At 51.9% G+C, this 273277-nt stretch overlaps 16 protein-coding genes, 3 long non-coding RNA genes and 1 pseudogene across 49 annotated transcripts; 12 read left to right on the top strand and 8 right to left on the bottom strand.

Moving 5' to 3' along the window:
* The first annotated feature begins 35099 nt into the window (after positions 1 to 35099).
* Positions 35100 to 46797, top strand: SCYL1 (SCY1 like pseudokinase 1). Of its 3 annotated transcripts, XM_031448405.2 has the most exons (19): positions 35100 to 35287; positions 35637 to 35777; positions 35992 to 36114; positions 36195 to 36421; positions 36843 to 36933; positions 37010 to 37165; positions 39578 to 39736; positions 40580 to 40687; positions 41450 to 41563; positions 43334 to 43489; positions 44024 to 44212; positions 44334 to 44409; positions 44682 to 44846; positions 45073 to 45215; positions 45490 to 45516; positions 45885 to 45956; positions 46054 to 46266; positions 46360 to 46414; positions 46533 to 46797. In XM_031448405.2, exons 1-19 carry the CDS (start codon positions 35177 to 35179, stop codon positions 46655 to 46657), a joined length of 2451 nt encoding a protein of 816 aa, XP_031304265.2. In that variant the 5' UTR covers positions 35100 to 35176; the 3' UTR covers positions 46658 to 46797. The 3 variants fall into 3 exon arrangements, with proteins under 3 accessions (XP_031304265.2, XP_031304267.2, XP_031304266.2); XM_031448407.2 differs by lacking the exon at positions 45490 to 45516 and having other exon boundaries at positions 45888 to 45956; XM_031448406.2 differs by lacking the exon at positions 45490 to 45516.
* A 103-nt stretch (positions 46798 to 46900) lies between these two features.
* Positions 46901 to 63380, bottom strand: LTBP3 (latent transforming growth factor beta binding protein 3). The gene is made up of 28 exons (XM_064492134.1): positions 62533 to 63380; positions 59309 to 59638; positions 58961 to 59163; positions 58667 to 58772; positions 58346 to 58438; positions 58048 to 58170; positions 57416 to 57574; positions 57144 to 57329; positions 56664 to 56680; positions 56515 to 56587; positions 56248 to 56337; positions 54336 to 54461; positions 54120 to 54251; positions 53867 to 53995; positions 53504 to 53626; positions 53178 to 53300; positions 51157 to 51279; positions 50791 to 50910; positions 49791 to 49919; positions 49316 to 49483; positions 49050 to 49133; positions 48655 to 48783; positions 48413 to 48550; positions 48178 to 48318; positions 47871 to 48032; positions 47691 to 47771; positions 47474 to 47605; positions 46901 to 47310 (listed from the first exon to the last, which is right to left on the bottom strand). The coding sequence occupies exons 1-28, from the start codon at positions 62852 to 62854 to the stop codon at positions 47159 to 47161; spliced, it is 3894 nt and encodes a 1297-aa protein (XP_064348204.1). The 5' UTR covers positions 62855 to 63380; the 3' UTR covers positions 46901 to 47158.
* A 100-nt stretch (positions 63381 to 63480) lies between these two features.
* Positions 63481 to 73123, top strand: LOC105102600 (uncharacterized). Its single transcript, XR_838389.3, has 4 exons — positions 63481 to 63718; positions 66914 to 67122; positions 67588 to 67643; positions 68098 to 73123. It is a non-coding gene; the product is annotated as an uncharacterized LOC105102600 (long non-coding RNA).
* A 2468-nt stretch (positions 73124 to 75591) lies between these two features.
* Positions 75592 to 77026, top strand: ZNRD2 (zinc ribbon domain containing 2). Its single transcript, XM_010995999.3, has 4 exons — positions 75592 to 75792; positions 75888 to 76039; positions 76173 to 76257; positions 76648 to 77026. The coding sequence occupies exons 1-4, from the start codon at positions 75774 to 75776 to the stop codon at positions 76989 to 76991; spliced, it is 600 nt and encodes a 199-aa protein (XP_010994301.1). The 5' UTR covers positions 75592 to 75773; the 3' UTR covers positions 76992 to 77026.
* A 147-nt stretch (positions 77027 to 77173) lies between these two features.
* FAM89B (family with sequence similarity 89 member B) lies at positions 77174 to 79476 on the top strand. The gene is made up of 2 exons (XM_010995998.3): positions 77174 to 78230; positions 78655 to 79476. The coding sequence occupies exons 1-2, from the start codon at positions 77931 to 77933 to the stop codon at positions 78931 to 78933; spliced, it is 579 nt and encodes a 192-aa protein (XP_010994300.1). The 5' UTR covers positions 77174 to 77930; the 3' UTR covers positions 78934 to 79476.
* A 1825-nt stretch (positions 79477 to 81301) lies between these two features.
* EHBP1L1 (EH domain binding protein 1 like 1) lies at positions 81302 to 96940 on the top strand. Of its 4 annotated transcripts, XM_064492121.1 has the most exons (20): positions 81304 to 81689; positions 84160 to 84217; positions 84398 to 84493; positions 84839 to 84892; positions 84972 to 85150; positions 85227 to 85369; positions 85961 to 86023; positions 86121 to 86283; positions 86454 to 87198; positions 88807 to 88989; positions 89448 to 89605; positions 89694 to 89742; positions 90165 to 90806; positions 94499 to 94568; positions 94689 to 94738; positions 94836 to 94959; positions 95191 to 95290; positions 96013 to 96086; positions 96169 to 96283; positions 96420 to 96940. In XM_064492121.1, the coding sequence occupies exons 1-20, from the start codon at positions 81586 to 81588 to the stop codon at positions 96517 to 96519; spliced, it is 3270 nt and encodes a 1089-aa protein (XP_064348191.1). In that variant the 5' UTR covers positions 81304 to 81585; the 3' UTR covers positions 96520 to 96940. The 4 variants fall into 4 exon arrangements, with proteins under 4 accessions (XP_064348190.1, XP_064348191.1, XP_064348192.1 ...); XM_064492120.1 differs by having other exon boundaries at positions 81302 to 81689; positions 86454 to 88989; XM_064492122.1 differs by lacking the exon at positions 88807 to 88989 and having other exon boundaries at positions 81305 to 81689.
* Positions 96941 to 97176: 236 nt separating this feature from the next.
* Positions 97177 to 101217, bottom strand: KCNK7 (potassium two pore domain channel subfamily K member 7). Its single transcript, XM_010995997.3, has 3 exons — positions 99576 to 101217; positions 97781 to 98179; positions 97177 to 97540 (listed from the first exon to the last, which is right to left on the bottom strand). The coding sequence occupies exons 1-3, from the start codon at positions 100150 to 100152 to the stop codon at positions 97335 to 97337; spliced, it is 1182 nt and encodes a 393-aa protein (XP_010994299.2). The 5' UTR covers positions 100153 to 101217; the 3' UTR covers positions 97177 to 97334.
* Positions 101218 to 101356: 139 nt separating this feature from the next.
* MAP3K11 (mitogen-activated protein kinase kinase kinase 11) lies at positions 101357 to 117403 on the bottom strand. Of its 5 annotated transcripts, none has more exons than XM_031448010.2 (10): positions 115293 to 117400; positions 110703 to 110883; positions 110367 to 110515; positions 110083 to 110258; positions 109700 to 109943; positions 109084 to 109197; positions 108290 to 108425; positions 108115 to 108206; positions 102858 to 103265; positions 101357 to 102212 (listed from the first exon to the last, which is right to left on the bottom strand). In XM_031448010.2, the coding sequence occupies exons 1-10, from the start codon at positions 116032 to 116034 to the stop codon at positions 101875 to 101877; spliced, it is 2580 nt and encodes an 859-aa protein (XP_031303870.1). In that variant the 5' UTR covers positions 116035 to 117400; the 3' UTR covers positions 101357 to 101874. The 5 variants fall into 5 exon arrangements, with proteins under 5 accessions (XP_031303870.1, XP_031303871.1, XP_064348199.1 ...); XM_031448011.2 differs by having other exon boundaries at positions 101357 to 102188; positions 115293 to 117398; XM_064492129.1 differs by lacking the exon at positions 101357 to 102212 and adding an exon at positions 107708 to 107948 and having other exon boundaries at positions 103155 to 103265; positions 115293 to 117403.
* Positions 117404 to 117464: 61 nt separating this feature from the next.
* On the top strand, positions 117465 to 138526 carry PCNX3 (pecanex 3). Of its 6 annotated transcripts, none has more exons than XM_031448007.2 (35): positions 117466 to 118346; positions 118725 to 118912; positions 119143 to 119242; positions 119365 to 119404; positions 119505 to 119600; positions 119816 to 120943; positions 121404 to 121527; positions 121613 to 121791; positions 122118 to 122208; positions 122585 to 122720; positions 123985 to 124106; positions 124862 to 125015; positions 125297 to 125329; positions 125612 to 125783; positions 125897 to 126007; positions 126358 to 126449; positions 126615 to 126724; positions 126909 to 127014; positions 127124 to 127216; positions 127368 to 127518; positions 128413 to 128557; positions 128908 to 129085; positions 129867 to 129975; positions 130130 to 130259; positions 130670 to 130728; positions 130832 to 131047; positions 131728 to 131981; positions 135281 to 135511; positions 135680 to 135783; positions 136078 to 136225; positions 136325 to 136555; positions 136635 to 136909; positions 137281 to 137414; positions 137502 to 137800; positions 137876 to 138526. In XM_031448007.2, exons 1-35 carry the CDS (start codon positions 118194 to 118196, stop codon positions 138068 to 138070), a joined length of 6087 nt encoding a protein of 2028 aa, XP_031303867.1. In that variant the 5' UTR covers positions 117466 to 118193; the 3' UTR covers positions 138071 to 138526. The 6 variants fall into 6 exon arrangements, with proteins under 6 accessions (XP_031303864.1, XP_031303865.1, XP_031303867.1 ...); XM_031448006.2 differs by having other exon boundaries at positions 117467 to 118346; positions 123946 to 124106; XM_031448004.2 differs by having other exon boundaries at positions 117465 to 118346; positions 121616 to 121791; positions 123946 to 124106; positions 137502 to 138526.
* A 653-nt stretch (positions 138527 to 139179) lies between these two features.
* SIPA1 (signal-induced proliferation-associated 1) lies at positions 139180 to 150747 on the top strand. 5 transcript variants are annotated; one of them, XM_064492125.1, is made up of 16 exons: positions 139180 to 139287; positions 141632 to 142391; positions 143026 to 143153; positions 143237 to 143413; positions 145432 to 145606; positions 146329 to 146432; positions 146693 to 146850; positions 146949 to 147558; positions 147861 to 148135; positions 148992 to 149213; positions 149328 to 149439; positions 149534 to 149642; positions 149733 to 149834; positions 149923 to 149977; positions 150189 to 150267; positions 150371 to 150747. In XM_064492125.1, the coding sequence occupies exons 2-16, from the start codon at positions 141719 to 141721 to the stop codon at positions 150515 to 150517; spliced, it is 3126 nt and encodes a 1041-aa protein (XP_064348195.1). In that variant the 5' UTR covers positions 139180 to 139287; positions 141632 to 141718; the 3' UTR covers positions 150518 to 150747. The 5 variants fall into 5 exon arrangements, with proteins under 5 accessions (XP_064348195.1, XP_064348194.1, XP_064348197.1 ...); XM_064492124.1 differs by having other exon boundaries at positions 149902 to 149977; XM_064492128.1 differs by having other exon boundaries at positions 139216 to 139343; positions 149902 to 149977.
* Positions 150748 to 152957: 2210 nt separating this feature from the next.
* Positions 152958 to 159147, top strand: LOC116152057 (uncharacterized). Its single transcript, XR_004135612.2, has 2 exons — positions 152958 to 153089; positions 158112 to 159147. It is a non-coding gene; the product is annotated as an uncharacterized LOC116152057 (long non-coding RNA).
* On the bottom strand, positions 153569 to 162279 carry RELA (RELA proto-oncogene, NF-kB subunit). 4 transcript variants are annotated; one of them, XM_064492132.1, is made up of 12 exons: positions 162138 to 162279; positions 161540 to 161566; positions 161286 to 161440; positions 160987 to 161135; positions 160031 to 160122; positions 159518 to 159649; positions 158552 to 158656; positions 158120 to 158332; positions 156679 to 156753; positions 155916 to 155996; positions 155749 to 155823; positions 153569 to 154958 (listed from the first exon to the last, which is right to left on the bottom strand). In XM_064492132.1, exons 1-12 carry the CDS (start codon positions 162142 to 162144, stop codon positions 154330 to 154332), a joined length of 1740 nt encoding a protein of 579 aa, XP_064348202.1. In that variant the 5' UTR covers positions 162145 to 162279; the 3' UTR covers positions 153569 to 154329. The 4 variants fall into 4 exon arrangements, with proteins under 4 accessions (XP_064348202.1, XP_064348203.1, XP_031303873.1 ...); XM_064492133.1 differs by having other exon boundaries at positions 161286 to 161437; XM_031448013.2 differs by lacking the exon at positions 156679 to 156753 and having other exon boundaries at positions 162138 to 162277.
* Positions 162280 to 179888: 17609 nt separating this feature from the next.
* Positions 179889 to 180219, top strand: LOC116152098 (large ribosomal subunit protein eL33-like; annotated as a pseudogene).
* A 13150-nt stretch (positions 180220 to 193369) lies between these two features.
* KAT5 (lysine acetyltransferase 5) lies at positions 193370 to 200939 on the top strand. Of its 5 annotated transcripts, none has more exons than XM_010995989.3 (14): positions 193370 to 193544; positions 193644 to 193710; positions 194036 to 194104; positions 194192 to 194328; positions 194590 to 194772; positions 194862 to 194936; positions 195046 to 195120; positions 195458 to 195706; positions 195784 to 195873; positions 197673 to 197813; positions 197894 to 197987; positions 199929 to 200088; positions 200223 to 200304; positions 200396 to 200939. In XM_010995989.3, exons 1-14 carry the CDS (start codon positions 193533 to 193535, stop codon positions 200528 to 200530), a joined length of 1569 nt encoding a protein of 522 aa, XP_010994291.1. In that variant the 5' UTR covers positions 193370 to 193532; the 3' UTR covers positions 200531 to 200939. The 5 variants fall into 5 exon arrangements, with proteins under 5 accessions (XP_010994291.1, XP_010994292.1, XP_010994294.1 ...); XM_010995990.3 differs by having other exon boundaries at positions 193374 to 193544; positions 194617 to 194772; XM_010995992.3 differs by lacking the exon at positions 194590 to 194772 and having other exon boundaries at positions 193379 to 193544.
* A 73-nt stretch (positions 200940 to 201012) lies between these two features.
* Positions 201013 to 202280, bottom strand: RNASEH2C (ribonuclease H2 subunit C). The gene is made up of 4 exons (XM_031448479.2): positions 202055 to 202280; positions 201765 to 201865; positions 201470 to 201589; positions 201013 to 201148 (listed from the first exon to the last, which is right to left on the bottom strand). Exons 1-4 carry the CDS (start codon positions 202200 to 202202, stop codon positions 201122 to 201124), a joined length of 396 nt encoding a protein of 131 aa, XP_031304339.1. The 5' UTR covers positions 202203 to 202280; the 3' UTR covers positions 201013 to 201121.
* An 8017-nt stretch (positions 202281 to 210297) lies between these two features.
* On the bottom strand, positions 210298 to 213637 carry AP5B1 (adaptor related protein complex 5 subunit beta 1). 3 transcript variants are annotated; one of them, XM_031448476.2, is made up of 3 exons: positions 213568 to 213637; positions 213011 to 213177; positions 210298 to 212906 (listed from the first exon to the last, which is right to left on the bottom strand). In XM_031448476.2, exons 2-3 carry the CDS (start codon positions 213158 to 213160, stop codon positions 210423 to 210425), a joined length of 2634 nt encoding a protein of 877 aa, XP_031304336.1. In that variant the 5' UTR covers positions 213161 to 213177; positions 213568 to 213637; the 3' UTR covers positions 210298 to 210422. The 3 variants fall into 3 exon arrangements, with proteins under 3 accessions (XP_031304336.1, XP_064348188.1, XP_064348187.1); XM_064492118.1 differs by lacking the exon at positions 213568 to 213637 and adding an exon at positions 213308 to 213548; XM_064492117.1 differs by lacking the exon at positions 213568 to 213637 and having other exon boundaries at positions 213011 to 213301.
* A 6209-nt stretch (positions 213638 to 219846) lies between these two features.
* On the top strand, positions 219847 to 231123 carry OVOL1 (ovo like transcriptional repressor 1). Its single transcript, XM_064492119.1, has 4 exons — positions 219847 to 220222; positions 226711 to 226928; positions 228787 to 228976; positions 229176 to 231123. The coding sequence occupies exons 1-4, from the start codon at positions 220123 to 220125 to the stop codon at positions 229469 to 229471; spliced, it is 804 nt and encodes a 267-aa protein (XP_064348189.1). The 5' UTR covers positions 219847 to 220122; the 3' UTR covers positions 229472 to 231123.
* Positions 221805 to 258373, bottom strand: LOC116152095 (uncharacterized). 2 transcript variants are annotated; one of them, XR_010383297.1, is made up of 5 exons: positions 258274 to 258373; positions 250868 to 251151; positions 233409 to 233551; positions 224941 to 225027; positions 221805 to 222176 (listed from the first exon to the last, which is right to left on the bottom strand). It is a non-coding gene; the product is annotated as an uncharacterized LOC116152095 (long non-coding RNA). The 2 variants fall into 2 exon arrangements; XR_010383298.1 differs by lacking the exons at positions 233409 to 233551; positions 250868 to 251151; positions 258274 to 258373 and adding an exon at positions 229081 to 229178.
* On the top strand, positions 258097 to 268577 carry SNX32 (sorting nexin 32). 3 transcript variants are annotated; one of them, XM_010995983.3, is made up of 13 exons: positions 258382 to 258562; positions 264011 to 264115; positions 264509 to 264619; positions 264759 to 264880; positions 265071 to 265194; positions 265356 to 265460; positions 265653 to 265758; positions 265922 to 265997; positions 266219 to 266258; positions 267030 to 267116; positions 267238 to 267397; positions 267473 to 267558; positions 267882 to 268577. In XM_010995983.3, exons 1-13 carry the CDS (start codon positions 258527 to 258529, stop codon positions 267933 to 267935), a joined length of 1212 nt encoding a protein of 403 aa, XP_010994285.1. In that variant the 5' UTR covers positions 258382 to 258526; the 3' UTR covers positions 267936 to 268577. The 3 variants fall into 3 exon arrangements, 2 of the variants coding, with proteins under 2 accessions (XP_031304342.1, XP_010994285.1); XM_031448482.2 differs by lacking the exon at positions 258382 to 258562 and adding an exon at positions 258097 to 258366 and having other exon boundaries at positions 265919 to 265997; positions 267238 to 267558; XR_010383296.1 differs by lacking the exons at positions 258382 to 258562; positions 267238 to 267397; positions 267473 to 267558; positions 267882 to 268577 and adding an exon at positions 258097 to 258366 and having other exon boundaries at positions 265653 to 266093; positions 267030 to 267073.
* Positions 268578 to 269305: 728 nt separating this feature from the next.
* CFL1 (cofilin 1) lies at positions 269306 to 272927 on the bottom strand. Its single transcript, XM_010995981.2, has 4 exons — positions 272772 to 272927; positions 270544 to 270851; positions 270193 to 270269; positions 269306 to 269972 (listed from the first exon to the last, which is right to left on the bottom strand). The coding sequence occupies exons 1-4, from the start codon at positions 272772 to 272774 to the stop codon at positions 269860 to 269862; spliced, it is 501 nt and encodes a 166-aa protein (XP_010994283.1). The 5' UTR covers positions 272775 to 272927; the 3' UTR covers positions 269306 to 269859.
* Positions 272928 to 273277: the final 350 nt, after the last annotated feature.

Here is a 273277-nt window from a genome sequence, read left to right as displayed (position 1 = left end):
CCAGTCTGCTCTGGAGGTCTGGGAGGGGGCTGTGTACTTAGCACAGGAGCAGGGAGGGAAGGTAGTGACAGCCACCATTCACAGGGCACATCATTTGAGCCAGACGCTGTACTAAGTTCCTGACATTGTCACAACCATGAGAAGGGTTACTACACAGCTCATTCCTATTTCACTGAGGAATTAACTTGATTCAGAGAGGTTAAGTAACTTGCCACCGTCACAGTCACAGAGTACAGCCAGAGAGGGGAGGAACCAAGCTCAGACCAAGTGTGGGCCTCGCAAGGCCACTCTCTCCATGAACACTCTATAATGCCAGAAGAGCTGTAGAACCAGACAGGGTGGGTGACAGGGACAAGGTGCAGAGGGAGAGAGATCTAGGGTCTTCTGGGGAGCTGAAGGAAGGTAACTTTTAGGCTGAGGGGAAGAGGAAGAAGGAGACACCTGCTTGGCTCCAGAACAGCGATGCTGCTAGGCTGGGGGAGGGGAGTAGGGGCTGGTGAGCAAGGCCAGACAGGCCTCAGGGAAGGCTGTGGCCAGGACCAGTGCCGAATCCTCATGAGCTGACCATGCTGGGATTCCGGTGGGGGAGTGAGGAGAGAGGTCAAGCCTATAAACATTCCTGCCTGACTCCGGCTGGGGAAGTGCCAGCTTGGGCTGGGGGTGGACCCTGGAGACCAGAGCTGGAAACTGGGGTAAGCCTCTCAGAATCCCCAGCACCAGCTGGAGGCCACACAGGACCAACAGTGTGGATGCTGCATAAGATGCCTACAGAGCTGCTCTGAGCTGAGGCAGGGCTAGAGGAAGACTGGGATTGTGTTTTCAAGGATAAGGGACAAACAACAATAAAAATCACACACCATAGCTCAGGGTAACAACAGATGAGTCACTAAGTGAAGGGCATGGTCACAGGAGTGCTGGTGAGGTCACAGGAGTGCTGGTGAGGTCACTGGATGGTGATGGTCACAGGCATGTGCAGGACAGACTGACCATTCAGTGGGGAGGGCTTCCTGCAAGGGGAAAGGGACCTGGACCTGGCTTCTGAAGCAGGGAGCTCCCATTGGCTGGGAGGTTGGGCATGTCCTTGGGGGAGATGTGGTGGGATGTACCATGAACTAGGGGTTTGGCAGCAAATGGGGTTGGAATAGAGGGGACACAACTGACTGAGCTTTATGGCCCAGGTTCAGGGTGGGGCAGTGGGTGATAAAGATCTGGGAGAACGAGGAGGAAGGGTGACCCTTGTGACCTCGATTGTTTCTAGCTCCCAGGGCTCTCTCTCTGCCTTGGGTTTCAGCTGAAGCCTTTGCTCTGGCAGAACAGTCATGGAAATTTCCACCCGGGTACTTTTCCCAGCGCTATTCTTGGCTCCACCTTCTTCCCAGGCCCTGCTGAGTCTAAAGTTCTTTGCTGGTGAGGCTGCAGGCTGACGAGGCCTGAGGCGGACTCAGAGACTCAGTGACACAGAAGGCACTTCTGAAGTAGACATGTCAAAACTCTAGTCATGCTGGGCACTGTGCTGCCAGGGGAACCCCAACTGGACCTCAATTGACGGCCCCGGAGCACCTAGGACTCCTGCTCCTGGGGAAGGCAAAGGGGAGGAATGACAGCTTCCACCATTATTTCACTATTCTTGGGCCAGGTCACACTGTTGGGCATGCTTCCCCCAGAGAACAGGGCAGCAGGGCTGGAACAAGCCCAGGGGTCCCTAAATATTAGGGGGCCCTACTTCTGTTCCCCAGAAATTATCTAGGTGCTCTGTTTTCTTGGGGGGAGTGTTTGGTATTTCTGTCTCTAGAAGCTCCCAAGCAGAAGTGAAGTCTAGAGAGTGCCTGTGGGGTGCAGGGAAGACACCAGCAGCTCTCTCTTCTCTCTCCCCTCCCCCCACTGCCCTACTCTGGGCTCATCTCAGGTTAGCTACTCCCTGAACAGCAGCAGCTAGGAATGCAGGGGTCAGAAGGAGCTCTGGCTTTAGAGCAGTAAGTTACCAAACAGAGCCAAGTGACATCTCTGTGGAGTCCCTGCCCTTTGTCCACAGGTGGGACTTGCAGGGAGGTTGGCACAGACCCACCTCTACCGTGTCTGGGCTGGAGAGTGAGCCTGGGGCTTCTCGGTCCCCACTTCAGCCTCCAGCAGTGGCACCCCATGCTCCCTGCCAACCAGGCTGTGAACCCTGGAGTCCCCTTAACCCTCCGAGAAACAAGGGAGACATGTTAATGAACACATACTCATCCAAGAAAATACAAGCTTTGTGGCAGAGAGTAATTATGGAGCGGTGATGGGGGATGACTTTGGACGTGCCAGTCAGGGAGGTCCTTTCTCAAGAACAATGGCTAGGCAGGATGAGGAGATTGCGTGTCATCTGAAGAGTTGGGGAGTTTCATTCCAAGCAGATGTGTCATCAAGAGTAAAGAGCATGAGTCTGGACTCACAGATACAGAGAACAAACTAGTGGTTACCAGTGGCGGTGGGGTTTGAGGCGAGATAGGGGTAGAGGGAAAAAAAAAGGTTATTATAGGATTACATGAACCGTATGTGTGAAATTTTGAAAATTATAAAGCACTATAGAACTGAAAGAAACTTTCATTCAATAAACATCTATTGAGTGAAAAAAATAAATTTTTCCTACAAAAAAATGAAATAAACATGTATACTTAAAAAGAAAAAGAACATGAGTCTGGAAAGGGCTAGGATGCTGAGGAGACAGAGAGGAGGAGAGCAGTGTGGAGAGCCCAGAGAGCCTCAGGCAGACCCATACCTGCCTTCTTTCTCTGGTCCCACACCACCAGCTACCAGAATCCAGGCCTCCATGACCTCTGGCCAGGACTGTGACTATGGAGTCTGATGCCCTCCCTTCTGCCACCTCTCCCAGCTGAGCCACCTTGCAAAGAGCAGCTACGTAGTACTTCCCTAAGCCAGGGCGTCTCCCAGCTCAGAAGTCATCCTTCTGTCCAAAGAGCAGGGTCCAAACTCCCTCTCCAGGTAATTCAAGTCCTCTCAGACCTCCCTCCAGTACCCCCTGCTTTCTAATGAGTTCCCATCACCTGAACAGCATTAAGGTCCTTTCTGCCTCAATCACTGCATGCCTCTCCTATTACAGGAGCCCCGGATAAAGGCCCATAATGCTGTGGGCTTCTGTTTTTATCTGGCAGGTGCTGAGAAACACATCTCAGGCAAAGTTCCCAGAACCGGATGACCTCTACTCTGTCCCATGGGACTTCTCTGTGGGATGTGGGCCACACTTGAGGAAGAATGAATATGTGTGTGTGTGTGTGTGTGTGTGTGTGTGTGTGTGTGTGTGTGTGTGTGTGTGTGTGTGTGTGTGTGTGTAGAAGGTGTGAAATGTTTAATGAGCATCATGCTGGGTATGTAGTGCTAACACAAAACATCTGCCTGGGACCTCAAGTGAGTGACTAAATAGATCAGGGATACAGGAATGTGGATACGACTCACTGGGAAGCCTCATTGTTCCTCCAGACTGTTCTGGAAGGTCCACTCACAGGCCCTAGAGGGTGAGTAACCAGAGGTCATGCCCAGTGTAGGTGAGGCTGGATGCTGCACCCCCAACAGTGAGTCCTCCAGCAGAGGGACAGCGAGGCCTGGACTTGGGGCTTGGGCTCACTCCCCTTAATGCCAGAGGCTGGAGCCTTGCAGAAACAGAAGGCAGCCTTCCAAGCCACCCTCTTGCCCGCCTGTGTGGGTCACAGTCTGTCTAGAAGTTCTGCAGAGAGGGAAGCAGCTCCAAGTTTCTTATGCCATATAGCTCAGTGCAATTTTACTCCATCCTGCTGGGCAGTCATGTTTATGTCACATCTAAATGCATTTTGTTCCAGGGGAGGGTATAGCTCAGTGGTAGAGTACATGCCTAGCATGCACAAGGTCCTGGGATCAGTCCTCAGTACTTTCATTAAAGATAAATAAATAAAAACCTAATTACCTCCCCCCTCTAAAAACAAACAAACAAAAAACAAATAAAAGCATTTTGTTCCTATCAAAGCATGTCAACTTGTGTCTAGCCACCTCCTTCTTCCTTACTACCCCCTCCAATACTTAACGGCACAGCAACCTGCAAAGCTGACAAAGCCGCTGAGCTCACTCTGCACAAGCGTCTCTGGACTGGACATTCCAGGACGGGGTGGGGGGCGCAGCCCCTCCTGGGCTCAGTCACTCAGTCATTCAGACACTCTGCACTTACTGGGCATCTACCTCGCATGCTCTTCTGTCCATTCTGCTTGGTGTTTCAATTCCAAGAGATACTATTTCAATTCATTCATATAGTCATTACTCAGTAGACACATTTTGAGCTCCTAGTGTGTGCCAGGCACTAGTGATGCCGAGAGACAGCTCAGGCCTCAGTTTCCTCATCCCCCCAAGGGGTTAACAGCAGCATCTCCCTCACAGGGTGGTTGTAAGAACTGAAAAGAGATGGTGCACATTCTGTGCACAGCACAGTGCTCAATAAACGCTACAGAAAATAATGAGGGAATGTGGACGGCCTGGGGAAGGAAGGTCTGAAAATGCTGGGTGAAGCCTGCAGAGCCCTTAAGCTGGGGAGAGACGGGGCTGAAGCAGCTTGACCAGGGAGCGGCATTCTGCCTCTTGTCACTCTGTCCTCCCACATCCCACGGTGCTACAGCTGGGCTTCCACAGCCAGGCCTTCTGGAAAGATCCACAAACAGGCTGCAGGGCCCAGGGCCAAGGACAGTATGTGAGGAATAAACTAAAGAAGGGAAATAGCAGTGTGGAGTTCTCGGACTAGGGGTGGGAAACCTCTTTTTCAAGATTCTTTCTCCTGTGTTGTCCCCCAGAAAGAGGATTCTATCCACACAGAATCCTTCCTCTATGTCCTAGAGGAGGGTATTCTTAGAAGATGGAAGATAGGGGAGAATACTTCCCTTACCCTTCGGCCTAGCGATGTTCAGTGACTGTGAGGGAGCGGCCTGGGCTGCCTCTTCCCAGCAGCATTTTGGGGAAGGCTGATGACACAGCCATTTTTAGTTTCTGTAACTTGTTTTATGATGGAACTGTCCTGAGCTCTCTGCAAGGTAACGGTGTGTCTGTGTGAAGGAAAAGCCCAGCTGGGCTAACAAGCTAAGTCACTAATCTAAGTGTAACAAGTGTCGGTTTACTGATCTAAGTTCTGCCGGGCTAACTCGTAAATCTGAAGTTTAGTGTTAGTTTACTGGGCTAACAAGCTAACTCGTAAATCCAAGCTCAACAAGTATCAGTAACGTGATCTGTTCCAAATTGATAAGCTCCAGTGTACTGATTCCTTGCTTTTTGTTGTTTGAACCTTATTGGCTAATAGCCCCATACTTGTAATTAACCTTATAAAACCTCATGTGCACGTCTTGGAGGTGCTCAGAGCTTCGGAGCAGAAGCCCCTCTGAGCCCGCCGGCGTAATAAATCTGAGTACTCCAACCCTCCGAGTGGTGCTTGTTTCTTGGCTGGCCTGTCGTTTCCGTAACATCTGGATGACTTCAGCGGTTGATTTTAGTCTTTCTCTGGGTGGGTACATTTGTAGCTGTCCAAAATCCCCTAGAAACCACCTTTCTTCTGCATAATACAGCTGTAGCTGCGTCATCTCTGTGGGTTTTTTCCTGCCGGGGAGCTGGCTGCTGTGTGAAGAAGAGGGAGCTGAACTTTTGTGCAGTCATTGTTCCAGAGACCAGCTCGGGGAATGTGGGGGTGGCAGGAAGCAGCTGGGAACTGTAAATTCCTTGAGACTTCAGAAAACAAAAGTTGTTTTGGGGGGACTCCCTTTGCCTTTTATTTCTGACCTGCATTTCTGAAACTGTCTCTGGCAATGCAGGATTAGGTAAATATCACAAGATCAGATAAAATACAATGAAGGAGGCCTGGGGGTGGGGGTGCCAGGTGTTGCTGAAGGCTCACCCAGACTGGCTTCTGAACCCTAGACCCAGGAATGAGGGGCCTCAGAAACTTCTCTCTAAGCCTGACTGGCCTTGCTAAAAAGGGAAGGGGGTGGAGTGGATTCCGGCATTCTCTGGAGGATTCTGGTCTGACGTGATTCTGGAGGATTAGGTAGGGCCTTGCTGACAGAAGGTCTGGAGGCCTGATTCTAAATTTCTGCTACTTTAGTCCTTTTCAGTGTCCCACCTCCTGGAAGCCACAGCCTGGAGGCCTAAAATCTCCCATCTCCTTGTCCTTTCTGTTTGTCTGCTGCATTTTATAGAATTAGCATCATCACTTCTGTCATCTAATCTCATTTTACACAGAAGGAAATTACCACTGAGAAGTTATTTGGGTCAGTGCCCAAGGTCACATGCTGTTTGTCAGGGGAGTAACTGCCAGAAACCAGAACCAAGGGCTTCCTATTTTTAGCTTCTTTGAGGGTGAGGTGTGGGAGAGTGAGGTGACCCTCTGAAGTGGTTTAGCCCTCCTTTATCTGTGCCCTTAGGCCCAAATGAAGACTAGGTTTCTGAATGAGGTGAGGGGGAATAAACAGGATATTGAGAGCAGCTTCCACAGGACATTATGAAGTTAAAAGGAACATGGATGCAGAGAGGAAAGGTGCCTTAAAGAAAATTTAGTTTTATGTTAAAGGGATCCTTAGCTCAAGAGAGTTGAGAGAAAGGCACATGATCAAATGTATTATTTATCTCCTCACTAAAGAACATGATGATTTCAGCCCATCTTGTTTAAATCAATTTCCCAGAAAAAAGGTTCACTATATCAAGAAGAGGAAGGAATTTAAAGAGTATTTTGGAGACAGCTAGACAGTTTTGTGAAGCAAAAGCTAGGAGAGATAAAGACAGTAAACCTTTGGGTTTAAGCAGTAAAAATGGGGGTTATAGTCCATAATCTGTAAAATAGTTGATAGAATTTTCTCTCTGGCTTTGGTAAGCTATCTCTTGGCAAAAGAGATTCCTGGGTGCTGAGCTTCATTCAAATCTCTCTCCCCAAACTCAGGGAGAATTAACCAAATAATATACAGCAACTCTAACAATATAAGGAAAATGCTACAATCTGTGTGTAAGTGGAATGGAAATTGCTGGTTTAGCTACACTGACAATTATTTAAAGCACTTCAGGGCACTGAACATTCATTTCAGCGGCTCCATAGTGGGAGAGAGACCACAGATTACAGAGGGGGGCCAAGGACCTCCCCTAGCCCTGGAGAAAACTGCAGCTGAGGCGGCTAACAGAAGTACCAAGAGAGAGTGGGAGGTAGTGGGGGACAAAGGGAGGCACTGTGAGGTTGTAATTCTTAGATTCAAGAATAGGTTCTGGTGCTCACTTCGGCAGCACACAGACTTAAAAAAAGAGAGAGAAAATAGATTCTAGTATTAATTAGCTGGGTCTGATGTTAGGCAAATAAAATCCCTAGGTCCCTAAATCCTCATTTGTAAAATGAGGTGACCCAATTCAGTTTTTCCTCCTTCCAGCGCTAAACTTCTACTAAAATTTTCCAGTCCCACAGCAAACATCAAGACTGCGTCTGAAGGGAACCATCTGCATCTCAGTAATATTCCACTCTTAAAGGGAGCGAAAGATTGATTAAATAAGAACGGCTTTGCCAGGGTCAATTTAATGTAGCTGCTTAAACTGACCCCGCTTTTTGGGGGGTTGGGGGGAGGTTAGCACAGGAGACAGTACCCTCACTTGTTGGAGCCCCCCAGGCCTGCTCCCCACCCTTTCACAGCCACTGGTATTTATAAGAGCCAAAGGGGTCTTAAAAATACAAACTATATAGATTTTTTTTTTCCAACTCCAATGTCATTATTTAGTTGCCATTCTGGCCTATACCATGCCACTAAATGCCATCTTCTTGTCTTGAAATTTACTGCCAAAATATGTTAGCCTACAGGGTCCTACTTGGTATCAAACCATGCCCTCTCAGAGGTTTCAGAGGTTCTAGAAATAAAAACCCAGAAGGGGAGAGAGAGTAGAGAAAACACAGACTGCAGGCATTTTAGAAGCAGCAGAGTGTTGGAGTTCCTCCCCTTTTCCCCGGATCTCTCCACACCACTCGATTCTTTCCAAAAAAACAAAAGGCAGCTTGCTAAGTCACTCTCTGATACCCCTTCTGCCTGAGCGTTGTAGACTAATAGCACCTGGGACCTGGTGACATATGTACAGACACCTAACAGGTGTTACAGTAAACAATGTGCTAACAAAGGGATGATGTGTGAATTTTTAATTAACGGATTACTTTGAGACAATAAGGAGAGAATGACAAAGAACAGAGGAGGGGAAGGGCAGGCTGACACTGGCTGGAAAGTGAGAGGGCAGCAGCGCCTAAAATGGAAAACCAGCCTAAGTGTGGTGAAACAGCGAAGGGGAGGCCCGAAATCCCCCCCGCCCAGGGCCAGCTGCCACCCTCCCCATCCCCCACCTCGGACAGGCACAGGCCCTGAAAGGGCGCGCATGCGCACTGGCGCGCTGCGCCAACCGCCACCGCTCCCGGAGGCGGCTGGGACCAGCTAGAGCCGGTTAGAACCGGCAGCGCCCGCCCGCGAGCCAACGCCTCACAAAGGGAGGCGGCGGTTCACCGCCTGCATATCCCTGCGCGAGCGGGCGCAGTGGGTGGAGGGTGTGGGGGTGTGGCGCTCGTGTCATGCCCTTCCCCCACTCCGCATCCTCTCCTGGGGCCGCGGGGGCCCCTGGGCCTGGAAACACACCGCTCCCTATGCTGGCCTGGCAGAGAACGGAGCTGGTGGGCCCGCGTACACCCTGCTTGGGCTCTTGCCCGCTCCTTACTAACTGCCGCAGCGGCTTTAACTGCGTGGAAACTCGTGTCTGGGAGGTCCTGGTGCCACTGTTATCAGGCCTTGCCAGGGAGGCAGGTCCCCTTTCCCCTGGAGCTGAGGCTTCTCTAAGAATCCTGGAGACGCAGCAGCCAGTTCTCCGTCCCTTTAGGTGGGAAGCTACACGGGGTGTTTGAAAAATAAAACCACTTAAACTGTAGAAAGAAAAAGCTTTCCTTATGGCTCCAAGTTTTAAAATCTTAAGGGAGAAAAAAACAATACAAAGTTTGTAAAACAAAAGAACCCAGAAAAGCAGACCTATAAGCAAAGGTTCATAAACATTTGAAAACAATTCCTTCCCGAATGGCTGCCCAAGGTCACGGTATCTTTGGAGACAAAATCACTCGCTTTTCCAGATATTTAAAGAGGACACGTAAACTTGGTGTTGACAGTGGATTTGAATTTTGAAGACTTTCAGGAGAAGCCTGGAAGCTTAGAAATGGTTCACGTTCAGAAAGAACAAAAAGTTAATCCAGACTTCATTTTAAATGTCTCAGCAGGCAACCGAAAGTGTAGGGGCGTCTAGCTGGTATTTAGTAACGGAAAAACATGAAGCCTGTCACGTAACACAAGCCCACCCGGATGCCCCCTATTTTACAAAAACTTGGAGGCAGGCAGCTCTTGTTGCAGGAGGAAATAGTGAATTATGGCTCTTTGAGACATTTTCCAGAAGTGAAGTTCCACATTTGGTAGAATTCTTAAGCAGATTACCCGGACCCCTTCGGATTTCACAAGTAAAAGGGCAATGAAAACACGTGCGGTTTAACTTCAGAAGGACATCACAGGACTTGAGGCCATTGGGGGAGAAACTCCAATACTCTGCTGCTTCTAAAATGGCCGCAGTCTGTGTTTTCTAGGCTGAAGCTTGGTTACATAATGGAAATTGAAGCCGTCAGCAAACCTAGTTTAACTTTCCTTCGAAAAGCACTAAATTATATCTAGTGTACTCCAAAGGAACACGAGAAGTATTTTAAAAGCTAGTAAAACATTCTCAAGTAATGGCTCTGAGTTTTTTGAGCTGGTCTACTTAAATATGATTTTTTTCATTGTTTTTGCCTAAGTTTTCAGCTTCAATCCACTTGCTAATAAGTTTTAAGTATCTGGGTACATAGCTTGTAATCAAGTTGCATAAACTATTACGAAAAATCTAGAAAGCCTTTGAAAGCCACATTCTATTTTTAACCCTTCCGAGGAACTATTTTTGCTTCCCTCACAAAATTGGCGGAGGGCTATTGAATTCCGGCGGCGTGAGCAGTCCTCCGTCTATAAATACGCCACTGCGGGTTCTGAGGCAGGCACTGAGGCAGCGAGCGCAGAGACGGCTTTGAGGCAGGAGGCACAGCTTGAGGAGACGGCAGATAAGTTCCTCTATTGAAAAAAAGATAGGAATTCGTATAATTCTTTAGGAATTATAAATAGTGAAAGTACTGAGCTATTGCTGTGCATTAAGTTTTTAGAGTAGCTTTGATAGCTTAAGGAGATTTTATTTTAGGGGAACTATGAAGGCTTTCTTAAAGAGTAGTTTGAAAAAGAAGAGGAAAATGATAATGTTAGAGCATGACGGAGGTTGAGATGAAGCATCTCCGTGGAGTAAATTTAAAAATCGCTAAGAGGGCTGCAGAGCCCGGAATTTAGAAACCATAAATGGAAGGGCAGCAATTTAGATTAACGCTAAAACGTAGGGTGATATAAATAGAACTTAAACGTCATTTTAAAAAGTCGAGTTGTAGATGATAAAAATATTTTAACGGCCATCTTTTAAAAAGATGATTTAAATCGAAGATGATGCCTTCAGAATCATGGCGCAGTAAAAATTGTGTCATTTGAAGCCTGTTTGATCTTAAGGCTTTATTTGCTAAAATTGATGGAAATATTAACTAGAAATAGAGTAAATTTGGAGAATGAAGATTAGAAATTTGAAGAGGAAAACTCGGAAGACAGAAGTACAGGAAGGTGAAGAAAAGGCTTAGAGAAGATAGGAAAACTGGAAGAAAAATCCTCCTTTTAGAAGACAAAAATTAAACCAGAAGGTAGGAGGTAGAAGAAAAATCAGACAAAGCTAGAAAACTAGAAGATAGAAACAAGGTTGAAAATATGGTCAAGTGTTTCAGATAGAAAATGAAAAACAAGCTTATTGGATACAAGATAGACATCAAAATTAGAAGATAGACAAGTTCAAAGCCAAAAAATTGGATGAAGTACAAGAACAGAAAACCTATGGAAATTTTTATAAAGTATTGTAGAAGCCCATCGATTTAAATATCTGGTGGTGCAGAAGTTAGATCTGAGAAGATGAGGGTGTTTACTGTAGACCAGCAACAACTTAGAAGAATATCCTGAAGCTAGGAGGGAAGTCAGTTTAAAATGGCAGCAAAAAGCTACTAAAAGGACTGAAGTAATTTAGAAACTAAAGTAGTTTTTGGAAGAGCTAAATCTGAAAGGCCTTAAATACAGTATCTTAGTTTCCTTTGGAAAATTTAAAGGACTTTATGACTGAAGTAATTGAAGAGCAAGAATAACCATCAACTTAACAATTTTGCATTGGACTTTGAGCTAAGAGGAGTTTTTAAATCCTGAGGACTAGGTGCTAATTAACAGCTGACCCAGGTGCTACACAGAAGTGGATTCAGTGAATCTAGGAAGACAGGAGCAGCGCAGGATTCCAGGAACCAGTGTTTGGTGAAACTAGGACTGAGGAGAAAGCATTTCGTGAAGATAGGAAAGAGGATCCCGGGAGCCAGTGCGATTTGGTGAAGGAAGCTAGGAAGAAGGAAGGATCCCTAACGATTTGGAGGTGAAGCTAGGAGAGGATTCCAGGAAGGAGGAAGCCAGTGCGATGTGGTGATGAAGCTAGCGTGCGGCTTGGCGGCTTGGCAACCACGCGGAGGAGGCGAGCAGGCGGTGTGGAGGATAGATAGAGGCTCCTAGAACAGCAGCCCAGTGTGCGAGGCCCGCAGGGAGAGCCAGTGGTGTGGTAAAAATCCGTGAGGTCGGCAGTATGGTGGTGTCTTTGTAACTGAGTATGGTAACCTTTGTTGAATTTCCCAGTGGTAATGGGGGAGTTGTGTATTTAAGCATAAAGGGTATTACCTGGGGTTGTAGGCCGATTTTCGGGTGTCGTAGGTTTCTCTTTTTCAGGCCTATTTCTCAATGCAGCTTGTCTGAAGCTTTTGAGGGCAGACTTCCAAGGCCCGGAGGAATAGTAGATGGCAAGTTTTTCTGTTTTTAACTGATTTGAGGGGAAAAAATTAATTTGATAGAACAACTTTGAGACAATTTCAGCAAGTTTTGTAAGCAGGTTTAATTTTTAGCCTGGGGTAATGAAGCATTTCAGTTTTGTGACTAGATCACTTATTTTTCTTCTCTCACCCTGTGCTCTAAAAGTTTTCTAAATGTAGTTTGGGTGTGTAATTGTGGGGGGAAAGTTTTTGGGGGGGCAAAATATGTTTTGAGTTCTTTTCCCCTTAGGTCTGTCTAGAATTCCAAAGGCAAATGACTCAAGGTAACGGGAAAAAGGAAAATCCAGTATCAGGATAATCAGAACACTACAGGTTTACAGTTTGTAGAAACTAGAGCACAAGCAGCTCTCACTGAGGTCTGTGGCGCAGCTGACCACTGGAGAAATGGCTGGTAGTTACTTTTTTTTTCCACCCATAATCAGATATGTAACCCCTTAAACTGGTTGTTTTTACTTGAAATATTTGGGGTGGTCTTAACAGGGAAGAGGGTGGGGGAGAAAATGTTTTTTCTAAGATTTTCCACAGATGCTATAGTGCTATTGACAAACTGAGTTAGAGAAGGATGGTACTGCTATGCTGTTGGCACCAACACCTTCAGGGATTGGAGCTGCTTTTTTCCTTGGCGGAGTATTCGCAGTGAAGCTGAAAAGTACAGCACAGTGCAGCTTTGGTTCATATTCAGTCATCTCAGGAGAACTTCAGAAGAGCTTGACTAGGCCAAATGTTGAAGTTAAGTTTTCAAATAACGTGACCTTTAAGATACCTTTTATTAAAGGGGAGGGGCAAATTTTGGCAATTAGTAATTGGCAGTGGCCTCTTATGGTTGGGCTTGGGAGGGTTGGGTTTAGGTAATTGTTTAGTTTATGATTTCAGATAACTCATGCCAGAGAACTTAAATACTTAGGATGGAAAAACTAAAGAAATCTCAACTTCCAAGTTGGCAAGTAACTCCCACTCCTAGTTCTTTCCCTCCCCCCCCCCCCAATTTTTGTATCAGATCCACTGGATTTAAAGCGTAGGACTTGGGGAAGGAAAGTGTTGGACTGGGGGTTGGTCTAGCCCACTGGGCTGACTTAGATAAATACTTGGGAATTTTTTAAACGCTATAAGTTGTATGGATATGGTAGTGTGTGGTTCTCTTTTGGAATTTTTTTCAGGTGATTTAATAAAACTTAATACTACTGTAGGACCTTCAGAGCAAAGGAAGTGGCTTAATGATCCTGAAGGGATTTCTTCTGATGGTAGCTTTTATATTATCAAGTAAGATCCTATTTTCAGTTGCATATAAGTGAGTTTTTTAAGTGTAGGAAGAAGTTTTCTTTTGTATTACTGCAAAACAAGATGTTAAGGTATGCTTCAAAATTACTGTAAATTGTATATTTTGAATTTGCATCTAAGTATTTGTAAATCATAACTGATAAAAGAGGGGTGGGCTTCTGTTGATGAGGGAGGGGAAACTTTTTTTCTGTAGACTTTTTTCAGATAACATCTTCTGAGTCATAACCAGCCTGGCAATATGATGGCCTAGATGGAGAGAGGGGAAACAGCTCCTTGGTGAATGATAAGTAAAGGCAGAAAAGATTATATTTCATACCTACATTGGGGAAAAAGCATAATCTTGAGATCCTTACAACTGATGGAACACATTGTCTGCACATGCAAAAAAAAATTAAGCAAATGAAAGCTACCAATCTAAAGTTAATGGAATCTACCATTTTAAAGTTACGGCATATGAAGCTGTACCCACAAAAATAATGAATTGATGAGAAATAAAATAACAAAATGATGAGAATGCAATGAAGATCAAATGTCCATCTCAAAATGCTGCTTTTACAAAAGCAGAATAAAAAGAAATGAAAAGAAAATGATAATGCTACACATTAATCCTGGAATAAAAGAAGCTGAAATAATTGAAATGAGTGGGATCAAGTGGATTGAGAGGAGGCTGTGCTGTTTGCCAATCTTTCGTTTGCCTCAGACAGGTTTCTCTTCGTTATCAGAAGAGTTGCTTCATTTCATCTGGGAGGAGAAAACAGCAGGCAGCTGTTAACAGATAAGTTTAACTTGCATCTGCAGTATTGCATGTTAGGGATAAGTGCTTACCTTTGCTAAGAACTGTGGGGGTCCTAGGTCCTTTAAGGGATTCCAGGATTGTGAGGAATTTTCCTATCCTGGATAGCACACTTCACTCAGAGGCAAGTATTCCTTAAAGCCTCTTGAGATTAATACCTTAATAATTAAAAGGTAATATTTATAAAACTAAGAAAATTTGTTTAGCATTAAACATCTCTGAAAACCCTATGAAAGGATAGAATAATATGCTGTTAATAAGAATCATGTTAATCTTGCTAAAATTTAAATGTTACATGTTTTGTGCAGAAAACCATTAAATCATTCAAAATAAAATACTTTTTCTTTAGAGAATGTATACTTTTAGAAAGCTGTCTCCTTATTTAAATAAAATATTGTTTGTCTGTAGTTAGTGTTGGGCAATCTTGGGGGGATTCTTCTCATCTTTCAGAAACTTTGACTGCGAACACTTTAATGGACAAGATCAGGAATTGAGCGGAAGAACGAATTTAACTTAAGGCAGGAATGACAAATTTTATCCTTCGTAAAACTGATGAGCATTTAATAATTCCAGGCACATGGCAATAGAGGCCCTCTAAATAAGGAGTAAATACCTCTTAGACAGGTGGGAGATTATGATCAGAAGAACAGGTAACTACACCTACACTGTTTTCAGAAGGTCAGACAAGTCTAAATGACAGTGGTTAAATGAAATATAATACTGTCTACATTTCCAAAGTTTGCATGTTAACCTTAAATGCTTATCTTACCTTAAATGCTTATCTAGTGTTAGCCAGCATTTACACTATTGACTTGTTAAATAGGCACTTGGTGGGAGAAATGTGGGTCTTTTAAAGAATTTTCCTTTGCAGAGGCTTCATTTCATCCTTCATGAAGCTGTTCAGGATTTTGACTTGCATATAAGCTCTTGGCTCTGCCTTCTGTTCTCCTAGTGAGTGTGTGAGACCTTGCAGTGAGTTTACCAGCATACTCAAGTAAAATTTTTTCCCCTGATTTTGGAGGGAAGGGAGGAGAGGGTGGGGCTTACTTGTTTTAGCTTTTTTTCTTACAGACTACACAGAATGCAGTTGTCTTGACCTCAGGTCTGTCTGTTCTGTTGGCAAGTAATGCAGTACTGTTCTGACCTGCTGCTATTAGAATGCATTGTGGAACGACTGGAGTATGGTTAAAAGTTGTGTTTCCCCCAATGCTTGGAGTAGTGATTGTTGAAGGAAATCCAACTGAGTGATAAAAGGCTGAGTGTTGAGGAAATTTCTGCAGATTTAAGCATTCGTGTTTGTGATTGAAGCAAAGTATACCTATTGCTGTGCTTCTTTAGGTAAAATGCTTTTTGTTCACTTCTGGTAGGGGGGTGGGGAGGGCATTGAAGCCTTTAGTCTTTTCCAGATGCAACTCTAAAATCAGTGACAAGAAATAAGTTCCAAACGAGCAACAGTCTTCAAGAAATTTAACTGGCAAGTGGAAATGTTTAACAACAGTTCAGTGATTTTAGTGCATTTGTCTCTTTGGGTCTCTCTCTCCCCTCCCTTGGTCTTAATTCTTACATACAGGAACATTCAAAACAACAGACGCATGCGAAGGGCCAGAGAAGCCAGACCAGTAAGGAAAAATAGCTTATTTACTTTTAATAAATAAACCAAACATTCCATTTTAAATGTGGGGATTGGGAACCACTAGTTCTTTCAGATGGTATTCTTCAGACTAGAAGGAGCTTCCAGTTGAATTCATCAGTGGACAAAATGAGGAAAACAGGTGAACAAGCTTTTTCTGTATTTACATACCAAGTCAGATCTGTTAATGGGTAAATAATTTAGTGTGAAATAGCCTTTCAGCTTTACGCTGGAGTAAACAGCTTGAGCAAGTTGTTTGTTGGCCTGGGGGTGGAGGGGTGAGGTGGGCGCTAAGCCTTTTTTTAAGATCTTTCAGGTACCTCTCACTAAAGGCACCGAAGGCTTAAAGTAGGACAACCACGGAGCCTTCCTGTGGCAAGAGAGACAACAAAGCGCTATTATACTAAGGTCAAAGTGGTATCGGCCTTACAACCCTGTTCTCTGTTAGAAATGAGGACTTGCCTCAATACCCTTGGCAGACCGTGTTGAGGCTGTTTCTTTTGGGGAGTGAAGCATCCAGTAGAATGCTTGAGTAACTTGTATACCCCTGGGCTTGTCCTAACATTTAATGCAGCTGTTTTTATAGCAGCTCTTAGTAAAGCCCAAACCTTGAATGATGCTTGAAGGGGAGGGAAAGGGGGAAAGCGGGCAACCACTTTTCCCTAGCTTTTCCAGAAGCCTGTTAAAAAGCAAGGTCTCCCCACAAGTGACTTCTCTGCCACATCGCCACCCCCTGCCTTTGGCCTAGCGCAGACCCTTCACCCCTCACCTCGATGCTGCCGGTAGCTTGGATCCTTGTGGGCATGATCCATATTGGTTTTAAGGTAACTGGTACTGAGCTCTTCTGGTGGGTTGCACTACTAGAAAAACCATTCATTTGCCTGCATATGGTTAATGATATTAAGACCACACCTAAAAAGCTCTAAGATGCTTTAAATGTATGGCATTATTTATCCAGTGATTGAAACAAACCAGTAAATGAAGAAAGAACATTTAAGAATTGTAATGTTGGGTGGGAAGCTATAACTTACAAACTGAAGAACATAGGCATTTTAACAGTTGAGGGCTTTTGGGTGGGATTGCAAAAATTCTCTGCTAAGACTTTTTCAGATGAACATAACAGACTTGGCCAAGCTAGCATCTTAGCTGAAGGAGATTCTCCAGTGCTCTTCAGTAGGGTTTATAAAGGTTTTTCTTTTCCTGAGAAAACAAATCTTTTGTTTTCTCAGGTTTTGCTTTTTGCCCTTTTTCTAGCTTAAAAAAAAAAAAGCAAAAGATGCTGGTGGTTGGCACTCCTGGTTTCCAGGACAGGGTTCAAATCCCTGTGGCATCTTTGCTTGACTTTAAGCTCTGCCTTCAGTACTCTTTCCATTTTCCTCCTCTTTTCTTTAGATGCTAATCTGTAGACCTAGGGGAGTTGGAAGATAAAGTAGCTTCAAACTATACCTCTTCATTGAATTTGTCAGAAGTCTGAACTGGCTTGTTTTTGTCTTTACTGGGAACCTAATGTAACTGCCTTGTCTTTAATTTTCAGGTATTCCCCATGCATCTAGTGTTTGGAGAAGTCTCACTATTAAATTTATTAAAGTTACATAGTAATAAAAATTGAAAAGCTCTTCATTGGTGTGATTCCTTTGGGTGTAAACCAAATTTCTGTCCATGAGTAGACAGAAGATGGATGTTTTGTTGGGGGTTCTGTTGGGTTCCTGTCTTAAACTTGTGGTTTAATAACAAGTACACAGCACTGTCATGTAGCCTTATCTTCAAGTAGGGCAGAGACCTGGAGTAAGAAGTAGTGGGTGAGTGACCCAAGACTCAGTAACATCCATCCCCGTAAGGAAAAAAAAACCAAACACTTCTCTAAGGAGCCTGCTTTCTGTTTAGCAATTGGATGTGGGCTGGGCTGGAGAGAAAAATGTGGATGGGGAGGAGAGTTGTTAACCATTGCTCCTATGAAAGATTTAAAGCCAACTAGGGGGAGAGTATAGCTCAAGTGGTGGACTGCAAGCATGTTCAGTCCCCAGTACCTCCTGGGCGGAAGGGAAGAACCGGCATTGTCTTTATCAGTTGTCAGTTCCCAAGCTACATGTTGGTCATGTGGTCACCTGTTCCGTGGAATGGCCTGCATACTAGTAGATAATCTCAGTTGCAGTTGAAATATCTTCACGGTCCCACCCATCCTCTACCTGGGGTGTCGTCTCTCAACCATATTCCCTGAATGGGTGGGAGAGGCTCATTCAAGTAAAGCTGGCCAGTGAGACCTAAGTGTGGGGCCCAGGTCTGAAGAAGCAGCACCCAGCATAGGTCTCCCAGCCGGGCCACACCCTCAGCCCACTGGAGGGGAGGGGCCTAAGCAAACAGCTCTTTGTATTACATTACTGAACTTGTAACTCGGGAAGGTGTTGCAAAAAGCAAGCTCTGATTTGGTCACTGCCAAGGCAACAGGGCTGGAATTCGAACTCTATTCTTGACCTCTTCAACTCTGTTGCTTTTACTTCAGTGCATGAATGTCCTCACATAAGAATCAACTATACATTTCATTCATTTATATGAAACAAAGACCTATATAGCACCTATATAGCACAGGGAACTGTATTCAATATTTTGTACTCTATAATGGAAAAGAATCTGAAAGAGTATATGTATATATAAATATACATGTATATATGTATATATAAATATACATATATATCATATCACTTTGCTGTACACCTGAAACTAACACATTATAAATCAACTATACTTCTATTAAAAAAAAAAATCAGCTGTTCACATAGGTCTGCAGCAGACCAGTCCCCAACACAGTGGTCCCTTGGGCTTGTTTAAGTGCCTGTTGTGAGGAGAAATCTCTGTTCTTCCAGCATTGGAAGACTATCTGGAAGCACAAAAGACTTTGCTGGAGAGCAAAGGAGTAAGAGGAAACTCTGGGGATTCATCAGGCGTTACATGATTCCTGGTGCTGAGCAGGCTCAAAATTAGCCAGGATTGGAAAATGTCAAGGCTGGACAGAGTCAGCGACAGCAGGGACCAGAGAAGTAGGCCAGAAGTCATTTCCTCCCCTGGAGCACAAAAATAATGGAGAAGGAGGCCAACATAAAATTCCTCTGAAGGTGTCCAAGTCAAGGGGCTAGGTCTTGAAAATATAAATGAACCCCAAGCATGTCCTTTACATACTCCTCCAGCTGTATAAAGGGCTTTCACACCTTTTTTGCGGGGTGTGGGTAGGATTTCAGTGCTGCAATGGGTGGCTAAAATAAACCTGAATTCAAGTGATAGCTCCACCGTGTTTCCCAGCCTCTCCAAACTTGCCCCCAAGTCTCCCAGGCCCAGAGCTAGTTGGTATGGACTTGGAAGTAGATTTCTCTCTCTCTCTCTCTCTCTTTTTTTTTTTTTTTTTTTTTTCAGTTTTTTTCTTTTGGTGGGGAGAGGTAATTAAGTTTATTTGTTTATTTATAGAGGAGGTACTGGGGATTGAATCCAGGACCTTGTGCATGTTAGTCATACGCTCTACCACTATGAGCTATTCTCTCCCCCACAGATTACTTCTTCTTTTTAAAAAGAAGTTCTTTTGTGGGGGGAGGGAATTAAGTTTATTTATTTTAATGGAGGTACTGGGGGTTGAACCCAGGACCTCATATCTGCTAAGCACAAGCTCTATCACTGAGCTATACCCTTCCCCCAGGGAAGTAGATTTCTGACTTTGAAATTTCTCCATGTTATTGTGCACAGCAGTGGTGTGTTCAAGATTTAAAACTTCTATTCTTCAAAGACACAGTTAACAAAAAATGAGAAGGCAAGGCACAAACTGAGAGAAAATATATTCAAAAAATACATTTAAAAAGAAAAAAAAAAAAGAAAAAACCCAAAAATACAAAAAAGAAAAATCAAAACAAAACCAAAAAGAAAGGGTGAAACAAGGAGAATGAAAAGACTTGGAGGGAGGAGGCAGGATATGGGGGAAAGTCAGATGTGGGAGTGTCTACCTGGGTTATTGATCCAGAAGCTCAGAAAATCTAAGAGACTTGGGTCAGACCCTGGCTCCTGGCTCTGACAAGATGGCAAATGGGGTGTCAAACTGCTCTCTCCTGGTCTCTGTCCCCCTCCTCTGGTTAAATGGGGATAAAGCCCTGCCTGCCTACTGTGACGAGGAAGAAGCTGCAAATTTATGGTACTGGAAATGAGTGGGCTTTTGACGCCATCTAGTGAATAAATACAGCATCGCAGTGCTGTCCTTGGACTACTTCATAATACACTTGTTCGTTTGACAAACGTTTACTTTTGTTTTTATTGTATCCCATAGTATGGATATTTTACTTTGAGTTATTTCCCGCTTTTGGTAATTAGGAACTAAGCTACTGTAAACATTTGTATACAAGTCTGGGTGGACATAAACTTTCTTTTTCTTGGTAAGTTGTATGTTAGGTGTAGGCATAGCTTTTAAGAAATTTCCAAACTATTTTCCAAAGCGGTTGTACCATTTTGCATTCCCACCAACAGGGTATGAGAACTCCAATTGCCCCACATTCTCACCATCATTTGGTATGATAATATCTGTACATTTTAGCCATTCTAGTGAATATGTAGTAGTATTTCATTGTGATTTTAATCTGAGTTTCTCTGTGACCACTGGTGTTGAGCACCTTTTCATGTGCTTACTTGCCATTCATATATCTTCTTTTTAAATTTTTAAATTTTTTATTTCGTATTGAAGTATAGTCAGTTTACAATGTTGCATCAATTTCTAGTTTACTATATATCTTATTTGTGAGGTGTCTATTCAATTTTTTTTTGCCAAAGTTGTTATTAGGAATTTTATATTTTTATTGCTGAGTTGTAAGAGCTTTTACATTTACCAGATATAAATCCCTTGCTAATGTATGTTTTTGGTTTTTGTTGTTTTTTTCTTTTGTATTTTTGTTTTTTTCTCTTTTAATGTGTGTTTTGAATGTATTTTCTCTCAGTATGTGCCTTGCCTTCTCACTTTTTGCAACTGTGTCTTTGAAGAGTAGAAGTTTTAAATCTTGAACAAACCACTGATGTTCACAACATGGAGAGATTTCAAAATAGTTATATTGTGACAGAGAAGCTAGTTTTTAAAAAGTACATACAGTCTAGTTTCATTTATACGAAATTTTCAAAAATAAAAACTAATCTAAAATAACAGCAGACTGAGTTACCAAGGGGCCCAAGGAAACCTTGTGGGTGATGACGTGTTCATTGCCTTGATTGTGGTGGATGTACATTTATGTCAAAATTCACCAAGTTATCTACTTCAAATACACCTGTAGTTTATTGTACATCAATGAACTGTAAAATAATATGCACACACATGAACAAGCAGCTATTGCCCACTTACTGTGTGCCAAACACTGAGAAGATACTGGGGAGGCAAAGAGAAATAATGGACTCTCTTCAGCAAGTAGAGCAATTTAAAGAAACAATGGTCAAAAAGAAAAAGAAAGAAAAAGAAAAAGAAACAATGATCATACTTCCATAAAATAGCATGAAACTCAAGCTCTAGTCCTGACTGCTCACACACTGGCTGTGTGCACTTGGACAAGTTACTTAACCCCTTTATACCTTGTTTTAGTCTTCTGTTAAATGGGCATCATACTTCACCCAGGGTGTTGTTGCTAGGAATAGGAGATACAGATATAGCGGTACCAGCTTCATCAAAGGTTCTAATAGCATTTCTTGCAAAGCTCACACTGGGGAAGCACAGAGGCAATGCCCTCTCCCTGAGGAATTCAAGGAGGGCAAGAGAGAGTCAGGGGCACGTGGGCTGAGCATCACAGAATGAAGAGGAGTTTGTTGGATGGACAAAGAGAAGGGTGACCTTTGTCCAGAAGGAATAGCCGGAGCAGCTTGGAGGTATTAAAATGTGGGGCATTAGCAGCCCGGGGTGACTAGAGGGGAGGCCAAGAGAGAGACAGATAAAGAGACACTGGGGTGGCTGGTTGGGAGCTGATGGTTGAGGCCCTGGACCACCAGACAAGTTAGGGGTTTGCCCTGGGGAGCAGATGACAAAACAGGTGATTCTGGCCACCATGTTGGGTGAGGAAAGGGAAGGCAGGGAGGACTGAGGGTCTGGAGATGAGGGCATGGAGGGAGTGAAGTACCAGGCTGGAACTGAGGGAAAGAATGGCTTTAAGGAAGGCCCCCAGTTTCTGGCTTCAGGGGTGCAGGGCATGAAGGTGCCATCTCCCAGACAGAGAGAGTGGGGCAGGAGGGAGTGGGTTGGGAGGTTCAGGGGCAGGTAAAGACAATCAGGTGAGTTTGGACCATTTTGTTCAAGAGGCCTGTAGGATACCCAGTGGAGGATCAGAATGGATGGGATGGAGCTCAGGAACAGGCCTTGGCTGGGTCTGTGGGAGACTGGGAGCATCCACATGGTGCCTCAGAGAGGTTTAGCCATTGGGGACCGTGCAGCAGGGAGTCTGGGTGGGCCTTTCTGTCTTCTCTGTGCAGCCCAGTCCGCTTTGGGCTCTGTTTCCTCTTCCTCCTGACTCTTGAATGCACTGTTTCTCTCATTCATTCATTCACTCTGCAGACACTAAGTGAGCACGATCATGGGGCCTGGAGATACTGAGATGAACCAGCTGTAAAGGTCTGCACCCTCATGGAGCCAACACCTCGAGGGATGAGCAGATGACAAAGAATGTGTCACCTGGTCATGGGGGAAGGAAAAGGTCTGGAGAGCTGGGAGGTGAGCAGGCAGGGAGGGCCTCTCAGAGATGGGGCCCCTGGAGCTCATGGGCTCCTGTGCTCCTGTGATGACACGTGATGCCTGCTTCCGGGAGAGTCACGCCCCCATTTCAGCTCTGCGCTGGACACCCGAATCTGGGTGCCCTCTTCCCTCCACAAGATGCACCCTGACCACTCCATTTCTCCCAGAGCATCCCCCGCAGGCAAGTCCCGCAGGCCCAACCCTCCCTCTCCTCTTCACTGCCTTTCCCATCCATTTCCTGCCTTGACACTAGGCCGCCTTCCAGGTCAGCTCCCCAAGGCTACTGCCAACAGGGTGTCTTCTTGGCCCCTCTGTGCTCCCTGCTCATCAACCTTCACTGACTTCCTGTTCAGGGTCCCCTGCAGATTCCCACTGTGCCCTCCTCACCGGCCTCCATCTGACCTCTGACACCCACACTCCACTTGACGAGCAGTCCTTTTCTCCCCTCAAAGGAACAAGCCACCACCCACACACAGCCCCTCCTCCCTCACCTCTGGCTTTCCCTCCCGCCTCTCCCCCTTTCTGGGACACTCTCTGACTCCACCCATCTCCAGTGTAAATCCCCCTCCCCCATCAAGGTCCAGCTCAGAAGCTCTCTCCTGGCTGGAACCCCACCCACCTACCCCCGGCCCTCCTGGAGGGCCGTATTCTGGGTTCCTGTCCAAGCCCTGCCAGGGCACGGACCCAGGGCCACTTTCGGTTCCCTCGGCTGAAACAGGAGGACCACACCCTCCTGAACAGACGTGCGTGTTCACGTGTGTGCGTGTGAAAGCCCTGGTTGCAGACGGTGTGTTGCTACCCGCTTGCCAACTCTTTCCGAGAGTGGCTCTCACCAAGTTATGCCACTTTGGGTTAGTGATTCCCTTTCCAGTACAATTTCTCTCCTTCCCCCAGCCCTTTTCTTTCTTTTTTATTTTAATAACCTTTTGATTTTATTATATTTCTAGACTTACAGAAGAGTTGCCAAAATAGTACAAGTTATAACGAATTTTTTTTTAACAAGAAATACACCAACTCAATTCACTATTACATATGCTATCTCAACATTACGGTTTCAAAGAAACTCATCATTGAACTCAACACAACAGTTTGGAATGATCTGGAACAAATGGAATCATGAACCACATTTGGTTGAACTCAAAGTGCTTTGCTTTAGACAACAATCCTGCCAAGCCAGAGGGTGGGCAGAGTGGAAACTGGGAACGGGTGGCCTCGCAGGCCAAGGGCAGGCCAAGGGTCTGAGTTCACATGGAGTGAAGTGGGGGCCTTTAGAAGGTCTTGAGCAGTGGAGTCAGGTGACCTGATTTACATTGTCTAAAGGTCTCTCTGGTGGCTGTGAGGACAGGGGATTGCAGGGGGCAAAGGTAGAAGCGGGGAGACCATTGAGGCAGCTGCCGAAAGGGCCTGGGCAAGAGAGGCTGGGGGCCCGGCGGCTGGGGAGGGGCAGCAGAGGTGGCGGTGCCATGTAGTTGGAGCCCAAAGCACCTGCCTTCATGTGATGGGAGAGGAAGTGCTGGGGTGACCCTGGTTTTAGGTCTGGAAGGGTGGAGCTGCCGTTTGCCATTGCGTGAGGCTGAGCCAGTTTATAGGGCACCCAAAGCTCAGTTTGAGGAGACTGGGCTGGGCTCTGGGGAGGGTCTCCACTGTGATGGGGGAGGCAGATGGTGTTTAAAGCCCCAGACTGTCCCATGCTACATCCACTTGTTCCTTCATTCACTCGTAACAATAAGCTACATACCACCAGTAGTCACCGAGCTGGGACTTGAACCCAGGCAGGCTGGCACACAGTCGACTCACATTCTCAACTCACATTCAACAGCCAACTGTGGCTGGGTCCAGTGACAGAGCAAGTGGATGTCTATGGGCCTGTACTCAGGGAGTCCATGACATCAACCTCAACATGCGCTCACAAATGCTGGATGCATTGGCCATTGAGGTCAGGCCAAGGGCCTCAGGGGCTGGAAGGAGGGTAGGCTTCCTGGAGGAGGAGGCATCTGAGTTGGACCTTGACAAAATGTTGGGACTCACTCGTGTGAAGACACTAGGAAAGTCACCCCAAGGAAGGGGCACAGTGTGAGTCAAGGCAGGAGGCTGGAAGTTCTGTCTGTTTATGGAGCACACCGTTGATTCCAGATGTTCTCTGTCCCAAATCTCCTCCACATCGCCCTTGACCCAACCCTCCCCTCTGCTCCCCACCCGACTCTCTTTTCCTGAGCCTCCTCCACTTTCACTTTCTCTTGATTCTTCTTCTCCTCTCCTTTCAAGGCTTTGAAACTTTCACATTATTTCTGATCTTTTGAAGTCACCCTTACACTTGTAAGCGGAGCACTCCTTTTTCACACTGACCCACTGGTGCCCCAGGTTCTCAGCGAACTCTGTTCCTTCCTTCTGGACTCAAGGTCCTTCTTAAGGTACTTCTGGAAGTTCTTTCAGCAAGGATTTCTGAGTGGTAAACACTCAGAGCCTTTGTGTGAAATGTCTGGATTTAGCTCTCTGCTTTCATGGAGTTGAGCTGGGTGTGGCATTTTAGGCAGCCCTCACTTTCCCTCGCCACCTGAAGATGTTTGGATTCAGTTGTTGCTTTTCAGAAAGTGCCTTCTGTCCCACAAACTGCCCCCTCAGCCCCAAGCCCTCACAAGCTGCTTCTGCCTCTTCTGAACCATTTCAGGAGACTCCAGGTGGAAACCTCCAAGGATGAAGCTCTTGGCACCCTCATTCTCACAGCTCCTGGGGCTCAGTCCTCAGAGCTGCCCCGTGATGTCCCCCACATAAATGTACCCTGCCTCTCTGTGCCATGTGGTCCTGCAGGCCTCTTCCTCCTCCCTGACTCTGGCCTCTCCCTCTCCCTCTCCTGCTTCCTGCCTCAGGTCCCCTCCTCCTCCTGACCCTCCACCACTTCTACACTGCCCCAGCCTCTCACTGCCCACGCCTGGTGTCTCTGTCCTGGTCCAGCCACCAGCTCCCAGCCCTGGGCACCCACAGCACTCCTGAGCGCTCTCTACAGGATGCTTTTATTCCTTCTAGTCCGTTCTCAGCCTGCTACCTGATGGAGGTTTCTAATGTGCAGATCTGATCCCGCCACTCCACCTTGCTGGTCCATTTTCTTCCAAATGGTCACCCTCCATGACCTGACTGAAGCTGTCCATAATCTTCCTGTGCCTACTTCCCGGCTCCGTCTTCCCCATCTCTAACCAAGGGCTCGTTCCAAGTTTCACCACAGGAATCAACTGGGAAAGAATTTTATCTATAAACAAATGTCATCAGGTAAGCCAACAGCAGATAAATTGGCATTGTCACACACCACACATTGCTGTGGATAAACGTGACTCCTTTGGGCTGGGTGAAATGTGAATAATGTGTGCTTTGAGGAGATTCCATTGTATTTTGGATTTCTTCCCTAAACTGGGAGGCATGGGTTTTTTTGGCTTATTTTTGTTTTTTAATTCATCTCCACTGTATGTTTGCATATAATTCGTATCTTTTAAGAGTACAGGTTGATGAACTCTGATGAATGTGTAACCATCACCACAGTCAAGATATTTCAGAACTCAATTCTATTCTGTGTCTCTGTCATTCTTATGCTAGTACCATGCTGCCTGATTACTATTGCTTTGGTAATTGGGAAGTGAGTCCTCCAACTTTGTTCTTTTTCAAGATCATTTTAGCTACTCTGACTTCCTTGCAACTCCATATGAATTTTAAAATCAACTTGCTAATTTCCACGAAGAAGCCAGGTGGAATTATGATGGGGATTGTGATGAATCTGTAGATCAGTTTGGGGAAGTATTACCATCTTGATAATATTAAGTTTTTGATCCATGAATGTAGGATGTTTTCCCATTGACTTAGATCTATTTTAATGTCTTTCAATAATGTTTTTTTTTATAGTTTTCAGAGTATAAAATTTGCACTTCTTTAGTCAAATTTATTCCTAAATATTGTATTATTTTGATGCTATTGTAAATGGAATTGTTTTCTTAATTTCATTTTCAGATTGTCGACTGCTAATGTATAGGACTTTTTTTTATACTGATCTTGTATCCTGCAACCTTGCTGAACTCCTTTATTAATTTTAATAGCTTTCTCATGAGTTCCTTGGATTTTCTATATAAAGGATCATGTCATCTGCAAATATAGTTTTAATTCTTCCTTCCCAGTCCATAGGCTTCTTATTTCTTCTTGTCTAATTGCCCTAGCTAGAACCTAGAATCCAGTACAATGTTGAATGGAGGTGGTGAGGTGGATATCCTTGTCTTGTTCCTGACCTTAGGAGAAAAGAATCCAGTCTTTCACCATTACATACGATGTTAGCTGTGAGTTTTTCATAGATGTCTTATCATGTTAAGGAAGTTCCATTTTATTCCTACTTTGTCGAATGTTTTTAATCATGAAATAGTGTTGGATTTCGTCAAATGCTGTTTCTACATCTGTTGAGATGATCGTATTTTTTTGTTTTTTACTCCATTAATATGGTGGATTACAGTAATTGATTATCAGGTGTTAAATCAACCTTGCAGTCTTAGGATAAATCCCACTTGATCATGGTATATAATTCTTTTTATATGTTCTTGATTCAGTTTACTGGTTTGGGGATTTTTGTGTCCATATTCATAAGAGGTATTGGTCTGTAGTTTTCTTGTGATGTCTTTGTCTTGTTTGGGTATAAGGTAATAGTGGCTTGTTAGAATGAGTAGGAAAGTGTTTTCTCTTCTATTTTTCAAAAGTGCTTGAGAAGAATTGATATTAATTCTTTTTTTAAATTCTTGGTAGAAGTCACCAAGTGAAGTCATCTGGGCCTGAACTTTTCCTTATGTGTAGTATTTTTTTTTAAATTACAATTCAGTCTCTTTACTTGTTACAGCTCTATTCATATTGTCTATTTCTTCTTGAGTCAATTTTGGGAATTTGTATCTTTTTAGGAATTTGTCCATTTCATCTAGATTATCTAGTTTAGTAGCATACAATTACTTATAGTATTCCTTTATAATCCTTTTTATCTCTGTAAGGTCATTAGGAAAGTTCCTTCTTTCACTTCTGATTCTAGTAATTTGAGTCCTCTCTTTTTTTCCCCTGATCAACCTAGCTAAAGGTTTGTCAAATTTACTGGTATTTTCAAAGAATCAGATTTTGGTTTCATTGATTTTTCACCATTGTTTTTCTTTTTTATTTAATTAATTTCCACTCCTTTTTTTTAAAACAAATAATTGACTTTTTTCTTGTTTTATTGAGAAGTAGACAATTTTTTTAGTTTCAGGTATACAACATAATGATTCAATATTTGTATATATAGCAAAATGATCACCATGATAGTCCAGTTAACACCCATCACCAATCAAAAAATGTTTTTCTTGTGATGAGAACTTTCACGATCCACTCTCTTAGCTACTCTTGAATATGCAATACAGCATTATAAACTATAGTCACCATGCTATTCATTACCTCCCCATGACTTATTCATTTTATAACTGGAAATTTGCACCTTTTGACCCCCTTTTAACCATTTTGCCCACCACCTAATATCCATTGTTATCTTTATTATTCCCTTCCTTCCACTTGCTGTGGGCTTAATTTTCTCTTCTTTTTCTAATGTTTTAAGGTAGAAGTTTAGGTTAATGATTTGAGATGTTTCTTCTTTTTATTTTATTTATTTATTTATTTGTTGGGGATGTAATTAGGTTTATTTATTTATTTATAATGGAGGTTCTGGGGATCAAACCCAGGACCTCATGCACGCCAGACATGCACTATACCACTGAGCTATACTCTCCTCTCTTCTTCTTTTTTAATATAGGCATTTATAACAATAAATTTCACTCTCGGCACTGCTTTGGCTGCATCCCATAAATTTGGTATGTTGTGTCTTAATTTTCATTCATCCCCAAATATTTTCTAGTTTCCCTTTTGATTCTTCTTTGACCTTGAAATTGGTTATTTAGGAGTTTGTTGTTTTTAATTTCCATATATTAAAGTTTCCCAAATTTCTTTCTGTAATTGATTTCTAATTTCACTCAGTTGTGTTCAGAGAACAGACTTTGTATTATTTACATACTTTAAAATTTACTGAGGCTTATTTTTTGGCCTAGCGTATGGTTTACCCTGAACACTATTCCATGTATATTTAAGAAAAATGTATATTCTGTTGTATTGTGTCTCTTTATTATTTTTTATCCTAAAATTATTTATTTATTGAAGTACAGTTGATTTTCAATACTTGTGTACAGCAAAGTGATTCAGTTATGTGTGTATATATATTCTTTTCAAATATAGGTTATTACATGGTATTGAATATATTTCCTTGTGCTATAAGTAGGTCCTTGTTGTTTACCTATTTTATGTATAGTACTGTGTATCAGTTAATCTCAGATTCCTAATTTATCCCTCCCTGGCCCTTTCTCTTTTGGTATGTGTTGTGTCTCTTTAATTTCAAGGACTCTTCTGATCTTATTTGGGCCCACCAGGAAAATTTAGGATAATCCAATTTAAGGTCAGCTGATTAGGAAACTTAATTCCATCTACAACTTTAATTCCCCCTTGATTAAGTAATATACTCACAGGTTTTGGGAATTAAATTAGGATATGAACATTTTTAGGAGGTCATTATTTTGCCTGCCACAACAGGCCAGAACCATCAATAGCTTCTTTTTTAGGCATTATATTTGCTAAACAAATGGGCATAAAAACAATACAAAATCCACAGAACCATTTTTTTGAAAGATAATAGTAATGAAGGCAAACATTTGCAGACATTTAAATGTTTTCTTTGACTATCAATGTTTAGATTAGGACAAAACACAATTCAAATACTTTCTAATATTGAATTTGTATAACTGCCACATAAGATCCACCATTGTTTTTTTGTTTTTTAAAATATATTTTTATTGAAGTACAGTCAGTTTACAAGGTTGTGATACCCACCATTGTTTAGTATTAGCTTTTCTGTTTTATGATTTAAATCTCATAAAATAAGTAGAAAGAACACAACTGACAGGTTTTATCCTGTGGTAAATCATCAAGAGACAAAACATGGACCATAAGCAAGTAGCTCCTGGGACCCTTCAGTGCGTTGAACAAGAAATACTTTCCCCCAAAGTCTTTGGATCCCTGTTTGCTAAACTTAAAGTTTCTATTTTATTGGAGGGAAAGATACCACCACTGGCAAAAGACAGTTGGAGGGAGGAACTTTCCAAAACATCCATCCATACATACATAATGTATTTGTATTATATATATATATATATACGTATGTTCTTATAATGAAAAAATACATAATATACATAATACACTTATATTATATGTATTATTGTAATAAAAATATAATGAAGTTATATGCACATGTGTAAGTTTATACATACACCTATATATAGAGTTTCCTGCTTACAAAAGGAATTCACACTTATTGTGAATGAAAACTTCAGACATTATGTCACAGAAATAAATATTATGTTGAACTGTATGAATTTGCCAATATTTCATTATTTTTCACCTATAAACACAGAAATTTCATACTGTTCAACCTACTAATATGACAAGGAGAACTCCCTGTAATCCCCCTGTCCTGGAGGAAACCACTGGCATTCCGTACCTATTCCTTCATGCTGGAGAGTATTTCTGTGGATATTTATAGTTAGTGGAGTTATTACCACAATGATGTAAGATGGATAATTTTGTAACTTGTTCCTAAACGCTTTGTAGAGCAAAGAAAATCCTAGCACTAGTTGTGCTGCCTCCACTTTCTGAGTCCTCACTTGTAAAAGTGAAACTATTGTTTCCAGGCCAGTTATTAATTTATTGACCCTCAGCTCCAAATTCATCACGTTTGCCTCCTCTGTGAATACGGATCTAGGCGCTTTAAATGTCTTTCCTTTGCCAGATGACACAATGTCAGGCCTTGCCAGTAGAGGGCGCTGACAGACATTTCTTGAGGATGAGGTTTTGCTTCCGGGTGTGGATGCGCTCCTTTTCGCTGGCTTCCGCATCAGGGACCGGCTTCTCCAGCTCAGCACCCTGGAGGCAGTGCTTCCAGCCTCAGGTTCCTGCAGTGCAGGTGGGCAGCAGCCCTCACCTCCACCGTGGGGGGAGAGGAACGCCTTAGCGAGACGCTTCCCCATGAATGGCTTTCCCCAGCACTCTAGGGGGTGGCTTTCCAGCAAGTTCTGTGGGGCTTGCTACACTTCAGCAACTTCTCGGCTATCTAATAAGCCCCAGCCGCGCCCTCTCCAGTCAGGTCTGCATCTCAGACCTGTGGCAGCAGGCCTGCTCCAGCTCAGCCCTAGGGCTGGGGGCTGCTCCTTACAGTTGCTATTCCAGTATGCTTTAGAGTTCCTTTACTTCTTACTAATCAATTGTTTGTTACTCCAACCCTCTGTTATAGTTAATAATTCTTTATATTAGACTCTCTCTGTTGAAGTCACTCTGGTTTCTCTCGGACTGACACAGATCTCCCATATTGCTATGAAGATGAGCTCCTGCAGGGAGGGTGCTTAGCTCTCCTATGATACAGAACTGTCTTTATTTTTTAAACATCTTTATTGTGGTATGGTTCCTGTAAGACTACACACATTTCAAATGTACAATTTGATGAATTTTGACAGATGTATACACCAATGAAACAACTGCCACAATCAAGATAGCTAGCATTTTCATCACCCTCCAAGAGGTGCAGATTTTGAATTCCCAATTTATCCCTTCCCATCACCTTTCCCCCCCGGTAACCATAAGTTGGTTCTCTACGTCTGTGAGTCTGTTTCTGTTTTATAGATAAGTTCATTTGTGTCTTTTTTTTTTTAAGTTTCCACATATGAGTGATATCATATGGCATTTTTCTTCCTCTTTCTGGCTTACTTCACTTAGAATGACAATCTCCCATTCCATCCATGTTGCTGCAAATGGCATGATTTTATTCTTTTTTATGGCTGAGTAGTATTCCATTGTGCATATAGACCACATCTTCTTTATCCAGTCATCAGTTGAAGGACATTTGGGTTGTTTCCATGTCTTGGCTATTGTAAATAGTGGTGCTATGAACATTGGGGTGCATGTGTCTTTCTGAACTATTATTTTTCTCTGGGTATATGCCCAGGAGTGGGGTTGCTGGATCATACAGTAAGTCTATTTTTAGTTTTTTAAGGAACCTCCATACTGTCCTCCATAGTGGCTGCACCAATTTACATTCCCACCAACAGTGTAGGAGGGTTCCTTTTTCTCCACACCCTCTCCAGCATTTATTGTTTGTAGACTTTTTAGTGATGACCATTCTGACTGGTGTGAGGTGATACCTGACTGCAGTTTTGATTTACATTTCTCTAACAATTAGTGATGTTGAGCATCTTTTCATGTTCTTGTTGGACATCTGTCTGTCTTCTTTGGAGAGATGTCTATTTAGGTCTTCTGCCCATTTTTTGATTAGGTTGCTTGTTTTTGTTTTTGTTTTTGTTTTGAGGAGAGCTGTCATTTATTGAGCACCTGCTGTGTGATATGCACTGAAGCAGTTACATATATCAACTCACCAGTCCTCACAACATGCCTATCATATTAGCTTCCTTTGGCTGCTGTAACAAATTACCACAAGCTTAGTGGCTTAAAACCACACACACGTATTATCTTACAGTTCTGGATGTCAAAAGTCTAAAATGAAGGTGTCAGCAGGGCTGTGTCCTTCTGAAGGCTCCAGGGGAGAATCTGTTTCCTCATCTTTTTCAGCTTCTAGAAGCCTCCTGCATTCCTTGGCTCATGACCTCTTCTTCACATTACTCTACCTTTTGCTCCCATTGTCACATCTCCTGCAGTTTACTGTGATCCTCCTGCCTCCCTCTTATAAAGACCTTTGTAACTATATCAGCCCCTCCCGGATAATCCAGGATAATCTCCCCATCTCAAAATTCTTAACTTATCACAAGAGTAAAGTTCCTTTAACTGTGTAAGGGAATATATTCACAGGTTCTAGGGATAAGGATGTGGGTATCTTTGAGCAGATGATATTCAGCCAACCACAACTATGAAATAGATTCTATTATTCCACTCACTTTACAGGTGAGAAAACTGAAGCACAAAGACGGTGTCACTGAGACATGAACCCTCTCCCTTGTCAGAGGCACTAGGTCTGAGGGGTTTGCTTTCCACCTCGGTGGATTGTTTCCATCTCCCGTGTCATCTTTTGAAGATCTCTGGTTAGTAAATCACTTCCATCATCGAGCCTTTCCAATCACCTCCTCTTTATTTTGCATCCATGCCACAAGTGTCGTTCACAACTTCTTTTTTAAGGCTTTCCATTTCCCTTCCCAGTGTGCTATTTATATGGGGCCAAATACTTCCACTAACCATGATGGCAAACACTTATATAGTTACTTTCATAGTATTTGTTTTACAGATGAGGAAAAGGGGTGAAGTGACTCGCCCAAGATCCCTCAGAAATGGGGTTCAAACTGAGACATCTGCCTCCAGGTTCTCCTGCTTGAAATCCTATTGTATCTCCTCAGGAACAACTGTCCTCCTGATGCACCGGCGGACCTCCTGATGTGCTGCCTGCCCCAGGGTCATGGCGGGGCTAACAGGGCTGCTTGCACTCGTCCTGGCTGGTGAGGGAAGCAGCCAGCAGCACAGTGCTCAGGCCCTGCCACTTCTTACTGTGTGAGCCTTCAGAGCCTCGGTTTCCTTATCTGTAAGATGGGAACAAACTTGGCCCCCTCATAGGGCAGTGATGAGGAACTGGTATTATCTCCATTTTGTAGTTGATGAAATGGAGGCCCACAACGTGAGGACAGGACAGGAGCAAGGTGAGAACTTGGGAAAAGGATGCTGTTCCTTTCCTAGGATGCTAGCCTCTCTGCACTGAGTTCCCCTGGAGAAGCAGGATTGGTTAGAGAATCTGGGAGGCAGATCCCTTTTCTTCGTAACTGTGTTTTCTGGTGTCCTCTGCCCAGTCTGTTCTACCTCCTCGCTGTTCTTCTGTGCACTGGGACTCCCAGGTCTCTCCCCAGCCCTGTGGCCCTGCCCTTCCTGCACGTTTCCTCTCCAGGCAAGGCCCCATTCACTGCACAAGCCTAACATTTAGTAGGTGCTAACAGAATGTGCCACTACCTAAACACCACCACATGAACCCTGTGTTCTTAGACCCTCCCTGCCAACCGTGACCTTCACCCCAAAGCATCACCCCACCTCAGCCTGCCCCTCTCCATCATTCCACACTCACACACAGCTCAGGCTGTGGCTCACCCTTCAGTGGGGTAAAGTTCCAGACTCTGTAATCTGGCATTCAACACCTTTGCTTGCTCCCTTCCAGTGAAAAGATGCTCCCCGCTTGGCAACATTGCCAGTTCCATATTCACAATGTTGTCGTCATCTTCCTACAGAAGCCACACAGGAGGACCTCTAGTTATTATTTTTGTTCTGCCTCGAGCAGACAACACTCTCTTTGAGCCTCCCTCTGAATGTCCTGTACAGGTACTTGCACAAGAAAAGGGAGAACAAATCACTGCCGAGCAGCTGTCCTGAGTCACGTGAGGCACAAGGCGTCATTCACCCCAATTTATAGATAGGAAAACTGAGGGTCCCAAGTAAGGTGATCTCCCACAGCCAGTGAAGGGGGCTGAGCCAGAGGGGGATTGAGCCAGGATTCAAACCCAGCTCTGCTGACTTTGGCATCCCTGCCCTTGAATCTGCTCCCAAAGGCATCCCAATCAGACATTTCATAATCAGTCCCAGAATCTCATCTGTGCTCTATCAGGTGTGGCTGATAGACTGTCCCCAACCCTGGATCTCCTGACAGCTTACCTGCAGAGGAACCTTTGCCAGCCCAGCCCCTCTGGCAAAGCTCTGGACACTGGGCTCTGTCCAGCTAAGGGGCTGGGTCTCCACGAGTGTGAATGGCATTTGAGCTGCTCACACCACTATGCCACTGACTGCCCCTATCTGCGCAGGCACTGGGGGGCCTGGCGGAGATGCTGGCCCTGTAGGTCAGAGAGCCAAATCAGCTGGGCCCAGGAGAGCAGGGGCTCCTTGTGTTCCCCTGGCTTCTTTTGGACTTCTTTCCTAGGGTCCATAACCTTCCTAGGGTCACTGCCTTTTCCCTCCTCAGGTCCCCTCCCCTGTCCCAGGGTTCCTAGACCTCCCCAGGACCTTTGCTGCACTCTCTGCCTCCTACCCATGCTCCTTCTAGGGGGCTCTGCTTCCTTGTGCCTAACCCCTGGTCACTCTGTCCTTCCACCAACAAAATGCCTCACTGGATCATGGAGGTGCCCACTGGCTAGTGAGAGAGTCTGGCTTGGGGATAATCGCCCTCCCTAAGTCTCTTCCTTACTCCTCACTGAACACTGCACCCCTTTATGTCTGTCTGTCTGTAGACTTTCTCTTCCATCTGTCCCCCCATCTCTCCTCCTCCTTGCCCTGGTTTCCCTATCTCTGTCCCTTCTCAAGCTCTCATCCTTACATAACGCTCGGAGGTGGACTCTATTACCACCCATATTTTAGATATAAAGACCCAGAGGCTTGGAGATTTTGGGTGGCCTGCCAAGGCGGCACAGCTGGGAACTGGCTGCGCCCAGCCGGCGCGCGATAGGCCCAGCAGCCGAGTGTGGCTCTCCGCGCCGCCCGCCGCCCTCGGCCCCTTGCTCCCTGCTCCGCCCACCAACCCAGGCCCCGCCCCCAGCACAGCCCGGCCCCGCCCTCGCCTCGCCCCGCCCCGCCCCGGCTCGGGCGGCCGGAGGACCCGGAGCTGAGGCGCCCGAACCCGCGGCGGCGGCGGGGACAATGTGGTTCTTTGCCCGGGACCCGGTCCGAGATTTCCCGTTCGAGCTCAGCCCGGAACCTCCCGAGGGCGGCCCGCCCGGGCCCTGGGTCCTGCACCGCGGCCGCAAGAAGGTGAGGGCGGCCCCGCTCTGCAGGCCGCGGCCGACCTCGGTCTCGCTTAGTTAGCGCCGCGGGCCCAGCCGCGTCGCGCCCGGCCTGACGTGGCTGCGGAGCCTTTAGAGCAACGGACCACGGGAGGGGGACGGGCAGTGCCGACGTGGCGGGCGGAAGGACCGAGGGACCGACAGGCCTTTCCGACCGGGGTTACGTGGTCCCACTCAGTCCCCAAGAGCTGACCTGGGGAGAGCCCTGGCCGGCGCGGCCCTTCCTTTCTGCACTTAACAGCTCTGGGGACCATCTTGGAGGTGGAGTGGTCAGCCTGGGGCCCAGCCCACATCCCTGAGGCCTCTGCCCTCCTCAGGCCACAGGCAGCCCGGTGTCCATCTTCGTATATGACGTGAAGCCTGGCGCGGAAGAGCAGACCCAGGTGGCCAAAGCTGCCTTCAAGCGCCTCAAAACTCTCCGGCACCCCAACATTCTGGCCTACATCGATGGGCTGGAGGTACCTACCTGCTGCTCAGTCAGCCCCATCTCTGCCCCTCACTTTCTCCCTGCCTCCCACGCCTGTCTTCTGTCTTCCTGTCCCTGTTTCCAGCCCTTCTGCCTCAGTACCCCCAGATTTGATTTCCCCTTCTCCACTTCTCTCCCCATCATGTCTGTCATCTCCCATTCCTCTCTCTCCATCCTACCCTGATACCCCGTGTCCCTTTCTTCAGACAGACAAATGCCTCCATGTAGTGACAGAGGCTGTGACCCCGCTGGGAATATACCTCAAAGCGAGAGCGGAGGCTGGTGGCCTGAAGGAGCTGGAGCTCTCCTGGGGGCTGCACCAAATTGTGGTGAGGTGGGGGGCAGTGGTGATGAGAGCAGAGGTGGGGGGCTGCAGGTACTGGGTTGTGATGGCTCCTTCTGCCCCCAGAAAGCCCTCAGCTTCCTGGTCAACGACTGCAGCCTCATCCACAACAATGTCTGCATGGCTGCTGTGTTCGTGGACCGTGCTGGCGAGTGGAAGCTTGGGGGCCTGGACTACATGTATTCAGCCCAGGGCAATGGTGGGGGACCTCCCCGCAAGGGGGTCCCTGAGCTTGAGCAGTACGATCCCCCGGAGTTGGCTGATGGCAGTGGCAGAGCGGTCAGAGAGAAGTGGTGGGTGACAAGATGCCCCAACCCGCCCTATTCTGGAAGCCCCTGCAGTTCCAGGACCCCTAGATTAGCTTGCACTCCCCTGTCTTCTGCTGCCCAGCTGGGGAGGGAACCAGGGTCCTCAGGGTGGTGCCCACTTCTTGCTCCCAGGATCCTCAGGGAGGTAGGGGCAGGACTCTGGGGTTAAGTGGTTCTGAATTGGAAAGTTGTGTGACCTGGGGGTGGATGTCCTTGCTTCCCTGAGCCTCAGTTTCCTTATCTGTCAAATGGAGCTGATGAAACACGCTTCTTGGGGCTGGTGGGAGGATCAGCTGAGGGACACAGCCCAGGGTTTGCCGTGCAGTGAATGTTTGGTGCCCAGGGTAGGTTAGAGGCCTATGCTGGCAGGTGGCAGGGCCTTGAGCAGCTCTGGTCACTGCCTCAGGTCAGCTGACATGTGGCGCTTGGGCTGCCTCATCTGGGAAGTCTTCAATGGACCCCTACCTCGGGCTGCTGCCCTGCGAAACCCTGGGAAGGTAAGTGTCCGGCCCATCTCTAGCCCCTACTCCTCCAGCCAGCCAGCGTTGCCCTGACCCTATGCTTCTCCCACAGATCCCCAAATCACTGGTGCCCCATTACTGCGAGCTGGTTGGAGCCAACCCCAAGCTGCGTCCCAACCCAGCCCGCTTCCTGCAGAACTGCCGGGCGCCTGGTGGTTTCATGAACAACCGCTTCGTGGAGACCAACCTCTTCCTGGAAGAGATTCAGGTGACCCCCCTGCCCCACCCTGGGCTTTGACCCTACATTCCTCACCCCTTCCCCCCTCCCTACTTTGTAGGTTCCCTGATAATTAGACCCTTGGAGACAAGCGTGTGGAGCTAGGTTCTCTGGGTTCAGACCCAGGCTCCAACTGTTATTTATGTGTGACTTCCCTTGGCTGAAGCTCAGTCCTAATAATAGTACCTACTTCAAAGGAGCACAGTGAGGATTCAGTGAGTTTGAAGTGCATAGTATAGTGTCTGGCACGTAGTAGGTGCTCAGTGACTGCTCCTGGCACTCTGTTAACTGCACACATGCATTCTGGCCGCGTCCCTGAGATTGGGCTGTGGTGTGGGTAGCGAGGTGAGAAGGGAGAGTCAGACCCAGATCCCTGCCCTCAAGGATCCAGCAGGGGGAAATGCACCAGTTCCCCTCAGGGACTCTCGTTGGGGCAAAAGGGCCAGAAAACACATAAATGAGGAAATGTGTGCTCCCTGAGATGGGGATAAGTGCCAGGAAGGAAAATATAGAGACTAGAGAACTTAGAGAAGGGCTGTCTCAAGGGTGATGTTTGAGCTGAGACCTGAAGGGTGCGAAGGTGGGAGTCATGGGGATTGTAAGTGGGGAAGAAGATTCCAGGCAGAGGGAACAGCGTATGGAAAGATGGTGGATGGTGAGGAGGGAGCCCTCGGCTTGACCTCTTTGAACCTCCGTTTCCATATCTGCTTAATGGGATAACTATAGTATCTGCTGACCCATAGGGTTTTTGCAGGGAGTGAAGGTGGGGGGCTGTGCCCTGGACACCTGCTCTGACCTAGCTTTGTGTGGGGCACACAGGTGACTGAGAATCTGGAATGGGGGAGTGTGACAGACACTTCCAGAGACCTCAATGGTTTGTGGAGTCTTGACTCAGATAGGGGCTGGGGGGTCCTTCAGAGGATGGGGAGCCTGAGCTGCATCTTGAAGGAGAAAGTGCTGGAAACACTGAGCCCTGCTGCCTCCTGGGCAGTGTAGGGGCAGCATGAACTCTGTTACATGGAGTTCTCACATGGCTGGCTCTGCCTGGCTTCCCTTCTCCTTAAAATGTGCCCCATAGGCAATAGGCTGTTTCTGGCCAGTCCTGAGGAGAATATGGGAGGGCAGTGCCCAGAGGCCCCTCTTCCCATCATTGGATCTAGCGGAGCGATGGAGAGAGCCTCACTGTGACTGTCTCAGTGTGTGACCTTGGACATGATTTGGCCTCTCTCTGGGCCTTTTTCCCCCTGAACCCTGTCATCAGAGCACCAGGCCTGCCTCCCATGCTAGACTGAGCTGCTGGAGGGCCAGCCAGGTCCTCCACAACCCCAGTTAGAGGTCACCGCTGCTGGCCAGGCAGCAGCTACGACTCTGAGGGCAAACGGAGTGCACAGGAACTTTGGAAGCATACAGGACGGGGTTATAATCCTGCCTGGCCACTCTTGGCTGGTAACCTTGAGCCTCAGCTTCCTCATCTGTAAATGGGGAAATGACAGTACTTCTTCACAGGGTGCAGCACAGCTGAGGTGCCACACCACTGTGTCACACCCTTCCTTGACTGCTGCTTAGCTGTGTGACTTTGGACAAGTTCCTTGCCCTCTCTGTGCTTCAGCTTCCTTGTTGGATTAAATGGATTTTGCTGGCACTTACCTCATACAGTTGTAGGGAGGATTATTTTGCCTGTGTAATCCTGCCTGACACAAGTCTGTACTCAGGAAATGGGCAGTTGTGGGTATTATAGCCTCAGGGAGGTTAGGAGGACTGAAGGAGACCACTGAGCCAACAGCCTGGCCATTTGGACACAGTGCGAGGATGAGGTCTAGGGGTGAATTGTACTTCATTCCTGCCTTCCCATAGCCTGCCAGGAACCCCACCCAGCGTGGAGTCACAAGTGTGCACAACCCAGCCAGGGTCAGGGTGACAGAGTAAGCCCTTCACCCCTCTAAGCCTGTTTCCTCATCTGTGTGATGGGGTTAATGGCACTCACATGCATGTTTTCCAGAGGAGTAGAGGCCCCGCTGATAAAGGGTTTGATCCCCCTAGTGGCTGCTGTCATAGCAACAGTTCAGGTGGCAGTGATGGGGGAAGTACAGTCACTAACGAAATGAGCACCTGCAGTGTGCCAGGCACTGTGCCAGGCAGCTTTCGTGTGCATTTTCTGGTTGAATCCCCAGAATGGTTCTATGAGGCAGTATAGTTAGTCCTCATTTTACAGGTGGAGGAACTTGCTGAAGGTCACATGGCTAGTAAATGGGAGAGTTGGGATTTGAACCCAGCCAGTATGACTCCAGAGCCCACAAACTTCAGTTTTCCTTTGGGCTGGAGGTGAGCCCCTGTCCTTGCCTGTGGCTGTAGGGACCGTGACCAGGCTGATTTCCTCCCTGCATCCTGTGCTCTCTCCCCCAGATCAAAGAGCCAGCTGAGAAGCAAAAGTTCTTCCAAGAGCTGAGCAAGAGCCTAGACTCATTCCCTGAGGATTTCTGCCGGCACAAGGTGCTGCCCCAGCTACTGACTGCCTTCGAGTTTGGCAACGCGGGGGCTGTTGTCCTCACGCCCCTCTTCAAGGTAAGTGGGTCCTGGAGCCACAGAAACTGTAGGGCCCAGAGACTGGCTGGGTAGGTCTGAAGGGCAGAAGAGAAGGCCATGGGTGGGGCCAGCCCTCCGGGGCATCCTGGGAAGGGCAGCCTTGTTAGGCAGACCCAAGCCCACGTGAGGAAGAGCTTTGACATCCAGCCCTTCAGCAAGCCAGGGCCACCTGACCCACTTTCAGGGAAGCAGTGGGGAATTCTTGACCTTGGGAAGGGGAACCCTGTGCCTCCAAAATTCTTGCTTCACAGCCTACAGCCCTTCCTGTATTTCCTCAATACAGCCTTCCTGGTCTGACTTGGGCACTCTGGCCCCCAGGGCCCAGGAGTGACCCACTTTCCTTTCTGCCTCCTGAGTGGCACTCAGCTCTCTTGGCTTTAGGGGCTGGATCCTCTCCCCTTTTCTCAGACCCAGCCTGCCATTACCTGGGCACCTGCCATACCCGGCTCGGCCCACCCTGGGAAAACCCGTTCCCCAAAGGAACTTGGCATGGGGGAAGTGGGGAAGACAGCAAGTAAATCCTACGTAGCTGGGAACCCCTAGAAATTATAGGCAGAGTTCTGTGCGCATGTGGCGTCTAGGTGCCTGATTATAAGGAGGAGTACTGAGCTTTAGTGAGCCTCCTAAGAGAGGTGTTGACCCAGAAAGGTTAAGGGCAGGGCTAACTGAGATGAGTATGGATAGAGGGGCTGCTGCGGAAATGCCTGCCCCACCCATTCCCACCCTGGGAAAGTAGCAGGGAGCCTGAGAAAGTTAACTGAGCCCACTGAAGTCATCCCACTCCTGGATGTAACTGAACCCCTCCTCCCCTCCTTCTCTCAGGTGGGTAAGTTCCTCAGCACTGAGGAGTATCAGCAGAAGATCATCCCCGTTGTTGTCAAGATGTTCTCATCAACAGACCGGGCCATGCGCATCCGCCTTCTACAGCAGGTAGGGAATGTGGCCAGACCCCGCCCCCTGCCACCCCACCCAGACCCCACCCTGGCTGCAGGGGAGGCTGCTGCTTCACCTCCAGCCCCAGGCAGGTAGCTCATGCCCCTGCCCTGGCTGCACAGGGACCCCAGAAACCCCTCCCTGTGCGGCCAGGGTGAGGGACCATTAAGGCTGTGCTCTCAGGAAGTCAAAATAATCACAGCACTCATTGGCAGCTTTGGGAATGCCCAGTCTTCCCAGGCTGCAGGGCTCAAATGCTTCCCCACACACCATCCAGTCTCCTGGCTTGGTCGCTTTAGCCATCTAGAGTGGGGATAAAGTCTCTCCCGCCAACCCCAGGGCAGCTGGAAGCATCAGACAGGATTGATGGGATCGAGGGTGGGGTTCACGTGTGAGTCAAGAAGTACCTGGTAGCTCGCAGGTATCCCATTCCTCCCCCAGCTGCCAAGCACACCAGCCCTCCTCGCAGCACTTCTCTGAGCAGTGGCTCTACCCCTTTTTATAGAAGAGGCACTGGAGGTTCTATGAGAGGGTGTGACCCTTTGGGCTGCTGAGCAGTCCCTGGCTCTTCTCAGCACCCTCTTGGCCTTTCCTCATCGTTCCAGGTGGGCCTGAGGCCAGATGTGAGGTGAGGGGCTCAGGAGACTCACCTGGCTAGCCAGTGCCTGCCAGTGGAGAAACCATGCCAAGGGTGGCTCCATGGCTGTGGTGAGGGGTGGCAGGGCTGACCGTGTTCTCATGCCCCAACCCGGGTCACAGATGGAGCAGTTCATCCAATACCTTGATGAGCCAACAGTCAACACTCAGATCTTTCCCCATGTCGTACATGGCTTCTTAGACACCAACCCTGCCATCCGGGAGCAGACAGTCAAGGTGAGTGCGACGAGGCCCAGAGTGGCCACCTCTTTTTCCAGGGCTTAGAGGGGGCTCACCAGAGGACATAGAGGCCCTGGTTTTGGCCTGTGGGTCAAGCAGATTATGGGAGGGGCACTGTACTGCAGGCACTGTACTGCACTTGAGTCCAGGCTGTGGGTATAGCGAGGCAACGAGGCAGGGGGAACAGGGGTGGGCATGGCCAACAGTCCTCTGTTCCACAGACACTCGCTGAGCACCTCCCTGTGCCTGGCCCGCCCTGCATCCCGTGTTCTGATGCAGTCCTGCCTTCATGGAGCTTCTTTTCAAGGAGATGGGAAGTGGGCTTGGCAGACAATAAATAGAATTAGAAAAAAATACATTACGTTAGAAAGTGATGGAGAGTGTGAAGAGTAGGGTTTGCACTTTTAAAAACAGGGAAGACATTGTTGAAGAGGTCATTTAAGGAAAAATGGTGAAAAGAGGTGAAGGATTGAGCTACATGGAGATCTGGAGGAAATGTGTTCCCTGCAGAAGGGACAGCATGTGCAAAAGTGCTGAGGCTGGCGTGTACCTGGAGTGTAGGAGTAGCAGCAGGAGGTTCAGTGTGGCTGAAGGGGCATGGTTGTGGAAAGTGGAGTCTGAGAGGTGTGGTGGGGTTGGGGGCCAGGGCCTCGTAGGGCATGGCAAGGACCTGATGCATTCAATGGGAGTGAGACAGGAGCCATTGGCTGACTGAGCAGAGCACTGACCAGATCTGACTTGTTTTAAAAGGATCACACTGTGTTGCTGTGTGGAGAATTGACTCTCAGAGCAAGGGTGGAAGCTGGGACACTGTTAGGGGTTATTACAGTGGCCCAGGTGAGCGATGACAGTGGCTCAGATCCATGTGGTAGCAGCAGGTGGAGAGAACAGGCCACATTCTAAAGGTGGAGCTGACAGTATTTGCCGATGGATGGATTTGGAATCAAGGATGGCTCCGAGGTTTCTGGCCTGAGAGACTGGAAGGTTAAGTTGCCGTTTACTGAGAAGACTGGGAGGCACAGTTTTGTGGGAGGAAATTGAGCCCAGTCTTGGCCATGTCTGTTAGCCAGGTGGAGGTGTCTAGTCGGCCAGCGGTTATGCGCGTGTGAAATTTAGGGAAGAAGTCTGGGCTGGAGGTACCCATCTGGGCCCTGTCAGCTAACAAGGGCCTTTATAGCCATGAGATGGGTGAGCTTGCCTAGGCTGAGGTGTAAAAAAGAAGAGGCTTGCGGAGTAGCTCTGGGGTCTGAACAGTAAGATCTCAGCAAAAGGAGACTGAGAAGGGGCAGCCGGCGAGGTCAGAGGAGAACCAGGAGAGGGTGTGTCCTTGAAGAACAGATACTAACATTTCAAGGAGAGAGAATCTGGGGGTGTCAAAGCTGCCGAGGGGTCAGGTTTGGTGAAGATGGAGAACTGGCCATTGGATTTAGCAACATGGAGGTCACTGGTGACCTCATCCCAAGCCACCTGGTAGAGGGTCTGTGGAGGTGTTTTTGTGAAGGGTTGAGTAGAGTGCACCAGGGGAGCTGAAGGAGAGGGCTGGGAGACAGGACTGCAGACTGTAATGGAGACAGAGAAATGGGGTGCCCTTTCCTCAGCATTTTGCGTAGAGGCCAGGGCCAGATTGGGAGGTAGGTTTGGGAGGGCCTTGGCGGGTGTCCTCAGCACCCAGTACACTGGTGGCCTCCGTACCCTCCTGGGAGGCCGCTCTTATGTGTGCCCTTTGCCTGCTCCGGCCCACACTTTCCACCGGCTCCTGCCCTGCAGTCCATGCTGCTCCTGGCCCCGAAGCTAAACGAGGCCAACCTCAATGTGGAGCTGATGAAGCACTTCGCGCGGCTGCAGGCCAAGGACGAACAGGGCCCCATCCGCTGCAACACCACCGTCTGCCTGGGCAAAATTGGCTCCTACCTCAGTGCCAGCGTGAGTGTCCTGCACAAGTGCCAGGAGTTCTGTCACCATCATGGGACCACAGCCAAGTCCTCCAGGGCCAGGTCTCCTTGTGTGGGAGCTGTTATCCTCCCAGAGGCTAGGCCCTGGGTGCTCCATCCCCAGTGTCTGAGTGGAGTGAGTTGCCCCAAGTCACACAGCCCAGGCTGCTTGCCCCCAAGGCCTTGCATCCCTTCCCCTCAGTCAGGATCTGTAAATGCAGACAGCTGCAGCACCCAGACACTTAACAGGAATGAATGAATCAGGTCATCAGGGCAGGTGGGAAAGGAGGCACTGGCCCCAGCCCTAAGGCAGCTGCTACTCCAGCCCCTGTCTCTCTGAGGCAGCATGAGCCCAGTGATCTGGGAGAAGTCAAGGTCCAGAGTTTTAAGTAAACTCTCCCCATTGTTAGTGCTTAACTCACATTTTTTAGACTTTGATGGTCTCTGTTCTGGGAAGTCAGGCCTGGCAGTTCTGGGCTCCAGTACTGACCCTATACTCAGGAGTCCTCTCCCCACCCTACCCCAGACCAGACACAGGGTCCTCACTTCCGCCTTTAGCCGGGCCACTAAGGACCCGTTTGCACCATCCCGGGTTGCGGGTGTTTTGGGCTTCGCTGCCACCCACAACCTCTACTCGATGAGTGATTGCGCCCACAAGATCCTGCCTGTGCTCTGCAGCCTCACTGTGGATCCTGAGAAATCTGTGCGGGACCAGGTGAGGCACCACTGGGGCTGAGCCCTGGAGCTGGGGCTTTGGGGGATACCTGAGCCCTAGCTGGCCTGGCAGGCTCACAGGAACCTTGGAGGCCCCAGCTCTGCCCCTTGCTACCCCACAGGCCTTCAAGGCCATTCGAAGCTTCCTGTCCAAACTGGAGTCTGTGTCAGAGGACCCCACCCAGCTGGCTGAAGTGGGTGAGTGGCCCACACTCGTGTTCCCTCTTCCTCTTGCCATATTCTTGACCGTCACCTGTCATGGCTCCCTCCTACCTCACTGGAGTACGTGAGAGGTGGAAGAACCCTGGAGGACAGACAACACCAGTGCCCCTCCCCCCATCTCACAGTTGGGAGAACACAGGCCTGGAGGAGAGCCCACTACAGGCTGCTCTGTTTCAGTTATTGCCCTCCTATCACCCTCTCCATGGAAGCCTGAGGTGTCTGTACTTGTCTCTCCTGTCACTGCCCAGAGAAGGATGTCCATGCAGCCTCCAGCCCTGGAATGGGAGGAGCTGCAGCCAGCTGGGCAGGCTGGGCCGTTACAGGGGTCTCCTCACTCACCTCTAAGCTGATCCGTGCACACCCCACGGCTGCTCCAGCAGAGACCAACGTCCCCCAGAGGCCCATGCCTGAGGGTGAGTGTCCCAGACTGGCTGTATCAGTGACTGAGAGGGCTTGGGTGTGCTGGCACCCAGGAGCTGTTAACTTCCTGGGGATGGTGATGGGGACATAGGGGACAGGGTATGGTATAGTCTCCTTGAGAGCTTCCCCTCCATACCCCCACCCCCAGCAACCTCTGCCCTGTTCTGAGACCTTTCTGGGGCCCTGTGTGTGGGAACTCAGTGAGCCTCTCCTCCCCAGGACTTCCTGCCCCAGCCCCCACCCCTGTCCCTGCCACACCCACGACTTCAGGCCACTGGGAGATACAAGAGGAGGACAAGGACACAGAAGAGGACAGCAGTGCTACTGACAGATGGGATGACGAAGACTGGGGCAGCTTGGAGGTGATTGGGACTGAGGAGGCCTCCTAGGGGGACCCCAGCTTAAAGGTTACAGGCTGCCATTCAAGAAGGTCATGTGGGCTTGGCTGGTGTCAGACCTGTCCTCATGTGCACAGTATCCCTGGCAAGCAGGTGTCATGGAATGGCCTTTGTGGGCCAGAGCCAACAGCTGAGCCCTGACTCAACTCCAGAAATGAGAGGCTAGGCTAGAGGTGGTTGGATTAGCCCACTGACCTTCCCCCCTCCTCTGCTCCCCTCCCTCCTGCACCTGTTCTAGTGCCTGCCTGGCGATCAACAAGGAGAGGTAACCCCCGAGACTTACAACCAGACCAGTCCTCCTGGGGGTGGGCTCAGGATTGGTAGGGCTGTCCTGAAGGAAATGGGGGCAGTTACCCCATCTGGCTGACAGCAGTCTTTGGCCCCTGAGGTCACAGGCAGGGGGTGGGACTCTAGACTCATTCCCCAGCCTCATAGAGGAGTGATGACAGGCCAGGTTCAGTGTGTTTATTTTATAGATGGGAAACGGGGTCTGAGGAGCAAATGAGATGAAAGGGAAGAGCAAATGAGATGGAAGGGTGGAGCCCATGACTGGGCAAGGGCTGGGGGGCTTCCTTGCCCTCTTGGGTGGGGCATAGGGGTCTCTATGGTCATGCTCTCCTTCACACACTGCAGCAGGAGGCTGAATCTGTGTTGGCCCAGCAGAACGACTGGAGTACTGGGGGCCAAGCCAGCTGGGCTGGGCAGGTAAGCTGAGTGGGACAAGGTGTATGTATGTGGGGAGATAGGGCCTTCCCCCAACCTCCCCCCCTACTCCTTGGTACTATCTCCTTATGTTCTGCAGACCAGCAACCCTGGCCACAAATCCCCAGAGTCAGACTGGAGCAGCTGGGAAGCCGAGGGCTCGTGGGAGCAGGGCTGGCAGGAGCCAAGCCCCCCAGAGCCTCCCCCTGAAGGCACACGGCTGGCCAGCGAGTACAACTGGGGTGGACCAGAGCCTAGTGACAAAGGCGATCCCTTTGCTGCCCTGTCAGCGCGTCGGGAGGCTGGTGCCCAGGTACATGGCACCTGTCCAGTGGGAGGGTGCAGACATGGGGTGGACCTCAACTGGGAGTAGGCCTCCACTCCAGTCCACACTTCCCTTTTTCAGCCAAAACTGGATTCGTGGGGTGATGACAACTGGGAGGGCCTGGAGACCGAGAGCCGTAAGTGCTTCCCCTGGGAGGGCTGATGGGCTACCTTCCACTGGGACAGACATGGGCTGGGAAGCTAAGACCTAGGTTGTCCTGATACTATCAGACCTCCTCCCCTTCCTGCTGCCAGGACAGGCCAAGACTGAGCTAGCCAGAAAGAAGCGCGAGGAGCGTCGGCGGGAGATGGAGGCTAAACGCGCTGAGAAAAAGGCGGCCAAGGGCCCCATGAAACTGGGAACTCGGAAGCTGGACTGAACCGCTGGTGTGGGCGCCTCCCAGCCGCGGAGAGCAGGCCCCGCAGATGTATTTATTGTACAAACCATGCGAGCCCGGCCAACCTGGCCAGGCGTATCTCACATGTACATAATCAGAGCCATAATAAATTCTATTTCACACCCCCTGTGCTGGGCTCAGTCTAGCGCCTACAAGGAGGCTGGGGTGGGCGGAGTCCTCGCCCACCACGGAAATGAACATCAATTTGCTTCAGAAACCAAGAAGTAAAGAGGCACGATCTGATTTATCAGTTTCTAGGAAACGCCCTCTGGAAGGAAGACCCGCAGCGCTCGAGAGACCCAACATCCATCCGCCTGTGAACCGGACGGAGCCCGTATGGGCGCGCTGGGAACATGGGTCGCGGGGAAGGGGTCTGCGGGCCCCAAAGGGTCCCTGGGTCCGAGGCACAAGCGGGAGGCCGAGCTCGCCCCGAGTGTTGGGCGGAAACCCCTCTGATGGCCTAGATCCAGGCAGAGGATGGTGTCAGCGGCGGCGCTGGGGCACGCAGGCCCCATGCGGGCGGCTGCGCGCGAAGCCAGCTTTGCAGACGCAGCGGAAGGAACCGCTAGTGTTCACGCAGCGCTCGCTCTTGCACAGTAGCCCGCGCTGGTTCAGCTCTCGGCACTCGTCGATGTCTGGAGGTGGGGGTGACAGGTGCGGACTTCGCGAGGGCGCCACAGCCGCGCGGCCCTCTGCTTCTGGGAACCTCAGGGTTCTGCAGGACCCGGACCCGCCCCGCCGGCCCGCGGCCAGCCTCTGGTCCCGCCCCCGTGGCCCCGCCCCCTAGGTCCGGCTCACCGACGCAGCGCGCACGGGAGGCGTCCAGCTGGAAGCCGCCGGGACACTCGCACACTGCGCCGCCCGGCCGCGGCACGCAGCGGCCACTCACGCAGCGGCACTCGTCCGAATCCTCCTCGGAGCTGTCCTCTTCTGCGCCGGCCAAAAGAATGCAGGCGTCAGCACCGCCCCTAGCCATGGCCGCGGACCCCGCCTCTGCCCCTCCCGCTACACTCACCTCGTGGGGGCTTCCCCAGCAGCAACGGGCTCGCGTCCCAGAAGGAATTGCTCTCACTCTGCGACGTCGGGCACTGGGACCCTGAGAGGAGCAGTGGACGGTGAGCAGTCTGCAGCGTCGATTCTCTCTGGCTCCCGTCCTCAAACTCCCTCCGGGCCAACCCCTTCACCGCCTGCTTACCGGCGCCACGCGGCGGGCACGGGCGGCACTGGGCTCCCCAACCTCGGCCCTGGCGACAGCAGCAGTCGTCGAAGGTGAGGGCGGGCCCTGCCAGGGGACCCGCACACATGCCATCCTCTCCGCGCTGGCCCCAGCACACGTCCCGCCGCTCCGGGGCACGCTCTGCGGAGGTGAACCCGGAGTCAGGGAGGAGCCTAAAGCATGGACCACCTGTTCCCAATCCAACCCACTCTAGCGGGAACCGCAGCCTGAGGTCTCCACGCGGCGGACAGGGTCCTGGAGAGCTCAAGACCACCCTCGCCCTCACCGGCCGGGCTCTCAGGGAGCTGGCAGTCGCGCCCAGAGGGCCCGGGTATCCAGGGCAGGCGGCACTCGCAGCGGTAGGAGCCAGGCAGGTTGACGCAGCGGCCAGGGCGGCAGGCTGCGGGGTCCTGGCACTCGTCCACGTCTACGGGCAGCGAGGGGATGGGTGAGAGTGGTAGTCACAGCTTGGTTCCGCCCGCCTCCCTCCTGTATTCCCAGCCCGCAGACCCCGGCCTCACCCATCTCCTCTGGGCTCAGGCACTGGCGCTGCGCAGGGCTGTACTCGGCCGGGGGTGTGCAGGCGCAGCGGTAGCCGCCGCGCGTGTTCTCACACACTCCGTTTCGGCAGTTGGACTCGTCCAAGCACTCATCCACGTCTGCGGGGAGCAAAAGCGCGAGTGGTAGGAATCGGCACGGAGTCGACTGGTTGTGCATGTCTCCCGGCTGCTTTCCCACAGCCACGGGGGCCGGCTGCACTCACCCACGCATTCCAGCAGGTTCCCATCGTAGTAGAAGCCTTGCTTGCAATAGCACTCGTAGCCGGGCTGCGTATTCACGCACTTGCCCTCCTTGCAGATCTCCGCCCCGAACAATATGCATTCGTCAATGTCTGCAGAGTGACAAGCCGTTGGCGCCCACGACATCTACCTACCGGGCCACTGAGGCCCGGCAGCCGAGGAAGTGTGGGTGGGGCTTACCATGGGAGGGGAAGAAACAGTGCGAGGGGCTTTTCCGGACGCTGACGTAGGAGTGATGTGGGCGGGGCTTCCCCTAGTGCCCGCAATTGATGAGCAAGCACTGGTGGGATCCCGCAGGTACAAACCTCGGCGGGCGGGGCGGGGCTTGCCAGGTGGGCTGAGCCGTGTTAGGGCTTACCACGGTGGGCTGGAATGCCATAGTTGACAATGTTGTTGTCCTGGGTGTAGCCCTTCCCGTCTGGGCAGAGGCTGTGGAACTCAGCTACCGGGAGACAGCGGCCGCGAGGAAGGAAGGAGTCAGGATTAAGAGTGCGTGCTGGCAGTCGGGCGCCGGGTCCCGCCTCATTTCCCACCTACCCAGGGAGGTGTCCTCTCCCCCAATCGTTTCCAAATAAACTGAGAACTGAGGCCCTGGAAAGGGAAAGGGCCTGCCAGGCTTCTGACCTGAGCTGTAGACTGGGCAGGGATAGATCTCGCAGTGGTCTCCCCAGCCAGCCCCCAGCGAGCAGCAGCACTCCTGCTGGGTGACATTGGTGGCCAGTACACTGTCGCAGAACACGGTGTCATCAAAGTTAAGGTAGCACTCCTTCTTGTGGTGGGGCTGCTCCACCTCTGAGGGGAGGGAAAGCAGCTCAGAGTCCTGCGGAATGTCTGCCTGTCCACACCACCTGCCAGCCTCATCGCTGTGCTCCCCCACATTCCCTGGCTCCCTTCAGCTGCCCTGTGAAAGCCAACCTCCATCCTCGATGTGGCATTCAGGGCCCTCCTGCGAGGTCTGGCCCTACCGGGCTTTCCCAGGCCAAAGAGATTTCTTCCTGTTCCCCACATTCCAGAGGGTGGGACCAGGATACAACTCTGAACCTCAGCTGCAGCTCAGGGGAGCTGTCTAGATTGAGGAGGAAGCTGAGAGGGCACTCACCCTCACAGCCGTGCTGGTCCTGGGTGGGTGTGAAGCCCTCATCGCAGACACAAATGTAGGAACCTTGCAGGTTCTCGCAGGCCCCGTGGGGAAGGCACAGGCCGGGGTCCTGGCTGCACTCATCTATATCTTTGGGGAGCAGAAAGAGTTGCTTAGAGGGAAACCAGCCCCTCTTTCCCAGGGAGTGTGCCTCAAGGATCTCACACAAGTTCAGAACCTGAATTTCCACTCTGACTTCAAAGTACACACAACAAAAAATCCACTTGTGTCTGTCAAAAAATCCACACATGGGTAGATGTGTGCACAGTCAATGCATTATTCATCATAAAACCTACAATGGCTCCCACTGACAACAGAATGAAGTCCTAACCTCTGCTCAGCATTTGGGGACTTTCAGTTTGGTCTCCAAATAGCTTTAAGTCTCATCACCCTTACTCTGAACCACCAACACCCTCAACTCTGTTTAGGGCATAGGTGTCAATTCTCCCTAAAAACACAACTAGCTCCTTCCAGATCTCTGTGCTTTGCAAATATTGTTATTTGGGTCTAGAATACCATCCCCTGCTTTTCTCTGCTTAGGGAATCTATTTATGCTTTAGGAAAGCCTATTTATGCTTCAAGTTCCAATTCAACTCTCACCTCTCTGTTGCAATTAATCACTAGTCCAGACCTCCTTTGGCACTCAGCACCCTGAACTGTAAGAATCAATTTACATGTCAGTCTCCCCTAGCTGGGTCATTGTTCAATACCTAATATGTAGCATAGAACCTGGCACATATTGGATACTCAATAAATTCTTGTTGGATGAATGCATGTAGGGGAGATTTGGCACATAGTAAGCACCATATAATTACTGTCATTATTGTTACTGTTATGTGGAAGAATAGAAGGATGAGTGAACGGATCAATGGATGGAAAGACAGACAGATCAACAATGTGTCTAGGAGATTACTGCTCCCCGCCATTCCTCCTCCAGTACTCTTAGCCAATCCCCTCATACCTTGGCACTTCCTGCCGCCTACCAGCCGATGTCCCTGGGGACAGAGACATCGGTAGGAGCCATTGGTGTTGATGCAGTCACCCCCAATGCAGGCTGCAGGGAAGTCACACTCATCAATGTCTGTAGGGGATCAAAGAGGTGGAGAATTTCAGGGGTTAACCCCACTCACACAGCCTGAGGCTGCCAAGTCTTCCCAGAGGACCTTGGGTAGGGCCCACACTCCATGCCCCGTCTTGGATCTAGATGGGGGCTGTACATGGGAGTGTCTGGCTTGCTTACAGGTAGCCCCTGGGCTTGGGGCCTGGACAGTGGAAGTCTTGGGAGAGGGAGGAACAGGTCAGCCCCTCAGCTCTAGGCCCCCCTCACCCTCACAGCGGCTTCGGTCTCTTGACAGATGGTAGCCAGAGAGGCACTGACACTGGAACGAGCCTGGCGTGTTGGTGCAGATGCCATTGTCACACACGTCCCCAGCCTCACACTCGTCCACATCTGTGAGGCACAGGGGCTGTCAGAAGGCCAGGATGGGGGTGGTCTTGGATCTCTGCTACCCTTTTCCCACTCCCACCCATGGTCTGGAGAACTAGAGCTGAGGCCAGTGGAGCTTGAGAGAAGGACGAGACCCTGACCCCACTCCTGTGTGGCACACCACACCCTAAGGACCAGGCCAGGTTCTGCCAGGAACCCTGGGCTGTGTCTGATTCCAAAAGCTCAAGCGTCCCTATCCTTCGACCATTCTCACTAAACAAGAGGTATCTGCCCCCATCCTTTCATCCCATACTGCTCTGGGCTTCCTTGCCCTAACAACTCTCACTCTTCCCCTACCTGCCATGGCTCCCTTTCTTCCCACATAAGTAACCTTCCCTATGTCTTTGTTCCTACAGATTAATTTCTTCTGTTTGTGTAGTAAAGGGACTTGGCTCTGAGAGCACGGTTCTCTGCAGTCCTTTCTAGTGGAAGCTGGTCATTGCCCACACCCCAGACCCCTTCCAATGCTCTTCCCCTGAGGTGCACTTGGCACTCACTCTGGCTTCCAACCTCTCTATTGCTGTCAGCACCCACCTTCTTGGTCCTTCTGCCTCTGTATTCCTCCCCATCCTAGGAGTTTTCAACATCCATTTGGCCAGCCAGGACCAGCTTCTGACCTTACAGTCCCTAATCCCTCAGTTCTGTGACCATCTCAATGCCAGTCACTCACTCTCGGGACAAGGGGCTGGGATCTGTCCCACCTTGGACATCTTAAATGCTGCTTCTTTCCCACTGCCTCTGCTGTTCTCAAGGCCCCTACTCCACCTCCTCTCGCAAGGGCCCAGGAACACCTCTCCTTCCTCCTCAGTGGTCTGGCAGAGTCAGAGCCCTGGCCTGCTTCTCAGGATCCTGGGTGCTGAATGAAGCTGGAGCCAGCCACCAGGCTGAGCACACTGGGTGCCTCTACTCCCTCTGGCCTCCAGCCCAGCCAGATCCTCAGAATAGCTGGTGCTTACTCCCCTCTCCTTCACCTTGACATCTAGTTAACAAGCCCAGGCAATTTGCCCTAATATTTCTCTAACATCACATAATCTCATGACCATCCTGAGGCCACTGTTCTCATGACATCCATCACTGTCTCTGTCCTAAGTCTCCACCAGTCCTCCAGCCACTCTCCACAGTGGGATTCAGGGAACTTTCTAAAACAAACCGTGAATCTTACCAGTCTTCCCCTTAAAATGCTTCAGGTGCCTCCTAATACCCTCAGGGTGAAGCTCAACCTCCCATGCAGGGCTTGGGGGGCCCTTCAGGGCGTGGGGACCTGCCCCTCACCAGCCAGCCTCAGCCCCCATTCCTGCTTATAAATCACATTCCTTGTGCGCTCCCTGCTGGTTTTCACCTCTGAATCCGCTATTGCTGAGCCTGGCATGCTGTTCCATCTCACCTTTCTTTACTTGGCAAATTCCTGTTGATCCTTTAAGACAACTCAGGCCTTCCCTTCTCCCAGCCCCGCTGATGTTTCCCAAAAACATCCAAATTCCATCCAGGCCGACAGCCCTGCGCTCTCCAGTTTCTCTTAATCCCAGCCCTCAGCCTGTCCCTTGATGCGTAAGAAGCATTAGTAGAGGGGGGACCACTGATACCCCCTTTCTTTTATATCTTTTTGCCCCTTCAAATTTAAGTAACGTGTTTTGCAAACGAAGCTTCAAGCTTTGCCTCCTAACACCCTTGCTATGTAGAAATTCTGGTGGCCCCGTCCTCCGCCAGGTTCGCTGAGAAAATGAGTGAGTGGATCAGCGAAGGGTCAGTGTCTGTGAATTAGCTACCTCCTCCCTACCCGTCTGACAGACGGGGTGACCTAGTTCCCAGTTTCAGCGCGTGAGTGGGTGGCAGGTGGCAGGGTGGGGAGGGCTGGCGCTCACCCAGGCAACTGCGGCCGTCCGGAGCTGGTGCATAGCCCTGCGCGCACGTGCAGCGGAAGGAGCCCGGGAGGTTCTCGCACCAGCCGGGAGAGCAAGGGCTGCCCTCGGCGCATTCGTTCACGTCTGCGGCGGAGAAGGCTCCCCTCAGACTCTGCCCCACTGGACGATGCACTGTGCCAGGGTGGGGGCCCCTCTGTCCAGGATGAGAGGGTCCCTCTACTCCCAAGAAGCTCCACTGTAGAGGCAACGCCCACCTCCACTAGCCCCGCCCATTTGCGTTCGAGGCCCCGCCCCTACCCAATCCCAGACTCAGGCCCCGCCCTCACCGCGGCAGGCCCCGCCCCCCTGGCTGCGGTAGCCGGGCAGACAGGCAATGCACTTGAAGCTCCCAGGTTTGTTCTCGCATTTGCTATCCGGGCAGGAGCTAGGATCTCGGCACTCGTCGATGTCTGCACGGTAGGGAGGAGGAGGACCCATTTGGGGACAACACGGCCGGCCAGGTGCTCAGGGTCCTCGGCAGGGCCTCCCTCCGTCACAGATCAACAAGGTGAAGCGAGCCCTCTGGACTCCGGGACCACAACCTCTGAGAGGCCCAGAGCGGGGCACAGACGGGAGTGAGGCCCTCCGCCCCAACCCCAGGCCGAGGGACCTCTGAGGACCCCCGTCGGTCTGGATGGGGTCTTCCCCACCTTCACACACAGGCGGTCTGGAGGCTTTGAGCCGGTAGCCTGGGTAGCAGTTGCACTTGTAGTGACCGGGAAAGTTGATGCAGAAACCGCCGTCGCCGCACAGGTGAGGCTTGGCGCACTCGTTCAGGTCTGCGCGGGAGGAAGGAGGCACGAGGGGAAGGCAAGGGGCGGCGGAGGGGATTACACGGCGGTCAAGGGGAGAGTCCCCCGGCCCATCTAGCCCCAGCGCCGCCCCGGGCCCGGCCGTGCTCACCCACGCACGAACGCCCCCCCGCGCTGACGTGCAGGCGGTAGCCGCGGTTGCAGTGACAGTTGTAGGAGCCGCCGGTGTTCATGCAGATGCCCCTTCCGGCGCCACACGGCTCCGCCTCGCACTCGTTCACGTCTGAGAAGTACGCGCCGGCCGGGAGACGTTAGAGGACTGTCAGGAGCCAAGGCCGTCACCACGCCACCCACTCGCCATGCTCACCCACGCAGTAGCGGTGCTGCGGATGCGACCGGTAGCCCGGGTTGCAATGGCAGGAATAGTCCGAGGGGCCCGGGACGCACTCTCCGTGGCCACAGATGTTCTGGTTCAGTCTGCACTCGTCCGTCTCTGGGGGGGGGGGGGCGGGGGGGGGCAAGTTAGGGGGCCGAGCAGGGAGCATTCACTTTCTGCCACGTCCCCAGGGCGGACCTGGATACCCCATCCCTAATGACTGGGGTTCCTGAACCTGGTCGTACCATGACCTCGGGTCTCTGTACACCCATACTCCAACCCTAGGATCCCCTACACCTCTATTACAGATAACCCCGACATCACAGCCCCATGTAGCCCCAAACAATGACCCCAGGTCCCTGACATCCCTATCTCAACTCCAGAATCCTTGATACTCCTATCCCCACTTACAATACCCAGACTCCAGTCACCTCAGTATCTTAAACACTGCAGCCTCAATCACACCAACATTCTCTAGACCAGGGATCCTAACACACCTTGCCTTAGGAAACTGGACCCTTCATTCCAGAATAGTTGATTTGCTCCCCCTCCCAAGGTGAGGCTTGTTTCCGGGGAATCCTGGCTTGCTCATGGTCATGCATAGGTGGTCAGATCCAGGAATCCCCCTCACCCTGTTTGTTACCATTCTCAGTACTCCCTGCCTCCTACCTCTCCCTCTCTTGTGCCCTACCCATGCAGCCCAGGCCTTGACTCTGAACTCTACCCCATCTTAAACACACCTGGCCAGTAGGCTCTTGCAGGCTGTTCTTTGTATAGGGTGCCTCTCCCTAGGTGTCCTTAACACCCCTCCTCTAAGAAGCCTCCCCAGGTGCCTTTTCCTCCACATTTTCACAGCTTCCAGGGCTGTCACAGGATTTTCCAAGACAGTGCAGACTTCCAGGGCAGCCATCTTCCACCCAAGCCCTCGCCCCAGGAGCTCATCTAGCCTCAGGTTTTCTATCATGCTGGCGGCTCCCTTGTGGCTTTGGAGTCCACACAGACATGGGCTTGAATTTGGCTCAGTTATGTGACTTGTGGCAAGTTACTGAACTTCTCTTAGCCTCAGTTTTCTCATTTGAAAAATGAAGCTAACAGTGCCCACTTCAGAGTATGAGAAGGTTAAATGCTATTTAGTATGTAAAACTCTTCAGCCAGTGCCTGGCCCGAAACTGCTCAGCCATAGCTAGCAATTATTATGATGCCCAAAACCTTGCAGACACTTCCCACAGTCATTGGGATCAAATCCAAGCCTCTTAACAAGGCTCCTTGCACTGGCCCTCCCCTAGTTCAGAAACACGGACTCTGTGTGGTTTCTCTCTTCTCCATGAAACCAGGGTTTCATGTTTCCATGCCTTTGCCCAAACTGGAATGTCCTTTTCCCCAACCCGAATGCCCATTTCTTTCCCACTTCTCACTGTTAATTTATAACAATCTTTAAAGCCCTGCTCAGCCTTCTCTCGTCACCACTCTACGTGTTATCACAACTCCCAGACTTCCTTCCTTCTTCTGTGATTTATTTTTTCACAGCATAAGAGATATGCTAGATTTTGACTCATTGATCTGTCTGTCATCTCTCTACTCCCCAAGGACAGGGAATTTCTGTCTGTTTTGCATCTCCAGCACCTAAACAGTGCCTGTGCATGGTAGTGCTCAAAAAATATTTGTTGAACATATGAATAAATGCCTTCAGACTGGGCTGACCACCATAATACCCAGATCAGCTGAGGGCAGAGTGGGGCCTCTGCTGCACACCAAGGCTTCCCCAGCACGCAGCCCAGGGCCTGGTACACAGTAAGCCCTGGATGTGTTAGTGCTCTGGAATAACTGGAGTGGGTAAGGGAGGAGATAAACTAAGTTAGGGGCGTGGCTTGCCTGGGGCATGGCCTAGGCGGGCGGGTCTTACCTGTGACCTGAGTAGGGGCGATCTCCACCGCACTGCGGGACGGGGGCAAGTCAGGCAGGAACCACGGCGGCGAGGGCCGGGAGATCAGCTCTGCAGGCAGCAGCGCACACCCGTCAGTGAGTGAGGAGGCTGAGCGAGCCACCCTTCTCTCCGCTAGTCATCGACTAGGAACTTCACACCCAGCTTCACCGCCCCCTGGTGCCTAGGCTGTAAACTTCCCCAGCAGGGACAGCCCTTGAAGACTGGTCCCTGCAGTGCTCAGCTCACCAGGGTAGGGCCGGGCAGGAGATGTGGTGACCGTCGGGTGGCTCTGCTGCGCTGACTGCTCTTCCACCACTGGCTGCGGGTGACAGCAGCATGAGCCCTCTGTGTCTCCTTGGCTTTCCCGCCCCTCCCACCTGGGCTCTCATACTCACTGAGTCTGTGCTCACCCCTAGAAGGGAAGAAGATGGGGCCATTAAGTGTTGGGCTGGGAGAAGGGAGTCAAGTCTGGTTTGGCAGTTGGTTATCTGTGGGCAGGATCTCTAAGAGTTCAACAATCATGTCTCTGGGTCAGGCGTTATGTCTGGGGTCAGGGAGTGTTCCTGTCACAGGTCAACGAGGAAATGGTTGCACAAGGTTCTTGGCTTCGGAGGTTACAGTCAGGGTTAAATCCCTGGGTCAGGGGTCAAAGGATTGAATCTGGAGGGCAATAAATGGTCAAATCCTGTCAATCAGGGGTTAAATCCTAGGGTTACAACATTGGTTAGGGGTCAGAGTGTCAGCTCTGGGGGTCAGTGCTGATCTGGGATTAGGAATTAGAGGTTAGACTCTGAGGTCATATCTGTGGATCAAGGGTCAAGGTGTCAGGTCTAGGGGTTCATCATCTATCAGAAACAGAGGGGGTCGGGCCAGACCTCTCTCTTCCTCTGTGTCCTCAGGTGGTGGTGCCCGGCTGGGGGTCTCAGGGAGCTGCTGGGGCTTGGGTGGCCCGTCAGGGTGCAGGAAAAGGGAAAAGTCACTTTCGCCCTGAATGGTGAGCGTCTGGTGGGAGGTGAGGATGTGGTATCCCTTCCCAGCTGGACAGATCTCCTTGAAGGCAGCTGTGGCCAGAGCAAGGGGCAGAGAAGTGAGCATTTCCTGGAAAGGCACACAGATAGCCCTCTGGCCCCACATGCCTCTAGCTCACCAGTGCCATCAGCTGGGCAGCGCTGGCACCTTGCGCCCCAGGCCTTGCCGACGCTGCAGCAGCAGAGTTGGCGGGTGAGGCGCGTGGTCAGTGGGTGTTGGCACTGGTGCTCAGGGCTCACCAGGCGGAAGCATAGGCTCTTCTCCTCCGGCTTGTCTGCTGCAGGGTCCAGTGAGGGGCATGGGCATCTGGGCCTGAACACTGCCCACATCCCTCTTCCCATCTGCTCCAAACCTTGCCTCTCTGGCCCAGAGGACACTTGATCCTCATGTAGTCCCTGACCCCATGTGACTCTGAATTTCTATGACCCCTGAACCTGTTATTCTGAAATCATGTAACAACAATGTAGACTCTGTGACTACTGACCTAGCTGCTCTAGACTTTATCCCACCCACTCATCAAGCCCATAATCTCATATGACCCTGACTCCATGTAATCCCTGACCCCATGTGACCTCTAAGCCCAGATCTTATGTGACTCCTGAACCCACTTGATTCCTGATCCTATCTGCTCTGGGTCTTGTTCTTCCTGCAATCAACCCCTGACCCCACTCTGACTTCTGTGACCTTACTGCTTGGAACCTTACCCTCCCACCCATGTCTTGTGACCTCTGAAGGTTCCCCCAGTCTCACCAATGCACTGCGTGCGGGAGGGGCCCAAGCTATGGCCCGGTGGGCAGACACAGCGATAGGAACCAGGGTTGTTGAGGCAGTCACCATGGCGACACATGCCTGGCATCGCACACTCGTTGATATCTGTGATAAGTGGGAGTTTGGTCCCTCCACTCTGGGGCTATAGGGCTACAGCAAGCTGCTCCAAGAACCTCAGGGTCCTGCTCCAGCCCCACCTCCTCCCTTGCCCACCTTGGGACCTCCCCTAGTGACAACTAGCCTGCCCCTCCAGCCCACAGAATCTCCCGGCTGGCCATACCCTGGCAATGTGTGCTGTTGAGCCTCTTGTAGCCCTGGGGGCAGTCGGCGCCCACCTCCCCACGTACAGGCCCTGGCTTCTGCACCCCTGTGTCTGCAGAGAGAGGAGATCATGGCAGGGGAGCACACTGTGGGGCCAGCAGAGAGAGAAGGGAGGGCACTGTGGGGGTGGGCAGAGTGTGATGCTGAGAGGAACTGGGTGGACAGTGAGTGGCTCAGGCTGCTCAGGCTGTGGTCTCCCATTGCAGGGCTGGGAGGGGTGTCCATGGGTCCACCCTGCGGCGGCAAGGGGTGGGGGCATCTAACAAGCCAAGGCACTCACACTGCAGCTGGGGGCACTTGTGGCACTTGCTCTGGCCCCAGGCAGTGCCGATGCTTCCGCAGCAGTCTTCCTGCTTGGTGAGGCCGGGGAGGGGATTGCTGCCACACTAGGGAGAGGAGTGTGGACCTGGATCACAGAGTGCCCAGTCCCAGCCTGGCCTCCCTCCTGAGAACGTTTTCCTCCTCCCCTACTCAACCAGCAGGGCCCCCAGTTTTGAGCAATCCCGGTGAGTTAGAACAGGGCAGCCCTGAGAGACTGAAGGGCCAGTCCAGCGGCAACTGTGAATTCACTCACAGGCTGCTTGGGCAGCGTGTCCTGGAAGCAGCGGCCCAGGGGCTTCTGGGTGGGTGGCCGGGGATGCGGGGGCTTGGGGTGCGGCAGCAGGTGCTGGGACGGGGCCGGACCCTCGGCGTTGGGCCCCTCGATGCGGTGCACTTGGACCGAGGCCTCCGGCGGGTGGTGGACACGCACGTTCACCACAGGGGGCGGGGCCTGCACTGGGGGGCGGGGCACGGTGGCTTCAGGGTTGCCCCGTGCACTGGGTGGGAGTGCGGAGCTCCTCCAGGGCCGGCCTCCTCCCGGGTCCTGCCACCCTAGTGCCCGCCCACCTCGGCCTCCGGGGGTCTGCCTGTCGCCTGGTACCTTCCGCTGAGATCTGTCCTGGCCCGAGGGGCACCAGGAAGGCTGCATGCTGGGCAGGGGGCCCCTCCCCAGGCCCCGGCGGATCGGCGATCACCTGGACCGCGTAGATGGCGTGCTTGCTGGCCACAGACTCGCCCTCTGGAGCCAAGGGCGGCAGCGCGCCTGTGGACAGGGCCCCAGCCCTGCCAAGCCCAGGGCCTGAGCCGCCAGTGCCTCCACCAGCTCCTCCAGCGGGCACCTGGCAGAAGCGACCCGTGAAGTCCGGGGGACACAGGCACTGGTTTCGGGAGGAGCACTGGCCGCCGTTCATGCAGGGCAGAGGGCACACCACTGGGGAGGAGAGACGGATCAGGGCCCAGGCAGACCCCTGTCCCCAGCCCCTAGGCCTAGTCCCTCACCCACATCCTGCAACTTCCCCACTTCCTTGCCACCCACTGGTCCTCCTTGGGAAGCTGGTTTTTGTAACACATCACACACACAGAGAAACTACCCTCCAGGTCTCCCAACATCCTTATATGTGTGGGGCCACTGGAGTCTTAAATCTTGGACTTAAATCCTAGCTGGGAGGCCATGTGCCAGCTGTGTGGCCCTGAGCAACTTACTTCCCTTCCCTGTGCCTCAGTGTACTCATCTATAGGGGTGACCTGTCTATTAAATGAGGCAATGCATGTACAAACACTTAGCACAGTGCCCAGTACACAGAGGGTGCTTAATAAGTAGTAGCAAATGATGATAATGGTGATGGTGATGATTAAGATGATGGAATAGCCTTTCCCTCCCCTTGGGCCTTCCCCAGAAATCCAGTCTCCATCTGGTGCTTTCTCCTCCTCCCCACTAAATTCCTCCCCTGCTTCAGCCTACTCTAGACTCTTGCTCCCTCTGTCTTGCCATCCCAGGGCCATGCTTCTCCATGACCAACTTAACTATACCTCTCCAGGACCTCTCTTAAGCACCTCCACCCAGGAGATACTGTCAGAAATCAGCGTCTTGCCTCCCCACCTCCTCTTGGCCTTGGACCACCACAGGGAAATCCCTACATGCCCAGGCATCCATAACTGAGCCTTGAGGCTCCATCTCTCCAGCTCCCACCCCACCCAGTTCCAGCCTCTGTCACATCTCATGAATCCATATCCCCTTCTCTCCATGTGCTCTGCTCCTCCTGCTCCTGGCCACATCCCAGTACCCTCAGAGAAACTTGCCTCAGTCAAAGCTCTGGCATAGTCACACCCCCAGCTCACAGCTTGCTTCCTTGCCTTCTCTCCACAAAGCAGAAGAAACCTTCTTTCTGCCCATACTCCTCTGTTCCTTCCACCTGCACCCTACACTCCAGGACTCAGCTCCCATCTCCTACAAACAGGCCACATCTTCTACCTCCCTGGCTTTCATCGTGCCATTCCTGCCCCTCAGAGCCTTGTCCCCCATCTCTACCTACTCACATCTTATCCCTCCAGTCCAGCCCCCTCCCCCAGGAAGGGAGCCCTTCCTCAGATCCCACCCACCCTCTGCCCCAGCTCTACCCTGTTTCCCACAATATAAAGGGTGCTTTGGAGGGCAGGGCCAGGTCTGCTTCAGCTCTGGGTGCCAGAAGAGGTGCAGAGGGAATGAGTGAAGGAATGTCTCAGTGAGAGGATGGGATCTCTGTCTTTCTGACACACACTCACATCTGAAATCCAGCCTCGGGGACCTGAGCTCACACACCAGCCCCAGCCAATCTCCTGCCTGCCCCATGGCTGCCCTCACTTCCCAGGATGGGAAGGTAGGAGTGCTACTTGTGGACACCTGAAGGGCCTCAGAGGGACAGCCCACATGCATGGCCATGGGGGCCTGGAAAAGAGTATCCCAGCCCAGCCCATCCTGCCAAGCCTCTTGGGGCCAGGCTCTCAGGGCAGAAGGGGTGTGTCCTGGGTCAGGGGAGGCAGGATCCTCTCCTTCCTGCCTCCCAGTGAGTCACTCATAGTGGTGAGGGTGACCTCCCAGTGACACCCGCCCACTGTGGCCTGGGCACCGAGCCTGGGGGATGTGGGCAGCACAGATGGAGACAGCATCCTGGGTAGGATGGTCAGGGGGCCTGGGAGGCCAGGCCCACATTCACTCACACGCATAGTCATTTCATCACACACACGCGCACAGACTCATTCTGACACCAGCACAGGCTTACACAAACACTCCCATAGTGACTGCAGACATGCACCCAAGGCAACACAAAGAAACATGGACTTGATCCCCATGTGCCACTCCAAAGCCCATGCGCGCGTGCACACACATCTCATGAGAACCATGAACCACATCTGTGGAGTTCCTCAGGTCTGTGAGTCGGCATGTGAGTACAGGAACGTGAAAGAGGGGCTGTTTTGCTGGTGCCATCCTGGGCCTGGCCTAATTACCCTGTCCAGGAGGGTAATTACTGCTGGGACACCTCCTCCAGCCTGGCCCACAGGGCCCTGCCAGAGGACAGCTGAGCCCCAGGCCTGGGCCTTTGCAGAGAGATGGTGGGAAAGGGGTGGGCTCTACGTGGAACTGTGGAGTCATTAGGGCTTGTTGCGGGGAGACTCAGGGCCTCTGAGGCAGAGCTGTTAAGGGCTTACGGGGGAAGCATAGATAGGGCACCAGGAAAAGGAGAGACTGAGGACCCAAACCAGCCCCAACTTCCAGGCCTGCTTCCCACTTGTTAGGCCTCAACACCCCTCCCCTCTAAGACCTGGCTGGTAACAAATTCCCTCACTCCTGGCCCTGACCTTGGCTCCTCCTCCCAGGGAATGCAGGTGTCTACTGCTGGCAGGCCCCACTTTAGGCATTTTTTAAAGACTTTTCCTGTTTCTTCTAGCAAGTGTGTTTCTTGGGGGAATATCATCCCTTCTCTGAGACCTCAGACCACCAGCTCACAGCTCTCAAAAGCCCTGCCTGCTGACTCTGACTCCTGCTCAGAATCCAGCACTTTCCTAGAGGCCTGTGTCATCCAGGACTCTTAGCATTACCCCACACCTTAGGCCTCAACCCCAACTCAAAGCTGTGAAGTCAAGGCTTCCATGCACCCCCCCCCCCCCAACTCTGGCCCCTGGACTCCAGCCTCCCAAGCCCCGGATGCCCCTGGAGCCTCAGGCCCCAAGCGCTCTGCTCTTGGAAGCCATGGCCCTCAGGGTCACATGGCCTACCCTGAGGTGTCTCTCACTTCTGTCCTGATGCCTGCCTTCCCCGCTCCCCCTCCCCGTGCCCCCGGCCCTCACCCACGCGGAAGCCGGAGCCCGTGAGCGTATCGGTGCTGTGGCCGTTCTCTCCGATGAGCGTCATGTTGGAGCCCTGCTGACAACTGTCCCGACACTGGCCCTTGAGACAGGTCCGCTTGCAGATCACCGGCGCAAAGACCACCTTGAAGCGCTCGCGGGCCAGCGCCCCGCCCCCGCCAGCGCCCCTCTCGCCCGCTGGTCCCCCCTCGGCCCCGCCGCCCGGGCCCAGCAGCAGCAGCAGCAGCAGAGCCAGCAGCCCCGCCGCCCCCGCCCCGCGCATCTCAGGGGCCAGGCCGCCAGCAGCCCCACGGGGCCCGGGCATCCGGGGCCGCAGGACCCGGGGGGAGCGCCCGAGCGGGGGTGATGGTCCCCGCGCCCGAGGGGTATAGCAAGCCGGGAGCCCCGGGAGATGGGTAGAGAGGGCAGCGAGGGAGAGGAACGGAGGGAGCGCGCGGGGAGGGGACAGCAGGCGCGGGAGCGGGCCCAGTGAGAGGCAGAGAGATGGAGGCTGGACCGTGGGGAGCCCAGAAACTTCCACCACCCCGAGAAGAAGCCCAGCCACGAGCCGGGGCCGGGGGCCTGCGAAGGCCCCAAACTGAGGCTGGAGCGAGGAGGCCAGAGCAAGTTGAGGCGGAGAGGAGGAGCGAGGGGAGAGGAAGGCCGGGCGGCCGGCCCGGTCCGCGCCTCCCCCGGCCGGGCTGGGCTCCCGCGGCCGCCGGGAAGCAGGGAGCGCGCGGGGCGGACGCAGGGAGAAGTGAGCAGTTGTTTTCCCTGGCTGGAGCGCGGCGCGGCGGCGGCGAGGGGGGCTGGGATGCTGGCCCCGGGCCAGGGAGACAGTTTTTTTCTGTTTAAAGCGTCGTCGCTGCCGCCTGGGGGAGCGAGGGTGTACGGGCGGGTGGAGGCTGCGGGTGGGGGGGCGGTCCCCGCCCCAGATGCCCGCCCCGCCGGAACCCGCCGCCGCGCTGGGCCCTCTCCAGTGGGCCCTCACCTGGGACCGCTGGCTGCCCCTCCGGATTCCTCTGGGCGGGGCCGGGAGGCCCGCGCCCACCTCCGCCCGGTCGCTTCAAAGTGGGAAACCGAGGCTGAGAGAGGAAGACGGGCCTGGCCCGGGGTCACACGGACTGTCGGAAGCCAGGTGGAGCTGGAACCCAGGCCTCTCAGCCCTTGCTCTTCCTCCCTTGCACAGGTGGGGGTCTTACCACCCCAAGATCCCTTCTCATTAGTACTGATCCACTCCTCCCTGAGGACAGGACTCAAGGAGGGGGCACCGCTTAGCCAAGGCCTCAGCGAGGTCCTAGGAAGAAGCCTGTGGGGTCCAGGAGAGGAGCAGATAGAGCAAATCTAGAAACCCAGCTTCCCTGCCAACCCCTTCTAAATGGCTTCCTGGTGCCCACCCTGCCCCCGCCCCTTCGCCTTGTCTGGCCGGGCTGGCTCTGGGCCTCAGACACTCTGGAATCGCCAAGGTCTGAGCTCAGGGCCTGGCCCCCTTCCCAGGCTAACAGCCGGGAGGAGGGGGGTGATGCTTGAGGGCCTGGGGCTGGGGAGGGGCACAGCAGGGCCCCAGGGCAGGGGTTGGCAGGGGCTGGGGAGGGACCTTGAGTTTGGTCAAGGCTAGAAAGGAGCCAGGTCTGTCCACTGGTCTGGAAGGGAGGCCCTTGAGGGCTGCAGTGTCCTGGGGCCCAGGCCATTTACTGGGGACCTGGCTAGGAGACCCCAGGATTCAGTCTCTGACTCACAGAACTCAGCAGGGGGTGGGTGTGACCAGGGAACATCCAGAGCAGGACACAGCCAAGTCAGGGTGCCACCGTCTCCAAGGGGAACAGGGGTTGCAATCTGACTGAGGGAAAGGGGGTTCAGGAACTTGCCTTTAGGCACACCCGTGCAAAGAACTCATGGTTTTTAGTTTGAGGGTAGGCTTATTTGGGGGAACTGAGGGAGACCCTTTAGTGGACCCCTGCCTGAATTGCTCAGTGGGCTCAGGTCCTGTTCAGATAGTCAAGTGCTGCAGATGGGGCAACCCCATGTCCCCAGGGGAGCTAGGAGGGTATGTAAAGGGCAGCCCCCACCCTCACTCGGGTCTCCAGTCACACACTGAGGCAGGGAATAGTACTGAATGTTTACTGCCTGCCAGGTGTACAGCTGAGCATTCTGTAGTCATTTTTCCCTCACATTCATCTGCACCTGACCCTCCTCTGCCTAGAGGAGCCTGTGACTCACCTTGGAACACAGCATTAACAGACCAAGGTTGGAGTCCTAATCTCTCCAAGCCTCAGTTTTCTCATCTGTAAAATGGGCTCTGTTCATTCAACAAACTGGGAACCTACTGCAGGCTTTTCTAGCAAGTAGAACTAATCTCTGCCCCCCCTGGAGCTTCTGTATTGGAGGAGACAGACCTATGACATCAATTCACACATGACTGAGGCTGTGACAGAGGTCGGTGCTGGGACGGAGAAGAGCAAGGAGCCAGGAACAAGAGTGGTCGTGGTGGGACCTGGAGGTCCAGGAAACCCCTCTAACAAAGGGACTTTTAAGCCAAAAGCTGGAGGAGGAGCAGGAGTTAACCCTGTCTGCGGTCAGCTCAGCAGGGGGAAGCCTGTTAGGAGGCCAGAGGGACTGAGTGGCCTGTGGAGACAGTTTACACAGGAGCATGCAGGGGTGAAGGCTAGGAAAGAGATTCATTTCTTTTAGGAACTGAGAGAAGGCCAGTGGAGCAACGGACTGGGAAGGAAGAGGGAGAAAGAGCATCTGCAGGTGGGAGGCCACAGCGAGGAATTTGGGTTTTATTTTCATTACAGTGGGGCTGTTTCAGAGCAAGAGGGGGTGCTGTTGCCATCACCCCAGGAAAGTTGATATACCTTGGACACAGTGGGTTTGTGTTTGGGATGTGGAAACTAGGGAAAGCAGAGGGTCCCAGAGAGACAGGTGGCATGAATGGCTCCCAGATTTCTGGCCTGAACCCCTGGGTGGATAAGAAGGCGGCAGAGAGGGAGGCCTGGGGAAGAGAGTGGAGCTCTGTCTGCGAGTTTGAGATGATTGTGTCATCCAAATGAAGACGTCTCAATCCAGGGGTCTGGACCTCTGACACAATGTCTGGCCTGGAGACGTAGACTTGGGGTCCTCAGCATACAGGGATGTTTGTGGCCACAAGAAAGAACAGGCAGCTCAAGAGAGAAGAGGGCCCAGGGCAAACCAGGAAGGTCACCACTCCCAGGTCAGAACGAGGAGGCAGAGTCAGAAGTGACTCAGAAGGAGCGGCAGGAGAAGACAGAGAGGAAACCTGGGAGTGCAATGCAGGAAGAGCCAAGAGGAGAGAGTTTTTCAGGAGCGGGGCATGGCCAAGGGTGTCTAATGCTGTTGAGAGTAGGATGCAGATGAGGCAGCCCTGGTTCAGAGGCTACTGAGGGGACTGAGTGACTGGAAGCGATGAGGGGAGGCACCCCACCCAGTGCTGGGCACATAGCGAGTGCTCAGTGAGCTTCCCTACTGTCAGCACCCAAATCCCTCTCATGAGGGACCCGGCAGGAAGCAGTGGGCACCCTCAGGTGGGTGATGAACATTGACCTGCCGGCACTGGAGCTGCAGGCACTGGAGCTGGAGGGGCGGGCAGCCCTGCCAGAGCTGGGGCCTTCGGCAGAGACCTGCAGTAGCTTTCCACCTGCACAATTCACATTACCCTCGTCTCCTCCTGTCCAGTGGGCCTCCCAGGTGCCGAACCCAAATGAAAGCCTGCTGGCAGGGGGACCTGGAAAGAGGGTATAGCACACAAGGTTAGCCTTGTGGCATGAAACAGAGAGGGCAGGGATGCAGAGTGGGTCTGCAGGGCAGCCTGCGACAGTCTAGTGCTTGTGGTGTCTGTGGCCTGTCCACCTTTTCTCTCTGCATCTCCTGTGTCACCACACTCAGTCACACCATCTTCCTAGAATCTACCAGCAGGCTTCCATGCATCCTAGATCTAAGTTCTCCTGCAAGTCCAAGGAGGCCATGACCTCTGTGGTCAGTCCAGATCACTTCTGCCGCCTAACGGGTCTCCTCAGCAACATTTCTGCCCACTCCTGTCCCTCCTCCACCTGGTGCCAGAGTCACCTTTAAAAACCTAATCCCAACCATGCTCCTTCTCAGCTTAAAAAGCCTCCAGTGGCTTCCCTCTGGTCACCTGGGCCTGCGAAGTCCTCTATGCCTGGGGGCTGCTGAGCTCATGCCTCTGCATGGGGCTGATCCTTCATGTCTCAGGTTTCTGCCTCCAAGAAGCATTTCTCTAAAACAGCCACCTCCGGCCTTCAGGTCACGTCACCTGTTTGTCTCCTGCTGGTCCTTGCTCACAGCCTGAAACGTTCCTTTTTGTGTGTTTGGTTACTTATTGTTCATCTCATCGCCCTTCCAGGAAGGCACAACCTGTCTCCAGACCCTAATGGCACAGGGGCTGGCATGCAGAGGGTGCTGAAGGTTGTCGATTGACTGAAGAGAGCGAGACCACGAGAGCACCCCTCATGTACATGCACTTTACGCTGGTATGTCATTCACCCCACCAGTGCCCCTACAAAGAGGAAGCCAAGGCTCTGAAAGATGAAACCATTAGACTCAAGTCATCTGGTAAGTGAGATGTGGGGACTGCACTTAAACCTACACAGTGCTCCTGGGAGGGAGGAATGAGAGGGGCCCCACAAATGTCCTAAAGATAGGAGGGTGGGGCCCGAGGGCTTTGCTGGAGTAGGACAACAAAGAGCCCTGGGACCCCCAGTCCCGGGAATGTTCAGACTGCTTAAATATTAGGGAAGATCTCCCTTACGCAGAGGGGTTCCTGAGGTCTGGGGAAGGCCTGGGACATGGCCAAGGTGAGACAGCTGGTCCACAGCTTAGCCAGAACTCAAACCCAGGGCTCCTGATGCCTCGTTGTGGGAAGTGGCTGGCTGGGGCAGTGGCAGCCTGCTTAACAGAAGTTACAACTGAGGAGGCAGCATGATGCAGTGGTTGTTTCCTTGCATTTGACTTTCCTGTACCAGCTGTGTGAACTGGGACAATTCTTCATCTTCTCTATGTCTCCTTTCTTGTTTTTAGACAGGGAGGCAATGGAGCTGACTCTCATGAAGCCCTAAGTGGATGCTGACTACACAGTAAGGACTCAGTATACATTAGCTCTTTCAATTAATATCTCGGTCTGGGGTCCACGAGGAGCCGCGCATGGGAGCCCGGCTGCCTGTGGGGCGGGGCAGAGTACCACTGAGAGAGGACAGGCTGTGCGCCAGGCTGCACGTTGCCTCTCTGAGTTCTGAATGTCTTTGGGAAGCTTCTAGGCTCTGAAGAAAGAAATGGCTCTAGGGGGTGGCGGGTTCTAAAGATGATGGTTGGAAGTTTTGGATGGTTGGAGGGGACAGTTCTGCCCCGAAGCGTCTCTCTCCAAAGACACTTTACTGAAAGTGGCTATCATCGAGTTCCTCTGATGTGCCCCTACTGTGATGCAGGGCGCTGAGAGATGGGGTTGGAAAATGAAATGAAAACCCATCTTCATGCTCAATCAATTGGAGAGGATCTTTAGCCCCGTCACTTGTCTCTACCTCTCAAACCCAGGAAAGAGTCCACCATTGAGAATCAGGCTCTAGACATGCACTGCCTGGAGGAGGACCCAGCCCCGCCACACCCAAGCAGGGTGACTGTGGATACATCTCTTAATTTGTCCAAGCTTCAGCTTCTCCATCTGCAAACTGGGGCTGATAATAAGATATAACTCACAGCGTTGACCTGAGGATTAAAGGAGATAATTCAAGCTCTCAGCAGTGCCTGGACCAAAGGAAAAATACCCCAAAGGCGAGTATTATTATGTTTATTATTGTATCATCTTGTCCTTTCTTGTCTCTCAGAAATGTCAGGTCAATTCACCTTGCAGTGAAAAGTAAGAGGAAAAATCAACCCCTCCTGGATGCCTGTTAGTGCGAAGCTACAATAACACCACTCATGATTTTCGGAGCCGTGGCTATGCAGCATAAGCCACTCATTGCTGCATGAACCTGACTCACCAAACGAGGCAGTTGGGGCAGGGGAGTGCTGTAACCAAGCTGTGTGTGAATGTGCCACTGTGCTGTCACTCAGGAACAGGCCTAACTACTGCCACGTCCACTGTGCCACAGGTAGCGACAGATGTTGGGCCGGCTCACATGAGGGTAGGAAGGGGTCTGAAACAGCCTAAGCCCACTGCTTCCCAGACAGCTGGTCTGCCCACCATGACTTATTTCTCTGTTTCAATCTTGGCTTGGAAGGCATTCAGGACAGCCTTAGTTCACTGACCAAGGTTGCTGTGAATGCTAGAATTCTCTGGATAAGCTTTACCACCAGCACCTCTGAGACCTTCTATGTGCTTGCCCCTTGTCAAGGACTGTGATGGGTCTGGGGTTTTACCCTACTTGCAAACCAACAAGCAAGCCTGCCACAGTTTCATGCATGCTGCCAGAAGATAGGAGATTCCTGGGTCAGCGACAATGGACCTTATTACTCAGTAAACAGCATGATTATCAGCATGTTGACATCAGTCCTCTTGTCCCCAATTCCCATGGGGGTGGCACCAATGGCCTAGACAGATGCCTGCACAGAGTGGACTGTGGTATGGGAGAGGACTCTAAAATTAAGACCCAAGTCTTTTCTAATGGCTGCCCTTTTCTCTGGAGGGAGATTCTGTCCCCATCTTCCATGGCTATTCACTGTACCAACATCCTTGAGAAGAGAGTCCAGGACAAAGGCTGTCAGTGCCTTGCTTGCAAAATGTGCAGAACCTCAAGAGACCCCTGGAGAATTGTCTTACAATAAGATCCACCGCTCATTTCTACACTGTCTTGACTTTTGGCAAATTTTCCCATGAGTTCACCACTCTGTTGGCAAATATGATCAAAAGAGGCTAGAACCAAATCTGTTCAATATGTCACATACAGAATTTAATTAAAGCTACTATCCATGGGACTCCAAGCAGCAGGATGAAGCCAATTTGCAGTACTGACCTCAACCATGCCTCCCAGCTGAACAAATCCATATTGCATCAGATCTACCTTAGAAAGCCAGGTTGCTTGCTCCTTGGTTCTCTGTATCAACCTTGGCCTGGAAGGCATTCAGGACAGCCTCAATTCACTGATCAAGATTGCTGTGTATGACAGAATTCTCCTGGATTTATTCCTTGCAGGCCAGAGTCTGTGCAATTAATATATCCTGCTGTACCTGGATTAATGCTTCCAGCCATGAGTAATAAAGTCCTTTGTCTCTGACCCAGGAATCGCCTGTCTTCTGCATGCATGAACCTGTGGCAAGCTCACATGTTAGTTTGCAAGTAGGCTAAAGTCAAGGATAAATTTCAAGTCCCTCTGTTTTCAGGAGAGAGACAAGTTAATGGGTGACTTCTGTATAAGTCATACAGTCTCAAGGGTGCACATGGTGTTTCTGGGAAGAAACATGGTGCCCCCAAGTGTGACCTACATCAGTTATGGGGTGCCAAGGTTGACAGTGCCTCCAGTGTGGCCTCTCTGCATGTTGGTAGGCCTTAGGGGTCCCAGTCCAACTGAGGCCAGTCCTTGTTTTTGGAGGGCCTGGCTAAGGGCAGTTAGTCCAATCTGTCCTGTTTGTCCAGGCCACCAGCCAGATGGCATTCATGCACCCCATGGCATGACAGAGTGGTAATGGCTCCAGGACTGGCAATGGGGACGATAGCTGGGGGTGATGGTGTTACCAGGTATTTTATGTGACAGGTACAGGAGCTGAGGCTACCCTCTGCTGCTTCCAATCTCTTGGAAAAGATAAGCAGAATGGCAATCAAATCAAGGTCAGAACTGCCTACAGGAGCACTGCAGACCCAGCAGTCTGATAAATTTAAGTCACTTGCAACAGTTTGAGAGAATTGGACCTGGATGTTTTCCTCCATGAAGAAGGCTCCAGGTGATTCGGCAAGACAAAGGTTACACATTTCTTTCTTTCCCCCATATCTCCTGGGGTCTGAGGTGTTCCCTCCCCAGGTGCCAAGGTTGCTGTTCTCCCTCTACGGCCACAAAATCGATGTGTTCCATTCCAGGAGTTAGAACTTCAACTTTTTTCCAATCTCCCCCTACTCACACCTTTCATCTGCAAGGATCAGGGGACAAAGACGTTTTTATAAAACATACAGGGATCCATTAGGTCCCCCATCCTACACATGGGCCACAGTTGGGGGACTCAGAGAGAGAGGTGTACACACCAGCACTCCAGTTATTCTGATGCAGGACTGTGTCTGTCCAACAAGAGAATCCAAGTGGCTGAACAATAATATAGTGAGAATCACCTAAACCCTTTTCTGACTGGGCTGCCACCTGGAATTGCAGCAACCAGGCTGGCCTGGGGTTGCTGTTAAGGGAAAGAAAGAAGCATTATGTCTAGGAATAGTGAGTGTGGAACCCTAAATTTTCAAAACTGGTCTATGTAAACCCTACCCCTCTCATCTTGATCATTACAAAGGACACAGCCTAGGGGAGATGGTCCCATCCTGGAGACAGCCACATTCAGTGACTGAACTGCCATATGGAGGTGTGGGGACCTGGAGGGAGAGTCAGAAATTTCTTTGAGTTAATTTTTGAGGATCACCATGATAATGGATGATAGGGAGCATGGAAGGACCACCAAATACCTAGATTATCATATTGAGTGGCTTTTGAGATAAAAGATGCACTATTGTTAGACCATTGGTCCAGAAAGCCAAAAACAATACACAGATTAGTCTCAAGAACCACAATCGTGTTATCAAAGTTGGCTGGTTGGCCTGGAACAGCACCATTGTACCCTCAGAAAGTGTAAGACACCAGCCATAGCCCCAAGGAGTCAAAGGTCCCATGCAGTCAATCTCTCAAGAGCAGGCAGGGGCAACACCACATACACTGTGGTCTCCTTCATTGCAGGACAAACAGATGAACTTTTGGCAGAAATCACAAATCTTGCATGGAGTTGTGGCCTCTGCATCAGAAGTGTAGAGTCCTTTACTTTGTGCCCATTCTGTGATGGTAGACATGTTGCCATATCTGTATGATGATGGATCCAGACATAAATGGAGACAGTCTGGGCAGTGGAGGCTCGATCAACAGCTTGATCCCTATAATCTTATCAGAGAATGAGCCCTTAGCAGGGGCATCTGTGTAAGAGCTCTAGATGGTTTGATCAGTCATGATTTGTTTCCACAGTTAGCTGAGAACATTGCCATCTAAAGCCCTCTATTGGGTGGCAGAGTACTGATATCTGTCTCACATTTGGGGACTCCTTGACTCAGCAACCACAGCCACATTGCTTTCCAGCTCGGGCTGCAAATTCGTACTGTTCAGCTGACCTGGGTTTGAGTTGGTCAGTCTAACTAAAGATTTGGCAATTTAAAGAACTAACTTGTGGGTGAGTTGATTTTCTCTAATCTTTATTCTAGCCTTCCTTCTACTTGCTTTGAGTTTAGCTTACTTTTATTTTTCTAGTTTCTTAAGGTGGAAGATTAGGTGATTTGAGACTTTTTTCCTTTTAAACATAAGAATATGCAACTATAAATTTCCCTCTAAGCACTGCTTTGGCTGCATCTCACAAATTTTGGTATGTTGTGTTTTCATCTTCATTAATCTCAAAGTAGTTTCTAATTTCCTGTGTGACTTCTTCTATGATCCATTAATTATTTAAGATGATGTTGTTTAACTTCCATGTATTTGTGAATTTTCCAAATTTCCTTCTATTATTGATTGCTAATTTCATTCCACTACAGCCTGAGAACACACTTTGTATGATTTCAACCCTTTTAAATGTATTGAGACTGTTTTATGGTCTAATATATGGTCTATCCTGGAGAATGCTCCATGCATATTTGAGAAGAATATAACTTCTGCTGTTGTTGGGTGGAGTGTTATATAGATGTCTGTCAGGACTTGGGCTTGACTTGAACAGCTGTGACTTTTCTTTTAAAGGAGACTACCTTGATAGAGGGTATTTCTGTCCCACTGTCATAATAACAACTCATTTTTTTTTAATTGCAATATAGTCAGTTACAATGTATCAACTTCTGGTGTACAGCACAATGTCCTAGTCATGCATATGCATACATACATTTGTTTTCATATTTTTTATTGATGGTTATTGCCAAGATACTGAATGTAGTTCCCTGTGCTATACAGAAGAAATTTGTTTTTAAATCTATTTTCTCTCTCTCATTGTCTCTCTTTTTTATTTTGCTGCGGGAGGTAATTAGGTTTATTTATTTTTAGAGGAGCTACTGGGAGTTGACTCCTGGACCTCATGCATGATAAGCATGCACTCTACCACTTGAACTATACCCTCCCCTCCTTTTTTAAATCTATTTTTCTATATAGTGGCTAACATTTGCAAATCTCAAACTCCCAAATTTATCCCTTCCCATCCCCTTTCCCCCGGCAACCATAAGATTGTTTACTATGTCTGTGATTTTGTTTCTGTTTTGTAGAGGAGTTCATTAGTGTCCTCTTTTTCTCTTTTTTTTAGATTCCACATATGAGTGATATCAGATGGTATTTTTCTTTCTCTTTCTGGCTTACTTCACTTAGAATGACAGTCTCTAAATTTGACACAACATTATAAAATGACTATAACTCAATAAAAAAAAGTTAAAAAAAAGAATGACAATCTCTAGGTCCACCCACTTGCTGCAAATGGCATTATTTTATTCTTTTTTGTGGCTGAGTAGTATTCCGTTATATAAATATACCACAATTTCTTTATCCAGTCATCCATTGATGGACATTTAGGTTGCTTCCATATCTTGGCTATTGTATATAAGGCTGCTATAAGCAGTGGAGTGCATGTATCTTTTCAAATTAGAGTTCTCTCTGGATATATGCCCAGGAGTGGGATTGCTGGATCATATGGTAAATCTATTTTTAGTTTTTTGAGGAATCTCCATACTATTTTCCATAATGGCTGCACCAAACTACATTCCTACCAGCAGTGTAGGAGGGTTCTCTTTTTTTCCATACACTCTCCAGCATTTATCATTTGTGGACTTTTTAATGATGGCCATTCTGACAGATGTGAGGTGATGCCTCGTTGTTGTTTTCATTGCCTTGTTTTAATAGAAGGGCTAGGAGAGTTTTCTAGGGCAGTGGAACTGATCACAAGAATTTATCTAGACATCTTGGGGTCACCTGTAGCAGCGCTATAAACCCAAACTAAGACAATAAGAGCCCAAAGAGTAACCAATACCTCATCTATGGTTTCCTATGGGAGTTTGTCTCAAGGAAATCTCCCTAAGAGGGACAAAGCTCCCTTATAGCAGCCAGGACCCACTGGGGGGGAAAAACAGACCTTTTACTGTCATCTTGGAATAGATATAAGATTGGCATGATAGACTACAGGGAGGGCTGAGCTGTAAGATGGCCCAGCTGTTGCCATTCTTCCTTGCCTAGCATCACATGCCCTGCCCCTCACCTCCCAAGTGAGCCAGCAAAGTTCTAATTATTCATCTGTTTTTTGTCCATAGCAATAGTGAATTTCCCTCCATCCTTTTTTAGTGTGTATGTGCATCTCTGTAAATGCTGTCTGAAAGAAAGTGGAAACTTCTGTACTCCCAGGATGAGTCTTAGTATTGGTTGTTACAATGGGGCAGACCTGGACAGCAAGGTGCTACCTTTCCACCCAGAGAAGAGTAGTTGTCATGAGGAATAAATGAAAGGGATTAAGGAGGAAGATGAATATAAGGATCTTAATTAGTGTCAGGCAGGATAAGCTGTTGAGTGGATATTGGCCATTATGATGACACAGAAGGGTGCACTGAGGGCTTCAGGATGGGGCTGGGAGTTGAAGATAGTAAGGACCTGGAGGGTCTGTACATACAGACTAGAATCCAAGAGTCCCTCTAGTCAGTTTGGCAGAACTGACCTGGGGTCAGGCCCTGAGTCAGGTACACTGCTACCCAAGAGTCTGCTGGTAGAGTGAAGAGGGGCACAGGACTCTCCAAGTAAGCAGGAGGCAGCAAGGGTCAGAAAATGGAAGTTCCAAAGAGTCTACATAGGAGGAAGATGGGGCCAGGAGGAGGGCACTCTATTTTCAGATAAGACTGTGAAAGCATGTGCTGCCGGTCAAAGAAAAGGGTTGCGGATGAGATTATGGGAGTCTAAGTCCTAGCTCCTTCTCCACTGTCCTGGTGTACAGCCTTGAGGCACTGCACGCTGCGCATCTGGGGACTGCTGCCTACTCCACCTGGCTTCTCCAAACCTATTAAGGGAGAGTTTGTGTATGGAAAAAGAACAAAGAGGGGATAAATACCACCAAGGCCAATATTCAGGGAGCACTAGTTATTTTAACAGCAACCCACCCAACGAGGGCATAACGGTCACAGGCATGTGTAGTAAGTCTCTCATTTCCACCCTCCAGAACGTATTATTCAGCAGGGGCTGGAATCGGAACTGCGCATGCCCAGTACAGCAATTTACACCCCACCCCCCACCCCGCCTTCCCCCTAGTCAGCTGGCTTTTTGAAGGTTCGAACTTCCACAATACAGAACAAAACGAAAAGTCTGCTTAGAGGCTGACTTTGCATCAGTCCCAGGCCTTGGTGGGGTAGGGGGTGGGCAGACTAGGACACCGAACACGCGGAAGGAAAGGGGGTCTTGAAATAGGCTGAGAGGTGTGAAAAGCAAGAACGATCGCCGCCTGGCCTGACTAGCTAGTTGAAATGAGAAGCACTGAAGGCCTGAGGAGGCTTCAAGCGTATGTAAGGGGCGGTTATTATCAAAGGTGTTGTTGTGATGATGCCACTGCCCCGCCTTACCTGGGTCCTGCCGGTGCGGAAAGAGAAACCGCAAGGAAGGCAGAGGCCAGCGGAGATTCCTAAAGCCAAGAGGTCCCCTCCAACCGCGGAGAGCAGGAAGGGCGACCCTGCGCAGCTACTTCCGAGTCCTGCGACCTGAGCGGCATTATGACAAAGACTCTCCTCCCGAGGCCCCGTCAGTCGAAAGTTTGTGGGGTTTTTTTTTGTTGTTGTTGTTGTGGCATCTTTTTTTTTTTTTTTTTGCCAGTCGAAAGTTTTTGTCCATGGGTTCCCATAGAGGGACCGAGGGAGGTGCTAACGAGAAAGGGTCCAGCCTGCGGCCGACACGCCCCACTCTGGGCATCGCGAAGTCTGAGGAGCACAGCGAGTGTCATTTCCGCCCTCATCCTCGGCTCAACGTGGAGGGGGCAGGGTCAAGTGGAAGACGCGCTGCTTGTGCGTCACTTCCGGTGAGCCTAGCGGCGACAACGGCAACATGGCCCTGAACGGCGCTGGTAAGAACTTGGGCTGCGGAGGCCTGTGGCTGCCGGATACGGGAGGCAGCCTGCTTCGGCAAGACCCACAGCCTCTTGTGCCTCTCTTCCCCTAGAAGTCGACGATTTCTCTTGGGAGCCCCCGACCGAAGCGGAGACTAAGGTGCTGCAAGCGCGGCGAGAGCGGCAGGATCGCATCTCCCGGCTGATGGGCGACTACCTGCTGCGTGGTTACCGCATGCTGGGCGAAACGTGCGCGGACTGCGGGGTGAGGAGAGAGACTCGGGACGTGGGATCAAGGGTGGGGCCACGGATCAGGCCGCACGGCCCTTCCCCAGCTCTCCCTCTGGACCCCATCACCCGGCGTCTCACCTCTGTCCCGTGTGCTTTCTGGCCCCTAGACGATCCTCCTCCAAGACAAACAGCGGAAAATCTACTGCGTGGCTTGTCAGGAGCTCGACTCAGACGTGGATAAAGATAATCCGGGTGAGGGGTTGAGTGTGCTTGGTGAAAAAGTGGGGTGATAGAGGCTCAGGAACAGTAGGCCTGGGAGGTGACAGTGGTATTTGTGGGTGGGGCGGGAGTAAGGTGCTTTGTCCTTTCAGCTCTAGAAAGGACCATTCATTCAGTAAGAGCACTGAGCACCTACTGTGTGCCAGACACCATGGGAGAGTCTGAGCTCAATTAGGCGTAGTCCTGATGAGAGAGAGAAAGCAAGAGCATAAATAACTCTGATACAAAGAAGAAAACGTGTGAGTTACCTTATACAGAGGCAGGGAAAACATTTCAAGTATAGAAAGAGCAGAACAGTGACGAGTAGGGAGGTGGCGATGGGCCAGGTATCCTGACCATTCCACTGGCTTTTTCCTTTTTTAGCTCTGAATGCCCAGGCTGCCCTCTCCCAGGCTCGGGAGCACCAGCTTGCCTCTGCGTCGGAGCCCCCCTTGGGCTCTCGGCCTACTCCTCAGCCCCCAGTACCCCGTCCAGAGCACTGTGAGGGAGCTGCAGCAGGGCTCAAGGCAGTCCAGGGGCCACCCCCTCCTGCTCTGCCTCCAAATGCAGATGTCCTGGCCTGCACACAGGAGGCCCTCCTGCAGAAGCTGACCTGGGCCTCAGCTGAGCTGGGCTCTAGCACCTCCCTGGAGACTAGCATCCAGCTGTGCAGCCTTATCCGGGCTTGTGCTGAAGCCCTACGCAGCCTTCAGCAGCTGCAACACTAAAAGACCCCTCCTGAGAAAAACCCTCTAGAAAAACAGCTGTTTTGTTGTGTGTAGTTTGTTCTTTTCTTGGTTCTGAGTGTGCATGCTAATCCCAACTCCATTCGTCTTTTTCCTACTTTTGGCCTCATACTATCACAGTCTGCTCTCCTTGATGCCAGGAGAAATGAGTTGGGCTTGTTTCCACTCAGTTCCCCCACTCAGAGGATGAGGCTGGGAGGGAGAGGACTATGTGATACTTTTTTCTGAGGAGACCACAGCCTCCTCAAAAGCAGGAACAAGAGGCATCAATCTCTGTGGCACCCCTGCAGCCTCCTCAGCCATCCAGTGCTCATTCCCTACCCTGAGTGAGATTTGGGGTTCCAATCCCCTTGGTAGCTTCTCCTTCCATAAAAATCCTGATACCATCATTCTATCCCACCTCAGGCCCAGACCAGGTACTGAGACACTGATAGTGCCAGGTTGCACAGTAGGGACCAAGTACGGGCTTAACCCCAGTCTCCTGACCACCCCCACTCCGTCTTCAAATCCTTTTCCTTGAGAGTTATAATTGAGCAGGATAATTAAACAAGAGTGTTGTGGGGAAGAGAGAACCGCGAAGGAACTGCACCCTCCGCTTCTTGCCCCTATTCCCCCCTCCACCACCACCACCCCACCTCCCACCTCCACCCCTGTCTGTTGGTGGCAGAGTCCGTTTTCTCTGCTTTCCGCGACCTAGGCAGCGTGGTCCCACAGCCCTTGCCCTTTTAAGAGAGGCCCCGCCTACATGGGGGGGTGGGGGCAGGGGGCGGAGTCGGAGAAGTCCGGTTAGGAACAAAGCGCGGCCTGCGGGCGGCGGCTGGGCTCTGCTGGCGGGGCCTCGGGGTGCGGGGCCTGCGGGCGGCGGCCCCGTTAGAACATCGGAGGGAAGGAGGCTGCATCATCCTCTGTGCCGGCCCAGCCATGAATGGGCTGCCCTCGACCGAGGCGCCGGGCGGCGCGGGCTGCGCCCTGGCTGGTCTCCCGCCGCTACCGCGCGGCCTCAGCGGTCTTCTCAATGCGAGCGGAGGCTCGTGGCGGGAGCTGGAGCGCGTCTACAGCCAGCGCAGCCGCATCCACGATGAGCTGAGCCGCGCCGCCCGCGTTCCGGACGGGCCCCGCTATGCCGCCGGCGCCGCCAGCTCGGGAACTGCCGCAGGTCCCCCTGGCCTGCGTCGCCCTGTCAACCTCGACTCGGCTCTAGCGGCACTGCGCAAGGAGATGGTGAGTGGCAGGACCCGAGTCAGCTAGGCGTTGGGGGACAGGGGAGGGGGTGGCTGCTGCCGAGCTTGAGGGTCCCGAGGCGTGACAGACAGCAGAGGCAAAGCGTGGTCTGGGTCTAGAGGATCTGTAGAAGCTGGTTAGGTCAGAGGAAATTATAACAATAATCAGTTACCGTTTATGGCAATAGTTACCACGTATTTTTAAATGCTTTACTTGTGTTATTTCATTCTACTCTACTAGGTGAATGTTGTCCCAATTTTGCCGATTAGGGTTAGTGATTTGCCTAAAGATCCAAAGCTTGCAGGTGGCACCCGATGTCCACAAAAACCTCCGCTTAGAAGAGTGCGGGAAGATTGGCTAGTGCTGTGGCGTAGGCTGAGGGTGGCTTGGACCCCAACCCCAGCCCACTCTCAGTCTTTTGTAGGTGGGCCTGCGGCAGCTGGACATGTCACTGCTGTGCCAGCTATGGGGCCTGTATGAGTCGATCCAGGACTACAAGCACCTGTGTCAAGACTTGAGCCTATGCCAGGACCTGTCATCCTCCCTGCACTCAGACAGTTCCTACCCACCTGACGCTGGCCTATCTGATGACGACGAGCCTCCTGATGCCAGTCTGCCCCCGGACCCGCCACCCCTCACTGTGCCTCAAACGCACAACGCCCGAGACCAGTGGCTGCAGGATGCCTTCCACATCAGCCTCTGAAGAGCTAGAGGGGTGGGGAGCATGCACCCATGCAAAAGGCTCAGAAACTCACCCCTCAGCAAGTACTCAGACTATAGTGCCTGCTTTCCCCCATACCACTTCACCTCACGGGAGGGCAAGGCTTGGGCCCTTCGGAGGTTAAACTGCCTATCCTCCCTCTCCTGTCTTGGGTTAGCTGGCACTGGGGCCGGTACCTGGACTACAGCCTCTGCCCATGGCACTGGACCTCCACTTCTCCCACATGTGTGCACCTCAGCTTGGCCAACCTTCAGTCTGGCAGTGGGGTCCAAAGCATCTTGCCCTCCCCTTGGCATCTCTGGGATTGGGATGAGTGCCTGGCTCCTATCTCTTCATCTTTTGCTGCTGTTGGCAGCTGCTGGCTCAGGGGCATCCCACCTCTGGTCCCTGGGTTCCACTGCCCTAGACAAGGGCTTTGGGACCCATTCCTGCACCCATGGCCAGGAGGGCCAAGGCTCCTTGCTCGATATTTAAGTTTAGGGGCCAGCCTCCTGGGCACATAGAGAAATAAATACTCTCTCACCATTGGTGTGTTCTGACTGCCTGGCTCTGGGGAGGGAAGATAGCGGTGTTTCTGGCAAGTGCCGCCCGGCGCTCGCCAGCAGGTGGCGTTCAAGACCCGGAGTGGAAGAGGCTTGGCGGTGGTAGGGTGCGAATCCTTGCTCCCCGGGTAGAGCTGCGGAGCAGTCCAAGCTGGCCCAGCCTGGTCCCGCGGTTTTGTGACTGCAGGCGAGTCACTTCCCCTCTCTGGCCGGAGGCCTGGGAGCCCAACCCCCTCCCCACTTGCTTTGGGCTTTCTTGGCCAGCTGGGAAGGAAGGAGAAGGAACCGCCCTTCTTGAAGAGAGAAACTTTCCACCCCGAGTTGGGGCGGAGTTGGGGCGGCACAGGAAATGAGTGGGCCGGGGCAGGCGGCCCGAGGGGCCCTAGGCGGGAAAGGGGAAAGGGGAAAGCTCCTCTTGGAAAGGCCTGGAAACGAGTGACCTATGGGTGGGAGGAAAGAGCTGCAGAGGCAGAAGAGGGTGAAGTCTCAATGCCCCAGAGGCCAGAAGAGTGAGCCCTGGAGGGGAGATGGGGGCAGTCCTCTGCGCTTTGGAACATGAGACTCCTAGGAGCCCAGACGCCCCCATTCTACGTCTGCTTACCCCTCCATAGCACTTAGGACCTTTAGGGTAGTATGTAAAAGGCTTTCTCTTCCAGAAGAAACAGCTGCGACGTGGGGTGTGGGAACCAAACCCGAATGTCAGGTCCTCCCTGGAAGAGACCTGCACATTTGTGGATGTTGGGTGCTAAGGCCTCCACACACACACCACCCCACAACTTCCTGACACGAAGAGGAGAGGACCTCGAAGTTGCACATTTAGGCTTACCGGCTGCTCATCCCCACACCTGCTATACAGTCCTTGCCTCCTGGAGACAACCAGGTAGCACTCCTGGCAGATCAGACATCCTGAACTGTATCAAGGACCAGGCTTCTGTCTGTTGGCAAACCTAGCTGAGCGTTCGCACTGGCAGAGGGAACAGGCATAACTCGGGGCGGGACACCTGGGCGATCTCATTGGTGCAGGCAGACGCATTGGCGATAAGGGCTCTAATAGACGTGTGAACAGAGTGGCTAACGCCCCAGGGCAGGCTTCCCAGGGGAGGAAGAGTAAACACACAGACACACACACTGACGTCCCTGATAACGGATTTCGTTTAATAATACCTGGCAAAAAATCAGCCAGGCTCCACACCAAATGCTTTCCAAAGTTTCACTCAAAATGATGTAAAAGGTGAAACTATAACTATCCCTGTTTAGCAGAGGTAAAAACTGAGGCTCATTGTGCTTTGCCCAAGGTAACACACTCGCTGGAAGTCAGCTGCTTGAGGGATGGTGGGACTACCTTCCCACTTGACAGCTGAAGTCAGGTTCTGAGACTGTGAGTGGGTGTTGTCCACAGATAGGGCCACCTGGGTTGGCCCCTGACTCTGCTTCTTCCTGCTCTTGTTAACACGTGGGTGGTAGTCGGAGTCGGCCGCCTCATTGTCGAGGACAGTTGGCTCTGGCCCAGCGCACTGTGGCCCTTCAAGTCTCTTCTCCTTTCTGGGTCTCTTTCCCCAGCCTGTGAAATGGGGCCACCAGTACGTACCTCCCAGGGCTGCGGGCAGGAAGGGAGGCGGCCGGGGCAGCGCTCGCGAGGGCGGCACCAATTGCTGGTGGTCCCTTGCCCGGCCCGCGCCTCCACGCCGTCTGGGCGCACAGAGAGCCCGCGCCTAGGTCCAGGCGTCCCCCACGCCCCGCGCTCGCCGCGCGAGGTCCCGGAAGCCGGGCCGCCCCGCCCCCGCGCTCCCGCCCGAGCCCCGCCCGCCTTCCGACGGGGGTGCGGCTCCAGGAAACGGCGCGCTCGCTGCTCCGCGCTCCAGCGACCCGACGCGCCCCAGACGACCCCGCCGACTCAGCCAGACCACCCGGCGGGCCCCAGCGGCGGCGGCGGGGAGATCCGCCCCGGCTCCGCTCCTCGGACCCCTCCGCACGGACGGGGCGGGCGGCGCCAATAGGAGCCCGGGAGGCCATGGGGACCTGGGTCGGGCCAGCGGTCGCGGGCCAGCGTGAGCCCCAGGTCTGAGGAGTGGGCGGCGGGGCAGCGAGGGCCATGACCTCGGTGTGGAAGCGCCTGCAGCGCGTGGGCAAGCGGGCCGCCAAGTTCCAGTTTGTGGCCTGTTACCACGAGCTGGTGGTGGAGTGCACCAAGAAATGGTGAGTGGGAGGGAGGCCAGTGGGAGTCCCCCAGGCTGGCTGAGACCCCATCTGGCCTTTGAAGCCTGACAGCCCTGCCCCCAGCGCAGTGGCCAAAGAGGCCCCCTACCCTAGTTTGGGCCCTGGTGACCTAGGCACAGAAACTCAAAAGTGCCCTTGCAGCTTGTGGGATCCCCAGAGTTGGGGGGGGGCAGCGTTTGGGGAATGGAGGTCAGGACTTCCTGGCCTGAGAATCTGTGCCCACACTTTCCTCAGCTGCTCTCAGGACTGGGGGAAAGGAGGCCTCATGTTTTTGGCCAGAGGGATGGTACAGGGTAGTATCAGAAAAGGAAGCAAGTTTTGAGATCTGCAGGTGGTGGAGCTGGGACGGAAAACTCCATGGACCTTAGTCCAACTCAGAACAAGGATGTTGCCCCCTCCTCCCCTGCCCATTTGTTGATGCAGAGGAACCACCCACCCCTTCAGCCAGAGTAGGCGCTGGGAGGCTGGATGCATCTCCGCAATATCCTTAAAAGGGGAAACTGAGCACTGGGAGGGATGAGGAGGGAGGCAGGGAGCAGCTTAAAGGGGCCTGAGCCTGGGGAAGGCAAGGTGGTGGTGTGGGGGGGAAATGTGTGAAGGGTGCAGGACCTGGGCCGGACTGCCAAAGGAACCAGGGGCATCTCCTTCACATGCCCCCACCCGCAGCTGCCCAGGTTCCTGCGTCACACCCTAAATATATGTGCTTACTGGTGTCAGCTTCCCTTGGCTGGATTAGGGCACAGCTGTGGGGGCCTCACCCGCCAGGCGGGGCTAAATTTAGGCTCCCAAGAGGAAGGACAGGAAAGGACCAGAGGGTCCAAGGGGAGGGGAGTGAGCAGGAGACTGGGGTCCCTTGGGCAGCTGCCATGTCCCCAGACTTGACTGGGCCAGCCAGAGGGTCGTTCACACCATTCAGCGAGGCCCAGAAAGGACAGGAGCTGGCTGGGGTAACACAGCACAGGGCTGGGACTTGAACTCTGGCCTCTGGCTTCTGGCTTCTACCTTCTGCCCCAGCATCCTGGCTGAGTGTGCGGGCAGTGTCAACTTGTCTGAGTCACAGAGGGTGGGCAGGGCCTCCTTTGCTTTTTCGCTGGGAGCCCAGGCTAGGAAGCTGCCCCTGCCCAGGTCTTAGCTCCCCAGGAGGGCGTGCCCAGCCTGAGTCAGGCTGCCTAGCCAGGCCCCGCCCTCTCTAGGCTCCCACTGTCTGCTTCCCCTTTCTGGGAAGGCCCCATGGCTACCCTTAGTCAGCCATCACCTGAAGTTTGGAGTCAAGGAGGGGTACTTGGCTCCAGGCTGGAGGGCTCTAGGCTTAGCTGTGTAACCTTGCCTGGCCCCTAACCTCTCTGGGTCTCAGCATCCTCAGGGATTGACAGGAGAGCCATTTGTCCTGGCTTGGCCTCCAGCGGGGCAGTGAGCTGGGTGAACCTGAGCATCCTGGCATGGGAGGGGGTACAGGCAAGGAGGGCTCTTGTGCTGCCCTTGGCCTGATGCTCCCTAACCATTTCCACCCTCCTGGGCAGCAGTTGGAACATCTAACCCAAAGGAGCCTCTCCCTTCCAGGCCCACCACATGTCTGGGACTTGGCCCTGCACAGGCGACTCTCCTCTCGCTTTATCTGTCTCCCCACATCTCTTTGCCCTGGCATATGCTGTTCAGCTTAGATGTCACCTTCTGAAATTTTTTCCCTAGTGTCCTCTGTGGGAGTCAGGGGCCCTGCAAGCAAAGGGCTGGGCATGGAAGGCCCTGGGAGGGTATCTCATGACAAGCTGACCCTATGGGTCTCTGACGACTTCCCACGTTCTGCCCCGACCCAACCCTACACCTACCAGAATCCTTGGACCCTGGCACTTGCCATTCCCTCTGCCTGGAGTCTCCCTTCTCCAGACCCTTACACAGCCCATCCCTCCCCGACTCATACCTCTGCTGAGACATCCAACCTTAAGGAGACCCCAGCGGCAATCTCCCATCTCTCTGAAGTCAGTTTGTTAATTTATTTTCCTTCTTAATTGGGACTCTTCCCTCACTGCCATAGTCCTCAACCCCAGAAGGCTTTCCTTTGCTCTGCTCTGTCCTCATATTGGGCTGGGGTGACAGTATGCACTCTGCAAATATTTGTGAATGAATGGACTTCTGTTACTCTGAGTCTGTCTCTTCCTGTGTCTGTGTTTCTTGCAGGGCCCTTGTTGTGTTTTTGTGTATCTCTCTGTCTCTGTGTATGCCTGTCTCTCTATATCACTGTCTTCATAATCCCTGTCAACCCATGGCCCTTTGCCCTTCTGACCCAGGCCACACCCTGCCTCAGCAGCCCCACCCTGCTCCCTGGGGCCCCAGATAAGGGGCTGTCCAGGCCCTGTTCAGTGGGTAGGGGGTCGAGGCAGAAGGAAGACTCTGGAGGAGATGGAGAGGCTGGGTGGGCCTGACTGAGTAGCCCCTCTCCCCTGCCTCCCAGGCAACCTGATAAGCTGGTGGTTGTGTGGACCCGGCGGAACCGGCGCATCTGCTCCAAGGTAGGGTCCAGATTGGGGTTGGGGCTAATTGGGTGGGTGGGTTAAGTGGGTAAGGGTGATGGGGGAGTGGAATCAGGTTCAGATCATAGGGAGAGAAAGATAGGGTCAAGACTGGAGATAAGGACAAGGGGTTTCGGGGGAGAGTTAAGACTGGTGGAGGACTCAGACTGCTTATTGTAGGCCCACAGCTGGCAACCGGGCATCCAGAACCCATACCGGGGCACCGTGGTGTGGATGGTACCTGAGAATGTGGACATCTCTGTGACCCTGTACCGGGTGAGTCTCCAGCCCTCCTGCACAGATGGGGATGAGCCGATGATTGCCAGTGCTGTGGGCAGCCACAGGAGTCCCTGGGTGGGTTATGCATCCAAACAAGAAGGGACAGGGGGGTGAAACCAAGAATCATGGCAAGGGGTCTCCTCAGCCTGAGGGACCCAGCAGGTCATACCCTCCACATATAGTATGAGAGAGAGCTGGGATCAGGAGAAGCTGGGGGGCATACCTGCCAGGAGGGACCAACATGTGTGAAGGCCCTGAACAAACACCTGAGCCAGCACAGGCTCTTCCCTGCCCTGCCCCACCCCAGCAGTCCCTGTACTCACCAGTGTCCCTCTTTCCCAGGACCCCCACGTGGACCAGTATGAGGCCAAAGAGTGGACGTTTATTATTGAGAATGTGAGTGGCCAGGGTGGGCTGGAGCCTGGGGTCTTGGGCACTCTGGAGCAGCACTGATCCTCCTTCCCCTGGCCCACAGGAGTCCAAGGGGCAGCGGAAGGTGCTGGCCACGGCTGAGGTAGACCTGGCCCACCATGCAGGGCCTGTGCCTGCCCAAGTTCCGCTGCGGTTGCGGCTGAAGCCCAAGTCGGTGAAGGTGGTGCAGGCCGAGCTGAGCCTCACTCTCTCGGGGGTGCTGCTGCGGGAGGGCCGAGCCACGTGAGTGCCCCACTGCCCTCCTGGGCCCTAATCTGAAACCTCTGACCAGCCCTCACCTCTGACCTCTGACCCCCAGGGACGATGACATGCAGAGTCTTGCGAGCCTCATGAGCATGAAGCCTAGTGATGTGGGCAACTTGGAGGACTTTGCTGAGAGTGACGAGGAGGAGGCTAATGGTCCAGGGACCCTGGAGGTGCGGGCTCGTGTCCCCCAGCCAGGTAGGCTCACCACCCGTGGATTGAGATCACCAGGACCTAGGGAGGCTGAGGATAACCCGGGCCGTAATCCACTTGCTGTGTCGGGGCAGGGCCAGCTTGAGCACACTCCATGGTGGGAGCTCTCTATGGCCAGAAGGTCCCAATCTGCTCAGTGGCCCTAAATATCCAGACTTGACCCCTGGTCCCATAGTGACCTTGGTCCTTAGCTGAGTCCTTCCAGATGGGTTCCCAGCACCTCCCAGTGTCCCTGGCCCTCTCCTCACCCCTAGGTGGATGCCTGCCCAGGTCTGTACCTGCCCTGAGGCAGCTGGGCCAAAAGTGCAGAGAGGGGCTGCAGTCCAGGCTCACCACCCCTCACCACTCACCCTCATCCCTCCCTTTTGCTTGTTAAGGCTTTTTTTCTGTCTGTCCTTGTCTGCCCTGTCTTTCTCTCTTCTCTGCATCCATGGGCCTGTCTCTTCTCGTAGGCTGGGGCAGTGCCCTGAGGCTGGGGCGTCTCCCAGGTAGGCCCAGCATTCTAGTTGTGGGGAGGGGGTCAGGCCTGCAGGGCTCTTCCCTGGGCTGACCCTGCCCTCCAATCCCTGCCCCCAGATGCCTCTCGGGAGCTGAAGACACTTTGTGAGGAGGAGGAAGAGGGCCGGCTCCAGCAGGCAGGTGAGGCCCAGGCTGGGGTTGCAGGGGGTTGTGGGGGGCACTGGACCTCCAGTCACAGAGCCCAGGCCTCAACACTACCTCTCTTTCTTCCCCGCAGCTGCCAGCCCTTCTAGTGCTGAGGATACCAGCCCAGCACCTGTGAGTGCCCCTGCGCCCCCAGCCAGGGCCTCCCGGGGCCAGGAGTCAGAACCAGCTACCATAGCTGGGGGCCAGGTGGGGCCCAAGGCCCCCAGGCCCCCCAGAACCCCACCCGAGACAAGGTGAGCTATGGAACCAGCCCCACAGCCCCATCCCCTGTCTATTCTCAAGAAGTTGCACTCCCCTCACCTAACCACCTTTCCAGGGCCCCAGCAATCTGAAAGGCTGGAAGAGGAGCTGAGAGGGGGGCCAAATGCCCCACCTGCAATGCACCCTCCTGCTCTCTCTTCAGGTCCTCAAGACAGCCAGGCCAAGATGTGGCCCCCACCCCGGCCCCTCGGCTCCGGAAAGGCTCTGATGCCCCCTGGCCCCCAGTCCACCAAGAGGATGATGAGGCCCCCAAAGACTCAGGGGCTCCCCCAGCAGGAGTGGATTCTGCTGTGGAGACCCAGGCCCTGGAAAGCCCTCAGGAAGGGACAGAAGCCCAGGGAGCAGGGCTGGGCCCAAGCACTGAGGACAGACACTCCAGCAAAGTTTTGGAAGGGCAGAAACCCATGGCTGAGGAAGGGGGCATTGGGGACAGGCCAGAGGCTAGTGGGGTGGCCACTGAGCATGGGTTAGGAGTCAGAGAGGTGAATAAGAAGAGGTCAGATGTCAGAGCTTGGGAGGCTGAAGAGAGTTTAGGAATAGGTCAAGTGGATGCTCAGCGGAGGTCAAATGTGAGACATGTGGACACTAAGGGACCAGAGTCTACAGGGGTGACATCTGAGGCAAGATTCAAGGGGACTCCTGAGGCTCCTCCAAGGGGCTCTCAGGGGAAGACAGGCGTCAGGACCAGGGATGAGGCTCACACAATCCTGAGCCCACCTCCAGCAGAGCCTGCAGGGCATTCCAGGCATCTTGGTGACCTCAAGGGGATCAGGGCTGCTGCAGGCCAGGAGAAAGAGGGTGCAGAGGTGAAGAACAGAGCCCTGGGTATTGGGGGGACAGGCCTGGAGCAGGGCACCTCTGTTGGAGCAGCAAGTGCCAGTCCCCAGGTGAGCAGGTACCAAGGGGCCCCACTAGCAGCTGACCAGGGGGCAGTGTCTAGGGATCTGAGGGTCTGGGAGGTAGAAACTGGGGATTCAAGGGTCCCGGGACCAGAGACTAGGGTGGTAGAATCAGAGTCACTGGGGACCCAGGAGATGGAAGTGGGGGGCTCAGTGTTTCCACAGATAGAGACCGAGACAGCAGAAGCAGAGATATTGGGGACCCAGGAGACAAAAAGAGTGAGATCAGGGGTCCTGGAGTCAGAGGCTGCTGAGATGACAGAGTCTAAGGAACTAGGGACCCAGAAAACAGGGGTAAGGATTTTAGGGGTCCCCGGGACAGAGGCTGGGATGGCAGAGTATAAGGTACTGGGGACGCAGGAAACAGAGGCTGGGGGTTCAGGAGTTCTGGGGATAAAGACTAGGGTGTCAGAGACGGAGATATTAGGGACCCAGGAGATATCTGGGGGTTCAAGAGTGCTGAAGATAGAAGCTGAGAGAGCAGAATCTGAAATATTGGGGGCCCAGGAGACAGAGATGAGGTTTTCAGGGGTCTCAGAGATAAAATCAGAGATAACAAGGACCCAGGAAACAGAGTTAGAAGGTTCTGAGGTCACAGGGTTTGAGACTGAGACAGCAGAAGCTGAGATCCCGGGGACCCAGGAGACAGAGGTAGTGGGTTTAGGGGTCCCTGAGATAGAGACTGAGACAGCAGAAGCTGAGATATTGGGGACCCAGGAGACAGAGGTAGTGGGTTCAGGGGTCCCAGAGATAGAGACTGAGACAGCAGAAGCTGAGATCCCGGGGACCCAGGAGACAGAGGTAGTGGGTTTAGGGGTCCCTGAGATAGAGACTGAGACAGCAGAAGCTGAGGTCCTGGGGACCCAGAAGACAGAGGTAGGGGGTTCAGGGGTCCCAGAGATAGAGACTGAGACAGCAGAAGCTGAGATCCCGGGGACCCAGGAGACAGAGGTAGTGGGTTTAGGGGTCCCTGAGATAGAGACTGAGACAGCAGAAGCTGAGGTCCTGGGGACCCAGAAGACAGAGGTAGGGGGTTCAGGGGTCCCAGAGATAGAGACTGAGACAGCAGAAGCTGAGATATTGGGGACGCAGGAGACAGAGGTAGTGGGTTCAGGGGTCCCAGAGACAGAGACTAAGACGGCAGAAGCAGGGATATTGGGGACCCAGGAGATGGCATTTGGGGGTTCAGGGGTCCCAGGAACAGAGACTAAGATAGTGGGGCCTGAGGAGACAGAAGTGGGTGATTCAGGGTTTTCAAGGCCAGTGGCTAGAATGGTAGAGGCTGAGGGACTGGAGACTCAACAGACAGAAAGTACCGTTTTAGAGGCTGAGAAAGCAAAGGCCAAAACTTCTGGGGTCCAGGAGGCAGAGACTGGACTCTGGAGGACCCTCAAATATGAGGCTTTAAGGGTCCCAGTCATAAAGCATGGAATTTTAGAGTCCCAGGGAGCAGAGGCAGAGACTACAATTTTGAGGGAACAGGAGGCAGAGGCTGGGGTTTGGGGGGTTTCAGAGGCCAGGTCTGGGGTTTGGGAAGCCAATGAACCAGAGATGGAGGTTCCAGGGGCTTCAGAGAACCAATCTGGTATTTTCGAGGCCCAGGAAGCAGAGGCTGGGGTCTCAGGAACCGAGAAGGGAAAAGAAGCTGAGGGAAACCTCCCAGAGGCCAGCCTGATTGAGGCGCAGGTGGCCAGTGGGGCAGGGGCTGGGGTGCCCAGGCCCTTGGGGGCCTCTTCCCCAGAGGAGCCTGAAGAGGACAGGAGGCTGCCGGGCAGCCAGGTAGGGATGGGGGCTGCTGAGGGCCCAGTCTGCTGCTTTCCACTAACCCAGGCTGAGCGAACGGCGGCTCTGCATGGACCCACCTGGTCGACTGGGGTGGGGTGGGACAGGGGCTCAGCTTTAAGGAGCCCCTCACCCGCTCCTCTCTCAAGATGCCCTGGCTCCCCTACCCTGTCTTCTCTGGGCTGCATGGAGTGGGACACTCCTAGAGCTAATTTTCTGGGCTGACCTGGAGGTGTGGCTGCTGGTGACTTCTGATCTTCCCTGGGGGTCACTGACCTTGTAGGTGACTTTAGTAGCTAACTGCAGAGCTGGAAACCTTTTTGCCTGACCATAAAGCTAGGTCCAGCAGTCTGCGGTGACTCCTGCAAACCCAGAGCTGAAGCTCTTTTGTGCCCAAGGGGCAGAGAGTACAAGTCCCATGTTCACATTTCCTAAGCCCTTCCCTGTGTCCCCAGGCACCGCCTGCCCTGGTGAGCTTTAGCCAGTCCCTGCTGGAGTGGTGCCAGGAAGTCACCGCTGGCTACCGTGGTGTCCGCATCACCAACTTTACCACATCATGGCGCAACGGCTTGGCCTTCTGTGCCATCCTGCATCGATTCTACCCAGACAAGATGTGAGCTGCCAGAGGGGATGCGAATGAATGGGGGAGCCTGCTGGGAGGATGGTGTGAATCCAGCCTCTGATCCTTGCTCTCTCTGCAGCGACTTTGCCTCCCTTGACCCACTCAACATCAAACAGAACAACAAGCAGGTGAGATGGGGAGGGAGTGATGCCTGGAGGGAAAGAGGGTGTAAAACCAGGCCTAGGTATGTAAGATTTGTCTATCTGTGTGGAGAAGAGGAGTCTGGGCCTCAGGGCCCCAGCTGTGGCTTTTGGAAGTTCTGCCACTTATTACCCTTTTGGTCTTTAAAGTGTTCATTTTTCTTAGTTTAGCTTTGTTTTTTTAAAGCATATTTCCACCAGATGGTGTTTTGGAAACCACCCTTTGGTGTGCAGTTGCTGGGTAACGCGGGGGCGGGCCCTGTTGCTAGATTTCTTCCAATAGGAGGGTGCAGGCGTTGTTGGCAAACCCTGGCATGCCCGTTGCAGGGACCCCCTGGGTGGTACCAGCCGGGGACCGCAGTGTCACTGGGTAACGCCCGCCACCGCTGACCCTAACGCACTGCTCCTAGGCCTTCGATGGCTTCGCGGCCCTGGGCGTATCGCGGCTGCTGGAGCCGGCGGACATGGTGCTGCTGACTGTGCCCGACAAACTCATCGTCATGACGTACCTGTGCCAGATCCGCGCCTTCTGCACAGGGCAGGAGCTGCAGTTGGTGCAGCTGGAGGGCGGCGGCGGCGCCGGCACGTACCGCGTGGCTAGCGCCCAGCGGAGTCCGCCCGACGACCTGGACGCCAGCGGCCTGGCGCAGCGGCTGCGCGAGCATCGGGCCGAGGCGACCCAGGAACCCCAGGAGGCCGTCACCCCCGCAGACGGAGTGGCCCCTGAGGTGGACTCCAAGGACCGCGGGGCCGTGGCTGCCCAGGAGGCGCGCTCCGCCGACGCCCCGGCCAATGGGCAGGCGTCCGCGCCTCCGGGAGAGGGTCTGGTGAACGGGGTGGGGGCGCCGGGCGCCGCGGGCGGCGTGAAGCTGCGGCGGCCGACGGTCAACGCGGAGGCTGGGCCCGTGCCCCCTCCCCGCGCGCATGGCTCCTTCTCCCACGTGCGCGACGCAGACCTGCTGAAGAAGAGGCGCTCGAGGCTGCGGAACAGCAACTCCTTCTCTGTGGACGATCCGGACTCGGGAGCCCCGGGAGCTGGCGGAGCTGCAGCGGTGAGTGCCCTCCTGCGGCGTGGGGGTCGGGGAGCCGCGGGCTGAGCTAGTGCGCGGGGGAGGGGGGCCGGGGGGGCCGGGGTGGGGGGAGGCCTCCGCTGGACGCGGGGAGGTGCTTTTTGATTGGAGGGACCCGTGTGGCAGACGAGCCCCCCCGCGAGGACGAGGTAGCTAGTGAGCTCCTCATCTCGGGGCACACAGACCTCCCTGGCTCAGAGCCGCTCCTGGGGCGGGGGCCCGACTTTGTTGCCAACCTTGGGGCATATGCTAGTGCTTTTAAAGGCTTGGTACCCAGTTAGTGAAAAGTTCCCACAAGGCTCTGTGTAGCTGGCACCCAGCGCAGAGCTCTTTATGAACTACAAAATGGGTTGGGGGCATTTCTTTCTCCGCAGGTGGCGGGGGGTCAGCCAGCTTCCCTGTAAACTGGGAGCAGGGTTTCTATACTCAAGGGAGCTCTCTGGGGCCTCCCAACCCCAAGAGTCTCTGATTTGAATCTTTAACTCCAGATGCTAGAGGCTAGTTTTCTCTCTTCTCTGATAATGGAAGGTTGGAGATGGGAGACCCTGCTGGGTACCCGTTTCCCCCGATCCCTTGCAGGTCTCAGGTCAGTCTCCCAGGGTGTCTTGTACTGCACTGAAGGGGAGGTGGTCCCAGAGAGGGCAGGGATTTGCTTAAGGACTCACAGTCACTGAAGTCCAGGCCATGTGTGCTTTCCAGCTGCACCATCTTGGACAGCAGGGGCAGCAGCTCTGTTGGGCCACTCCAAGCCTTCAGCTGTGCAGGGATGACCCGTGAGTTCTAAGGAAAGTCTTTTTGGAAGAAGCAGCCATTTGAGCCAGGCTGATAAGATGGGCAGCTTTTCCCAGGTGAAGAATCGGAGGGGGGGGGGGTTCTCAAGAGGCAGGACCTCCCAAGCAAAAATGTGGCAGCATGAAAGCTCAGGTCTTGTTTAGGAAAGTGCCAGTCACATCCTGTAAGGTCCGCAGGCAGTGATGTGGCTGGCCAGGAGAGCAGGAGCCTTGAGTGCAGGGTCTGAAGTGCAGCACTGAGACTATGAATGAGAAACAGGGAGGGCACTGGAGGCACCCATAGCAGGTGTGTTAGACAGCTATCCTCAGCCTGTCTGTTGGTCTTTGACCAAAGCCCCCTTAACGTGTATCAATGGCTTTTTATATCTCAAAAGGGGAGGCTTCATCCTTCTGGGCCTAAGTCCCAGCACCTGGCCCTTCCAAGCCAGGCCCTCCTCCAGCCCTTGTCCCACAGGAGATATTTAACCCTTGGGACTGGAGGGGACTCCTCCCCATTGGCCACTCACATCCCCTTCTCCTGTGTGCAATGGGAGGAGGTAGGACCTTCCCCGGCCTTGGGAGCTCCCAAAGTTCTGAATGCAATGAAGTCAGGCACCTTGAAACTGAGGAGGGGGTGAAGCAATGCCATGAGGAGGGCAGGGTGCCTGCCTCTGGTGCAGCCCAGCAAGGCTTCCTGGAGGAGGGGCCACACATGAGGGTGTAGAAAGGGGAATTTGGGTCAGATGTGAGGAAGCATTGGAGTTCCCATCAGGGTTGGCATGAGTAAGCTTAGTTGCTGCTGAGATTGGGGTTTCTCCATTCTCCTGCCCCTGCCTGCCCTGTCAGTTGAGCACTTGCTGTGTGCCTGGCCCCATAGCCCCTCATCAACTCCTCACCAACTCCTACAATGCCCTTTTTGGGGAGGAACAGTTACCCCATTTTGTAAGTGGAAATGATGAGGCTCAGGGAGACGAAGAAAGAGACAAAGGGAGTTGATACACATGTGAACCTGGGTTTTGAGGCTCAGCTCTTACATGGCGCCCTCTACTGGGCTGAGCACTCTTAACTGGCTGTGTGACCCTGGACCAGCCACTTAATCTCTGTTTTCTTTTCCTGAGAGAAGCAAAGGCATATAAGTTCTCTGCAAAGTGTCATTGAGGCACCACTGTAGGGTGCTGTCAAAAAAAGGGGAGCTATGTTTTCCCCCACATGCCTTTCTGGAGCCCAGCAACCCCCATCTTACATGGGGCTGGAATTTCTCCCCATTTTATGTACAAGGACACAAACAGGCCCAGTGTGTGTGACTGGCCCGAGGAAACAGCAAATCAGTGGATAAGCTAGGGAATAAACCTTTGGATCAGACAGCCCTGGGCATAAGCCAGGCCCTGTATGAGTGTCACCTCTGACTCTCCGTTTCCTCATCTGTAAAGTGGGGGTGGTACTCATCCCTGCCTCACAGTGTTGTTGGGAGAACTCAATAAGTCAGTGCATACACACTGCCCCCCACACAAATAAATGTTTACTGGGCATCAGCCATAATTGTTATCCGGTGTACCCTGAGTGCATCCTTTGGACCCCATCCTGTTCACAGGGGCTGCCTCTGGTTGGGTAGACCTGGGTACCCAGCAGCCGTGGGGTCACATCTGTGATGGGAGAAGCCTCGGGCACCGTGGTGTGGGAGTATCTGCCCAACCTGGGGGTCAGGGAGGCTTCAGGAGGCATGAAAGTCAGGAAGGAAGGAAGAAAACTGTGTGAAGGGGCCTCTGGAGGAGGTGGGGCTGAGCTGGGTCATGAAGGTTGAGTGGGTGTCCAGTTGCCCAAGACAGAGGCTGGCTCCAGGCTGAGGAAATGATTTGGGGAAGCGAAAGTCCATCACTGTGGCCAGAGGGTGGCATCTGGGTAGGGCTCAGGGCAGTAGGAGTTGGGGCTGGAGCTGCCAACAGGCCTTGGCAAGGAGGCTGAGGGCTGAGGTGGGGTGGGGAGAGAGTGACACCATTGAGGGGTGAAGGTTTTAGGGAGATCCCTCAGTTGTGGCTTGAGGATGAAGTCAACAGGCAGGGCGTGGGTGTTGGCTGGTGGAGAGGCCGCCACTGACCCAGGCCAGAGAGGATGGCATCTGAGTGGACTGCCACTCAGGGAGGTGCAGAGTAGAGTGGACAGTGAGGTGGCTTAACCCCTTCTCCCCACCTGGTGACACTGAGAGGTGGCCAGAGCAGGAGCTATCAAGGGGGCCAGGTTATCAGCTGAGCTGAAAGTTGGGGGCCCGCAGGGCTGACAGTCTCAGCAAGTTGCCAGGGGCAGAACACATGAGAGGCCAGCCCTGCCCTTCTAGGCGACAGTTGGTAGATCCAGCCACCTGTCCTGTTCTGAGTGTTTTGTGAAGAGCACAGCATTCTCTAGGTATGGGAATTGGTCAGGCAGAAGGGTGCTCCATTTTGGTCAGGAGGTAGAGGTACTGGCTCACGATGACCACACCAGGTCAGCTCAGTGTTGCTGTGTGGGGCCCTGGCCCTGATGGAGATGCCAGCAGTAGGTGATGGAGTCTGAGGTGGCCTGAGGGAGCAACATGGAGGAGGGGGCGTGAGGGAAGAGAGGCCCCAGTGGGCCCTCCACAGAGTTTCACCCCTACATCTCACAAATGCCCTGTGAGGCCCCCGGAACTCCCCAGGGAATGGGAGTGGACTGGCCCAGGACCACAGGGCCTGGGATGGTGAAGTCTGTGGCCTTTGCTGGAGGAGGCGCTTTCCCCAGAGCGTGTGGTGGTGGAGTTCTGTGTTTGCAGGACTGGAGAAGCTGCTGAGGTGGGCAGGGCCTGGAATTGAGGACCCTCTGCCCTGTGTGTGCGAGGCTCTGGTGGGCTCTCGGGGAGCCCCTCCAAGCCCTTACTGGCCTTTTCCTCTACAGGAAGGCATGAGCCCTGACCCCAGCCCTGCCCCCGGCCCACCCACAGCCACAGCCCCACAGCAGTCCCCAGGTGAGTAGTTTTGAAGGGATGGTGACTCGTCTCAACTCAGGCTGCACGCAGTTGCTGAGCCGGGGACCTTCTGGGGGCAGGTGTCAGTTGGGGGTCCCTTAGCCTTGTCTCTTTCTGCAGGTGGGACATCAGAGGAACCGCCCCCAAGCCCAGGGGAGGAGGCTGGGCTGGTAAGGAGGGCTGAGGTGGGAGGGGCTGATAGCTGGGCTTCCTAGGTGGGGCCTGGGCTGAGCCCACCCTGTCCTCTGCCCCCTCTTTCCAACCCAGCAACGGTTCCAGGACACAAGTCAGTACGTGTGCGCAGAGCTACAGGCTCTGGAGCAGGAGCAGAGGCAGATAGATGGGCGGGCAGCCGAGGTGGAGACGCAGCTGAGGAGCCTCATGGAGTCAGGTGGGGCAGGCATCTGGAGTCCACTCCCTCACACATGCTGCCAGATCTGCCCCGCCCTGCAGCTCTTTCTGACCCTGGGAAGAGTTGGGCGGAGCCAAGGCTGGAAGAGGCATGCTGAGGCACACAGCTCTGGCTTCTGGGATGCCACAAGGGAACAAGACCCCTCTCCCCCTCCCCACTCCTGACACAGGGGTTGGTGGCAGGCCTGGTGACTGGCTTGGCCCAATTCAGGTGCCAACAGGCTGCAGGAGGAGGTGCTGATCCAGGAGTGGTTCACACTGGTCAACAAGAAGAACGCTCTCATCCGGAGGCAGGACCAGCTGCAGCTGCTGTGAGTGCTGGTCCTTCCCTGTCTAGGCCCCACCCCTGCCCACCCAGGGCCAGCAGAACAGATGGAATCTTAACTACTTTGATCAGAACTGTTTACTGCTTGCTTCTTTCAACGATTTTTTTTTTTTAGAAATTGCTCAACCATCTTAATTTCCCCCCTAATTTTCTGAATATAGTGTATATCTCTTGAATTGGCAATATTTTTGTGAATGAGAGAATTGAGGCCCAAAGGAAAATGTGGTAGATCAGTGCTGAGCACCCCAGTTTGTCCCTGTTCCTTTACAGTAAGGAACGCTGAGGCTTAGAGACAGCTGAGCTGGTTTCTCAAGTGAGGGCAGAAGCAATTCTCTGCCAACATTGCCATTATAGCCCTGCATGGTAGAGGTGGTTCTGCCTCCCTCTTGCATTTTGGATCATTTTTCAAAACAATTTTAGTCTAATACTTGCTGTTTATGAGTAATATTCATCCAAATAATCCTTCCAGGTTGTTTCTTATTTTTAAAAAAGAGGGTTGGGTTGGGGGAGGAGACAATATAAATATCCAGCAAGTGGGGAACAGTTGAAACAAGAGATGATTCCCTGAGGGGACTGGGGTATAACTCTGCCCTTGGCCCAGCCCTCAATGGAAACTGGCGGTCAGGTGGGATGGGGGACAGGGAGTGGTCAAAACCCTGGGCACTCCCTCCCATTCCCTTTTCCCTAACCTGGCACCCCACCCCCCAGCATCGAAGAGCAGGACTTGGAGCGGAGGTTCGAGCTGCTTAGCCGGGAGCTGCGGGCCATGCTGGCCATTGAAGGTGGGAGATGGGGCACAGGGGCTGGGGGGTAGGACACGGCAGGGGCGAGCACCCCCTGACCCCCAGACTCCTCTGCCCTCAGACTGGCTGAAAACGGCCGCGCAGCAGCACCGAGAGCAGCTGCTGCTGGAAGAGTTGGTGTCGCTGGTGAACCAGCGCGACGAGCTGGTCCGGGACCTGGACCAGAAGGAGCGGACGTAAGTGGGACCAGGATGCTCTGGGAGCCGGGAAGGCTCCAGGGGTGTACTCTGAGGGGTGCTCGGTCGTGACCCCGGGGGGCAGCCTGCGTGTGGGGCCCGACGCTGGGGCTGACTTTAACCCGATCCCTCCCAGCGCGCTGGAGGAGGACGAGCGCCTGGAACGCGGCCTGGAGCAGCGGCGCCGCAAGCTGAGCCGGCAGCTGAGCCGGCGCGAACGCTGCGTGCTGAGCTGAGGCCGCGCGGGCCCAGACGTCTTCGCCCCTCCTGGTCCAACCGGACTGCAGCTTTTCTCGCCGCCGCGCCGGGTCGCCGCTTCGGCCCTGCGCTCGGGAGGACCGGACCCTCACGGATGCCGCGCACGGCCGGTAGGGGCCGCCGTTACCCTTCAGGTGGAGGGGAAGCGCGAACCTTCGGGCCCCGAAGGACAGGAGCGGCTGGGCGGCCGCGCCGTCCGGGCCGTATTTATTAGTCCGTGTGAGTGTGTGTGCGTGTGTTCGCGGCGGGCGGAGGGTCCCAGGCGCACCCCCAGAGCTCTTTCTCGAGGGCAGGGCCCGGCCGGCCAGCCCCAGGGGAGAGGGATGGCTCGTGAACTGCCGCGCCCCCGCCCTACCCGCCTTCCTGTTACTCGCGAGCAATAAAGTTAGAAAGGCCAAACCATTGCGCCCGGGCTTTCTCAGGACTACCGGCACTTTCAATAGGCGGAAAGGGGTGGGGCCTTGGCCGATAAGGTCGTCTGCGATCCTAAGTGGGGCTGTGCGGCTTTGAGGTTTCTCAGCTGCCGGCGGAGACCGGACCAGAGGCCTGACCTTGGCCTTCAGAGGATGATGTGGTTTGGGTTGTTGATCGCTGTAGGGAGGTCTCATTTCCAAAGAAGAGCTGAAAACACAGTCTGCAGTGTTGCCAATTTTATTTTTTATTAATACATTATTCTCTGAGGTCCTCACATCCACCCTCTCCCCTCCCACCTCCAGAGGCTTCCCCAGCCCCTCCCCCATGGCTTCCTCCTCAGGCTGCTCCACCTGAAAGGAGCTATATCATCTGACACCTGTCAGCAAGCTAGGGCCTGTTCTGGAGCTGCGGCTGAAGGTGGCAGGGTGCTCAGAGCCAGTTCATCCTGGCCTAAGATGCCATCTTGGTCCTCAGCGTTCAAAGGGCCACTGGATCCGAAGAACTTCACCATGGCGTGGACCTGGGGCAGCTCTGAAAATGTCTTCACGGCCAGCAGCATGGCCAGGAGCCCCAGGAGCAAGTAACCTGGCGGGGGAGTGGTTACTAGGGCAGCTCTCAGGGCTCTGGTAATGCAACCCACCAACCTCCCAGCACTCTACCCACCCTCAGTTTTCTTAACGTGAGGACTGCAGCTCCCACACCATGCCCTAGGGCAGGGTCCTTCCACCTGTGAGACTCAGCCTCCCCAGTGGCTTGTGGGAGTTGTAGTCCAGACTCCTCTTCCTGCCTCTCCTCCCCCACACTCTCCTTGGCAGCTGGACTCACCCAGAAGTGCGAACTGGCCAAGATGGTAAAGCACTGGATGCAGGCCATGGCCATGACCAGGAAGTAGTTCCCCTAGGCCGATGGTGCTGAGCGAGCCGAAGCAGAAGTAGATGGCCTCCAGCAGGTTGCAGTTACCCCGTAGACCCCACAGCACCAGTGCTGGCAGCAGCACAAAGGTACCAGCCACTAGCAGGCCCAGTCCAGTGGCCTGCAGCAACGCAGCCCTGCTCGGCGTCAGCTGCCAGCGGGTGGCTACCCAGGCACTAGGGCGGCTGAGCAGAGGCAGCAGGTAGTGGCGCAGTGCAGCCACAAGTGCTAGGGAGGCTGGCAGCCCCAGGGCCGCGTAGACCATGCAGAAGGCTTTTCCACCTGCTGATAGTGAGGCCATGTGGCCATAACCTGGAGAGGAGAGAGTTGGTGAGCACTGAGTCCTTGAGTGGGATGCCTGCCCTGCCAGGTGCCCACTTCCCACAGCCTAGCTCTGGCAGAAGGCTGCCCTCTGGTGGCTGAGATTGCCGGAACTGCTCAGGCCCATGGTCTCTGTCTGGCTCTGCTCTTCCTTCTCTAGGGATCTTGGGCAAGTCCCTTAACCTCTCTGGGCCACTCTTTTATTTTCCTGGAAAACGAAAAGATTAAAAGTGACAGTCCCCCCAGGCCTTTTGTACTGGGACAATTCTGAGAGCTGCTGTCCTGCCCCTGAGACAGCCTGGCTTTCTGAGAGATTCCTCAGCTCTGCCCTCGACTGATACTTCCAAATCCACCAGATGAGATGTTACCCACTCTTTCATTCCCGAAAGTGTATCGGTTCATCCTGTGTGCCAGATCTTGTGCTGGAATCTAAGTCCGCCCAGGCTCCGGTGGGGAGGCAGGCAGGAAAATCAGTCAAGACACCAGCATGAAAGACTGCCAAAGAGGCAGTGTGCTTGAGAGAGGGCATTCGAGCCTGGAAAAGCATATGCAAAGGCAGGAAGAGGAGCCTGGACTACAACTCCCACAAGCCTTTGGGGGAGGCTGAGTCTCACAGGTGGCAGGGACCGGCATGCTGGGGAACAGGACTGGCTAGGCTAGAGTTGTAAACTCAAATGCCTAGAGGGGCAAGATGTGAGACAAAAGGGAGTGGTGGGGACCAGGGTGGGCTGGAGAGCATGTACTCGGCTCCAAATGGGCAAGCCCTGTTTGACTCTAACCGGTATGTTGGCTTGCAGGGATTCTGGCTCAGTGCAAATAAGTTTCCCAGTTTTTCCAAAAGATGGAAAATGGACTTTAATTTTTAAAATGTTTAGACACTTTGCAGGACAGAAAACCCCGGGGCTGTGGGTCCCATTGCTTTATTTCTCTGGGCCTTCACACATGCTGTTTCCTCTGCCAGGAATCCCTTCATGTCTCATCCCTGTTCCCCCCTGCCTTGGCTAAGATCTCATCATGCCTTCCCCCAGAAGCCTTCCCACACACTCCTCCCAAGTTGGTGGTCCTAATCTGTACTCCCTGGGTTCACTCCATTTCCCTCTGTCCAAGAATCAATCCCACAATACGTGTTCTCAGTCTTGTCACAGGCCCATGGGGCCTGGGTACCTCTCCTGGGACTCAAAGGGTAGCCTCTCAGCCCCACCCTTCCTGGCAGCTTAAGTTGAGGCACCAGTTGGGGTGTGTTGGTGTGGGGAGCCCCAGCCATGATATCAAGCCTAATAAGGTTCTGTCTAGCACTATGGGGCTAGGGGAAGGGCTGCAACCCCAGGGACCCCAGGTAGCAATGGCCTCAAGAGTCCCTTCCTGCCCGGCCGCATGGCGGCCTTACCCGTGGTAGTGAGGATGCTAGCAGTGAAGAGCAGGGCCGAGGGCAGATCCCAGTTCCTGGCCTTGGAGCCATTGCCCAGGCTGGAAACCCTGTAGGCCTGGGCTGCCAGGGCGGTGTCCAGCAGCTCGTCCAGTGCCCCCATGGGCAGGCAGGCCCCATACTCCGCCTGGAAACTGGCCATCTCGGCCCTGAGTTTGGCCTGGAGCTGGAGTGCTGGAGGTCCCTCCAGGGCCTGGAACACTGCAGCCCCAAGCCCCAGAGCAAGCAGGTGGGCCACAACCAGTAGCCCATATCGGGCCCAGGGCCTTAGAGCCCCCATGGTATGCCGCCCTCTCAGCATCTGTCTGTCACAGGTGCCGACTGCTCCACCACAGGCACCTGGGAGGGGCCAGGCAGGGTGGGGCAGGGAGGAGGTGCCTAGGGAGGAGATGCCTGGGGCTGGGAGGAGGTGTGGGTGGCTGGGGAGGGAGGGAAGCCTGCGACACGAGCTGGGGTGAGTGGGACTGGAAGGGCAGGGAGGCAGTTCACGCTTGGAGATGAGCTGACTCACTCCTTCCAGTTTCTGGGGGCAAGACATTTGTTTTGCCCAACTTCTCAAAGCTGGGTGGTCAGCAGAGGCAGGCTGGAGGAAGGCAAGGCCCAGAGAAGTAACTTAGGCTCCAATCACACTGTAGTGGTTCATTCAAGGACGACCTCACTCAGTCACACAGACCCATTCACCCACTCAGCAGGTGCCTAGATCCTGAGGACACCACGAAAGAGAGCAGATGCAGGGTGACATTCCAGCTGGGGAGAAGAGGCCAGTCCAGGTGGGAAAGACCCTGAGTGGCGAGAGAAACAGGAGGTAAAGTGGGTTAGGATATAGGGCCTTGAGGACAAGTGTGGCTCAGGTGACCGGTTGTGGGGAAGGGTCTACTGCAGGCATCTGTAATGGAAGGGTGGCAGCCTGGACAGCAGAGTGGGAGAGGAATGGTGGGACTTGGGATGGGCCAGGTGGGGGCTGGGTGGTAAGGTAGGGAGTGGAGGACGCCCTGAGTGCCCTGCACAGATGATGCTCCCTCCATTCTGAGTCCTCCCTGAGAACCTTTGGTGCCCGGCCCTCCCGAGTCCCCACCCTGCTGAACACTGGAGACACAGAAGGTCTGGCTGCCATTGGAGTGTGCAGGGGAGGAGGAGAGGGAGACTGGACCATGACTCCCATAAAACCATGGAGGGGCTGAGTCCCAGGGCCTCTGCCCTAGGGCATGGTGTGGGAGGGGTAGTCTGCAGAACCCCGTGGCAGTAAGAGACGCGTGAGTGGAGCCAGATGTCAGGGTGGGTGACTCCTGTGTCCAGACCATGGGATAGAAACAAACCCAGGACACACCCTCTAGATGCCGCCCAGAGGGCTGTGGGGTCCTGAGTTCAGTGAGCTGTTGGGGGCAGAAGTGGCACTGGGAAGGTGTCCCAGGGGAGGTGATGTTGCAGCTGGGCCCCGAGGATAAGCAGGGACCACCAGCAACAGGAAGAATAAGGGCAAGTACAGTTGCTTGAAATGGTGGGAAGAGTCTGGCAAGGGTGGGAGAAGGTGAGAGAGGTCTGAGCACGTGGGTGCCAGTGGGGCTGAGAAGGGCCTTGAATGCCTGATGCTCAAGTGGACTTGGTCCCAGGAGAGGAGTGCGGCGCAAAGCATCCCAGCCTAGGCCCAGGCCAACTCCCATTGTGCTGGGGGTATGAGGTCACCAGGGACATGTGACAATCTGGATCCCCCAGTTACCTCTTCAAAAGGTGACAGGCTATGCTTGGGGAGACAGCTTGGGGAGTTTATTTGGCTTCATTGGATCCCAAGGCCAAGGCCCCAACCCTGGCCGGGGCAGCAGGAAGGCACCCAGAGAGCCCCGGCCCCAGATGACCCCCAGGGCAGGGGGGTCCAGACACTAAGCCCTGGGGCAGGGGTAGGACTTGGTCAAAAGTGCTGGTGACAGCTAAGGCCGGCCCCTCTCCCCGGCACCTCCCCTCCTCCCTGCACCACCCCTCGGGGCAATTCCCTGAGACAGGCTCTGGTCCTCCTAACCAGCTGGGTACAGTGTCAGGCCCCAATGGGGCGGGTAAGTCGGGGGACCCACACATTGCAGGTGTGTGTGGGGCAGGCCCCCCATCCAGTGTGAAGGCTTCCTGTGCAGTGTAGTGTTCCTGACCCCCAAAGGGGGCGGGGTCCCTGGGCGAAACCAAGACAGCTAGAGAGGCTTGTCCGGCTTTGATTCCAGTGTAGCAGTGGCTCCTCAAGAGCAGCTGGAGCGTGGGGAGCAGCCTGACCCACTCAGGGCCCTGCCTCTGGAGCCCATGGGGCCTGGGCACCCACGTCTTTGGTCTGCGCCCTGCAGTCCTGAGGGCCCCCGGGGAAGGGGTTGGCAGGTGGAGAGTCCCAGAAGGGGTCTGAGTCTGGGAATAAGGTCCAGGGTGCCCGGCGGGGTGCAGGCTGTGGTGAGGGCAGGGGTGAAGGCCGTGGCCCAGCTGACACGAAGCTCCAGGGGTCAATTCGGCTGCGAAGGGGTGAGGGCCGAGGTCGGCTGATGAGGCCCAGAGGTGGTGAGCGTGGGGTTCCCGGGGTGCCAGGAGCGGAGCGCGATATCCCTGGTGGGGGTGAGATAGTGTTTCCTGTGAAGGGTGGGGGAGGGGACCCAGGGTCAGGCCGTCACCATCTCCTGGGTGTCCCCCAGAGGCCCTGCCCTGCTCTGGGCTTCAGTTTCCTCATCTGCACAATGAGCTACTTGGCTCACAATTTCCACAGCTCTTTGTGTTCCATGGTGCTTCTGTTTATTGGGTAGCAGTTCACAGTAAGCAGGCCTCTGGAGCCGATGGGCCTGGGCCTGGATCCCAGCTCTGCCACTTGAGTGGGAGCCTCAAGGCCCTTGAGCTCTCTGTGCCTTACATTTCATCTAAAAAAATGGGTATAACCAGAGTAGCAGAGCACCTAGCTCACAGGGTTGTGATGATAATTAAATGAGGCCATCTCCGTGAAGCACTAGAAACAGGGCCTGGCACAAATAAGCAATCAGAGTTTGCTATCATCACTGTCATCATCATCATTACTACGATTATTTCACAGCTGGCCTGGCCCTCCCAGCCCCCACCCCACCCCGACCACTAGATGCCTGAACTGAGAACTGAGTTCCCAACACGCATCCTCAGCGTCCTGAGGGTGTGGTTTGGGGTCCAGCCGCAGCTGTGGCCCCAGCCTTACTGCCTTACAGGTCCCCACCAGCCCCTCCTCTCCGTGTCACCACGCAGTGGGCCACTCACCGCGCCTCTCCTCTTCGCGCCGCGGGCTCTTGGCTGACGGCTGGCCGGAGGGGACACCCAGCTCCAGCAGCAGGGGTGCTGGAGTGGGCCGGTCGGGGGTGTCGGGGCTCAGCGGGGAGGCCGGGGCGTCGGGCATCTTGGGGGAGAAGCGGATGAGCGGAGAAGGGGGCGGCTCTGAGAGGGACGGCGTGGGCAGCGGCGTGCGGGGCGTTGGCGGGGGCTCCCCGCGCTCGCGGCCCGAGCTCCCAGGGGGCTGCAGGTCGCGGCCCAGGCCCAACGAGGCGAGCAGGGCGGTGCCACGCAGCAGTGCGCGCTGGATCAGCTTGGGCGTTCCGGAGCCGCTGCCGCGCTCTGCCGGGCCAGGCCGCCGAGGCTCCTCGGGCTCTGGGCTCGGCCGCGGGGGGTTACCTGGTGACAGGTACACAAGTTAGGCCGAGTTCGGGCGGACCCCTCGGTGGCTTGGAATAAGGACTGCCTTCAGCTCCCCACCAGCGTCTTCCCTGACTCCACTGCTTCCACAGGCTAACTCCTCCCAGCCTCCCACCCCACTCCCCAATTCTGACCTTTCAGAAGTGGTGGGTGGGGAGAGGGGAGTGCAGTCTGAGGAACTAGTAGGAGCAAAGCCTGGTTTGCAGCCAGGCGCCCTGGAGCCGGGAGACGGAGAGGGTACTGGAGGGAAGGGGGGGGGGTCCACCAGGAAGCAAGCTGAGGCCTGATCACAGCTGGCTTCAGTGAGTGGCCTCAGTGGCCAGCCAGGGATATCCGCAGGGGCCCAGGGTCAGGGCTGGGACCTGTGCCCTGTGTCTACCTCCTTCCTAGTTGGGCAGCCCTGGTCCTTCTGCTCACCTGCCTCTCCTCCAGGTCAATTCCAATGTACACAACAGCCCTGAGAGGCAAGCATCACTGTCCTCATTTCAGAAATGATGAAACTGAGGCTTGGGTAGGTCAGTTGTTTGTGTCAGGCCTGAGCTGAAGGATTTAGGGGGCATTATGGTCTGACCCTCATGCCCCAGGGGTTCCAAGCTCAGAGAGGTTAAAGGCTTAGCTAAATCTACACAGCCAATAAGGGGTGGAGATGGCTCCAGGTAGGGGAGATAGAGCCTTTGGTCTCCACCACTTCCCAACCAGACTCTGCCCTGGATTTCAGGACATCTCTGTCCTAACCTGTGGGCCTAGGGCTGGTCTGACTCCATTCTAGACCACCTGGGGTGGGTTTGGGGATCCCATCATTGAGGAGGTAGAGCAGTCTGTGATGGTCTCCCATAAACTCCAATATTATCAGGTTATCCTTAGCTCTAGAATCTGCCATGGCTCTCAGCCACCACTAGAAGAATGTCCAGGTTCCTTGTCTGGGCTTTCAAAGCCTCCGTATCTTCCTTGGGCCTACCTGGAGTGGGGCATTGGGCTGGGTGTCCAGAGGAAGAAATGCAAAGCTGGGAAATGTGAGCTTCTGCTGTGAACCAGGACTTTCCTAGGGGTCCCTGTTCTCATCCACAACCCTCCGCCCTGCCCCACCTCCCCGCACTACCTTCTAAAATGCAAATCTGCTAACCACAAGTCTCTGCTTAAACTCTCCCCACTGGGCCCCCCCCTCATCAATTTCCAGGCCCTTCATGAACTGGTTCCTGCCTGCCTTTCCTGCTTCACTCATTCATTCAACACACATCTGCTGGCCCATGTCTGGGGCTGCACTGGGCTTCGCAGACCCAGGGGAGGAGGCAGGCCTGGCCCTCACCTGCTGCTTCAGGCCTGTGACTCCCTGGCTCTCAATTCCCCCTCGTCTGAGTTCCAACCAGGTTTCCTCTTCCTTAGGTGCATAAACCCTAGTCCCTCTGCCCAGCACGCCTAGCACACCCAGCACGCCTCTCCCACCTTGGCTCTCAGTGATCCCTTATTTACCATTCAGGACCCAGCTGAGATGCCACGTCCCCTGTGAAGCTGTGATGTTGTAATTTGTTAAAAAAAAAAAAAAGTGTGTGTGTATGTGTATATATATATATATATATATATATATATATATATATATATATATATATTCGGTGTGTGTGTGTGTATATATATATATATATATATATGTATTCGGTCTTCATCTCATTCCGAGCACAGAACTCCCCAAACCTTTGGAATTTCCTAAGTGATAGACAGATAAAAGTGAAAGGAGTGACTTTTGCTGTTCATAATAAGCCTTTTTTAACCACATCTGAGTTCATATTAATGAGGTCACTTTCGGAAAGCTACTAAGGATGGGGTCTGGTTGTCAGGAGAATGAACTATGTGATTAGAGGGTTAGAATTTTCAGCCTATACCTACATGGGGGGGGGGCGCTGGAGATTGAGTCCTATCACCAATGGCCAGGGATATAATCAATTAATCAAGTCCATGTAATGAAGCCTCCATAAAGCCCCCAGTCAAAGGGTTCAGAGAACTTTTGGGTTGGTGAACCTGTAGAGGTGCTGGGAATGTGTCATGCCTGGAGGGGGTATGGAAGCCCTGTCCCTCCCACATACCTTGGCTACCTATCTCTTCCACCTGGTTGTTCTTGATCTGTACTGTTTATAATAAACCAGTAATCTAGTAAGTAAACGGGCTCCTGCATTCTGTGTGCTGTTCTATCAAACTATCAAACCTGAGGAGGAGGTCATGGGAACCTCCGATTTACAGCTGGTTGGTGAGGAGCGCAGGTGACAACCTGGACTTCCAACAGGGGTCTGAAGTGGGAGGAGCAGTCCTGTGGGCCTGAACCCTTAACCTGTGGGGTCTGACACTAATTTCAGGTAGACAGGGTCAGAATTGGATTGAATTTTAGGACATCAGCTGGTGACCCAGAATTGACTGGTGTGGGGAAAACCCTCACATATTTGGTGTCAGATGTAAAGTGAGTAGAATGTAGAGGAAAACAAGAGCTTTTTCCTTTTTCAGAAGCTTTGCCAGAATCCCCTGTAACCTGGGCAGTTCTTGCTCGTGTTATGCCTTGTCCAGACCTCATCCCAGCGCTTACTACTCTGCTGTACTTGTTTATTTATGAATCTGCCTCCTCCACCAGACTAGGCCCTCCCTGAGGTCAGGGCAGTGTTGATCTGTAAGACGCTGTGATGCCTGGCTCACAAAACGGTCAATACATATTTGATGGAAGAATCAATTCTTACAATCCTTGCAACAACCACATACGGTGATCGCCCTTTCCCCATTTTACTGGTGAAGAAACTAAGGTTCAACAGAATAGTGGAAAAACATGTTGAAAACAAGGAAGAAAAATGGGACAAAGTTAAGTAAAGATAGAGATCAGCACACAAACTAAGAATGGAAAGAAGTTCCTGAGGTTAATACCCTGGGAAACTAAGGTTCCTAGAAGTATGTGACTTGTCCAAGGTAACTCAGCAAGGATTTTAATTTGCCTCTAAGCTTCCTGGCAGTAGGAGTTGGCAACTCTGTTGTTAAGGAGAAAGCAGCATAACCATTCTTGACCCAGAAGTGAAGGTGAAATCGCTTCTGTGGGCCCTAATGAAGAGGATACAGCCACCTGGTATTTAGTGACTCCAGGGCAAGTCAGGGCAGTGACTTCATGCAGCAGTTGCTGTCACTGCAGGCCGACTGCACTCACCAATATGCAACTCACTGCAACCAGTTCTCCAGGGGCCAGAACATTTAGGCTGGGACAGGGGGTGGGAGATGGGGCTCCACAAGGTTGGGGCTAATGCCTGGGATAATCTCACAGGGTCTTCTTTGATTATTAGCAAGGCTTCTGATTCTGTGGGTGGTTGGGAGGTCAAGGTCATGCACTCTAGTGGGCACAAGGTGGTGATGGAGTGTGGGCTTGCAAGAGGGAAACAGTGCTCAGCCAGCAGCTGGGCTGGGACAGGTAAGGGGGCAAGCTGGAGAAGGATGGGGTCCAGGCGCTTGTTCCCTGCCCCTGGGAGCTCAGGGAGGGCAAAGGGACCTGCAGAACATGGTCAGGGAATGCTTCAATCTACATACCCAGGTTGACAGGACCTCAAGTTCTCCACGAACCCTTCCGGCAGGTGAATCTAAGCAGCCCCCCTGGCCTTCCAACTCTTAGTTCAGTCTCTGAAGCATAGCCAGCTTGGGGCAATGCAACTGCTGGAGAGGAAATGGTGTGGCAGATGGGGGTCCAGGGCCCTGCCTCTAGAGTCAGACCTGGGTTCAAATCCCTGTTCTGTTGTGTGCCCTACTCAAACCACTCAACCTCTCTGTGCCTCGGTTTCCTCCTCTATAAAATGGCAGATAGGAGAGACCCAATAAATGGTTGCTGTTGTTATTACTATGAAATGCAGCACAGGTAATGGTGGAGGTGATGTGCTGGGTGGGGTGAGACAAGTGAGTCTAACTTGTTTGCTGAATAGGACTCTGGTTTGCTAACAGCTGAGCCAGGTCCTACATTCCAGCTGTGAGAAGCAGGTGTAGCTGGGGGCTCTAAAGGAACCCACAAGCAAGGGAGGCTGCAACTTTCTAGCCCCTGCCAGTGCTGGGCAGTGCTGAGCTGAGCCATGCTCCCTCTGACACGGGAGCCCCACTTTCTGCCGACCCCGTTGCTTCCCAAGTAGTTTGTGTGTGAGAAGCCCTTTCTTCAGGTGAAAGCTTCTGGAGAAGCTCACTATCAGCCTGGGAGTCAAAGTCTCTCAGGGTTCAAATCCTTAGCTGGGGGCTTTAGGTAGATTACTTTGCCTCTCAGAGCCTCAGTTTTCCCATCTCTCAAATAGGGATAATAATCTCTTACAGGGTTGTTGCTTGGATGGCATGCCTGGCACACAGTAAGTGCTGTTACCATCACGGAGAACAGAAAAGCCCAGAACTGCCCCAGGTGCAGTGAGAGTGGGCCCTGGATCCCCTACCTGTTCAGCTTTCTTATCCTCTTCTCCATCTCCAGGGTCTCCAGAAGGGACTCAGAAGCACAGTGTGGCAGACACTTGTCTGGCTCCACCCTACACAGGCAGTTTCCTTCCCCTCTCTGGGCCCAGCCTCCTTGGATCCCAAATGGGGGGTACTGATTCTCATCTTCCTTTCCTCCCCAGAGCTTGCGGAGGGCACGACAGCTGCCACAGGGCCAGGAAAGAGCTCTCCTGCTGGCCAGCCCTGAACAAGGAGACCAGACTCTGGGCCCCCTGAGGCTTCGGCTGTATCCAGCTCAGTTGTAGGCTTATAGAAATAGCCTGCCTTGCCTGCTGGCTTCTGGTAGCTTCCCCATAGTACCCACAGGAGTGCAGCAACTGTCTGGTGGGCGGGAGACAAGGCCACTCACCATTGAGCATTGGGGGTGTGGAAGGAGATCCTAAGGGGGATGAGTCATCTGAATCCAGGTACCACGTGGCTTCATCCATGCGGGACCTTCTCCTGGTAAAGAGATGGGAGGGGAGTTGTGCTTCGTGAATCTGAGGACAGTTGGGAGGCAGACGATCTGGGTGGGTGGCACTCACCTCCCATTCTGGGCTTCCCCAGGCTTCGGGGAACTGGGACCCCAGGCCCAGCATGCTCGCCGCTCTCCATTGCTAGAGTCCTCCAGACGTCGTGGGGACTGTCGGCCCCATGCCTGGCCTGGTTCTGCAGGCTCCACTGTGGCAGGGAGAACCGATGGAGTCTGAGCTGAGGTCAAAAACCCTGACTTTTGTCCTCCCATCATGAGAGTCAGACTCCAGGGGCAACTTCTTAGACAATGGAGGGGGTCAGACCAGGCCCCATACCATTCCCAGAGTGATCTTTGGGCCACAGAGAATCTGAACAGAACTGGGGAAGGGTAGGAGGGTGTGGGTCCTGTGACTGGCAGTGGGTGGGGCATCTCACCTAGTCCTTCTGCTGGCATTTGCTACTTAGTACTGCAGCAAACTGCCTGGGCTTGAATTCTGACTCTGCCACTTACTAGTTGTGCAGTGTTAGGCAGTTACTTTTTTCACTTTTCTCATCAGTAAAACTTAGATAATAACAAGGATATCTACCTCACAGGATTATGGGGCGGAATTAAGTTAATATTAGCAAAGCATTTAGGAAAATGAGTGATACATAGTGTCATACAACTGTTAGATTGAAAAAAATTATAAAATGAATGCTGCTTGGGGAATTCAGAGGTACCAGTTTAGATGGACAGAGAGGGAATCCCAGGAGTGGGGAGGAAGAGGAGGAGACAGAGAATAGTAGCCCCCTCCAAAGATAAGGTTGGAAAAAAAGGATAAGTGCTGGGGGAAGGGCATAGGCAAGGAAAGGCAAAGTGTCTTACACTGGATGGCCCGGAACCGGGGGAAGGTGGGCGAGTCCCCAGCCCCGACCTCGAAGACGTTTCTCCTCCTGTCCAGGCCGGGCGAGGCCTGCACGGTGATGCGGTGTTTGAAGTCTGGGGTTAGGAGGGGAAGTAGGGTGCAGATTTGTGGTGAAGGAAAGACAGGATCCCAACCCGCAGGGGCCCTCGGCTGGCTCCCAGGCCACACAGGCAGAGGAGGGACCGGGCTGGCAAGGTAGTTGGGTGACTGGGGCCGGCCTCACTGCCTTCCGGACCCGACTCTCGGTGAGGAAAGCAGACCTCCACTCGGAGAAGAGCTGCCAAGTCGGAGATTCCCGGGAAGCGGCCCACCCCGCCCCCTCGGCCTTCCCAGAACTTTCACGAGCCCCGCCCCTTACCGGCCGCAGCCACTCCCAGGCCGATATGCAAATATTCCAGCCAGAACCCACCCACCGGCAAAAAATATACTCCTGGTCCCGCCCCTTCCAGCCTCAGCTCCCACCCATCAACACTCTAGACCAATCGCCGTGTGGCCAACACACACACGCACGCCTGACCCCACCCCTCCGCCCACTAAGCCAATGGCGGGACGGCGTGCTGGGGGCCCGCCTCTTACCCAGCGGCATGCTGATACGCTCGCCCCCGTCGCGCGCGCGGAGTTTGCTGCGCTTGAAGGTGCCGCGGCGGCGGCGAACGTGCGGCCGCTCGCGGTCAACCTGCTGCAACAGCAGAGTCAACTCGCGCTCGAACACCTCCAGCTCCCACTGAGCCAGCAGGTGCTCGCGCCGCCGCAGCTGCTCCGCCTGTGACCGCTGCTCACGCGCCGCGCGGGTCAGCTCCTCCTCGCGGCTCAGTAGTTCCTGTGCCCGGAAGAGAGAAGGCAGTAGGGTCAGCCCGGTACGGCCCCTGTCGCTCACCCCGAACCTCTGCCCCCTAGAAACCAGGGAGACATTCCTTCCCGGCGTCTCTTTCCAACCCTGCAACCCCGATTCCTCCCACCTTTTCCTTGGCCCGCAGCTCGTCGAAGAGGCCTTGGATCTCGCGCTTCCAGCCTTCCTGCATGGAATGGAAGGAGTCCCGCGGCATTTCCCGCAGAACTTGCGCCTCTAGCGCCTCCAACTGCTGAAGAATGGAGGCGAAGTCGGGCCTGCGGTGGGGGTCCTGCGCCCAGCAGTCTGGGGATACGGAGTGGAGAGGGGGAGCAGAATAAGTAGGGGATCTGTGACTGGATGTGTCCTGGGCCAAGGAACTCTGCCCCTCACCCTCTTGCCTTAGCCCCTTACCGGCCATGAGCTGTGCGAAGGGCTCTGGGCAGGTGGATGGGATGGGCAGTGTGAGCTTGTTAACGGCCACTCCATAGGCTACAGCAAGGCAGTCGATGCCCCGGTAGGGCACTTCCCCAGTCAGCAATTCCCACAGCAGCACCCCAAAGCTGTGGGTGAGACAAAGGGTCTGTGTCCCCTCCTCTACTTATTCATTGCCATTTCACCCCAAAGCAACCAACAGCTAAGTAATTTGTGCCCTCCCCCAGGCTCTGCTTGCCTGCCCAGCCCTAGATTTTGACAGCCGCCTCTGCCCTCTGCAGCCCCATATCTGTGCAGCCTCTACCCAGGCCGCACCTCCAGACATCGCTGCCCTTAGAGAAGGTGGAGGCCTTGATAACCTCGGGAGCCATCCAGGCATAGGTGCCTGCAGCACTCATTTGCGTGGTTTTGTGCCACTCGCGGGCTAGGCCGAAGTCAGTAATCTTCAGGGTCTTGTGCTCCATGTCATCACCTTCAATGGGCTGCAGCAGCAGAACTGGGGAAGAGAAGAGGCAGAACTGGGGAAGAGAAGAGGCAGGACTGTGGTGCTCCAGGCTCAGGTGGTAGGGTCAAGGGAGGAGTTGGGAGCGAACTATCTTCTGACAGACATCCTGGCTGGGTACCAGGGGCACTAAGGTGAACTGTCTTAGGTCTTGCCCTGGAGGGCTCAGAGCTGGGGATTGGGTAGAATCAGACAATAATAACAATAATGGGAAAAACTTACCAAGGGGCTACTAGAAGCCAGGTATTTTACACTCAGCACTAGTGCGCGCGCACACACATCTATGAGGCAGACATCATTGTTCTCATTTTGCAGAAGAGGAAACTGAGCAAGGATGACTTAAGCAAGGTCATATGCAAATAAAGCAGATACCACAACCTGATCTGTGTGGTTCCAAAGCCAGTGCTCTAACTTTCCCCTCGTACTGCATTGAATAGAAATGGGCAATCTGGCAGCCTCTCAGCATTTGTGGCTTTGATTCCAAGAGAAACTTGTGTCTTATCATTTTCCTGAGGCAGAAGTGTGAATCAGAACTTCCCTCGGGGTATGTAGCAGGAGGGAATCCCTTGGTGAGAAGGAAGCCCAGCAGGCATTATAGGCCCCTGATGCCCATGTCCCACTGTGGCCAGCACAGCCACTCCTAGGGGAGAGGAAGGCTGAAAGACACTACTGATGCAGCTGCACAAGAAGAGAAAGGGAGAGGTCTAAGATGGTGGTTCTTGGCCAGAAAGGACTTCGGGACAAATGTAGGAGTGGATGGGCTTGGCAAGGGCACACGACTTTGTCCCAAATGGGCCACCATACCCTGTACAGAGAAGAGAAGCAGCAACTTGCAGATCTCTCACAAGGACAAGCATGGCTCAAATGAGAAGTTTTAGAGGAATAGAAAGAGGGCAAAGTCACAGAATCTTCAAGGGTCTGAAGGAGCCTCTCTACTTTTCTGGTTCTAGCCAACTGCATTGTAGAGAAGTGACATCCAAGCCAACTACATTTTTGAACATGTGTCATTTCAAGGCACACCTCTCAGGAATCCTGCCCAGGGTGACAGCACCATAATGGGGGCAGCACAGAGTAGTGGGGGTGGGGCAGAGGAGACTGGCACCTAACATAGCCTGGTGAGTCAGGGAAGACTTCTCAGAGGAGGTGGCAGAACCAGGGTACTTGCTTTTCTAGGCCTAAAGCCACAACTCCTGATCCTGCTGCTGGCCAGACTCTCAGGGCCTCATGGGGGCATCAGGCACTCCTGCGCAACCCCTCCCTGCAGTCCTAGGCTCCCAGGGCCTCTGGCTGCTTGTGCTGTTTCCTTCAGGCCTCCCCACCCTTAGCCTTTTCAATGCTGGTGTTCCTCAGAGCCTAGCCTCCCCTCAACCTCGTGCCACTGTCCCCAGGCTGTCTTGGCCTCTCCCAGGTGCCAGCTGCCCCCTCCTTGCTGGCATCTCCCACATTTGGAGCTCTAGGCCAGAAGTCGATCCAGCTACCCAGCAGCTGCCCTCCCTGATGTCTACACGCCCTCAACAACCACCTTCCTCCTCCCACCATGCCCAGCAAATCTTCCTGCAATTTCTCCAAATTCAAAGAATGGTCCTGCAATCTATCCTCTCCTCTGAGCCAGACGGGGGAGTCCTGAACAGTCAGTAAAGCCAAGGATGACGACAAAACCCACCTCAGAGGGTTGTCATGAGTATTAAACAAGATCTGGCTTTTTAAAGCCTTACACAGACTCACATCCAACATGAGTATACTAAATGCTGGCTGTCCTCAAGATTCTGTGGCTAATGTCTCTCACGTCGACTCTCTCCTTTCCATCCTCTATCACAACTTACTCCCAGCTTCAGGACAGCCTCTGACCTGGCTGCTGGAGACTCAGAACCAGACCATTTAGTAAACCCTGTGAAAGTTCATTCCAAAGAACTGCAGCTGGGTGGGACCGGTGGCTGGAGAGGGACCAGGCAAAGGGGTCTGTGTGCTGAGGTTGGGGAGGGACTCCTGCCTCCGCTGGTGCCAGGACCCAACCATCCTCTTGAAGACCAACCTCTGCTGCTTCCTGGCTGGGTCTCTAGCCGCTTGTGGTACTGGTGAAGCGCTTTCTGCACCAGTATCTCAAGCTGAGAGGCCAGCCTCCCTTTTTCAGTCAGGTAATCTGAAGCCCAGAGAAGGGCAGCAACCCACTCAAAGTCTCAGGCTTTCTTTGTACTGGTGGCCTTTCTGCCACTTTCAGCCCTCAGCTTGACCTGACACCAGTGAAGCCTCCTCCTCACCTCCACATCCCCTGCTTTCCTCCAAGTGCCTGGAATTTGTCCCAACCCTATTTGCTCTTCTGGTTCTGATGTGATGGGGCGGTCGGGGTTGCCTGGAGAAGGGGCTAGAGATCCCCCTCCCAGCATCCCCTTAGGGCTCTCTGGTCTCTGAAAGGGACCTAGCCCCCAGCCCCCTCACTGGGCTGCCTCTGGAGAGCTCGGGAGTGGCCTAGGCAGCTCATACCTCTTCCGCTTTCCTCCCATGGTCCCTACTTCTCCTTTCTGGGAGGCCTGGCCCAGGTCTTCAACTGGGGGGGTCCTTTGGGGGAGACTTGGGGGAGGTCAGGCCCAGGCCGGGCTGGCTAGTCAGTCCTGTGACTCGTGGGCCTGGAGAATTCCCCCTCCTCTCCCCGCCAGGCTTCCTCACAAGGCCCCCATTGTCCAGGAAAATCACGCCATTGTTTCCTGCTCACACTCCCCCCATCCCAGGGACTCCCCCCTCAATCCCGCAGACAGCACCCCGGGCCTAGGACTCGGGTCTGTGAGGTGGGAGGCCAGGCTCAGGGAGGCTGAAGGCACCCTGCCTGCCATTCACCACAACCCAGACTTTGGGAGGGAAGCAGGGAACTGGGAGGGAGTGGGGGGTGCAATCCCGGCTCCTTCCTCTCCCACAACCCCCGCCCCAGCTCTTTCCTCCCCTGCAGGCAGCTGGGCTGGAGAGAGAGCAGAGGCTGGAGCAGGGGCAGGAAGCCAGCTCAGGGGCAGCAGGAAACGCAGGAAGCGGTGGGGAGGGTGGGGAGCAAGGGCCGGGGCTATTGTTCCATTTTTTCTGGAAAGAAAACTGGAGGAAAAACAGAAGATGGGAGTCCCCTCCCCCTAGGCCTTCGGGGAATCCCCCTCAGGCTGGGGCAGGGAGTGGGGGGTCCCTAGATGGCCAGGGCCCAGGAATAAGGCTGAGGTGGCAACTGTGACCTACAATGGATGAGAGGAGTAGGTGGTATGGCTGGCAGGCCTCCCCAGGCCCCTCTGGCCCTGGCAAGGACTTGGATATCACTGGGCCTGGTGTTCTGCTCCCCCACGTCCCTTATCCATGGTCAACCCAGGCCAGGAGGCTCGAAATAGCCATGCTCAACCCTCCAAGAGCCACACATGCCTCTCCAGTGACCCCACTGGCCCTTCCTGCAATTCCTTTTGCTCTACAGCCTGCGCCTTGGGCCCCAGCAGGCCCAGCCCATGTCCCCACTACTGTGCTGGGTCTGCCTCTTTGCCTTTGCTCTTTCAGGCCCTGTTGGGACATCCAACTAGGTGTCTCTCTGAACATTCTTTGCTTTTCGCCTGGTGTGAAGCTTGCCTGCTTCAGGAAGCCCTCTGAACTTGTCGCTTGCTTGTCGTGAACCCATGCTGGGTAGTGTGGGACCTGAAATGGCTGGAGATGGAGTGCCTCACTGCTTGAGTCTCCCTTAGCCCTGCCACGCCCACCCCAAGTGCTGATTCTAGAAGCCCTCTTAGTGATCCAGCCTTCACATGTCCACACCCACGGCTGAGAACCCACTGAGCGCCAGGCATCAAGGACGCCCAGTCAGTTAAGCCACTTTACCCTCCCAGTCACTCCCTTTTTACTGAGTCTGAGATTGAGGTTGAGTTGAAATAACCAACTAGAGATCATGCAGCCAGGGGGAGGGGTGGGGCCAGAAGTCCATCCCCGGCCCCAGCCTTGACCATCACAGGGGGCTTTCCCCTTTGAGATCTCTGTTCTGGAGGAGCCGCCCAGCATAAGCGGAGGGGAGAGGAGGCACCAACAGATCAAGTGTGATCTTCAGGGGAGTTCCCTGACAATGAGTGCCAGCATCTAGCACTCTTGAAATGGTGGCCAAGGTTAGGCAGATTGCTTATGGTCTACCTGAGAGATTCCAATTTTTTAAGTAGGTAGCTACAAGCTGGGGTCAAGGACTCCTTCTGGGGTCACAGCATGAAGAACTCTGTAGGGTGCCTGATACTCCTGCTTTGGGGCTAGTGTGAGCCCATGGGCACCCCTGGTCAACTAGGACTTGCTTAGGGCAGGAGCTCCTGCCTCTATTAGATTCCCAGGTAGGCTCAGGCGAGAGTTGGCAGTAGGTGTATGCTTGGGCCATGCCACCTTCCAACCCCATGCTCCCCAAAACTCACTGTTGTTGGACTTGAGGTCTCGGTGGATGACAGGGACCAGGGCCTCGCAGTGCAGGTAGTGCATCCCACGGGCAATTTGCACAGCCCAGTTGACGAGCACGTGGGGGGGCACACGCCGCCCAGCCAGGGCACGGCTGAGGGGTCCACCAGCAGCGTACTCCATCACCAGGCACAAGTTGGGCTCCTCCAGGCACACGGCCTTGAGGGCAATGATGTTGGGGTGTGCCAGCATGGCAAAAAGCCGGGCCTCCTGTCGCACGCTCTCAGCTGTCACACTGATGTCCTCATCGGGGTCCTGGCGAGCTGCCTTCACAGCCACCAGCTCACCTCGCCAGCTACCTCGGTAGACCTTGCCAAAGCCACCAATGCCAATTACCTCCTCCAGCCGCAGCTCCTGGAAGCTGGCCATCTCACAGGGGGGTGGACCACCGCCCCGAGACACATAGTTGGATGGAAAGATGCCCACCTGGCCACCCACCTGGCCCGCCCACCAGCCCTCATCGCCTGAGATAGCTGCATCCCGGGACAGCACCTCCACACGGTCGCCCTTCCGCAGGGCCAGCTCATCCTGCCCACTGGGCTCATAGTCGAACAGGGCTGTCCACACAGGGTTGGCATAAGCTGCTGCCTTCGGGGACCCCTCTGGCCAACCTCCACCGCCGCTGCCCCCGCTGCCCCCGCTGCCCCCGCTGTTCCATGACCCCAGCGGGCTCTTGAGGAAGAGGTTCTTCAAGGGTTCCATGGCTGGGAGCTGGTGCTGGGGGGTGTGGGGACCTTCCCTAGGTGCCCCTGACTGCCGAGGCCCTAGTCCCGGAACCTGGGCATCCGGGCCCTGGCCCTTAGCCCCAGACCCACGCCTCTGGGGAGCCAGGAGTGTTGCCTCCCGGCCCCCCGCATCTCGGGCTTCCAGAGGAGGGCGACCTAGGGCAGTGTGGTCAGGCTCGGGGGGAGGGCCCCCGGGGCCTCCGGCGTCTCACCATGGCCAGCACAGAGGGGCCCGGGCGTCCCTCAGTCCGGAGCAGTCCTGGGACCCTGGCTCCACCACCCACCAAGTGTAAGGTGGGACCAGCAAGGGGCAGCGCCTAGACTTCGGTTGGGTCTCTTTGCGCAGGGGGTGGCTGGAGTGTTAGGTGGAGCTGCCTCTTCCCGGCTCGGCTCTCTCGACCCAATGGCTCCAACCCCACTCCCTTCTTCCTCCTCCCTTTGTACTTTGGCCCCGGGGGCGGGAGGCAGAGGTGGAGGGTGGAGTTTCACTTTTTTCCGCTGTTCTCCCTCCTGCAGGAAACAGCATCAGATGACGCGGGCGGGTAGCACCGCTCCCCTCCCAGAGGCTGCGGGGCGACTGAACCAGGGAGTTCCTGGGTAGGCCGGCAAAGAGAGGCAAAAGGAGGGGAAAGGTAGCCCCGACCCCCATAACAGCAGGTTTGGGATCGAGGTTGGTTTCTGCTAAGGACTGGCCATCACCGCAGTCTACAACTGCATCAGCCAAATTGGGGCAAAGAATCTGGCTTGGAAGAGGGGTAAACCGGAGGGACAAACTTGTCTTGGCTCCGAAGTTGCAGGGCTGTGTGACCCATCCTCCCTGTGCCTCATTCTCTTCATATCTGAAACGTGTCAGAAGCTCAGCCTCGCAGAGCCAGTGGGATGGGGGTGGGTAAGATTGCTGGAAGACGGAATTGGCTGCACCTCTAACACTTGGAACGGATTGTCTAAGGTTCTCCTCTTCCCCTCACCTGGGAAACAATCCACTTATTCATACCTCTTCCCCATGAGGGGGCGGAAACCTGAGATTGTCGTCTTGAAATTCGGCCAGTGATTGGATTCAGAATAGCTAAATCGCCCTTGCAACCGCTGGATTGACAATTGCCTTCAGCCCGTCACTTTAAGAAGAACGACGCTATCCTATTTCGACTAGTCCTGCCTGTTCTGGAGGGTCGCTCTCCACAATTTGTCTGAGCTCTGACCCGGAAGTAGAGGCAGCTCGTGACGTTTGAGGTCTCGCACTAAAGAGGGCGTGCTCCCGTAGCGCAGAACTGTAGCTTTAACCCAGGGGAGTCCACGCCTCCATCCTTTCCCCGCCTCTTGTAGCTCACTGGAAGAGCTTTGCGCCAATTAACTCCGCCATTATTCAATGACCACTTAATTACCCCTTCAGTTCCGCCCAGTGGACTCCGCTAGGTTGGCATCGCTTAGGTGTGCGCATGCGCCCAAGCACTTCTGCCTTTCGGATCGTCCCTACCCTTAGACCCGGACTCTGCGCACGCTCAAAGAGCTCTCCCGCTTCTCATCGCTCTACCGCCTCCCTGCGCTTGCGCATTCATGCCGCCAGGTTTTCCTTTTCCGGGTCCTGACTAGACTAGTCGGGCGCATGCGCTACTGCAGGTTGGCGGCTCGCGGCTCCTTCTTCCGGCCTCCCCCTTGGGCCGGCTCCCGCAAAAGCGGGGCGAGCGCAGAGTCAGAAGCGAGTGACCTGTGACCCCGGAAGTGGACCTCAGGGTCCCGGGGTTCTCCCCGGGCCGGAACCGAGGGAGCCGTCGCCTGTACCTCTGGAGCACGCACCCCACGCCCACCTCTGGATGCCGCCGACGGGTGCCCGGCCCGTGCCCCGCGCCTACCTGCCGGCCCGACCCTTGGGAGCAGTTCTGGGCCAGGGTTGGGGGCCCGGACCCCGCCCCTGATGCGGCTCCACCCCCGCGCCTGGGTCTCACACCGCTGACTGCCCCAGCCGGCCCCGCCCCCTGCCCGCACCCTCGCTCCACAGACCCCTCTCCCCCGCTGGGGGAGGCCATGGCGTGAGCGCAAGCCCCGACCCCGGGGCCTTCGGGCGCCAGGAGGGGCATGGGCCGGGGTCCGCCCCCATGAGGGTCCCGGGAGTGGGGCGCGCGCAGCAGCGGCGGGGCCATGGGGTCGCAGGTATTGCAGATCCTGCGCCAGGGGGTGTGGGCTTCGCTCACCGGCGGTTGGTTCTTCGACCCGCACCAGAGCACTTTCTCCAACTGCTTCCACCTTTATGTCTGGATCTTCCTGCTCACCTTTCCTTTCTTGCTGTACATGGTGAGACGCTGCCGCCACCTGTAACTCCCACCGGGGAAAGGGAGGGCAGATGTTACGGAGGGGTGCAACCTGGCAGAGATTCTGGACTGTGCTTTGGGCACTGGGATGTGGAAAGAGAACTCATTATAGAGTTTGGAGTGTATGGAGGAGAGGCCAAATTTTTCTTTTCCTGGCTTGGATGACCTTGAGCCCCTCACTTAATCTCTCTCTAGTTAGACAGAAGGCAGGATGCCCTGACAGGGTATTTGTATCAGGTGCATGCAGGGGTGATGAAGTCTTCTTGTGAATTTGTGAATCCTAGCCTTGACTGTGGTAGTAGGTCTACCCCCATGGGGGCAAGGCTGTGTGAAGAGGGACCTGACTTGCTGCTACTTCCAGGTCCTGCCCCCGAGCTTGATGGTGGCTGGTGTATACTGCCTTGTGGTGGCTGTCATCTTCGCTACCATCAAGACTGTGAACTATCGGCTGCATGCTATGTTCGACCAGGGCGAGATTGTGGAGAAGCGCAACTCTACCATGGGGGAGCCAGAGGAAGAGCCTGCCCAGGGGGACAGCAATCTGCCCAGGTGGGCGGGGGCAGGGCCTGTGCTGGGAACGGAGGTGCCTGGGTCTGAGCACTGGAGGATGGAGAAGGTGCTTAAGGAACACTGGCTCCATGAGTGGTTGAATGGTTCTGTGGTTGGCCCTGGACTTGTAAGGGAGACCCTTATGGAGGAAGGAGCGGTGGGGATGGTGGAGGAAGTACTACATGGAGAGCTAAAATTATTTCAAAACTGATGTTCTTTTCCACTGCCAGGGACCCTGGAGTGGAGATGACAGTGTTTAGGAAAGTGAGTTCCACACCCCCTGTACGATGTAGCTCTCAGCATTCTGTGTTTGGCTTCAACCAGGTCTCGGTGAGTAGTCCCAGCCCTCAGCCTTACCCACTCCTCTTCTGGGAGCCCATCCCCAACATGGGTATGTCCTGAGCCTACTTTTTGTCTTGTTTGCTTCTTTATGCATTTCTTTATCTGCTCAGGAGTTGCTGCCCCGAATGGATGACTCTGGGCCCCTCAGAGGTACGTGGCTGCTGCTCAGGGCTGAAGGTGGTGGTGTGGAACAGGGGATGGCATGTGGATGCCTCGAGGTCCTGCTGACGCCTCTGGGCCATGGTTGCAGACATCAAGGAGCTGGTGCGGGAGCAGGGCAGCAACAACGTGATTGTGACCTCAGCCGACCGAGAGATGCTGAAGCTAAGCTCACAGGAGAAATTGAGTGAGTGGGCATGATTGGCAGGGGCTTGAGGGGAAGACTAGCTGTCTTGTCTTTGAGTCACCCCAACTTTTGTACCCGTGGTGCTCTCTTTGTTCTCTTAGATGCGGCCTTCTCAATGTCCTGCCCCACTTGGGCTCTCGGAAGGCAGGGGCCATAGGACCCCCCCTTAGTTATTGGTTCCTTTTCTCTTTTTCTGTCTTTCTGTCTTCTGATAGTTGGAGACCTTCCCCAGACGCCCCCGGGGGCTGCCCCAGACCCATCTCTCCCCAGCACAGACTCATCAGAACGGTCTCCCTTGGCTGGAGATGGAGCCCCCTGGAGTGGGAGCAGTGTAGCTGACACTCCCATGAGCCCCCTGCTGAAGGGGAGCCTCAGCCAGGAGCTGAGCAAGAGTTTCCTGACCCTGACCCGGCCTGACCGGGCCCTGGTGAGGACCAGCAGTCGACGGGAACAACGCCGGGGAGCAAGCGGCTACCAGCCCCTGGACCGGCGGGGCTCAGGGGAGCCCACACCCCAGAAAGCTGGCTCCTCAGATTCCTGCTTCAGCGGCACTGACAGGGAGACATTGAGCAGCTTCAAGAGCGAGAAGACCAACTCGACCCACCTGGACAGCCCCCCTGGTGGGCAAGCTCCCGAAGGCAGCGACACAGACCCACCTTCTGAGGCTGAGCTGCCCGCCTCACCTGATGCCGGAGTCCCCTCAGATGACACACTGCGTTCCTTTGACACAGTCGTAGGAGCAGGGACACCACCAGGCCCAGCAGAGCCGCTCCTGGTTGTGCGGCCCAAGGACTTGGCCTTGCTGCGGCCTAGCAAACGGCGGCCGCCCATGCGAAGACAGTCCCCCGCTGGCCGTGCCCCTCGGCGGCCATTGCTTGAAGGCGGGGGCTTCTTCGAGGATGATGACACCAGCGAGGGCAGTGAACTGAGCCCGGCCTCCAGCCTCCGATCCCAGCGCCGCTACAGCACTGACAGCTCCTCTTCCACGTCCTGCTATTCCCCCGAGAGCTCTCGGGGTGCAGCAGGAGGGCCCAGAAAACGACGGGCCCCCCACGGGGCTGAGGAGGGGACTGCTGTGCCCCCCAAGCGGCCCTATGGGACCCAGCGGACGCCTAGTACGGCCAGTGCCAAAACACATGCCCGCGTGCTGAGCATGGATGGGGCCGGGGGTGATGTCCTCAGGGGCCCCCTGGCTGGCTCCAAGGCTGAGCTGGAGGCCCAGGCCGGGGTGGAGCTGGCTGCTGGTGAGCCTGCTGTGCTGCCTACTGAGGCCCATAGGGGACCTGCTGCCAACCAGCCTGGCTGGAGGGGGGAGCTGCAAGAGGAAGGTGCTGTGGGGGGAGGTGAGTGCTGGTTCCAGAGCTGGGAGGGAAGCGAGCTAGATAGGAGCTTGGCTTTGGGTGGGGGCAGCTGGAGTGGACCTGGTCAGAGTCGGGTCAGCCTCTGTCTCAGGCAGCAGACAGACATGGACTCAGTGAAGTTGTCTGCCAAACATCTCAGGTAATCAGGGCTCCAACAGTGAGGAGACCAAGGCAGAGGGATCTCAGGCACCTGGCTCCGGGTCCTGCAGTTAGCACCTGAAGCCTTCTGGGCCAGCAGCCGGACAGGGCGAGTGACGTTGTCCTTCTCTCCAGCTGTGGAAACAGGCCCGAGAGCTTAGGTGACCTGGCTGGGCCATAGAGCCAGGACGGGGTTGGACTAGGCTGGACCTTTAGCTCCAATCAAGAGCATCTGATCCTGCAAACCTTCCCCAGGCTCTGTCCAAGCCTCAGTCACTTATACTTGGGGTCTCTCTCTGGGCAGTTGCTGAAGAGACTGGCAAGCGGGACCGCTCGAGCAACGTAAGGCGGACCCAGGCGATTCGGAGGCGTCACAATGCTGGCAGCAACCCCACCCCCCCAGCCTCTGTCATGGGCTCACCACCCAGGTGAGCACCTGCTAGCTGCTTAGAAGTGGGTGTGGGGGCCAGCCAGCCCTAGACGGTGCTGACCCATGAACTGACCCCTCCCCAGCAGCCTGCAGGAGGCTCAGCGGGGCCGGGCTGCCTCCCACTCCCGGGCGTTGACGCTGCCCTCTGCCCTGCACTTCGCCTCCTCGCTGCTGCTCACCCGGGCTGGAGCCAATGTGCACGAGGCCTGCACCTTTGATGACACTTCCGAGGGTGCTGTGCACTACTTCTACGACGAGAGTGGTGAGCCCTTCCCTGGGTCCAGTGGCTGAGCCTCTGATCCCTGCTAACCAAGCGCTCTTTCCGTCCCGCTGAGGGTCATCATCCCAGCAGGGGCGCTTGCTCTGTTGGATGCTTGCTAGCCCCCCTCGGCCCCATGGTGAGCACTTAACTAGCTCTTGACCTGCTGGCCCTTTCCTCTCCAGCTCTTGGTACCCAGGCATTGGGCTGCCGTCCAGGGGAACACAGCACGGGGTTCTTCCCACTTGATGGCCCTGGTGCCCTTGTGGGTTGGGCCTCAGTGCCCCTGTCCCTGACAGGCTGCCTTGTGTCCCACACCCCTGCCCCAGGTGTGCGGCGTTCCTATACCTTCGGACTGGCCGGAGGTGGCTACGAGAACCCTGTAGGGCAGCAGGGGGAGCAGGCAGCCAATGGAGCTTGGTAAGTCTCTAGGCTTGGGCTTTTCTGGCACAGTGGCCAGTCGGCTGCCATTTCTGGGGGATTTTCTCTCTCCCTTCTTTGGGCTGGGACAGGGGCAGCTCGGACCTCTAGGAGGAGAGAAGGGTGGGCAGCGGTGAAGGGCTGGTCTGCAGGGATCTCTTGGGCCCCTGGCTCCATGGCATCTCCAAGCAGGAGGCTTCCAGGGCCTTCCAGGAAGCCCACGACCTGGGAGGGAGCCTCCTTTGAACACCCCTGTGCTCCTTCTGGGTATTTGAGCAGCCCCCTCAGGCCCCCAGTCACGACTTGGCCTTGGCCTTGACCCCACCACTTTCCATGGCTTGCCAATAGCTGACCCTCATGGCTGCTGTTCCCACAGGGACCGCCATTCACATTCCTCCAGCTTCCACTCAGCTGATGTCCCTGAGGCAGCAGGAGGCCTGAACCTGCTACAGCCGCGGCCCGTGGTCCTGCAGGGCATGCAGGTGCGCCGAGTGCCCCTGGAGATCCCGGAGGTGAGGAGCCAGCGGCCAGGGAAGGACCTGCAGGAGGGGGCAGTGGTGGGGGGCAGACCACTGAGCATTTGCCCAGGTGCCAGGACAGACAGGTTGCTCTGAGTGAGGGCTCCAGGGGCCCTAAGGTAGCTGTTCTGACCTTTGATGTTGGGCATGGGGCGCATAGGCCCTGGACCTGAATGGCTCAAGGAGTCGCTTATTTACTTATTCAACAAATGTATGTGGAATAGCTTCTTTACCCTGGTAGGGCCCACAATTAGCGGGGACAATGGGTGTTAGCAGTGACACCTGCAGAAAGGCCAGCTGATGGCAGTGCTGCTCCCTGTCCTGGGCAACTGGTGTGGGGGATTGCTCGGGGAGCTCTGTTCCAGCTAGTCGTCTCGGCAGTTACTAATAGTGCCGCCTTTTGCTCTGAAAGTCCCAATTTGGACAATAGCTTACGCAATTAGCTAAAAAAATTATAGAAATACTCAGAGTTTAATGCACAGACTGAGAGTTTAAAGAACATTCATAACAGTAACACCCACACATCTAACACCCAGGGCCACAGAGAGACTACGGGCAGCACCCAGAAGCCCCATGTGCCCCTTCCAGATGTGTTTATTCTCCTTAACTGTCATAGGGAATAGCAGTGTTGTCCTTAAACAGCTGGTCACCTCCAGAGGCAGGGGCCGTGCTGCTTTGACTCTCCATTGTGTCCCCAGAGCCCAGCACAGGGACAGGCCCATAATTGTATCTGATAAATACTTGTAAATTAAAGACGCAGGAAGCCCAAAGAGTTTAAGTAGTTGGCCCAGGGTCTCACAGCACTGGCATTGGCATCTAGGCCTGTCCTCAGGGCCAGCACTCTGTGTGCTCCAGGCTAGGCCTGTCCTATCTGGGTGACTGATGGCCCTGGGACGAGGGTGATATTGATGCTGGGTCCGGAAGGATAAGGTGGATTTCACTGAGCCCAAGAAGAGGTGTGAGATGCTTAAGTGGGGAAGACAGACACAGGAGCTAGTAACTCTGGCTCCTGGCAGCTCCAGAGGTCCCTACAGCCCTTGATCCATGTCCTGGGAACCTGGAGAAAAGAGCAGGCCCTTGGATGGAGGATCAGGCAGGGCATGGGGCCACTAGATGGTGGGGACTTTGTGTTGACCAGCCAGTGTGTGCTGTTGGGAGGGGTGGCAGTGGATCACATGGTGGGGCGCGGGGCTGATGGCCGCGGCCGTGGGGACCGCAGTTTGACCTGCTGGACCAGGACTCCCTGCACGAATCCCAGGAGCAGACGCTGATGGAGGAAGCGCCACCCCGGGCCCAGCACAGCTACAAGTACTGGCTTCTTCCTGGTCGCTGGACCTCTGTGCGCTATGAGCGACTCGCTCTGCTGGCCCTGCTGGACCGGTTAGTACTCACCCACCTCGGCCCCCAGTCCTTGATCATCCCTGGCCTTCTGAGCTCTGAACGTGTGGAGGTCATCATGGCATTAGAGAACCTAACTGTTGGGGTCACTGAGGGTGCCTAGGGGGCTGGAGTCTGCAGTGGGATTTATGTTCCTCTGGGTGCAAAGGAGTAGTGTAGTGGGTCATGCTGTGGTCACTCGCTCCCAGAGCTTTGCTCAAGACATCATTTCCGTTCAGCGTGTTGTTTTTTATTTGCTTCTGTGTTAGATCCAATTAAATTGAATCTTGTAGTCAAAAAGCTAGCGAACCGTTTGTCTCAGCTTTCCCATTTTCCAAGAGGACACTGAGGCCCAGGAAGTCAGAGGAGTCAGGTGATGTTTATTGTCTGGGTGATGATTTGGGCCTGGAACCTGTGTCCTGGCTTCCCGTGCTTTGGATTCCTCTCTGCCCTGTGACTGATGTTGGCTGGGCATTGCCTGCGTGCATAGAATGTAGGAACCAGAGATGGGCAAATCCCAGGGCGGTGGCACCTGGAGTCCTCGGGGTCCTCTGAGGTGGCAAAGATTGGGATTGAGATGCAGGGTGGCAACCTGGTGCTGCCCCGAGAGGTCACGGGTCTGGATCCTCAGGGTGACGGCTGGCATGGGCACAGGCCCGGATGTGGGCCTTTGTGGCTGGGTCCTGTCCCCACCCTGAACCCCTGGCCCTGTCAGCGGGTGAGAAAGGAGGTGGGCTCTGACCCTGCTGTCTCTCCAGGACTCGGGGGCTGGTGGAGAACATCCTCGGTGTCGGCCTGAGCAGCCTTGTCGCCTTCCTGGGCTACCTGCTGCTGCTCAAGGGCTTCTTCACCGACATCTGGGTCTTCCAGTTCTGCCTGGTCATCGCCTCCTGCCAGTATTCCCTGCTGAAGGTCAGGCGTGGCTCCCTGGGTCTCCTTCCCTCCTACCTCTTCCCAGATGCCCTCTTCCCTGGACCCGTCTTGAATGGGTTGAGCTAGAAAGCAGATCAGATGCTTTAGATCCCCTGCAACCACCGCCATCTTACAAATGAGAGAATTAAGGCTCAGAATAGTTTAGGGTCCTTCCCTGGTCACTCATAGCAGCCCAGGTATGGAATTGAACTGGTCCTGGGGCCTCTGACCCTCCCGTGGGTGCTGGCTCTTGTTGCTAATGTAGCTCCTGTCTCTTCCAGAGTGTCCAGCCTGATGCCGCATCTCCCATGCATGTGAGTCCCAGCAGAGCATCACCTCTCCCCAGGGGACTCAGGCCTGGGCCCTGGGCCGGGCTGAGACCAGGTGGGGAGGGGTTTGGGTTGTGGAGAGGCAGGCCTCCCTCACCACCCCCATCACCCCCAGATCATTGGTCTTTCTGCCCCCACCCTGCCAAGCTTTCTGTCTTGGACCCAGGGCCAGGCCTGGGGCACATGAGTGTGCATGAGCCTGTGTGTGCATGTGCAAGCAGGGCGTTCAGTGGGGGAGGCCCGACTCCTCACAGGCCCCCTCCCCAGGGCCACAACTGGGTGATCGCGTACAGCCGGCCCGTCTACTTCTGCATCTGCTGTTTGCTCATCTGGCTGCTGGACGCCCTGGGCTCAGCTCAGCCCTTCCCGCCCGTCTCCCTCTATGGCCTCACACTCTTCTCTGCCTCCTTTTTCTTCTGTGCCCGTGATGTGGCCACTGGTAAGACTGGGCAGCATTGAGGTTGCTTGAGGGAGCGAGGCCTCAAGGGTGGACCAAGGTGCAGCCTGCAGGCTGACCGGGCCTTTGCTTTTTCTCTGTCCCCTCCCTGCTAGTGTTCACCCTGTGCTTCCCATTCGTCTTCCTCCTGGGCCTCCTGCCCCAGGTCAACACCTGCCTCATGTACCTGCTGGAACAGATAGACATGCACGGCTTTGGGGGCACAGGTATGGGGCCCACGGGTGGCTGAGGGGTCAGGATGCTGTGTGGGGCCCAGGAGGGGCCATGGGTTAGGTCTGCAGCTCTAGCCTTTCACTGAGTCTTTTCCTGCATCTACGTCTTGGATTCTGGGACCCCATCTCTTACCCTCTCTCTCCTCCTCCCCTAGGCAAGTGGTTTAAACCTGAGCGTGCCAGGAGTCCCAAAGGCCTCTCTGGGCTGGGGAAGCAGACAACAGTGGGCTGGACACAAGTTCCAGGGGTGGTTAGCCTCTGGGAGTTGAGGGGCAGCAGGAGGCGGTGAGGTGGGGTGTCAGCAGGCAGGAGTTGGGCTTTACTTGCTGTTTCTCACCCCGCAGCCGCCACCAGCCCGCTCACTGCAGTCTTCAGCCTCTCCCGCAGCCTGCTGGCTGCTGCCCTGCTCTACGGCTTCTGCCTGGGCGCCATCAAGGTAGGGGTGACCTGTGTGGTGGGGGGCATGCTGAAGCCCAGGGGGGTGGTTGGGACCGAGCTGTGACATGGACTCAGCAGTGGCTTCTCCCACGGCAGGGGTGGGGGTACCCCCACCCCCATGCTTATCCTCATCTCCCCTGACCAGCATGGGTTCTCTCCCCAGACTCCTTGGCCAGAGCAGCACGTCCCTGTCCTCTTCTCCGTCTTCTGTGGCCTCTTGGTGGCGCTGTCCTACCACCTGAGCCGGCAGAGCAGTGACCCCACCGTGCTCTGGTGGGTGCCTGCACGTGCCTGTCTGTGTGCGTGCGTGCGTGCGTGCGCGTGTCTGCATGGCAAGGGTTTGGTCGGGGGGTGTCTCTAGGTCTGTGCATGTGCCTGTCACCACCTGACCCTGGGCCTGTGGGAGGAGGGGCAGCCTCCCCAGGCCCAGGCCCCTGACTTTTCTCACCTACCCCAGGTCTCTGATCCGGAGCAAGCTTTTCCCTGAGCTGGAGGAACGGAGCTTGGAGACAGCCCGTGCCGAGCTCCCAGACCCACTGCCAGACAAGATGCGCCAGTCAGTGGTGAGGGCCCAGAGTTCAGGATTCTAGTCTTGGGGTGGAGGTCTATGAGGGGGTGTGGTCAGCCACTTGATGACAGGGACACCCAAGCTGGTGTTTCCCGGCCCCGCAGCGTGAAGTCCTGCACTCTGACCTGGTGATGTGTGTGGTCATTGCTGTGCTCACCTTTGCCATCAGCGCCAGCACCGTCTTCATTGCCTTGAAGGTTCGTGTGGAACAGGCTCACCCGCCCCCCCCCCCCACCTTTTGCCAGATCCTGTGGGCCCTGGGCAGCCATGGTCTCGTGTCCTTCTTGGACCCCTGTGGTCCCTTGGTCTGCTCCCCTTAGCTGAGACTCCCATCTCTCCCTCTTGCAGTCAGTGCTGGGTTTTGTGTTGTATGCTCTGGCTGGGGCCGTGGGCTTCTTCACACATTACCTACTGCCACAACTCCGCAAGCAGCTGCCATGGTTCTGCCTGTCACAGCCTGTGCTGAAGCCACTGGAGTATAGCCAATACGAAGTGCGTGGTGAGTGCCCTCTTCCCAGCAAGCTGGGACCCCTCTGCCCCTCCTGCCCCCAGCAGTGGACCTGCAGCCTGTCAAGAGCATGGTCTGTTCAGCTCAGAGTGCCAGCAGGGGGCAGCCTCTGCCCACCCCGCCCTGTCTGCACTGGTGCTGACCCTGTGGCCCTTTCACTGCTCTCTGTACCCTCCCCTGCCCTCTGTGCCCGACTCAGCCCTTGCCTCGCTCTCACTCTGCCTGCTCTGCCCTTTTCCTGCCCACCTTGTGGTCTCTAAGGAGATGGAAAAAGTAGAATCCTAGAGCCATAAAGGAATCTGTTGTCCAGAATTACAAACTGGCTACCCGTGAACTAGATCAGCTTGGCACATGTTTTTACTTGGATTGTGCGACAAAAACACCCTTGTGCCTGTGTTTAAACCTCTGGATTTGTTACTCAAAGGTCCACGGGCCTTCTTAAACGAAGGATTTTTCCTATTGGGCCAGCATCCCCTTGTGGCTACAGTCAGCGGGCGCCAAGTGGCAGTGGCCCTTTCAGAAGAGCCCTGCAGCTCAGGATCTCTGTGCGCTTGGGCCTCACCCAGCCTTCCTGACTCCGGTGGACATCTGAGATGTCCTCGGCAGCCTTGCTTTCACAGACAGCTAAATGGGCAGAGCACTGGCCCTAAGTCCCCGACACCCCCTACCTGGGCCTGGTCTCCCTCATTTGAACTGTCAAAGATCAACCCCGCCCCCTCACCTGCTCAAAGTCTCCAGGGACCCAGAACAGCACATCCCCTTGTCCTGTGGGCTGCCCTCCCTCCAGGTCCCCTTGGAGAGCACACCTGTCCTGGCCTTGTGGTGGGGGGAGTATGGAGGGCCAAGTGCTAGCCAGCAGTCCCACCTCCCCACTTGCTGTCTCAGGTGCCGCCCAGGTGATGTGGTTTGAGAAGCTGTACGCGGGCCTGCAGTGCGTGGAGAAGTACCTCATCTACCCTGCTGTGGTGCTCAACGCCCTCACAGTGGATGCCCACACTATCGTCAGCCACCCGGACAAGTTCTGTCTCTAGTGAGGACCGCTGGCCCCCTGGCCATCCCAGCATTTACATCCCAGTGTGACACACGGGGAAACGGAGGCCCAGAGAGGGAAGGAGACCTGCCTCAGTTGCCCAGCAAGCTTAAGTAGGACTCCAAGTTCTGACACCCTTTCCATTGAAGCAGCTGCCTCTTGGAAAGCATGTGTGTCCCTCCAATGAGTCTAAAGGGGGTGACCTCTTGAGAGAGCAGTGACTAAGAGTCACTGGCCCAAAAGAGCAGGGTCCATATCTGCAGAGCTTAGGCAAGGGCTGGTGAGATGGGCACCCACACCCACTGCCCCAAGTCTCCGCCTGCCACCTAACGCCTGCCCCTCGCCCATAGCTGCCGGGCGCTGCTGATGACTGTGGCTGGGCTGAAGTTGCTGCGCTCAGCTTTCTGCTGCCCACCCCAGCAGTACCTGACCTTGGCCTTCACCGTCCTGCTCTTCCACTTCGACTACCCGCGCCTCTCCCAGGGCTTTCTGCTCGACTACTTCCTCATGTCCCTGTTCTGCAGCAAGGTGAGCTGGTGGCCGTGTTGCAGACTCTAGGTGGTGCAGCTGGAGCAGAACTCTTCTGCCTCAGTGGGGGAACCTTCCCTGGGGGCCTTGGTCCTTGTAGCACTGCTCCACATTAGCCCCTCTGTGGGCCTCTGCAGCAGCTCCTCCAGGAGCAGTGAGCAAGCTGAGGTTTAAAGAGGGGAAGTAACTTGCCTCAAGTCTCCTGGAGAATTGGTGGCCGGCCAGGATTTGAACAAAGGACCATTCCCCAGCACTGTCCTGGAGGCCTGCAGTGGTGTCTGCAAGGGTGCCCCAGCTCAGGCCTGAGCTTTCATCTTTCTCACATGGGCACTCTAGTCTGGTTTCTGGTCTGACCCAGGATGGTGGAGATCCAGACATCCAGGAGATGTCCCCCTTGGAGGGCAGGGCCTATGACTCTCAACTCACAGTACCACAGTGGAGGCCTGGCCTCACTGAGTCACTGGCAAGACCTGAGCAAGTCATTTACCTATTCTGTCTTCTGTGAGCCTCAACTTTCCCATCTGGGAAATGGGACAGCAGTAAGAGGCTCTCAGGGTGGTTATATGAATTAAATGGCTAATGCTCACTAGAGTGGTTGCTTTGTCTAGTATTGGGTTCTTTGAGGCAGGTCGAGAGAGGAGTGGCTGGGAATGATCTTGAGCTTGACTCCCATGTGGGCAGCCAGTGGGGTAGCCCCAAGGCTCTGAATGGGTACTTGGTAGACCCCTGCTTCTGTGAGTGGCCTATGTATCTTGAACTTTCTCCCCTGTCCATCCTGCAGCTGTGGGACCTGCTGTACAAGCTGCGTTTTGTGCTGACCTACATCGCACCCTGGCAGATCACCTGGGGCTCGGCTTTCCACGCCTTTGCCCAGCCCTTCGCTGTGCCCCGTATCCGGCCTGCTACCCACTGCCTGGGTGGGGGTGTGCAGGGAGGGCCGTGGACTGGGAGAGGGGTTGCCGGGCGGGTTGGCAGGGGCAGAGGAAGGGTGAGAGAGGCCAGGGACAGTCCTGTGTGCCTGCCACCTCCTTGACTCGGGCCCAGACTCAGCTATGCTGTTCATTCAGGCCCTGCTCTCCGCGCTCTTCTCCACGCCACTCAATCCCCTGCTGGGCAGCGCGGTCTTCATCATGTCCTATGCGCGGCCCCTCAAGTTCTGGGAGCGTGACTACAAGTGAGTCTCGTGGACATGGAAGCGAGTGCCTGATGCGTTGCTCAGAGGGACTTGGGAGAGGAGCGAGGTGGCTGGATGAGGAGAGTCGCTGGGGGAGAGGAAGGGTTTGGAGCCCAGGCTGGATTTGGCACTGTGAGGGCCCGCAGTTCAGGTGTGAGTGCCGGGCATGGCGAGCCAACCCAGAGAGGGCACTACACCCTGGGCTTCCTGGCTGCGTGGTCCTGGGTGTGTCCACTCATGTCCCTGAGACTCAGCCCCCGCTGTGTAATGGGGCTGTTGTGGCATCTGCCTGAGAGCACAGGGTTGTGGGCTCAGGGAGGACATGGTGGGGGGCCAGCGGGAACTGTCACCTGAACCCTCGGCAGCCTCGCCCTCTTGGCTGACTTTGTTGTCGCTCTCTCTTTGGACAGCACTAAACGTGTGGATCATTCCAACACCCGCTTGGTCACACAGCTGGACCGGAATCCTGGTGTGTACCTGGCCATCAGGGGCCTTTGGGGTGGGACCTTCCTGGAGAGGGAACTTTGCTCACTTGCCGCTTCGCCCATGTGTCCATCTCTCCTGGGCCCCAGGCGCTGACGACAACAACCTCAACTCTATCTTCTACGAGCACTTGACTCGCTCGCTGCAGCACACGCTGTGTGGGGACCTGGTGCTTGGCCGCTGGGGCAACTACGGCCCTGGCGACTGCTTTGTGCTGGCCTCCGACTACCTCAACGCCCTGGTGCACCTCATTGAGGTCGGCAATGGCCTTGTCACCTTCCAGCTGCGTGGCCTGGAGTTCCGGGGTGAGCTGCGGGCCAGGGCCAGCCGCAGGGCGCTGCATGTGCTAGTGTGAGGGCTAGGATATACCCCTGCCCTGTCCCAGTTTGCTGGGGACCTTGAGCAAGGTAGTCTTCCTCCCCAGGCCTGGCTGTCTCAGTCTGAGCAGTGAGGTGGCAGGGGTGACTTTGGCAGGTCTGTAGCGAACAGGCTGCTCCAGTGAAAGCTGGGGCCTGGAGTGCTGGGTTCTCCCGCCAACTCCCACTGGCCTGCCCTGTGCTCTCAGGTCTGGCCCAGGTTGGGTGCCACACATAAGCCTCAGCAAGTCAGCTGGCTCCTTGCCCTCAGGAAGGAGATGCTTGGCAGATGCCAGCTTTGGAAGAGGACTCCCAAGTGCAGAGGGGCTCTAAACACAGCTTGGAAGGACCATGAACCTGAGTTTTAGTCATTGTCTCTATAAATGAGGGATCAGACCCTGTCCACCACCCACCTCACTCCACCCCCACCCCACTTCCACCCCACTGTGGCCCCTGCGAGTTAGGAGGAGAAAGGGGCTCATTTGTTAACCCATTTGTTTAGGTACTCCCGCAGCATCCCCATGGAGGGTGAATGGTGGGAGACCTCCAGCACCCTGCCTGGGTAGTCTGGGGAGCTGACAGGCAGGGATGTCCTCATGGCCCCCTGACTGGGCATCCTTTCCCTGCAGGTACATACTGCCAGCAGCGTGAGGTGGAGGCCATCACAGAGGGCGTGGAGGAGGATGAGGGCTGCTGCTGCTGCGAGCCTGGCCACCTGCCAAGGGTCCTATCCTTCAATGCTGCCTTCGGGCAGCGCTGGCTGGCCTGGGAAGTGACGGCCAGCAAGTACGTACTGGAGGGCTACAGCATCAGTGACAACAATGCCGCCTCCATGCTACAGGTCTTCGACCTCCGCAAGATCCTCATCACCTACTACGTTAAGGTACGGCAGGGGTCCCCGCTGTAAGTGCTCGCAGGCCAGGAGCATCCCAAATGCCATCTTCTGGATTTTCGGGAGCTTGTTTTGCCCAAGGGAAGCAGAGGCCTCAGAGAGTTTAAGCATTCTCCAAAGTGCCAGCGCTAAAACATTGGGCTCGAAGGCCTGTATGACTCTGACAGTGGGGTGCCTGGGATGGGGGCTTCCTTTCACCCTCCTCCAGGAGGCTTGCCTTGGGCAGTGAGTACTGGGGGCAGATGGGCAGCAAGTGTATAGGTCTTACTGGGCTTCTGGTCCTGGGAGGGGCATTCCCGAGGCCAGCCTTCTAGACCACCAGCCCCCACCCCTTGCCCCACAGTGATGCTAAAAGTGGTGGCATTAACGACAGTTTTAGGAGCAGCTGCTAAGCAGTGGTGCTTACCGAGAGGTGGGCTCTGCCAGGCACCTCCCCTGAGCTGGGTAAAGCCCACACCCTCCAGGAGAGGCCTCACTGCCTCAGATGTGGGGATTGGCTTGCAGTGGGGAATAGGACTTGCTGGAGGCCTCAAAATCAGGAGAAAGTGGCAGAGCTAGCTTAGCCCAGGCTTGGGCCTCCCTGTCTCAGTCTGGGCACTCCAAGCCAGGACTGAGGGTCTTGAGGCCTGTTGGGGGTGGAGAGGGTTGGTGAGAACAGTGTGGGGTCCAGAAGGAGCCCTGGACTGGATTCTAGGAAGCCAGCAACATCACCTCCCTTGCTATGCCTCAGTTTACCCCCTTAAGAAGCAGGGATTATCTCAGTCCTGTGAGATGGCAAGGACGATGAGGGCACTACAGGAGGGGGGTGCGCAGAGGTCACAGTCCAGGTCTCCTCATGCTCTCTTAGCATCTGCCCTGAGGCTCGTGTGTGGGGCCAGGAGCGTGACTTGTTGGAGCCCAGGTGAGCCTGCCCACCTGAGGTTCTCTCCAGGGCAGTCCTGTGCATCCCCTAGCTGTCCTTTTGTTGCCAGTGGGCACCCCGTCTGTGTCACACGTCAGAGAAACTACTTTGCTGTCTTTTCCATCTAGTCATCCACTCCTAGGGAAGGGTTTATGAGCCCCCCACTCTTCATTTTCACCGGGATAGAGACTGTGGTCCAGAAAGAGACATCCCTAGCCCCAGGTCACCCAGGGGTGACGATGCTGTCCACCCTCCTCTCCCATCTTGAGAGAGATTCTCCTGCCCAGGCCACCCCACTGCCTCCCTCGAGCCCGGCTTAAGGCTGGCATAACCTCACGGCTGTGCAGCAGGCCCCAGCCAAGCCCTGCCTGGCAGACTGAGATGAGTACCACCCCACCAAGTTTCTCGTCCCAAGGGGAAGCTGACTTGCTGCAATTGCCTCAAAAGCTGGGCGGAATCAGGGCCACGTAGAGGTGCCTGGAGGACCCAGGGAAGATTCTGCCCAAGATGGAGTGTGGGATGAAGTTTGAAAGGATGAATTCGGGCTGCTGAGGGTGGGGCTTAGGGGGAAGTCAGGTGTGCAGGGCAGCCCCCTGGGCCTGGGGCAGTTCAGGGATGTGTCCCATGTGGCAGACCAGGCAGAGCCCTCCGTGTGCCACTTTGGTCCCTCTCGGTGCCTCCCACCAATCCTTTCCCGGGAGTCACTAAGTACAGTTGGGTGAGAGATTCAGTCCAACCCCTCCGCCCCGACATCCATCTGCAGCCGAAGCCTTGGGGTCCTCTCAGCATTCCTAAGCCCAGGCATGTTCATTATGCTGCGTGGTACTTTCAGCAACCCCTGAAAGAGGCAGGCCCGTGTAATTAGCCCCTTTTTCAGTTGAGGAAACTGAGACTCACAGACCCATGCTTGCAGTGAGGTCGGATGAGGGCAGAAAAGGTGCCGCCGTCGTGAGGCTTGTGAAGATTCAGTGAGCAGAGTCACGCTCCCAGCAGATGCTGGCAGGCGGGAGCTGTTGCTCCTGAGAACCACTCTGAGGGCTGGGTCTCAGGCTTGCTGGTTTCACAGAACACAGTAGAGGTGGTGAAGGTTAGTGGAGCACTTTCTCTGCTGGGCCATCTCCTCCCCCGACCCCCAAAGGTTTATTCTCCTGGTTCTTCCTGGGGGCTGTGGTGGTGCCCAGACTGTGGAGACGTCCTCTGAGCAAGACCAGTCTGCAGCCAGTCTGCCTGGGGCCCAAAGCTGCCCCCCAGCCCTCCTACCCTCTTCACCCTGTTAGGCTCCTGGTCCTTCTTCCTCTTGGTAAGGGGCACCCAGCCCTCTCTTGACTGCTCACCCACTTGCCACAGCCAAGGTAATGCTGAGGCCAAGGTCTCAGCCACTAGGCAAACCCTCATGTGCTGGGAACTGAACTGATGAGGCCCCACCTATAACCATGGCCCCAGGTCCCTGCACCTCCCACAGCTCTTTGAGGCCCTTGGCTCTTCCTGGCTTGTACTGTGGCCATTTTGCCCAGGCTCTTGGCCTCTCCATAACTTACTAAGGCCACCCTGCTAGACACCCCTACTGCCTAGGTTCCCTCTGTTCATAGCCACCTGCACCACCCTCCCCAGCTCTGAACTTCCCACCCTTACCCAGGCAGAAGACCAACCCCACTGGCTCCATCCCAGGGCAGCACATGGAATCCCGGTGACCTTACTGGCTGCCAACTGCCAGCCTCACACTGCCTGTCCATCCTGGCTCGGCCAGCTACCTACCTTCCAAAACCGCCTCTCCATTTGCTTAAACCCCTGCTTCAAAACCAGCAGAATCTCTTAAGGTCCTGGAGCCTCTAACTTTGGGCAAAGATGCTGTGCTTTTGGCTTTTGAAACCTTGTGGCTGTCATACTTCAGCTGCCTAAGGGCACCCATGATCTAGGGGCACCCCACTGACCTACAGGCAGCCCCACTACCTTAGTCTGACCTTCCAAGGCCTCTGAGATCTGGATCCTACAGCATCATAGTGTTGAAGGTCCCAGGGTTCCAGCCCCAGCTCAGTCTGCCCTGCTTTGTAACCTCAGGCAAGTCTGTTGTCTGTCTGAGCCTCAGTTCCCCTGATTAACAGGGCAGGCATTGTAAGCCCTTGTCCCGGTGCAGCACCCACCAGTGGATGCTCCATCAGGAAGGTTGCTTCCTGCTGCTTTCGCCTTCCTCCTTTCTGGCCAAGTGAAGGGGAAACAGACTTGCCTGTGTGGCTTCAGGGAGTTGAGATGGGACACAGGATCAGTGTCCTAGGAAGCCGACTTCGGCTCAGTCTAAGGGAAAAAGAAGCCTCTTTACCCTGAAGCTGTCTCCTCCAGTAGCCAGGGTGAGGGCACTATCCCAGTCACTGACCCCAGCCTCTCCTCCCAGAGCATCATCTACTATGTGAGCCGCTCACCAAAGCTGGAGGCCTGGCTCAGCCATGAGGGAATCGCGACGGCCCTGCGTCCTGTGCGGGCACCTGGCTATGCTGACTCAGACCCCACCTTCTCGCTGAGCGTGGATGAGGACTATGACCTTCGCCTCTCCGGCCTCTCGCTGCCCTCCTTCTGCGCAGTACACCTTGAGTGGATCCAGTACTGTGCCTCCCGGCGCAGCCAGGTCCGGCCACCACTACCCTGGGGCTTCCTTCTCCCCCGTCAGTTTCCCCCGTCCCTGTGTGGGTTCTTCTTAACCCTCAGAGTCCCTCAGCCTGGGCCCCAGTCCCTACCTGAAGTTCCTGTCCCAGGTCTGAGCTGGGCTCTGGGGATGGGGGTCCTTGTGCCACAGCCTGTGGACCAGGATTGGAACTCGCCGCTGGTCACGCTGTGTTTTGGCCTGTGTGTGCTGGGCCGCCGGGCCCTGGGGACAGCCTCGCACAGCATGTCTGCCAGGTGAGTGCCTACAAGTCCACCCAGGCCTATCACTCTCCCTTCCTCCACCTCCATAAAGAGCTCTCAGGGGCCACATCAGCCCATCCATCTTCATGGGCAAGGCGTCTCCCCACTGTGACCTTACAGCTCCTCCCCACCCTGGGAGGGACACGGGCAGAGACTGACTGCCTTGGCAAGAAGGGAAAACAGACCCAGTGTGAAGAATGGTCTCCGCTCAGATCACTGCACAAAGAGCCAGAGCTCAGGTACCTGAGAGCCCTCCGTGTGTTCACTTCCCATCCTCCTCTTCCCCAGCCTGGAGCCCTTCCTCTACGGTCTGCATGCCTTGTTTAAGGGAGACTTCCGTATTACCTCCCCACGAGACGAGTGGGTCTTTGCCGACATGGACCTGCTTCACCGCGTGGTGGCACCTGGGGTTCGCATGGCCCTAAAGCTTCACCAAGTAGGGAGAGGTGTGCCCAGGCAGGGTGGGTTGGCCAGGGGGTGAAACCCATCCCCAGGGCAAGGGCCACTGCTCTCAGTCCTCCCGTCCTCCCCTCAGGACCACTTCACGTCCCCAGATGAGTACGAGGAGCCGGCTGCCCTTTATGATGCCATTGCAGCCAACGAGGAGCGCCTGGTCATCTCCCATGAGGGCGACCCAGCCTGGCGCAGCGCCATCCTCAGCAACACACCTTCACTGCTGGCATTGCGCCACGTCCTGGACGACGCCTCGGATGAGTACAAGATCATCATGCTCAACCGGCGCCACCTCAGCTTCCGTGTCATCAAGGTGGGGATGGCCCGCTTACCCAACCTGGCCCCCTTCCCTCCACTTTGACCTCCTGACCCCCGCACGTGGCCACCCGCAGGTGAACCGGGAATGTGTGCGCGGCCTATGGGCTGGGCAACAGCAGGAACTGGTGTTCCTGCGCAACCGCAACCCCGAGCGAGGCAGCATCCAGAATGCCAAGCAGGCGCTCCGCAACATGATCAACTCCTCCTGCGACCAGCCGCTGGGCTACCCCATCTACGTGTCGCCCCTCACCACCTCGCTGGCTGGCAGCCACCCCCAGCTGCGGGCGCTGTGGGGTGGCCCTGTCAGCCTGGGCGCCATCGCCCGCTGGCTCCTGCATAGCTGGGAGAGGTGAGCTCTGACCACCGCCTCCAGCCTGTGAGGCCAGGCTTGTGGAGCAGGGAGCTGAGGAGGTCCTGAGATGAAGCAGCTCCCTCCCGGGTCTGACTGAGGAAGGGCTGGAGCCAGGAATGAGCCCCAGGACCAGGGCTGACCCAGCTGCACACGCACACCCACTTCAGCCAGAGCCGAAAGTGGTCTTTAGCCTAAAGTGCTGTTGATAATGTCTCCCTTAAACCCTGTAAAGTAGGTGACAAAACCTTTTAGAGACAGGGGCTCTGAGATGTTAGGTGACTTGTCCTGGATTAGAAACTCGTGCTTGTGAGGCCTTTGCACCCCCATCCCCACCCCTACCCACTTCTTTTCTGCCTCCTCTTCCCCAGGCTTCACAAGGGCTGTGGTGCCGGCTGCAATAGTGGCGGGAACGTGGATGACTCTGACTGTGGTGGAGGCGGTGGCTTGACCTCTCTCAGCAATAACCCCCCCTTGGCACAGCCCACACCTGAGAACACAGCAGGTAAGCGGGCAAGGCCAGGCTGAACTAGTGTGTGAGGAGGGCAGCCTAGCTGACTGAGGTCTCTGCCCTCTTATCTGTCTCCCACAGGCGGTGGTGACCAGCCCCTCCCACCAGGCCCGGGCTGGGGCCCACGGCCCTCCCTGAGCGGCTCTGGTGATGGGCGCCCCCCTCCTCTGCTGCAGTGGCCGCCCCCTCGGCTCCCTGGACCGTCTCCTGCTTCGCCTGCCCCCACTGAGGGTCCCCGGCCCTCAAGGCCCCCTGGCCCTGGTCTCCTTAGTTCTGAGGGTCCCAGTGGGAAGTGGACCCTGGGGGTTCGGAAGGGGCTGGGGGGATCCGAGGGGGAGCCAGCCTCAGGGAGCCCTAAAGGAAGCACCCCCAAATCTCAGGTAAGGGTCTTATGGAGGGTTGGGTCCCAGGCAGCTCAGGTCTGCTCTCCCACCAACTTGTCTTCCCTCCCTCAGGCACCCCTAGACCTCAGCCTCAGCCTGGATATCAGCACCAATGCCTCACCCCCCAGAGCAGCACAGGACATTTCTTGCTTGGACAGCAGTGCTCCTGAGAGTGGCACGCCGACTGGGGCTCCTGGCGACTGGCCTGTCCCTGCTGAGGAGCGAGAGAGCCCAGCTGCCCAGCCCCTGCTGGAGCATCAGTACTGAGTGGCCTGGTGCCCTCTGGGTCCCAGCCCAAGATTCAGTAACTTGGACCCTTGGCCTTTGGCCCTTTCTGCTGGACCACAGAACTGAGTGGCTTTGGCTCCCACATGTGAACCCTGACCTCTGGCTGTGTTAGCCAGAGCACCAGAACTGAGTAGCCCAGACCTCTGACCTTGACCTCTGATCTCTCATCCCTAATCCAGGGCCTGGGCTCCCCAAACTGAGGAAGGCAGCCTCCTAGCCAGGCCCTGAGAGCCAAACCCATGGGCTGGTCCCACTTCAAGCCCATGGCCAAGATTGACTTGGCCCCTCGGCCTACACTGCCTGCAGGGGCAGCCCCTTGGCCTGGACTTGGGGCTGAAATGTGGGAAGGGGGGGGTTGTTTTTCTTTTTTTTTCTTTTTTTTTTTTTTTTCGTGCTTCAGAGACACCAGAATTAATAACACTATTTTTGATTTTGGTTGGTAGTTTCTTTTTTCTGGGGATGTTTGGGTGGAGGGTCAGGGTAGGTGAGCACAGAGGGATGCATCGGCTGTGGAGTTGGGTTATGATGGATATCAAAGTTAGACCAAGGTGGGGTTCAGGTAGGACTGGGTCCTCTTCCTCACAAGCCTGTTCCCTTTTCAGGCTTGATCTGAAGTTTGCATTGTTCCCTTTCTCATCTCCAAACAACAAAGACTTCCCGCTCTAGTGGCAGGTTTCTACGATTATCAGCCTTGACCTTGGCCTAAAGTCTTTATCTGAATCTCAGTTTCTCCAGCTATAAAGAGGTGACACCTGTCTAAGGTGTTTCAAAAGTACACGAGAGCGGGTGTAGAGCAGGGCCCAGTGTTGATGAGTGCTCATAGTGGTACTCTGAGCACTTGCTATATGCACGGCTGCAGCTAACACTAGGTGTCCTGGTCTAGCCCTACCAGTTGGTCTGGAAGGCAGGTACACTTGTTCCGGTTTCTCAGCCGAGGGCTGGAGGCGCAACGGTTCCCAGAGCTGGGCCTGTCTCTGGCAGGCGCTCAGACCGCTGGACTGACCACCGCCAGGCCTGGAGCCCCCGCCCACTGCACTTCCCGCCGCACACGGCTCCCGGGTCGGCCCCGCCCCCTCCGCTGCGGCCCCGCCCCTTGTAGCCCCGCCCCCAGGCGGAGCCGGCGCCCGGAGCGGTAGCGGGAGAGCAGGCAGCGGGACCCCAGCGCCGGAGGAGGCGGCCGGGCGGGAGCCCCAGAGGTACCGGCGGGAGCGGGGGAGTGGAGGCACTTCAGTCGGGCCGGACAGGGGAGAAGGTGGTTTGGCGTGGGTCCGGGTGGTGTGTGGGTGAGAGGGGGTCCTCGCTGTGTTCGCCTCCTGCACTCTCCCAACCTCCAACTGGGCTCCAATCCCAAGTCAGCATGTCCAGTCCCCTGCCTCTGGCAGGCGCTGCACCCCCGCCCTCCCTCTGCATGACAGTCCGGCCCGGCCGGTGTGCGGATAAGTGGATGCGGCGGCTCCTTACTCTTCTCAGCGGCGCTGGCGACTGCCCAGCTGCCAGCGGCGTGTGGGGCTCCCCCTGTTCTGGGGCTCCCCTTCTCCCTGGGCGGCTTCCTCCCCAATCTTTGCACACCGCGCCCCAATCCCGGGCCTGGCGTGGGAGGAAACATCTGTCGCGCCCCCTGGCAGCAGAAATAGGGTCATGACCTCCAGATGTGCTGGGAAGCGTCCAGCGCCTCCTCCTGGGGCAGCCAGGCCTTCCGGATCTGTGGGAGCGGGGCCGGCCCCCTCCCCCACTGTGACACAGGCCGCGAGGAATGTCCCGGCCTCAATGGACCCTGTGTGAAGCTGCTGGGTGGGGGACAGAGCCCAAGAACAGCCCCCAAGGCAGAGCCAGAGCCCGGCACTACGCCAGAGCAAGAGGCAGTGCACGCACACGTACACAGAGCTCAGCCCACACGGAAGAGGGGCCTGCACAGACCCCCTCCCACATGTCCCCTCTCGCCCCCATCATACACACATCACACACGCCATGGCCCAGGCCCTGGAGCTTGGCACATAGAGCTAGGGCCTGCATCTGCCACGACACACTTAGCACATTGTGGCTTCACTTGCTTCACCTTCCTTTCAGTCTTCTAGCAGTACTGGGAGACGACAGGAAAGGGTTAACCCCATTTTACAGATGAGAGAACAGAGGCTCAGGGTCAGCATCAAGAACTTGTCCTGGGAGAAACCAAGGGAGGAGGCACTCTGAGCTTTGGAGGCCTGAACTTGCTTGGTTCTGGAGCTTAAGCCAAGGGGTGCATGGAACCTCTGCCCTCACCGTCTCCTAGCCCAGTTCCACAGTGTCACTGGATGATACACAGAGACCCAGCAGGTGCCTGCACCCCTAGTGGTCCCTACATCCCTTCCCCTCCACCCCACCCACTCCATCCTGGGTTCACCTGGAGGTGGCTCCTCATCACGTTCTCACACCACTCTTTGCACCTGCGTCTGGTCTTGACACATTTCCGCACTTAGCAGGTCCCTGGGGCCTTGGGTGTCTCACTCTTACATCCTGTGAGACCTTAAGCCTTAGCCCAACCCCCTACCTGCCCCACACAGACACACACAGGGATAGACCCTGGTTAGACCCTAGAGATTGACAGACCAGCTTCAAATACTAGCCCTGACATGAAATAGCTTCAGGCACGAGCATCCCTTTATCTGGACTTCAGTTTGACTCTTGTATGCGGTTCAGACTTCCCAGTCAGCATCAGTGAAGCCAGGTAGGCAGAAGTCCCCATGGGTCCCAGTTCCAGAAAAGGGACCAGGTCATCGTGACTCCCTCCCCTTACCGCAGACATGGTCACAGTAGCCTGCAAGAGGGTCAGCCCAGGCCTGTCCTTCAGGTTATGGTGACTTAGGTCCCATGATTGAGCTAGTATGACCCCAGCATTTTCCTCAGGATGTGGGGCTGGGCAGGGGGCTGGGCCCAGAGTTGGGGCCATTTCCTGTGCCGAAGGAAGTCCTCTTACTGTTCCTGCTCCCCTGCCAGTGTCCCCTCTTGAACCCCTGTGTCCTTGAGGTATTGAGGCCATGAGGGCCTGGGCATTGACACCTGGCCTCTGGGTGCTCAGCTCCTCTGGGATCCTGGAGGAAGTGGGAGGAGCAGGGAGGAAGGTCTCTGGGGACAGGACGTCCTCCCTTTGTCAAGTGGGCAGGACCCAGACACCAGTGGCCCCATGGGTTTCCCGTCCCAGCCAACAAATCATCTGTCCGGTTGCGCCAGCTCTTGGTAGGGACCCTCACTCTGACCCCAGACCAAACTTAAGGAGCGTGAGTGGAAACTGGGGAACCCTGAAAGCCCAAGGGCCACTCAGGCTCCAAGACCCTCAGGTCCAAGGCCCTGACAGCCCAGCCCCTGGCCCTGCCCAGCGCTAAGCTGGAGGAGGGGGCTGGAAACCTCAGCCCCAGGCAGACAAGGAAGTGGCCAGGAAAGCGGAAGCGGCTTTGATGGTCTCGGAGGGGGCCGGAAGCCACCCCGTGTGGTGGAGGACCAGGCTGAGGGCCTGGGTTCCTGTTTTCTCCCCAGGCCCCTCTGAGCAGCCCCCTCTTCCCTCAGGACAGGAACTGCCAGCCGACTGGGCACCAACCACCCGTGCCCGCCAATGCGGCCCGGCACCCCGAGAGCCAGGTCCGAGGCACGCCCATGTGGGCCGGCGGCGTGGGGAGCCCTCGGCGGGGCCCGGCCCCTGCGCCCACGGATGACCTCTTCGCCCGCAAGCTGCGCCAGCCAGCTCGGCCCCCGCTGACACCACACACCTTCGAGCCCAGGCCAGCCAGGGGCCCGCTCCTGCGCAGTGGCAGCGATGCGGGCGAGGCCCGGCCCCCCACGCCAGCCAGCCCCCGCGCCCGTGCCCACAGCCACGAGGAGGCCAGTCGCCCCACTGCGCCCCCTGCCCGGGTCTTCACTGACCCGCTGGCTCTGCTGGGGCTGCCAGCCGAGGAGCCAGAGCCCGCCTTTCCCCCAGTTCCCGAGCCCCGCTGGTTCGCCCACTATGATGTGCAGAGCCTGCTCTTTGACTGGGCTCCAAAGCCACGGGGGACAGGGGGCCATGCAGAGGCTGGCTCTGGGACCCCAGCCTTGGCTCAGGACCACATGGCCAGCTCAGACCTGCTGCTTGAAGCCCCTGGCTTTGTGAGTGAGCTTGGGGGTGAGGGCGAGCTGGGCCTGGGTGGACTGGTGTCTCCACCTGTGCCCCCTGCCCTGCCCAATGCAGCCGTGTCCGTTCTGGAGGAGCCTCAGAACCGCACCTCGGCCTACAGCCTGGAGCACGCAGACCTGGGCGCTGGCTACTACCGCAAGTACTTCTATGGCAAAGGTGAGGGGAGGGCCACAGGGGAGAGCCAGAGGTCCCTGTCACCTGCAGTGAGCTGTCCTTTCCCTGTCAAATCCCTGGTCACAGGAAGGGTCAGGCTCGGCCTCTGGGCCAGGGCTGCCCAGCTTTAACCACCTCCCTAAGGCCAACCCCAGCTTCCACCCACAGCCGGGCATACTTCTCTGCCTCCAACCGGTTCATCCTCATACTCCTCCAGGCTGGGGAAAGATTTCCTATGGACATTTCTGTGACATGAAAACCAAACCCCTCCACCCAGGAACCTTGTTCTCATCGGTGCCCAGAAGGAAGGGCCCCAGACATCCTGGAGAAGAATATGACATGGTGGGAGGGGCCATGCAGGATCTAGGCTTTTGAGAAGGCAGGCATGGCCCCCTGGGTCTGGGGCACGATATATGGGTGGCGCTGCAGAAGGGCAAGGCATAGGGCCAAGTGTACAGGCGAAGGCCGGGATCTGGCCGCTAGAATGTTGGCGGGGCTGAGGAGGGGACAGGACTTAGTCCAGGATCTGAACTAGCATTGAGATGGGACCTGGGGCGGGACTTAGTGATGGGCAGGGTCAGGTGAGGGTGGGAATACCAAGGAATGGGACTGGTCACCCACCCCTCATGCCCCATAGAACACCAGAACTTCTTTGGACTGGACGAGGTGCTGGGCCCGGTGGCAGTGAGCCTGCGACGGGAGGAAAAGGAGAGCAGCGGGGGGGGCACTCTGCACAGCTACCGCATCATCGTGCGGACCACGCAGGTGGGCCGGGGCCATGGGAATCAGACATGGATTGCCTCCTCAACTGCCCGTTGTATCCTGAGTGCCTCTGCATCCTTTCTTAGCTCCGGACCCTCCGCGGTACTATCTCGGAGGACGCGCTGCCTCCAGGGCCCCCAAGAGGCCTGTCTCCAAGGAAGCTTCTAGAGCACGTGGCCCCGCGGCTGAGCCCAGCCTGCCTGCGCCTGGGCTCAGCTTCACCGAAGGTGCCCCGCACACTGCTCACGCTGGACGAGCAAGTGGTAGGTGGGCGTGGCACTGCTGCCTTATAACTGGACCTGGTCTGAACCCAGCCTGCCCAGCTCCCAGCCAGCTAGCCTTGATCCTGATCCTGGGCTGGAGGGGGACCCCAGGAGAGCTGGTTTTTCAAAAGGAGAGCATCAGAGGTCATCTGAGGCCTTGCCTCTCAAAGTAAGGTCTGTAGACCAAGCAGCATCCACACCACCTGGGAGCTTGTTAGAAATGCAGATTCTTGGGCCCCACCCCAGACCTACTGAATCAGAACCTGCACTTAAAGAAAATCCTGAGATAATTCTTATGTACATTTGAGTTGAGGAGCACTGGTCTGCTACCGCTTCTTCCTGAAAGTCCCTCTTGTTCCTTGTCAGTTTGCCCTGCAAGGCCCTGCTTGGTCTCCTCCCAGTTTGCGGTGCTCACTCCTTCCTGGGGCTGCCCATTCCACTGTGGGAATGCTTGAGCCAGTTGGAAGTCTTCCCTACCCTATGCTGAGAGCTGCCTACTGGTCCTGATTCTCCTCTTTTGTCAATCCGTCAGTCATTCAACAAACGTTTTTCTCACACCTCCTTGGTGTCAGGCCCCAGGCTGAATGCTGGGGACCTGTCTAGACCAGGAGCTGTCCTTGATTAGCTCACAGCCAGGTAGTGGGGAGAGACCCACAGAGAATCAAGGACAATGATAGAGCAGGATAAGAGTGAAAGGGGAATGTAGAGGGTGCCATGGGGCACCAAGGTTGTGCTGACGGCCCTTCCTTGGCCAGGGGTTTAGCATCATGGAGGAAATGCAAGAGCTCAAACCAGGAAGAGCAGGCAGAAAGAACAACTTGTGAGAAGCTTAGAAACTAAAAGCTGTCACATAGGAGTCCTGTAGGTAGTTCAGTGTGGCTGGAGTAGGGCTTGAAGGCAAAGGATTGGGAAAGGCTTGTGTTTGGTCCTGAGGGCACTGTGGAGCCATGAACGATCTGAGAGGTGGAGCAGCCCTCTGGTGTTGAAGCTAGACTGGAGGCCTGGCTGAAGGCTGTTGCAGGTCCAAGCCAGACCTGGTGGTGACAGTGGCAGAGGTGAAGAGGAGGTCAGTCCAGGAGTAGTGTGGGTAGCATTTGTGACTGACTGGAAACATGGGAGTGTTGCAAGATCCCCCAGCTTCTTGGCCCCTGGGAGTGGTATTTTTTTGGAGCCAAGGACCCAGGAAGAAAGGCAGGGTGGGGTAGTCACAGTGAGGAGGTGAGGTGCCAGGTGCTGGAAGGACATCCGGGTAGCTAGAGCTTGAAAGGTCTGGGCTGGAGGCAGAGATGGGGGTGTCATTCCATGAAGATGGCTGCCTTGGCCACTGAGGCAAAGAGTATGGATGGAGAAGAGGCCCAGGCAGGAGAGTGTGGGTCCCTGGGATCTCAGGTAAAGTGAAATTCCAGTTGCCCCAAGAGCCAGCTATTGTGAGTGGGTGCCAAGATGAGACCACACCTTTGGCCATAAGAGAGGATTAGGTTTGAGCTGGAGTGGAAGTCGGGGTGCAGGGGTTAGGAGGGATGAAATTAAAGCCAGGGGACTGTGGGTGTAGACAACTTAGTATGAAGATGGGAGGTCAGAGCTGGAGGGGCCCCTGCCTTGCCTGCCTGGTGTCAGGGCGCCCTGAGCTGCGCACAGTTAACCCCAGGTGGAAGGAGCCAAAAGAGTCGGAAGCAGAGAGTGAGCAGAGGCAGTGCGGGGCTCTGGGCCTCCAGGCCTCCAGAGGCCAGGGAGGATGTGCCTGGGATTCAAAGGAGGGGAAGACGGGCTAGCCTTGAGATAAGGATGACAATGTGGACATTTGTTGGGATCTACTTTCCTGAGTTCTGGGAGTAGGAAAGACGGAACCCACTTGATAGGCGAGGACACAGAGGTGGCTTAGAGAGGGCGGTGCTCAGGGCCACACATTGAGGCAGTCCAGCCCCCGGGCCAGTGTTCCATCCACTCCCCAAGGCCCGGGGAGGGGTGGGGCTGGGGACACTGAGGCCTGTGTCTTCTGCCTGTGCCCTCCCCCGCAGCTGAGCTTCCAGCGCAAGGTGGGCATCCTGTACTGCCGGGCAGGCCAGGGCTCGGAGGAGGAGATGTACAACAACCAGGAGGCAGGACCTGCCTTCATGGAGTTCCTCACCCTGCTGGGTGATGTGGTGCGGCTCAAAGGCTTTGAGAGCTACCGGGCCCAGCTGGACACCAAAAGTGAGGCCCAGGGGGCTGGGGGGTGGGGGCAGACCCATGCTGAGAGGTGGGCTGCCTTGGTGAGAACCAACTGTCTGCTCACTTTCCTCTTCCATATTGCCCTGGGGCTGGGGCCAGCGGGGTGGAGAGTTCTTTGGGTGGCTGAGGACGTGGGTCAGGGGCTGCAAAGGCTGGGAGGAGGGGCTGGGGCTGTCCCCCAAGGCCTTAGTGCCCTTCTGTCTGAGCTGGGCCAGGTGGGTATGTGGGCACCACCCCCTCCATCAAACACACATATTCCAGCAGCCCAGCCTCCTGGGGAGCACCCCTGCCTCCCTGGTTGGAAGGGCCCCAGGGTACCTGGGAGGTGTTTTTATCCAGCATCTCCTGCCTGCCTTCCGCTCTTTCAGCTGCCCCACACATGCTGGTGCCTGGGCCAACATCTGTCCTCTCCTGAGACATCTGCCCCCGCTTCCGCCTCCCTCCTAGGAGGCCATTTCTCATTTCTGTCTTCGTTCTGTCTCAGCATCCCACCATCCAACTCCAGGCTGGATCCTGTGGGGGGAGGGGAGCAGCCAAGGCTGAGGCCCTTGGACCTTGTGGCCTGGACATTGGCTGACGGCATGAAGGGGTTGTCCACCTGCTGGCTGTGGGTACAGGGCTCCAGACTGCAGGCAGGGAAGACAGGTTCAAGCCACCCAGATTCCTCTTGCTCTCCTTCTGTGTCCTCAATTCCCTGGCCACAGCGGATTCCACGGGCACACATTCCCTCTACACCACGTACCAGGACCATGAGATCATGTTCCACGTGTCCACGATGCTGCCTTACACCCCCAATAACCAGCAGCAGGTGTGTGGGGGCTAGGGTGGGGGTGAGGGTGGCCATGGACTTCTGGGGGACCATGGAGGGGTGCTGTGTTTGAGCCTTGGCATGAGCTCTCCTGAACCCCAGCTACTCTCCCAGCTAGAGTCCCTCCCCAAAGACAAACACCCCAGGCCTTCACCAGGGACAAGTGGGAACCACTGGTGCCCAGGCTGTGCCTTGCCCGAATGAGGAGGGACTTGGGGGCAGACAGGTCCCATTCACATCCCCCACCATCTAACCCCTAGCTCCTGCGGAAGCGCCACATCGGCAACGACATTGTGACCATCGTGTTCCAGGAACCAGGCAGCAAGCCCTTCTGCCCTACCACCATCCGCTCCCACTTCCAACACGTGTTCCTAGTGGTGCGGGCAGACGAGCCCTGCACTCCACACACCTCCTACAGGTGGGCATCCAGGGTAGGGGGCGGGATCTCAGTTCTGCCAAGGGTACCTCTTCCTAGACTCTCCCTGTGGCCCCTGACTACTAACTCCTTCACTGTAGGGTGGCCGTGAGCCGCACTCAGGACACCCCAGCCTTTGGGCCAGCTCTGCCCCCTGGCGGAGGTCCCTTCGCTGCCAACGCCGACTTCCGGGCCCTCCTGCTCGCCAAGGCGCTCAATGGCGAGCAGGCGGCGGGTCACGCACGCCAGTTCCACGCCATGGCCACGCGCACTCGCCAGCAGTACCTGCAGGACCTGGCCACCAACGAGGTGACCACGACATCGCTGGACTCGGCTTCGCGCTTCGGCCTGCCCTCCCTGGGCGGGAGGCGGCGGGCGCCTCCCCGGGGCCCGGGCGCCGAGCTGCAGGCGGCGGGCGCGCTGGTGTGGGGCGTGCGCGCGGCCCCCGGGGCGCGGGGCGCGGCCGGAGCCGAGGCGAGCGGCCCCGACGGCTCCGAGGTGCCCTGCCTGCTGGGCATCTCCGCTGAGGCGCTGGTGCTGGTGGCACCGCGCGATGGCCGAGTAGTCTTCAACTGCGCCTGTCGTGACGTGCTGGCCTGGACCTTCTCCGAGCAGCAGCTCGACCTCTACTACGGCCGCGGGGAGGCAATCACGCTGCGGCTCGACGGGCCCCCGGGCCAAGCCGTAGGCGAGGTCGTGGCGCGCCTGCAGGTGAGGCGCGGGAGTAAGGTTGGGAGCAAGGTACCTGCGCGCGGCAGGGAAGGAACTCCTCGTTCCCACCGCCGCGTCTGAGAAAGGGAAAGTCAGGGTGGCGGGGTTGGAGGGGGCACACCCAGCCGCGGAGCCTGGCAGAGCTGGAACTGGGGTTCCCCAGGTCCCCCATCTGCAGGGTGGGTTGCTAATGCCCTCCTCGGGGATGTGGAAGGGTCCGTGTGACCTGGGAGGGGTCTCTGGGACTGGCGCTGGGGCGGACCCTCCTCCAGCAGCCCCGCTCACACACTGACCCGCCCCAGCTGGTGAGCCGCGGCTGCGAGACCCGCGAACTGGCGCTGCCCCGCGACGGCCAAGGTCGCCTGGGCTTCGAGGTGGACGCCGAGGGCTTCGTCACGCACGTGGAGCGCTTCACGTTCGCAGAGAAGACAGGGCTGCGGCCTGGGGCGCGCCTGCTGCGCGTGTGCGGCCAGACACTTCCCACCCTGGGTCCCGAGGCCGCTGCCCAGCTGCTGCGCTCGGCGCCCAAGGGCTGCGTCACCGTCCTGCCCCCGGATGAGAGCGGCCGGCCCCGCAGGTCAGGGCGCTGGGAAGCAGGGAGGTGGGAGGACCCGGGAGGTGGGAGGACCCGGGAGCTGGCCACCGTAGCCTGCGCCTCCCGTGTCGCTATTAGCGACAGGAATCTCGTGTGGCAGCTTTTCCTTGTTGAGAGAATCCCCGTCTCTTAATCTCTCTGAACTGCCCATTTCTTATAAGTAGAACGAAGCCAATTAAGCACATTGCCTTCACTGCTCGAAAAATCGATTAGCAGCCCCCACGGTCTTTTGGGCCGTCTGGTCTCCGCTGCAGCTACTCGACTCTATCATGGTAGCACGAAAGCATCCATAGATGATATATAAACGAAAAGTGTGGCCCGGTGCCACCAAAACTTTATTTATGGACCCTGAAATTTGAATTTGATATGATTTTCACATGTCATGAAATATTCTTTTTATTTCTTTCAAAGATTTAAGAATGTAAAAACAATCCTTAGCTTTCAGTGGTACAAAAACAGGCACATAGGCTATAAAAGACAAGAAAAAGGCCCAGGGTGGATTTGTCCCCAGGCAGTACTTTTTGGGTATCTATGCTAAGTGGTTTTCCGTGTTATTTAAATCCTTACAGCAAGCTAGCAGGTCGGTACTATTATCCCCATTTCACAGATGAAGAAATTGGCATTCAGAGTGATTTGCTACATATACACAGGGGCAGCACTGCAAATTTGAACCGAGGACTGGAAAAATGGCCTGTAGCCAGGCAAACAGTTTTCATTGTTGGAGAATTTGGAGCGCTCTTCTGGAAGTGAGCCTCAGGCACAGCTGGGAGTAGGGCCGGTGATGTGGGATGCTGGGAGCCAGGCATTCCTGTCTGACGCTGTCCCTTCTACCTCCCAGGAGCTTTTCGGAGCTGTACACGCTGTCTCTGCAGGAGCCTAGCCGGCGGGGAGCCCCAGAACTGGTGCAGGATGAGGCCCCAAAAGTGGCCCTACTGCCCAGCACGACGAAGCAGCTGCTGCAAGTGTGCCTAAACGACGGCAGTGGTCCTCCAGGGCCCGGGGACCTAGCCGAGGAGAGGACTGAGTTCCTGCACTCCCAAAACTCACCATCACCCTGCAGGTGCACCCTCTCAGCCTTCCTTCTTCTCCAGCCTATGAAGTTGGACAGGAAAGCCTCTGTAAGCAGGGGCCACAGGTGCAGCTTCTAGCACTGAGCTGTCCCTGCTCTCCCCAGCTCCCTGTCAGACGAGGCCCCAGTCCTGCCCAACACCACCCCAGACCTCCTCCTTGTTACAACAGCCAAGCCGGCAGCACCCAGTGCTGGCAGGGAGATGCCTCCCGCCCAGGTGAGCAGAAACAAGCCTCCAGAGCCCCACAAGCAGGGATGGGTACAGGGTGATAGTGGTTGTCACTGCCTCTATACCCATTTCTGCCTCCCAGGACAGTCCAGGCAGCCCCAGTAGTTGTGAGGACAGGGGCAATCCCACCCCAGAGCTGAGGGCCTCCTTCCTGCCGCGAACCTTGTCTCTGAGGAACTCCATCAGCAAAAGTGAGTCTGGAGCAAGATGGGGTCAAGGAGGAGGGCAGGAGGGGGCCTGGCCTCGGCTTCCCTGGCTGAGCCCACCTCCTGTGCCCACAGTCATGTCGGAGGCGGGCAGTGAGACCCTGGAAGATGAGTGGCAGTCAATCTCGGAGATCGCCTCCACTTGCAACACCATCCTGGAGTCGCTATCCCGGGAGGGTAAGGCCACCAGGGTGCTGAGGAGAGGAGCCAGAGTGGGGCTTTCTCCCTTTACCTACCTGCCCAGATGGTCCCTCTGTCCCCACAGGACAGCCCATCCCAGAAAGCGGAGATGCCAGAGGAACTCCAAAGTCTGACGCTGAGTAAGGCTCCCAGCCTAGTCTACCCCTTCAGCCCCAGGACCACTGTTTGTGCTCATCCATTAGAGTTAAGCAGTATCCCAGGGCTCTGCTTTCCCGTACACATAAGTCAGAAGACGGGGTTGGGCTCCTCTCATGCGCGTGGGTCTGGGAACCAACCCATGGTGCCGCCCTCTGCCCTAGTTCCTCTGAGTCCTGACCCCCATGTCCTCAGGCCAGAACCTGGAAACCTGTCTGAGAAGGTCTCTCACCTGGAGTCCATGCTCAGGAAGCTGCAGGACGACCTGCAAAAGGTGACACGGTGGCTGAGGGTTGGCGAGGATTCACAAGGCTGTCCTAGGAAAGGGGCCAGGGGCCGGCCACTCTAACTCCTGTCTCCCCCCAACCCCACCCCAGGAGAAGGCAGACAGGGCAGCCCTGGAGGAGGAGGTGCGGAGCCTGCGGCACAACAACCGGAGGCTACAGGCCGAATCGGAGAGCGCAGCCACCCGCCTGCTCCTGGCCTCCAAGCAGCTGGGCTCCCCCACCACTGACCTGGCCTGAGCCGTCTGGTCCAGCCTCAGCCTGGCTGCAGAACTGCCCGGGTCCCTCAGGCACCTGGGTGACACCAGGCCCTGGGCCCCCCTCAGGAACTTACCCTGCGCAAGGCGCGACTTAGCACTGCCCCCACTCCCCTGCCCATTATTTGGTGGCGAAGTTGACCCTACCCCATCCCTGTTTGTAAATATTCTGCGGGGGAAAAGGGACTTCAGGGAATAAAGAAGCCACTATTATTTGTGTCTACACAGGTGTTCATGACATGATGGGGGAAAGGGTTTTGCCCCCACAGGCCCCAGCCAAGCTCCGGGGACTGGGTAGAAGGGCAGGCCCAGGGGACACTGGCCTCAGAGATGGGCAGCCACCAACTAAGGGGTTTTCTGAGACTAGGCCTACAGCTTCTCTCCCACAAATGTTTATTTGGTCTGACGCCCTAGAACCAAACCTGAGATCAGAGGCAGAGGGTGGACCTGCAGGGCAAGGAAGGGAAGGCACTTAAGGGTCAAGGAGAGTCTGACCATGCCCCCTTATAAATCCCTGTCCTCCAGTATAGACACTCCTCTCCCCTCTATAGTTAGCAAGCCCCCAAGCCTGGCACTCCCTCAGTTATCTGGCCAGAACTTGCAGGGCCCAATTCCAGAGGTAGTAGCTTCTCTGCCTTAGTTGACTGGGAGGTGTTTCCATGTCCCAGAGGGCATCAGCCCTTGACCCACTTCTCTCCTCACCAGACCCAGCCCTTTCCTGTGAGTGGCATCAGCAGGTTCAAACTTGGATTTTGTGTAAACTCTGTTTTCTGGATCAGAGGCCCAAACAGGGCACCGAAGTGCCTAGTATCACATGCCTAGTCCTGACCTACTGAGACCCAGGCCCTGGGGTCCACTAACATAGGCTTTGGCAGGATGAGCTAGGCTCTGAGAAACAGAGCTTCAGTGAATCAGGCTTCATGGAGGAGGTAATGTGAGGGCTGAGTTTGGAGGCTGATTAGGAGCTTACCAGGCAGAGAAGTCAAAGGCATCCTGGGTAGGACCATTCTGGGAGCCTACTGGACTGGAGTCCACTTATGCAAGGACCCAGGGTCAAAGAGGCTGGACCTGAGTCAGAAAGGTCTGTGAATATGTGCACTAGGGATATTGGACTAACAGTCCCCAACACTGTGCCCCAGCTTTCACCTGGCAGACTATAGTGAGAGCCTGCACAGGGCAGTGTGGAAGGCTCTGGTTACTTTCTGGGTGTGAGTCTGCAGAAAATGGGACTGGTTATGTGATTGATAGATATTCAAAGGGAGGAGGATGAGATTTTTGTGTTAGAGCCCCTTTGCTGCAGGGAAGGCAAGACCAGGGAGGAGGTTGTAGCAGCAGTCCCAGCAGGAGGAAGCAGTGGCTTAAACTAGGTGATAGTGGAGAGAGGAGAGAAGTGAGCACACTTGCCAGGACCTGGTGAGGAGTGGACTGGAGTTGCTAGGGGAGAAGATGCAGAATCCACAGTGGTGGTCAGGCTTCTGGCTGGCGCCCCTGGAGGATAGTAAAGCCATGGCTGAGACGGGAAGGGGAGGGGCAGGCTGGGGATGGCTGGTGTCATTTGGAATACGGGGAGTTTGCGAGGCCTGAGGGATGTCAGTGTGAGATGTCCAGTGGGCTGGCACGCAGGAGAGAGAAGTCTGGGCTGGAGACAAGGATTTGGGACTGATGAGACATGAGCATGATGAGGTTACTCAGGGAGTGCGGGAAGGACCATGAGAGGGCTTCAGGGGGTCACGGGAGGTCACTTCAGGACACTGGGAAAGCCAAGAAGAGCGTGGCACAGCCTCGGTTGGAGGACCTGGGCTCACTCATTCCTCTCTGGGCCTCAGGTTCGCCACATTGCAGGCAGCTCTGCCATCAGTTTGTTCAGGTTAGAAACCTTCTCACCTCTTCGCGTTCGCCTTGGCCCCGCCTCTAGCACCGCGGCTCCATCTAGCCCCACCTCCCCAGACACTTAGGCAGAATTGCCCCGGTCCTGACCTGGCCGCCACACTCGGGTTCTGCCCCTCGAGCGGAAGTGCAGCTAGGTCTGGTCCCCGAGTGGCCCACATGCTTCAGGCCCCGCCCCTGACCCCTCCTCCCGACCAAGAGGCTGGAGCGCAAGCGATTCGCTAGATGTTTTCCGGTTCCCCAATATTCCGTCGCCTGCTGGCATCTTCCTTCGTAGACACCGTCTGTTGGAGTTTCCACCTTGGGCCTACTGTGTCCCCCGAGGACGCGCTAGCTTTTGCAGCACGTCCCCCTGGTAACTGGGTTGCCTCTGCCTTAACCCTCCCGCAACAGTGCGACGCCATCGGCCTGAGGATGGGTTTTCCTGAAATCTATTATCTGGTCTCCTGGTTGCGAAAGCTGTCTGCGCGTGCGCACTCGAGAAGGCAAGTCCCAGCCAGCCAGGGCCTTTCTCTGACCCTGCTTTACTGCGCCTGCGTTGGGCCAAATCGGAAGTACGTCCAGCTCTAGCCCTTTGGTCCGTCGCTTGGTTTTTGTCAGGAACTACTGGGCGCTGCGGGGGTATCGGTGGCTTCGGATTTAAGATTTCCTCGGGACTCCAGGACCAGGTATCAAAACACAGACCTTTACCTGGCACCTCCCCTTCCCCAACAGATGCAGACGCTCCCTTGACCACTTGAGATGAAATCCAAACCTCTTACTCCAGGGTTATCTTTTACCACCTGGCCCCATCAAAATTTTTTTCAACATCATCCCTCATACCCCACTCACCTACAAATGCTGACTAGCCCCTCTGCAAAATCCACCCTCCTCTGTTGACCTGAAGTTAGCATGGCCCTTGTGAAGCCCTCCTGAAAGTGCTCCATCCCCACAGCCAAGGGGCTACTCAGCTCTCACTAGGCCAGGATCCCACCCACCTTAGCTGTCTGCTTTCATCCACTGGATGGTAACTAGGGGTTTCCACGGGCATCCTCAGACCACAAGCTCCCAGATGACAGTGTAAATAGTCTTCCAACTCTATTAATGATGTCCAGCCTGACATGACCAGTGGGGTGTGCCGAGTGTTTGCTGAAAGAAGGCAAGTCTCTGGCCAGCTTGGCAAATTTATTAGTTTAGAGTAGAAAAAGCAAAAGTCCAAATGCTTTGATTCTTCAGTAAAAACTGAGCCTCTTGACTAGAGAGCAGCTAGCCAGCTCTCCCCTCAACTCTCTATAAACAACTCGCCCTATTACTAAGGCACTTGAGAAAAGGGGGAACAGAGAAGTCTCAGAACCTCCCTGGATCCTGTAGAGGGCCAGTGCTGTCCCACCTGTCCCTTCATACACAGCCCACCAAGGAAAGAGCTGGCAGAAACCTCTGCAGGGTAGGAAGGCCAGCCCCTCAAACGCTGGTGGTTAGGCACTAAGACAATGCCAGCACTACAGAGGGGCTGGTAACAGGGGCATTATTTTGGCTCAAAGTGTAAATGAATCCATGATTTGAGGAAGACACTTGGTAATAAGGCTTTGTGGCCTCAAAGGCCATAGCTCCAGCCTGTCCCTCTCTAGGAAAGTACTAGAAGCTGGAGGGTGGGGTTGGGGCCCCCAGAATTCCCTATACAGAGAATGGAACTGAACATCAGGACAGGAGAAGGAAGAGTTTGAGCCCTCCCAGCTCTCCCCTTTCCAGAGAAGTTAATGCTTCTGCTTAAGCACCTCCAAAAAGAGAGAGAGATAGACACTGCCAATAAAAGAATAAAATGCACCCCCCTCCCCAGGAAGACATCACCCAACAAAGTTGGGGGCAGTTGCAGCACACCCCCCCAGAATCTGTTAAGTGCTCGCTCTGGGCAGGGTAGGTGTCACCCCTTTAGGAGCCGATCTGACTCAGAAGGGCTGAGAAGTCCATGTCCGCAATGGAAGAGAAGTCTTCATCCCCCGAGAGGAGGCCGTTGGTGAGCCCAGAGGCGCCCAGGGGGGTGGGAGCTGGGTCAGGGGGCCTCTGGGACCCGGTCACCAGGCGAGTTATAGCCTCAGGGTACTCCATCAGCATGGGCTCAGCTGCGTGGGGGGCTATGGGTACACCCTGGTTCAGCAGCTGCTGAAACTCAGAGTTGTCGACAGATGCCAGGTCTGTGAACACGGCTGTGTCGTTGTTATTGCCAAGCAGGGCCCCCAGGTCTTCATCAGCATCAAACTGCAGCTGCAGCAGGGCCTCTGTCAGTGTCCCTTCCCCAGCCTGGTTGGTCTTGGGGGCAGGCGGGGCCACAGCCTGAGCCAGGCCTGGGGCTAGGACTGGGACAGGGGCTGGGGCCTGGGCCAGGGCTGATGCCATGGCTGGGGCAGGGGCAGGGGCTGGGGTCTGGGCCAGGACTGGGGCAGGGGCTGGTGCCAAGGCCGAGGTCTGGCTTGGGATCTGCCCAGAAGGAAAGACCATGGGGGAAAACTCCTCAAAATTGATGGTGCTGAGAGATGGCGTAAATGGATAGGGCTGGGGAGCTGGAGGAGAGAGAGAGAGGCAGGGGTCAGAGAAAGCCTTAGAGGCCCACCCCACCCTCTGTACCCCAGCTGCTGGCAAGGGGATAGGATCGATCCTTCCCTGGGGCGTCAGGCCGGCACCTAGCTCTCTGCTCTTACTCAATCTGCCCTAGCCTGTACGGTCTGATTCTAGCCTCACATCCCTGTCTACTCCAGCCCACAAAGCTCTCATGGCCTTTTAGAGGAAGGGATGCTTTCAGAGGTCAGCTGGTAAAACCTCATCTTACAGCTGACAGACACAGCCCCAGGTGGGCCTGGGCCCAAGGAGTGCCCCGTGAGTGTGCGTCATCACTCTTCTTTGAGCCACACTCCAGCACATAAGAGTTTGCAATTTTGCTACTTTAGAAATCAGTGTTTTTTGTTTTCTCACTTCAGTGGAGAGCTGAGAGCAGAGACTGCATTTTTAAACTTCTATGTCTCAAGGTATCCAATATGGGGCTTAACTGACAATGGTTCCCAGACTTCAGTGCACGTTAGCATCCCCAGGAAGTTGCTGCTTCCTGGGCCACACCTCCAAAGCCTCTGATTCCGTAGTCTGTAAGGGGCCCAGAAATCTGCATCCTCATCGCTCCCCAAATGGCTCTGACATAGGCAACTAAGCCTCATGCCCTGAGAAACAGAAGCCCAACAGAGAGCAGGCTTCAGACACCTGCTGGTGAGAGTATTCATCTTCCTACCAAAAGGTCTAAACCATGGGCTGAACAGATTTGAGCCTACAGTTCTGGTGGGACGACCTTAAGGAAATCCTTACCTGGCTTGGGGATGGAAGCTGAGCTGCGGGAAGGCACAGCAATGCGCCGGGTTGGAGGCCGGGGGTCGGTGGGGCCTGAGGGGCAAAGGTTGGGTCAGTTCTTGGCTTCCCCCCAGCTCTCCCCTCACCAACCCACTGCCTTCTAATTCTCCCTCTGCCTCTCTCACCATTGAAAGGGCTCTTTTTCATGATGCTCTTAAAAGTCTCGTATGTTCTTTTGCGTTTCTCCTCAATCCGGTGACGGTCATCTGGAAAAGTAATGGAGAGAAGTGGGTCTTGCTCTTCCCAACTGCACCCCCAAAGCTCTCAAAGACCCTCGGGAGGAAAGTGACAAGACAAGCTTTTCTGAGACCCTCTCTCCAAACCTTCTCAGCCACTGAGAAGATCTGCATGGCTCTGTGACACTCAACAATTATAAAGATGCCACAGCTTTCTCAGAAGAACTCTGTGGGCTGAATCTGCCCCTCTGAAGGCCACATGGGTGCCTCCAAGTCAGAGGCAAGGCTCTGGGGGCCAGCAACCCTCACAGTGCCCTGTCTCGGGCTTCTCTCACCTGCCCCACTTAGTCCCTGCTTACCTCCAGCTTTAATCCGGGCCCAGCGCTGATCTCTTTGCACTTGGGGGCAGTTGAGGCATGATAGGCTTGCTTAAGACTTCAATAGACTCTTACTCTTACTTCTGATGGTTTCATAGTAAAGTCTGGAGCTTTTAGAACTTTCTAACTGCCGTAGCACTTGGATAACCCCAAAGCATTCAAGGCCAACAGTCCAAAGCCAACCTCACCATCTCACCTCAAACACCTGGTTCTTTCTCCTTCTGTGTTCCCTCCCTCCCTTCTGCCCTGCCACCAAGCCCTGGACTCATCCTCAGCATCCATTCTTCTCACTCTCCATCATTCACTCACTAGACACATATTTACCAAGCACCTACTGCTTGCGAGGCTCCATTCCAACCACTGGGGATCTGGCCCTGACAGACAAGGTTCCTGTCCCAAAAGTTGACATCCTAGTGACAGAGGGGCAGGGACACAACCATATACAAGTGATAGGCACTCTGAGGAAGAGGCTAACAGTACCAGAAGGAAGGAAGGTCAAAGAATCTACTTTAGAGGTGCCCAGGGAGGCACTGTGTTAGCCCATCACATGAAGATCTGGGGCCAAGCAGTCCAAGCAGAGGCAACAGCTACAACACAGGTGTCGTGATGGGCACTGAACCTAGTGTCAGACACAAAGGGCTGGTGGAGCTGAGGGTCCCCGAAGAGGTGGGCGGTAGATGTGATCGTCTCCCTTTGCCATTCCCTTTGCAAGATTTACACGGCATCTTCTCTCCTCGGACCACAGCAACATCTCCCAAAATGGCCTCCCCACCGAGTCTCCCCATCTCTGATCTTCTGCACACTGCCGCCAGAGTGAGCCTCCATATCTACTTGTGACACTTATCTGCTCAGAAACCTTTGGTGGCTCCCCACTGCCTTAGGATGCAACCCTGGATGAATGTCTCAAGTCCAACGTTCCAGGCCCTCCTGCCTGGGCCTGCTCACTGCCCAATGTCAGCTCCCACTATAAAGCTGTCCCCAAGTGTCGTGCACTCTCCACCATCCTAGACCTTCCAGGTGCCAGTCCACCCACCTAGAGAATGCACTTCTGGGTCTTTCTCCAATTTAAATGCCATCTCCTCCATGCAGCTCCCATGGCATTTTGCACACGCCTCCCTCCATTTCACATGTCATTCTGTGACTTAAGGATCTGTTTTGCATGTTTGACTTCCTCAAGTGACTGAGCTTCCAAAGAGCAGGGAACACATCTTACCCATCTTTGCATAATACCTGGTGTAGGCCCTGGCATCAGTGGACACCCAGTGATTATTTGTGGAATGAACTGATGGCTGCTTTGGGGGTTGCTTTCCAAATGCTATCAGACTGTTCCCAGTGTAGGAAACACTCTCAGGCTGGATGACAGGCTTTGGATAAAGGACCATTCTGGCTGTTCCTATTTTGATCAGATGCCTGAAAGCCTTGACCAAACTATGGCTGTGTGGTAGTGATAAGAGAGACACTGTGGCAGCAGGACCCTGGAGCCAGACAGCCTGGGTTCAAATGAGGTCTGGGTTTGCGACTCACTACCTATGCGACCTCAGGCAAGTAAGATGCTATCTCCCACCTCAAGAGGTTCATGCCAGAATAAAATCAGGTAATTCACTGATATGTTTGGAATACGGCCATACATGTGATATGAGGTCAATAAATCTTGGGTATTATTATTATTAAATAGGGCAAGAAAGAGAATCTGATTACTATGTAAATCCCCACCTGACTCCAGCTTCTGACCCTCAACTACATCCAGCCTTGCTGTTTCCCTCCCTAGCTGTGTACCTGTGTCTGGCAAGTACTGGAATTCCATGGGCTCGCTGAGCTCCCGATCGGAAGGCCGCCGCAGCTGCATGGAGACGCGCACAGGGGCCTGCAGGCTGGGGTCTGCGTAGGGGGGTGTCCGGAAAACAATGGCCACTTGTCGGTGCACATCAGCTTGTGAAAAGGAGCCTCGGGCCTCCCAGCCTGGTCCCGTGAAATACACCTCGATGTCCTCTGCAGGAGATGGGGTGGCAGTGTGGGTCACTGTGCTCAACTCACCCAGCCTGCCGCCCCCACGGCTGCTGACACTTATCCCTGAAGATACAGCACCATACTGCCCCCGAGGTGTTGGCGGGGGGTGTTTAAACCAGTTCCCTGACACTCAACATGTCTGCTCAGCCTTGTCCCTCACCTCCTGCTCCAAAGAGTACAGCCCTGCTTCCTGGTGTGTACCTTTCTGCACCTTGTCACACAGCAGGAAGATCTCATCCCCCCCAAGGCAGCTCCCAGAGTTTCGATTCACTCGGCAGATCTTGAGCTCGGCGGTGTTGGGGGCACCTGAGGGTGTGGGAATAAGGAAGGTAGTCCTGAACCACCAGAGGTCTCCCATGCTGACCTGCACGAAATGCAAGGCTCCTGCCCAGCCCAGAGTCAAGGTTGTCCAGAGCTTGCTGACTGCACCTCTGCAGCCAAGGGTCAACCCTTCCCATTTCCCACTGGCTCTTCACCCGAACCAATTCAGCAGCTATTTATCTACCAGCACCTACCATGTGCCCAGCACTGTTTCAGGCATGAAGAATATAACAACACATGAAACCTAAATATCTCTGCCTTCACAGAGCTTACAGTCCAATAGGAACCAATACAATCACAATTCCTTCTTCTCCATCCGACCCAAGCAGTCTTCAAGGCCCATCCATACCCACCTTGGCAATGAACCGTTCCCTCCTAACCCTCAGTTCATCCTGGTTTCCTAGCCTCGGGGCACCAAAGCCCTTTTATTTTCACTCATCCCGCTCACTACTTAATTAAAGACTGCAGTTGATCAATGTCAGCACAATTCGTCTGTGAACTTCCTATGAGCTTTCATCATTGAATTATTACTCTCTAACATTATCTCGTTCCTGAGAGTTCATTTCCTGGGGTCATTAGTATAGTTCTGGGCACACCACCTACTCATCACATATTGGAAATGCCTGTCTCCCAACTAACTCCCTGCCAGCCTGGAAGGTGCACCTCAAAGGCAGCTGTGGGTCTTTGCCTCGTCTCCCCGACCAGCACAGAGCTGGGCCCGGAGATGATGTATACACTAGATGCCTGAATGAAGCCAGAGCGACTCCTGCAGGCCACACCCTCCCAACCCCCTTCCTCCTCACAGGCCCATCCCCATCCCCTTCCTGCGGCTCCCTGGCCACTCACGGTTGTCAAAGATAGGATGAGAGAGGACAGGTGACAGGTGGAGGGGCCTCCCTGCTGGGTCCCGCACTGTCACCTGGAAGCAGAGGCGCACAGCATTCAGGTCGTAGTCCCCGCGCTGCTCTTCTATAGGAACTGCCAGAAAAACAGATGGTCAGGAGAGCAAGGGGCCAGGGGGTGGAGGTGGGGGGTGCTGGGGGGCTGCTGCAGGGAGCTCTGAGCTGGGAGGGCTGTTTGAGGGTGTGTGAAACAGTAGGAGTCCTAGAGGAGGAGGAAGAGACAGTTGTAGACCCATCACTGACTCCACCTGTGATCTTGGATATGATGTCTCTACGTCCCCTCTCTGGGTCTATGTCCCCATAGGTAAAATGGGAGTGTGTACTGAATGGGCAGCAAGTTCCCATGTACTGTGAGTCTTGGCCAGTGAGGGAGAGATGAGGTGATGATGGCCTCAGAAGGGTGATGGGGGTGGAGGTGCTCCAGACAGGCCCAGGCCTTTGTCCCCACAGATCTCACCTTGGAAGGGGTTATTGTTGGTCTGGATGCGCTGACTGATGGCCTGCTCCAGGTCCCGCTTCTTTACACACTGGATCCCCAGGTTCTGGAAGCTGAGGGCCCCCGGGCATCAGTCCCACTGTTTCCAGCAGAGCCTGGGCCCTCCTGCTTTGCCTGGCCTGCCCCTTCTCCCCCATCCGCTCACCAGGTGATCACTCCACACTTAACCCCCTTGAATGTCTTCCCACTGTGTCAACTGAAACCCACTCCCTACTTTGGCTGACAAGGCCCTGTGCCCTGCCACCTAGCCCCGGCTGGCTCCCTCCCTCAGCCACAGGAGCTTCTTTTCCCTTCTCCAAACACATGAAGCTCATTCCCACTTCAAAGCCTTTTGCACCTGTTCCTCTTGCTGGGCGTGTTCTTTCCGTGCTTCTCTGCTTTCTCACATTCGGGCCTTACCTACCAGAGGCCTTCCTGACCTCCCAACCCAAAGTAAGGAGACCAGCTCCTGTGCCTTCCCCACCTCGGGCTATTCTTCCAACCTATTACTGTTTTATTGTCATCACTGAAATGATGACTCTCTAATAGTATCTTGTTTAGTGATTTGCATATTTATTTACGGTCTGCCTCTGTCAACTAGTATGTAAGCTCCAGGAGAGACTGGTGGTTCAGTGGTTTTCTTTCTCACTACAAGAGATGTGACACCGAGGGACTTGTTCTTCCAGCCACAGGGGTTAGCAGATCAGAGGTGACTGGGGACCTATCCCTTTTCCATAGAGCTCATATCCACTTGAGAGAGCAGACACACAAAACAGACAATTTCAAGACAAAGGAATCTGCTGGCAAAGCTGGGGACAGAGCAAGGAGTGAGGAATTCTGCCTCTGTCCAAAAAGGAGTAACACTGTAACAGCTACACAACTGACAGCTTCTCTGACTCCCACCTCACAACCACCCCTGCCACCCATGGGGAGCTCACCTGTGGATGCAGCGGTCCGGGCAGAGCTCAGCCTCATAGAAGCCATCCCGGCAGTCTTTCCCCACGAGCTCATGGGGGTGGGGCCGGTGAGGGGGGTCCTTGGTGACCAGGGAGATGCGAACTGTCCCTGGCCCCGTGTAGCCATTGATCTGTCCAAAGTACAGAGAGTGCCTTTGAGGCGCAAGAATTCCAGACCCAACTCCGAGACACAGACTGCCTGGGGGCCTGAAAGCAAGCCTGCTGGGGTTCCAGTCCCTCCCCTACCGACTCTGTACCCCAGACCGAGGCGCTGTGCTGACCTTGATGGTGGGGTGGGTCTTGGTGGTATCCGTGCTCCTCTCTCCTGGGATACTGCCTGCTGAGCGGCCCTCGCACTTGTAGCGAAAGCGCATGCCCCGCTGCTTGGGCTGCTCGATGATCTCCACATAGGGACCAGAGGCCTGGGCTGGCTCTGCTGAGGAGACGCGGGCCAGCCCCCATCAGGCGGCTGACTCCGTTGCCCCCAACCCTGCGGAGTTCCACCTGAACCACTGAGAACGGTCGGTCCACTTACCCGCCGGGAAGATGAGAGGGAAGAGGTCTGAAAGAAGAGGGAGACAAGGGTCAGCACAAGCCCACTTCCTGTCCCCACCAGGGAGGGCCTGCGGAGATGGAGGCAGGCTCGCTCCCGGGGACACTGAGTCAGGGCTGCTACCTGGAACCTGCAGTGAAACTCAGGGGCGGGGGTAAAGGAACCAGAAGCACCTGTTTCCTGAGGGAAACCGGGCATGGCGGCCTCCGTCCACCGGGGGATACTGAGTCAGGGCCTTTTCTACTTTCGTAAGTTAAACTAAGGGAGGGCACTCCCCACCCCCCATACCGAGAGGAAACTGAGTCAGATACATTCTCCCCTAACAAGGAAACCAAGTGGGAACTACCCCCCTGGGCTCCGGGGGGAAACCGAGTCAAAGCTCCCCACCCCCGACCCCCACCCAGAGGGGAAACTGAGTCAGAACCCCCAAAGCCGGCCCCGCCCCGCGCCACCATCCGGCGGGCCGCTCCCTGCGCAGCGCCCATCCGCGCAGAAAGGGGCGGAAGGCGGCCCGGGGGCTCCCGCCGCGGTCCCGGCGGCCCCAGCGCCGCCACCCCGCGAGGTCAGAGGGCGCCCTCACCGTCCATGGCCGGGGTCCCGGGGGCGGGGCCGGGGTCGCAGCTGGGCCCGCGGCGCGCACTACAGTCGAGCCATTCGCCAGAGGCGGAAATGCGCCGCGCGCGCCCGCCGCCGCGTCACTGCCGGGAATCTGGACGCGCCTGCGCGCTGCGCCGCCGCCGCCGCCGCCGCGGCACCGCCGTCCCTCGCGGGGGTCAGGGACAAGTGCGCGCCTCTCGAAAGACAGGGAGGCCGCGCGCGCGCGCCGCTGCCGGGGACCCGGGGCAAGTGCGCGCCGCGCGGGGGACCGAGCGGCTGCTTGCCTGGAGGCCGCTCCCGGGACTGGAGGGGCGTCTCGGCTCGCTCCCGAGTCTGAGCTCCGCCTGCAGGGCGGGCCCGGCGATTACTCACAATGTTTTTAGGGGATTTCGGGGCCCCCCTCCCGCCGATCGGAGGAGTTTGGTGATGTCACCCGGCCCAGTCTGGAGTAAAGCCAGGGCTGCCTGGCTTCGGCCGCCCGCCCTACGCAGGGAAAGGCTCGGGCCTGCTTTTCTCTCAAAGGCAAGGTGGCTGAACTCCACACGGTTTCCTAGTCGATAAAGGTGCTTCCTGGTCGTTGTTGCCGCAGAAGCACTTTTTAATTTCCCGTCCGGCCCAATTTGGATGCAGTGAGTGGAAAGGGAAGGGCCCGGACCTCTCCACCTGGCAGTGTTTTGATCGTAGGCTTCCCGATGTCTGCTGCACGGTAGGGTGGACCGAGGCTCCGCGCCTTGTCAGCTCCCGCTGGCAAGCCTGGCCCAGGCTCGTTGGTTTAAGATGCATCCACGCTGCCTGTCCTCGGGGCAAGTGGTCAAGGGTCACCCAGGGGTAAATCTCTGGAGCCTCGTCTTTGCAACCAGGTGCTAGTGTTTTGGAAGGTCCGGGACCCCCAGGGCCCGCTTGAACCCTCAGGGTCATATCCCCCGCCCATCCTCCCCGGGGCTTCCTGCTGGGGTCCAGCTGTCACCCAAAGCATTTCCACTAATTAACCATCCTGTGACCCCCTCGCCGGGAGTATCCTCCCTAAAGCGAAGCCCGGGCGCGTTCGTGCGGGATGAGGGTGGGGCTGGAGCACACCCCCGGCCCTAGGCGGGTTCCTCATCCCAGAATGAGGATGCTCCAGGGCAGGCGACAGTCTGCCCCAGATGGAGGAAGATTTTTTTTAAATTTTATCTGAGTTCGTTCTAAATTAGGGAATCATGTGGGAATTGTAAAAGATTGGAAATTCTGACTTGCTTTCCCAGGCTCTGAAAAAACAGGAAGAGAAAAGTGAAAACAATTACCACCCCTCCCACTCATTTCAGTTTCTCATGTGGCTGCCCCGGATTAGAAGAGTCACCTTACCTCTTTGAGGAGGCAAACGTCAGGACGACAGAATGGATTAATTATAATCTTTGATTAATGACACACAATCATCATTGATCCTCACATGATCCTCTTTTTAAAATTCACATATATTTATAACTTTTAAATTAATACATTGAATTCCAGTGTACCTACCCACTGCAAAACTCAAGGGGCTGAACACCATCCGGACTTAATTTTACCCACCTGCTCCTCACCTGTTCATCCCCTCCTTATCCCCGTGTCCAGGATGCCATCATCCGGAATTCTGTGTCTGTTACTCCTTTTGACTTTTTCTAAAGAAAAAAAATTTTTAATAAAAAAATGTATTCATATGTACATGCCTACACAATAGGATGCTGATTTTGCTTTATTTTGAACTTCTATGAAGAGTATCATGTTTTGTTGTCCTTTGTTATTTGCATTTTTCATTCAACATATTACTAATATTCATGTTTCATAGTTTATTTAATTTTTTTGCTGCTGTATACTATTTTATAAATATATCACAGTTTTTTAATTTATTCATCCTGAGAATGGCTATTTGGGTTTCCAGTTTATAACAGTGTTGTTAAGAACATTCCTGTGAATATTTCCTGTTGTGCATGTATCCAGAATTTTTCTTGAGTATCTACCTAAAAATGATTTATTAGGGTATAGAATTTACCTTTGTTCATTTTCAAAATAATGCCTTGGTTCTTTAGCATCCTCCAGAATTGATTAATAAGCATTTTAAAAATAGCTTAATGAATGTATGGATTTAAATATATTTAATGTGCTTTATCTATTACTATATATTATCAAAGTTCAAATTGTTCCATATTTGGCCAGAATATATTAAAAACAACTAAAATTCAATGACCAAAAAGACCCAAACAACCCAATTAAAAAGTTGGTGATGGACTGGAATAGACATTTCTTTGCAGAAGATATAAAATTGCCAACAAGCACATGAAAAAATGCTCTACATAATAGATATTAGGGAAATGCAAATAAAAACAATAATGAATTACCACTTCATACCCATTAGGATGGCTATTATCAGAAAAACAAAACAAGTGTTGGCGAGGGTGTGGAGAAATTGTATTTTTTGTGCATCACTGATGAGAATGTAAAATGGTGCTGCTGCTGTGGAAAACAGTATTTATCGAGAAATTAAACAGAATTACCATATGATCCTGCAATTCCACTTCTGGGTATATATCCAAAACAACTGAAAGGAGGAACTCAAGTGGATATTTGTACACCAGTGTTCATAGAAGCCTTATTCACAATAGCCAAATGGTAGAAGCAATCCGGATATCCATGGACAGCTGAATAGATAAACAAAATGTAGTGTATACATACAATGATGTATTATTCAGCCTTAAAAAGGAGAAATTCTGACACATGCAACAACATGGATGAAACTTAAAGACATTATGCTGTGTCATAAGGCTGACACAAAAAGACAAATATTGTATGATTCTACTTAATAGAGGTACCTAGAATAATCAAATTCATAGAGGCAGAAAGTAGAATAGTGGTTCTCAGCTGCTGGAGAGAGGAAGGTATGGGAAGTTAGTATTTAATGTATACACTTTATGCTGGGGATGATGAACAGATTCTGGAGATGGATGGATGGTGGTGATGGTTGCACAACAATGTGAATGTACTTAATGCTACTGAACTGTACACTTAAAAATGGTGAATTTTATATTAGGTATATTTTACCGCAAAAAAACCCCTCAGTTTTCAATGATACCAACCAATTATTTGCTCTATCACTCTATACACAAAACACTCAGAATAACAATAACAACTCTGCCACCTGTAATGTGATTAAATACAGGATATCTTTGTGCAGGCTATACTCAGTTTTGGTTGTTTTGTTCTATTCGGTAGATATCTATTATCAGGTTAAGGAAGCTCCTTTCTAGTTCTAGTTTACTATATTAACGATAAATGAGTATTGATTTTTATCAAATATTTTCCCTGTATCTATAGAGAAGATCATATGATTTTTCTCCTTTATCTGTTAATGCAGAATATGACATAGATTTCCTAAGAGTAAACCATACAGTATTTCTGGGATAAATCTAACTTGGCTATGGTATGTTATACTATAGAATTTGATTCACTGATATTTTAGGAGGGGAATTTGCAACTATATTTTTAAATAAAATGGCAATAGTTTTCCTTTTTTTCTTTTTCTGGCCTCATCTAATTTGGGTATCAAAGTTGTACCAGCCACATAGAATGATTTGAGGAAAAATCCCCCCTTTTCTCTCCTCTGGAAGAGGCTTCGTAAGTTTGGAGTTATTTATTCCTTGAGAGATTGGTAAAACTCACGAGCAAAACTGACTGTGGCTGTTGTTTTCTCCAAGGAAAGATTTTATTTCATTTATTTATTTTAACCTTTCATTATGAACGTTTTCAGACACACTCAACATTAGAGAAAATGGTGTCATGAACCCCATGTAGCCATCCTTCAGCTTCCAGAAGTTCTCAGCTTTGCTATTTTGTTTCACCTCTCTCCTCCACTCTTTTGGCGGGTGGAGGAATATTTTAAAGCACCCACTGTATTAATTCATAAATAGGGAATTATGTATATCTACATATAAGGATTTCTTCAAAAAACAACTTCTTTGTGGGAAAATTTTTAACCACTACTTCATTCAGTTCCTTTAATACACAGGAATATTTGGTATTTATAGGACTATTCCACTTTTTCTGAGTCAATTTTGAAAAGTTGTGTTTCTCTAGGAATTTATTTTGTCTAAGTTTTCAAGTCTACTGACATTAAGTTGGCAACAGTTTTCTTATCTTTTTAGTGTCTGCTGTAACTGTGGTTATGTGTCTCTTTTCATTCATTATGCTATTTATTTGTATTTTCTGTTTCTCTGTAGAAGTCTTGCCAGAGGTTTTTTGAGAATCTTTTCATAGGCTTATTTGTCATCCATATGTCTTCTTTTTAAAAAATATTTATTTATTGTTTGGTTTTTTTGGTTTGTTTTTGTTTGGGAGGGAGGTAATTAGGCTTATTTATTTATTTATTTTTAAATCTTTTGTGGGGGGGTAAGTAATTATGTTTATTTATTTATTTATTTTAATGGAGGTACTGGGGGTTGAACCCAGGACCCTGTGCATACTAAGCATGTGCTCTACCACTGAGCTATAGGCCCTCCCACCAAATATCTTCTTAAATGGAGTGTCTATTCAAATGTTTGCCTTTTTAAAAAAAATTTGGTGGATCTTTTTTGAATAACTGGTTTTCTATATTCTGAATACAAGTCCTTTGTTGCATGTATGTTTTGCAAATATTTTTTCCCAGCCTGTTGTCTTGCCTTTTCATTTTCAAAACAGTATTATTTGCAAAATAAGAAATTTTAATTTTGCTAAAGGTCAATTTTTTTTCTTTTGGTGGGGGGAGGTATTTAGGTTTATTCATTGATTGACTCTTAGAGGAGGTACTGGGGATTGAACCCAGGACCCCAAGCATGCTAAGCATGCGCTCTACCACTTGATCTATACCCTCTGCCTAATTTTTATTTTGTATTTCATGCCTTTTGTGTCATGTTTAAGGAATCTTTTCCCATCTATAGAGTAATGGATAAAGAAGATGTGATATATAATGAAATATTACTCATCCATAAAAAGGAATGAAATCTTCCCATTTGCAACAGCATGAATGGACCTGGTGGATATTCTGCTCAGTGAAACAGGTCAGACAAAGACAAATACTGTATATTTTCACTTATGTGTGAAATCTAAAAAATAGAACAAATGAACAAATGTAACAAAACAGAAACAGATTTACAGATACAGAGAACAAACTAGTGGTTACTAGAGAGGAGAGGATGGGAGGAGAGGTGAAATAGGTGAAGGGGATTAAGTGGAACAAACTGCTATTTTATAATAACTTTGTATGGTGTGTAATCTATAAAAATTTCATAGCACCATGTTGTGCACCTGAAACTAATGTAATATTGTAAGATATATTTCAACACTTTTTTTTTAAGAAAGAAATCTGCAGTTTTAGCTCTTGCATTTAGGTCTGTGATCCATTTAGAGTTAACTTTTGTACATGGTGTAAGCTGAGGGGGCAATTTTCTTTCTTTCTTTCTTTCTTTCTCTCTCTCCCTTCCTTCCTTCCTTCCTTCTTTCCTTCCTTCCTTCCTTCCTTCCTTCCTTCCTTCCTTCCTTCCTCTCTCTTTCTTTCTTTCTTTCTTTCTTTCTTTCTTTCTTTCTTTCTTTCTTTCTTTCTTTCTTTCCTTCTTTCCTTCTTTCCTTCTTTCCTTCTTTCCTTCTTTCTTTTTCATACAGCTATCCAATTGTTTCAAGTTGAAAAAACTATCCTTTTCCATTGAATCACTTTGGCACCTTGATTAAAAACCAACTGACTGTATATGTACCAGTGTTCTTTTGGACTCTACTCTGTTGCATATATATTTCTCTTTATGATCTTTATAAATACCACAGAGTCTCAATTACTGTAGCATTATAATATATCTTGAAATCATGTAATACAATCCTCCAACTTTCCTCTTCTTTTTTTTTTCCCCAATCCTTTCCATTTTCTTGTAAATGTTAGAATTGGCTTGTTAATTTCTACAATTTGGGGAGCATTGACATCTTAATATCAAGTCTCTCAGTCCATGATGTCAGGTATATCTCTATCCTTATTGAGGTTTTCTTTAATTTCTCTATGCATTGTTTTGTAGTTTAGGTCTGGCACATCTTTTGTTGAATTTATCCCTAAGTATTCAATATTTTATGGTGTTTTAAATACATTTTAAATTTATGATTGTTACTAGTATATAGACATAATTTATTGTTCAATACTGCATCCTGCAACCTTGCTAAACTCACATTTTAGTTCTTGTGGCTCTTTTGGGCGGGGGTTGAGGGTAAATTCCTTCGGATTTTCTACACAGATGTTGTCTGCACTAAATGCAGCTTTGCTTTTTCCTTTCCAATCTGAATATCAGGATACTTTTAAATTTATTTCTTCCTTCTTCCCTTTCTCTCTCTCTTTCTTTCACTGGCTGGAACCTCCAGTAAACTCGGAATAAAAGTGGTGACAATGGACATTTTTGCCTTTTTCCAGATCTTAGGAAGAAAGCGTTCTCTTTCACCAATAAATAAAATGTTTGCTGCAGGTTTTTTTTTTTTAAATGGTTGAAGTTTCTTTCCATTCCTACTTTTCTAAGTCTTTATCATAATGGTCAACTTTTGTCAAATGCTTTTTCTGCATCTATTGAGATGATCATATTGAACATACATATTTAGTTTAATAAAGTCTTAATGTAAAACAATCATCTTAACTGCCTCACTCACTTGCCTGCGATAAAAACCTTAAAACAATCTCTGGTTATTATCTTACCCTCCTCCACCATCCCAAGTGCTGAACAGAATGGCCACTGAATATCTCAGTTTCACTTATTGTTTTAATTACAGAAATGAGACACTATTATTACTTTAAACAAACCATATTTATTTGGATTTAACTACATGTTTGCCACATTTTTAGTTCATCATTCCTTCTTATAACTCAAACCATCCTTCTAGGGTAATTTTCTTTCCTCTTGAAACACTTCCTTTAAAAGGTGTTTAAGCAGATTTCTTGGTATGAAACTCAGTTTTTGATTATCTGAAAATGGGTTTATTCCACTCTCATTCTGCAAAGGTAATTTTGGGAAGTACACAATTGTAACTTGCTTATTTTCTCTCCGTACTTCACAGATATCCCTCCCCTATCTTGTGACTTCCTTTGCTGGGTTGAGAAAATTGCTGTTACTCTAACTTTTGTTTCTTTATTAGAAAATTGTCCTTTCTTTCTGGTGGATTTTAAGATCTCCTCTTTGTCTCTGATGTGCCACAGTTCCACTAGAATCTGTCTAGGCATAGATTTCTTTCTACTTAACTTCTGTGGGATAAATTATGTTTCCTGGATATGTGGTTTGACGTTTTTTATTAGCTGCAAAAAATTCATAAACATTTTCTCTTTTTTTTGAAGTTGAGGTTATTCTTAATTAATTAATTTATTTTTAACTAAATAATTTTTATTTTTATACAGTTTTCGAAGGTTACTTTCCATTTACAGTTGTTAGAAAGTATTGGCTATATTCCCCAAGTTGTACAATATATCCTTGAACCTATCGTACACCCAACAATTTGTACCTCCCACTCTCCCAACCCTATTTTGCCTCTCCCCACTCCCACTGGTAGCCACTAGTTTGTTCTCTGTATCTGTGAATCTGCTTTTTTTTTGGTTATATTCACTAATTTGTTGTATTTTTTAGATTCCACGTATAAGCGATATCATACAGTATTTATCTTTCTCTGTCTGACTTATTTCACTTAGCATAATGCCCTCCAAGTCCATCCAGGGCAAAAATTTCATTCTTTTTTATAGCTGAGTAGTATTCCATTGTAAATATATAATATATATCTCTCTCCAACTTCTTTAACCATTCATCTGTTGATGGACACTTAGGTCATTTCCATATCTTGGCAACTGTAAATAATGCTGCTATGAACATTGGAGTGCACGTATCTTTTTGAATTAGTGTTTTTGTTTTTTTCAGATATATACCCAGGAGTGGAATTGAGTCATATGGTAGTTCTATTTTTAGTTTTTTGAGAAACTTCTATATATTTTCCACAGTAGCCACACCAATTTACCTTCCCACCAACAGTGTACCAGGGTTCCCTTTTCTCCACATTCTTGCCAACATTTGTTGTTTGTGTTCTTTTTGATGATAGTCATTCTGACAGGTGTGAGGTGATACTTCATTGTGGTTTTGAGTTGCATTTCCCTTTTGAGGTTGAGCATCTTTTCAGGTACCTGTTGGCCATCTGCATTTCCTCTTTGGAAAAATGTCTATTCAGTTCCTCTGCCCATTTTTAATTGGGTTTGTTTTTGTTGTTTTTTTTTTTTGGTGTTGAGTTATATGAACTCTTTATAGATGTTGGATGATAATCCGTTATCAGTCATATCATGTGCAAATATCTTCTCCCATTCAGTAGGTTGTCTTTTTTTGTTTTGTTGATGATTCCCTTTGCTGTGTAAAAGCTTTTAAATTTAATTAGGTCCCATTTGTTTCTTTTTGCTTTTATTTCCTTTACTTGAGGAGAGGGATCAAAAATCCATTATCTCTTAATATATTACCTCTCTTCCATGTTTTCCATATGTTCTGTCTGTGACTTATTAATAAAATGACTAGATAAACCACAGGAAAAATATTTGCAACACATATCCCTGAATAAGTACTTGTATCCAGAATATTTAAAGAACTCCTACAAATCAATGATAAAAAGACAATAAAAATAGCAAAAGAATTGAAAAGAAACTTCACAAAAGAAGATACACAAATATATGATCAATAAACACATACAAAGGTGTTCATCAATAGTCATCAAAGATATGCAAATTCAAACTACAATAAGATACCACTCCATATATACTAGAATACAAAAAGGCTAAAACAGCAAATGATGGAGAAGATGTGAAGCAACTGGAACTCTTGCTGGTGAGAACAGAAAATACTACAACCACTTTGGGGAACTGTATGGCACTTAGAGAGTTAAGTCTACTTTTTGCCCTTTGACCAGCAATTTCTCTCTTATGTACTTTCCCAAAATAAAATTTTAAAAATACATTCACAAAAAAGTACAAGGATGTTAATAGCTTTTTTATAATATGAAAAAGCTGTAAACTACCTAAATATTCATCCACAAGTGAATAGTTATACCAATTGTGGCTTAGTCACACAATGGACTACAGTCTTTGCACTCTGCACCTCCTACTGTGGAAAAGAGGTACAGGGTCTGGTAGGCATTGTTTGGATTTAGACAACAGCACAGGAATTTTACTCTGATCCATTCAGTGAGTGGATTGAAGGCTTCCAGATTTGAGTAGGGCCCAGAGCAAAAGAGAGCTCTATGTATGTGCAGCTCTAAGGTCCCAGGTTCCCTGCCTACCACGATCTAGGAATTGTCAGCCCCATCAAGTTTGAGGTGATATAGTCAAGACTGGGCCTGAGCAGATCCAAAGGGCAGAAGTGAACTTCATGGCCGTATGGTCTGACACCCTCCCCATATCTGTTGCATTATCATCTATCCCTCAGCTCACATAGCTCTTGGGGATTCCCAAGACAAGTTGATTCTATAATTTTACAGAAATGCAAAGGGCCTATCATAACCAAAGCATCTTTGAAAAAGAACAAAGTTGGAGGAAGTACGTTACTTGATTTCAAATTTTGTTTTAAAACTGTCTAAAGGGCTTTGATTAAAGAAAGGTTTATTGAAGTAAAACAAAAAGCTGCAGTAACCAAGAAAGTGGGATATTAGTATAGAGATAGAGATAATGATATAGATAAATATATAGATCACTGGAACAAATCAGAGAGATCAGAAAGGGACCTACATATACATGGCCAATTGATTTTTGATAAGGATACCACGACAATTCAATATGGAAAGGTGAATCTTTTCAAGAAATGGTGCTAGAACAATAGGGGAGAGAGAAATGATCCTTAATCCTTACCTCACACCGTATCTATAAGTGGTTTCTTGTTTCTGCTGATATTTACTCATAGTGGTTTACTTTCATGTGTTTGGCTGTTTGTGAGATCAAAGAATCCTGTAGTCTTAACTGGGCAAGGCTGCCTCCACAGAGGGTTTGCTTCTATTCTTTTAGAAGAATTTGCTCTTAGTTCCAGTGGGGTTGGGGAGCCATAGGAACGCTCAGTTCATTTTAGGACTAATTCAGCCTCTCCTGTGGGTTTAGCTCCAAGTGGGAGTCTCAAAATCAGTGTTTTAACGTTGTTCTTGTTGTGAGAATTTTTAAATGTTGGCCTAACATTGATTGTTTGCTATATATTTAAAAACTGCAACTTTATTGTCATGGTTGATAACATTTCTGCTTTTACAAATGATTCACTTTGTATTAATTCAGAGCTTAATAAAAACATTGTAAATATTGTCTATAAAACAATCTAAATAGTTTTTTTGTTGGAGCTGGTTGTTCCAACAGAGAAGAGTAAAACTAGTCTCTAAACTTCCTTGTTTGGTAAAGGACTTAGAACCCAGTTATCTGTCAGTTTTCTGACATGTATGAGAAATCTCTGTACCAGCAACGGATTTAGTATCTGATTCTATAACTCTCCTAAAAGTGGCACCTTCCCTACCTCTGAATATTGTCCTGCTAGTGATAACTTGGAAGTGTATGAATCAAAAGTCTATCAGATTGGAAAAGTCTGCACTGCTGTGCACCTTTCTGGCCACCAACCAGTTGATTTGCTTCGCATGTGATCTGTCCTAGTTCACTGGGTCCTGGGTGCCAGCCCCCTGCCCTGCCCACTCCAGCACTGTAACAAGAGCTAATGCTTGTTGAGCATTGGCTGTGTGCCCGATGTTGAGCTGAATATTGTACATGGGTGATCCTTTGAATCTAATGCTTACAGCCAGGCTTTAGGGTGTGTGTTGTATCAATAGTTTCTCCATATTACAGATTTGGTAATAGATTCAGAGACATTAGGCAACATGTCCAAGGTCACACAGCTTAATGGAGGAGCCAGGATGTAAACCCAGTTCTGTCTGACTCGAGAGGTGACATCTTGTGGCAGGTACCTACCACAGTGTGGCTTAGGAGCCAAGTCCCAGATGCAGGGGCTGGACAGACCCACAGGGGCCCTTCAGGTTTGCCTTGAAGCATGTCATCTTCCCTAGTGCCCCTCCAGATCCTCCTCTGGTCTCAACGTGGACGGCTCAGGCAATAGGATGCTCGCAGCATCTCTGGCTTGTCAAGGTCCTTTCTGATGTAGGGTCAAAATCTGTCCGCCTTTGGCTTCCATGAGCTGGTCAGCCTTCTGCCCAGGGACCTTATAGAAGACATTAGGCTGCTCCCCACCCTAGGGAATCCCTTCAGATCTTGAGTCACTTGAGATATTTACTGTGCACCCGCAATGTGCCTGGGACAGAGCAGTGAGCAAGACAAAGTCATAAGCCTGGTAGAATTGACATTTTAAAGGGGGAGATAAAAAGTTCCATATTGACAGTAACACACACACACCCTTCTAGCCTTTCTGGATCATTCCAGATTTCCAGATTCGAGACACTTTGGGAATGCATTCCTAGATGAGGTAGCCACACAAAGGACATGGCCTTGGGACTGGCTGTGATGATCCTGTACAAGATGCCCTGACTTGTCCCTGGGGCTTGGAGGGGCCGCAGGTCCAGGACAATCCCAGAGCTTCACTCTGTCCAAATCTTGGGTAAAAAAAGGAGAGAAAAGCTTGCTGTCTCACTACCGTACACCCAACAAGCTGGCAGGGAGACAGGCCAATCCACTGGCCTCTCTACTCTCCCCAAACCCGAGTGCCCCTCTCCCACTCCACCAACTATCTCCTGCACCCACACCCTCCTCCCCTAACTAGGGCCCTAAACTCACATTCTGTGCTTCTCCAGCCCAAAGTTTGCTCCTCTGATCTCACAGCACTGCCTGCCCCCATCCCCATCCCCCACCTTGTCAGTTCTTCCTCCAGGTTCTGGCTTCTTCTACCTCCAAAGTCCCTCTCCAGTCCCGCCATTGCCCCAGACCAAATGTCAGTGCTGTTTCCTGAGACTGCACCTTCCTCTTCCTACTGCCACTCTGCTCTAATAGATATTTGGAATAGACCACTTTGAGACAACATCGCAGGTCACACACACACACAGACACACACACAGACACACACACAGACACACACACACACACACACACTTCCTTTTATCCGATGACACTCCCTCTCCAGTCACTGACTCAGGACACAGTCAAACAAAAGGAGCCACGATCCTGGTTTCCCTGTCATAAACAATAGATCCGGAAGAACGAATGCTCAGATATTGGGCCCATCAACTTACCAGCCGATAAGGGGATAATGAAAGGATGAGGAGAGGAGAGGGGAGCAGCAGAGGTTTCTGAAAGGAGTAGAGAAGTTGAGGTGTCCCCAGGAAGAGCCTGTGTCCCAGTCCCCACGGGCACCCCCCTGGCTGAAGTATAGAAATGAAAAGAGATCCCAGGGGAGGATATAGCTCAGTGGCAGAGCATGTGCCTAGCAAGCACGAGGTCCTGGGTTCAGTCCCTAGTACCTCCATTAAAAATAAGTAAATAAATAAAGACCCAACTACCTCCCCTCAAAATAAAAAATAAAAATAATTAATAAGAAAAGAGAACCCAGAGAGACTGGGTTGCTCAAAGCCCCAATGCCTGTGCTGTGTTTCTGGGCTGGAGTGGGGTCAAGAGTGTCCTCAAGGATGATGGCCAATGGGAGCCCAAGAGTACAATTCAGGGGCTTCACGGAGTCCCTGGGCATCAGGAGGGATCCGGGCACAAGGGAATCATTCTCTTGACCACCAAGAGGCTTGTGTGATCTTGGCATCAAAAGCTGGTAGGCCTGGAGTGGCCCTGCTCTCAGGGTGGGGAGGGCCACGACGCTATTGAAGGGACCGAGCGGACTTTCCATAGGTGCCAGCAGGGACTGGCTGTGTCTTCCCTGGGAATACTGCCTCCTCCTTGCGGAGCGCTCACTACCTGACCCATTATGTGAATGAATCTCATTTAAATCTCTCAAAACAATTTTACAGATGAGTGAACTGAGGTAGAGAGAAGTGAAGACACCCACTCAAGAGCCCAGCGCAGTATTGACAGGGCAGGTATTTTTCCTTATTTTTTAAAATCAATTTGATTAAAATATATTTGCCTACAATAAGTGCGTATTTTGAGTGTACACTTCAGTGAGTTTTGACAAACCTATACAAACATCCCTGTATCCACCACCATAATCAAGATAACCTTTCCATCCTCACAAAAGGCTCCCTTGTGCCTCTTCCCAGTAAGTCTCCACCCCGTGCCCCAGGCAATCAGTGATCTGCTTTCTGACACTTCTTTTTTGCTTTCTGACACTATTAGTTAGATTCATCTTTCCTAGAATTTCATAAAAATGGAATTATGCAATATGTACTCTTTTGTGTCTGGCTTCATATGTCATCTATTGTGAATTTTCCATTCAATTTTTTTGCTTGTCTTTTTTGTTTTGTTGTGTTACCAAGTTTTTAGATACGAGTCTTTTAGCTTTGCAATGTGTGTATTGCAAATATATTTTCCCAGTCTGTGGCTTGCTTTTTCATTTTGCAAATGATGTCTTTCTAAGAGTAGAGTTTAATTTATTTCATCAGTTTTCTTTTCTTTTATGGTTCATGCTTGTTCTGTCCTATCAAAGAAATCTTTGCTCATCCTGAAGACACAAAAATTTTCTCCTGTATTTTCTTCTGGAAAGGTTTATAGTTTTATAGTTATACTTTATAGCTTAATAGTTTTAGTTTTACATTTGGGTCTATGATCCATTTTGAATTAATTTTTGTACAGGGTATGAAGTAAGGATCAAAGTCCATTTTTTTTCCCAAATGGATGCTCAACTGTCCCAGCTTCATTTGCTAAAAAGCCTAACATTTTCTTCTTAAAATTCTCCTGACTCCTTTCTCGCAAATATTGGCTATACATGTGTGGATCTGTTTCTGGACTCTATTCTGTTCCATAGGTCTATGTTTTGACTATGTTTTTATTCTTATCCTAGTATTACACTGTCTTGTGAGTCCTCTAATCTCCTTCTTCTTCTTCAAAATTGCATTGGCTATTCCGGGGAGCACTGGTGAGGATGTGGAGAAGTTGGAACCCTTGTGCACTGCTGCTGGTGCCAGGGTAATGCTGACCTTATAAAGTGAGTTGGGAAATGTTCCTTCTTCTGTTTTCTGAAAGAATTTGTGTAGGATTGGTATTACTTCTTCCTTAACTTTGATAGAATTTACCAGTGAACCATCTGGGCCTGGTATTTCCTTTGTGGGAAGGCTTTAATTTAGGAATTCAATTTCTATAATAGACATAGGACTGTTCTATGTCTAGTTTCTGTTTCCTCTTGAATCGGTGTCTTTTAAAGAATTTGTCCATTTCACATAGATCATTGACTATATTGGCATAAAATGTGCATAGTATTTCTTGTTATCCTTTTTATCTTTTAAAAAGACTTGAATACTAAGAAAAAAACACATATTTACCCATGTAGTTACCATTTCTGGTGTTCTTCATTGCTTTTTGTACATCCATATTTCCATCTGTTGTCTTTTCCCTTTTGTCCGAAGGACTTCTTAAAATTTCTTTTTTCATAACATTTTTTAATTTTAATTTTTTTCTTTTTTTAAAAAGCGTTTTTATTTGGGGGGTTTTGTTTGTTTGGGGGGGGAGCTAATTAGGTTTATTATTATTTTTTTAAATGGAGGTACTGGGGATTGAATCCAGGACCTCACGCATGCTAAACACATGCTCTACCACTGAGCTATACCCTCCCAGCCATAACATTTCTTATAGTGTGAACTTTATATCTTAAAAAGTCTTTATTTTGTCTACATCTTTGAAAAATATTTCTGCTGGGTATGTAATTCTACTTCGTTGATAGCTGTCTTTTTTTTTCCCCAGTGCTTTAAAGTTTTTCCTTCACTGTCTTCTTGCTTGCATTGTTACCAACAAGAAATCTGTTGTCATTCTTATCTTTATTTCATTGTACATACATACGTATTTTTATTCTGACTGCATCTTTTCTTTCTACCACTGGTTTTGAACAATTTGATTATAATAAGACTTGTTTTTTTTCATGTTTCTTGTGCTCGAGGTAAGTTAAACTTCTTAGCTCTGTGGGTTTATAGTTTTCACCAAATTTAGAAAATCTTTATTATTTCTCCAAATATTGTTTTGGAGCGTCTCACTCCCCTCCTCATTCAGAGACTCCAGTCACACATATATTAAAGCACTTGAGGTCCCACAGCTCACTGATGCACTTTTCAACTTTTGTGTTCTTTTTCTCATTGTTTCATTTTGGATAACTCCTTATAATCTTGAAGTTCATTAATCTTTTCTTCTGCAATGTCTAATCTGCCATGAATCCCATTCAGTATATTTTTCATCTCAGACATTGTGGTTTTCATCCCAGGAACTTTGGTTTGGGAATTTTTATATGTTGCAGTTCTCCTTAGTTTCTTGAACATATGGAATACAGTTATAATAATTTTAAGAGTGTCCCTATCTGCCAGTTCTAACATTTATTAGTTCTAGGTCAGTTTCAATTGACTGATTTTTCTTTTCATTATTGGGTCATATTTTCCTACATTTTTGCATGTTTGTAACCAGTTGCTGGATGTCAGGCATTATGAATTTTGCTGTTTGGGTGATTGATAAGATATTTTTGTATCCCTATAAATATTCTGGATTTGTGTTCTGGGACTCAGTTAAATTACTTTGAAATGATTTGATACTTTGGGTCTTGCTGTGAAATTTTGAGGGTTTCTTCCTCACACCGACCAATTCTCTGACACCAACTGCTGTCATTTCAATTTCGACACTACCTATCTGTAGTTAGCATAAAACTCCCAGTTCAAGGGCTTATCCCACAAGATTGCCCCTACTCCAGATGCCAGTTGCAAATGAGATGACCAAGCTACCCACATTTCTGCCTGGCCTTCTACAAATTTGGGGGTTCCTATGACCCTCCCCCCTCAGGTTCAATAATTCAATAGAACAACTCACAGAGCTCAGGGAAGTGTTTTATTACAAAGTTTATTATAAAAGATGTAACTTGGTAACAGCCAAATGGAAGAGATGCATAGGGTAAGGTATGTGGGGATACAGATTTCCTGTGCCCTCTCTGAGCACACCACCTTCCCAGCACTGGGTATTCACCACCCTGAAAGCAGTTAGCATTTTGTTGTTTAGGAGTGTTCATGGAGGTCTCATTGCGTAGGTATGATTGATGAAGTCGTTGGTCATTGGTGATTGAACTCAACCTCTAGACCCTCTCCTCTCCTTCAAGGTTTGGGGAGGGGCTGAAACTTCCAGCCATCTAATACATGGTTGGTTTCTCTAACTACACAGCTCCCATCCTGAATCTATTTAGGGGCCCACTAATAGGTACCTCATTAGCACAAATTTAGGCATGGTTGAAAATGGCTTATGAATAACAGAAGACATTCCTATCAGTCAGTAAATTCCAAGGGTTTTAGGAGTTCTGTGCCAAGAACTAGGACAAAGACTAAATATATATGCATATATATAGATCTCAATAGATAGATAGATGTCAATATAGATATAGATAGGTATATTGACATATAGATTAAGATATAGATGATGATGGTGATGATGATGATTATACCAGGAATCTGTTAGGTGGGACCAGAGTAACATTTAATTTGGAGCTAATTATTCCTTACTAGTGAGGCAAGACCCTTCAAGACCCAAATGCCCTGTGTATTATAAAGTCTTCCATTCTGACTGTCTTTGGCCTATGAATGTCAATTAGGTCAAGTTGGTCAATGGTGTTGTTCAGATCTTCTATATACTCACTGATATTCTTGTACTTGTTCTGTCAATTACTGAGAGGAATGAATTGTGGATTTTTCTGTTTCTTCTTTCAGTTCTGCTAGTCTTTGCTTTATGCATTTAGGAACTCTTATTGAGTGCCTACAGCTAGGATTTTTATGTTTCCTTGAAACAACTCCTTTATAATTATACAATATCTCTCTTTATCCCTGGTAATATTCTTTATTTCAAAGAGAGCTACGGCAGTCAGCCATCAGGTCAAACGGCCAACACTGTGGCTCCAGGTAAGTCTCTTCTTGCCCTCCATATCTACCTTAGATATAAGTCCATAACTCAAAATTTACTGAGACTAGGTACCCCACTGACCAGGCATGATGAATCTCAAAACAGAGATTAAGCTGAAATGCGGAGAAAATTAAGGTTAATCCAAGTATATCATTCATTACGCTAAATGTGAAGGACTGAAGTCTTGCAATAAAGGGTAAACTGCCAAATAAGGTTAAAAACCCAAACCAGCCAAATAATATTGTATTATAATCATCAAACTTGCTAAGAGACTAGAACTTAATGATTCCAACCACTAAAAAGAAAGCATAATTATGTAATCTATATAGAGAAGCTAATTATTGCTACAATGGCAATCATATTACAATATATAAAGGTATCAAATTAACATACTATACACTTTAAATGTGCACAATGTTATATGTCAAATATATTTCAATTTAAAAAAAAACCTGCCAAAAACAGTGTAATATTTGCATAACAAAAGATATATGGATTAGTAGATATATGGAATAGAATCGAGACCCCAGAAATAAACCCTTAAGTTTACAGTCAATGGATTTTAGACAGGAGTGCCATTCAATGGGGAAGGGACAGTCTTTGGTATTGAGAAAACTGGATATTCATATGTAAAAGAATAAAGTTTTAGTTTTTTTCTTTCAGGCATCCTGGAGCCAATGGACGCCTGCCAGAAACAGGACTTCTAAAATGATAAATATGTCTGGAAAGCTATGGTCTAAGGCCATTTTTGCTGGCTATAAGCGGAGTCTCCAGAACCGAGGGAGCACACAGCTCTTCTTAAAACTGAAGATATTTATGCTCGAGATGAAACTGAATTCTATCTAGGCAAGAGATGTGCTTATGTGTACAAAGCAAAAGACAATACAGTAACTCCTGGTGGAAAACCAAACAAAACCAGAGTAATCTGGGGAAGGTAACTTGCGCCCATGGAAACAGTGGCGTGGTTCGTGCCAAATTCTGAAGCAACCTTCTTGCTAAGGCCATTGGACACAGAATCCATGTGATGCTGTACTTCTCAAGGATTTAAACTTGTTGAAAAGTAAATATGTAAAAGTGTGGATTTGCAAAACTTCAATGAGGTATCACCTCACACCAGTTAGAATGGCCATCATTCAAAAGTCCATGAACGATAAATGTGGAGAGGGTGTGGAGAAAAGGGAACCCTCCTACACTGCTGGTGGGAATGTAATTTGGTGCAGCCATTATGGAAAACAGTACAGAGATTCCTAAAAAAAACTAAAAATAGATTTACCATATGATCCAGCAATCCCACTTCTGGGTATATATCCAGAGGAAACTCTTAATTTGAGAAGATATATGCACCCCAATGTTCATAGCAGCAGTGTATACAATAGTCAAGATATGGAAGCAACCCAAATGTCCATCAACAGATGACTGGATAAAGAAGTTTTGGTATATTTATAAATATACCAGGTACAAAACAGAATAAAATAATGCCATTTGCAACAACAAAGATGGACCTAGAGATCGTCATTCTAAGTGAAGTAAGCCAGAAAGAGAAAGAAAAATGTCATATAGTATCACTAATAAGTGGAATCGAGAAAAAAACAGAAAAGAAAAAAAAGGACACTATGAACTCATCTACAAAACAGAAACAGACTCACATAGTAACAGTCTTATGGTTACTGGTGAAAGGGAGTAGGAAGGGATAAATTTGGGAGTTTGAGATTTACAAATGTTAGCCACTATATATAAAAATAGATTAAAAAATGTTTCTTCTGAGTAGCACAAGGAACTATGTTCAATATCATATAACCTTTAATGAAAAAGAACATGAAAACAAATATATGTATGTATATGCATGACTGGGACATTGTGCTGTACACCAGAAATTGACACATTGTAACTGACTCTACTTAAAAAAAAAAAAAGTGTGGATTTGTTCTTTTGTAACAAAAAAGAAAAGAAAAAAAGAATGAAGTGGATCTTTACACCACATACAAAAATTAACTCAGAATGGATCAAAGAAATCTAAATCTATCAAGAAAATCACAGATCAATATTAACAATTATATTTTTCAATATCCTTTTGAAAGACATTTTAAAAAAATGGAATAGAAAGCTGTCCCAGGCTTTTGGATGGTTAGACATAATAGCATAAAATGATCACTTGTCCCCAAATTAGTATATACATTTAATGCAATTTATATTAGCATTCTAATAAGTTTTCTCTTTTGATTGGTTTAAATGATCCTAATGCCTATCTCAAAGAATGCAAGTCTAGGAATAGTCAAAATATATGAAAAAGAATAGTGAGGGAGCCTTCTCTTCCAAGAAAGGGGCCATTATAAGGACACTGTAATCAAATCAATATGGTATTGGCAAAGAATAAGACAGAGTCACGGAGCCAATTTCAGAATATAGAACTGGGTCCCAACCCATTTTAGGATTTAATATATGACACATGTGGTATGTCGTCAATTCAGCAGGAAAGAGTCGTGTTGTGTACTAAGAGGTGCCAGCACACAGCTTGCTACCCATTTGGAGGAAAATAAAATTGGCCCATCTCTTACACCAGCCTCCAAAATAAAATCCCAGAAGGATCAAAGTCTTAAACGTAACCAATAACATAATTTTAAAATCTTGTAAGAGAATTTAAAAGATGACAAGAACTTTTTAACCAAGACTGGAAACCCAGAAGTTACGACAGGAAGGATAAAGCATATTTGACTATATAAAACATTTAAATGGATGTATGCCAAAAGATGCTAGAGACAAAGCAAAGAGACAAAGAATAGATTGAGGAAAAATATTTGCAATGCAGAAAACAATAGCAGCTTAATACTGCTCTGCAAATCACCCTGGGACAAACAACACAACAGAAAAATGAGCTAAGTGTATAAAGAGACAATTCACAGAGGAAAACTCCGATGGGCAACCAATAAAGGAAAAGATGCTTTGACTGAAATGTTGGGAAACACAGATCAAACTTATACTGCTATACCACTTCCCCATCAGTCTGGGAAAAAATTTAAAAGGCTTTAGCACCTATTGGCTGAAGAGGACATGGGAAAACAGGAATTTTCACGTCTTTTTTGTGGAAATGAGATATGTTACTTAAAAAAAAGGCCACTTAGCTAATATTTAGAAAAATAGAAAATTCTTATATTTTTCATCCAAGCCATCCCACTCATGAGACTCCATCTCTTAGATCTATGACAGATTTATTGTAGCAATATTCATGTTGGCATACAACTGAGACCAAAGCAAATACCCACACGTCACTGAGTTCCACTTGTGGAACATTATAGCCATTGAAAAAGAGTGAATTAGAGCTGTAACAGTTGACTTGAAGAGATTTCCACAAGGTATTGCTAAATGAGAAAAGAAAAGTGCATTTGGTACCAACACTTACAGAGACTAAAAAACCAAACAAAAACCACATCCTGTGTATGTACATTAGCACATTTTTACAATTACATTGGTTTATTCTTGATTGTGAGAGTATTGGTAAAATAGGGAAGGATATCTATTAGGGTTTTAATCTGGGTCACAGAGGGGGTCGGTGGGAAGTATGGATGAAGGGGGGGAGAAAGCAAGCAAAAAGGACAAAGGAAAAATAGACTGCATAAAAATCCTGCATTATGACCATGTATTCATCAATTGCTCCAGAGAAACAGAACCAATAGGGTATATATATTTACATTTTAATATACATTTACTTATAAAGATTTATTATATCTTACATATATATATATGTATATTTCTGTCTCTCTCATAAGGAGTTGGCTTATATGATTACAGAGGTCAGGAAGTCCCATGAACTGCCATCTGCAAGCTGGAGGCCCAGAAAAGCCGGTGGTATAGTTTCAGTCCAAGTCTGAAGGTCTGAGAACCAGAAGAGCCAATGGTGTAAGTTCCAGTCCAAGGCAGAAGACTGATATTCCAGCTTATACAGTCAGGCAGAGAGCAAGTTCTTCTCCTCTGCCTTTTTGTTCTATTCTGGCCCAACAGATTGAATGACGCCCACTCACAGTGAGGAAGGCCGCTTCTTTACTTGTTCTGTTGATTCAAATGCTAATCTCATCCAGACACACCCTCATAGACACACCCAGAAATAATGTTTAATCAAATATCTAGGCACCCTGTGATCCAATCAAGGTGATACATAAAATTAACCATCATAACCTCACACCAGTCAGAATGGCCATCATTCAAAAGTCAATGAACAATAAATGTGGAGAGGGTTTGGAGAAAAGGGAACCCTCCTGCACTGCTGGTGCAGCCATTATGGAAAACACTATGGAGTTTTCCTAAAAAAACTAAAAATAAAATAAACTTACCATATGATCCAGTAATCCCACTTCTGGGCATATATTTGGAGAGAACTCTAATTCAAAAAGATACATGCACCCCATTGTTCATAGCAGCACTTTTTACAATAGCCATGACATGGAAGCAACCTAAAATGTCCATTAACAGATGACTGGATGAAGAAGTTGTGGTATATATACAATGGAATACTACTCAGCCATGAAAAAGAATAAAATAATGCCATTTGCTGCAACATGGATGGACCTGGAGATTGTCATTCTAATCGAAGTGAGCCAGAAAGATAAAGAAAAATACCATATTATATCACTTATATGTGCAATCTAAGAAAAAGACACAAATGAACTTATTTACAAAACAGAAAGAGATTCACAGACATAGAAAACAAACTCGTGGGAAGGGATAAATTGGGAGTTTGAGATTTGCAGATACTAATTACTATATATAAAATAGATAAACAAGTTTATACCATATAGCACAGGGAACTATATTCAATATCTTGTATGTATTCAATACCTATAATGAAAAAGAACATGAAAACAAATATATGTATGTATATGTATGACTAAAACATTATGCTGTATACCAGAAATTGACACAACATTGTAAACTGACCATACCTCAATAAAAAAAGACTAAAAAATAAATAAATAAAGTATGATGGGACATTTTAAAAAGTAGAAAATAAAATTAACCATCATAGACCATATATTCATTTATGTAAACTTATATATAAGCTATACATCTAAAAAACATTTCGAATTAAAAAGTCTGCCCTCCGTTGGAGCCATCTCACCTCAGAGGCAAGGGTTTACCCTCCCACTCCCATCAGGCGTTGGCTGAGGGTTGCTTCTGAAGGTGTTCATTTCCCAAATTTCCAGTATTCCCTGTGCTGGGCTGGATAGGCTCCCATGGTCAGAGGAAACCTCAGTCAGAACTCCAGACATCTGCTGTGAGAGACCCTCTCCGTGTACAGACAAATGTGGAGAGGCGGGGGAGGAGGGGCACAGTAGCATCTGATCCGGATGTGTAGCATTTTTGCAACAAAAGGCATAAGTGGGATATCGAAACACTTAACCACACTATTTGTGGTTAGAAGACCTGTTCCTTTTTGGACACTCATCATGTCCTGAATACTGTGCCTGACCTGCACACACATCATCTGCGGGCATTATCTTATTATCCCTGTGTGCAACCAGTCTCTCTCCATGGCTTCAGCCCAGAAACTCTTCTAAAAGAGGTGCAATGGAGATGGGGTCCTCTGTGCTGGTGACATGGAGAATGGAAGGCAGGTGCCACCTCAAAGGAAATTGCTCAGCATAACCAGAGGCCCATTTCCCTTCGCAAACACTTTTTCAACACCCTTCAAGTCCAAATCCTTGGAGCTGTTACAGAAGGGGAGCCCTGGCTTCTTTCTCTGCTAGCCACATTGTATGTGGCTGATGAGGATGGTGACACTGCAGGAGATGGACTTTTATAATGGTTATGTGTAATCAGAGCATAGAAATATTTTAAGCAAAACAGTATATTTGGGGTGAAATAAAAATTTTGAAAAGCCTTCACGAGTCCTCCATCTTCAGGATGGTTCTAGGCAGAGCTCAAGTGAACCCTACAGCTCAGACGACCACATGACCTGTAAAAGTGTGTTCATTAGGACAAACAGAGAACCAATTAATGCAACCTCATAACAACAATGGAAGTCCACTCTTGGGAAGTAGAATAAGGAAATTTCACATAAGCTTTATGATGACACACAGTTCTTACAGGATCTCCTGCTTGGAAGCTGCTGCTGTCGCACTCAGACCGCACTCCCAGTCTGTCTCTCTGCTGAGGTGGGGTCTCGTGCTCCTAGGGTCCCCACCAGGGTTTCTGGAGCAGGGCTGACAGGGGGTTGGATAGTGGATTGGGAAGAAGGGTCTGTGTTAGACTGATGTCTCTCCTAATACCCGGCTTGGTTAAATCCCCAAATTTCTGAGCCTTCGTGGTTCACCTGTCAAATGGGTACAGCACCTAGCCCATTCACAGGGTGACTGTGGGGTCAGATTCATTCCTCCAGCAAATGTTCACTGAAAGCCTCTTTTGTGCAGACACCATGCTAGCGCTGGGGAAATCGTGATGGATGATGCAGAAACTGCCCCTGGCCCATGGAGCGGTCCAGAGGCCTTCCTGGAGGAAGAGCCATCTGAGTTAAGAAAGCATTATTGAGGGGGGGGCAGTCAGGAAGAGCAGTGAGCCGCCAGAGAGAAGGCTTGATGAGGGAAGGGAATGCGTCCTGGACCTGGTTTGAGAGGCGTCAGTCCTTGCCTGTCTCCAGCCTCTAGGGGGCGTCTCTCCCTCCCTCTCTCTGTCTATCTCTCCCCATCTCTCTCCCCACAAATGCCATGAATGATCCTGCCAAAACCATGTTATTTTGTATTTTTCACAACACTTTATGTTTTTAAATAAAAATAACTGAACATAAACACTGAATAGACTTGTACTAAACAAGTTCAAAGGTTTCTGTAAAAAAAACCAAGATATAATAATAATTGAAAGTTTATTATTATAGACCAATATATCACAAGACTATATGTCAATGAAAAGTAAAAAATAATCTCTACCTGATTCCAACATCTGATGATGGAAAAGATTAAAAGAAGGGAAATGAAAAAAGAAAGAAAGAAAGAAAGAAAGAAAGAAAGAAAGAAAGAAAGAAAGAAAGAAAGAAAGAAAGAAAGAAAGAAAGAAAGGAAGGAAATGAGCACATATTAAATGCCAATTAAAGGCCAATTATTGAGAAACAGTATTAGAAATATTTACTATTTAGAAGTTACTATTTTAAAAACGAAAATGTGAAACATATGAAGCATCAGTTTCCCTATCTGATAGTCTTGATGATTGTTTCATAACAAATATCCCAGATGTAAAAGCCTTTCTTTCATTTTGCATTGACCTTGGTCAAATTGTTAAAGAGCCTCCACAAGCAACTTCACATGGGCGTACATGTTCCTTTGTAGACACTCATTTCTTTCTCTTAATGAGCAAAATATTTTATCTGCTAGTTCTGATTTTGGTTTTGCTGTTGAAACCAATACTGTTAATTCAGATTTCAGATCAGTTTCTGGTTTCCTGCTGGAGTATTTCATAACATTCACATCTTCTTTTTTCATTTCTCCTCTTAAATATTCAAAAGAACTGTAGACTTCAGTGAATATTTAAATACTGGAATATTCCAGTGAATATTATGGGGTGGTATTTGAATAATGTAACATATGGATCTTCTGGCAAAATTAGCAGTACTTGGGGGAGGGTAGAGCTCAGTGGTAGACTACATGCTTAGCATGCATGAGGTCCTGAGTTCAATACCTAGCGCCTCCATTAGAAAAAGAAAAAAACATTTATTAACTCTCACTCCCCCAAAATGCAAAAAACGAACAAAGAAACAACAAATATCAACTATGACAATGACATTGGTGATTAAAAAAAAAAGATTAGCAGTACTACACAGAATCTCTTGGTGAAATGACCAATTTATTTACTTATTTTACTTCCAAAGGTGTTATTTCTTGAACACCACTCACAAGATTTATATAAAGAGGACTAGCATATAAACATTCATTTCTATTTTACTTGCCAGAATGACTCATTGATGTGAAATATTCATGCAATAGAATATTATTCAACCTTAAAAGAGAATGAAATTCTGATACATGCTACAACATGGACAAACCTTAAAAACATGTTTCTAAATGAAATAAGCCATATGCAAAAGGAGAGATATTACAGGATCCCACTTATATGAGGTAACTAAAGCAGCGAAATTCTTAAAGAAAGTAGAATAGTGGCTACCAGGGGCTGGGAAGAGGGAGGAATGGGGAGTTAGTGTCTGATGGGGACAGAGTTTATGTCAGGGATGATGAAAAGATTTGGAGATGGATAGTGGAGATGATTGCTCAACAATGTGAATGTACTTAATGCCACTGAACTGTATGCTTAAAACTGGTTAAGATGGTAAATTTTATGCTATGTGTATTTTATCACGTTAAAAAAAAAAAAAGAATGACTCACTGTTATCAGAGACAGGAAAACAAACCCACACTTACAACATGGTCACCACTATGAGAAGTGAGACCGATTCCATCATGATGGCTTCTCACCTACGTAGTCCTATTTTGCTTTTAACCTGACATCCTGACATCAGTGGGTTCTTTTGAAGCAGTAATGTCTCCTGTGGATCGCTAAGCCTTAACTCTTGCAGCAGAATTAGAATACTTCTTTTCCCTGGTTTTTTGACTGACCTTTTTAGGACCAAGAGCAGCCACAAAATTTATGAGGCCTGCTGCAAAATGAAACTGAGGAGTCCTTTGTTCAAAAATGATTAAGAATTTTCAAGATGTCAACAACAGAACATGAAGCTAAGTGCAGTACCCTTCTAAGCTCTGGGCTCTGAGCAATTGCCCTGACCTTACACTCATGAAATCAGCCCTGCTCAGGATTTAGCAAAACACAGAATTGCTGAGAAATGCCAAAAAGGAATTCCCACATAGAGGTGTGAAAGCAGAAGCACGTGGCCCAGTGGCTGCAGCAGGCATCTCGCCATCCTATGGGGAGCCTCCTTGAAAATGAAGCCAACCCACTGAGTTGGTGGCAGGAAGAGAGAGAAGAAAACTCAGAGGGTGATGGTGCCACCTTAGAGCCCTGGGTCCACCAGCCTTGGAGCTGCTCCAGCTCCAGGGAGGTAAGAACTCCAGTTTATTCTTGGTTTTCTGTTATTTATAACCAAGAGTGTCCAGCTGTTGCACATCTTAAAGAAACCCCCTTACTTATCCTTCCAGTCTCTTCTGGTTCCCCTCCAATCACTTTCCTTTTTAAAGCAAAGCAAAACAAACAAACAAACAACAACAACAACAACAAAAAACCCTATAGTTAAACTTTTTTTCTTTCATTTAAACTTCTCTAACTTTTCAGGCAAACTCAAACTCCCCTAAAGAACTGTGTATCTGTGCTGCTTCTGTCTCCTCGACCCCTACACAGTCTGACTTTCTCCCACCCCCACCTCTACAAAGAGTGCCCCCTGAAGTCTGTGATGACCACCCAGCTACTCGCCCAGCCAGTATTTGCCTGCCCTCGCTGCCATCCACTCTGAGGGTTCCCAGATCTGGGCTGCAGATTAAGACCCTCTGCCAAGCAGCCTTCACTCCCACTTTGAATTCAGCCAGCATTTCAGTGGATCTGGATTTTATCAAGCACAACCACAGCACATGCATTTGGAAAACAAGTCCATGTCCATTTCTTCTGAAGAGACAATGAGTTCTTGGAATAAGGATTCTCATTCTACAGGATCCGAAGCCCCCAGGGAGCTGGGGCCCAAATGAACTGCTGGCCCATCTGCTTCTTCCTGCCAGGCCTTTCTTTCTCATCACGCTTTTGGTCATACCTCAGTCTCCAGCCACCTTCAGTCCTGGCCTCCATAGCAGCAAGAACCTTCTAGCTACACTCAGGCTGCTACTCAGGTTGTGTCCCCAACAATATCGTGCCCTCAGTCATCTTTTAAAGCTTTAATCAAATACGTTCTTTTCTTGCTCTGAATTCCCCATTGGCTTCCCATTGCACTTAAAGCAAAGCCACACTTCCTTTCAAAAGTGCCATAAAAGGCAGTGACTGGGCCCTAATGGCTGTCTGATTCCTGGCTCATCACCCCACTCCCCCCGAAAATGGGCTTCCCTCTCCTGGAATACACTGAACTGCGCCTCTACCCCCACCTCCCACCAAGGGCCCTGGTTTGCCTAAACCAGTGGAATTCTATCCCCTCCGCCACAGGGACTGACTGAGGCAAAGGCACGTGCCCTAATATAGGTCAATCCGAGGGAGGCCCAGGCCTTTCCTTCCACAGCTAGGGAAGAGATTTTCTCCTTAGACACGGCCTTGGACAAGAAAAGACACAGGATCCTGTGGGCTTCCCCAAGCCCTGCCTCTTAGTTAGATAAGCTGAAGTCTCCCAGGGCTCACTGAGTCATAGAAGAGCAGGCTCAAGCAGTTGATTAGGACAAGCCTGCAGGCATTGGGGATGGTGCAACTCTGATCACCTATCTCAACAAGTAACTGAGATTATTCCTTCATTTCCCTTTAAAACTTTCATGGCTGCACAGAATCTTTGGAGATGGCTTTTTTAGGAGGGAGGATGCTGGGTCCATCAGTTTGCAGGCACTTTGCTTAAAAGCAACTTTCCTTTTTGTTACCAAGGCTGTTGCCCCCAGGATCATACCCCTGCCCCTCCCTCAACTAGAAACCAATTACTCTTATCTAAGTTTCAGGAAGCAGCTACAGAGAAGAAACAAGAACTGGTTAGAACCAATCGAGTCCAAGATGGTGGAGGATTTGACTTCCAATGGGCATTGAGCCTCATTATATGTTCATTGTAATACATCAGCATGCTAAATGACACGCCCACAGCAGGCACCATGACAGTTCCAAGGCTCACCATAAAAGGTCAATAAGTAGGCGGGGCCCAATTCCTAGAAATCCCCGCCCCTTCCCCAAAACAGTTGGGATAATCCTCCCACTCATTAGCATATGAAATTACCAAGCCCATAAAAACTAGCAATCCTGCACCTCTCAGCCTCTCTCTTGCCTTTTGAGAAGGCCTGCATTCTGTCTACAGAGTTTGTATCTTCTTTTACTTCAAACTAAACACCCCCACACCTCAAGGCCTCTCATCTCTCACCTTTTGAGATGGCCCAAATTCTACCTAAGGAATGTGTATTTCCTAAACCGTTCTCACTTTCCCAGATTGACCCCATGCTCTGGGGCCACCTTTCTTGCCTTCTGAGACACCCTGCGCTCCATCTATGGAATGTGTATCTCCCTGAATAAACTTGCTTTCACTTTGCTACGGCTCGCTATTGGATTCTTTCCTGCATGAAGCCAAGGACCTTCACTTGGCAGGGAATGTCTCAGGGATTCGTCCAGGACCTGGACGTGACCATCCTCTCTTGTCCCATTCTCCTGAAACACTTTGTTAACTGTTCACATCTGACCCACTAGAGCAGGGGCCTCGCCTGTTTTTGCTCAAGCTGCTCCTGCAAGGGGTGGCACACAGTTGGTGCTCAGTTAATACTGTTGAATGACTGATGCCCTGTTCAGCAGCTGTTTCTTTTCTCCTCTTTTCTCTTTACTGTTGTTGTCCTCACCCCCTGGAATGCCCCCAACCCCCTTTTCTGGCCAACACCTACTCATCCTCTAAACTGCATGTCAGATACCGGGTGCTCTGAGACTCCTATCTGACCCCTATCTGGATCTCTGGCCTTGGTTTCCTTCCCATCTTACAAGACTGATCACTCTCTGCAGTAAATGTCAGTTCACACCTCTGGCTCTCCAGTGAGGCCATGTGCTTCATCCATTTGATGATTTTTAACTGAATGCCTACTCTGAGTCAGGCACTATGGAAGCTGGGAAAACAGCCTCAGAAAAACAATACAAATACTGCATTCGTAGATCTCACATTCTAGTGAGGGAAAGACACTAAAAGTGAATAAGGAAAATACATGATTTGACAGCGGGGGATAAATGCTATGTAGGAAGACAAAGCAGAGGAGGAGGGAGATGAGGTGGCGGGATGGGCAGATTTAATCTGGGAGGTCAGAGGTGGCCTCACAGGGAAGGTGACATTCAAGTAGAAACTTGAATGAGGTGAGGGAGCGAGCCAAGTGGATAAATGGAGAGAAAACGCTGCAGAAACGTTCAGCATAGGCCCAGAAAGAGGAATATGCCTGCTGTGTCCTGGAAACACCGAGAGGCCAGTGTGACTAGAAGGTAATGAACAAGTTGGGATGAGAGCACAGGGGTAGATCCTAGCGTGTGTGCTGATGGGCTGAACGTGAGAGAAGCAGAGAAGTTGGATGACTTTGAGGTTTTTAGTTTGAGAAACTGGATGAAGTCATCATTGACAGGGGCCAGAAAGAAGGCGGGAGGAGAAGGTTGGGAATAAAGATCAGGAGTTTGGTCCTGGACATGCCCTCTAGACATCCAAGTGGAGATGCTGGTGGGCAGTGAGAGCTGAGTTCAGGGGAGAGAGATGGGCTGAAGACACAAATATGAGAAACCTCAGCATGTGAATGATATTTAAAACCATAAGCCTCTAGGACCTCATGAACGGAGTGACTGTGGATACTGAGATGAAGCCTGGTACTGAATATGGGGACTGTGAGTGTTTAGAGGTCACAGACAGGAACAGCAATAAGTAAAGGAGATAAGGAACAGCTGGGGAAGTTAAAAGGCAACCAGGAGGGTCTGGTATCCTGGAAGCCAGGAAAACAGTGTATCAAGGTAGACGGAATAACCAGGGGGAAAGGGTATAGCTCAAGTGGTAGAGTGCATACTTAGCATGGACAAAGTCCTAGGTTCAATCCCCAGTGCCTCTTTCTTGAGGAAAAATAAACAAATAAATAAACCTAATTACCTACCCCCTGCAAGAAAAAAAAAATAAAGGAGTAAACAACCATGCCAAAATGCCACCGATAAGAGGACTGAGAAGTGGCCATTAGATGAGGAATCAGGGGGGAGGGGTCACTGGTGACTTTGACAAGGGGGCAGTGACTGAAATTGTGCTAACTGCGACATGCAGCAGTCCCTGCATAAACACTTATTGACGGTTATCAGTGCAATGGCTGATTTCAACAGCCTGCTGATTGGTCCTGTCTGGTCTTACCTCCTTCTAATAGGGGAAAATTGGAAATAACTTGAATATTCAACAACAGGAAATTGGTTATGCAGATAAATTACATGTAAACAACAGAACACTATGTAGGCATTAAAATAGTTCTATAAAATACTAGTGACAAGTGTTCAATTTATGTTATGAAGTGAACAAGCTGGTCACAAACCAGCACACACAGTAAAAACCTATTTTTGTATTAAATAGATAGCATAATAGTCTATAAAGTAGGGTTTGTCAAACACTTTCTGTAAATGGACAGACCGTAAATATTTTAGGCTTTGTGGGTGTATCTCAGGAAACTATTCCATTTTAAAGTAAGAGTCATAGACAAAATGTCTGTGAATGAGTATGGCTATGTTCCAATAAAACATTATTTATATACCCTGACATTTGAATTTCATAATTTTCATGTGTAATTATTATTTTGATATTCCCCAACCTTTAAAAATTATATATATACATATATTAAAAAAAATTCTTACCCATTGGCTGCAGGAAAACTAGCGGAGGGTTGGATTTGACCTGCAGGCCATAGTTTGCCTACCTGCCCATCTCCTTTACCTTGTGCACTTTTTTTTTGTTTCCCTAAACATTTATCACTTTTTAATTGGCTAGATAATTTATTTTAAAACTATATTTACTGTTTGTTACCTATACCCCCTTTTTTCTCCCAACCTCCAAGAACGTTAAGCTCCATGAGGAGGGTGTTCTTTATTTTATTCACTCATGTATTCCAGGCTCCTAGAATAGTGCTTGGCACATGGTAGGGGATTACTAAATATTTGTTTAATGTATGAATGAATAATGCTGTATTACTCTTATAAGTAGCAACGTAATATACGAAACAACAAACCTAGAAATCGTCCGAGTCACCAACCATAGAGAATGAAGTCTACAAACTTGGCGAGATTTTTAAGTCCTTCCCAGTCCCGCCCACTTCTCCAGCCTCCAAACCTTCCAGACCACCCCCTCCAACCCCGTTCGAGCACACGCAGTTTACTCCCAGCGACACATACTGCCGCCACTAGGAGATGCCCAAGCCCGGCCGCCCGCAAAGCACAAACACCCGTCACACGTGACCGGCGTCGCAGCCGGTGAGCGTCACGTGACGGACTCAGGTTTCCGCCAATCGTTGTGCACGTTATGGGGATTCCACTCTCGACTTGGCGTGAGACTTAAAACGCCCCATTCTCCCGCCAGCCAAAAGGGCCCGCTCCGTCAGCAAGCTGGGCTGCAGTGTCTCTCAAGAGTCCTCTCGTAAACCGACTCGGGGAGGCCCGGGCCTCCACCGTGCTCGGTCCCGGAAGTGACGTCTCCCAGAGGGGCCGGAAGTGGCAGTGGAGGGAGGGAAGATGGCGGAGGTGGTGAGTCCGGTGCCCGGGGCGGGGCGGAGGGAGCCAGGGGAGGTGGGTAGAGCCCGAGGCCCCCCAGTAGCCGACCCTGGCGCCGCGCTGTCTCCCCAGGGGGAGATAATCGAGGGCTGCCGCCTGCCCGTGCTGCGGCGGAACCAGGACAACGAAGATGAGTGGCGTGAGTGACGTCGGGGGGCGGGGCTAAGGAACCTGAGTGAGAGGGGCGGGAGGGAGTCAACGGAACCCCTAGAAGGGGGAGGGGCTTCTAGAATCCTGGAGCGGGTGGGGCGCAGATACTAAGGAGGGGCGTGGCTTTTAGCCGCTTGAGATGGACAGGGCGGGACTTGGAGAGGGGACGACACTTGGTGACTAACGGGGGCTTGGGCGAGAGCTTCCAAGTGCTGGGGTTTAGGGATCCGGCCTGGGGGTGGAGTTCAGGTCGTAGGAGGGTGGAGCTTCATGGCCTGGACGATCTAAGGCCCTTGCCTGTGCGGTTCCCACAGCCCTGGCCGAGATCCTGAGCGTGAAGGACATCAGTGGCCGGAAGCTTTTCTATGTCCATTACATTGACTGTGAGTTCTAGGCCGGGATGAGGTGGGGCTGCAGGGTTGGGGGGGCAGCCTCTGGCACTCCTTTCTAAGCCATCCCCACTGCTGCAGTCAACAAACGCCTGGATGAATGGGTGACCCATGAGCGGCTAGACCTAAAGAAGATCCAGTTCCCCAAGAAAGAGGCCAAGACCCCCACCAAGAACGGACTTCCTGGGTCCCGCCCCGGCTCTCCAGAGAGAGAGGTGGTGAGTAGGTCCCCTGCTTCACCTCTTCTCTCCTGCCTCCTATTTTTCTCATCTCTTGGCCTCAGTGGCTCCCAGATGGGCAGGAGGGTGTACCCTCCCTCCCTGGCTTCAGCTTGCAAAGGATGGGGGCCAAATTGCAGATGTAGCTTCCATAGTTCAGTGGCTACCCTGTGTCCTTGAGAGGGCAGAGGGTGGGGTTTGATTACTCCATGCTGAGGGGCCCCTACTTCCCTTCCCCATCCCACACCATCCCCACCCCAGAGGAAGACCCTGGACCTATCTCTACAGCCGGCCTCCGCCCAGGCCAGCGGGAAGACCTTGCCAATCCCGGTCCAGATCACACTCCGCTTCAACCTGCCCAAGGAGCGGGAGGCCATTCCCGGTGGCGAGCCCGACCAGCCGCTCTCCTCCAGCTCCTGCCTGCAACCCAACCACCGCTCAACGGTACCCTCAGCAATTCCAGGGACCTTGCTTTCCTCTCAGGTCCCACCTTCTCTACCTTCTGACCCACCTTTCTTGGTTTCTTTCTGCAGAAACGGAAGGTGGAGGTGGTTTCACCAGCAACGCCAGTGCCCAGCGAGACAGCTCCAACCTCAGTTTTTCCACAGGTGAGTCCCCCAAACCATCTCTTCTTCCTGTCCCTTCTCTTACCCTCTGGTAGCCCTTTTTGGGCTCATCTCACAGCCACCCCCTCTATTTCTACCATCTCACCTGCAGAATGGATCCGCCCGTAGGGCAGTGGCAGCTCAGCCAGGGCGGAAGCGAAAATCAAATTGCTTGGGCACTGATGAGGTAGGTCTGGGGAAGAGGGAAGCTGGGTGAAAAGGAGGGGACATAAGCAGGGCAGAGAGTTTAGTGACTAATTTAAAAATGAACAAGGGGTGCTGGGCAGAGATGGTATTGGTGGGTTTAGGAGTGAGGCAAAGCCAGTTCAGATCAGGCATTTAGTGATCTTTTCCAAGTCTTGGTTTCTCTAACGAGAAAGCGGGGATTATATTACCCCTTACTTCCCCCAATGGAGTTGCTCTTAGGCTTAAACAAGGAAACCTGTGGAAGGGCTATGTGAGCTGTGAAGTGTCCTGCTTGAGTTGTCTTCTGTAACCCGGTGTCTTCCACTGGCCCTGGGCAGGACTCCCAGGACAGCTCAGATGGAATACCGTCGGCTCCTCGCATGACTGGGAGCTTGGTGTCTGACCGCAGCCACGACGACATCGTCACCCGGATGAAGAACATCGAGTGCATCGAGCTGGGCCGGCACCGCCTGAAGCCGTGGTACTTCTCCCCGTACCCACAGGAGCTCACCACGCTGCCCGTCCTCTACCTCTGCGAGTTCTGCCTCAAGTATGGCCGGAGCCTCAAGTGTCTGCAGCGTCACTTGGTATGAGGGGTCCCAGGAGGCCACCCTCCTAGCCCTACCCCCACCCCACCCTCACCCGATTCTCCTCTCTTACTCAGACCAAGTGCGACCTGCGACATCCTCCAGGCAATGAGATTTACCGAAAGGGCACCATCTCCTTCTTTGAGATTGATGGACGTAAGAACAAGGTCAGTGGCTGAGGAGCAGTGGGGAGTCCTTGACGCTGGGAGTCTAGGGGAAGTCAGATGAGCAGCTTCTCCCAGTTGGGGAAAACACTGAGCTTGATGGCTAACAGATCTGTTCAATTCATTTATCACATTCCTGCTGTAGGGCAGGTGCCAGGAGATAGTGACTAGCAATTAGACAAAATCTCCGTTCCTTGAGAGCTCACAGGGGAAAACAGACACGCCAGTTGCTGCTTACAATAAGTGTCGTGAAACAAAGTATAAGTTGTTATCAGGATCCAGAGAAGGTGATCAGCAAATCTTCACAGAGGAGGTAACCTTTGAGCCTTGACACAAAGGACAAGGTGGGTACGGGAATCCCAAGCGGTGGGATCTGAAGGGCAGGAATGGATGTATAGGCAGACCTTGGAGTTACTGCAGGTCCAGTTCCAGACCACCGCAAGAAAGTGAATATCACAGTAAAGCAGTCACATGAATTATTTTGGTTTCCCAGAGCACATTAAAGTTATATTTACATTATGTTGTAGCCTGTTAAGCGTGTAATAGCATTGTGTCTAAAAAAACAAGGCACGTACCTTACTTGAAAATTCAGAATGTAGAAATAATTACAATAGTAACATCAAGGATCACTGATGACACAAAGACCTGAAGTGTGCCAACACCGTTGTGGTGCCTACAGATGTGCTCAGTGTGGGGTTGTCACAAACCTTCAATTGTAAAAAAAAAAAAAAAAAAAAAAAAAAAGCAAAATGCCCCATCTGTGAAACAATACAATGGAGTGTGCCTGTGCAGAGACAGCATGAAAGGCGAATCCTCTGGCTGGAGGGCAGGCAGGATGAGGCAAGGCTGTTACTAAGGACAGAGCTCAGATGGTGGGAATGAGGTCAGTTGGGGAGGGAGTGGGGACACTACAGGTTTGGGGCTTCAAACCTGCCTCAGTCTGGCTGTGGGGAGGAAGGGGGGAGCAACCTGGAGGGACCTTTAAGAGTGAGACTCCTCCATTCCTGGTACCTAGAGGGCAGGGAAGGAGAGACAGTCACCTTGACCAGCAGAGGAGAGCTCTGGCTTGGGTGCTGGGGGAGCTTGAGAGGAAGATGCTGCTTTAAAAGACTGTTCCGTATTAACTGTTCTGTATTAAATCACAGCCCAAATTCACGCACTTCACTCTATCTCTCTACCCTGGGCCCCATATGTGTTTTCTTACTTGCGCATCAAATGGCGTGCCCAGCATGTGGTTAAAATCCATGTCTGAAATGCAGGAGAATTAATGGAAATAGAAGTAGCAAAGTTAATGATTTTGCTAGGGCAGCCATTAAGGTTGTCATTTTGTCAAATTTAGAATTCCTTACCCCTGGTGTGGAGTGGCAGATCATTTCTCAGAGGTGTGACTGTAGGTGGGAGAGTGCTGTGGTTTTTGATAGCCAGACTGCTGAGACTATCACACAGGCAGAGCTCCTCTCGTAAGCCTGTCAGTCTCCCTGGGGACACACTAGTTTGTTGACTGTTGTTAATTGTAGCAAAGGCCAGTGCTGGATAGAGGTGTGGGGAGCAGGGGTGGTAAACCTGCCCAGCTCTCCTGGGAGGCAGGTGGTTGAACACCATCCAGAGCTGGTACATGGGTTTCTCAACTCTAAGAAGGGCCTATGCACAGGGACGGCCTGTCCGGTGGACTGGGTCAGGCCCCGGGAAGGAAGGCTCATCACTTATCATCCTGGGGACAAGGAAGCTCCGGGCTGACTCTAACCCAATGGCCCCGCTCAAGGCGGGGTACCCAGATTGGTGACAGACCTTTTTCTTTGCAGAGTTACTCTCAGAACCTGTGTCTTCTGGCCAAATGTTTCCTCGACCACAAGACGTTGTACTATGACACAGACCCTTTCCTCTTCTACGTCATGACGGAGTATGACTGCAAAGGCTTCCACATTGTGGGCTACTTCTCCAAGGTGAGTGCTTATCCAGGCTGTTCTTAGTTCTTCCCTGTGCTAGTTTCCTTCCCTCACACTCACTCGCCCCTCTTTTCCAGGAAAAGGAATCCACGGAAGATTACAATGTGGCCTGCATCCTGACCCTGCCTCCCTACCAGCGCCGGGGCTACGGCAAGCTGCTGATTGAGTTCAGTGAGTACCTGTGCTGCTGGCCGGGGGCCGGCTGGGGGTGCCGGCAGGCCCAGGCCCTGTCAGTGCTGCGCACACAGACCTGTCGGGTTGCTGTGATTCTCGGCCCTGGCTGTACAGCCCAGTCACCAGGGCAATTGGCCAGAAATAAAGATGAGACTCCCCCAAGGTTCTCTCCATTCCAGGGTGACTGCCCTGCTCGTCTGGACGAGGTTCTCAGCCTCTCACAGTTCTGTGGCCAAGGTTCTAAGCACCACTCAGCTTTTCCCAAATCTGACTCATCTACTCCAGGGCCATGAGCAGAAGCCGAGTGAGCCACTCTTGCTCAACTGTCTGGTCCTTTGTGTCATACGTGCTCCCAGGCGAGGACCTGCGGTTCATTTCCCCACTTGTCCCCTGAGCCTTGTGGACAGTAGACATCAGAGTGCTGTGAACTCAACAAATAGACGTGAGCACTGACGTGCAGGGATATGTTCTCTGCCCCTCATCATACGTGAACTCTTCACTGTCCCCCTCAACCCCGCCACTTCCCAGCCTCTTACCCCCCATTCCATTCGACTCACCACTCACTGAACCCTTGGGATAACCAAGCTCTGACCTGGGAGATGAGGAGGGAGCCTTAGCTGTCTGGTAGACTTTGAGGCTTGATTTGATCATGGTCATGGTCTGTTTGAGAAATATTTTGGTAGAAAGATGCCAAGATGGGGTCACATCCTCAGGAAGCCGTCTGCTTGGTAGAGCAGGCGGATGCTTGAAGAAACTCAGTCTAAGCCTTGGAGTTCAAACCTCAGTGGAGATGGGATGTGGGCAGGGCCACCACGGAGATGTGCCAGTTCTGCCCAGCACCATTCCAGGCAGCTCCAGAGGATGGGTGGGTGGGTGTTCACCGGGGAGGGGCCAGGAGTTCCCTGCAGCTGAGGCAGGTGTGGCCTCCAGTTACTCTGTCTGGAGGCTGCATGCACGCCCGTGAAGCTGAGTAAGAACTCAAGTGTGCCCCTTTCCTCTCCAGGCTTCCTTTCTCCAAAGCACGGCTTCTCTGTCCTCCCCACTGGGCTGCCTGGTGGCAGTCACAGGAGGTTGGGCAAGAGGGTCAGACTGGCTATTAAAGATATATCGGGGTGGGAAGAAGCAGAAAGGGTTCTGGTCCAACACAAGGCTATTTATGAGGGTGAAGAAGGGCTTCTGTAAGTAGTGGAGACATCCTAGGCCCCTGATAGGGAAAATGAAGACTCTGAGGAAGAGATGTGGAGCCACTCGGGGTCTTTGCAGGGCCTGAGGGTCTCACCAGGAATTGCCTGCCAGTGCCCAGTAGTCCACAGGATAGGGGAGGGCAGAGCAGGCCAAGTGGGAGGCAACGGGCCTCTGGAGAGGTAGTTACTTGCTGAGGAAAGGCCTGTCTTACTTGGGAAGGGCCTTGGTCTCCTCTCCTTGCTTCCTTAACAACCATCCTGTCAGGCATTCAGGCCAGCCTCATCTTAGAGCAGCTGATACTTCTCAGGTCACAGCTGGGGGACTAATCTGACTTGAGAATCCAAGCATCCTTAGGCCTGGAGTGGAGGTGTGGTCTCCCCTACCTGTCTCCTCACATAGCCAGGCACAGAATCTGGTGTGACAGTAAAATTGGAGGCACTTCCTTTATGTAAGCCATTTTCTTTGCATTCCCCCCCATCCCACCTGTAATCCCTCACTGGCTCCTGCACGGCCCTCCAGGTTGATTGCAGCCACTCCTCTCAGTGCTCTGAGCACACAGGTGCAGAACATGCTCACTAGTCCTTTATGGAGAAACTGAGGCACGGAGCAGATAAGCCACATATCCTAGGTCACAGAAACCACACGGTGGGGCCCAAGATGGGAGCCAGGCAATCTGCCCCTGCAACCTGTGCTCTTAAACGACCTTTGCGTAATGCTGTGATTGCTCACCCACCCCCTCCTCCATTGCTTTAGGCTATGAACTCTCCAAAGTGGAAGGGAAAACGGGGACCCCTGAGAAGCCCCTCTCGGATCTTGGCCTCCTATCCTACCGAAGCTACTGGTCCCAGACCATTCTGGAAATCTTGATGGGGCTGAAGTCAGAGAGCGGGGAGAGGCCGCAGATCACCATCAAGTGAGCCTGGCCCTGCCTACCCCGGGGTGCATGGCATGACCTGTCTGTTCCTGGGCTTTCTCATTCCTCGGGCTTCTGGGGGCTTGGGGCAGAGAAGAATGCCCCCAGGAGACCTCATCTCTGCCCTCCCACAGTGAGATCAGTGAAATCACCAGCATCAAGAAGGAGGATGTCATCTCCACTCTGCAATACCTCAACCTCATCAACTACTATAAGGTAGGGGAACAGGCAGGGGGGCAGGTGTGTGTCGGGGTACAGAGAGCAGGCCCTACATGGGCTGACCTGCCTGGCCCAATCTCCTGTCCAGGGCCAGTATATTCTCACACTGTCGGAAGACATCGTGGATGGGCATGAACGGGCTATGCTCAAGAGGCTTCTTCGGATTGACTCCAAGTGTCTGCACTTCACTCCCAAGGACTGGAGCAAGAGGGGAAAGTGGTGACCAGGCACTGCCCATCGCAGTCTCAGCATAGCCAGCAGAACTGGGGCTAACAGCCCATCCCACCCCCACTGGGGTCTCCAACAGGCACACCAAGGGAGACAGGGCTGAAGACAGCTCCACAAGAAGAGGACAGGCCTAGTAAAGGCCGGTTGGTGCTTAGCACCAAGGCGAGCTCAGGGCTCAGGTCAACTCCCAGGTCAGCTGGCTGCAGGCCCAGGGCTGCTATGAACCAGGGACCAGAGGGAGCCAGGCAGCTGTGTACAGTGAGATGGGGGTGCTCTGTACAGAGGACTGGTGGCTGTACAAATTTCTTTTGTAAAGTAGGAATTGGGGGTGGGTGGGTATTGGTTGCAAAATTCTGGCCTCTCTTGCCCCCATTGCCTTGGCAATAAATTGTTTCTATAGGCCAGAGCCATGAAAGCTGCTTTTGGGGAAGGGGTAGTGCTGGCTTAGGGGCTCCAAGGTGCTGGCAAACTCACAGGTTCCATGAAAAGCTCCTTTATTGAGGCGATGAAATCACGGGCTCCAAAGTGAAAAACAGGTTTACTGGGGTGAAGGGATTGGTGGTTTTCAATTTTCAAGCTGTTGTTCTCAGTCCTCCGGTACCTTTGCGTGAATCTGCAACAGGAATCACCTCTACTATTGAATTTCTGCAATATAGTGACTGGGTGGTCCAGACACCCCAGGAGAGACCCAGCTGCTCAGAATCATAGCCCTTCTAGACAGGCCAGAGAAGAATGTTGTTGGGGAAGCCAAGCTGCCCCTACCCAGTCTAATCCCCCAGTCAGACCCAGGATCCATCTGCCCCATTTTTTCCCCAGCCCCAAAACCCCAAATCCACTTGGGGACAAGATTCTGACAACCCAGGAAATAACCTTCAAGCGGGGAGGAGGGGGTTGGACCGGGCCTGGGAGGGAGAGGGCCCGTCCGTCTACTCACCGCTGCAGCGAGACTGGGCCAGGTTAAGGCCCCACGCACTTTGGCATCCGGACCAGGGATGGTTTCCAGGCCCCAAAGGGTGAAACTGCTGAAGCTGGATGTGGCTTGGATAAAGCGGTCCTGGGGAAGGGGCCGGCTCAGCATCGAGGCCGCGCTCCCGCCCGCACTCCCAACCCTATTCCCCCGTGCTCACGAAATCCCGCCCTACAGCCTCTGGGGGTTCCACCAGCTCTTGCTCCTCTAGCTCCTTGTCATTGTCCGAACCCTCCAAGAAGTCCAGCTTTCCCACTAATACCTCTCCCTTCTCTTCTGTCACCATCACGTATCCCACCAGGCCGGGCGGCACCACCATCTCCTCGCCGCGCAGACTGCGGCCCCGAAAGGACACTTCCAGTCCTGGGGGAGGCACGCGCAGGGTTTCAGTGAGGGCCTGATCCGGGCCTTCCGGGGCAAGCCCGGTACCAACCCTCCCGCCACCTCCGGTGGACCACGATCCCCGGGAGCCCTCGCGCCGCTCCTCGCAGAGGAGAGCGCGGCGCCGGCGCGGGGGCTGCCGGGAGCCGTAGTCCGGCGGCCTGCGCTCACCGTCGGGACTCTGGCGGATGGCCGGAGTGAAAAAGCGCCCCACGGGGGCGGGCCGGTTCACCGGGACATCGCAGGGCAGAAGGTGCAGCGTAACGGGGCGCAACTGGACGCGGCGCTCCTCGACGGCGTCCTCGTCGCTGCTCTCCATCGTCCACAGCGATTCCGTCGCTCGCTGGCTGTGGCCAAAGCTGGCGCGTAAAGCGCGCAGAGCCTGTCGGGAGGCCGGGGGCCGTCCGCGCAGAGCCTCCTGGGAAGCATAGTTCCTCTCTGAGGCTCCTCGGCAATCCCGCCTCCGTGAGTTCAAGTCCCAGATCTTTTTTCTTGAAATTATTTTTTCAATGGTACATTACTATTATAAAATATGAAAACTATTTCTAAAGTACACTCTTTATATTGATTGGTAGAGAGGTTTTTTTTTTTTTGGTTATGTGTGTGTGTTTAATTAAGGGTTAACAACCCTTCCTCAGGTATGTTGAAGATATTTTATCCGAGTTTTCAGTTTGTCTTCCAAACCTGTGTATAGGTGATTTTTATTACACAGAAGACTTTTATTTTTGTAGTCAATTTTATCAGCCTTTTCTTTATAAATGTCTTTTAGTTTTGGCAGTACTCTTTTCCGTTTGGTTTTTGAACGCTTCTCTATCGTTTATTTGTTCAGATACCCAACTTAGCTATGTTTTGACAAGTACTCTCATAAAATGAACCCACACAAATCTGGTAATTATGGTTAAAACTGCATATAACTTATAGATTTGAGAAAGAGAAAAACATCCCTGAACATCCAGAGCTGGCCTTGGTGTTCTGTTGAACATGAATTTCACAGAACATCGACATCAGACAAGGTCATTGTGTGATATGAGGGATGCAATCATGTGAATACAAAGACACAAATATTGTCCAAAATACAAACATAATGAACCACCCTTTTACATTGGATAAGTGACTGTTGCTATTTTACCAGTTATAGCTTTAGCCTCCATATAGTTAAAATTTGTTAACAGATGATCCTATCATAGAAATACTCTCACTTCCTGACGGCATCCATCCAGAGAAAAGTCCCACTTCCTTAAACCCTCCCCCAAATCCCCTAAACAAGCTCCAATCCTAGAAATCCGTCCTAACACCCTCCTCTTGAGATACCCCACAGTGCAAAAGTAATAACTACAGATGTGTTCCTGGTGGTTTTTGGCAGGAGGGTATTGACACATTAATTTAGTATCTTGCTTTAGTTTTCTACCAAGAATAAGATAATACCACTTATTCATGTCTCCTTTTATATCTTACCTGTACAATTGTGAAGTTTTCTTCTTTTATACATATTTTAAAGCTTATTTCTAGACAGCTTATATTTGTTTCTACTACAAACAAGATTTTTTTTTTTCATTTTACTTTCTGATTATTATTTATCTATAGCAGAGGTTGGGAAACCTCACATTTGGTCGCTGACACAATTACTCAACTTTGTCATTGTAGCATAAAAACAGCCATTGACAATATATAAGTGAGTAAGTATGCCCGTGTTCCAATAAAACTTTATTTGCAAAAACAGATAGTTGGCTGAATTTGGCCTGTAGGCCATAGTTTTCAGGAAAGCTGTTGATTCACACTTCTTATTAATTTTTAACCAGCTATCTACTGAATTCTTTTATTATTCTAATAGTTTCTGTTTTACTTCCTGGGTCTCCCAGAAGTAGTCATCTCACTTTTAAATAATGATAATTTCACCTCCTCATTACATCATGTAATTTGTTTTCTTTTCTAGCACATTCAGAACAATCTCAAATATTACTGGTGTCAACAGACATCTTTTTCTTTTTCCTGAAACTTACATCGGGATGCTTTTGCTATTTCACCAAAATCGTGAAGCTGCCTTTCCATTTGTTATACATTCCATTAAAGCCGTACTACTAAGGGTTTTTAACTCAGGAGCAGATGTTTGATTTATTTTTACCTTTTTGGTTCTGTACGTATCCCATAGTCTGGATTTTAGTGATTGCATTCCTGTAGTGTTGTGTTCATCTGTCCTGTGTTTCCTGGGAATGAGCAATTCGATCTAGACGTTTCATCAGAGTCTTGGGGGATGGGGAGCAAGACTGATTCAAGGGGAGTTGTGTGTTTTCCATTATGAGGGACATAATACCTCAGTGCTTCCCTTTTCTTGTGAAGTTAGCACCCATGGATGATTATTGCCTAGATCTTTCAATTCACTGATATTCTAAGCCCACCATTTTGTCTTTATTTACTAGAATACTTCTATAAGGAAAATGTCCCTTCATCAACTATTTGGTTGCCCGTTGGTACAGTGAATAGAAGAAAAGCAAAATAATTGCTTGATATTTTCCTTGTATTTCCCAGTTTTTTAAAAACTTGCTTCCCTGGCATGCTCCAATGGTAACCTTTAAAAAAAAAAAGTATCAGTATTAAACAATGGATTTTTTAATATATTTTAGTTAATTGTGTTTGTTATTTTTTTTTAATTTATTTATTTTAATTCTTAATGTATTTTTTGGAGGGAAGATGTAATTAGGTATGTATGTATGTATGTATGTATTTATTTATTTATTTATTTATTTATTTATTTATTTATTTATTTATTTTTAATGGAGGTGCTGGGGATTGAACCCAGGATCTTATGCATGCTAGGCACACACTCTACCACTGAGCTGTACCTCCCCCTGTGTTTGTTATTCTTACTGATCCTGAAATCGTCCCATCTTTTGCTAGTGAGAACCTCTTCAAGTTAGCTCCTGAGTCTTTTGATGTGACCCTAGTAGTCTTTTATAGGTTTCCTTGTTCTGAAACCACAGATATTCCTGGGTCATCTTGAACAGTTCCTGCCCCAGACTTGGAATCCTCCAAGGATCCCTAGTTCCTTTTGCTAAGAAGTGATATTTACTAATTCAGTCTGACACTAGATACACTCATTGCTGCTAGATTGTTTCTAGATATTTTCAGTGGACAAAGCTAGTAAATATGTATTTTTCTATTTTAAAGAAAGAATAATACATCATGAGTTCATACTGCTACTTCTAGGACTACTTTTTTTTTATACTAACCTCATTGCGCTTACATTTGTATCCTTTTCTCCTACACTGAAACATCTCAGTCCTCAGCAACTTGGTTCTACTACATACACAACAATCTCAGAATAAAAATAACAAGACTATAACTAACAGTATGATTACTAAACAGTTTAAAATTTTACTTTTGTAGTTCTTTTGGTCCTTAAGTTATATTCCACTAGATGTACAATCAATTTACTGTTTTTAGTTAAGTTCTATGGTTATTGCCGCCAGTTAGTTAGGACCATTTGTTTCATTTCCCTTTTGACTTTTCAAGATAGCTTTTTTAAAATTTACTTTTGCTTTATGTGATTATTAACATGTTTCCAAAGTCAAATCTACAAAATAAGACATATTTAAGGAAACCTAGTGTCTACCCCATTCCCTCCAACCTGTTATCTCCTGTCCTAAATAACCTTTAAAATATTTTAGTTTATTTTTCCATTGTTTACTCTTTAAAAATATTAGCATACATTTATGTATATTGAATTCAATTTCCTAGTATTTTGCTGAGGATTTTTGCACCTATGTTCATGAGCGATATTGGTCTGTAGTTTTCCTTTCTTGTGATGTCTGCATCTGGTTTTGGTATCAGGGTAATGCTGATCTCGTACAATAAGTTAGGAAGTGTTCTCTCTGCTTCTATTTTCTGGAAGAGATTGTAAAGAAATGTCATTGTTCTTTCTCAAAGTTTTTTTTCACCAGTAAAATTCACCAGGGTACCATCTGGGCCTGATGCTTTCTTTATTAAGTTTAAATTATTTTTTGTTGTTATTCATTTTAAGGGAGTTTTTTTCAGCTTTACTGAGGTATAACTGACAAACAAAATTGTAAGTTATTTAAAGTGTACATTGTGATTTAATATGTGTATACATTGTGAAAGGATTCCTCCCATCTAGCTTAACACATTCATCACCTCACATATTTATTATTATATTACGAATATACTATATATAAAAATATATTTAACTATTATATACTATATAACTATTAATTATTGATTCACTTTCTCTAGATGTAGCTCTATTCAGATTATCTTTTTTCCCTTGCCTAAGTTTTGTTATATTGTGCCATTCAAGAAATTGGTCCATTTCCTTGAAGTTATCAGACTGTGGGCATGGAGTTGTTCATAATATTTCTTTATCATCTTTTTAACGTCCATGGGACCAGTAGTGATGACCCCTCTTTCACTTCTGGTATTAGTAATTTGTGTCTTCTTTTTTTCTTAGTTAGCCTGGCTATAGGCCTATCAATTTTACTGATCTTTTCATAGAACCAGCTTTTGGTTTCATTGATTTTCTCTGTTGGCTTCCTGCTTTCAATTTCATTGGTTTCTGCTCCAACTTTTTTTATTTATTTCCCTCTACTTATTTTAGACTTACATTACTCTTCTTTCTCTAGTTTCCTAAGGCAAAGGCTAGATAATTGATTTTTAGATCTTTCTTTTTTTCTAATATATGTATTTACTGCCATAAACCTCACTCTAATATTGCTTTCACTGAATCCCACAGATTTTGACAAGTTGTATTTTCATTTTTGCTTAGTTCAAGATATTTTAGATTTTCTCTGAGGCTTCCTTGACCCATGTGTTAGTTAGAAGTGTGTGGTAAATCTTCAGATATTTGGGAATTTCCCAGCTATCATTCTGTCATTGATTTCTAGTTTAATTCCATTGTGGTCCAAGAACAGATTTCGATTCTTTTAAATTTGTTGTGATTTATGGTCCCAAATGTGGTCTGTCTCAGTGAATTTTCTACATGCACTTGAGAAGAACATGTATTCTGCTCTTGTTGGATACAATAGTATATAATCAATAGATATTTTATAATCTGTATTCTTTAATCTATTAGTAGTATTCTATAACTAAATCCAGTTGATTGATGGTGCTGCTCAGTTCAACTACATACTTACTCATTTTCTGCCTGTTTGACCTGTCAATTACTGATAAAAGGGTGTTGAAGTCTCCCCCAAATACTGCATTTGTTTATTTCTCCTTGCCGTTCTGTCAAGTTTTTTTCCCATGTTTTGACACTTTGTTGTTAAGTGCATATATGTTAGGATTATTATGTCTTCTTGGAAAATTGACCCCTTTATCATTATATAATGCCCCTCTTTATCCCTGATAATTTCCTTTTTTGAAGTCTACTTGTCTGAAATTAATATAGCCCTGATACTTGGAGGACAACTTGTTTGAGTATAAAATCCTTGGTTGACACTTTAAAAATGTTTTAAAATGCTGTTCCATTGTTGGATTGCTTTGTATGTTGGTTTTAAAAGTCTGATGCCATCCTAATTCTTTTGCCTTTATAAGTTACTCCATCTTTCTGCCTGGAGATCTTGAGGATTGTTTGGGGAGAAAATCTTCAAAATCTAATTGCTTTGTGAAGATATGTCTCAAAGTTGATCATTCTGGGTTAATTTTCCAAGCTTTTCAGTGGGCCCTTTGAATATGCTGTTTTTTTCTCCTGGAAAGTTTTCTTATAGTATTAAATATCAGTTCTGGTTCATTGTTTAGTTTTTCTTCAGAGACTCCAATAATACAAATTTGATTGATTCCTTCTTTGACTATCTTCTGTTTTCACTACTTTCTTCTGACCCCTTCTTTGTCTTGATCTCACTTTCATTATCTTGATTGTTTTTCTTTCTTCAATGCCCCTTATATTTTTTATTTGAGCCTATTCTCCCTTGGGCATATGTAATCTTTATTTCTAGACAATTTTTTTCTGTTTCTTCCATTTCTTTCTTGAGTTTGAGAGAGGAAGGAAAGGGACAGGGCACAAACACTAAAGGAATGACACAGCAATTGAGGATAGGACATAAACTGGTTAGAACCAAGCTGGCAGAAGATTTGATTTCCACTAGACCTTGAGTTTCATTATATGCTCATTGTAATGTATTAGCATACGCACAGTTGCCGTAACAATTCCAAGGCTGGACATAAAAGACCAAAAAGTGGGCGGTAACCCAATTCCTGGGAAATCTTGCCCCTTCCCTAAAGTAGTTGAAATAATCTTCCTACTTGTTAGCATATGAAATTACCCAGCCCACAAAAAGTAAATACCCTCACATTTCGTGGCTGATCTCACTTTCCTAGAGGACCCCACGCTCTGGGGCTGCCTCTTGCCTTTTGAGACTGCCCACACTCTGTCTATGGAGTGTGTATCAAAGGTAGATACAAAAATAAATTTAAACTAAACACCCCTACACCTTGAGGCCTCTCTGGCCTTGAGATGGCCTGCACTCTGAGTGTGTAACTTCCTGAGTAAATCTTTCACTGTACTTCAGCTCCCTCTTGAATTCTTTCCTGCACAAAGCCAAGGACCCTCACTTGATGGAACTCGTCCCAGGGACTCGCCCAAGACCTGGGCCACGGTCATCCTCTTGCACCCCACTTTCCTGCAACAAGTTCAGTCAACTCTCTTTTCATTTTTTCCTGGGTTTTTCCTATTTCAGTTCTTTTTAAATTTCTCTCCTAAGACAGTTTTGCATATCTTCAAATGCTTGTTTGGAGTATATTTAGTTCAATTTAGTGTTGTATTACAGCTTTCTTCTGCTTCATGGCTGTTTTTTCAGGAATGTGTGAATTTGCCTCGGTTGATATGCAGAGAAATTAATTGTCTGATATTTTACAGTAACCCTGTATGAACCTGCTCACTTTTTTCTTGTTTGTTTCTGTGATGTTGGGTGTTTCTTCTAAGATCCCTAGTTTAATGCGCCCTCTTCTGTCAACACTGAAAAGTCCAGATACTTCAAAGGGTTTGTTTTGAGAGTGGGGGAGGGGTGTGGGTCCTAATTTTGTTCTCTTTTGTCTTGCAGAACCGTGAAATTTCTCCCTTTGCTTCCCCTTTTATACCCAAATGCTAAAGGGCACTTCTCCCTTCCTTTCTACCTTTTTGATCCCCTGAATCTATGTGTTTCAAAGGCTGCCCCTTCAAGTTCCAGGTACTTTAAAATCCCTTCCCTTGAGTCCAAGCTCAGACCTACTCCAGACACTTGTTAACATTTGCAGACTTAGTTTCTGTTTCCTGGAACCGAACCCTTACCAATTGGGCAACGGCGTACCCAGATCACAAAAGCTCCAGCTTGGGACAGACCTCTCCACCCGATCTGCATCAGCCCCACTCATCCCGGGCCCTTCTTTCCTTCCCTGGCCCACCCCAGTCAGAAGGTTAAGAGTAGGAGCCCAAGAGACAGGGGCCACAGAAGAGGCCCTTTCCCCAGGGCAGTAAGGCCCGAGCCGCTGGTCATTCTCCACCCTGCACTACTGACTGTTGCTTCTGCAGCCTCCAGGGGGCGGCCCAGGACAGGAGGGTGGGGACTGTGGCCCTCAGGCCTGTGCAGATCCCTGCTCTGACAATGTGGCAATGGAAACCTGCTCTAGGATGACAAAACATGATTACCAACCAGCTGGGTGACTGCAGGCCAATCACTCAACTCCTCTAGCCTACAGATTTCCTCATCTGTGGGGCCCTGCTGAGCTGTTGCAAGGATGAAATGAAGCAATGGATGTGAAAAACAGCTCGGTGCTTGGCAGCAGAGTTGGCCTCAATACATCTGAACCCTAAGTAACTCATATTTGAGAAAGAACTAAGGGGACTAGTTCTCCTTACCTGGGAAGATTCCTAGGTCAACAGACTGGGTTTTCTAGGGGCTAGGGTGAGGAAAAGTCAGCTGACTGTTAGCTCAGATCATGGGGCCCCCTCCTTCAGCCCCCAAACCATAGTAGCAGGCCCTTTCTAGAGCTGGTGCCAAGCAACACAGCCTGGGGAGGCCCCCTCTCTAGGGAACGGGACATCGGGCCACTGCAGCTGCCTGTTTCTGCCCACTGGCCCATCGTCCTATCTGGCCTGAGTACCCTATGCAGAGACCCTGCAGACCTCTGGAGTTATGAAGCACTGGCTCACAGGTCAGAAGGCTGAAGTCCAGCTTCAGCCTCATTCCTAAATTGCTGGGTGGTTTTGGGCAAAGCCAGATCCTCTCTAGGAAGCAGAGACTTGGATATCTTTGCTCCTGCCTTCTGGGCAGGGATTCTAGAGAATCCCCTACTGTAGCTGGGAAGGAAGGAAGTTGCATGCCCTGCAGTCTGGGGGCTCCTAGTCTGGAAGCTTTCCTGGAGCCTCTAACCCTCACCCAGTGTGCCTGTCCCCAACCAGCGCCCAAAAGAAAACAAGCCAGTGAGGGTCATTAGTAAATATAAGTTTTTTTAAAGAAAGGAACTACAGGACTGTATCCTGGCTCTCAGCAGCCCTTCTTGGGCAAGAGCCTCCAAAGGCCAGTCTTGCTCCCACCTGGCCTGCCCCCAGGGCTCAGACAGCAGCTGACAGCCCACGGAGATAGGCTCCCACCAGAGGCAGCACAGCCCAGTCATCAGTCCGCAGGGCCACAGGCACTCCGTCCGCGTGGGCTGCCTCCAGCCGCAGCAGCAACCTTGAGTCCGGGGGCAGACGGATAGCTATGCAGTAGCTAGTAGGGGCCTGAGCCACCACCACAAAGGGCTCCAGGTGGCAGGACACCAAGGCCTCCAGCCTATGCGGCCCAAGAGGGCACCACAACTGGCTTTCAGTGCCCTCTGGAAGGCAGGAGTCCCAAAGCTCCTCAAAGAAGCCCACCTTAGCCCCCTCGGGAGGCTGGGGGAAAGGCAGAAAGAGATCAGCAAAGTTCACAGGCAGAGGTGGCAGATGAGCATGGCAGGTGAGGCCAGTGGGTGTGGTGTACAGGGCGCGCACATCCAGCCTTGCGGGAGCTGGGCGTCGGGGCTGCAGAGGCAGCAGGAGAGGGCTGGTGGGGCGGCCGGGGCATAGGCATGGCACGTGGACAGCCCCTACAGGTGCATAGAGCTGTCTTTCCACATGGAAGCGCAGCTCCAGCGAATACACTGGCTCCAGCACCTCCACCTGGAGCTGTAGCACTGGGACCGGTCCCTCAGCTCTGCGGGGACCTATGCTTAGCCGAATCGGGGCTGGGGCCTCCTGCACCATCAACGCCGCAGCAAAGCCCTGGTTCTCGGCTACCAGTGAAGAGGCCAGTGCAGGTGCAGCAAGTGAGGGACCCAAGGCCATCCCTAGCTTGGGCCCTGACAGGTGGGCCAGGAGGATGTAGTAAAGGCGAGCATGGTCCCGCCCGTCAGGGTCCTCCAGCTGCCTGGCCAGCACCTGCAGCAAGTCGGCCAGGCCTCCCCCGACACCTGCCCGCAGCAGGGCCTGGCAGACCTGTAATAGGGCCTGCTGAAGGCCCCAGTCCAAGCAGTGGGCAGCTGCAGCCTGCAGGAAGCTGAGGGTGGCACTCTGGGCATCCTCATTTGCCACCTTTGCCAGCATCTGCAGGTGCCAACGAAGGGCCTCATCCTTGCCTGGCCTGGACACCACCTCCTGCCGCAAGGCCACCCTCAAGGGCTCCCCCAGCTCAGGGCCCACCCGATCCAAGAGATCTACAAAATGGGGAGCCAGTGCGGGCTGGGCTCGGTACAGCTGGGTCAGCCCGTGGGTCAAGGGTGTCAGGACCATAGGCTGCCCAGCCAGGCAGCGAACAACTAGATATGAAGCCTGGAAGCAGAGAATGGCCAAGGCCCGGGGGCCCCCATTCAGAGCTGCCCTCTGCCGCAGGCCAGCCAGTAGCTCCTCCAGGTAGCACCGGAGGCTCTGATCTTGGCCTTTCTCCTCCTTTTCTTCATCTTCCACACAGAGCAGGCACAGCAGATGCAGGCGGGCCAGGAGGGCCATCGGGTCATGCAGGAGACTGGGCAGGAGGCCACGGCACAGCTGGGACCCCAGCAGCAACGGAACAGCCTCCTCTCCTGTGGGGCCCAGTGGCCAGTTCTCAGGGAAGCTCAAGAGGCAGTGCAGGTAGAAGAGATGGGCGGGCAGGGGCAGGGCTGGGTGCTGGGCAGCCAGGGTGAGCCGGCGAAGCAGCAAGGCCTCATCCTGGGCCGTGAACAGCGCCTCACCAAAGGCCGCCTTGAGAGCCAGAACGGCATGCAGCAGCGTCAGCTGTGCTGTGCCCAGCAGCCGTACCAACTGTGGTTTGAAGAGCACTGGTGGCTGTCCCCGAAGACCCCGCACGGCCCAGCCCAGCAGCCACAGAAGCTGGGCCTGGGCTGCAGGAGTGAGCAGGTAGGAGGTGTCCAGAAGTTGGGCCACAGCAGCCCGCAGCTCCCGGGCCTCCTCAGGACTGGGCTCTAGCACAGCAAGGCCACACTCCCCCTCCTCAGCTGCTGACCAACTGGGGGCCTGGGGCTGAAGGTGGGCATCACCCTCCTCAGCCAGTGTCCAGTTCCAGGGACTACCCTCAGTGAGAGAGTTGCCAGCCACGAGCAGGCCCTGCAGGCCGGCTCTGGCCTTGGCTTTTATCACCAAGGTGTTGCGCAGAGCAAGTGCCAGCAGCAGGCTGAGTGGCTGGATGGGGCCCTCTTGCCCCATCAGGCCCCGCAGCAGCCCCAAGCAGCCCCCTAGCAGCCCAGGCTTGCAGCTCTCCAGCTCCCGCAGGCACTCGCACGCTGTGGCTTGCAGGGGGCGCTGTTCCGAGGCCGGGCCAAAACCTCGCCCCAGGTCGCGGCCCACGGCCAAGCCAAGCAGCAGGGGCAAGAGCCGGCGGGAGGCTCCCGAGGTGGGGCCCAGCGCACCTCCTGCCGCCAAGGCTGTGGTGGCCGCCAGCAGCAGGGGCCGCCGCAGAGCCGAGGGCCGCGGCGGTAGAAGAACCAGGGTATCCAACAGGGAGGTGGCGGCTGCTTCGGCCGCAGGGGCGTCCGGCCACAGCTGGGCTGGGTACTCCAAGCTCAGAGACAGCAAAGAAACCTGGGGATGGGGGGATCTGGGTGGGAATCATGGAGTTGAGGTTTAGGGCACGATAGGCTGCGGTGACCACATGGGCCAAGGCAGGGGGCACATACGGGGCCTACCTTAGTCTGTTCGCTCAGCTTCTCACTCCTCAAGTCGCTCAGCAGGTCACGACCCAGATCCTCACCCTCGGGACCTACCATGAAGGCGGACGGGCTGGCCCGGAAGGTAGCCACGCGCTGGGCCCAGTTTTCCCGGCTCAGGGGCCCCATGGTCAGGCAAGCAGGTCCTTACAGAGAGGAGGAGGAAGGATCAGACCCGCGGCCTCGAGATGCGCGGGGCCCCAAGGCCGCAAGAGGGCGCGAGAGTCCCTGCGCCAACCCCGAAGGAGCCACCCACGCCAGGGCCGCCAAGCCGACCCTAGACGCCGTCGGCCACGCGCAGACGCCAGCAGGGACCCCGCACCCGGGTCCCAAGATGAAACCGAAAGCCTTCGGGGATGACGCTGGGGCAGACCGCCAGGGTCCCCGCAGGGGAGGAGCTTGGGGAGGGGCTGGGCGGGCCGCTGGAACCGGGGTGCGTGCGGAGAGCTCATTAGTCTGCCCGCCCGCAGCCAGCACCGAAACCACAGCGCCGCCCTGGTCCCCGGCGCCCACGGTAACGGGTCGGCCGCTCTCACCCCGCCTGACTCAGCGGCCTCTGTTGCTCAGGCCGGCCGGCTCCTTCCGGGCTGGCGGCGCGGGGTGGGGCGGGGCGGGGCGCACGGCGCGTGGGCGGTGGAGACGGGGCGGGCTCCGGGGGCGGGGCCGTAACGGGGCCGCCGCCTCGCCCGCCCGCCCGGCAGGCAGGTGCCGACTCGCCGGTTTCGCTGGGGCTGAGTAACTGTCCCGCTGCGCTCGGGCCCTCCTCGCCCGAAACCGCCGCAGGCCGGGGCAGAGGCAGTAGAGTTGGGTGGGCCCGAGCTCCCGAATGCTGGGGTCCCCACCGCGCGCGGGCTGCAATCCCAGGGCCCTCCGGTGTTCAGCGGCCCCGGCCCGGCCCACGCACACCAGGTTGCTGAGGATGACAACTAGCGCGCCAGCAGCCCGCGGCCCCGGGGATGACGCGGTTTGAGAGTCTTGGGGCTCCCAGGGTGGCCGCTGGGGGGTGTTCAGGGTGCAGCCCCGGGTGCCCGCAGGCACTGCGCGCCGCGGGCCTGGCTGAACCGGTCGGGCGGGCGCCGCAGGGCTTGGCTTCGCTTCTCCGACGCCAACCCAGGCCCCCCACCTGCCCGGCTTCGGGGCGCGGGGCCGGCGCTGAGGTCATGGCAGGCGGAAGCTGCTGACCTTTGCCGGAGGCCGCGCCGACGGTCGGCTAGGGTCGCCGCAGCCAGGCCAGGGTAAAGCTGGCGGGGCCAGGCCACAAGCCGCGATGAAGCCGGAAAACAATGGGATGCAGACGTGAGGACTGGCAGGGCCTGACCAGTCACAGGGCCCACAGCATGCCTAGCACGGACTGCGAAACGAGATCAAGGGCCAAACATTGCCCACCCGTCACAGTGCTCTTGACTTATAGAGGGCGGGATTAGGGCTCTTTGGGGGCACTCAGCGGGTTGGACCTGGGGCTCACCTAGCAGCCTCTCTTGGGCCTGGGATCCAGGCTGCAGATGCCCCACTGACCACCCATTTCCAGGGCACAGAACCCTGGGCGTCCAGACCCCACACCCACAGGCCGCTGGTCTGAGTACCGCATCTGGCTCTAATTAGGTGGCTTTGAAGATGAAACAGGCCTGAGCCACCATGCTAGCCACTGCCAACTAGGCTTGGCAGGCCCCTCCCTACCCCATCCTGCTACCCTCCAGATGGGAGGTGGTAGGGAATGGTGGGGTAGAGAGTGATGGAATAGAGGCTCTCTGGGTGCCCAGGGCGCCAAGGAGATGGAGACAGGAAACCACCCTGAGGGACAAGTCCAGCTAGAAAACCCAGTCCCAGCTCCCCTGGGCCCTGGCTCCACAGTTGACTCACAGGCGGCAGCCCCAAACTACTTCCCTCTAGGTGCCTCAGTTTCCCCACCTATAAAATGGGAGTGATGACTCCTGCCTGAGAGGCTGTGGGGTGGGGCTGCCTGGCTAATTAAACCTAAGATGAAAGAGACCAGGATGACAGCAGCCCTGGGAGGGAAGGCAGCTTGGGGGTAACAAGGAGCCTGTCTGGTTTCCCTGTCTGAGGCCCAGAGGGTGCTGATAACTGCACATCCCCAGCCCTTTCCACTTACAGGGAGGGAGGAATGATTATTAAACCCCTTTTACAACTGAGGGGACAGGCTTCAAAGGGTCAGGAAATATGATGCTGGCTCTGGCCCCAGCTCAGCCTCTGACAGCCACCAGTCTTTCTGAGCCTTGGCTTCTTGGGGCCCAGGGTCTGGAGGGAGGGAACCCAGGTGTAGTTCCCAGTGCTGTGGTGGGAGCATCCATGTGGATCCACTGAGGCCTATAGCACTCTGAGGTACCCGAGGATGGATACCATTCACAGATAAGGAAAGGGAGTCCTAGAAAGGTGCAGTCACTTGCCCAATGTCGCAGAGCCCCTAAAGGGTGCAGCCTGGACTTCAGCTCCTTGCTACTCCTGACTTGTGGCTCATACCAGCTCTCCTCAGCCTTCACCTGCCTGCCCAGATGTCTGCTCCCCTGAGGGCAGGGGGAGTGCTGGTCTGTCCCCAGCACAGGCCAGGCATAAAACTATAAAATTGAGCTCAGCCCACCAATACTGAGGACATGAGTGTTCCCTGAATCTGCAGCCAGCAAACCCACCCCTAAGAGTGACTTCCCAGCCAAGAGGGCCCAGGTATGGGCTGTAGCCAGGCGCCTGAGCAGGGAACTCCTCACTCAGTGCCCACAACTCATTCCTTCTCTTTGTGCTGAGTTTCCATCCTCCTCAGTGCAGCCCAGTTCTGGGGAGACAGTAGTCACAAGGCTTGTAAAAGGGCAAGTCAGTTTCCCAAAGGGGTCCTGAGTCTCAGTTTTCTCATCTGTAAAATGGGAGATAACTCATCCTCATAGCACTGCACACTGGGGATACAGGGATGCTTTAAAAAGAACGCATCAATACACAGATCCATAGAGAGCAGAGTAGTGGGTATCAAGGGCTGGATGTTGGGAGGAATGGAGGGTGACTGCTAATGGGTAGTGGGTTTCTTCTGGGTTATGAGATGTTCTGGAAGACAATGATGATGGTTGCTGCACAGCTCTGTGAAGATACTAAAAACCACTGAACTGTGCACTTTTAAAGGGTGAAGTTTATGGTATGTGAATGGTACCCAAATAAAGCTACTAAAAATGGCGTTAAACGATGTCCTTCACGTACAGAACTTATACTGGGGGAGACAGGAATAGACAAACAAAACAAATCAAAATTTCCTGGAATAAAAGATGCTGCCAAAAAAAAAACCCCCAATAAAATAGGGTAAAGGGATAGAGGTGACGGGGGACAGGATTTTGCTAGGGTGGGCAGAGAGCCCTCTTGGAAGGGGGCACATATGGCTGAAACCTGAGGGACGAGAGAGAGCCAGTCATCAAGTAGGAAAAGTGTTCTGGGCAGAAGGAGCAGTGGAGAGGCCTGCGCTGGGAACAGGCTTTGTCCTGCTCAGTGGACAGAGGGCGAGCAGTGTGGCTTGGGGGAATGAGCAGTGGGAAGAGGCATGGGGTCAGAGGCCAGCAGGGGCCAGAGCATGCCAGGCCCCAAGGACTTTATTCATTTGGGATGGGAGCCACTGGAGGGTCTGTGCTGAGCGGAGACAGCTGGCTGGATGGGGGTTGGAGTCTGGGACGCTGATCAAGCAGCTGTTACGTGGGCCAGGTGAGGTGCAACAGGGGCTTGGATCAGGGTGCTAGCACGCTCCACTCTCCCCACAGCAGACCCCAAGTCTTCCCACTACACTGAGCCTCACATGATATGGCCAGTCTGCCTCTCCAACCTCAGTTCCTAAAGCCTTCCCACCCCTCCCCTCCCAGTCCAGCCACCTACCTCGCCTTTTAGTTCATCACACACACGGCTCACTCCTACTCTGGGGCCTTTGTGCCTTCTGTCCCAGGTATGGGTCAGGCTCTTCCCTGCTCTGCACAGCTGGCTCCTACCCCTCATTCAGATCTCAGCACCCCTCAACTGTCATCATCCCATCACCAGTTAAATGTCCCGCATCACACTAATAGTTTCCTTATTTCTTTGTTTGCCTTGCACCACAGAACACCCAGTGCTAGCATACAGTAGGTATTCAATAAATATTTGTCAACTGAATTAAGGAAGGAAGGAATGGTATCGAACCTGCACTCTGTGAACAGAGCAGAAAGTGCCTGTCCTTATGGGGCTCATAGTTCAGCTCCATGTTTACCCAGCTTCACAAATTGTCTGGTTCTTGAGCTACCTGTGAACCACACCAGCAGCCTAGCGGTCAAATCTGCCTCACATATTTTATGTGACTCATTCCATGTTTTAGAAAAGGTTGAGTTAACGTTTAAAAATTGGTAGATTTCACATACAAATCTGGATTTCCAGCTTCTCTTGGGAAATGGATGAATGTGGCAACGTTGGTTTCTGTGCTCGAATGACATGCTTCTCACTGGTTCTTTCCATAGGCACAGTCTTCATGGTCCCCCCACTCCCCTGTCTCCCCCTGACAGTTGCCCCTTATCACTGAGTTTGCACTATAGTTTTCCTTAGAATAAAGACATTTGCTTTATATTTATGCTTCTAGCAAAAGTTGGAGCATGAAAGGCTGAATGAGTCACATTAGTCAAGAAACAGGATATTCATTCATTTAACAAATACTTATTGCCAATCCCCTCGGTGGCAGGCAGGGTTGTAGATGCTGGAGGCACAGCGGTGGACAGCATGGACGAATATCCCTCCCTCCTGGGGCCTCAATCCATACACTGTGTGACTTTCTTTCCACAAGGGGAGACATTTGAGTTACTCCCCCAATGAGAAAGGCTGCCTCTGTGTCTGCCATCATCCATGAAGACTACATCAGTTTCCAGTAAGCACCTACTGTGTACTGATCCCTGACTGTTCTGGTACAACCAAAATGCCCAATAAATATTTGTTAAAGGAACGAACTAAATTTACCTTTCTCCTAAATGGTGTTGGTCTATCTTATTTCCCCAGGATTTATTCAAAAGATAAGCAAGGAGTAGGTGCTCACTTAAGGCCAACTGGATGAAAAGGTCCAGGTTAAGAGTGGAGGGCTGACAAGGGAAGTGCTGGCTACAGGAGGCAGAGCCCTGGGAAAGGAAGGGGCGTGGCAAACATTAGGACCCCTGCCAGAGCTCACAGCACTCTCATGGTGGCCCTGGGAAGTAGCTGATAGTATTCTCAGGCGACAGACAAGGATATAAGCTGGAAGGAAAGCCCCTTGGCCAAACTCGCAGGTTCCAAAAAGGAATAGAGGAGGAGGCCCATCTGCCCTCAATGTCTACGCTTTCCCCACCCACCCAGGGGGTGCTCCACAGACTTACTGTGGGGGATGGGGAAAGTTGGAAAGGGCCCCTGGAAGCCTCCCTCCCCCTTGAAAAACTATCCTCTTCCACTAGGATGCCTGGAAGTCCACCATAAGCAGGCTGCTCCTCTTTTGACTCCTGACTTTTGAACTATGTGAATTCATTTATCAGATTCATTTCCTCCTAATCTGTTCCAGCAAACATTCAATATGTGAGAAAGGTGTGTGTGGTAGGGATTCTGAAATATTAGTTTATTTTACATGGGGGAAGGGGGAGAGCTAAAAAGAGGAAAGGGTCCCATCTCTGCCCTTACTAGGTCATCTGGTAAGAGAAGCCCAGTGGCCAAAGGGTCGCTCACAGTTAAATTACTGTGCCTCATGGAAGCCACCAAGTGCTCCTCAGCTTCCTAGGAAGGTGGGGCCTCACTCCAGGAGGCTGGGCCTGGGGACTGGGCAGAGCACAATGAATGGTTGGAGGGAGGGTCCCAGGCTGAACCTCAGCCAAGGCTACGCTATGGGGGTAAGACACGAGCTCTCTGCCTGCTGTGGCTGCAGCCGGGCAAAGCAGATTAAGCCTGCATCCTCTGCCCTCGGCTCACCTCCACTTTTGCTGCACCTGAAATCCAGCCATTTGGGACAAAGATGAGGTCTTTGGGGCGAGGGGAATGTAAGCCCCAATAACTAAGGCGCTGGGGTCTTTCGGGATCATGGCGGACCCAGAGCGGTTTAAACGTCCCTTCCTCCACGAAGCCTTCCACACTTCCCTGGCCAAAAGGAGGCCTCTGGGCAGCTCTCCGCGCCCAGGCCGGCAGGGTGCTCCCTGCTTTGGGTTGAAGCCTGGTGCGTTCTGGCCTGCGCGCTCCTACGTCCCCGCGTGCCTTCCCGCACGGAGCCAGCCACCAGCAAATACCTCTGGGCTGAACCACGAATTGCTCAGCCAGGCCTTTAAGACCCAGGGCCGCCTGGGTCCAGGCCCGGTTCAACAAGTGTGGGCCGGGCCGCCCATTCCGCCCGACGGCTTCGCGCCTCCCCAGGTGCCCGGGGCGCACCGACCCGGCTGGGTCCAGTCGGGCGAGTTTCACTTCATCACCCGCTGAGCGTGTAAGCGCCAAATAACGTTGCCCCTTCCCCTCCCTCCTCTCCTCTGCTCCCTCCGAAACTCCGAAACTCCAGTTGGCGAACGCTAGCATTCCCACTAGGAGGTACCCGGAGGGCGGCGGCCCCCCGCCCCCGCCCGGCCACCCCGCCCAAGCCGCGAGGCCACCTCACCGGCAGCGGAATGGAAACCGGTTCGACAGGTAACAAATAGGTGGGTTGTCACCGTTATTTCCCAACGCATGCGCCTTCGCTCCCCGGGCCACTCCAAGCTAATTAGTTCAGATCACCCCCTCCCCGCCCCAGCCACCAACACACACCGCCGCGAGCCAATAAAGCGTGAACCCGTCCGGCCGGCTCGCACTTTAAGACTTCCCGAGCGGCTGCGGGGGACGCCAGTCGCGCCGGGAGACGCTTACCTGCCGCTTCCCCAGCCGCCGGGTGCACCTGGCTGCAAGCGACCTCGTTCGGACGGAGGACGGCGACAGCTCCGCGTAGTTGAAACGGGCGCGCGCAGTCCCGGACACGGCCTCTCGGCGGAACGTCGGGCGCTTCGGCGACTTCGTCCCCGACCTGCCCCCCTCCTCCAGCCCGTCTCCAGCCGGGAAAGGTGGGACGGCTCCGGCTCTAGTTACGGAAGCGGACGGTGCCGGGCGAGAAGGATTCGAAAATGCCCCGCGCGTTTCTGGTGAAGAAGCCGTGCGTCTCCACGTGCAAGAGGAACTGGAGCGAACTCCCCGACGAGGAGCGCGGCGAAATCTACGTGCCAGGTGAGGCGCCCGGCCCGAACGAGCAGGCGGCGGGGCCTCGTCGAGGCGGCGGGCGCGCGGGGCTCAGTGGCGCGGAGCCGGGCGGCCGGCGCAGTTGGGGCGCCCGATTTAATGTTTAAGCGGCCGCGGCCCCGTTAGCCTGCGGCGCGGCCGACCCCGGGCGCGGGGGGAGGGGAGGGCAGGGCCGGCGGAAGGAGCTGGCAGGTGGGGGTGGGGGCAACCGCCGTTCCCAGGCCCCCCGGCGGGGCTGGGGGGCAGGCGGTTCCGAGGCGCGCGAGCCCGCGCGGTGCCGCCCTCCTCTCCGCCGACCCAAGCCGCGGCGCAGGGGAAGCAACGGGGTGTGTCACCGCTCAGGCGACCCTCCACTCTCGCGTCGTAAATCTAGAAAGCCGGGACTTTTATGAGGCCGAAGAAGGGCACTGGAGCGATGCCACTTTGGGGGCAGGGAGCTGGAGTTTCGGCTGATACGTGTTTAAAAAAAAAAAAAGTAAGAGAAGACCCAAAGTTTAAGCTACCTTCGTTGACTCTCCCTCTCACACACCACACTGGTGGCAAGAAGGTCGCGTTGAGGATCGGGCCGGCGGGGAGCTCCCAGATGTGGGGAGCGCAGAGGCTCTGGGGGCGCCCGGCTGCACCCCACTAGCCCTGAAGACAAAGGTGGAATCATGTCTTATCTCGATTAGAAACGCACCTCCTTCAATCTTGCAGAGGACACCGTTGAGCTGAAAGTGGTTTTAAGGAGCCCACCCCAGAGCCAGGGAACCAGGCCCCAGGGAAGCGGGTTGCACGGTTTCTTTGCGGAAGACGCCTTGACGGCGTCCGAGTCAATTTTGAATAAGTAATCCCAGTTGTTTCTTTCTCCAGGGTCATATTCTTCATTAGGCCCGAGAACTCTTCTGCTCCTTCTGTCCTCCCCGACCCCCAACAGAATCTTCCGTCAGGAGCTAGCCAGTTCCTTCGGACTCCCCCTCCCCAGGCCTTGCGGGTGGGGCGGGGGTGCGCTGAACACCCTGCCCAGCGCCTCCAATGGGGGAGAGGTTGTAATTAACCAACCGACTTTGACCCTTGATCTGCAGGCTCCCCGGCACCTCCCCAGGCCTTGAAGGAAAGTGGTGAAATGAGGGCGGTAGGGGCCCTGTGAGGGCTCTTGCCTCAGTTTCTCTCCTGAATAAATTGTTGGAGACAGTGAGGTCTTTGTGGCCTGACATGTCAGCATCCTATGGCCTATGGCCCTGGCGGGAGGTTTCACAGTTTAACTTTATCTCAGGTGCCTAGGCCCCTTTCGGCAACCTCCTTAAAACAAAGGAATGTGCCAGAAGTCCTGATAACTCCAGTAGAGAAACTGACAAAAACGGAAGTGAGCTGCCTCCTCACCTGAGGCGGATCACGGTGTGGGCCCCGGATTCTGTGTATAGTTTCTTGCTCCTCCAAGTTCCCTGGGGAGTTGAATGGTGGTCCACCTCCACAAGAGCCCTGTGAGGGGTGAGGGACGCCATCCCCCTTCCTTGCTCCTTCCTCCTCCCTCACTTGGGTTTGACTTGCTGCTTAGCTGCTCCTTGGGATCTGATAAACTGAACTTGGACTGTGTTAAAGGTGAGCAGAGCCTTACCTGAGATTCAATGTGCTGTTATTTTTAGTTTTATTTCACATCCCAATCAGTAACAGATCATGTGGTGACTTTTACAAAGGACAAAGAAATTCCGCTTGTTCAAATCATTGACTTCCTTGCATCCTAGTGATTTTCCCCACCACAGTTCTGGTGGCCAAAGTGGGAGTGGTGGGGTTGACCTACACCCCAGGGGCTGACCCCTCAGGTGAGGAGGCGGGTGTCTGGGTGGTCTGTCCACCTGCTGTTGCTGTCCAGGTGAGGGGAGCTGCTCACTCTGCAGAATCATCCTTGATGTTGGGTGGGGTCTGACCTGGAGGTGCAGGTGAGAATTTGCCAGAGAGAGTCCTGTGGGGTCCAGCAAAGAGTAGAAGTCAAAGAACTTGCTTTTGCCTTTAAAAGCCAAGTGGCCCACTGGAGAGTTTTCCCACAGCTTTTGGAAATGAGAAGGGGAATGTTATCAGGCCATGCTCGGGTGCCTCAGATGGCTGGAGAGTGGGGAGTGTGTTTTGTGGTGGCCTGTCCCCTGGCTGGGCCATTCCATCACCAGCCGACCGTGACCCCAGGAGCCGGCTGGGCACGTTTCCTTCACCCCACCTCACACACTCAGCACGTTGTGACCAGCTAAGCATTGACTCCGTCAGGTCCCACTGGGAGAGGCACCGGGAGGGCTGGGGAGCAAAGCATTTAAAGTCTGACCTTCCTGCCAGGGCCCTCTGAGACCCTTAAAGTGGCAGAGAGTGCCTGGAAAGAAAGCATTTACTGACTTAGAGCCCTGGGCCCCAGTCTGACCAGCACTCCAGCCTCTCTCCCTGAGGCACAGTTCTAGAGGTTTCCTATCCTCAGTCCCCTGGGCCTCACTCTCCTCCCAAAGCTGAGGGAAAAGCCCAGAAGTGGGCACAGGGGCTGGAAGGCTGCAAGGGTGGAAGATGGCTCCACTCATGCTGGGAGCACTGAAAGGGGTCATGTTTAAGATGCCACCTATTTGGGCCCTCGAGGTCCAAGAGCCCACACCTGAGGCCCCCCGCCACATTCCCTGGTGTTTCTGCTTCGTTTTGCCAGTATTGACTTTGGAGTGCAGGGAGTAGAGTAATGCTGGTTTCTTGAGAATGAACCCAGGCATCTGTACCCCGGAGTTAAATTCCATCCCCCGGACTGAAGAGGAAGCTTGAGGAAAGGCCGGGAAGGCACTTGAGGGTAGACAAGGCCTGGAAGCTGAATGATATGCTCCCAGCCATGAGCATCCCAGGGCCTCTTCCAGGCCCCCAACCACCTGCTCCCCTGTTTCAGACAGAGCCTCTGCAGTGTGTTCTGTCAGGTCATCAGCACGTGCCCACCCCAGGGAGGCAGCCAGGCTGAGGCGCTGGAGACTGGAGTTCCCTCAGTCTGGCTCTGACTAGGTAGTGTGGGAACCCAGGGAGCTCTCTTTCAGCTTTGGGCCCCAGAGTGCATGTGTGGGGGCGGGAGGGAGTGGCACGGAGGAGAGATTATGCCTCTGTTGATGATTATTCTTATAATTCCGGGGAAGTGTTGGCAGTGAAGGACGAGTCTCGGTGCCCTCCAGGGAGCAAGGCTGGGACAGTAGACAGCCAGTCCACAGATGGGGACAGCGTGGCCGGGCAGTGGGTAGATGGGATTCATAGTGTCTCCTGGGTGCTGCCACCCAAGCTGCCAAGCTCTCACTCCCTAGCTTCGGTGACCCGAGGCAGAATCCTGCCTGATGATTTGTCCCAGAAAGAGAGCAGGTGAGGACGAGTCCTCTGGGTACAGGGAGGACAGGAGCAAAGCGTGGCCATTATTGATGTCAGGGTTCCTTTTTAACGCAGTTCACTTTCCATGAGTGTTGTATGAGGTCCCTCAGGGATGTGGAGCCCCTGGCTGCTCAGAAGCCTAGTTGTGGTGGTTACGGCGGCCACCCTGGTGTGAGGGCTGAGGTGCACAGTTTTAACTTCATTACGGACACAATATGAAAAGCGGTTGGGAAAGAGGGGAAAGATACTGCCTGAGAGAAAATTTGGCGCTAACAGAATGGAAACCGGCAGGTCAAGAGATGGGCCCATTGCGTTTGCAGGGCTGCGCAGTTCTGCCAGTTGGCAGCACTGGTTTCCTTTCAGGCATTACTAGCTGACCTGCTGGGGTGGGAGGAGACGGGCACGGGGGACCCCTGCCCTTCCTGATAAGGGAGCACAGCCCCCTAATGCTGGCCTGGGCTGGGCTGGGCTGACACACTGGGCTCCCCTGACCCTGATTCAGAGCTGAGTTACCCCCAACCCCTCCCCACCAGGTCAGCACCAGCCGCTGTGTATCAAGAGGCTTGGTGTCCTCATATCTGCTTCACCTGCTTTCCCCAGAGAGGCCGGCACCAGGCCTCGTGCTCAACCCTGGCCTGAAGCCTTAGATGGAGTAGGACCTGCCACTCTGTCTAGTATTTGGGCCAGGAGCTTTCAACCCAGGAGAGAAGGGGAGGTCTGCTGAGGTGAGGGAAGAGAAGGCCCTCAGGTGGGAAGCTGCTCTGGGCCCGTGCCCGCCACGTCATCCAGGTGGAGGCAAGTTGGGCCACCAGAAGGGAAACCTGGAACCCCCGAGGGTGCAGGGAGAGGGCCTGGCCAGTTTGGCCTTGCCACACTCTTTGGCTGTGGGCAGGCAATGAGTAGCCAAAGCGGCTGCTACCTTGCCGGAAACATCTAATTAGGGGACAGAGAGCAGCATAAGCAGGGCCCAACCAGTTCTGCTTCCTGCCACGCGGCAACACCCAGTGACAGGAGCGGCGGCCGGGAGCACTCCCTGTGCGTGCGGCCGCAGCAGGGCACGCTCACGGGGGTGGCAGGGTGACAGGTTTGGCGGGGCAGCTGGGATGAGGCAAACAGCCCCACCCTGGCAGCCATGCGGCTGCTGATCCAGCCTCACCGGCCCCTTGCTCGCTCAGGGTGGAAGCGGCACGAGGCAGACCAGGCAGGCCCCACCCTGACCCTGGTTCCTCAGCACCATCACTTCGAGGTTTCTGTGGAATGAGAGAGGCAGGCACAGGAAACAGTTCTCCTAAACTGGCGTAGATCCTTGGAACCCTAGCCATGGACCCCCCTCTAGTGAAGCAAGAGTGATTAACCCTCACCTGCAGTCTCTCCTCCCTCTGCTGCTCCGTGTGCATGTGGTATGGCCGGGCTCCAACTTTTGGGAGCCACACTCACGCCATCCGATACTGAAAGACAGAAGAGGGTAGAGGTTCCTGTTTGTTTCTACCTGGGTTGAGAAATGGAAATTGTCATTCAGCTTTGAATTCTCAGCCAATAGTGGGTAATCTGGCCTCAGAAGCTGCCAACGCTCTGCCACGCCCACCCTCCTGCGGGCCCCCAGCCCATGTATGCAGGGCTGTCGCTGTGGGAAGATAGGAGGGACCCCAAGAGTTCCGGCCTGACACCAGCCATCCAGGGCTTAGAGAGAGGCCAGGCCAGGGCCAGCCTCTGGTGAATCAACTCTCGGAATGAGGTGGCTCATTAGAGTCCTTGGACGGACAGACAGACGGCGCCAGTGCCAGCAGAACGGGTTTGGGTGGCGGGCAGGCGCGTTCTTCCCTAGTCAGACCTTTGTTGTGTTTTGAGGGGGCGAGAGCTGGGGCCTCTCCCGAAACTTCGGTGCCTTCATATTCACCCTTCCTCCATTAATGTGTTCCTCTGCCTCCCCCACGTCCTGTCCCTCTGCCTCCAGCCTTGCTCACTGGGTCCTGGGAGAGGAGGCAAGGGGTCACCCCTCCCTGGGCCTGGTCCACTGTCTCACCAGCTACGGGCGGTGGGCGCAGGGGGCCTTGATCATGGTTCTGAGACCCTAACTCAACCTCCTAAGGCCCTCACCCTGAAGTTCATTCATCCTTTCCTTCCTGTGCCCCTCTTGATTATTCCTTCTGAGGCTTGGAAAATGTTCCTAGCTTATGGGTTTTAAATATGCAGCTAAACCTTTTTGGGAGAAAAATACTAACTAAATTGAAACACGACATCATTTGCCTCAGCCCCGTGGACTTTGAGACTTGTCTCCTCTGCCACTCGGGAGAACTCTCCCTCTTCTCTATCAGGGCCAGGGCATGAGGGGGTCTGCTGTGTGGAGCAGCACATTAGAGGGCTGCCAGGTATCCCTGCGCCTTGCGGAGGGTGGGAGCCTGGCCCTCAAAGTGCCACAGTGAGCGGTCCCTGCTGTGGGGGAGGGTTGCGTAACAGCCGGGCAGGCTGCCCAGGAGACTGTTAGGCCGCATCCACCTGCTGCTCCCTGACCTCCTCCCTGCTCCACCCAACCTGGCCTGTTTGCCTGCCAGGCTGGGCCAGTGGGAGTGGGGAGCCTGGGGCCCTGATGAGCTGCAACAGCAGGGACTAGCCAGCCTGGAGGAGGAAGGGGTTAGGACCACTCAGTTTCCCAAGGCCAGCCGCTAAATCTGCCTGGAGGAGAGGCCCAGAGTGGCCCAGACCACCAGGATTCTTCTGGGTCAGGGATGAGTCCCTGGGGCCCAGGGCCTCCAATGGTGCCCTTTGTCCCTGAGGAGAGTGGCTGAGGCCTGGAATCCAGAGGGACTGGCCCAGGTGGGGCAGGCAGACAACTCGGGAGGAATAATTGGCAGGGCAGGTTCGGTCCTCCCAGTTCCGCTAAGACACAAATTACTCAGCGGGCAGGCCTGTGGGCTGTGGTGCTTGGCTGGCGTCACCTGTAATTACCTTAATGGGGCGGGAGGGAGGTGCAGCATGCAGTGGGCTGTGGGTAGCCCTGCTCTGCTACATGCCTGCAAGGGGCGGGACAGAGGTTCCAGGTTCCAGCCGGCTCATTGCCAGGGAACCTTCCTGAAATCCCTCTGAATCCTCTGTTTTCCACCAAGCCCCTCACCTGGCTGTTCTTCTCCCAGTCAGCCTGGGCTTCTGCCCACCACAGCCGTACCAGGAGCCAGAGCCATCGGTTGCCGAACCCCCTTCTTGCCCTCTGGCTTTGGACATGAGCCTTCGGGACTCCAGCTACAGTGTGGCCCCCGGGCCCTGCGTGGTGGCCCAGCTGCCCTCTGAAGACGTGAGCCGCTTGGCAGACCCCCAGAGCAGAGACCATGGCTTCCTGCGCACCAAGATGAAGGTACTGATCTTCACACTGTCTATGAGGATCAGGGGTGCCTGTGTACACCCATGTCCAGCCAACAAGATGTGGCACAAATTAAATCTAAGCAGAGATTGGCTTTGGATCTGGGTCTAGGTTTCTGCAGGGAAGTGAACCTCACTGGGCATAGGTTGGGTGGGAAGGAAGAGGAGTGGGTCTAAAGTGGAATGTCACAGGGTGGGAAGAGGCAGTGGGATTCCAAAGACATTTAACCCTTTGGAGTCCATTCTAGTGGTTGTTCAGTTTCATTTCTGGCCTAAAGGGGAGACACCTCTTTACACAGAAGTCCTAGGAAAAGTGAGCCTAGCTTTGCACCTGGGGCTGGGCCCACGTCTGTGCTGCATCAAGAGTGATGGCCGGAGCCTGTTCGGTTCTTAACTGTCCCCTGCGGCATATGCCTGACAGTCTCCGCCTCACCCGTGTATGCTTCCAACCCTGTCAGCAGAGCCTTGCATCTGGGGCAGGCCTGGTGAGCACGCACTGCTCAGCGGCAGAGGCAGTAAGGAGCCCAGGAGGCAGCGGAAAGGAAGTGCCCCTGCTTTCGAGGAGCAGGCGAACAGCTGGGCTGTCTCTGGCTGGGTCTGCATTCCTGAAAGCTCTGGGATCTGGAAGCACCCGCCAGCAGTGATCTAGTGAAAAGGCTCGGAGAGCTATCGTATGTGCCAAGACTGAAGAAAACTGGCAGTGGAATGCTGTTCCTGCCTCTCTCACCTGCAGAGGCCAAATGTTTGTTGCAATGAGAGAGAAACCGCTAAGATAAGTGCTGGGTGGTTGGCCGGAGAGTCAGCACAGCACCCCTGGTCCCCTGAGGGTCCTTCTCCCCACACCTTGAACCCCAGTGGGTAGGGAGGGTGTGGGGAGAGAGAGCAGAGGGCACAGGACAGAAGATGTGCCAGAGCAGTGAGTCCTGACCCAAAAGGGCTTGACAGTGCAGGCCAGGAGGGTGATGGGTGCATCTGGTGCCCCGGGGAGCTCGGGGGAAGTGGCCAGCAGCAGGGCCACCACAAAGCACAAGTAACCTCCAAACATTCCCAGAGGTAGAGCACTGAGACCATGTCTCCACTTCTGAACAGATTTGAGATGTTCCGTAATTACCAAAAAAATGAAAAGTGTTTATAAGCAAGACAGTCATCAGGGTGGCAAAGGAACTCATATCATACCATGTCAGACCTGGCTCAAGTAAGACCAGGGGCTGGGCTGGCCTGCGAGGGGACTCTGGGCTCCCAGCGGTGGCCTCAGCCTGGAAAGGCTGCAGAGGCCATGCTGTGGACCCTTTCCCCTATCCTAAGGCGTAGAATGAGAACAGAGAGGCGGCAGTGGGGGGAGGGAGGGTATAGCTCAGTGGTGGAGCACATGCCTAGCATGCCCAAGGTCCTGGGTTCAATCCCTAGTGCCTCCACCAAAATAAATAAATAAACCTAATTATCTCCCCCATAAAAATAAAAAATAAATTTTAAAAATAAATATTATTAAAAAAAGAATGAGAACAGAGAGCTACAGAGAAAGATTTGGGCTCAGGGGAGGGAGAACTTTCTAACAGATAAAGTTGCTGAATCAGGCTGTTTCTGTAGAGAGTTGGCCACCCATTTCTAGAGATGGTAAAGAAGGGGCAGGATGGCAGCCTTGAAAACGGACTCAGGACCATGCAGGAGGCTGCCCATGGACCCAAGGGTTCCTTCTAGCCCTGCCACCCCATCTCCATGAGCCTACTGCACAGAGCTGTGGCCTCTGGGGTGGGCACTGCTCCCCTCAAGGGGGCTGGTGTGTGTGTCCTCCCAGTCTGCCACCTGCAGCCCCAGCTCCTGGGCGTCCATCACAAACACTATCCTCGCCACAGGTGACCCTGGGGGACAGTCCCAGTGGAGACCTCTTCACCTGCCACATCTGCCAGAAGGCCTTCACCTACCAACGCATGCTAAATCGCCACATGAAGTGTCACAATGACGTCAAGAGGCACCTCTGCACCTACTGTGGGAAGGGCTTCAATGACACTTTTGACCTGAAGAGGCACGTGCGCACCCACACTGGTAAGAGGAGCCCCGGCCGCCCCACGGAGGCCACTGCGGCGAGCGCTGCTATCTTGGGTCACAAGTGGCCTGGGGTCTCAGAGTAGACATCCTCTGTGGCTCACCAGTTAGGTCACTGGGGGAGCTGGAGTTGGGCAGGCCTTTGTCTGTTCCTCTTCCCGAGTCAGGTCCCTGATGCCAGACCGTGTCCTCCCTACAGGCGTGCGGCCCTACAAATGCAGCCTGTGTGACAAGGCCTTCACGCAGCGCTGCTCCCTGGAGTCGCATCTCAAGAAGATCCACGGCGTGCAGCAGAAGTACGCGTACAAAGAGCGGCGGGCCAAGCTGTACGTGTGTGAGGAGTGTGGCTGCACGTCTGAGAGCCAGGAGGGCCACGTCCTGCACCTGAAGGAGCACCACCCTGACAGCCCGCTGCTACGCAAGACCTCCAAGAAGGTGGCCGTGGCCCTGCAGAACACCGTCACCTCTCTGCTGCAGGGCAACCACCACCTCTGAGCGGAGGTGCCCCAGCCTGGGCGGGCCCCCAAGAGGGCGAGGGTCACCCCCCCTGCTGTCTGGCCAGTCTACCCACTGTGGTCTTTTGCTGGAACACCTGTGATCAGGACTCAAGCTCCCAGGCGAGCGTGCTTGCTCTGGCCCTGCACTGACTCTGCTTGGATTTGCATTTTTGTCTTTTGGGCAGAGGCCGTTCTGAGCCTGTGTAAGTATGGGGTGGAGTGAGGCCAGGGCTGCTGGCCCTCCGTGGACAGCAGAGTCGGGAGCACTGGCAAAGAGCACCCCTGCAAACAACAGCAGTGGAGGAGCTGGGACGCCCGCCCAGCGCATCTCACTTCTCTGCTCTTCCGCAGAGAGGTGCCCGCGTGTGCACAGCCATAGGCGTGTGCGTGCACACACGGCAGGTCTGGTCACACATCACCTCATTTTTAAGAAATCAACTACAAGGTGCCAAGGAGGTTTTATTTCCTTTTTTTTTTTTTTAAGATGACAAATGTATAGATATTAATATATTTTTGGTGCCACTGGCAACTATTTTTGAGAGAGGATGGAGCTGGCTTTTCTCCTCCCCACGTGGTTCTATTTATCCTGGACATTTCACACCTCCTCTGTGCCTGGGCTCTGGGCTGGCTGCCCTGACCCACCTCCATCCTTCATCCTCCTGAGATATTTAACGCAAGACTCTCCTCCAGCCCTGCCTGGAGGACGTACTGCACTCTCTGTTCTCCTCGTCTGCCGGGACAGCACATCACATCTGCTCTTCCCTCCCCGTGACTCTGCCTCCCTCCCACATCCTTTCAAGGCAAGCCTGGGGGTAGCCGAGAGCCTCCTAGTCTCCTGATAACAGACCTTCTGTGGAACAACTCACCATTCTGGAGGTCAAGGGTTTGTCCAACTGCGGCTGTCAGGGTAAGTCAGGTGGGATGATGAGTCTTTGATGAGCCCAGCCTCCACTGCCTGAAGTACCAATAAGAGGCTGCAAAAACCCTAAGACAGCAGCAACAAATTGGGACAGAATAATCACCAGACCCATCAGAAACCCCTATAGAGGGAAGACAGTATTAGATGGTTAACAAACTGTATTTGTAGCCTTTGTTCAGATGGCCGGGCTGGGTCTTGAGCACTTAAGGAAGGAGCCATCCCTGTGCCAGTTGGCTCCATTTGAGGGATTCGGCCAGGCTCCCTTGGCTTGGCTGGGTTTCCTGCTAGTAACAGGAAAGGGGTGTGGGTCCAAAGCGAGAGAGGGGTAGGGGTTTGCGCCAGCCTGCTGAAGAATGAGAAGGCAAATTCGAACGAGAACACAGATCACAGTTGGTGGAGCCAAACCCCAGGTAGAACCAGCCTCGGCCTCTTCTGCTGGGAAAGAGCAGTGTCTGCACAGCCCCGGGGTGCAGGGAACAAGTCTTCCCTGACTTTCCTCAATGTGTACGGATTGTTTTGGAAGACTCTCCTTTTATTTTGCTTTAGAGTATGTGGGAGCTGCTGTATTCTGGAAGTTGTGTAGTATTAAAGACATTATCTGGAAGCTCTGTCTGGTTTACATTTCTGTAGCCCTGTGTTCATTGCCTATCTGAGGGAGTCACAAAGCTCTGTGTTGTCTGTTTTATTTTATAACTTTCCCCCTAACAATAAAAGAACTATCATTTTCTGTGTTTCTGCTTTTTTGTTTTTACAGGCCTCTTTTTCCACCTGCAGGGAAATTAATTAAAACAGTTGATGCATTCAGTACAAAGCTTTACCCTTTTAGAGTTAGCAATGGGCCTCAAGTCAAGACAAGAACCTGATAGGTTAAGTGACCTGCCCCTGGTCTGGGCTGCGAGTGCCCACTGACCCCTGGGCTATGTGTTCTGCTCTCTGCAGTGGCAGTGGGGCCTCCCTCGGGCTCCTGCATCCTGACTGACTCATGGCTCTCCTCCAATGGGTGCGGCCACTCCAGGTCCTGTCTTGGCTTCTCTTCCCTGCACCCCGCCAGGACCACAGGAGTAAAAGCCCCATTCCCAAACAGCAGGGCACAAAGTTCACGTCACTTCTGGGTCAGACACCTAGCTGTAGGGATGATCACACCCGTGCAGCACTTGTTCTGGGTCAGGTGCACTCGTGTTTCATGCATATTAGCTCATTTGATCTTCCAGCCACCCTCCAAGATAGAGGCTGTTATCCCCACCCGGCAGAGAGAAGTCGGGCAGCTGGCCCAAAGTCTCATGACTGACTAGTAGGGGAGCTGGGATAGAAACCAGACAGCCCAGCTCAGGGTCTACGCTTGGAGCACCGCACACACAGCCAGTGGAGAGACCGGCAGGCAGCTTGGCACCTCTAGGCAATTCAGAGTCAAAGGAAACTTAGAGATTACCTGTCTGTCCCCATCATCTACCCAGGATCGCTGGGGGGACCCTGGTCCCCGAGTCCCAGTTCAGTGTTCTTCCATCACCCTCCTGCCAGGGATGGAGGAGGGTCTGCCAGGCCTGGGCCCTTGGTGTATGTATGTTCAGGAGGTGTGAGGAGGGTTGGTAGTCCTTGTGCCATGAGGAGAAAGGAAAACATTGATCTGACCTCTAAGGCTCCCTGTGTGAAGCGCAGAGGATTGGAAAGGGCCCCTAACCCTCCTTTTGTCTCTTTAAGTAGCCAGGCACAGGGGATTTCTCTTTATCTCTAGAAGCCTCCCAATTTTGAAAGGCCAACCAAATCCCATTTTTACATGTCCTGAGATGAGCAGGGCCCATTGTTGGGAACCGATGATTAACCGCTATGTAAACTTTAGGAGGAGCAGGTTTCCAGGAAGCCAGGGATGGGGGTGGGGGGCGGGTTCCTGACTCCCTCTGAGTCTGCTCTCCCCAACTCCTCAGAAGACCTCGAGGTGGGGGGACCACGCAGACGAGCCCTTCCCTAGAAGGGTCAGGCCAGACAGTCACATTTCAAGGGCCCATAATGAGCTACGGGCTGTGCAGGATGGGTGCCTTGAGGGGAACAAAAACCATGTAGGGCCCTCCGCACACTGGGAAATAGGCCGCAGCCAGGCCAAGAGAAGAGATTAATGCAAGTCAATGTGTAACTAAGGGTAAATGGTGTGGCCAGGCTACAAATGTGGTGGAACCCAAAAAGGTTTTGGCATCTGAAAGAATAAAGACTTCTAGGAAGAGGTGGGGTCCAGCTGGGCCGGGGAAAAAACTGAGGGTCCCGAAAAGAACAAAAGAGGAAGGAAGGTGTTTCAGGGAGGGAAAGAGTGGGACCAGACCCAGAAGACAGGAGGTGCGGGCTCTGGGGCCGGCAGAGGGCCTCCCCATATCACTGATCTGCATGCTGTCATTCATTCGGGGCCACACCGGGTGTTCTCTGAGCCCTGCCCAGGTGCCAACAAGAACTCGTAACAAAACAAGATTCTGAGAGAAGGGAGAGCTGAGCCTTATGGAGGATGAAGGGAGAGTCCTATTTTTACAGCTAAAAACCAAATGGCCAAGTGTAGGGTGGGGGGACCTTTACAGCAACTGGAAGTGCTGTGAAGGCTTATACTTTGTATTTTTATGTATTTTCTAATTTTTTTACAATGAGAACATACTATTTTTACAATCAGAAGAAAATTAAGTTATAAAACAATCAGGGGTTTTAGTTGACTGGAAGTTCAACATGTCACCAGGGGACAGGGCTGTCCAAAGAAGAGCTAGTGTGACCTGGATGATTTGGGAAGAGTGACGTCAGCAGCCAATACCAATACCCGCCCCCCAGCCCCCACCCTGGGCTGGCCTCAGTCTGCAGGGAGAGTGGGGGTGGGGTTTGAGGCCCAGCCCTGTCTCTGGCCCTCTGTGTGGCCTTGAGCAAGCGACCTAACTTCTCAGTTTCCTCATCTATAAAATGAGGTGGGTTCCCAAGTTCAAACGTCCCTTTCTGTCGTAACTTCGTGTCTCTAGGCCCCCCTCTCAATAAAACCCTTGAAGACACTCACTGACAAACTGCAGCTGAGATGTGGGGGCGCCGAAGGCCGAGAAAGCTGCTCTGTGAGCTGGGAAGAGCAACAGCTTGGCTGCTGGCTTGAAGCAAGGGGATCCGATCAATCCGCAGGATTCCAGTGGATCTGCTGGGCAGAACCTGGGTGGAGAGGTGAGCGTTAGCTGGGAGAAGACCCCACTGCAGGGAGCCCTGGCACTCCAAACCTGGAGCAGCTGCTTGGATGGGAGGAACCCCGGGCACCGTCACTGAGGGGCTGCTGGCCCAGGCTGGGAAGCCATTGGTTAGGAATTTCTACAGGGACTCAGGGGTGGCACTGAACACTGGACAAAATAATCTTCTAGGCTTTCCACCCACGATATTCTAAAAGGCTGAGCAGTGGTCATGACTTCCAGACCTAATCACCATTCCTAAGAAGAGCCAGAGTAAAAATGCCAGTGAAGAGAATGGAATGGAAAAGAAAACACTGGAAGCCGGGGACATGTTGGGAGGACGTGCTCGGGTGGTGAACACCTGGACTTGTTGAGGGAAGGGCTCCCCTCTCACTGCTGCTGGCCCTGGCCCGTCCTCTGGGGCCACCAAGGACGAGTCGACTCCCTCAGGCGATGGCAACCACCTGACCCAGGATGTCCCGCCCTCTTCACGTCGAAGACCAATCTGCCTCCTTCACTCCTCACGCTAGCCCCCTTCCCAAGTTTTGAGTCTGTTCTGATACTCCATCCCTCACCCTCCAGGCTAACACCTCCTAGAGTTTGAATCCCTGGAACCCATCAGTTACTCCATCAATTCTCCCTCTGGGATGGCCCTCCTTGCCTGGCGGCTCTCCTCCTGGTGGCAGGCTCAGTGACTCGCAGGGGCTCAAGTCCAGCTCTAGCACTGCAGGGGAGCTGAGTCTGGGGTGGAGATTCTGGGCAAGGGTGGTACATTGAGAATGAGATCTTCCAGGTTCTGTTTCCTGAATGTGAGAGCCAGGTATCAAGTGACCGATGTCCTCTGTTCCTCATTCGCTCTCTACGTAAAATGGATGAGAATACTTCTACGTCATCAAGCTTTCAAAGTAGAAGAAAACACAAATCAGGTATCTAAAATACCTGATGTGAGGGGTGGGGAGAAGCAACCCTGTGTAACCTGCCTAATCTCAGACGGGAGCACCTGCCGGTCCTCAGACTTCACCTCTGACTTCAGACTTGGGGGCAGCTAGCATGCCCCCACTCCCACCTTCCCACCCCCACAGGGAGGAAACCTGGGCAGAGCTGCCCCTGGCAGGCAGCAAGGGAGTGCCACAGAGCCAGTGCTCTGTGTCCAGGCTGCAGGGCCACAGCGGTGTCGCTCACAGCTAAGCCCCGAGCTCTTGGAGCCACGTCACCAGTCCCTTAATAGCAGCTAATCACTGCTCGCATTTATTGAGCTCCTACTACGCGCAGCAGGCACTGAGCTACGCTTCTCTCTGACATCATCACTCACCCCCACAACAACTCTGAGAGGTAGCTATTATAGTTCCTATTTTTGGACAAAGAAATTGAGGCTCAGGGAGATTAAATGTCTTGCTGAAGGTCATATGATCAGTAAGCGAGGAAGCCAGGCTCCGGTCTGAGGCCCGCTGGGCTCTCAGGCTGGACACTCGTCTCACCGTGATTATGAGATGGGAGAGCCTTTCCTTGCAGGTCTCTGTTTATGGGCGCTGAGCATCTACTCTGCGCCGAGCGCTGTGCTGATGCAAAGACGAATAAGGTCCCTGAGCTCCAGGGTTCACTTCCGGTGGGGGGAAACCCACATGGCCCAGTCCATGGAGGGGGAGAGCAGAGGAAGAAGGAAGGGGGCCAGGCGCCCTGGGCTCTGCCCTTGAGCAGAGCTCTCTGAAGCCCCCAAATGTCCCCTCGTCAGCAGAACTGAGAAAAGGGAAAGGAGGGAGAAGCCCTGATGGATGAGCACCCCCCCCACCCCCCGCCGTCTGCCTGCTGGCTTGTGCGCTAGCCCTGAGGTCTGGACTCGTACTGTCTCCCCAGACAAGGAAAGGGAAGCCTGAAAAGGTTAACGAGCAGCCAAGGTCACCATGGCTGCCTGGCAGAGCGACCACTGCGCAGGCACCTGGCTGAAGCCCGCAGGCTCTCGCTGATGGGCAACCCACTGTCTTCCCACAAAATGTGTGGGAATATAAGAGAGAGTTCTGGAAACTCCTAAGCCAACAAGTCCTTGGCGAGAGACCAAGGGGGCCAGGGGTGTCCGGGTCTAGATCCTGCCACAGAAATGTTTGTTCCTATTAAAGTCACAGCCACAGCCATCTTTGAAATGGAGACAGGGTGAGCGGGGAGGCTCAGGGGATGGAGTGTGGGTCAGGATGTTCCAAACCCACAGCAGCTCTGAGTGAACTCCCAACACCGCCCCTGTGCATACCCTGACCTCCTCCCTACAGTCCCAGTTTTCCGAGGTAGTGATCTTGGCCAGTAAGAAACTCATCCTATCTTCACTCCCTCAGCCTGGCCAGTCCAGCCAGCTCCTTCCCGACCCCTCCAGGCCTCCCCCGCCACAGGGAGGGGGGTGACTCCAGGTAACAGGCCCGGGCGCCTCCCCCTCCCCACGCACAGTGGTGAGTTGAAGGAGGCCAGGAGAACTGGTAGGACTTGTGTTCCTTTTGCCTGAGGCACAAAGGAACCTGGAACCTGCCAGCGGTAATAACAGGGCAAAGGAGCGGACCAGCCTAAGACTGAGGAAGAGGAGGGCAGGCTGGCTGTCAGCATCCCTGCCCTTAGGGCCTTGCTCGGAAGGAAGAGGGGCACTTGGAGAGTGGGGTCCTCTTGTTCCTACCGTGACAGACCCTCCTATCCAACAAGACAATTCCCTGTAACACTAACACCCTCTACACAGTCTCCTCCACCGTCCATCCTCCCAGGGGTTCTGAGAAGGTCACATCAGGGTTTTCTAAACTATCACACAGGAACCTCTGGGGGTCCACCCCACCCCTCCGGGCAGCACTGGTGTACACTGAGGAGGCAATGAGGTCCTGGAGGTCGGGGTAGAAGGGATGGGAGCCACACTTACGGGGCTTGGCGCCCAGGCAGGGAGGAATGACATTCCCTAAGGAGGCCAGGGTGCTTCTAGAGGTGAGCACTGGAGGAAGAGCCATCTACAAAGTTTGCTTTGTTTGTGGGGAATTTGTTAAAGAGAAAGTAGAGGAAAAAGAGCAAAGCATCCCTGGTCTGGTTGGGACAGTTGAGGGAAATCAATATATACCCAAATTTGAATTGGTGTGTTAGGATGCAATGTCAAAACGAGTCTTTGGCAGATAAAATTTTAGCCTTAATATATGGAGTTCTTACATACTAATTTAAAAAAGAAAATATACACCATTGAAAACTGGCAAATAGTATGGATGAGCTATTCATGAAAGAGCTTCAAATGATAAAAATCACAAAAAGTTAAACTTCATTCATAATCAAAGAAACAAATATTAGAATCAGATATAGAAGTCTATTATAAAACTATAATAATGAAAAAGTAGGAACAATCTAAATGTTTACCTGTAGAGTACCATGAAAAATTATAATGACATATTATGCATCCATTAAATATGATGTTGTGAAAGCATTTACTAACAGAAAGTGTTTACAATGTATTAAGCTCAAAAAGCAGATTCCAGGTGGAAGGGTATAGCTCAGTGGTAGAGTGCATGCTTAGTACTTAACACAAGGTCCTGGGTTCAATCCCCAGTACCTCCATTAACAAAAAAAAAAAAAAAAAGAAAAAAGGAGAAAAAATTAAAAAAACAAAAAAGGCAGATTCCAAAACAGTGTTATGGGTAGACACATTTTCTATTTTTGTAATTAAAAGTGAGTCCCTTCCCGTGTACATCATAAAAGTTCTGAAAGACTAGACACTACAATGTTCACAATACTAAGTTATTCCTCTATGGTGGAATTACGATTTTTATTTTCATTTGTTTGTATTTTGTACTTTTCTACAATGATCCCATATTGCTTTTGTAATGAAACCTTCTTGGTGACTTTGAAGAGTCTTTGGCAGAGGAGATGTAAAAATCGTTACTTTATGTACACAGTCTTTACCAAGAAGTGGAATGTCTTCTCCCACTTGCTGATCACAGAGGTGAGGTGGGATGGGAATGGGTGGGAGGTCTGAGGTCACATGGGGCACAGACATGGGGCCAGGAAAGACATCCAGGAATCCCAACTCTGATGTTGCTCTGAAACCCCCACGGGGACCACGACCTTGCAGAGAAAGCACAGAGGATTTGGAGTTGGAGGACGTGAGTGAATCCCAGGTCTACTAGTTGACACCGAGGAAGCCACTTCATCTTTCTGAAACTCAATGTCTATAAAGTGGAGGTAACAGTAACACAGGATTATTGTGAGGATTAAATAAGATAATTATATTATTTGCAAGGTATAAAGCCCAAAACAAATGATAGACGTTGTAGGTAATAACATTCATCACCGGTTCAGGCTTAGCAAGAGAGCTGGCTAGCTGCCGCAGTTAAGTCTGTGCCGGCTGTCAAGAATGCTGGAGGTGAAGGGCATGTTCCCATGTGGTTCAAGAAAATGCTTGGATTTCCTGGTCCACAGTCATAGAATATAAAAATGAAAATAAAATAAGAATAAAAAGAGTTCAGAGGAAAGTGTTCGGGGACCCACTGACTACTCTTTGAGGGTAGAATATGTAGCCAGTGATGAGAACTCCCTGGTTAGTCATGCGCTGGGCAGTGGGAAGGGGGAGAAAATGGTGTATAACCAAAGGTCCCTGACCCCCTTCACCTAGAGTTGTTTACGGATGTTTTGGCAAAGTGCTTGGGGGCTGAGGTGGGTGGACTAAGGATGCCACGGCTTGTCATCTATTGGGAGAGGCTGGGTGGTGGTTCTGGTTAGATGGGTCCCCACCCTGCACGAGATGGGGGAAGTCATGGCTTCTGGGCGGAGGTGGCAGGCACGCTCATGAATCATAAGCCCCTCTTGTTCAGAACCGGTTAGCTGGTTCTTACAGCACCATTCGTGGCTTTTACACAGGATGGCCCCAAACATCCTCAAAGAGTACCACTTTCTTCATCCAACTGGATGAAAGGGTTTTATTGATCAGATGACAAGCTTTCTACTATTGACCATGTTTGGAGACTCATTCTTGACTGCACCCCTCCAAGTCTTCCGAACAAGGTGCTTCATCTTCACTTTTCTTTTCGTGCTTCTTGGCTCCATCTAACATGACTCTCCTTCCGTTTGCCCCTCTTCTCTTCTTCGGGATCATTGCTCTTCCTCTCCTTGTTCCTCAGTCTCCCTAACCTCCTCCTTGTGCCCACCTCTCTCTGGTTCTGGATTCAGCCAGCGTCTTCATCCATGCTCACCATGTCACAGGCAGCTGCCACTCAGAGCCACCCGATGCCAGGTGTCCTGAGCTAAAGCACAGAGGATGACTGTGTGATGAGGGCACACACATGATCAGCAGCATGGGCTGCCCCCTCCAAGCCTTTGGGCTTATGAGCGTTACTCCTCACTTCCTCACTAGTCCCTTCCTCAATTATGCAATAAGCCCTTTAAAATCTTTCTGTAATGAAGTTTTTCTTGTGATACTCCTGCCAACCCCACTCCCCTGCCTCCCCTGGCCCCTCCATCTCCTGCGGGAGCCTCTGATTTAGCTACACCTTGCTGGTGCTGACATGCCCTAGACTGAAAGCACCGCTCCAGCTGTGGTTTCGCCTGATGCACAGAGAGACACAGGGCGCCTCCCGCCTCCTGGTCGACAGCACAGCGGGAAGAGGATAGGCGTGCGCTCCTGCTCAGCTGTGCTGTCTCCGCTGCCTCCCTCCCATTCCAGGCTCTTCTGGGCTTTTTTGTTTATTCCCGCTAGCCAACCAAGTGCCAGGATGGGAGTTTTTTCTGTCTGCTTCATTCCTTAGCAACTCACCCCAGTATGTTTTTTCTAATCTGAATCTCATTTCGAAATCTCCTGCCCAAGGGGTTTCCCAACGCCTCCCAGATTTGAATCAACCTGCTGTTTACAGCGCACCCAGATCAGGAATGGAGACGTCAAGGGGACCGGACCTGATACTACGCCCTGAAGACGCTCCTGTGCTCGCAACTGTCACTGGGCTGGTGGCACCTGGACAAACAAATCTACCCTCTCCTTATCTCCCATGAAAGAAGAAGCCAAGTAGGCTCCAATCTGAGAAGGAGGACTGGCTGGAAGGCAGATCCCAACTCAACCATGTTCCTCCCCAGGGGAGACGAGGAAGGGTCTGGCCATCTCCAGGCAGCCCATGGGAGTCTCAGCCCCTCTCAGGGATCCACTCCACAGGAATATGAATCTCAGCTCCTTGCCCATGACTTACTGGGGTGGATTTCTGGCCACAGAGACCCTGAGTCACAAGTAGCCTTGAGAAAAACACAGAGAAGTGGGTCAATGTTTTTTTTGAACAAGTGAAAACCGGCTGTTCTCTGCCTACAGAGGGGACCCCCTACCTGCCTTGGTAACCGGAGAGCTCTCGTCACCGGCAAAGAGGGTCAGCCTGTGGTCCCAGCCACGAGCTATGCTTATTCTCCAGAGGATAATTCTGGGGTTGAAATGGTACCCTGGGTCTCTGCATCATGTTCCAGCCAACCAGACATTTCATTTTGACTTTTAAAAATCCATTCAAAACTCCGGTTCTGCATCTAATGCTCAGAGAGCCAGTCCCTTCGTCCAAGTGAGCAGAGCAAAACAGAGACACGGGGCCGGCCTCCAGAGTCTGTCGTCACCCTCTCGTTGAGGCGAATGCTGCGGGCCAGAACTAAGCCTTTTTCTCTGCTCCTATAATTTGAGGCGTGAAAACACTGATGCCACAGCAAGCTCCTGCTCTTGGCACTTGGTGTCACTCTTGCTTCACCATGGCTCAGCACAGAGCCTTCAACTGACGGGTGGCAATCACCACGGAGGAGAGAACTCTCTCTCCTTCCCTCCTGTCCCCCCATCAGCAAGGGCGCACATGCGAACCAGGGCATAAGCCCAGCTCCCCTGGACAAAGGGTAAGTGTCCAGGCAGAAGGCTGACAGGCGTACCCCACAGTGAGTGGCACGGAGGAAGGACCTCACTTCCCCTGAGCAAGGCCTGGGCGGAACCTTGGCTCCCAAAACTGCCAGTTATTGATTTTGCCAACATTTTCTTAAAACTCGGAATTGCTCAGAAAAAAAATCGAACAGCACAAACATGCACACACAACACCAAGAGTTGCTTGACATCAAATTGACACATTCTGGTGGCAGGAACACGGGAGCCAACTACTCCCTTTCAACACGTTGTTCACCACGCTTTGTCAATCCCCAGTGCAGGAGTCTGCAAATTTTTTTCCCGCTAAGAACACCTCTGGCAACCAAACGAGTGTTATATTCCCTTTTAGATAATTTAATTAATTAGCATAGTTAAACTTCTCCTCCCGTCACGTTCCATCTCCATGATCTCTCTCAGCCTTTGCTCTGTGTCCCTTTCCTCACTCTGACAACTGCCAGGCTCCTCTCAGCAAGGATTTAATGAGCTCCCACTGGGCTCTGGGCTCACTTCTACAACCCCTCCTCGCATCTCTAGAAGATTCCTGTGTCCCTGCGGCTCTCCTGTGGGTGAATAACCCTCACAGGCACAAGGGTTCCTCCTCGGGGAACACAGACCTAACATTCTTCTCGGAAGAAATCCAACTCCTTCACCACCCACAGGAGAAGGTGGTTAAGGAGAAGCTTGACGGTCCCAGACAGCACACGACCCAAGGAGAGCTGGGGTGGAGGGGGCCGCCCGCCAGCACAGCCGCCCTTCAGCCACAGTCCCACCTGCAGCAGGTCGCAGCATCGTCACGTCGGCCCGGGGAGCACAACAGTATCTAGCTTGCGAGGCCTGAGGTCACCTTGCTGTTCCCGGACCCCGGGCTGTCTAACCGGCTGTCTCCCAGCAGGTGGGCCTTCCCTGGGCTCTCCCATCAGATTTCTGATGCCACCTCGCACAAGGGAGCAGGAGTCACCACTTCCCCACCACCTCATCTTTGAAGACATCTTGTAAAAGTGCAATCTGTTCATTCTACCTCATATCAACTCCTGGTACAGGGGCTGGAACTGTGCGGCCTGGCAAGCCATGCCGGGGACAACTGAGCTCTCGCATGAGGAGGAGACACAGGGGCCCAAACTACCATTTATCCTCCTCCTGGAGATGAGACTGCTGACGCCAAGGTCAGGAATGAGCGACTCCAAGCCATAATTTCACGTGGTGCCGTGTTGTAGCATCTCCTCCTTGCTCTTGGGCACCAAGCCCAGGGTTGTAGCCCAAAGCCCTTGGCCACAGAGATTTGTGAACTGTCCCAAGAGTAACAGCAAGTCAGGCTGCACCCTCCTTGAAATACTTCAAAGTACTTTATGATCATTGTCTCATTGATCTTATCAACATCCCAGGAGGGAAAGAAAGCAGGGAAAGGGAAGAAGAAGCCTTCTCATTTCATCGAAATAAAAGTGAATGGGGATGGGGAGCTTTGGGTGAACCAGCCACTGTTCACCTAGAAAGTCAATGAAGAAGTACAAACCACCTCAAGAACTCTGACCCTGGCCCCATGGCCACAGCGAGTCAGACAGACAGCTGATTGCTTTTGTGTGCCTGTGAGCCAGGGGTCCTCTATTCTGGTCTCTGCTAATCTGACAGTTCAGACTGACTTCAAAAGATGGGCTGAATTTGACCCCTCTGTGCTGGAAAAGGTACCAAAGCACAAATCCACCCCACCCCCAGTGCTGCCCTTCTCCAAACTTTGTAAATAACGAGACGCTCACTAGAGTCATTAGAAGAAAAAACTGTCAGCCAAGTGGTCTGAGGTGTGGCTGAAAGCATCGTGTGTGTTTTCTCTAAAGCAGGACGTGTAGACAGTCAAAAACACAAGTTTAATGGGCTTATAAACTTGGAGTGACTCTTCACATCTTATAGCCAGGTCTGGGGTTCAACTATTTCACCTCTGAAATCCAAGGCTGCTTCAGGTTCATCCCTGAACACTGCCTCGAGTCTGCTTCCTCAGTTTATCCTTTTTCCTGGTAACTGACCCAAACAATTCAGCCCCCATTGTTTTTGCTGAGGGAGTAACAACTCCAGGTATTCAGAGATGTTTTCTGGTGTTCTATCTCTTTCCTTCCCTCCTAAGTCTGCCCCGAGCTACCTGAAAAACCTCAATCAATGCTGATACCCTGTAGGAACTTACATGCTTCCTATGAGAGACAGGTACTTGTCCTGGTTAACTCCTACAAATCCACAAGGTTCTCTAATGCTCAAGTTCAAAGCACTCTAATCTCAGTAATCATTGTTTACTATAGTGCTTTTCTAGCCTTTTCTGTCTACAGTATTTCTAAACATTAATTTAATTGAACTTAACAGATATTGTGTATAATGCCACAATTTGGCAAACAAATAATGTAAACGGTGTCTTGCTGACAGGGTGAGTCTAAGACAGGAAACAACGCTGTCAGCAGTGTTGTCCCACATATGACTCCTAGCCCAAAACAGCCGCAGGGCTCCCCGTGAGGGAGGCTCACGCGGTGAGGTCATTCATCTGGGCTTCGCTGCCCTGGCTGGATCTAAAGATCCTCTCCCTCTCCAGGAGGTTTGCTCGGCAGAACTAACACTTGGGGTGTCACTTCCTTGTTTTACTCTCTTTCTGGTTCATGCCAGCCTGGACACTAAGACGGAACAAGCCTGCGGCTAAATACTTGGTCACCGCATTTTTCAGAGCCCCAGGACAGCGTTGCTAATATTCAGGGCTACACATGACCTTGCTGTCCCAGACCACAGAACTCTGTATTAATTAAACAGAAAGATGACCTTATAACTAGGGCGATTACATATACGCCAATATAAGCCATTGGTTCCATTCCTTCCTAAGACTAGAGTGTTTAGAGGGAACTTCTCAGTGATCAATAACGCAGAAATGTTCTCCTCACGCCCCAAGATGGACTCTTTAGTCCACAGACAACTGCAAATATCCCACAGCTTCAGGCATCTGCCCCGAGAGCCTGAGCCTCCTGTGTGCGCTTTTGTTTTTCAGACTGTCATTATTGTAAGTTTTTCCTGTGCTTCTCAGGATATAACCAAGACAAAAGAGAGGTTCCAACTCTGTGTACGCTGGTTGAACGGGTAAAAACCTTAAGATAAGGGAATCGTGGAGAAACATCATAACATCCTAAAAATTCTTGGTGCAAAAGTTCCCGATGCTACTCCCCTACCTCTAAACCAGTTGGAGACAAGACCTGCCCTTCCTTGGGCTAATTTCGCTCGACCAGACAGGCATCTAAGATCTGTGCTGTCTCCCTCTCAACTGAATCATGCCCAGCTGGTTACCTCCCAGGGCTCCTCGGAGACACTACCAGGTAGAAGTCCTTTCTAGAGGGCGACAGTGCCCTTCGGGGAGCCTGGCATCACCCTGAGAGTGCCACCACAATCCCTCTGCCTTTGGCAGGTTCACAGGAGGACTTGGGAAAGAGGGGGCATCCTGGGAGGTAGCAGCCCAGGTCCAAAGGAGGAGCTGTGCCCAGGGGGACAAGGCCAAGGCCTGAGAATAAAGGAGCTTCCTGACATGCTGCTGCATGGGTCTGAGCTGGAAGGCTGAGCTAGAAACTGAATGATGAAACTGAAATGCATTCTTAGTGGTGATCGGACTCCCAGATTAACTCAGCTTCCTTCCTTTCTTTTCTTTCTTTCTCTCTTTCCTTCTTTTTAAATTCATCTCCCTGTAGCATCTCTTTTCCTCCAGGCATGTGAAAACTTCTTTCTCTCTTCTTGTTGAGTCCTCCAGAGAAGTGAGAAGCATCGGGTTCTGATTCTGTGCCAGATTAGGCCACGAGAAGATGGGCCGTTCTCCTTAAGCGCACCAAATCGAACCGAAAGCCACATTGATCAGACATTCTCTGAATGTTTTGAAGAAGGAACCACAGCAGTGAGGAGCTGTGAAAGACACAGTCTCTGCTTTCAAAAGCTTTCATGAGACTGAACAGGCCTGCATGGCTACACCTGGCTTTATGCGCCTGCCCTGAAATCTGCACAAGGTCAGATATGGAAGTCTCAGCCCTTACTGACTCACTGGGTAATCAGACCCTTTGTTTTCATTGAAGACTCATCTTCCACTGGTAACAGCTTTTGGTAGTTAGCCTCCAGTTTTCCTGTCCTCCTTCTTACTTAATGCTCCAGAAGAGTTTCATATTTAAATAAGTCCAAGCACAAATCTCTGCTAAAGTGAAGACTATGTCTGTAAAAAGGGTAAATCTCCCCAAATTTGTCTGCCTCACCTGGGACTGGCACAAATCATTTTTTTCTTGGATTTGTCTCCACTGCATGTTCCATTTTCTTTTCATCTTTCATTTTTATTTTTTTTAAATCAACAGAGAGGTTTTTCACCTAAACTGAGAAAAAGATGGATAACTAACTTTCTTATTGTATCAAAAATTCTTTAAGGTCCTACAAATGCAGGTAATTATTACCAAAGGACTTGCATTATAAGGGAAGTGGAGGAATCAGACAGACCCCCTCCAGCGCAGGAAGCCCGGGAGATCGGGGTCTGCTTCACCGCCTGGGTAAAGTCATTCCTTAGGAGATAATGCCTGCTGCTGACAGGCTCTCCAGTGACCACATGTTCAGAGCTGAGACTTGGTGGCAGTCTGATGTGTGGCCTGGCAAAGGGCCAGTGTCTTCTGTCTCAGAAACTTAGATTGTCCCAGAAAGCTGATGCCACATGGCTGCCCACAGGACAGCTCAAAAAAGCTTTTTTCTGTTGCATTCAGCTTAGCAGGTGAACTCAGGAACCCCCTCCCAGCGTTTCACCTCCCTCCAATTCCCTCCTGCTGCCCACTCTCCTTGGACACCAGAGTTTATCACATTGATTAAAGCAGATGTTCAAATAGTCCTCCAAACCGACCTATCCACAATTTTCATTTTCATTTTTTCCCACCAAATCAGCCTCCCCTTTTAAAAAGTGATATGTCAGCAGTAAGCAAACATAACTCTGCCTACTGATTCTGGGCAAGAGGTGTTAACTGCCCTGTATCAGACTGGCTCTTTCCAGATCGAAAAGTAACTCTTCCAAAAGAAGGTTTTATGGTTAAAATTAAACCACAGTCCAAAAGCTATTCGAACCTGGACTTTGGACAAATGCCAACGAGGACAGTCCTGGGCATCTTTCTGAGAGAAAAGGAAAGACCCACTAAGAGGAAGAAATCTTCAATGATCATATAAAAAGATTAAGTAAAATGTTGGAGCCTGTTCAACCACCCTCCTTCAGTTAGAAGGCACTTTTTAACAACATTAGGAAAGCGAAACTAGCTGTGGGTGGGGTGGAAATGCTGCCAGGTCATCCCGCCTGAAGAAAGCCAACAGTTGTGCCTACATGACGGACGTGCCATGGTGGCACCACGGTGGCACCGCCGCACCATGCAGCCATGAGGACCACACTAGCATTTTTTGTGACTCCCGCCGGGGGCTATCCCAGTGTTTTGGTGATCACTAGCTCCTCGCTTGAGGTGACTTGAGTCGCTGGCCCTGAGTTGTTATGTCGCGGCATGATTAAGAAACAATCATCTAGGAGAACACAGATGTACACATCAGTGTGTAAGAAAAGGCCCCAGGGTGCTGAGAGCTTGCTGGGTCGGGAGTCTCTGCGGGAGGGTGGGCAGGGAGGGGGCAGGAGGACAGGACCCGGGGAGGCCCATGGAGGTGACTCTGAGGCCAGCCCAGCAGTGCCCTCCCCTAGGAGGCTGGGAGCACACCATCTGGGCCGGGTGGATACAGACCAGCCCAGCACGGGCAGGTCTTCTTCCAATCAAGTGCACAACTGCCCTCTATAGGGCAAAATGCTTTTCAGCTTTACCCAACAGCTGGCCAAAAGGAAACATTAGCTATAACCCCGTCAGGTGGCATTAGGCAAGGCAGGACTTTCTAAGCCTCAGCCTGTTTCCACATCTATAAAATGGGAGTGATGGTAACAGTATCTATCCTTGCACACCTCCAAGGGTTGTTATCAGGAGGAAATGAGTGAAGTACCACTGTTTTCTACCTTTTCCTGCCTTCCTACACTGCTCTGACATAATCCAGGCCACTTTCCTGGGGTGATCTTTCTCTTGAGCGTCTCTGAACCGAGAGCACAATTATAAAAACAATATAGTCATGTGATTCTAAGCTTTAATAGCTAGTGGCATCTCACTTCTAGAAGCTTTAATACTTTCACAAATATTTTCAACATAATTTTCAAAGCATTTTATAAGCATTTATTATCATTTAAGTTAATTTTCTGATAATTTATGTTCAGTCTCTAAATCCCCCACCAGATTATGAGTTCCCTAAATGCAGGGATGTGTGTGTCCTAGTATTTACCTAGAATAGTGCCTACTGCGCAGCAGACACGTGATAAATATCTGTTGAGTAAATGATGAATCATAGGAATTGGTGAAGGCCAATCAGAAACAGAACAGAAAGGGCACAGTCAGATATGGGGAAAATCTTTTTTCAAGAGTGGTAACATAGATTAATATTAAAAACGAAAGGCAGGGTGACGACAAAGTTTTGAGACTAAACAGAGGTAGTGATTGCACAACAGTGTGAATGTACGAAATGCCACTGGATCGTACACTTTCAAATGGTTAATTATAGGTTATGTGAATTTCACCTTAATAATAAAAAAATGAAAGGACAGAATTGTAATATAATAATTATGGTCCATGATGATTTAGACACTCTACAAAGACTTGATGAAGTCAGTATAAAGAGAATGACTCTGATACAGTGCCTGATGGTTGGCATAAATTATTCATTTGTTCCTTGCCACAAGCCCATAGATTTTCAGAGGAGGAAACTGAGGAGCCTGGATGTCCAGGTCAGCGACTTCCTATTCTGCAGACAGGCCAGGTGCACTCGCCACTGGGAGGCGCTGTCCCCACAGCTTCCTGCTTGAGATGGCCTTCTTTCAAACAGCTGCTTCTCAGCTCCTCTGAGCCCTGCTTGGAGAGTACCCTCATCAGAGAGGCCTTCCCCAACCACCTTCTCTAAAAGAGCAGCCTGCCTTCCCACCCTGTCATTCTTTCTCCCTTACCCTGCTTGGGGATTTTCCCACAAAATTCTTAGCTCATGTCACATATTGGCACAATTTTTCTGGCTCCTTCCACGACAGCATGAGCTCCAAGGGAACAGGGATATTTGTCAGTTTTGCTCTCCGTTATAATCCTGACTTCTGCAATAATGCCTGGCAAATAATAGGTGCTTAATAAACATCTGTCAAGTGAATGAATAAGTATTAGAATTTTACCATGAACTTGGTTGGATCTTTTGGAGCCAAGGCTTTTAAAGGCCATACCACAAGAATGAAATTACAATGGGACTGAGATAAAACACCAGTTGTGTGAGTACTGTAACAAAGTGCCACCTGGTTCATGAATGAGTCCCTGAGTGCTCCTCTTGTCCCCAGGGACAGGGCACCTGTCTGTTGTATCCTTGGCTCCCAGCACAGTGCCAGCCACCTAGTATTGGGCACCTGTCTATATAATATCAGTAAGACACAAGGATTCTGGGAGGTACAGGTGAGGATGGAAGACCTGGGTGCAACACACATCCGGGTCCCACCCTAGGTGTGCACACGGGGTTGGGGAGCCCCTGAGGAGGAGGGGAAGGAGGAAGCAGAATGCGCTGAGCAGAGGTCAGAGTCCAAGGAACACCAGATTGTGGCCTTGCCAGCCCTGAGTACTCTGGGTAGAAAATGGCTCCCGAGACCAAAGCGATCTGCAATGCAAACCACGTGCCATCAGCCCTGGCCCTGCGGGGAGAGCTTACCTGGCTGGCCTCTTGAGAGTTGGGTCAGGGTAGGGCGGATGACCCTTAGGAGGTGGATGGTGAGCCTCTGAGACCCACTGGCCTCCCAGAATAGTGCTCAGTGGCCTCTGAGAAACACATGGGCAGCAACACCCTTCCTCCAGGTCCTGCATCGGGCAGCCAGGCGTGGTGGGAAACTGCCTGGGGTCGCACAAAGGACACAGAACAGGGGTCAAACTCCTGAAGCTCTGGTGTCAGCTATTTCTTGCACCTGTTAGAACCTGTGTCTCTAAGTGCAGTTTACAAATTGCAAACAAACTCATACAAGCATATAATCCATCATTTGTCCAAACTGCTGCCACGGTGACTGTCACATCTTAAATGAAACAAAACACTCAAAAGGGACAAATACCTATTTGCCATCCTGGGCTTCACGTTCTAACCTAATGGTACAGAAACCATGAAAACCATGTTTTTAAACTTTAGTAAATCATAAGACTTTAAAAATAAGTTCTAAAACTGAATTTCTGCAGATACTTCCAAGCTACCTATGCTAGCGCGCACACACGCACACACACATGCATACACGCACATATATTTTCTCTAGAAGCTTCCTTGTAATACGTCCAAAGTACACAGTTCAAAATTCAAGCAAATTATTAATTACAAAACAAATTAAACAGAAAAAAAAATCACATCATGATTTGTAGAGCAGCCGCTGCTTTCGCTGTTTCCCATGGTACAATCGCTATTTCATTTTAACTGGTGCGGGTTTCAGGAACTACGACCATTCAGCTTGGCCTGCACCGCCTCTGTGTAACCCTCTTCCCTGTGGGCTCTCAAGCACCAGTGGGTATTTCGTTATTCTCAATTCCCACAGCATGAAATAAAAAAAAAACAAACAAAGCAAAACACATGATTGTTTTTATCTCTTGTTCCCTAACATTCCAAAAGAGTATTTGGCCATCAGTGGAGGCCTGGGCTTCACGTGAGATCAAACGCACCAGCACAGCCTGGCATCAGAATGGACAGGCAAACTCAGGCACCTGCAAAGGGACCCAGGCAGGCTGGCGGGCTCTGGCCAACTGGGGAGCCAGGCCCCAGCAGAAGGGGATGCAGACAGGCAGCAAGGGTGGCTGTATGGGCCCAGTGTGGCCAGATCTTCTTACTTTTCAAGAAAAACCAGAAACCCAGGTTTTATTATAAACTCTAGACTTTTAAACATTAGCAATTAGTTTTAAAAACTGCTTTAAGAATATACTGCACGTCTGTGGCTGGATGCGGTGCTTAGGCAGCCTGTTTGTGAATCTGGGGAGCAGTAGGTGGTTCCAGTGGGTTCCAGCCTGAGTCTGCCGCTCATTAACTGCTTCTTACGGTGGTCGCTTCACCTCCCTCCTTTGGGTTCGGATCCTAACTACTACCACAGCGTACGTGCCTGTCACTCTGACTGACCCCTCTCGGCCCCAGCTTCCTCATCTATAAAATGCAGATAACAGTACAACCCCTCTAACATGGATCTTATGGGATTAAATGAGATACTGCAGGCAAAGCTCCCACCTGCAAAGTAAGGTGACAGATATCAGCTATTAGCAGCTGTAAGCCTGGTGCCTCCCTCCTCACCATCCATTCACAATTAATCAGCAAATCCTGTTAAATAAGTTTTCTAAAACTGTCTCCAACCTGTCCTCCTGTTTTCATCCCCACTCTCTCTGCCTTAGTTCATAGCCTCATCCTCTCAGCCCTGAACTGTGCATAACAGTGATCTAATAAACACGCCCCCTTCTTATTGAGCACCTACTCTGTGCCGAGCACCTACTTAGTGCCCACTTTGACCCACCCTCATGCTGCACCCAGTTGATTCCACCTCTTGGCTTGGCAAGTTATGTAAGCAAGGATCTGATGACGTCATTCTCCCTGTCAGCTACAGAACAAAGGTTAACTGCCTTAATCCTGCATTCAATGCTGGCCCCAGGCTCTCCTCCAGTTCATACCCTACCTACAGAGGGTGGCTATAACCCTCTCCCTGCTCCAGCCACACCCAAGTACTTTTCTTGCCTTTTCCTGAATAAGCCACATGGTTCCTGGTCCTCATACATCAGCAACACTATTCTTTCTGCTTAGAATGTTTGTTTGTCCTGTCCTCACCCAGTGTCAATCCCTTCTCACCCTTCTAAGTCCAGCCCCAAACGGTCATCTCCACCACAAAGCCTTCTCTGATCATGGCCCCAACCAGGCCCCACAGTCGCGCCCTCCCGCCTCTGCATTTCCCACCACACTTAGTACATAGGCCCTTCAAACCCATCTCACAATGCATGGTAACTGACACTGAGACACCTGTCTCAACAGGAGACAGGAAGCCAAGGGCCAGAAGCGGGTGCCTTATATTTGTTGCACTCCCAGTTAGCACAGAGTGAGTGTTCAGCGTCGGCTGAATGAATTCAGGGGACCAAGTGGGCATTTGAACAAAAGCCAAACAATAATGTCACTTTTAATATAACCTCTTGTTAGAAACAGGGATCTTTGGGAATATGCAAAGAAAGAATAATAAAACTACTTAAAATCACTCAGGAGCCCTAGATTCCCCAAAATGTGTACATCTGGTTAATTTTAGTAAAAAATGGTATTTTATATATATATGAAGTTCCAGCTACCCAGATGATTGAAAATATCTGCACTTACAAGCTGGTGTCACGGTTTCTTGATCTTTGTGTTTTCTTTCTGTGGTCTCAGTGGAATGCATCTGATACTCCGGGAGAAAGTGTAATCCAGCCAAAGAGCAAGTCTGATTATTTGGTTCACAATTTATATACTGTGCAGCGCAATCTGAGAGGCCCACACCACTGAAAACGGCCCGTCTTGACCTCATGCCCGTGAGGGCCTCTCATAAGAGAGGCAACCATTTCTCGGTACTCAGATAATCATCAGAGGAGGCCAGAAGTGGATGATCTCGGGAAGGCAGAGATCTGGGAAAGAAAATAAACATCACTGTTTTTTGGCATTTACATTCTGGAAAACTTGCCTCTGAAGCGCACATTCAACAAGCATTCACTGAATGAATGGAAGGGTTGTTCCACAGCCTCACTCCCCACCCCCCAGGGCTGATGGCCGACCTCGCTTTGGCAGGCTAGGAAAGCGAGTTGTGGGGCTTGGCTAGTAAGAACAGAGGCAATTCAGCAAAGCGGTTTCCAGTGCAGGTCTGGGATCAGGCTGCCTGTGCTCAGAGCCCCGGCAGTTTCTACCTGGCAGATCCCATGGATTAACAGTTCCTATCTCAGAGAGGTGTTGGAAGGAATAAATGATAGAGGACATGTAAAGCGCTTAGCATGGTGCCCACGAAGTTATTCTGGTGGTTACAAGAATTCAGTACACGTTAGTCATCATCCTTGGTTAAAAAGATCCTACTGCTAGCATTGAGCCTTCTGTAGCTTATCTTTAAGACTCTGCCCACACCCAATATCTCTATTTTATTGTCTTAACTATGAGATCGGAGTTCCTAGAGAATGGAAGAAGGGAGCAAACTGTAAACTTCTGACCGATGAATAAGCCGAAACATTGGAGACAGGAAGAAAAAAGGCCACATGCACAGAACACCTGGTTGCGTACAGTGGCTCAGGCATGAAATAGATTTGGACTCTCGATGGCTGTGCTGGAAGGGAGATAACAAAGGGGCCTGCCTGCAGACTGCTGGGGAAATGCTATACCTAGACAAGCTTAGACAAGCGCGGAATAAGGCATTTTCAGGCATTTGAGGCTTCGAACAACGTGAGATACGCTAAGGAACAGAGTAAATTGTTCCCGCCATTTCTCAATAGATGTTAAATAGTATTGAGACAGGTAAAGTCATTGAATGTGAAGGACTGAGTCACACCACAGATACCTGCTGAGGGTCTACGAGGTGTGGGTTAGACAGCGGACTAGACCACGTAACCCAACAGATACACACTGATCCCTCACAGAGCCTACATTCTAGTGAGGAGAGAGAGACAGTAAACAACGACAGAAGGGAAACTCTGAGTCACAGGTTGATGAAGGTTCCAGAGAAAGGAACTGGGACCTAAAGACCCAATTCTGAGTATACAAGGACTGCGGGAGAGAGAACTGGTTATATGACTTCATCTGGACACAATCAGATAAATCCAGAATGCTGACCTTTGAGAAGAAAACAGGTCAGGATTCGTTAAAAAGTCAAAGTTGTTAAAAACAAAATAACAGGGAGATTAATGTAGAATTAAAAATCCCATTCAATGTACAAGCCCTTGATTAGATCCTGGGCCAAGGGAAAAAAAGTTAAAAAAGATATTCTGGCGACAAGGAAGGACATTTGAATATAGATGGAAAGTTAGGTGATGTTAGGGAATTATTCTTAAATTTTAATTTATTAAATTAAAAAATTTTTAATTTACTTAGGTATTGTGGATATGTAAGAGAATGTCTTTATTCTTAGGAGCTATGTACTGAAATAGATAAAGCAAATAGGGCAAACTGGTATCAACTGTTGAATCTAGAAGAGAATATTTAGTTGCTTATTGCACTAATCTTTCAACTTTTCTGTATATATGAAAATATCCAAAACAAAAAGCTGGATAAAAAGAAAAGGGGAAGAAATAAGCATAGATGACTTTTTGGAGGAATTCTACTGTAAAGGGAGTGTATTAATTTCCTAGAGATGCTGTAACAAGTTACTACAAGCTGGATGGCTTAAAAGCACAGAAATTTCTTCTCTCACAGTTCTGGAAACCAGAAGTCTTCAAATCAAGATATTGGCAGAGGCCACACTCCCTGCAGAGGTTCTAGGGAAGAAGTCATTCTTTGCCCTTCCAACCTCTGGTGGCTATTAACATTCCTTCACTTGTGGCTGCATCGCCCCTGTTTCTGCCTCCGAGGTCACACTGCCTCCTCCGCTTCTGTGGGTGTCTGATCTCCTTCTGTCTCTCTCTTATAAGGACACTTGTGGTGGCATATCAGGCTCACTCCGATAATACAGAATAAACTCCTCCTCTCAAGATCTTTAACCTAAGCCCATCTTTCACTCTAGAAGGTAACATTCACTCTTACATCACGTGGGTGATACCCACAGGTTCCCGGGATTAGGAAATAAATATGTATCTTTGAGGGGCCACTTTTGTGCCTAACACAGGGAGGAAGAAAAATGGTCATAGCTAGAGGGGAATGTGGGGCCAGGAGAGGTTGGTTGTTTGTTTTAAGATGAGAGAAGTGACAACATGTCTACAATAACTGATTTGGGACAGTTTGTGGCACACTGCAGTAGCAGTACAATAGCAGTTTATCTGTCCATTGTGTTAGTGACCGGAATGCAGGAAAACCCGTAAAGAAAATAGCAAAGTACCCTCAGGAAGAAAATCAGGGTTATTCTTTGAGCATTCAGTTAAGAACAATGAAAAGGTAATGGAGGAAGGAGACTTTTTGTCAAACTCAGCAGATTGAACAAATATATACATTTAATTCCAAACACCACCAAGATGAAGATAAAGGAATACATTTGGTGTAAAACTGTAAAAACAAAGAGGGCAGGAGAGCAGATGACAGTGGATCAGAGGGGTGAGCAAACTTTTGGAGTTGGAGGGGGAACCACCTTAGCAGAGTGCAGGATGCTGGGATTTAATGCTCAAATTGGGGGATATAAACAAGAAAAGTTTATATTCTCACTCTACTTGTCCCTCCACCAAAGTTCAGGACCTGGATGGGCCAGATACCTCAGGTAAAAGGAGAAAGGCATGGAGCTGAGAACAGGGAAATGTTTACAAGACTGTATATAAAGCAGTTAAACTCATAAATCCCCTCTCCAACCCTTATTAGCCTAGCATTGGCCCCTTGTGGGGTATCAGAGGGTTATTCTCTGAAGAAACTGAATTTGCAAAGCATCGACTCAGGGACACCAGGCACGGCTGAGACTAGTGGTGAGCACTGAGCTGAAAACAAAAGGGCTGGGTGAAAATATATCTGCTGGGTGTGGGACCCACAACCCTATTCCCCTGCCCTGCAGCCAGGATGTCAGCACTGGTGGCCATGCACATACTCCCCAGATAAGAGACTGGAGAATTCTTCTCTGGAGAAACTGAATAGTCCCAGCAATGTGATGTACAGATTCTGACATTTGAAGGTACCAAAAAACAAAAACCAAAACCCTGCTGCTCCATGTTAGAATGAAGCCCATCAATTAAAAAGCCCCATCTGTGCACACAGAGTTCCCAGTTAGTTCTGCCTAGCATCCTGTTCTTAAATATAAATAGACAAAGATCAAACATTTGAGAAAAACCTCCAACAACAACACACATACACACACCCGAAAGGAGGGAGGGGAATTCAGAGGAAATAGTGAAAAACAGTGAAGACTTAAAAACAGGAAAATCCCTCAGAGATCTAAGAGAACAGGTATAAGAAACAAAAACAGAAATGTCATGTGTAAAAGAAAAGAAGCAATCAAGCAAACAAGAGAGTTAAAACGGAAAATCCAGTAGAAAGGACAAGAAGATAAAATTAAAATTTTCTATCCAGAGAGTAGAACAAAAATAGAAGGACAAAAGTAGAAAAAAAGTTAAAAGCTATAATTCAGGCTCCAATATCCAATCACAGAAGCACTTGGAAGTTAGCAGAGAGTGGGAGCAATGCCTTTGAAATTCTAAGGGAAAAACATTGCCAACCTAGAATCCCATACCCAGTTAAACTATCAGTCAAATATGAGAGAAGAATCAATATTTTCAGACAGATAAGGTATCACAAAGTTTACCTCCCACAGTCATTTTCTCTGGAAGCTATTAGATGATGTGGCTGACCAAAATGAGGCTACAGAACAACAGAAAAGGAAGGTCTAAGATCCAGGCAGTAGGAGATCCAACACAGAGAAACAGAGAGAAGTGTTGTGAAGCTCAGGAAAGCAGCTCTGGAGCAAGCCTAGAATGCAGCCGCTCTCCCATCAGCCCCAGAGGACAAAGGGCTCCAAAAAGGAAATTGCCAGCGTGAAAAAATGGAATTGATACATCTGTTAGATTTGATTATACAAACAAAAATATAGCATGGGGTTTACTGACCTTTTGAAGGCTAGGGAATATTAGGAAAGGGTGTGTAGAAAACTAAACAATTAAAAAACACGAGGCTATTAGAAATGTGTTATGATACAATATTATGAAGTTTCTACCCTTTAGAAATTTTAGAGAATTTAAAAAGCATGTGGAGGAGAAAGGGTGAAGTATTCCTTTCATCTTACATATCCATGACTGCTTTTCACCACCTTTTAGATCCCTACCCAAGAGACAAACAGGATTGAAGAGCCTACGTCTTGATACTGATGTCTTGACCATAGGTACTTAGGGAGTCCCCTCTCTTCCTGGGGAAGAGAGTGGCTGATGGATGACATGTGAAAGCCCCAAAGGAGACAGACACAGGAGAAAAGTCCATGCGATCAGATGAATAATTAAAAGTCAACGATGAGGGGGGAGGGTATAAGTCAAGTGGAAGAGCACATGCTTAGCATGCATGAGGTCCTGAGTTCAATCCCCGCTACCTCCTCTTAAAAAAAAATAATAGACCTAATTACTTACCCCCACCAAAAACAAAAGTCAAAGATGAAAGCAATAATAATAATACAAAATAATTGAGACAATGCCAAAGCAAGTCCTAGCAATTCAAACGTGATATGGAGAGAAGGGCAATTTGCAGGAATGGTGATCATGGTGAAGTGATCAAAACAGTGCAGCCCAGCAATGATTCTGGACACAATTTGGGGGCTAGTTAGAGGGAAGAGCAGTGAGGATAGGCCTGGTCCAGATATACAGGGCCCTGTGAGAGGCCTGTCCCATTAGATTGTAAAATCAGCTACGCGGGAGAAGTGGGTACAGACATAGTGAAGGAAAAACTTTAAAATCCAACAAACATAATCACTGTTATGGGATTTGGCTTCTTACTTTTTTCTTCACTTCTTTATTTTCTTATCTCTGCTCTGGCTTTTGTCACTTCGGAGCTCCTCATTTTTCTTTCAGACCCTCTTTCAGAAATTGTGTTCGTTTACTCCAGCCTGCATCTTCTTTCACAACCTTCATTCTCTATCCTTATCTGGCTGTAACTTCCCATTTTTCTCCCTATGCATTCTCCTACATCTCATAAACCCCATCATATGTTAAACTACATTCTTCTAGCCCATCCTAAATCCATTTCTCAAACCTTTCTCGACAAGCTCCTCAGTCACAGCTCTTCTCCAAGAAACCAACATCCACTTTTCCTCTATCAACACACTAATAAATCTTCTCTTTCTTTTCACAATGTTCCATTTCACTCTTTATCACTCTTCTTCACTTCCTTTGGTCCTGCTCTGTCTGCCTTCATTCCCAGTAACAATTCTCTTAAGCTCAGATGCTCTCCCTTCTCTCTCATATTTACCTTTTCCAGGTCAATAATGTTCTGCTTGGCTCTAATTTCTCCTTTTTGACTTGGCAATACTTCCCCTAGCTGCTTCTCTTTCCTTCTTTAGCTTAAATCCTTCATGTGCCTCCTTCATCAGTACCTTCCTCTGTAATCTCTTTCTCTTCCATAGAAACAGATTCATCAGTATTATCATTCCTTCCATCCAAGACATCCTCCTCAACCTCCACCCCTTCCTCAGTCTCTTCTAGCTCTTCATCAGTCTCCTCTACCCTTTCAGAAGGAATTTCCATCTCAGCATCAGTAATTTCTATCAATCTTTCATCACTAGTAACTTCTACCACTCTTTCAATTTTCTTTTCATTTATGCTCCCCATTCTTAAACCCTCCAGCTTCTCTCCACTAGTCCCCAGCTTCTCCCTACTGGATCCCAGCTTCTCTGCAATTGACCGATGTCTATCTCCAGTGGATCTCAAATCCTCTCCACTAGTCCCCAGCTTCTCTCCCCTGGATCCCCTCTTCTCTCCCCTAAACACCAGCTTCTCTCCACTCTGCCTTAGCCTCTCTCCACTGGACCTCAGATTCTCTCCACTTGACCTTAGCTTCTCTCTACTCAATCTCAGCTTCTCCACACTCGACCTCAGCTTCTCTCCACTTGAACTCAGCTTCTCTCCACTTGACCTCAGCTTCTCTCTACTCGATCTCAGCTTCTCCACACTCGACCTCAGCTTCTCTCCACTCAGCTTCTCTCCACTTGACCTCAGCTCCTCTTCATTGTGCCCTAGCTTATATCCTCGGGATCTCAAGTCCTCTCCACTGGTTTCCACTCCAGTGAACTTCAACCTCTCTTTAAACCCAGACCCTCGCCTAGACCCTGCATTCTCAGATTCAGCCCCTGTTTTGTGTCTCACGTCTTGCTTTCCCCCCACCTCCTTTGAGCTGTCTTTCCCCAAACCTGCTGAAGCCTGTAATGCACTTGCTACAGTGTGCACTCGTTTCACATCCATCCTCTCCTGACTCCGACCTAACTTTTCTCTCAAGACTGTCTTTCCCACATCTTCCAGTCTCCAGTACTCAGACTCAGGCTTCGGGTCCCACATCCTTGGCTTTTGCGTATTTCTAACCAGGAGCTCCATTCTCTTCCCAATCACAATGAGCCCGTTCCAAGGCATCCACAGTTTTTCTCGCATAATCTGCGCCCCTCTACTTCCTGGCTCCAGTTGCGACCGCCCGAGGACCCCAGCCTGGCTGAGGGCGCCCTGGCCGTGGGTCTTGTCGCGCCCCCTCGCTGCCCTGTGTGGCTTACCCCGCCACTCCCTCATGTTCCAGTAGGGAAATCCAAACGGAACCCGCTTGTCCACAGACAGCTCCTGCCCTCGTCCCTAGTCCGCCACCCCAACCCCGGCTCCCCATTCCCACCCCACCGCACCCTCCCACCCAGACCACTGGCCCATCGCCCCACCCACCGCCTGGAGGGCACGAGACTGGGCTAGTGCGCACGCGCAGACCGCGCGAGGCCGTTGGAAGGTGCGGCCCAGAGCGGCGGCTGGAGGGATTCAGCCAGCCTGGGGCGGGGGCTGACGGGACACGAGATGTCTGCGACCCTAGAGCCCCCACGAATCCAGCCCCTACGCCAATAGCCCATTCCTGGCCCTTTTAGTTCCGTGCTTCCCCTTAAAATGTGGGGCCTGGGCACACGAACGACAGACCTTACAGCCAATGGTGTCCCGCACCATAAATCTGGTATCCAATCAAAAGGCGAGGCTGCGAGGGCCCGGCGTGGGAACCACGCCCGACTTCAGGTGACTCTTTGGCAGGGAGGGGAGAGTGTCTCCATCAGCTGATAGGATCCCCATTCCAGTCCGTTCTTCGGGGCGAGTTACTGGGGACCAAGCTGCGGGAGCGTGCGGGCAGTGTGACCTGTCGCGGAATCTTTGCGTGCTGTAGTCGAGGAGGAGAGTGATGGAGGAGCATCAAGAGGCTGGGAAGGAGAGCAAGGTAGAGAAAGGATGCAACCCCCTCTGCCAACCTCCGCCTCACTCCATGATACCCAGTGATGCCCAATCAGGGAGTGGGGTGAGTGTGTGTGTGTGTGTGTGTGTGTGTGTGTGTGTGTGTGTGTGTGTGTGTGTGTGTGTTCGCGCTCACGCGTGAGCTAGAGAGAGAAGATACCTGAGACGGGGGGTTGGGCGCCTCTGTGGCATCTGCATGGGGACTGGTGAAGATGCCAAAGGAGGCAGGGTTTACCTTTGCCTTGACAGATGGAAAAGGACCTGTCACTCTTACTCCTTCCCTCCGCAAAATCGACGCATGCTGATTTGTTGGGGAAGAAGAGGGAAGGATGTTAGGGATTGAGAAAGGGCTTGAGTACCTTCCTCCTTTCCCAAGGTGAGGGGAATCCTCAGCACTAGTGGCTTCACATGTGTATCTGTATTCATATAATCGTAAGTCCATTCATTCTTCATTGTTTTCTCTTGACTTCATTTAACAAATAGTTTCTGAGCATCCTTGTGCCGAGGCTGATTGGGGCTGGACATACAGAGGTGCACACTTTTAGGGATTGGAGGCATATACCTGCGACTGAGGATAAGAATGCAGCAGCTATGGGCCATCTTTGAAGTCCCATCTTCTTCAAGCAGTTACCAAGCAGTGCAGGTCAGAGCAGAGATACTAAGCTGGAAGCAGACAGGAGCGTTGGGGCCTACTGCACCAATGAGCCAGACTGTTTGTTTTGTGTGTGCGTGTGTGTGTGTGTGTTGTGGGGTGTGGGCAGTTGGACAGAGGAAGATCCTGCCCTAGGGATGTCAGAGAAGCCAAGAAGTGAGGATTAGGGTTCAAGTGGAGTTTGGAGAGGTGAGAGGGGTTTTGAGACACAAAGTATGGAACAGAAGGCATCTGTTTCAATGTTTATGTTCATATTCATGGTTAAATTAGTTGATATATATAAAATGCTTAGAGCAGTGCCTGTCATATAGGAAGAGCAAATATGTTAGCTATTATATTATTATTATTGTTATCATGTGGGATGCTATGTATTCTGAGGATGTGCTGGGCTGTCAAACTAATGGGTGCACCCCCAACCTTTATAGGTGCCAGGCTGTCTGAAAGTCCACTCTTAGACCTTGTCCTCTAGAGTAAGCCATTGACTTCTCCAAGATTCTCCTTTAAATATAGAGAAAGGAAAATAATAATAAATGAGTATGTAAGTAAAAATATTGTAGAGGAGAAAATGAAATAATATAAAATACTTGACTGATCTAACAGAAGTCAAGAAAGAATGGATAAAGAAACAAAAGACAGATGGGACAAAGAGAAAACTAAAAGCAAGATGGCACGTTTATAGCCTACTATATCAGTAATTACAATGATGATGAATGGGCCAGACACTGCAATTAAAAAATAATTTCAGGTTGAATTTTTAAAAGACAACTGTATCCTGTTAAACAAGACATGCTTTATAAGGACACAGGAATACTGAAAAAAATAATGAAAAATAAACACTATGAGCAAACTAACCGAAAGAATGCTGGTGTGGCTTTATTAATTTCAGACAAAGTCAACTTTAAGATAAGAAAGAAGTATTACTAGAAATAAAGAGGGATATTTTATAATGATTAAATAATCAATTCAACAGCAAGATAGAACAGTCCTCAGTTTTATGCACCTAATAACATAGCTTCAAAATATGCAAAGTAAAAAATTACAGAATTAAAAGGAGAAATAGACAAACTTATAATTACATTTAGCGGTTTAACACAACTTTCAGTAAGTGTCAACAGACAAAAAAATCAGTAAACATTTAGAAAATTTTAAATAACATGATTAATCAACTTGATAATTGATCTGTGTAGAACTCTATACCCAACTACTGTAGAAAACACATTCTTTTCAACTGTACATGAAACATATAATGTATTTTGGTAAATACATTGCACTATAGAGAAAGTATCAACAAATTTTAAAATACTGAATTCATATAGAATGTGACCTCTGGCGGGGAAGTTATAGATCAGTGGTAGAGTGGGTGCTTAGCATGCACTAGGTCCTGGATTCAATCCCCAGTACCTCCATTAAAAAAAAATAAAACTAATTACCCCACCCCCACCCCCTAGAAAAGAATGTGATCTCTGATCCAGTAGAATCAACTAAGAATCAAAACAAAAAAGGAACTAGATTCTAAAGTATTTAAAAATTAACCAGCATACCTCTAAGTAATTCATAAGTCAAAGATATTATTATGGAAATTAGAAAAACTTTACAGAAATTATTTTGAAAAGATGACATATCAGAACTCATGAGATGCAGTTAAAGCAGTGTCTAAAGGGAAATTTATACCTCCAAATGCATATTTTTGGGGAAAAACAAGGTTGAAAAGTCAGTGATCTAATTTTAATCTCAAGAAGCTACATAAAGAGGAGCAAATTGAATCCAAGAAAGTAAAAGGAAAGAAATAAAAAAGAGCAGAAATCAATAAATAGAAGATAACTTTACATATAGAGAAAATCAATAATGCCAAAAATAATTTTTTGAAAATGTTAATAAAATTGATAAGCCTCTAGCAAGACTGATAAAAGAGAGAAAGAGCAGGAGGGAGACCAAGAGGGTGAAAGGAAGAAAACATTGATTACCAATATCAGGAATGCTAAAGGGCACATCACTGGAGATGCTTCAGACATTAAAGAGATAATAAGAGTGTTTAATAACAAACTTACGCCCACAAATTAGAGAATTAAGATGAAAAATAAACTCCTCGAAAAATGCAACTTACTGAACCTGAAATTAGAAGTAAAAAAATCTGAGTAGTCCTATGCCTATAATAGGAACTAAATCTGTAATTTAAAACTTTTCCAAAAATACCTAAGACCAGGTAACTTCACATGTGAGTTCTTTGAAGCATTAAAGGAAAATTAATATTATTCTTATATAAATTATTCCAAAAAGGAGAAATGGAGGGCACAATTCCAATTTATCTTAGTAGGACAACATAACCTTGATACAAAACCCATCAAGAGAAGATGGACGATGATGATGGTTGCATAACATTGTGAATTTACTTAATCCCACTGAACTGTTCACTTAACAATGGTTAAAATGGTAAATTTTATGTTATGTATATGTTAACACACACACATACACAAACCCATCAAGAACATTATAAGAAAGGAAATATATGGGTTACTATCTCTTGTGAACATGCAAAGATGCAAAGATCACAAATAAAATATTAAGTTGAATAAGCAATGTATAAAAAGACAATACGTCATGAGACAGGCCTTCTCTAAGGAATCCAAGGTGGTCTAATGTTTGAAAAATCAATCAATGAAATTCAGCACATACACAGAATAACAGGAAAATCTATATGATATCTAATAAAGGAAGGAAAAAAATCGATAAAACTCAAAACTTATTAAACCAAGCATAGAAGGGAGCCTCATTTACCTGATAGAGTATCTAAAAACATCTTCAGGATTAAATTTTCAATGCATTCCCTCTGAGATCAGGAACAAGCCAAGAATTTTCTTTATAACCATATCACCACTTTTGAATTGTACTGTTAAGTCCTAGCAAGTACAGTAAGGCAAAAAATAAAAGCTATGAAGCTATGAATAAAAGCTTGGAAAGGAAGTCATTATTTTAGATTATAGGATTGTATATATAGGGAATTCAAAAGAATCTACAAACTATTAAAAGTAGTAAGTAAACTTAGCAAGGTTCCTGGACACAAAGTACATATATAAAAATCAGTTGTGTGTTTCTATATTCTAGCAACAATTAGAAAATGAAATTTAAAAAATATAATTTAAAATATCAACAACAGCAAAAAAAAAAAATACCTAGGAGTAAATCTAACAAAAGATATGCAAAACCTCTACAGAGAAAACTGCAAACTGTTAACAGAAAAATTAAAGAAGACCTAACTGATTGGAAAGATATTCCACGTCCATGAATTGGAAAATTTAGTATCGTAAAAATGTCTGTCCTTCCCAAATTGATCCATAGTTCCAATGTAATCTCAATCAAATACCCACAAGTTTTTTTTCAGGTGGAAGTTAGCACACTGATTCTAAGATTTATGTTGAGATGCGAAGGATCTAAAATAGCCAAAATGATTTTGAAAAAGAACAAAGTTGATTCTATCTGATTTCAAGTTTGCTTATCAATTACAGTAATCAAGAGAGTGTGATATTATCAAAAGTATGACCATATACATCAGTGGAACAGAGAATACAGAACTGATCACACTTGGATCAATTGATCTTCTGCTAAAGTGTGCACCAAAGCAAATCAATAGTGAAAAGATAGTCTTTTTTAAACAGTGTTAAAATCACTGGATATTTAGATGACAAAAAGGAATCACAACCCATTCCTTTACACTGTATACAAATGAATTGAAAATGGATCATAGACCTAAATATTAATATGTAAAAATGGATCACAGACCTAAAACTAATTTCTACAAGGAAAAAAATAAGAGAATATCTTCATAGCCTTGGAGTAGGCATGTTCTTCAAGAGTACACAAAAATCCTTAACCACAAAAGGCTGATATATTGAACTTGTAAAATTATAAGCCATTAAGAGAGTGAAAAGGCAACCCACTGAGTAGAAGATATTGGCAAACATATAACTGACGAAGGGCTCGTCTTCAGAATATGTAAAGTGTTTCTACAAATCACTAAGAGAAAGATGATTAGATTTTATAAAGAGGACGGCAGGGAGGAGCAAAAGACTTGAATAGGCACTTTAAAAAAGAAGATATGAAAATGGCCAATAGGTACATAAGACAGTGTTCAAACTCATTCCTCACAATGCAAGTTAAAGCCGCAGTGCACTGTCACCGCACCTCCACCGGTGTGGCTGAAGTTGGAAATAGCTCAATGCAAGAACAAACTAGTAACTTGGTGCCTCACCGATCTTTTCACTTAGAGAAATACGAGTGCTTGGCCTACAAGTCAGGGCCTCTTGGCACTAAAAGTAGTGAATGGAATGGTCTCAGGACCCCCTCAAAACAGGTGGGAACATCTCATCCAACTCACTTTACACCTGGTGAAAGTGCACCTGAGGTAACCCCCTGGGAAGGGGTGGGCAGGTAGCTGAGGAAGTGCCTGGGGTTTGGAACAGAGAAACTCTGTTCAGATCTGGTCTGGACACTTTGCAGCCGTATAATCTTGGACAAGTTATTTTCTCTCTCTGGTGGTCTCAGAGCCCAGGCCTATAAAATGGGGAGAATTCTGCCTACTTCAGAGGATGGAAGGGTGAGAAAGTGTAACAGTAAAGCCATGAGCAGTGACTTCTCAGGATCCCTCTGGGGGTAGCCAGCTGGTGACCCCAGCTGTGTGGTGGAAGTGATGCCACTGAGGTGGGTTCCACAGGAGGACCAGAGCTTGTGGCGAGGTTGGGCAAAGGGGCAGTGGTCAGTCTTGTCAGGGGCCCCCTTACCCCACAGCCTTCCTGCATCTCAGCGGATCTGCCGGGAGACAGCTCCTTGTGGGTGGAGATCTCTGATGCAGTCAGCGAACGGGACAAGGTGAAATTCACTGTTCAAACCAAGGTGAGGCTGCTTGGGGAGAAAGGGGGTGGTTCAGATGGCTGCCAGTGGAGGCTTCCGGGGCCTGATGAGCCTGCTCCCCTTAGCTTCTGCTCAGCTGGGGGGCAGATGCCAACACAGCCTTGGGCCCTGTTCCTCAACCTAGCTCTTGCCCCCTGGCCCTCTGAGAAAGTGGGCATCTTGTCTAGTCTCTGAAAACCTTTGCCTAAGGCTCCAAATCCTAACCATCCCCTGTCCACCATCCTGAGGGAAATCACGTACACTTGACTCCCAACTTGGGCCTCACCTGGGATGTGGCATTGGGGAGGCCCCAAAGTGGGTGTCCAGGAAGCTTGAGGGGTGGAGGTTTTGGAGAGGGGAGAAGAGACACCTCAACACAGGCTTCCCGGCTTTCAGAGCTGCCTCCCTCACTTCGCCCAGACCGAGTTCTCAGTCGTGCGGCAGCACGAGGAGTTCATCTGGCTGCACGATGCCTTCGTGGAGAATGAGGAGTACGCCGGCCTCATTGTGAGGAGGGGCCGGTGGGCCGGGTGGCAGGGTCACTGGGCACTTGGGTGAGGAGGAAGGTCGGGCCAGGCTTCAGGGTGCGGGGTCATGGCCATCTCGACAATGAGAGGCCTCCCAGCTCTGTCCCTCCTTTGAGCAGATACCTCCAGCCCCTCCAAGGCCAGACTTTGAGGCTTCAAGGGAAAAACTGCAGAAGTTGGGTGAGGGGGACAGCTGTGTCACACGGGAGGAGTTTGCCAAAATGAAGCAGGAGCTGGAAGCGTGAGTGCCACTTCCCTTCCTTGTCTGTGACAAAGCCCTGGCCCCAGCTGGGGAACCCCAGTATTTTGCCCCTGACTCTCCCCTATGGGTGCTTAGAGACCGTGCTCCTAACCCCAGGGCTGCTGAGGGGGAAGAGAGCAGGGTGATCAGAGCCCAAGAGGGCCCTTGAGCAGCCTGCCATTCTCTGCAGGGAGTACCTGGCTATCTTTAAGAAGACAGTTGCAATGCATGAAGTCTTTCTGCAGCGCCTGGCAGCCCACCCCACCCTGCGACAAGACCACAATTTCTCTGTCTTTTTGGAATATGGCCAGGATGTGAGCCTGGCAGGAGACCTGGGGTCACCCCTGGGGGTGGAGGGGCAGGGCTCTAAGTGGGCCCAAGCCTCCATCTCTTCAGCTCTGCCAGTGGCATGTGCCTGGGGCGGGAGGTGCAGATGCCCACCCTGACATCATTACCCTCTCCACGCATGCCTCAGCTGAGAGTCCGAGGAAAGAACAGGAAGGAGCTTCTTGGGGGGTTTCTGAGGAATATCGTGAAGTCTGCAGATGAAGCCCTCATCACTGGCATGTCTGGGCTCAAGGTGACTCCCGGGGCCCCTCTCTGGATGCAACCCAGGGCCTCAAGTCCACAGCAAACACTGAGGCCCAGGGTGGCAGTGGGAGGGAAGCCACTGGTGGGGCCTAGCCTAGACGGAGATTTGCCATCCCTGGGTGTCTGTGGCTGACATGTTCCCGGTGACTTGGTGTAAGTGGGTCCTGTCTGGCTCCCTTAGGAGGTGGATGACTTCTTTGAGCATGAGAGGACCTTCCTGCTGGAGTACCACATCCGCATCCAGGATGCCTGCCTGCAGGCAGACCGAGTCATACACTTTCACAAGAGTACGCAGGGCCCGAGGGGCCCTGGATCTCCCACCCCCTCTCCCCAGTGGTCCTACTCCCTGGGGGGAGAAGAGAACAGAAATGCCCGGTGTCTGTCTGAGGCCACAGACACCAGGGATGGGGCTTGGCGTGCAGACTCTGATAGAGGGCTTTTCCCCAGCAGGCCTGGCAGAGGGTTTTAACCCTATCTCGGCTGCACTGAACAGTCTAGGAACACAGGAAGTCAACCAGCTAAAGACGTGAGGACTCCTCACCCACCCTGCTCTCTTTCTATGCCTGTAATACTGTGTCTGCCCATGAAGGGTCACTCTGTGGAAGCCTACTATCAGCTCCAGGTGGGAGGTGCAGAAGCTCCTGTTAGGCTTTGGGAGAGAAAGGTTTCCCCAAGAGAGGCCTGAAGGAAGAGAGGCTTTAAGCCCCACTAAGATCCCTGCCCTAACTCCTGCCCTCTGCCTCCTAGGAGCTTCCTCAAATTGGCAGAGCTCTTTGAACGGTTAAGGGTGAGTACTGCCTTCTGTGTTGAAAGGCCACCCAATGATCCATTGCAGGGAAGAGCGTCTGAGGAGAGGGGAAAGCTCCAGGTTCATTTTTGAATGTTCAGTGGTAACTTGGGCCTAGTGATGCCCTGACTCACTCTCCAGGATAGTTTACTAAGAGGTGGAGTGAAGACAGGGATCCAGCCTCAAGTGTGTGTCGTAAAGGAGGAGGTGGTGGCAGCCGGGCTGGCGAGGCACACACAAGGACGTGCCACGTGCCTCTGCCAGACTGTGCTATGCTGCCAACATCCTTCCCCAGGCACACTCTTCCTAAACTCTTCTCCAAGAAAGTCACTGGAGTGTGTCAATCTTTCTAAAATGTCTGTTGGATTCCACCTCTTCCCTGCTCAAGGCCCTTCAGTGACCTTGCCCCTTCCAGAAATTACCCAAGACACAAAGCCCAAAGTCCTTAGCTTGCATTTTGGACCTTTTGCAGTCTGGCCACTGCCATCCAAGTGCCCCCCACCCGCCCAATTAGGGTTCCCTGAAAAACATATCAGGGCTTGCCACACCTGCAAAGCCTTTGGCTGTTGTCTAATCCCTACTCAACCCCCAAGATCCAGATCAGATGCCACCTCCTTTGTGAAGCCTTCCTCAGTCTGCTCCCCTGAATGTCAGGGTTTCACCTAGAGTGGCTGTCAAGTGACCCTGCTGGATGTTTAGATGAACAGCAGCACCCCAGCCCTTAGCTGCCCCTCTGCTAGCTCCCTCCCCAGCTTCCACCTTCCTGTTCAGAAACTAGAGAGCCGAGTGGTTTCTGATGAGGACCTGAAGCTGTCGGATTTGCTGAGATACTACATGCGAGACTCACAGGCAGCCAAGGTGAGAGGTGGCCCCAGAGCAGACCTCAGGGCTGGAGGCCAGTGGGACTGCAGCCACCAGGGAGGGCAGGCAGGCAGGTGAGGGCTGTGGGCCAGTGATCCTGCGCCCCTGCCGACCCCAGGACTTGCTGTACCGGCGGCTGCGGGCACTGGCTGACTACGAGAATGCCAACAAGGCCCTGGACAAGGCACGTACCAGGAACCGGGAGGTGCGGACCGCGGAGAGCCACCAGCAACTGTGCTGCCAACGCTTTGAACGTCTCTCTGACTCAGCCAAGCAGGGTAAGCCCCACAGCCCTGGAGCCCCTGCCTGTAGGCTGCCTACCCTGCCAGGGTCCCTCTTCCTCTCCTCTCCAGAGCTCATGGACTTCAAGTCCCGCCGCATTTCCTCCTTCCGCAAGAACCTCATCGAGCTGGCAGAGCTGGAGCTCAAACACGCTAAGGTGAGCCCTGCAGCATTGTTGAGCCCTCTTGCTGTCTTCCTGGCTTCCCACACCTGGGTCTCTAGGTTCTTATCAAGTGTCTTGGAGCATAGGGCGGTGGGGGGAGGGTGCTGAGGGGAGGTTAGTAAGCCACAAGCAGCCCTAACTGTTCAGGGCCACGGTTCCCCAACTTGGGCCAAGACCCTTCCCTTATCATCAGTATGAGGCTTCCTTAAATGCTAGCTGTTATTGCTGAGGACAGGGATGTGGAGAGGGGACAGAAGGTGTGGAAAGAGCAGCAGGATGGCAGCAGATGGGACATCAAGAACCTGTCTCCTCTGCAGGCCAGCACCCTGCTTCTCCGGAACACCCTTGTCATCCTCAAGGGGGAGCCTTAGAGCCTGCTCTGGGATCTTTAGGGACAAAAGTCCCCCAGACTCCCCACCCCAGGAGCCACTAGTCATGCCCCATGACCTCTCAGGGGAAGCCCCACCCCACCCCAAGGTGCCAGGCCCTGTAAGAGAACAGGGCCACTTGGGCACTGTGTTTGGCCACAGGTAAGCAGAGCCACAAACCTCCCTCCCTAGGGGCTGAGGGACAGCCTCCACCCACCTCTGGCCCATTTGTTTCCAGCCTGTTCACAAATAAAAAGCCTGGATTTGTAGCAAGGAGGCCTGCTTGTCCTCACTTCCTGTGGCTCCAGGGCCACCAGGTACATCCTCTACCAGGGCACCATGGTAGAAACCCCATCTTGGGGGTGCACTACAGCTCTGTCTTCAGCCATTTTCCAGTGTCAGAGACTCTCTACAGGAAGGTAGAAGACCTAGCACTTGGAACCTGGGAGCAGTCTTCAAGGTGTGCAACCACCCCCATAAACCCTGGCACAGACCACACATAAACCTCAACGCCCATTTTCTGATGGAACTACCCCCATCCTGCCTCCCTCCCAGAGATACTGGCAAGCTCCCAAGAACTAAGGAACCAGCTCTAACTCCAGGCTTTCTTAGTTGACTGGGAGGAGAGGTATAAACCCTGTATTACTACCCCTAGGGCAAAGATGCCTTTATCTGCTAGGCAGGTGAAAGCCCAAAGTACAGGCTGGAAAGAGCCCTCAGCGATGCTGGCAAAAGGCTTGGGGCTCCAGCCAACACCCTCTTGGTTACACACGGGAAGGTGGGGCCCAAGACACCTGGGTCTGAAGTCCTGGGCTCCACCTGGCTAGCCCCACCCTGGACTCCAGCCACATCTGCAGAAGGCCAAAGGCTCAACCTGCTTCTGACTCACTGTAGCCACTGGACTCATCCCTCATAAATGAGTCAGCCATCCAGCAAAGAACGCAGAGAAAAGACCAGAGAATATCGAAGGTGGAGAAAAAGAGGCAACTAGTAACTTGCAGTCTCACAGCCCACATCTGGGCAAAGCTGAGCAGGTAATCGGAGAATGGGCCTCACTATACTGGTGCCCACCTTGATCAAAGCAACAGAAGAAAGCAGCTCAGGCATTAAGCCCTTCTGTTCAAGGAACCCCTGCAGCCAGTGGCAAACACTCCCTGGCTCAGCTACCTCCTAAACAGCCAGTCTGGCACCGACTTTGGCACCAGAATACAAACAGTGCAAACTATCAAAAGGGAGGCTCAGTCACTGGGGCCAAGTGAATCTGTGGGGGCTGGATGGAGGTAGGGTACAGAGAAGAGATGCTGCTCATTCTCCCAGCCACCACTGCCCCCCACCCCACCAAGGTCCCTTGGGTCCCAACCTTGAAACAAACATCCCATTAGTGAGCCATTTTATTGTTGTGTGTTTTTCTTTTTCTTTTTTTAATTGAAGGTCCCTTACTGGTCCTGCTTCCATGAGTGGCTGTGACCAGGGGAAAAGGGGAGGGGAATCAGGCGGCGTGGGGAGGGGTCATCTCCACAACATTCCATTTATACACAGAACTAAACAGACAAGCACAGAGTCACTATTGCGGTTAGAAATTGGCAGCATGGGAAAGGAGAGGAACACGTGGGGAATTGGGCTGTCGTTAAAAAAAATACAGGCCCCCCCAAACAGGGGTGCCTGGGGGGAACTTGGTCTGCATCAACCCAAGAGGAATCAGAAGATCAAAAGCGGTTTGGGAAGGCCAGAACCTTCAGGGGTGGAGGAAGGAGGAGGAGGAAGGTCCAGGGGGTGAGGGGGCTGTTTGGCAACTGGGGTGAAGGGACTGTCCTCCCCCTGCTGGGATCCCCCCAGCCCCTCTGGTCTGGCAGGAAGGGGGCAGCTTGTAACCCCCGTGGGCAGGTCTGGGGCTGCCAGATGCTCCAGGCAGGGGGTTGGAGGGGGCTCACAAAGGCTTGCCCTCCAGGGAGATGACGGCGCTGCCCCCCAGCTTCTCAGCTAGGGTGCAGCGGTCCTTGACCTCCTCATAGCAGTTTGCTTGTAATTCATGCTTGATCCCTGTGGAGAAGAAGGAAGAGCATCTGTAAGGAGGAGGCACTGGGCTGGGGGTGGGAGGTGTGGCTGGGAAGGAGCCAGTCAGAACAGATGGAAGGGACTAGGCTCTCCTCCAGCAGGCACGGGAGAGGAGAGGGAGGGATCTTCTTTATCATGCTATGCACTCCAGCCTGCAGCCAACGCCTGAGCAGAAAGGAGGGGCACCACCAATGCTGGCCCTTACCTGTCAGCTTCTTCTTGATGGCATCCTTGGAGCTGGCATAGATCATTTTGCTCTTGAGGGGTGCACACTCAGGGGCCCTAGAGGGAAAGAGTGAGACAACTGGCAGCAAAGCCCACTCCTCCAAGTCTAGCAAGTGCCCTCAAGTGTACATGACTTCCAGAAGCCCCTGAAATGGCCCTTAGCACTCAAGCTTTTATCAAGTTCCTCATTGACAAGAGTTCTGTTACAATGTCCTCCCCAAATGCACACCTTTGGGTTAACCAGGAGCCACAGACCTTCCTGTCCTGAGAAGGGGGTGTGGGACAGAGCTACGGCAGGTGACAGGAGAAGGTGCCTACAAGAGGAGCTTACCAGAAGATAAACACCAGGTCTTCCTTCTTGCTCTCCTTGGTCTCATAGGTGGCGTCGTAGAGGGCGTAGCGACAGTCCTTGTCTGGCAGCATCTTGACAAAGGTGGCATAGGGGTCGTCTACAGTCTGGCCCACATCACCTACCAGGATCTCCTTGCCCTCCTCCAAGATGATGTTCTTCTTGTCCTCACTCAGGCAGAAGAGCACGGCCTTCTTGCGCTTCTTCACCTCCTCTGGTGTCGACGACTTACGCACCTTCATGTCATTGAACACCTTGATGACGCCATCAGAGACAGCCACACCGGAGGCCTAGAGGGCGAGCCATATGTACCTCATAAGGAAAAGGTTTCTGGGACTTGCCCTGATGTTCATCCTTTGCTTTCTTAGAAGTTCTGTCTGGATGCTAACAAGGATAATCCCCAGCCCCAAGAGATCATTAATCCCCTTCCAAGACTGTCACTATTTCCCCACCCAAGTCACTGTCAAAGGACCAGATGTGACACAACCCCAGAATAGCACAGACAAGATCTTTGATCTCATAATTCAACATCATTCCTCCCCACCCCAACATCCTGCAGCCTAGAAATTGAAGGCCTCTGAGAAACAGAGCCTTGGCCAAGATGTGAGTCCAGAACTAAAAAAAACAAAAAACAAAAAAACAAACAAACAAAAAAAAACCCAGACTACTGGCGCGTTTCCTATTCACAGAATTCAGTATCAGCTTCTGCATAAAGTGCTGAATCAGAACTTCAGATAATAGAAGAGAACCCAGACACCCAGATCACAATCACCTCTAGGAGAGAACCAGGACCCCACAACCCTAGATGGGACACCAACGGTGCTCAACAGTTCCAGCAAGGCCATCAGAACCATTTAGTGCTGTTATTACAGAAAGTATCCTCTCCTCTACTGGGATCTTTCTGAACCAAAGCAGGAACCACAAACCTCTAATTAAGGCCCTACCTGACAACTCCCCGTTCACAGGGAAAAATGCAGGACCCAAACGTGGCTGATACAAGTTAGCAGTCGAAATTCAAGGGCCCACAGTCCTTGAGGGCTCTTTAAACTTATATTGTGGGTCGTGTTGGAGGACACCCTAGCCAGGAGTGAAATCTGCCCCCGCTCCCGGAACTGCAGAGGAAGCCGGCCACGTGATCGAGCCGCTTCCGGAGTAGGCGGGGAAAGGAGACCGGCTATACTCAGGGCCTCCCCGAGAAAAACCCGTACCCAGAGGCAGCAGCACCTCCAAGGCCTCAACCCCAAGGAATCACCTTTAGGGACCAACTTATCACTCCCCTCTGCTGCGGGCCCGGACAAGTTACACAATCTTCGGCTCTTGCAGCCGTCAAGCCGAACACAGGGGGCGGGGTGGTTTCCGGGCGGTGTCCGCCTGGGTCACTTCCCTAAACTCGGCTCCACCCTCAGGCCCCATCCGGGAAAGCCGACGGCTCCGCTTGTCCAGGGCTTGGGGCCCAGCAGCCAGGCCTGAGCTTGTGCGCACGCGCCGGCCGACAGCGCCGTTCCAGCCTTTCCCGGGTGTACTCGGCGGAGAACCCAACTCGCCTTATCCGCTCGCTCGCTCCCGAGTACGGCCGTGGTCTCTGCGGTGTCCACTCGGTGCTGGACAGTGCAAGCCCCTAATCCCAGACGCCTGCGCTCGAACCCAAACACCCCCGCATCCCCGCTAGCCGCCGCCCCCGCCCTTCGCGGGCATCCCTGCCACCTGCTCTCGAGACAGACCCGTCTGCGAGGGAGGGTGACGCGGAGACAGGAACAGCCCTTGGGTGGGGCGCGCGCGCCGAGACCGCTCGCGCGCTTTTCCTTCGCCGCCCCCGGGCCAAGTTAGGATGCCGCGTGCTCCCGTCGAGCGCGCGCCCTCGTGAACTGACTCGCTTCGACCCCGCCGCGGCGCGCGCCACCGGCTGCTCCGCCAAGGGCGGGCGCGCGCGTACCCTGGACCCCTCCCCCACGGCCGGTGTCCGCGCGAGCGCCACGGTGGGGGAAGGGAAGGGAGTCCAGGGGGCGCGCGAGCGACGTCCGAGCCAGCCCTCACCGGCGCCCGCGGGGGCGCACGCGCGTCCCGGCGCCGCCCGCCCCTTAGCACGAGACCCTCATCTCGCCCGGGGAGCTGGGGGAGGGGGTGCCGACGTCGCTCTCCTGTTCCCTCCCGCGCGCGCAGACGATCGACTGGCAGCCGCCTCCCCTCCGGCGCCGTGGCCTGCCGCTCACCATGTTTCCGGAAACGAAAAGGAGATAGCAAGGCGAGCCAAAAAGACAAGAGCCGCTGCAGCTGCTGCCGGGATCCGACTGAACGCGGCCTCTCCCGGCCCCTTCCGTTTAGTATGAGCCGCACAATGAGGGGCGGGGCTGGCTTCCGGCGCTCCCCGCGCGGGCCGACGGGAAATGAAGTCCAAGCGTCCTGCGCTGTCCTCGGGCTCGCTGGGTAACAGAGTCATCCTCGTTAGACAGCCTCCCAGCACCACGTTGCCTATTGGGACATGTAGTCCGAGAGAGCCGAGAGGGGCGGGCCTATGGTACGGAGAGCGCGCCCGTTGGTCGAATTTCCCAGGAAACGCTCTGGACTGAACGAAACCCCGGCATTGGGTAATGTGACCAGAAAATAAACCCCGACTTCGCGGCTCTTTACCCCGTAGCGGAACGGTTTTCCTAAGATCCATCTTGGCACTTTCTAGATCCCTGGGTCTGAAAATTTTCAGTGAGCTAGTATTTTGCTT

This window comes from Camelus dromedarius, chromosome 12, assembly GCF_036321535.1.
Source record: "Camelus dromedarius isolate mCamDro1 chromosome 12, mCamDro1.pat, whole genome shotgun sequence".
In the NCBI taxonomy this organism is placed as follows: Eukaryota; Metazoa; Chordata; class Mammalia; order Artiodactyla; family Camelidae; genus Camelus; species Camelus dromedarius.
This window is presented reverse-complemented; position numbering and strand designations above follow the sequence as displayed.

Coding starts and splice junctions, on each gene's coding strand:
- SCYL1 (XM_031448405.2), top strand. CDS start 35,177: ATGTGGTTCTTTGCCCGGGACCCGGTCCGAGATTTCCCGTTCGAGCTC. Junction 35,288..35,636: donor TGCACCGCGGCCGCAAGAAG/GTGAGGGCGGCC, acceptor TGCCCTCCTCAG/GCCACAGGCAGCCCGGTGTC. Junction 45,517..45,884: donor CTGGCGATCAACAAGGAGAG/GTAACCCCCGAG, acceptor CACACACTGCAG/CAGGAGGCTGAATCTGTGTT.
- LTBP3 (XM_064492134.1), bottom strand. CDS start 62,854: ATGCCCGGGCCCCGTGGGGCTGCTGGCGGCCTGGCCCCTGAGATGCGC. Junction 53,627..53,866: donor CAGACCGCCTGTGTGTGAAG/GTGGGGAAGACC, acceptor CCTACCGTGCAG/ACATCGACGAGTGCCGAGAT. Junction 49,484..49,790: donor GGACCAGCACGGCTGTGAGG/GTGAGTGCCCTC, acceptor CCCTCCCCTCAG/AGGTGGAGCAGCCCCACCAC.
- ZNRD2 (XM_010995999.3), top strand. Junction 76,040..76,172: donor AAACGTGCGCGGACTGCGGG/GTGAGGAGAGAG, acceptor TCTGGCCCCTAG/ACGATCCTCCTCCAAGACAA. Junction 76,258..76,647: donor CGTGGATAAAGATAATCCGG/GTGAGGGGTTGA, acceptor TTCCTTTTTTAG/CTCTGAATGCCCAGGCTGCC.
- FAM89B (XM_010995998.3), top strand. CDS start 77,931: ATGAATGGGCTGCCCTCGACCGAGGCGCCGGGCGGCGCGGGCTGCGCC. Junction 78,231..78,654: donor CGGCACTGCGCAAGGAGATG/GTGAGTGGCAGG, acceptor AGTCTTTTGTAG/GTGGGCCTGCGGCAGCTGGA.
- EHBP1L1 (XM_064492120.1), top strand. CDS start 81,586: ATGACCTCGGTGTGGAAGCGCCTGCAGCGCGTGGGCAAGCGGGCCGCC. Junction 84,494..84,838: donor TCTCTGTGACCCTGTACCGG/GTGAGTCTCCAG, acceptor CCTCTTTCCCAG/GACCCCCACGTGGACCAGTA. Junction 86,024..86,120: donor GGGCCGGCTCCAGCAGGCAG/GTGAGGCCCAGG, acceptor TCTTCCCCGCAG/CTGCCAGCCCTTCTAGTGCT.
- KCNK7 (XM_010995997.3), bottom strand. CDS start 100,152: ATGTCTTGCCCCCAGAAACTGGAAGGAGTGAGTCAGCTCATCTCCAAG. Junction 98,180..99,575: donor TAGCATCCTCACTACCACGG/GTAAGGCCGCCA, acceptor TCTCCTCTCCAG/GTTATGGCCACATGGCCTCA. Junction 97,541..97,780: donor TGGCCAGTTCGCACTTCTGG/GTGAGTCCAGCT, acceptor CTCCCCCGCCAG/GTTACTTGCTCCTGGGGCTC.
- MAP3K11 (XM_031448010.2), bottom strand. CDS start 116,034: ATGGAACCCTTGAAGAACCTCTTCCTCAAGAGCCCGCTGGGGTCATGG. Junction 110,259..110,366: donor CTTCGCACAGCTCATGGCCG/GTAAGGGGCTAA, acceptor CCGTATCCCCAG/ACTGCTGGGCGCAGGACCCC. Junction 108,426..109,083: donor CCGGTTCCGGGCCATCCAGT/GTAAGACACTTT, acceptor TCCCTGCCACAG/TGGAGCCTGCAGAACCAGGC.
- PCNX3 (XM_031448002.2), top strand. CDS start 118,194: ATGGGGTCGCAGGTATTGCAGATCCTGCGCCAGGGGGTGTGGGCTTCG. Junction 120,944..121,403: donor GGAAGGTGCTGTGGGGGGAG/GTGAGTGCTGGT, acceptor CTCTCTGGGCAG/TTGCTGAAGAGACTGGCAAG. Junction 136,226..136,324: donor TGGCCCTAAAGCTTCACCAA/GTAGGGAGAGGT, acceptor TCCTCCCCTCAG/GACCACTTCACGTCCCCAGA.
- SIPA1 (XM_064492124.1), top strand. CDS start 141,719: ATGTGGGCCGGCGGCGTGGGGAGCCCTCGGCGGGGCCCGGCCCCTGCG. Junction 143,154..143,236: donor TCATCGTGCGGACCACGCAG/GTGGGCCGGGGC, acceptor ATCCTTTCTTAG/CTCCGGACCCTCCGCGGTAC. Junction 150,268..150,370: donor TGCAGGACGACCTGCAAAAG/GTGACACGGTGG, acceptor ACCCCACCCCAG/GAGAAGGCAGACAGGGCAGC.
- RELA (XM_064492132.1), bottom strand. Junction 161,136..161,285: donor AGACCCACCCCACCATCAAG/GTCAGCACAGCG, acceptor TACTTTGGACAG/ATCAATGGCTACACGGGGCC. Junction 158,333..158,551: donor GTGTGACAAGGTGCAGAAAG/GTACACACCAGG, acceptor CATCTCCTGCAG/AGGACATCGAGGTGTATTTC.
- KAT5 (XM_010995988.3), top strand. CDS start 193,533: ATGGCGGAGGTGGTGAGTCCGGTGCCCGGGGCGGGGCGGAGGGAGCCA. Junction 194,105..194,191: donor CTATGTCCATTACATTGACT/GTGAGTTCTAGG, acceptor CCACTGCTGCAG/TCAACAAACGCCTGGATGAA. Junction 200,089..200,222: donor AGGCCGCAGATCACCATCAA/GTGAGCCTGGCC, acceptor GCCCTCCCACAG/TGAGATCAGTGAAATCACCA.
- RNASEH2C (XM_031448479.2), bottom strand. CDS start 202,202: ATGGAGAGCAGCGACGAGGACGCCGTCGAGGAGCGCCGCGTCCAGTTG. Junction 201,590..201,764: donor TGACAGAAGAGAAGGGAGAG/GTATTAGTGGGA, acceptor CCCCTTCCCCAG/GACCGCTTTATCCAAGCCAC. Junction 201,149..201,469: donor GGCCCAGTCTCGCTGCAGCG/GTGAGTAGACGG, acceptor TTCCTGTTGCAG/ATTCACGCAAAGGTACCGGA.
- AP5B1 (XM_031448476.2), bottom strand. CDS start 213,160: ATGGGGCCCCTGAGCCGGGAAAACTGGGCCCAGCGCGTGGCTACCTTC. Junction 212,907..213,010: donor AGCTGAGCGAACAGACTAAG/GTAGGCCCCGTA, acceptor CCCCATCCCCAG/GTTTCTTTGCTGTCTCTGAG.
- OVOL1 (XM_064492119.1), top strand. CDS start 220,123: ATGCCCCGCGCGTTTCTGGTGAAGAAGCCGTGCGTCTCCACGTGCAAG. Junction 226,929..228,786: donor TCCTGCGCACCAAGATGAAG/GTACTGATCTTC, acceptor TCCTCGCCACAG/GTGACCCTGGGGGACAGTCC. Junction 228,977..229,175: donor GCACGTGCGCACCCACACTG/GTAAGAGGAGCC, acceptor TCCTCCCTACAG/GCGTGCGGCCCTACAAATGC.
- SNX32 (XM_031448482.2), top strand. CDS start 258,244: ATGTGGGGCCTGGGCACACGAACGACAGACCTTACAGCCAATGGTGTC. Junction 264,116..264,508: donor AATTCACTGTTCAAACCAAG/GTGAGGCTGCTT, acceptor CCCGGCTTTCAG/AGCTGCCTCCCTCACTTCGC. Junction 264,620..264,758: donor AGGAGTACGCCGGCCTCATT/GTGAGGAGGGGC, acceptor TCCTTTGAGCAG/ATACCTCCAGCCCCTCCAAG.
- CFL1 (XM_010995981.2), bottom strand. Junction 270,270..270,543: donor GACCTGGTGTTTATCTTCTG/GTAAGCTCCTCT, acceptor CTTTCCCTCTAG/GGCCCCTGAGTGTGCACCCC. Junction 269,973..270,192: donor CATCAAGAAGAAGCTGACAG/GTAAGGGCCAGC, acceptor TCTTCTCCACAG/GGATCAAGCATGAATTACAA.